This window comes from Drosophila eugracilis, unplaced genomic scaffold, assembly GCF_018153835.1.
Source record: "Drosophila eugracilis isolate 14026-0451.02 unplaced genomic scaffold, ASM1815383v1 contig_90, whole genome shotgun sequence".
In the NCBI taxonomy this organism is placed as follows: Eukaryota; Metazoa; Arthropoda; class Insecta; order Diptera; family Drosophilidae; genus Drosophila; species Drosophila eugracilis.
The window spans coordinates 10,128,458-10,334,129 of NW_024573812.1; the positions used below are offsets into that span (position 1 = coordinate 10,128,458).

The 205,672-nt window shown below is 40.8% G+C and overlaps 23 protein-coding genes across 25 annotated transcripts; 13 read left to right on the plus strand and 10 right to left on the minus strand.

The window, feature by feature from the left end:
• Nucleotides 1-14,123: 14,123 nt before the first annotated feature.
• LOC108111953 (RING finger protein nhl-1) lies at nucleotides 14,124-37,050 on the minus strand. 3 transcript variants are annotated; one of them, XM_017221644.2, is made up of 13 exons: nucleotides 36,701-37,050; nucleotides 33,905-34,003; nucleotides 29,642-29,782; nucleotides 28,493-28,628; nucleotides 26,578-26,720; nucleotides 24,749-26,506; nucleotides 21,596-22,299; nucleotides 18,079-18,357; nucleotides 16,377-17,165; nucleotides 15,191-15,350; nucleotides 14,688-14,828; nucleotides 14,432-14,508; nucleotides 14,124-14,345 (listed from the first exon to the last, which is right to left on the minus strand). In XM_017221644.2, the coding sequence occupies exons 3-13, from the start codon at nucleotides 29,774-29,776 to the stop codon at nucleotides 14,132-14,134; spliced, it is 4,536 nt and encodes a 1,511-aa protein (XP_017077133.2). In that variant the 5' UTR covers nucleotides 29,777-29,782; nucleotides 33,905-34,003; nucleotides 36,701-37,050; the 3' UTR covers nucleotides 14,124-14,131. The 3 variants fall into 3 exon arrangements, with proteins under 3 accessions (XP_017077133.2, XP_017077127.2, XP_017077125.2); XM_017221638.2 differs by lacking the exons at nucleotides 26,578-26,720; nucleotides 28,493-28,628; nucleotides 29,642-29,782; nucleotides 33,905-34,003; nucleotides 36,701-37,050 and having other exon boundaries at nucleotides 25,247-26,502; XM_017221636.2 differs by lacking the exons at nucleotides 26,578-26,720; nucleotides 28,493-28,628; nucleotides 29,642-29,782; nucleotides 33,905-34,003; nucleotides 36,701-37,050 and having other exon boundaries at nucleotides 21,596-22,350; nucleotides 25,211-26,502.
• Nucleotides 37,051-45,051: 8,001 nt separating this feature from the next.
• LOC108111921 lies at nucleotides 45,052-46,471 on the minus strand. The gene is made up of 2 exons (XM_017221562.2): nucleotides 46,362-46,471; nucleotides 45,052-46,301 (listed from the first exon to the last, which is right to left on the minus strand). The coding sequence occupies exons 1-2, from the start codon at nucleotides 46,469-46,471 to the stop codon at nucleotides 45,329-45,331; spliced, it is 1,083 nt and encodes a 360-aa protein (XP_017077051.2). The 3' UTR covers nucleotides 45,052-45,328.
• A 685-nt stretch (nucleotides 46,472-47,156) lies between these two features.
• Nucleotides 47,157-51,815, minus strand: LOC108112007 (E3 ubiquitin-protein ligase Topors). The gene is made up of 4 exons (XM_017221744.2): nucleotides 50,731-51,815; nucleotides 50,206-50,666; nucleotides 48,710-50,151; nucleotides 47,157-48,595 (listed from the first exon to the last, which is right to left on the minus strand). The coding sequence occupies exons 1-4, from the start codon at nucleotides 51,127-51,129 to the stop codon at nucleotides 47,751-47,753; spliced, it is 3,147 nt and encodes a 1,048-aa protein (XP_017077233.2). The 5' UTR covers nucleotides 51,130-51,815; the 3' UTR covers nucleotides 47,157-47,750.
• Nucleotides 51,816-52,202: 387 nt separating this feature from the next.
• Nucleotides 52,203-53,299, plus strand: LOC108112008. The gene is made up of 3 exons (XM_017221746.2): nucleotides 52,203-52,482; nucleotides 52,542-52,890; nucleotides 52,948-53,299. Exons 1-3 carry the CDS (start codon nucleotides 52,294-52,296, stop codon nucleotides 53,118-53,120), a joined length of 711 nt encoding a protein of 236 aa, XP_017077235.2. The 5' UTR covers nucleotides 52,203-52,293; the 3' UTR covers nucleotides 53,121-53,299.
• Nucleotides 53,300-53,747: 448 nt separating this feature from the next.
• On the plus strand, nucleotides 53,748-56,242 carry LOC108112048. Its single transcript, XM_017221801.2, has 3 exons — nucleotides 53,748-54,094; nucleotides 54,171-54,765; nucleotides 55,596-56,242. Exons 1-3 carry the CDS (start codon nucleotides 53,882-53,884, stop codon nucleotides 55,823-55,825), a joined length of 1,038 nt encoding a protein of 345 aa, XP_017077290.1. The 5' UTR covers nucleotides 53,748-53,881; the 3' UTR covers nucleotides 55,826-56,242.
• Nucleotides 56,243-66,928: 10,686 nt separating this feature from the next.
• Nucleotides 66,929-153,804, minus strand: LOC108111928 (midnolin homolog). Its single transcript, XM_017221570.2, is given in 9 exon segments — nucleotides 66,929-67,815; nucleotides 67,988-68,721; nucleotides 68,883-69,478; nucleotides 69,480-70,125; nucleotides 70,233-71,372; nucleotides 116,360-116,410; nucleotides 127,585-127,630; nucleotides 152,058-152,338; nucleotides 153,595-153,804. Coding segments are annotated over 4 exon segments (2,349 nt in total). The 5' UTR covers nucleotides 70,850-71,372; nucleotides 116,360-116,410; nucleotides 127,585-127,630; nucleotides 152,058-152,338; nucleotides 153,595-153,804; the 3' UTR covers nucleotides 66,929-67,815; nucleotides 67,988-68,231.
• LOC108111927 (V-type proton ATPase 116 kDa subunit a) lies at nucleotides 118,414-121,286 on the plus strand. Its single transcript, XM_017221569.2, is given in 2 exon segments — nucleotides 118,414-119,538; nucleotides 119,540-121,286. Coding segments are annotated over 2 exon segments (2,730 nt in total). The 5' UTR covers nucleotides 118,414-118,461; the 3' UTR covers nucleotides 121,193-121,286.
• An 11,075-nt stretch (nucleotides 153,805-164,879) lies between the features above and the next one.
• Nucleotides 164,880-165,286, plus strand: LOC108111901. Its single transcript, XM_017221538.2, has 2 exons — nucleotides 164,880-165,009; nucleotides 165,069-165,286. Exons 1-2 carry the CDS (start codon nucleotides 164,908-164,910, stop codon nucleotides 165,147-165,149), a joined length of 183 nt encoding a protein of 60 aa, XP_017077027.2. The 5' UTR covers nucleotides 164,880-164,907; the 3' UTR covers nucleotides 165,150-165,286.
• Nucleotides 165,287-165,448: 162 nt separating this feature from the next.
• On the minus strand, nucleotides 165,449-165,910 carry LOC108111917 (diptericin A). Its single transcript, XM_017221558.2, has 2 exons — nucleotides 165,764-165,910; nucleotides 165,449-165,701 (listed from the first exon to the last, which is right to left on the minus strand). The coding sequence occupies exons 1-2, from the start codon at nucleotides 165,884-165,886 to the stop codon at nucleotides 165,453-165,455; spliced, it is 372 nt and encodes a 123-aa protein (XP_017077047.2). The 5' UTR covers nucleotides 165,887-165,910; the 3' UTR covers nucleotides 165,449-165,452.
• Nucleotides 165,911-167,357: 1,447 nt separating this feature from the next.
• LOC108111914 (diptericin A) lies at nucleotides 167,358-167,882 on the minus strand. The gene has a single exon (XM_017221553.2). The coding sequence runs from the start codon at nucleotides 167,852-167,854 to the stop codon at nucleotides 167,534-167,536; it is 321 nt and encodes a 106-aa protein (XP_017077042.2). The 5' UTR covers nucleotides 167,855-167,882; the 3' UTR covers nucleotides 167,358-167,533.
• A 526-nt stretch (nucleotides 167,883-168,408) lies between these two features.
• On the plus strand, nucleotides 168,409-168,707 carry LOC108111924. Its single transcript, XM_017221566.2, has 2 exons — nucleotides 168,409-168,512; nucleotides 168,575-168,707. The coding sequence occupies exons 1-2, from the start codon at nucleotides 168,459-168,461 to the stop codon at nucleotides 168,704-168,706; spliced, it is 186 nt and encodes a 61-aa protein (XP_017077055.2). The 5' UTR covers nucleotides 168,409-168,458; the 3' UTR covers nucleotide 168,707.
• Nucleotides 168,708-169,133: 426 nt separating this feature from the next.
• LOC108112022 lies at nucleotides 169,134-169,803 on the minus strand. The gene is made up of 4 exons (XM_017221763.2): nucleotides 169,584-169,803; nucleotides 169,385-169,530; nucleotides 169,236-169,317; nucleotides 169,134-169,183 (listed from the first exon to the last, which is right to left on the minus strand). The coding sequence occupies exons 1-4, from the start codon at nucleotides 169,684-169,686 to the stop codon at nucleotides 169,134-169,136; spliced, it is 381 nt and encodes a 126-aa protein (XP_017077252.2). The 5' UTR covers nucleotides 169,687-169,803.
• Nucleotides 169,804-170,650: 847 nt separating this feature from the next.
• LOC108112023 (small ubiquitin-related modifier) lies at nucleotides 170,651-170,970 on the minus strand. Its single transcript, XM_017221767.2, has one exon. The coding sequence runs from the start codon at nucleotides 170,935-170,937 to the stop codon at nucleotides 170,698-170,700; it is 240 nt and encodes a 79-aa protein (XP_017077256.2). The 5' UTR covers nucleotides 170,938-170,970; the 3' UTR covers nucleotides 170,651-170,697.
• Nucleotides 170,971-171,693: 723 nt separating this feature from the next.
• Nucleotides 171,694-173,406, plus strand: LOC108112021 (juvenile hormone epoxide hydrolase 1). The gene is made up of 3 exons (XM_017221762.2): nucleotides 171,694-172,250; nucleotides 172,309-172,513; nucleotides 172,581-173,406. The coding sequence occupies exons 1-3, from the start codon at nucleotides 171,850-171,852 to the stop codon at nucleotides 173,379-173,381; spliced, it is 1,407 nt and encodes a 468-aa protein (XP_017077251.2). The 5' UTR covers nucleotides 171,694-171,849; the 3' UTR covers nucleotides 173,382-173,406.
• Nucleotides 173,407-174,438: 1,032 nt separating this feature from the next.
• Nucleotides 174,439-176,582, plus strand: LOC108112043 (juvenile hormone epoxide hydrolase 1). The gene is made up of 4 exons (XM_017221795.2): nucleotides 174,439-174,703; nucleotides 174,950-175,149; nucleotides 175,265-175,472; nucleotides 175,656-176,582. Exons 1-4 carry the CDS (start codon nucleotides 174,506-174,508, stop codon nucleotides 176,439-176,441), a joined length of 1,392 nt encoding a protein of 463 aa, XP_017077284.1. The 5' UTR covers nucleotides 174,439-174,505; the 3' UTR covers nucleotides 176,442-176,582.
• A 613-nt stretch (nucleotides 176,583-177,195) lies between these two features.
• LOC108112011 (juvenile hormone epoxide hydrolase 1) lies at nucleotides 177,196-179,128 on the plus strand. The gene is made up of 4 exons (XM_017221749.2): nucleotides 177,196-177,451; nucleotides 177,530-177,729; nucleotides 177,797-178,007; nucleotides 178,067-179,128. Exons 1-4 carry the CDS (start codon nucleotides 177,239-177,241, stop codon nucleotides 178,868-178,870), a joined length of 1,428 nt encoding a protein of 475 aa, XP_017077238.2. The 5' UTR covers nucleotides 177,196-177,238; the 3' UTR covers nucleotides 178,871-179,128.
• Nucleotides 179,129-179,255: 127 nt separating this feature from the next.
• LOC108112013 (microtubule-associated protein RP/EB family member 1) lies at nucleotides 179,256-180,439 on the plus strand. Its single transcript, XM_017221751.2, has 3 exons — nucleotides 179,256-179,425; nucleotides 179,600-179,729; nucleotides 179,786-180,439. The coding sequence occupies exons 2-3, from the start codon at nucleotides 179,600-179,602 to the stop codon at nucleotides 180,370-180,372; spliced, it is 717 nt and encodes a 238-aa protein (XP_017077240.2). The 5' UTR covers nucleotides 179,256-179,425; the 3' UTR covers nucleotides 180,373-180,439.
• Nucleotides 180,437-181,413, minus strand: LOC108112012 (coiled-coil domain-containing protein 130 homolog). The gene has a single exon (XM_017221750.2). It carries the CDS (start codon nucleotides 181,388-181,390, stop codon nucleotides 180,437-180,439), a length of 954 nt encoding a protein of 317 aa, XP_017077239.2. The 5' UTR covers nucleotides 181,391-181,413.
• A 344-nt stretch (nucleotides 181,414-181,757) lies between these two features.
• LOC108111951 (methionine--tRNA ligase, cytoplasmic) lies at nucleotides 181,758-185,513 on the plus strand. The gene is made up of 6 exons (XM_017221633.2): nucleotides 181,758-181,980; nucleotides 182,068-182,189; nucleotides 182,264-183,099; nucleotides 183,158-183,262; nucleotides 183,319-184,470; nucleotides 184,529-185,513. The coding sequence occupies exons 1-6, from the start codon at nucleotides 181,878-181,880 to the stop codon at nucleotides 185,271-185,273; spliced, it is 3,063 nt and encodes a 1,020-aa protein (XP_017077122.2). The 5' UTR covers nucleotides 181,758-181,877; the 3' UTR covers nucleotides 185,274-185,513.
• A 234-nt stretch (nucleotides 185,514-185,747) lies between these two features.
• LOC108111950 (protein dopey-1 homolog) lies at nucleotides 185,748-195,410 on the plus strand. Its single transcript, XM_017221631.2, has 11 exons — nucleotides 185,748-185,876; nucleotides 186,416-186,664; nucleotides 186,799-186,977; nucleotides 187,037-188,269; nucleotides 188,343-188,643; nucleotides 188,699-189,467; nucleotides 189,532-189,640; nucleotides 189,698-193,995; nucleotides 194,165-194,360; nucleotides 194,429-194,771; nucleotides 194,835-195,410. Exons 2-11 carry the CDS (start codon nucleotides 186,512-186,514, stop codon nucleotides 195,054-195,056), a joined length of 7,803 nt encoding a protein of 2,600 aa, XP_017077120.2. The 5' UTR covers nucleotides 185,748-185,876; nucleotides 186,416-186,511; the 3' UTR covers nucleotides 195,057-195,410.
• A 131-nt stretch (nucleotides 195,411-195,541) lies between these two features.
• LOC108111952 lies at nucleotides 195,542-197,048 on the minus strand. Its single transcript, XM_017221634.2, has 4 exons — nucleotides 196,801-197,048; nucleotides 196,021-196,088; nucleotides 195,793-195,955; nucleotides 195,542-195,729 (listed from the first exon to the last, which is right to left on the minus strand). Exons 1-4 carry the CDS (start codon nucleotides 196,919-196,921, stop codon nucleotides 195,632-195,634), a joined length of 450 nt encoding a protein of 149 aa, XP_017077123.2. The 5' UTR covers nucleotides 196,922-197,048; the 3' UTR covers nucleotides 195,542-195,631.
• Nucleotides 197,049-198,102: 1,054 nt separating this feature from the next.
• LOC108111906 lies at nucleotides 198,103-199,488 on the plus strand. The gene is made up of 4 exons (XM_017221544.2): nucleotides 198,103-198,373; nucleotides 198,451-198,536; nucleotides 198,679-198,835; nucleotides 199,054-199,488. Exons 1-4 carry the CDS (start codon nucleotides 198,187-198,189, stop codon nucleotides 199,185-199,187), a joined length of 564 nt encoding a protein of 187 aa, XP_017077033.1. The 5' UTR covers nucleotides 198,103-198,186; the 3' UTR covers nucleotides 199,188-199,488.
• Nucleotides 199,489-203,344: 3,856 nt separating this feature from the next.
• Nucleotides 203,345-204,401, plus strand: LOC121530524. The gene is made up of 4 exons (XM_041819720.1): nucleotides 203,345-203,583; nucleotides 203,646-203,731; nucleotides 203,919-204,075; nucleotides 204,130-204,401. The coding sequence occupies exons 1-4, from the start codon at nucleotides 203,418-203,420 to the stop codon at nucleotides 204,246-204,248; spliced, it is 528 nt and encodes a 175-aa protein (XP_041675654.1). The 5' UTR covers nucleotides 203,345-203,417; the 3' UTR covers nucleotides 204,249-204,401.
• Nucleotides 204,402-205,672: the final 1,271 nt, after the last annotated feature.

Consider the following 205,672-nt stretch of genomic DNA (forward strand, 5'->3'; position numbering starts at 1 on the left):
TGGGTGTTCAAGAGCCGAAAGTCAGGTGTGCGATTGAAGAGCCATCAGTCAATGGGCCGTAACCACAGTTGCCACTTCAGAATCTTCAAAGTGCCAAGAATTTAAAGATTTCTTTTTAGGTAATTAAATTGCGTTTGTATTTGATTGCTTTACTAGTAATGTGGGATTATTATAATATATATAAGCTTATACTTGATACGTTTAAGAATAGATTGCAATTTGTCTTGATTTTTAAAATATAACACTTACCTAATTAGTCATACAAAAAGTTTTGTGTTTTCTATTGAGTCTCTAAATACATACCATATACACTTTTAAAGATATTTTCATTATCAAATGTATAGTTTAATTCCTAGCTGATAGTCCCATGACCACAAGAATCACTGTAGATCCACACACAATCAGGGCTACCCGGAATAATATTTACCAACACTTTTAATTTCCTGTTGGGCCCGAAGGAAATGTCCTGCGGCAGCGTCATAATAAAAGGAGAAAAGAATTACAAAATCTGCCTGAAAAGTGAGTGAAAATTTCGGCTGCCAGCAAAGTTCGGGATAATGACAAATTAAATAGCATCAACTTGAGCAGTCGTCGTCCATGGCCATGCAAATAATAATGATAAAGTCACTCGGGGAAACTTTTCAATTTGCTGGCGAGCGGTAAATGAAGCAGGAGAAGGCTAAAAAGGACGAGTGTCCCAAATGTGACACATCATCGATATATCTACTCACACACATACTCCAGCACACACACACACACACACACACACATGTCAAGGTGCGTGCCTGTGTATTCAGGCCTTTATTAGCCTAGTAGCATTATTAATTTCCTCCCTGGCACACAGCAATGGCAATAGCTGCAGGATAATGCCAATAAAATTCGTTTTATTAAAAAATTCTTTTGCCAAAAAATTCCATAAATCGAATAAATATCGAGTGGCACTCCGGCAATCGTTAAGGGTATGGGAGATGGGGCAGTTAATATGCCACATGAGTGGGGGCAGGCATTCAGCAGACTGGCAGGCAGGAAGGCAACGACAGCAGCAGGACCAAAATCCTGCTCTGTTTGCTTGGGCATCAATTTTTGAAGGCTCCTTGAGCCGCACCGAACGAACTTTTGGGCAAGCAATTCAAAAGGTATTAAAAGTATTAAAACAGAAATGAGTGTGGCCCAAGTATCTATCGGCAGGCCGCATTAGGATCTTCGAGTGTGTGGGTAACTTTTAATTGAATTGCATTGAGAGTGTGCAAATTGCTTTAAATGATTAAGGGCTTAGGGCATGGCTTTTGCTCAGATCCAACTACACGATGATACACCTGGAAAAGTTAGCTATTTCTAGAAATTATCAAGTTGTAAAAAGGCGCACGTTTGTAAAATATATCAAAGATATGTTAAACGACCACCTAACATTCCCAATTACTTTTAAATCAATCATCATATTTCCGATTTTTCTGTCTGTACTCTTGCGTTTGAGCTTAACTGCAATGGTTTGCGGCCAGCTGCCATCGAGGTGTTTATAAACGTGAACGCTATTCATTAAAGCGCTGCAGGTGAGACAGCTCGTAAAAGCGCGTTAAAATCATGAAACGATAACAAGAAAAAATGAAAAAAGTGGCAACAGAAAAAAGTAAGCAGGTAAGTAAGAATACTTAAAGCTCCTGGCACCAAACAAACTCATTGGGAAGTTGTTGACACCGCTGGTGGGGGCAGTGGGCACCATTCAATGGACTCTGCCAGGACACAAAAGATGAGTGTCCACCGCCCTGGAAAACTTCGACTTTGTAAAGACTTTTTGCAAATTGCGGCCAAGTGCACTTTTCGTTGCCTTCGTCGAATCTGATGCCGCATTGTGGTGCCAGCTCCAGCCATGGACATTTGACAGGTGGGCAGGATGGGCAGGTTGGGTCGGTTGGCCAGATGGGTTTGGTCATGAAAGGACACGACTGCTGTTCCTGGCGCTCCGTCTGCCTGCCTGTCTGCACTAATTACGAAATAATTGAAATCATTACGCAAAATGAGAGCAAGCAAGTTAAAGTTCCTAACGGGTAAGTCTTCATCTCAGGTTTCAGTTAATGAAAGCAGCCGCTCAATATTTCAACGAAAAATACGAGTCCTTAGCACTCAACTCACCTCAACTTGTGCAGATTGCAACGATTCGGAAGCATTACATTTTCGTGGCATATCTACAGGAAAGCTTCTTTAAACTGGATTCACTAGTTTTTAATGGACATTTTTTGTCATAAATCTCGAGGGGAAAACCAAACCCATAAAAAGCGATATGCACAATACTTTATCTGCAATTTGAAACCTCAAAAAAATATGAAACCTTTGTTGAAGCTAAGGACTTTGGACTGTAGCTGGAAGTCCGCTATCGTGTCAGTGCAGCTTATTCTTTTGGCCAGCAGCTTTTGGCGCTGACAACTAGCGCAAAATGCCAAAAAGGACACGTATGTAATGAACACAAACACGTACGAAGCTGAAGCAGGATGAGAAGGAGTATCAGGAAGAGCAGGAGCAGAAACATCAGCGACAACGCTCGAGACTTGGCCCAGAGATAGGACCTGGCTTAAAGTTTCAGCTGGCAAAGTTGCAATAGCGCAGATGAGGCAAAAAGACAGGCCAGCTAGCCGGCAGCCCTTGGCCAAGCACGAACGGCAGAGCGGAAGAAAAACTCAAACTTGCTGGCAAAAGTTTTGCAGTTGCTGCATTTGTAGTTTCTCCTATCCGAAGGGCGTCCAGAATCTGGTATGGGTTAGAGTTTTTGTTAGGGTTTGAGTTTCGGGGCTCAGGACTAGAGGCTGGAGGCTAAGGGTGATGTGCAGCCGGCATGGCGCTCAACGCCAGCGGAAGTTACCATCCCGTCCTGTCGACTGTTGCATTTTGGGAACTGCGAGCTGCCAACTGGGAGCGGAGATAAACACAGAAAGAAAAAGGTTTGTGTTTTTCTATCTACCGGCAAACCCCATGAGATTTACTTTTTATAGATAGTTTCATGAATATAAAATAAACATTTATGGTAATTACATTCAAAATGTTTGTTGATATTTTGATAGTTCCCTTAGGGAGTAGAATGGGTTTAGTCTATTCATTTCATAATTTAATGATAGATTTATGAATTTGAAAAGAATCTCTATTAGTTGTTCTTAAATTTGTCTTATTTTTGTTTGAGAGCAAATTTTTTATGAAACTTTACTTTGTTAATAATTTTATAATTAATTTATATCATGAGGAATACCTCTTATAAAAATTTGATATATTTTTAAAAATATAGTTCTTGGGTTTTCTTAGTAAAGTCATTAAAAATGCTAAGCTTTAAATAAATATAACATTTTGGAGATATTTTAATAGTTTAGAAATGTAAAAAAACTTAAGTTTATATATTTTAGAATTTGTTATGCCTAAATAATGTTATTTTATGAAATTTACAATAAATTTAACATTATTATTGAGGAATTACCTGCTTAAGAACCATTTTCTCTCAGTGCATTTGTTAGGAAACGCTTGTGTAGTTGCTGCTGTTATTGTTGTTGTTCTTGTTGCTGGTGTTGCCATTGTTGTTATTGCAGTTTTTGTTGCTGTCCTTCTTGTTGCCAGTTACAAGTGCCGTTTGCTTAATTTTTATGCACTTTCCAGGGTGAGAGTGTGTGTGTGGAAGTGCGCGTGTGTGTGTGTGTATGTCAGTATGAGTGTGTGAGCAGTTATTGCTCTTGTTGGTTTTCTGCATATTTACTTGGCGGTGGGAAATGGGCGGCACTGGCGGAGCACTTGCGTAAACGAGGCTACGCTGCTGGCCCGCCAAGTTTCGCACAGTTGAAGGGTAAACTTTCCGGCGAACGGCGAACGGCGTGGCCTTGGCTAAGTTCAGACACTGACATTGTGACTTCCGTGCCAGCCGCCCACAGCCACGATAAATGAACCCGAAATTGAAATTTAATGTAGCATCATCAGCGGCAGCGGCACCGGCAATGCAACATCTGCAGGGCCATCATTTGCATATATTCAGCTGATGGGATTTATGCCCCATACCCATGCGATCTGATTTCGTTGGAGTGGCAAGTAATGCGTATTAACAGAGCTACTCATATGTATATTTCGGGGTGCATATTGTAAAATCGTAATCGTATAGTGACATATGATCAATGTATACTTCTGCTTAAGCCTCCCTGAATTAAAAAAAGGGTTTGATAATTTATGCAACATTTTTGCGGGGCTTATATGATTCGTTCTCGCTTCATTTTATTCGCCGGTAAATCCATATTTATTTATTATCAATTTCTCATTATATTTTACCTAATTACGCTGTAAAACGGAAGAGATTAACTTAATCCCCAAAAGCATTCTTATTAAAAACAAACAAAGATATGAAACTAAAACTATAAAATCTGAAAACCTAATAAAATATTATATCTTATATTGACTCCAAATAATATAAAGCGCAAGCAAAGTTCCTATTCATCTATCATTAAAAATCAAAAATATATCACAACTTTAACACCACGAAATCAAAGTTCATTCCATTATGGCCAAGCCCTGGCAATCTGGGCATGATCTCATGGTAAGTAATTGTTGGACCCTTTATCGGATGGAACAATGTTGTTAGTCCTCGTGGTCGTAGTGGTCCTTGCATGTCGCCGTTCTGCCACCGACATCCTACCACGCCTTTTTCGCACCTTTGTGGCTTTGCCTTCTGCTGCTTGCGTGTTTGTTTAAGTTTCAGATTCGTTTTCGTTTTCGTTTTCAGTTCGCCATTCATCGTTCTCGGTCTCGGCCTCGATTCGCCTTTTTACCTTTAAAACTCTACACGCAGACAGGTTCTCTTCGCTTTTTTGCCAATGCCTCGATTTGCTGTTTACCTTATATAGAGTCAAAAATAACTCTCTTATACACGAACTCTTATACGTTTCACATCACGTATACGCAGCGTGGCCTGTAGAGTTAGGCCAATCTTATCAGCGTGAAATAAAATGGGGTGATGGAAATTCAGGGGTTGCATTTGCCGGTAACCTCGTGCTGTCACGTTCCTTTTGGCTGCGACTGTAACCAGTTTCCCTTATTATTATGAACTCTTTTCCTATTAACTTCCTCTGCTCGTTTATCTTTTTTCTGTAGCCACTGGCACAGTACATTGCAAGTAAACAGAATCGAAATGAGCACTCGCTGGGCCCCTCTCCAATTTGTGCAGAAACTGGGTGAAATGAAACGGTTTAAATCGTGGTCGCCGCCCCTACACCGGAGGAAAAGAGGAAAATGGGCCTTATAATGGTAGGGTTTGGATTGGTTTGCAAAATAAAAATTGATAAGAATTTCTATGGCCATTTAATGATATGAAAATCAAGTTTAGTTTTTTATTACATATATAATTAATATATTTAGTTATATTTTTATATTTTAAGGGTCTAAACCTAATTTAATGAAATCAATAGTGAATCATAGAGTGAGTATTTAATATTTAATCTAATAATAAACTAATTTTAAATATTTCATCTATTTTTTTTTTTGCCGTACAATTTCCCGTTTTTACATCCGGCAGCTGTCAGACCTTAATTAGTGGTTATCATATTTCTGGCTGACCGCAAACAGCCAGTTAGCCACTGCAATGCACCTGCACTCGCTTATTGGAAGTTATGGCGTGCAACGGCTACTTGTTACCTGACTTTTGCCTTTGGCAACGGCAATCGAAATGAAATGAAAAGCAAACCAAAAACCAAGCACGCCAACCAAGTCCGAACTCCAAACTCCGGACTCGGAACTCCGCTGGCATTTCCGGCCAGGTCGTGTCCAAATGGCAGGACCAACCCATTTTCCCAAAACCCCTTCTCCGAGTTTCCAACTGGGCGTTGCGTGCCATTTAGCCGCAAGCTGTCATTTTATTGTTAGCCAAATACAAATCAAAGTGCGCTAATAACAGTCAACAGCAGTGGCAGCACGGGCCTCTCCTTCCAAGTGGGCGTGGTAGCTCGGCCATGGCATGCAAGGCGAAAGTTGACACCTACCGCCCACTCTAAAGCAGTGGGTGGCGGGTTGATAGTGGGTGGTGGCTTGGTTTTGTTTTGGCCACCAGCTGGATGGCAGCTAATTCCCTCTGATTGCAGTGCAAAAGTGTGAAATTAAAATTCAGCGCGTGCTAAAACCTTCTAGGCAACAATAGTTCTCTATAAATGCATGCACACGAAAATACATTTATGTTTTTTTCTTGTAAGTTAAGCTATATGCTATCAAGTATATACGAAGCTTGTGCAGTATTTGCAGGAAAATTAAAGGTGTCATAAGCCAAAAACTTAAAACATAAAAATTGAAAGGAATGTTAAGGGCTTTCGCAGTCCAACAATATTGTTGCATACTTTTAGACACATAAATAATTTCAAGTTTATGTAATCTATAGATATGTTTAGTCCTTGCAAATAGCTATATCATTAAGTCGTTTAAGCATTGCCCATTTTTGTAACATTTAAAACTTCTCCTAAACTTAAGCATAGGCAATGTCACTATAAATTTTCCCCCGTGTAATTGTGTTTGTTTTTGTTCCGCTTGCTCTTGTGTTTTGTCTATTTTCGGGATTTTGTTAATTTTTGGCACGTCTCGGGGCTGCTCCGCTGCATTTATCTCTTCATTCAGAGAGTGCTGGCCATGTTAATGAAGTGACTAATGGCCTGGCATAGCCATCCAGTTCGCCGAAGTAAACAGATTTAGCAGCAGAAACACAAGGACACCACCAGATGAGCTTTAAGTGAAAGTTCCTCGAATGGCTGAATCTAGCACATGTTGACCAAACTTGAAGGGCTCAACTTTGCCCATTCGTTGTGTTCGCTTCAGCACAGCAATTACACATGCTTGAAAAGCGCAGAAAGGCAACCAAATCCCAGCCAGAAATCGAGAGGGAAATGGGAAAAGGCTAGAGTTACAAAAGGAATCCGCATGTTGCAGCTGTCGAGTGGCCCCCCGACCAATATATCAGATGTCAGTTGAGCTTTGGCAGCATTTGAAATGTCCAGAGAGAGTCCAGACAGCCCGGCTAAGGCCTGGTCGGGAACATAAATTGTATCTGAAGCCCCCCAGTTCCAACTCCCCTTCTTCCTGCCCATTTGGACAGTGTGTGATTGTGATGAATGCCGGCAGTCAGGCGGCAGGTATCAAGGTATCATGTGTTCTGTGTCCTGGGCAAAGGCAAAACAAATAGACGCAAAATCCCAAATTAATTTGCAGTGACCGAGCGGCCATACACATTTCTTGCACAATCAGCAGCCATAACAAATGGCGGTGCATATATCAGGGCCACACCAGCAACGTTTTTGGCCAAAATGCCAGTACGGCCAAAACGAACCGAGCCAATAAAACGGCCTCATTATGCAGGTAAACGAAGCCAGACCAGCGATCCTTTTGATGTTTTTATGCCAAAGCATTTAATATCAATTTTCAGCTCCGACATGCAACAGGGCCCCGAACATGAACCGGAACTGACCCCGCCGCTGACCTCACGTACTCGTATCTGAATCGCCTTTCGTGTGTCTAATCGCTAAATGGCCAAAACAAAATAACAAAAAAATAGCCCAGGCAGAAATAATGTCTGCTCCAATTGTTGCACGCCAACATGCAAGTGAGCCTCTGGTCTGGTTTCCCTGTACATATACGTATATATGTGATATACACATTACCAACTGGCCACGCCCTCAAATTGCATGCTCTCACGATAATAGCTTACTTTGCATACAAATTGTTGGCAGCGCCTGTGGAAAAATTGGCTCAAAATAGCCCAGTCTCATGTCAAAGTTGGCAATAAATTTGTAATACTTGCCAAAAGGCGAGCAAACTGGGCGTTTCACCGTTCCACCCTAACCAGGAACCACAACAACGGGGAAAAAAGGGTTAACAAAAGCCAAGCCACCTTGGAGAATTTATTTTGCGAGACCATAAATTATGTCGGCCGCACAAAATAAGATTCCTGGGCCGTAACCAAAATATTGACAAGAGCTTAAACTACTCCAACAAATTTTAATTGCCAGCCAGAGCCAGCCAAGACAAGCCACATTCGGAAAACCTACAGGATTTGGAAACACCAAACCAAAAGGGTTGTAGAATGGAATGTATTTGAAAGTACTCCCTAAGCTTCTTAAGAAGAAAGTCCAGGCAATGATTTATGCCTTCTTATCTTATAAGAAACTCGAAATATGAAACTTGCTTATTACAAATAATAATAGAAATATTACAAATATTTTTAGAAATATATTATTTAATATTTATTTAAGTTAAGTGTCGCATAAATTTCTCTCTCTGCACAGTTAAAGAGCTCTTTAACTCTGGAAAACCCCTGTTAACCCACAAAAGACCGGATTCAGTAATGGGAAAAGGGAGGCCGGCACAGTAGGGAATTTCAATTTAACACCAAAGGACGCTGTCTGATAAATTGGCCGATACAAAGAGTTATGAACACGATGTGACCCCAATAGGCATTTAAATATAAATCAAATGCTAGTGGCAGTGAACAAACCGCCAGCCCCCTCCGCCCAGCTAGACAAACGACCATTGTCAAGGTCAAAATGGGACCTTCCTGTTGCCAGTTGTTCGTCTGTTTTTATTAACATAAAATTGGGTAGTGTGATGGGAGATGTGCCGCTTTGATGAATCGAAACCGAGCCCCAAATATACGAATAATATCAATGCGATTTCTGTGCTGATTTGCGAGGGCTTTGTTTTTGTGCAACAGCGATAAAGGACTACGAATGGGAATCTGGAGCTGGATGTGATAAATGGATTTCACGTGGCGCATGATAAATGTTAATTCGTCAACAAAAGCCAAGCAGCTGCTGATGGCGCCCTTTCGGCCCTCTTTCTTTCAGGCCCGTCCGAGACATTGACCTTTGACCGATGCTGTGGGTTAGATATACTTCATGCTACTACTATACACGAGCACATATGGCTTACATCCCCCCACTCTGGGGGTGATACAAACAATCTTGACCTGCTCCAGGTATGGTCCAAACAATCAATGTAATTACTTAATGCAGGTCCTGAAAACGTTGCCTTGGCCATTGCCTTTGATTGCGTAACTGCAATTTAATTTCAATTGCCGGAGATTCTGCTCTTGAAGCCAGTTTGAGATGGTTTCGTGACACGGAATGAGCTTAGAAGTCTTGCTAGTTAACAAAGTAATAGTAGCTTGAGGCCTACTGGAGTCCAATGTAAATGCCTTTAAAATTATTTTACCTTTACCTATTATACTGTTGAAGTATTCATAGAATTCGAATGCGATTTTAATAAACCTGCAGCTATCTTAAATCGGAATCCTTTACTGCAACTTACTGACGTACATGCAACCAAACTCACACCCGAAGTCAGTACCATTGACTGTCTAAATCCATTTAGTGCTCGAAACTGTAAGCCGCTTTTAGTTTGAAGTTTAATTTTCTCTTACTTTGATTTACGCAAACTAAAAAGCACTTCACAATGTGTTCCCCCTTGGCTTTTCAGGACCCCAGGAGCCTCTTGCCTCGTTCCTCGTTCTATTTATCCAGCACTCTCTGAAAGTTAGTTCGTCTTTGTGTGTGTCTGTGGGAAAACGCCTTTTTATCTGTTGCAGTGCTATTTATACAGACCTCATTGAGCCAGCACCTTTGTTGAGGGAATTCCTGCAGATTTCCCGAAGTCGGGTTTTCCTACTTAGGATTCTTCTGAAAAATCAAATTTGCTGTATTATCTTTACTTTGTGTGGATTTGTATTTCTAAAAATGGGTTGCAAAATCGCATCCCAGCCAGCAGCTGTGGCCACGACTAGAGCTGACCATTTTATTTATTAAAATATTTATTTAAATGCAGCCAGCTGCTCTCTTTTTTCTCTATCACAGGCCATGAGAACGAAAACAAAAGCCAGTTCAAAATGGGAATAATAAAAGTGAAAAGTTCTGGCTGCTGCTGGATGCATATAAAAATGTCTGACACGTTGCAAAAATAGTAGGAAAAAAGGCGAGTGGTTTAAAAAATACAAACTAAAACAACAAGGGGAAAAAACTAACAAACGGCGGACAAATGGCAAGGCTAAGTCCAAATGAACACAAAAACAAAACAGACCAGGCTCACACATACATGCACACACTTTCTCTCACACACACACACACACACACATGACTGGCTTGCTGGCCATAAAAAGTCACTCAAGTGGTATTAAATGTACCACCAAGTGCAGTCGGCATCGGGAAATGGGAAATGGCAAGTGGCAAGTGAAACTGGAAGGGGAACGAAACCGGATGCTGGAAGGCAGGATGAGAACTTCGAAGAGCACCTGGCACAAACGGTTAAGAACACACACACACACCTACTTGCACACACACACACATGTGCTCTCGAAATAGAGAAAACTGGTTTCCCTGGAATCGACGTTCTCCGTTTGCCGTGTAATTTTTGATTGAAACTGAGTGAGCCACTCGTCGCACCTCCAAGCCCACTTATTTATTTGGAAACTTTTTCGTTTGCGGCTGCCTGTGGCATTAGGCATTCTTTTACACTTAACTGCCAAAAAGGTGGCCAGCTGTTGCTTCTGGCCCTCGGCCAATCCGATGCTCAATGGCTCTGCTTTTTACACAATTTTTTATTGTGCACTGGCACGAGACAAACACCCCGAAAAAAGCAAAATAAGAACGCTGCACTCCCCCTAAATCAAAAAAAAAAAAAAAAAGATCGTACACAGCAAGCGGGCAAAATAAAAGTAATAAGCGAAAAGGGTTTTTCATTTTGACCAACACCCGTTCACAGCTGGGGCCAGTTGGACAACAATGGAAATGTTTAGAGAAATTAAACCAGGACACGACTATTGCGGTGCACCGAAGCCTGCAATACCCTTGAAACCGGGCTAAAAGGGTGATGAAATATGAAAGCGGCCGGAAGAGCCGGAGCACCTGTCACCGGCAGCCACTAACTGGGTCAATTTAAGAGGCCCCTCAAGTGGTTAACTAGTTTCATGCCCGTCATGTGCACTCAAGACTACTGGTCTTTAATTTTGTTAAATTCAAAGTGTGAAAATATAAAGAAAATGGATGAAACATTTAAAATCTAAAGCGTAAAGTGAAATAAAAGTGAAAGGCTTGTTGATTCTGTAAATAATAAACAACAACTTGTAAAAACAAATAAAAGGGTTTTCCATGTGAAAACACTGAATATCTAATTGATCTTTTTCGGTTTTCAAAAGAGATTTAATGTAGGAAAACATTGAATAACTAATTGATCAAATTTCCACATTTCAGGCCACCGAACGGACGCAGTTTGTGGACTTGTTGAACCGAAAGAGAAATTGCTGCCAATATGGATTTGCCACCGTTTCCACTCTCTTCTCGCCAGCCACATTTTTATTCCGCACTATGCTTTTGATGTATGTATAAATATCTAACTAAAAAATCCATTTGCCATTCCATTTACCATAAATCTACAACTATTTTGGCACTTTTGGCATGTAAGCCAAAAACCAAAGCCGGCTGCCAAATGAAAACAAACAAAGAGAACGATCCCCCGCCTTTCAGCCAAAAAACCCCTTCGTCCGAGCACTTGAACAATTTTCACTTTTATGCAACTTTCGTTTAAAGCGAAAATACACACACATATATATAGTGGCAGGGAGAGGGTGTTTGGGGAACGAGGTGGTGCATAAACTTTTACCAGCTCATAAAACGCTCAGGAACAAGCGAACAAAATCGAATGCCCATAAAAATTGCACAGCAGGGTCAGATTCAGATTCAGATTCAGTTAGAAGGAGAAATGGTTTTCTCTTCTCTTTTTGGTTTGTGTAGCCAGCCAGCCGCTGGTTCAGATTGTGTGGTCCAACGGATTGATTTCGAAAAAGACGCCGGCGTGTTCGGTTGCCAAGCTGAAAGTGCAAACAAATGAAAATCAAACGCTGGGCGATGAAAATCAAAAGTAACGGCCACCTTGCCACTTGTCCAACTTTGCGCTAGCGATAGTAAAAAGATTAAGCTCTCCGAAAAAGTTGCTTAGAAATCGCTCATCCGCCCCCCCCTTGGCTATTGAAAGTTTTCAGTTTGCCGCTGCATACTTTACGGCGCTCCAAGTTTTCGCTGAACGGCATCAGCAGCATAAAGAGCACTTTTTATGGGCCCCAGCCATTTGGCCGTCGTAAAATAGCTGAGCTGCCCCATCGCCTGATGTCAAACGTGTTCCAATTAAACGCCCAGCGCTCCGCACCGCCCCGCCCCGCCCGTCTGCATAGTTAATTTAAATGAAATTTGTAAAATTCGTTTGAAGGCACGTGACACATGCAAATATGGCAAATAAAAATTACAACTCATAAAAATTGACTCCCTCCGAACCAGAGTCATCATTTCGCTCATGAAACAGTGTAATACACTGAAACTACACAGAGATAAAAGGATTTTATTTACTTTTAGGAATTATTTTCAACTTTTCTAACCCGAAATATTTACATTTTTATTTGAAAAGAAAGCTAAAATTCATAAGCATTGCATATGAAAATAAATTAAAGCATATTTCTTTTTATTTGTGTGCCGAAAATCGCCGAAATGTCGCAACTTGTAGCTGCCAGCTGCCACGCCCATACGGGCCATAAAATTGTAGAATATGGGGGGAGAAACAAAAAGCCAGCATGAAACTTGACTTGGGGGGCACTTTAACAAATTGTTCTTGTGCTTTAAATTCAGCCAACATAGCACACACACACCGATAATTTAACTTATTTTTCCATTTGATGTGCAACGTTGATTAAAACGTTGCAATGTTGTACTCGCTAATTGAAAGGAAAAACTGTCGCATTACAAAGGTAATAGCCAGAGGGTGTGGTTTCTCCGCTAAATTGCCGACGTTATCAAAGAATTTACGTCTAGTCAATCAAAGGTTAATTGCAGATTGTTGCAAATCAAAGAATTTTATTACGGGGTAGGGGTTTAGAGTGATAGCAGGGATAACCGTACAGAGGGTGTAATGTAGCAGTTGAAGGGTGCCATAAGTTGTAGTAAGTAAGCCATAAAGTTTCATCGCAACTCGAACGCACACACCCACCCGCACTCACATGCATTTTAATCACATAAAACTCACTTATCCTGGCAACATTTTGCGTCATTTGTAAGAGCTAAGTGTGAATACGATAGAAGCAGAGGATGGATTTGAGAGCCCCTTTTTAGGAGAGGGTTACATTAACCAGAGGATAACTGGTGGCTTAATGTTGATATAATAATGAAAAAAAAAACGTCATTAATTTAATGCATTTTTAAAGGCCCGAAAGGAAAGTTTCTATCTTACCGAAACTAAAATCCCAATCATATTTTCTATGAGTTTATAAGTTGCTTATAATGACTTCTTTAGAGTTTGACCAACTCTTCAATCCACATTATTTCTCCACTAACAAAGAGTATTAGATTAGCCTAACTTGTCTTTAGATGACTTTCGGCCTTCCCTATCCTTTTTTTAGCGCAAGCACATTTTCGTGGGAGTATTTGTACTACATACATGGCGTATGCGCCACATTTGCCAGCAAACAAATTTATGCGGCAACATATAAATCGTGTAACTGTAGCTGCCACAGTTGCTGCTACCAAGCTCACTTGTTGTCGTTGTTGTTGTTGTTACACACGCCATACGCAGCTGGCAGTCGGATGCAAATAGTTTATGCGAAAAGCTCCGAAAAAAGTTTCCAATTTGCTGGCACAGAACATCTTAATTTAATAAAGTGCCCCGGGCAGGAAAACTGAGCGAGGGAGTGGGTGGGCCGTTGGCAGATTTCGAAATTGTTGGGCTGCACACAGATAAATCTCAATTAGGGAATACTTGAATGCAGCAATAAACAGTTGGACCCCCATTCAAAATTTGTTCCTACTATATATATATATATATATCTGCCGAAAGGAAAAGAAAATTTCGTTCACTCAAACTCTGACGAGTTTTCGCTTTTATTTTTTATTCAAAGGTTTCACTTTTTTTCCTTCTAGTTTAACAAAAAGTTTTTCGATTTTTTTTTTAGCTGCTTCTGCTTTTTCTCATTGCTAATTGACACAATTTCTAGGCATAGAAATGGGGACAATAATTGCTCTGGCACTTCGTAACAAATAAATAATTAAAGACAAATAATAAAGGCAAATCCGATGAGATAATGCATTGGGTTTCCTTCCATGGAGTCAGATCAGAAGACTTGGACGCGGTGATTCTCACGATCGCAGACCAAAATATTGCCATTGGACATAATGGCCACGCCCTCGAGTCCTTTGAACTCCGAATCACCGGAGCCCCAGGAGCCGAAGGTTTTCAGGAAGCTGCCATCCGGATTGAAGATCTGTATGCGATTATTTCCAGAATCGGCCACGAATATATAGCCCTGATCGTCCACGGCCACACCGCTAAATACGAGAAAGGAAAAAAACAACAAGACATGCCCTCGTTAACACTTTGTCAATTAAAAAAGGGGGAAATTCGATTTGCTTACCGTGGAAACTTGAACTGGCCGTCATCGGAGCCCTCGCCGCCCACCGTGGACAGCACTTTGCCGTTTACGTCGAAAATCTGCGGATACGGAAAAAGGTGACAGGCGGAGAAGGTGAAAGAAGGTCAAATAAATTGCGAAATGAATCTCGATTGGTGAGCATATTTTAATTAAAATTGTTCACATGGCCAGACAGGCATGAAAAGCCGCTGGACCCAGGAGGAGGAGGTGCAGCCGGGGGGCTTGGGTATTGGCTCACCTGAATCCTGTGGTTATTCGAATCGGAAACAATCACACGATTCGTGTTCGATACGGCTATATAATGCGGATGCTCAAGTTGTCCCTCGCCACGGCCGCAGGAACCGAATTTGCCAACGAAGGAACCATCGGATTGGAAAACCTGACGAATGCGAATATTCGATATAAGTTTGCAAATTGAAATGGGCACAGAGAAGCACTCGAACGGATGGACCTTGCAGTAAGGGAGTACACAAAAACTCAAATATATATATATTCCAGTTAAGCCCATGAAAATTGCTGAAGAGGCGGGCAGGCTGGTGCAGCCCGTCGAGTGTGACAAATTGGGCAAGACTCGAGCCAAAACTCCCCAGCCTGCCGCCGCTGCTGCCCCACTGAATATATAAATATTTGCATGCAAATCGAGATTGAAGATGGAGGCGAGCTGGAAAAGGCTGCCAAGGATGGGAGGGACCGAAAATGGGATGGGATGGGATGGGCAAAGTCCCCCAGCCCCAACCTCACCTGCACTCTGTGGTTCTCCTTATCGCACACGTAAATGAAGCCGAGTGCATCGGTTGTTACGCCCCAAGGATAATTGAATTTGCCATCTGCGGTGCCCTGCGAACCGAAGGCGCGCAGGAATCGTCCTTGCGGATCGAGCACTTGTATGCGATGATTGTATCTGCAATCGAAAAGAAAGAGAATACACAGTAAGGAAAACTTCATTATTATCTTATTTAAGTTGGATAAACAAAACTGGAATTAAAACTATTTCATTGGTGCAGCATTCTTTGACAAAATATTAGAAAATGGTTCTGAAATTCCTTGAAATTTTAGTAAGGAATGATTCAAAATTATGCCCCTTATTTATTTCAGTGTAGGTGGACGGGCCAATTTATAGGGCCATCAAATCGGCAAATTCCCCGTTAATTGTGAACCGGAGCCAAGTGAGATCTCATTACGGGTCCCCGAAAGAAGATTCGCGGGTCGCCAGCCAAAGTGCGACGCCTTGGCATTCCAAGGTGTTGGGCGCGGATTTTTCGGTTTACAGTCGTGGGTTGCAGGTTGTGGGTCGTCGGATGTGGATGTTGTACGGCGGCAGTTGATGGGTGTTGGGCTTAGGTCTAAGCCGCTTAACGTGCAAAATCAAAGTTGACTCGCACAATGAGGATACCCCCGGCTCTGGGTGCTTAACGAGATTTTGCGTCAAACAATGACAGCGGCAGCCGGAGGAAGATTGGAGTTCTGAGAACTGAGAGATGGTAGCTTGGAGGGGGAAGCTAAAAACACTCGTAAAAAGGTTGCAGATAACATGTGCAGGACCGCCAAAAACTCGTACTCCGGCTGGCTGACCCGGCACATGTTTCTCATTAACGCGGCTATTATGCGCTTAGCCCTGCCAATTAGAGGCGGAGCTAGGACCTGGGAATTAATCATGCGCCTTTGTTTCGACTTAATTAAAACGCAGACTGACCGCCAGCAGATGCTCACCCACTCGGAGATAAAGTATCACCGGAGATAAAGTAGTAAAGCCGATATTAATTTTGTATTTCTGATAAACCCTTGGACACTGAAGTTAATCTAACAAACTGATGGGCAAAATCAGAAAAAATATATGAAAAATCGAAGAATGGAAGGAAAAACATTTCTACCAAATCCATTTCACTTACATTTAGAATATTATTAAAAGAAATACCTCTTCACTTACCTATCGGCTATGATGTATTGACCGATGCGATTGACGGCCACACCGGCGAGGCAATCGAATTCGCCCTCGCCATTGCCGTACTCGCCGAACTCCTTGACAAAGATGCCATTGGAGTCGAAGACCTGGACGCGGTGATTACTGGAGTCGGCAACCACGATACTATTATCGGGACCGACGGCCAAACCGCGTGGCCATGTGAAGGATCCGGGCTCGCTCCCCCGGCCCCCCAGCTGGAACAGCTGCTGGCGCTTGCGTAGGTACACCTGTTTAGGGATAGTACCTGCCGCTCCGGTTATACCGGCTGCTGCCACTGCTGCTGCTACCGTAGGGGACGTAGGGGAGCCTAGCCCGTTTTTTGACCCGTCATCGTCGGAGGAGGCCAACTCGTTGGCTTGACGCAAAGGCAATCCCAAGCTCAAACGGCGGGACACATCGCTGGCGGTGCTGCGACCGCTTGTGCCGCTCGTACCGCTACCGTAGCCGTGCGCATGCGACGACGACGCCGACGGCGCCGTCGATGATGACGTCGAGCCGCCGGCATGCGTGTCGCGTGCGCTGCCGCTACTACCGGCCGAGTCCTTGCTGCCCTTGTTACCGTACTTGTTCTTCAGGTACCGTGCCCATGAGCTCAAGGCCTCGCCGTCCTTGCTGTCCGTCGTCGAGCTACCGCCCAGACCGCTGGACCGCGACGATCCTGCTCCGCGATCGGTGATCGGTGAGTTGTCGCGCGATTTCAGGGCGTGAGAAGAGCGACTGCGGGAGAGGTCACTGCTGCCATAGCCGCTGTACCTGCAATGGTATTTTGATTAGCTAATGCTTCCGGGCACGGGCCCACATGGGGGATGGGGTGAGATGAAATGGTACGGACTGCTTTGGCTGAATTTGAAATTGATGAGGCGCTTTCAACTGAGAAAAACAGGTTTCATTTATATCAGGATAATACCAACTTTTCTTTCAACTAATAAATTCATTTCCAATCACTACAGCTTTCGAGGAACTTAAGGAAAGAGTCAGAGAGAGGAAAGTATCAGATTGCAATATAAAATCAAAAAGTTACAGAAGTAATTTCAGTGTAAAAAATCGTAAAGGAAAACATTTTAAAAATATTTTTAATATATTCCTGATTTAAAGAACAACTATCTTTCCCAGCTTACTGATCTAAATGGTGCATGAGAACTAGTGCTGCATATGTACAGAGAGATTTAGAGAAGGGGGAAACTTCTTGGTTGATTTCCAGTTAATTTCGGTTAATTGAAAAACGCGCAGAATTTTGTTTCTTCCTTAACGACAAGTAAATGACTAATAAAAACGAAAAAATACAGAAATTAAGAAGAACTAAAAATTAAATCTAAAAAGTTGAATTAGTGTAGAGTGCAACATAAACGAGAACGAAACGTGGCGAACTTCGGACGTGGCACGCACAGAAACTCAACTCAAAAATAAAAACCATAAAACCAAATGTAAAACTAAAATTTTAAGAGTTTAAAAAAAATTAATATAAACCGGGGGACAGCACACACGCACAATGAAAGCGCCCAGCGCACGACAAAAATTACTATCGGCGGGAAATATATTATTATATCAATATGTACAGCCGATATAAGTATATATATAATATATATAACCTATGTACAAGGGCAAGGGGGTGGGTCAGGTATATAGAGGTCTTATATAGCTCAAAGATCTGGTGTCTCACGCGCACCTTGAGGCCAGGTAAGCGGACGGCGAGACCGTAGTGGGGGACACCGGCTCATCCAGATCCTCGTCATCGTTGCCAAACTGATGGGACGAGCGGCTGCGCGCCAGCCGTGTGCGTCGCTCCTTCATGGCCAAATAGCGGGAGCGGCCTGTTCCATAACGACTGTCCGAATCGTCACCAGTTCCGGTTGCATCCTCATCGAAGGAGGCGGTGGGCGTGGATAGCGAGGGTTGCGTTACAATGGCGCTGCTCTTGCTCTTGTTTAGAAAGCGGCTTGTGTAGCTGCAAAAATGTTGATTCGGTTCGGTTTTTTGGTTTGGTTTTGGTTTGGTATGGTTTGCTCATTTCGTTGTTTCAAATCAACAAATTTTGAAAAGTTTTTGAATTTAATATACGGTGTACGAGTATTTGCCGTAGCTGTTGCTGTGTGTGTCTCATTTCTCGTTATTTTTCAATTTAAACTTATCCCTGGGACAACCGCCGCTTAATTAAACTAACTTTTAACCAGCTTAAGTCCGCGTCTGTACCAGTAAGTGTGGGTCGCATTTATTAGCCATTAAATTCTATTAAAATATATCGAAACTCGAGCACAAAGTTTCTAATTAAATTCACATTTCGCATTATCGAAAGTTAAACAAAGTAGTTGGCAAAAGTTCGGTTAAGTACGTGAAATTATGGCGCCAATAGGCGTCCGTGTCTGTGTGTCTGAGTGTGTATTTGTGTTGGTTGGTGGTGGGTGGCTGGCTGGTTGGGCGGGTTAAGAAACACGAAAAGCAACAACTACTACAAAAACATCAACCAGTACCGAGGCACGGAAAAATAACATCATTTAAATGCTTAAATCTAGGTGAGTACGAGTGCAGCAAACGCAACGCAAATGGGGCAAGCAAAGCAACAACAACAACAACAACAACAACAGCAATGGCAACTGCAACAGGCAGCATCATCAGCGGCCCAAAAAAGCAGGCAACACTTTTTGCTACTGCTTGATTTTCTCCCTAAAAAAAAAACAAGAAATGACTGAAACTGCCGCTGCATATCTGTTTACACTGTTTAATTGCCAACGATAAAAAGCAGCTTTAACAAGTGAAAGCTATATAATCCAAAGCTACGACCAGCCGATACTGGTCAGTTTATTTGATTTTATTTTAAGTCCCTGAAAAGTACCCATATGACTCTTACAGACTATGAACACATGCTGGGTAATAAATGAATCCTTTATTAATTCCATTTTCTCTCTATTCTCCTGGGATTATTTAACATAAGCTTCATTGAGCTGAATATAGGCAATAATCTAACAGAGCTATCGAATTCTAAACTTCGAATTCTAACTTGTAATATTTTTTAAACCAAAGTTTGTTTAACTCTTTGGGGTCTATCTGAAGAAGTCTGTGGTAGAAAAACAATCTACCCGACTTTTGGCTGAACCCTTTAAACTTTAAATTGTATGCAACTGAAAGCTCTGACTTTCTCCTGTAGAGCATAAATCCAGCTTCAGTTTTAATAAACAAACACCTAGAATAAATACGGCAGTGATAAACACTGGCTGGCTGATAGACTGCTGAAAATTATATATACGAGTTTGCTGGCATTCGGAGTGATGGAAAATACCAATTTATCGCATTGTTCCAGGAAAGCAGAAGCGAGTGGGGATGATTAAGTGGAACAGTAGGACGGAAAGTGGAGTGCGAAATTGGTTGGAGGAGGGGCTGTTGTAATTACATTACGCTAGATTTGTTGCAGGGGAAAAAGGGTTCGGTGTTTGTTGTTGTCGTGCAAAAGTAAAATTAAAGAAGTTTTTGTCGCCCAGGCACAAAGGACGCGACTCGCATCGCATTGAGCCTGAAACGGAGGGCCGCGGCATTGATCCCTTTGAAAAGGGTATTGACAGAGAGACATAAAGGCGGTTGAAAAAGGCTGAAAAAACAGACTGACAAAAAGCGAGAAGTAAAGTTAATTTCCAGCCCTTTGAGTGGCTCTTTTTGAAAGGCACCATCATCATTGACGACTCTATTTGCCCATTGAAGGTGACTCCGAGTACTCAAGTTGGCGAACTTGTTCAATTTTATTTCCAGCTAACATTCAAATATTTAATCAATAGGGTTAAGCACTCGTTTAACATGAGTTGGCTTAGTGGGTTAGGCTAGGCGGGGGGATTGGGAGGTGCTTATTTCAGAACTCATTCAACATTATGGGTTAACAAACAATTGAACTATGAATTGCATTGAAGTCGAGTCGATTTGGCCTGAGTTTCACACATATATATATATATATATGGTATTATATAGTATATAGTATATCGGGCTAGACATCGGTAAGTCGCTTTCGGTAACGAGCCCGGCTGGGTCTGCTTATGTACGGTATGCTAAAGGGCAGTGCACTGCAAAGATCATTTAATAGAGAACACAAAGAGAGAAAGAGATTGATAGAACGGTGTGTACTAGTGTGTGTTTACCTATCAGAAGGTTGTGTGTATGTGTGTGTGTGTGTGTGTGTGTTTGTACTGTATGCGAGTGTCGTTTTGCTATGTAAAGGTTATGAACTTGACAATTAGACGCCACACGAGGCGTATGAGCAACAAAGTGGCCAATGCCATGTTAATGCCAGGACGGAGCACTTGTACAAAGCTGCAGCAGTGAGATACAATGGGATACAAAAGAGAGACTTAGAAAGCACACATTAAAACGCATCGAGAACTCGTTGTGAAACCAATCCAAACCAAACCAAAACCAAACACAATTATCCATTAGGCATATCGATTAAAGCCACTCTGCAGTCGTGTGTGCAAATGTGTACCTAATTAAAATTGTAAATTAATAGCAGGCCGTGTTTTTTTTACATGTAATTTAATTAGTATGGCGCAAAAACGAGAAAAACAAATTGCCGAACTGCAATATTTGACACACACACAATTTATTATTTGCCATGCCCATCAGATATTTATATCTGGATAGTTGCATTGAAGAGTGGTAGCTACTAAGCTGTTGCACAGAGGAAAATTGTGTAGTGATTTGAATAGACTTAAAGTTCAGAAGGCACTGAACACATTTCGGCGAAATAAAAGAAAATTTGAATTGATAATACTTTATGGCGCTTAAATGTATGCTATGGTATTTCTTCGACGTATTTTAATTTAATTTTTAGTCCAAATCCAATTAATTACGTTGATAGGTTTCAAAAATAGTTTAAAATATGTAAGTAAAAAAATAAGTTTAAACTCAAAGACTTCAAAACAGATGAGTATGTTAAAAAGCATGAAGTCTACCAGACAATCAAACATTTTGTTAAGAATATATCTAAGTTTAATATACAAATCCCTATTATTTATACTAAAGGCAAGTGTCATCACTTAAAGAAAAATAATTATGCATTTTTTGTTAATTTAATCCTCTGTGCAGACTACCATATGAGTGTGTTTTTCATATTATCTATTCCGCTCGCCTCATTAGCCATGCAAATTAGTTCTGTTATAGAAACTACAAATTGTATTTTTTCTTTAAACGCTTTTGGATGGAAATACCTGCTGCCTGTGCCGCTTCCATAGCGATCTTCGCTCTCGCTCGCATGATGAGGAGCTGGTACAGCTCGCGTACGTCCGCTGCTAGTTCCACTACCACTTCCATAACCGCTGCTCGAGGGCGTGGCATAGCTGCTTCGCCCCGCCGCCGTCGAGGAGCTATCATCCCGGGAAGCTCTTCGGGCCTCCAAGCGATCCCTGTAGGATCCACCACTGGTGGAGCTACTGGCTGCCGTGGTTGAACTGGCGGCGCTACTGGGTGTGGATTTGGTGTTGGTGCTACTACTGGTGGCACTCGTTTTTGCCTTGGTCTCAGGTTCCGATTCAGATTCGGATTCCGAACTGGTTTCCTCTTCGCTACTGGAACTGGACTCGGCCTTCTTCTTGTCCGCGGAACCATTGGATGTATTGGCGGTGTTGTGTTGCGGCAGGAAACGGCTCACGAATGGCTTCTTTTCAGGAACAGCCGTCGTATCCCGGGCAGTGGAATACCTGGATGAACTAGGCGCCTTGGGATTTTGTGTCGTGGAGTTGCTGTTGCCACTGGTGGTTGTTGCAGGTCCAGCCCCGGATGTGGATGTGGCTGTGGCAGCTGCTGCTGCCGCCGCCGAGCTTGCTGAGCTTTCGGTGGAGGCACTGCTGTCACTGCTCCCGGATCTCTGGGTCTTCTTCACCGCTGCCACCTGGGCGGAAACTGGCGGCTTCGACTGTTGGATTGTAGGAGTGGGAGTTGCATCAGAGTCTGTGGCGCTGGCGGTCTGAGTTAGTTCAATTTTCGGTGTTGGCAAGCGACGAAACGAGTAACGAATGCGATGCAGATGCAAAATATAGAGATTTTGAGATAGAGAAATAGAAATGGCGATGCTGATATATGGACTTGCTGAGGGACGGGTGTAATGTCTGGTAACAAGGCCCCAAGATTTTGTGTGTATGCAAGGGAAGGTTAAAGTTAAACTAGAATATTTACTCCAAAAGTTCTTTTGATCAACTTTTTGTAAGTAGGTAGTAAGCAAGTCTGACCTTGGACATGCAAAAGGTTGACATAAGGTTTTCTCAAACCGAAAAAGGCTGCTTGAAAGCCTTCAATTAACTACTTCCTCATGGCGTTCATAGCAATATACATACTTTTGTTTCCGATAGAAAGCAAACAGTTGTAAAATCTAAGCCCTCATAGACAAAAAAAGTTAATATACCTTAATATTCTTACTGAAGTGGCCTGCCTTTTTGAAAAAGAACTTTTGTTTCAACTAATGCCTTCTAACACACTTCTAACATAACATAGCTCCCCATTATGTTATTTCAATTTTGAGTAGCCTTTTAGTTGCAACGAAAGGAAATTGTAAAATTCGTAGAAATAATAAATGCCCGGCATCCGACCCTTTTCATTACATATGATATTTCATCCACTCCCTTTGATGTGGCCCTAATTGATCAGACAACCTTTTCCTATTCCCATTCGGTAAATGCCAAAAACAAGACAAATATGCAGCAACTGTGCATATGTCTCTCACTAAAGCATATACGTGTGTAGTATTTGTAGTGTGTATGTGTGGAGTATTCATTCACACAGATACACACGCACACTATGGAAGACTGGAAACATTGTTAAACTGACGGAAGCAGCCGCATCGCTGACATTCGCATGATGGTGGAATATTCGCCATTGAACCCCACTCTGTCTGCCACTTTTTGGTGGGCGGTCTTGGGGGTACTGGGTGAGGGGCGTGGCAACAATGTGTGAATGCATGACATGCGAAAAAATAAAGGAGTATAGGATATAGGAGGAGGAGGATAAACTGGATGGAGGCAAAGAAATACATACACAACAGAAATATTTACAGCGGACATCAGAAATTGTAAACCAACAAAACGGCAACGAAAAAATAAAGAATGGAATAAAAAGTATTCAAGATGATGAGAAAGAGAAAGGGAAAACATTTAGAGAGAGAGAGAGAGAGAAACCATGAGGAATGTCGCTTTGTTGATCAGGGTCTGCGGTTTATTCAGCTCGACAGCATTTGCCAAAGAAATTTAGTAACATTTAAGCAAATTAACATCACTACCACATCGTTTGTCCACTTGCAAAAGAGATTCGCATGAGATATATGTAGATATGAGAGATATAGATAGGTAAAGATAGATAAAGATAAACAGAGAAAGGGAGAAACAGAAAGATTCGAAAGAAAATACTTGTTACATCAAAAGAATTTTGTAATTTCTGGTTGCTTTATTTGCTTTAACTTTTTGTGCAGTCTCTAACTAACGATAAGGTATAGGATGTTAAACTAGATAAATAAAAATTTCTATATATCCATATATTTGTATACAATATTGTACAATTCTGATGTCCGAGCTTTGGGTCGAAACTTTGCCTTCGCATTGCATTTAGGTTTTTAGTGTGTGTGTGTGAGGGCAAAAGGTTCTGACCCAAAACAGCATTAGGTGAAAGGCGCTCACAAGACAATAAACGTAAGTAAACCAAATGGAAATAATGAAAACAATCAGAGTAAATAAATAAAGACATGAACTTAACGTACACGAAAAAAATAACAAGAACAGAAAACAAAAATAAATAAAAACCAAACAAAATGGGACAAATTTCGGAAGGGGGAAATGCTTTTGGTTAGGTAAGATTAACAGTAAAAGTAACGATAAACAGTTATGTTAAGTTGCTCTCTCGACTGGATCGACAAAAAACATTAAGAGAACACTTACGGAGCGGGGGGAAGTGTGAACGATGGAGCACAAATAAAGAACGAAGCACACATGGCGTATACGCAATTATCGTTTTAAGTTCTTTCGGCGGGATTTTGCAAGAAACAAGGGTGAAATACTGAGCCAGGCTGCAGTGACAGCGATCTCATCTATACAATCTATACAGTATTCATAAGCTCGTTAGCTATCTACATCTTAAATCTTTAAGTAAGATTGGAGTTCTAGATAAATAATCTTTTTTTCTATAGTAGTACGTCCATTTTTAGGTATATTTTGATGAGTTTTAAACTGATAAAACGAAACATCTAGATTTAACATACTCTTTGGTTATCCCTCTGCTATCTACAAATAACGAAATATCCTTTCATGGCCTTTTGGCTTTACCAACTGATCTTAATCCTCTTCCTCCTCCTCCTCCTCCTCCTCTTCTTCATCTGTGACCTCTATCTCTTCTTCTGTGTACTCCTCTTCATCCTCTTCTTCTGGGCTTTCTTCTGTAGATTTGTCTGTTTCTTCTAGAGGTTGCTGACTACTAATGTGATCTACTGGGCTTTCTTCCACTTTTTGGGTCAAATCATTTTCGGGTGGTAGAACATTAATCACTGGAAGATTCTGATTTTCTCTATCAGCTAAGATTTCGAGGTCTTCTTCCTGCTCTTCTTCACTTTCGGTGGCTGTGACTTCTTCGTACTCGGAAGAGGACTCCTCCTCCTCCGTTACTTCGGAAGAGGTCGGTTGCAGGGATTCCTCCGGTGGGTTAAGCCGTTCCCTAGAAGCCACTTCTACAAATTCTTCTGCTTCTTCTGCACCCTCATCCTCTTCTTCTTCCTCCTCCTCTTCTTCGCTGTCACTGCTTTCACTGGCCACGCCTTCTTCTTCTGTATTTGCCTCATTCACACTTACCTCGGCTCGCGTCGTAGCTGCGGCACTATTACGCACTGGAGACGCTGCCTGGTTGGAGCTTCCATCGCTTTCTTCTCCGCCTCGATTCTTCAAAGCTGCCACCCGCTGATCGCTGGCTGCATCGCCACCACTTGACGTAGATGTGGCTGCTCCGGCTGTCGATGAAGATCCGGCATTCTTGCGCTTCTGGCGCGCCAGCTCCTCCTCGTCGGCGGCAGTTTGCTGATTCTTTTGCTGTTGCCTCTGCATTGCAGCCTTTTGGGCCTGAATGGCGGCTTGAACTGCGGCTTGAGCTGCAGCTGCGGCATCGGATTTTTTTCTCTTTTTTTCCTTGCCAATATCCGCCAGACGCTGGACAACTCGCGAGCAGTCGCTCAAACGGATAATGCCACTTAACTGGCCGCGGGACACATCCTCGCTGTCCAGGACGCGATCCTTGCGCTCCTTGAGCTCCTGCTGGCGCTGCTGTTGCTGCTGTTCGCTGTCGGAGTCGTCGTTCTGATGGGATCTCACGAATCGCGAGCGGAATCGGGAGGACTTTCCAGCCCTGCCCGAGGAACCATCGTTCTCGTAGTCGTTCTCGTAATCGTAGTCCCCGCCACCACCACGGCCATAACGATCGTTGTTCGCTTGGGTGGCGCTGCGCTGTGGGCGTTCGCCGAACTTGCGACCGCCCAACACGGGCTCATCGTTGTAGCCACTGCGCTCCTCCTGCTGGCGGAACTGGGTAGCCAAACGGTGATCACTCTTCGAACGCATTAATCCCGGTTGCAAAGTACTGGGAGGCGCCAGGTGGGAACTGCTCACCGAACCACCACTTGGTGTTGAGTGGGGCGCGATATTCAGATCGCCGAAGGTGGCCAAGTTCATGACTAGCTGGTTGGGGTCTATGGAGACCAGGAACCGCACTCGTCGACTATAGTCATTGTTCTCGTACTCAAAGTGACGCAGGAACTCCACCGTCTTCAGGAAGATCTCCTTGGTGTCCATCAGTTCGCAATCATCCCACTCCACAGTCTCGTTCATGTACTTGTCAACCGTATCGCAGTTGCTGGTGATGTTTGTGATTTCCAAATCGAGATTCTCTTTCAAGGTGGTCAGATTACGCAGTTCCACAGCCAAGTATCGATCAATCTCGCCCTTCAGCTGATCGGAACGATCCTTAATAGCCTTGGTGATCCGCTGGTAGATCTCATCGATCTCCTCTGTCACACTGATGGCGTTCGTCTGCAGACTCATGGTATTCTTTTCGATGATGGAAAGCGAGTCCTGCAGTCGGTGCAAACTGCGACGGATCTATAGGAGAAGATATAGTTTAGGGATCAGAAACGAATTCTTTTGTAGTCAAGTGCTTAAAAACTCCTCACCTGTGAGTTAAATCTCGTGATCTCTCGCCGCAGAATGTCCATGTGGGCGCTTTTGCAGTCCTCGCAGATCTTTTTCTCGCAGTGGGCACAGTGGGATAGGTAGGCCTTTTCCGAGCAAACACCACAACGCTCCATAATTTGACCTGCAAGAGAGGCAGGGAGACAGAGAAGGGAAACAATTACTAATCACACCTGGCAGCCAAAAAACACACTTCCAAATGGGCATCACAAACGACTTCCTGCCTGCTTGAGTTGGACAATAAAATGCCAAGTATGCCGGCAGCAGCAGCTCATCAATTTGCACTCTTGGCAACAATGTCTTGCCACATGCCAGGGATGCCGAATGAAAAGTGCTGGTGGGAAGTTCGCCGGGGTTTGGGGATGTCGACTCGGATGTCTGTTGCATTCACTAATGCGATTTCAAGAGCACGAAATCAACTGCACCTAAGCGCCAGTTATGCAGCTATACTCGTGTGCATATCTGTGCACTTAGAAATATTTCTTTGTCCTGAACTCTAAGATTCTTTGTTGAAGTAATTTTAACATAAATACTAAATATCTCTTAAATTACTGTACCTACTCAAGAGTACTCTATGGTACTTAGCTAATTCCAAAACAATTTGAAGAAGTTAAGGTGTTAGAAAGATTTTCCCCAGTGCCTTTCCTTTTCTGTATGCCACATCTCTTGGCAGAGGATCCTTTGGCTCGTTGACGATAGGATGCCTTCACTGGGGCAATGCAAATAACGAGCCTCAGCAATGGGGCTACAATGCAAACATGGCGAAGACTACTCCTACTACTAGTACTACTACTGCAGCCGTCTCAGCTTGAAAAAGTAAACTTTTCTGCATCAATTGCTGGCATTGGCAATGCCTGATGAACACACTCCTCAGTAGCTTTCCCTGCTTTTCCTGCTTGACAATAAACCAGCAGGAGGTTCGTACGAGGGAGTGCCTTATGCCAATAGTTGGCTTCTGTATTTTCTCGTGTAATCATATGGAAAAGTGAATTTGCAAATTCCACATGAAAGTTGTACGAGTGCTCGTTGTCCTTGCTATATCCATAACATGAAAAGGATTCCTTTGTTTCACACATTTGCATAGTCCAGGAAATTTGTAAGGCAAAAAAAATATATAACGTTCGGATGCACAGGGAACTTAACTTATGTGATAAAAAAGACTTTCTCTATCTTTCAGATTTTAAAGGGGCTATTACACAGTTTTGCCTAATTTTTTATGAGTATAAACTCTACTCATGTACTGAAGAAAAAGAATATATAACAATCTGTTAATATTTCTTGACATATCTCTTTACATCTTGTTTTTCTTTCTGTGCAATATTTAAGCCCAAGAACTTTGTCTGCCTTATTAACTCTCACTTGATCCTGATTGCAGCTCGAAAGTTGCAAGCCATTTGCATATTTACCATCACGACCATCAAGTTTTGTCAGATAGAATTGCTAAGTCATGCTTAGAAGAAGGTTAATCCGCAATTTGGTCTGGGCCAAAATGCAAATTGCTCAAACGAAATCAATTTGGCTTTGCTTAGTTTTAATTGCTATCAGTTGGCAAGAGTGTCTGACTTTTTAATTGGAAAGTCAAAGCCAAAGCCAAAGCCAAACATAATGGTAGCAAATGCTAGTTTTTCGTTGCCTTTGTTTTCTGGCTAAATTCCAATCATTTTCCGCTTGCCGTTTTTAGTGGAATTTAATTAAAGTTACATCAGTGATTACGCGGCAATACTTTTTATTAATAACATTGTTGTTTGCCCTTTGCCCTTTGTGCAATTCAGTTTCGTTTAATGCGAACTAAGCTATTTGTCAGTTGGAATTTGCAGGCTAATATTTAATATTTATTGCCAAAGGGAAGGATTTCTCTTTTTTGTGACATTTAAAAAAAAGAAAAATGCGACTTACCTGATGTGGGATCGGGCAGTTCTCCAGTGATTTCGATGTGTAGCTCTAGGAAGCGTTGTAGGGTGACGTTCGTTGGAAAGGCCTGCACGCCATTGTAGGGTATCCGGTGTTCGGCACGACACTCCGGGCATTTTACCTAAATGATTCGCAGAAATGTTTTCATTAGTCTAGCAGATATCATTCGCCCGAGGCGCTGATTCAATGTAAAATCCCTTTGTAAGGAAATTACAAAATTGTTGTACTTAAGGCTTAGGGCTTTTAGCTGCTTTGATTTCGGATTTGGATTTATATCCTTAAGACAACTATTAAAGTTATTTGTTCTTTAAATATTTATGCACTGTACGCAACTCTAAAAACCTTTCACATTTTGTTAGTTTCATGAGAAGGCATCTTGAGTGCGCTTTTTCATCTCCTGTCATCGTTTTTCACTTGCCATAAAGATCAATTTCAGTTTGTGGCTTTTCTTTTCGCATGACAGGTATATTGCAAGTCTTATAATCCGATTTTTTTGGTATCTTTTTTTCTGAGTTTGGCCAACACAATGAAAATGCTTACCAATTATTTGCGTGGCGCTGGCTAAAAGCCAAAACAAAATTTATAAATACATGCAGACTGAGGCGCTCTATAAGTAGCGCAGCACACAGATACACACACTATGGTGCACTTGTGTGGGTTCATTCGAGCCTACATACGACTATATCCATGCCTTTCTATATAATTTTTCAACAAGATATCTACGCAAATGCGCCGCAAGCAACAAGATAAATACAAAATTTTCGGGGGCGTCTTGTTGGGCGCCTCTTTGTTTTTCCACCCATTTTATTTGGTTTCATTTCCCTTGCGAGATTTTCAGTTAAGAATTTACAGAGAGGGAAAATATGTTTCCTTAGTTGATGACTTTAATGCCTGTTAATGTCTGTTCTTTAAGCCAAAAATGTAATAGTTGCCAAAGCAAAACCTATCTGCTGTTTACATTTTTCCGAAATATTATACTTTAAAAGACGGCCAAATCAAATTCAACTTAATTTCTCACAGCGTACATCAGTGATGTGTGACGTCGGCGGCATTAACGAAATTACCACACGCACACAATGGGGCCAGAAGCTACATGCATTCGCACAGTGGGATGATTAATGATGATCGCCTTACCTGACGTCGCACATAGTCCACCAGTCCCTCCATGCAGGGCTCCATGCAGAAGGAGTGCTGGCATGGCAGCAGCTTGGGGATGCGGTATCTGTCCAGGCAGACGCAGCACGTCAGCAGCTGCTCAAATTGCTCCATGGCTCACTAACATGAAAAAGTATACAAAAAAAAAGAGGAAAACAAATGCAAAAAAGTCATTAGATATGATTCGATTATACCGCAAAAAGCTCTGTCAATTTGATATTCATATCATTATAAATTCAGGACTCCCCGGCCCAACCTAAGCTCATCATAAGACGACAGACCTTCTGTCAGGCGGTAAGCTTTACCGCAACCAAAATAAAAAAAATAAATAAATGAATGGAAAAAAAGCAGGAGAAATCCGATTGCCACGAAATTCTTGCATTCGAATGAACACACAACACAGGACTAAAAGCCAGACCCCAAAAGTCATACAATAAATTGACCATTTCGTTGTCGTAAGTCGCGAGCCGACTTCATTTGGCCCGGGTAAATACACTAAGCCACAAATCTGCTTATGGCTGCTTCATTAAAAGCGGCTCTGACAAGTTTATTTAGACGAACCCGGGATACTCAACAGTATCAGATGTTTTCCCTCCCACTTTTTGTCCTCATCAGCAAATGAAAACCCATGGAGAGCGAAGCTCTTTGATATGAGAATTCTGAAGGGTATGTGTGTATCCGATTTCGCTGCACTTGAATTTAAGTATTGTTTAAATGTTGAGTAAAAATTATACTAAATAATAAGAAGTAGATATAGTCAGTTCTTAGGGAAGTATTGTTTAAACTCAATCAAAACTAGCAACAAGATTTATCTAAGCAGCAATGATGCATTTCCTTTGGCTGCCAAAATGTATTTGCATTAAACGTTTCACTTTTGTGTCTTTTGCTATATCCATGACGTGGAACGAAAAATGTATACTATTTAATTCAACAGAAAAATAAAGAAAGTGTATCTCTAAGACATGTCTATTTTATTACGTTTTATGCCGTTGAATAAATAAAAGTCTGCATCGATTATTAGCTTAAACTGAATGTAGAAGAAGTCATAAAACCTTTTGGCTTAGATATGAGAATGTTTTAGAGACTTACAGATTATAAAGAAGATTTTTAGACTGACTAATAAATCCTTCAACGAAATAGGAAATACTTTTAACTGATTAAGAAATAGTCCGTAAAATAACTTCTTTAAAACGACCTCCAATAAACATCATGTTCTGCGAGTAAATTTCCCTCAAGCAATAAATCAGAAAAATAAATCAGCTTCCATTGCACAATTTCATAAGCTACTTGCAACATTTTCGGAACGCCCTGCAATATCTTTCTCACATTTGCCTTCCTTATGGAGGAAAAAAGGGAACATTGCTGGCCGCAGTTGAGATTTTAATAATAAAAATGACACACATTTCGTATTAAGAGGGAAGAAAAGCCAGGCAGCCGCCGTATATATGAAGTATAAATATAAATACGATTTCGCAGTTGCTGGCAATATGTGCATATCGCGTATACGCCGCGTGTGTCGCGTACAAAAACGCGAACCAATGCGCACTTCCTGCTCGTAAATAAACTGGGGAATGTGGGAGGATGTAGCCATGGAATTGGTACTCCATGTCCATGATGGCCACCGCTAATTGTCGTGCGCCTGTTTGCCATTATTGTCGTGTTTGGTTGGTCTGGTTTTCGGATATTTAAAGCATCAATTTAATGCGGCCAAAAGTTCACAATGATGCTATCGCAAAAAGTGGATATATGTATGAGCTTACCAGCATATGTGAACGCAGTGCAATTAACTGGAAAATGCGCTTAAAATCAAATTGAATAGAAATTGTGTCGCTCGCTCAAATTGTGCGTGGTGAATAAAGGCGAAAAGGGTGGTCTTTTTTAGGAAGTGGAGGTTCTTTTTCTGCCCTTTTTTTTGGTGGGGGGTTTTCAAGCGGAGTGCAGGGTGTGTGGCGAATCTAATTTAGCCGTTGCATTTGTGAATCGCTGCTGAAAGGATTAAAATGAATAGCAAAAGCTGCTAGCCAGCATAATGAAAGCCACCAGAAGCCGGCATAACCACCATCCCAGCCAAAACCCATCGCCCGCTTTTACATTTAGTTTAAATGGAAGGTCATTCAGCTGGGTCCATTGAAAGAAATCCCCAAAATGCTCGCATATATGTATGTCTTTATATGTACATATATATCCCTGAATGCATTCGCAGGCAGTGTGAGTAATTTTCGGAAATACCAAACCAATTATCCGTGAAAATGTTAAATGCTCTTGAAGCTGAAATCTGTGCTTTCTGGTTTTCCCTGAATTTTCGCACTGCTCTTTGTTTTCATTCAAATTGGCAGATTGACGGCGACAGTTGTTCAATGTTTTGTTTACAAAATAAGCTAAAGAAACGACGAGAAAATCATTAACCTTGAGGGGGTTAAAATTAAGTCGAGTTATGCGGCAGGAAACAGTAAATGGCCAACAGGAAACGGAAACACACTCACACACACACTTGACCCTCAGTAAGTTTGCTGTGCCAAAAAGTGAAAAACTGCAAAATGGGTCAAACTTTTCGCGCTGTTGACAGTTGGTGACAGAAAATCATCAACGCAAAGCACTGAAAATTGAAATCAACACAAATAAATTGAAATGAATTCGATGAAATTTGGGTCAGCCGCAGCAGAACAGAAATCCAAAAATACATAGGAACCCAACTCACCAATTGAAATGGGAAACTATTTGGCAATCCTTGCTGTTGCTGTCAAAGCGGCACTCGAAGGCAATCATAAAATGCAATTGGTTTTGGCAATGCGAGAATCCTTAAAACTCAATCGTTTCCAACTCGTTTTCGGGCACTTTCATTAAATGTGTACAATCGATTTCCGTTCGCCTTACTTTACTTTCTATATATCTAAATCGGTACGATTTCGGTTCAATTTTTTTTTGCCTAATTTTCTTATTTTTTCTTTCTTTCAATTTTTGCTGGGCAACGCGCCTTGTAGAATTCGATTGGAAATGTAAAAAGCGACTGAAGGCAAGTGAAAATTGCCAAGCACATGAGCAGTCTACAATATTTTAAATATATACAATCCGCGCCATACTCTCCCGATTTTGCTGTGTATCTGCAGATACATTATATTTGTATATATATATATATCGCCTGGCGAGAGAGGGAGAGAGAGAGAGTGAAACAAAACAAAATGCGCGATCGCAAGACGAACGCAAAAATATATTCTTGGCATGGTGCGTTTGTATCTGTATCTATATAGTATAGTTGCAGCCCATTAATGAGATACAAAGATACAAAAATGAGTACTTCGCACTGCATGTGCCTTCAAAATGGAGTTCTCATCTCTCGCATTTGGAACATCGGACATCATCAACTACTTATTGGCATATCCCAAGAAGATTTCTCTACATTTAGCCCAAATACATGCACACGCCACCTCTTGACGTCATCAACTGAGCTGATTTTCCCATTCGGACGCACGCCGGCATTTTCCATCTATATCTTATTGCTGGGCTATTTGTGTGCTTTTGTGTATCTCGCTGTAACGGGCCCTAAAAATAAATTTCATTGAAAATTGGAGCGAGCATCGCTCGAATTCGCTGTTCCGGCAAACTAGCCAAACATTACGCGGTACTAATTGAAAAGTTTCACTTCTATGAGGAGTTAGGCCATTGCTTTTTGGACGAGGAGTTTGTAGTACCATTGGTAGCAGATCTGTAGTTATATTAAGAGACTTCAATACTTAATAAATACTGGAAATTAATTACAAACAAACAAGCTTCATAGGCGTATAATTTTGAAATATTAAAATTATGAATAATTCGATCTTATGTAAAGATCTTGAATTAATACTCAATTTTTTATTATATCCTTCTATTATGTAAATATATAAAAAGGTTTCTGCTCCTAAAATATTCCCTAAAACTATCCAATTTCAGAGCTGCATTCCCTGTGCACTCTTCTCAAGGTCAGAACTCCGTTTCTCTCGGTTGGGTGTGCATATATATATATATATATATCTCCCTTGTGAGAATGTACTGAAATAGAAACTCACTAGCCGGAATTCACAGACTGTGCAGTCTGCACTCCTTGGCCAAAAAAAGAACTGCACAGTATTTTTGGGCTATAAATAAAGGGAGCAGACAGCCCAGCAGATGCAATCGAAACTTTTTGAAATTTCAGCAGCACTCCCAAAAGGAAAACTCTAAACTACAAAGTATTGTGGCGTTCCAATTTCAGCGGCGATTACTTACGTTTTTAGTGTTGCTGTTTTCTTTTATTTCTTTTGTTCTACTAAGATATCCGAGGCACCCTTGGAAGGGGCCCTTTCCTTTGGCTGTTAACTCTGCTGACTGAAAAATACGAAAAAAAAATATATATATTATTTAGAGGGTAAAGCGATTTTCAGTGCCAAATTCGATGATTAATCGATTGTGTTTTTGGCCATGGCTCGATACAGGAAACACAGCGAGATGAGAGAGCAAGAGACACCCTGGCGACACCAATTGAATCAGCCGCCATTTAATGATCAGATCGATTTCACTAAAATGCGTATAAAGGGTTGGTGAGGGCGAATTTACCTGGCCATTAACACGCTGCGCATAAGCCGCATGATGCCAACTTAATTATACGGCCTCAAAGGCTGTGGCAAGCAAAACAATGATGAAGGTGGGAGGTGGAATATGTCGGCTGTTTCTCAGTCAAAGATAATGAAGTTCGGAATGCGCTTAAGGTTCGCTTATTGTGCACAGCCACAGATAAGCCCCTTGGCTGCACACACTTGACCAGGTTAATGAATGACCAGGTGGGGGGTCAAACATATGGCAGCGAAAGTAGTTAATTTCAATTAACTCGCCCTGGCGATGGCGGAGTTCCTTTCAATTAAAGGAAACAATAAAACAATGGAAAACCAATTTCCGAAACTATAATGACACGATTACATCCGAACTTCTTTAGTGGAATCCACTGTTAATTTCCGACACGAGAAACCAATTTAAAAGAAAAAATTTGTTCATGACATTTGCATTTATTTTTGAAACAACAATTTGTACAAATGTCAGTTTTATGACGTTAATTAAATTACTTTGTAAAATGTCCCAAATTATACAGAACTGTATGCATTTAATATGGATATTAAATATTATTGTTCCAGACAATCTGTGTCCTTTTTGTATGACATCCAATGAAATTTTCAATTATAAAAAACATTGAATTTTATGCAATATTTTATTTGTTACTTTCAACTTTTTATTATTAAAATGTGTAGTTAAATGGTAATTGGTTCTTCTTAATTAAATCAAGAAGAAACACTATAGCCGATTGCTGCGACTATAAGATACCCGATACTGTTTTGCACACTTTTAAAATATTTAAAATATTCATATATTAGCGCCACCTATTGTCAGATAGAGCATGTTGATAGAGCATGATAGTGACGTCACTGCCCATGTGAGGCCTTATAACTTAAATTTCTTCGCAAATAGCGAAATAATGTTCCGATTTAAAAAATCTTAAATAAATCGATAGATATTGGCAAAAATATGTTATAAAAGTTTACAGGTCGCAGTTTGTGGGCTACCTGTTACATACTTTTCAACGAACCTATTATACCCTTTTTCTCTACGAGTAACGGGTATAAAAATACATATATTATTTTTTTAACGCTTTTCATTTTTGGGTTTATGTTGAAGGCTATCCATTTAATCTTTATAAGTTTAATAATTTTATTAAATTATATGGTTTAATGTTTAGACATTAATTTAAAGAAAAAGATATATTAACTTTATTGTAATTTTATGTAAAAGCAATTGAATAATTCCATAAATATCAGTTTAAATACAATGACGGGGAATAGTCTTTGACCGTAATGAAAACATAAATATCAATTTAATCTCGATGCTACCGGATACCCATTTTTCAAGCAGTTCCCAGTTTAAGTCATGAAAGTTGGTCTGTAAATTCAAGCAGCTAAATCAAAACTAGTTTAAGTAAGTATCTATTGCCAGCACACTGCAATGGCACTTCTTTAATGCAGCCAGCAACCTTGAACTTCCGCCAAGCTGAAGCACTTTTGAAAATATGGGTGTGAGCTGTTGGGTGGGTGGTGGAATGCACAAGGCATAAGGCAGAAAGAGATGAAAAGAGACTAGTTCTCGCAATAAGGCTAAAAGGAAAACTGGAAAAAACTGTTGCCTGCTTTCAGGCGGCTCGTAAATTTAAGCCCACACTACATACACTCTCACTTAATCTTCCGCATTATTTTTATTTTCATTTGTATATATTTCGAAACGAGAAATTAAATGTTTTGTGTGAGAGGTGTGAAAAAAGAAGAAAATGAAAATAAATACAAGAAAGCGAACCACAAACATTCCAAAAGGAAGGCGAAAGAGAGAGAGAAGGAACAAGCAAAACCGAAACCGAAACAAAAGCAAACAAAGCAATCAATGATAAGCGAGCAGCGGGCAAAAGACAAACACAAACAGCAAAAATGAAAATAGAAAATCTCTGAAAATGTCGCTGATTGAATCGAACTAAAAATAAGGCAGCAACACACGGCGTATGAGCAATGTGCGTCTTAGTGTGCGTTGTATTCGTGTGTTTGTTTGTGTGTGTGTGTTTGTGTGGGCAAAATTATTGCCATGCTTTTTGATGAGCTATGCACACATACTGCGATACATACACCTATATAACAGATCCTCATCTACATACATTTGTATACATGATTATGTCAAAATGTGTTAATAAATTTTGAACGCGAAGCTCAGAAGAAGATGAAAATAATTTTGACAGCCTTTCACGAATGTGGGCAAATTGTGGGCGTGTGCAGAGCGCGATGTTGGGAAAACGGAATTGTCAGCCAGGTGACATTTTCCCGAGCTCCTTCTCTCGCCGGATTCTCACGCCTTTCCTCTCGTTTTCTCGTTTTTCGTTTTTTTTTACATAATCAGCAACCATTGAATGCGTCGAGCTCATCTCCATTTGAATGCGTTTCCAAAAAACGGGTTTAAAATGAGGATGTATTCCCCATTCCCAATCCCATTTAAACTCACTTGCGTTGGTATCTCCTATTTGCCGATGGTTCGCGTAACTTTTGCAAATTTATTCGCATGCCTTGGCGGCAAAAAGGACTTTCACTGACTTCACTTTCAAACTGCTGTTCGATACGTAATTTCCTTGGATTAAACCGACACTCGCGACGCGTTTACTGGTGCTTTTGGCATAGATGTTGATTTTGCACCCTCACGCACTGTGCGACAGGTGAAAGATCTATGGAGAGATCCTCTCTCTATATATATTTATATTATATATAGGTGGATGGGAATCGAACTGGGCTATAGGTATTATCGGCGTATCGGTCCGCACGTCCACTCGCGAGCGTGCCAGAAATGAAAATGAATGTATTTCTCTGCCCGACTCTCGAACGCTTGATGATCAGCCGTTCTTGAGGTGAAATTTTATAAATATAACCTGAGGCAACAACAACAACAACAGCAACAACGAAAGTGCCACAAATATTTCTGTGCCTTCCCACTTTCACGTAGCACTTTTGTTGTTTCCCATCTTCACCCGACCCCAACGAACCTGTATATGAATTTATAACTTGTACATATATAATATATATACCATAATTGTTTATAAGAATTCGTTTTTTTTCTTTTTGCTATTTACAATGTCGCGCAGAAAGTCCAAGAGCGAATATACATTGTTAAAGACGTAGCTTTACCTGTTATTGTTCTGGCTTATTCCGCAGTTTCTTCATTACGATTTTCACTTTTCCTTAGTCCAGAACTAAGAAAACTCAAGGAAAAGATCACACTGCCCACGCATTTCTCTGGCCGAATGATTCATTTTAGAATTTTCTTAAATATTTATAGAGATAAAAGGCGTTTATTGATACGTATATAGGAAAAGGAAATTGATGTCTTAACAAATATGTAGCGAGTTTTATATGGTTATGGAATCAAGGCTAATTGGCAGTGGTAAATGATAATGAAGTGAAGGAAAATTTATTAACTAACAGTAGCAATTGTGTAATTAATATTAGTACATAATAAGATACCTCTTTTTGTTTCTGGTTTATATTTGTTTCTCCTAAGATTTGTCATCGAACTATTAATATTACTTTCCCGTTTATAAATAAATTAGGTAACAATCTGTACAGCGCGTGTTTCCATAGCTGGTAGATAATAGATTTTATTAATATATATTAGAACAGAACTACCCTTAATATTTTCCCCATTTAGTACCTACATGTTTTGCGTTCTATGAATAGAACCATAGCTCTCTGTCATCACTTTCAGTATAATTGGTCTGCATTTTGCCTATCCCGCCAGACACTTGGTCTTTTGTCTGGTCATTCGCTTGTTTCCTCTGACACTTTCTTGTCAATAGTCTGATGAATCGAGTTTGCCGTTAAGACATTTTCGGCCAAAAGAGCCCCAGCCGAAAACAAAGCCGCAGCCACATTCTCAGTCAAAACAAAAACAATCCCAAAAAATTGCGATTTATGAGCGGGCCAAAACAAAGATGTCAGCACATTCGCCAAGGCAGCTCAAGTTGTTGACGGACTCTAGGTCAGTCCCCATTAACATCGCCATCGGCTAGAGGATATAGCTCCTCTATAACACGTAGAAAAAAGATGACCATAATTAGTAAATGATTTTGTATATCAGGCATTAGGAATAATAGAAGAGATACTTTATTAAATATTTATAAAGGAAATAATAAGTAGTCATTAAACTGGGATTTATAAAATCTTGTGATCAACGACAAGCTTATTTTTATATTTCGATAATTTTACTTTAACAATTTAACAATCAAACATTTTTCCCTGTGCATCTTTCTCATTGCTGGATTTGTGCGCAGTTGATGCCTCTGGTGGAATTGGAAATGCGTATTGCCGGCATTGCATTGTGAACATTCTGAACATTGCAACAATGCTATCGAATCGGCGACAATTGTATCGCATAAGCCGAGAGCATTTCCACCGTTTCCATTAGCAGCAAGTCCGAAATATTGGCATCCATTCATTCCCTCCATATTTGAGAGCAACTCATTAGGCCCGAGCATGATTAATTAGAACTGATGGATGGCCAATTGACAGATGGCATAACGAACGAGCAAGGAGCCGCAAGGATACATTATTGATGGACATGCATGCAGGGTATCCGGATCTTAGAGCGAATGCCACTCGAAAAGGGGACACTTGGCATTGCCAGCCAGCACCCTCTGCTAATTGCCCAAGGATATAGAAGGCCAGCCAATACAGGAGCAACGTGGTAAAGTGGCAATAATAACGAATTAGCAAACAATTTCAAGTATTAGCCAAGCACAACTAACTAAGAGGGTGGCCACGAGAGTTGCTAGTTGATTGGAATTTCACAGGAAACTTTAATTGAAATATGCAAAGGGATTAGAGCGATGCAAATTGGCAGAGTCTAAGGGCTGTTAAACTAAGATGTTTTATTAAGTTTTATCAATAAAATAGGATATTCTCTGTTTGGAGTTAGGTTTAATTCAGTTTTCTCTAAGATCTGGAATATTGAAATTAAATTTTAAAACCGTACACCCTTCCTTTGTTCCTCCCTAGGCTGGGGCTTAACTGTTTTCCTTCATGCTCTTTTAAAATAATTTCCATTCTAGCCGTAGTTAGAGCTCCTTAGGGCTTCTAAAGCGTTATTTCCGGTTTTAGAAACTGTCTAAGCACACCTCCCCAACGGAATAACCAACAGCAGGGGGCCACCGAAAAGAAACTATTTCCAGTCAGACAAATGGCGTTAAGCACATAATAACCAATTTCTCTAAATACGGCCATAATTATGAACGCCTACACACACTTATACGCTCAAATAGGACCAACAAACACACACACACACGTGGGCAAAGGATCCTTGTGAAGTGCTGCTGCTGTTCTTGTTTTTGTTTTTGTTTCAACCTACTTCATTTGGCCGCGCTTGTTCCCGCGAACTAAGTTCGTCTCGAAAGAGAAAGTGAAAGCGGGCAAGAATGCGGGGTTCGAGGGTGTTGATGAAAGTTGGTAAGTGGGAGCGGGCAAGGGCAAGGATTTATCGTAATTAGGCATGCATGAGCATATGCTGTCGTCTAAGCTCAAGGATGGCTCTCATCCCGTTTTTTCTCTGCACTGGCAGAAATGAGGGATAAACAAATCGTACTTTTAGTCCTGGCATCAAACAAATTTTGAAAGTGTGCCTAAAACTATGCAACAGTTATTCGGATAAATATTTTCTATTTTTCTTGTTCATTCTTAGACTTCTGGCAAGCATTTTAAATAAATAAAAAAACTTTATTTCATTAATAAATCAAAGGTACTTTTTGTTTTTATGAGGATTAATAGATAATAATTATGCAATCTTTAACAATAAAAACTAATAAATCACATGAACCCATTTTTGATGTACACGATGCACTGTTAGTAATGTATTACTTACCATTACCATTATAATGGCTTAAATAAATTTTTAAAATTAATAAGTCTCATATGTGCTTATTATTTTTGTCAGAATTTACTAACCATTTTCCCTCTGTGTGAGCAAACACAGACTTTGGCAAACAGCAAAGAAAGTGGGTAAGTTTATGGAAGGGGCGATGATGGGAAAAAGGGGCTCCAATGTACATAATTAATTGTGCTGCTGTGTTGGCAAACACGCGGGCGCCGGAAAGTAGGCAACACGCTTTTTTTGGCAAAACGGTTCGCCGTAATTGATTGCCTCATGCACGTCACACAAGTAAAAGCGAAGCCAAAGCGGTGTGTCAATGCGTGAGTGTAGCTGTGTATGTGTATGAGTGTGTGTGGGCGTGTAATTTCTGTTGGAGCTACAAGTATTTTGAAATGAATATTTCTTTAATTAGTTCGCTACTGGCAAAGCTATTTGCTGCGGCCTCCAAAGGGGTTTGGATATGCTAAAAGGCCAAGCCGCAAAAGACTTGACCGCAAATAATAATGCACAAATGTTGCCACACCGCAAGTGTTTCCAGGCAACAAACATACGCACACTCACGCACACTCGCACATGGCAGGGTCTGAATATTTTCTTAAATTAACATTAGCAACATTTGGAACTGCCATTAAGACGGTCGCCCAGCAGCCATTTCAAGTCTCTCGCAAGTCATTTCTGAAAGGTCATCCCGCAAGTACAGTCAAGCTTAAATGAGTTGAAGTTTGAAGATATTAATATTAATATATTATATATAATTATTAAAAAATAAAACTGCCAAATACATATTATTAAAGATCATTTATAATTTAAAATCCCTTCCAAAAAAAAAACTAAGCTACTATACAAAACTAGTAATTTAAGTATTTTATAAGGATAACAGCACTTAAATTTCTTAAGAATTATTCAAGTATATAACAAATAGCAAGTACCAGTATACACTTTAGAGGTCCAACTTTATGGCCTATAGGCTTGGCCAACTTCGTTCGGTGGGCAAAAACAGTTAAGCGTAAACATTGTCGTGGGCCATGTTTAGTTTGGCTTCTTTAAATTATGGCTGCGAGCCTAAGCAAACTAAAGGCAACTTCTGCCCGAGGGCAGGAGTATTATTACCTGGCGCCAGTCAAATTAGCAGGAGCATAAAAAATTACGTATACGTAGTGTAGACCCTTTGGACTGTCGCACGTGTTCATAACCCGTTTGTGGCTGCTCCTGCTGCTGTTGCCAAAACAAAACGTCAAATGTTTGTATAATGGCGAACATTAACATTTAACCTTGAAGGCACAAATTACCGGATTCTTGTCACCTTCGCACGCACCAGGGATCCAAAACCATAGGAAAAAAAGAGGAGCGGAGCAGAGCTGAACGTCAAGAAGGAAAGTTTGTTGTCCGCAACTTTTTACCTCAGCAGGCGGTCCGCGTTGGCAGACCCATAAAAAATCCTGCGGAGAGGCATCAACAGCTACGGAACATATGCGCCATCGTCCCCACTTCGATGATGATAAGAGTGTGCGGCATCGTGGCATTCCGGCATCTTGCCATCCCAGAATCCAGCATCCAGGCATCCTTGTATCCTGACTGCCGCCGCAGCAGCAACAACAGCAGCATGACGTCGGCCTCGCCGTCTTGTGATAAATAGCTTGATTTTAAGCGAAAGGCGCGGGAGTAGATTTATGACACACGCATTTTACCCCAGCAAGAAAGTGGAAAGTCAGCTCCGGTGGAAAAGCAGTGGCAGCGGAAAGGAATGGAAAAAAAACGAATATCGAATGTCACGCAACAGGCCAACACAAAGTAAAGTATCGGAAAATCGCCCATTTAAAGGATATTAATATTTATTCCAGCCTGAGTGTTATGTTGACTTAAAGTCATATTTTTTTGAGGTTTCACGGAAGCTCAAAAAGTTAAAACCATAAAATAAAAAACTGCATTTTCTCTGAAATGCATATCCACTTTTACCATTCAATTTCAAATTGTAATTAAAAACATTCCTTTAAGCATCATGATTCCGTGAACTCTGATTTATGAAATACTGTTGAAGGTAAACAAAAACTTTCACAAAGTCATGGGTATTTAAACTCCAATAAAGCAACACTATTTCTGGATTATCATCTGAGTAGATATATACATTTTCAATATTCATAAAAAGACTTAAGCGCCAGATCAAGTAACTATACCTATTAAAGTGCAGTAAAAGACTTTAAAACACATCATGCAAGCGCTTAATTTATTTAGCCAATTAGGTTAAAAGCTCATCTGAATGCTGCTCTCAATAAATTAAATTTATTTCAGCTTTTTCCCGTCCAACTTGAATGCCAACTTAAATGAGAAATGAGGAAATAAAAAGCGAGATTGCAAACTTATTTAAGTGCTGTATCATAGCCAAATATGCAAAGTGTACATGTTTATTGAAAAGTGATGACTGTTTTATGGCTTTTCCACTTCAAATCGATTACGTAATCAAGGAGTCTCTCTGCTTAAGAGTTAAGCTGCGACAATTGTGCAAAAATTGAGTTGATTCTGGCGAATCCGTGAGAAGTTTTTGATTGAACGTTTAAAGAAAGGACCGCGATTAGGTTTCGTGTTTGCGTCCGGATTCGATTTCCAATCGCGTCGCGGTAGCCATGGTATTCCTGGCAATTTCCTAAACATTGCCAGCCGTCGAAGGAGTCTCCTAAGGAGCTTACACCATCACACACACACACACGCCCACAACTTTTCCACGCTGGCGAAGCAACCTCAACAATTTCAACATCCGGCTTCCGCTGCAATGTAATGGAAACTCGACGCGAAGCCGTGCCTCCATGCTGTGCCAACATATTAAAGTTGGCAAATGCCGAAAGGGGAAAACAGCAAAATGAATTGAGGGAAAAATATGGTAAAATTTATCAATAATAGTTTATAAAAATATACAATTCAATATATATAGATATATATTTATAGACATATATATATATATAATATAATATTTATAATTATTCCAGAGGAAAGAAATATTTAAATCCTTATAATTTTTTGTTTTTCAAATACTTTTAAAAATAATCAACGTAACAAATTAATGAAAATATTAAGTAATCTATTTTCTCTCAGTGCAGAATCGGAATCCTTGAAAGGAACGACTTTATACTGGAAACTCAGAAAATGTCGGGTGCGGAAATCTAAGGCAAGAATAAGACAAGAATGAAACCGAAAGTGACACATTGCAGCGGGAAGTCGAGCGGGACGATGAGCCGATTGTCGAAGGTTTCTTTTGGGGTTTGGAAAGCCGATGATCTCGCCAGGGGGGGGAGGGGTGTTGGGGTGACAGGTGGCCGGAGGATGCCCATAAATCAAGACCTGGCCCAAAACATTCGACCTAAATGCGAACTCATAACTCCCGCACCGCATATAATTCAGCGGCGGCCTTGATTAATTGCTCTTCGCGGCGAATGTGGAAATTATTTTAATTTTCCAACGCCACGCGCATAATTTGAGATAAACTCAACAGCGAAATTTACTCGTAACCGAACACTTATGCGATGATAATTCGTTAGGGTCCCGGAAAATCTCGGCCCTTGTATATCTATAAATTGCTGTGCTGAATATTTTATGCAGATCGAGCAAGTCATTTTCATGAAATGCACATTAAAGATCCTTGGTTTGGCGCCTTCGAGGCAGCGGTGCGTATGCGTGATATCTGAAACGTTTAATTTAAGTCGGCGGCGTAATTTGCAACTCAAACTTAAATCCAGGCTGGCAAACTACTTTTAGATCAGGCAACACCGCAGCCTGACAATTGCCACCCTGCCCCATTTTAACATCTTGAAATGCAGTGCAAACTGACAGAAAGTTTTGAATCGTCTCGCTTATATTCTTTGGCTGTCTTTCTCAAAAAAAGAAAGAGAAAAAAGAATGAAAGAAACGGAGCTGGCGAAATGGGCGGGCTTTGGGCCAAGTCAGCAAGTCAAATAAAAAGTTTTTCGTCAACATTACGCAAATTAGTTTGTCAGTCGAGCCAAGCAAATGCAGCCGACAAAACCCTAATGACATTTAGACTAAGGGATAACTTTTCCGAAAGCCAAGCCGAGATCTTGGCGGTGATGGAGTCCTTTAGACAGCTTCAAGATGCAGTTTTTATCTTCAGTTGGCTTCGCCTGATGGTTCAAGTTATTTTTATCCTGGTCATTATGATTCGATTTGATTTTTAATCTTAATGTTGTTTGGTAAATGTAATAATCTAAGTTTAAATTGTAATTTTAGTTGAAACTTTTATTTTGTTATGTTTCTATAGCTTTAAGGAGGAATTGAACAAGTTTAAATTGTTTTCTTAACTTCCTATCTCTCAGGAAAACTATTTTTCTTAAAGGTTCTCTCTTCTCTCCAAAACGTTTTCCTTTATAAACTTGATTACGTGAAAAATCAAGTAAATTTATGAATATTAAAAAAGGTCAATTGGATAAAATTCTTTACCGACGTCATGATGCACCTTTCATCTTCAGTTAGGTTGCTTAATGTGCCATGTTTATACCCCCTGTCAATTATGATGATTCGATTCGATTTCAGAGGACCTCATTCGATATGCATTAATGCTCCTTTGTGCCGACGGAATCATAAAATCAAATATGCATTGAATTACCGTGCAGGCAGGACAATTATATTATACCTTTTGCCAAAATAAAAAAAATAAAACGAAGGAAAGGACAAGCCGCACCGAAAAAAAGGAATATTTAACTCAATTTTCTGGCCGTGAATTTGGTACCACAAGCAGCTGAGGCACCCGCACCCGAAAATCCCACAACTCCTGAAACTCCATTGCCATTCCTCCAGTTAAAACCCTAAATCGGCCGCATTTTTCACTCAACATTTTTTGTGTATTATTTCGTTTTATATATATTTTAGCTCGTTTATGCGCAAAAGTGCGTGTAATTCAATTTTTCATGCGCCATGTGACAAGGGATGTGGGTGGGGGTCGGTTGCTACCTTTTCTGCCGAAATTAAGACAAAGGGGAAATATGCGCTAAAGGCATATTTGGCACGCAATTTTCCACGGCATGTCCGAATTGATGGGCCATCCCTTTTTTCACAGTTACCCAATACCGTTATCGTTATCAATTTTTAATGCCTTTTGAACCTTTTTATTCGTGCTGTTTCTGAGATAGCATTAACAGAGACCTCGGCGCACTAGATTGTATTATACTTAAGTTTTAAAATGTTGCGAAAGGACATTGTAATTAGGAAATTATCCTAGCGTGGGTTTGTCGGGCGTCGACGGCGTACACGCCCAACCGAAATAGCACGTCTCTGCATCGCAGCGGAGTTGGCGGCGGGAGCACCAGCAACTGGTGGTGGTGGATTCATCAAGCTGGATCCTGATCCTGGTGCTGTTCCTGTTCCTGTCCCTGATCCGGTCCCGTTGGGATTGCGTATCAAACGGTTATTGGGATTACGCGGCGCGCGACCTCCCTGCACGGCACCTTCAAACATACTGCGCTCGATCGCCACCTCTAATTGCAGATCCTCAACGGGTAATACAATTGGTGGACGGTTTCCTGAGGATGAAGCCTGCTGTTGTCCTGGTTGCGAAGGCTGTTGCTGATCTTGCTGAGCCGGCTGCGGTTGGTTGCTTTGTGCCACTGGTTGCGATTGAGTACGCCGATTCGCCTGAGCCTGCTGCTGGCTAGGAGGTCTTATCACCACACTTTGGATTATGGGTCCTGTCACTTCACCATCCAACTCCCCAAGGCATGGGCAATTGAATCGCGACCTCATTAGTTCATCTAGCTCATAGTAATCTTCATCTTCCATGGCCAAATTCGTTTCAAAGCCACCGCAATCATCGTGATTGATGCGTCGTGAAAACTCTACAAAGCTGTGAAGATGTGGAGACAAAACATTACGATCCCTTTCGATAGCAGTAGTATCAGGTCCAAAATTTTCGTCCATCAAAGCTCTGTACTGAGTGTTACACTCGTAGGATATTAGATCATCGTACGGAGATCGCGCAAAGTTGATCAGTTCGTAGAGAAAGTGATCGTATTCGGGGCCAATATAGGTCTCCAAAGTATAGCTAAATTCATAACTTTTCATACTAAATTGTGGAAGCAAACTCAAAATGGACTCGTACACAAAGTAAAGATCCGACTTGCCGGACTTGACGAGCACCGAAATATCCCGATTTACCCAGTCCATAATCCTATGCATTTCGTAGGGATTGCGACTGTAAAAAGGCAGAGGAAGTCGCCAATAATGAATATCTTGATTTTAAAGCCAAACTCACCGAAAATATTCTGGCGACCACTCGCGAAAGTCGGGCATCTCTGGATCCGGGAGGGAATATAGTGAATTGGCGTAGACGTAGACCCGCCAGTTGATCATCTGCCTAGGCATCTTCATTATCCAATTAATATTAAATATGTACAACTTCTAAAATCAAGAAAATGAAGTTTTCTGTGATGGAGAAAATTTCTAGAGCTGTCAATCACAAGTTTGGTTTTACCGTTTCTGTTAGTCTTGTCACTCACACACTGGTATTTTTCCAGTATTATTTTGTTTGGCAAAACTAAACAAATAGTTTTTTAAATATACAATTTGCTGAAGTGGAAATATGAAACGCACTGTACGGGGAACTTTTGTTTACCTCGCAAACGCAAATGAATTATTGGCGCCCAGCGCTACACACATACATATGTTTAGACTAGGGCATATCTACACGATGAGATTTGGAGTTTCTGGTGGCTTAAGCGCAATGCATGTGTATTCTTCAAAAAACAAAAGAAAATTTTTAAAAATAGAATCATTAAAAGTCATTTTATTAGTCTTTGTAAAAAATATTTTAACACAAAATAGTGTTGGAAAATTAATGTGCAGCAAATGAAACAAACTTTTTAGTTAAAGCAATAGGGCTATTCACTCATATTAACTGTCCTTTAAATGTTTTTTCAAAATAACTAATAATTTGCAAGATAAAATATATGTATTATGAATCCCAAAGATCACAAAAACGATGACAACGATTAGGAACACAAAACCCATACATTTTTTAATTCCACTTAAAATAATAAAATCCAACTGCTTTACATTTAATCTTTACATTTATTATGTATTTGATTCGTATTATATATTTTTTGTTCTTCGTATGCTGAGTACACTAAAATTCATAACTGGCCACGCCCATTTATGCAAAAAACATTAACACTCTCGCCATACATTTATCAGAGTTAGTACTATGATTTATAAGCTAAGAACAGTAAATTTAGTTGCCATTGTTTATAGTTAGCATATGTAGGCCGTGGTTAACTTAACGGAATACATTTACAACCGATGTGGGGATAGGAAGATAGGAAGGGTCTGATCTGGGATATCGAATGAATTTTTGGGGTGGGCTATATGAGGGAACATTTAAATAATGTTACAATTAATAGATGTGTAAATGTAACTATATGTATTTTAAGATATTGGTGAATATGTACAACTTAAAATGGCAATCCTAGGCCTAAAATACACCTATTTTGAGCTTACGCTAACTGGTATTAGTTACTTACATAGCAAGCTACATTTATTATTACTTTTTGGGTTCAGGGGTTTTAGGAATCGGAACAATACAAGACGGAAACCAGTTAATCATTCCATTAAATAAACAACTTAAATGAAAATTAAAGTCTGTAGCTTATGCTAAAAACGACGGCTCCCGATCCTCTTCATCATCGTTGTTGTCGCTATCATCCTCATCCTCTTCTTCCTCCTCTGCTCTCCTTTCCTGTTCATCTTCACCATCATCGATATCGTCTTCTTCCTCTTCATCTTGCTCTTCAGTGGCAGTGGCTGTATCCTCTGCAGTTTCCACCTCGGCTTCTCCAACCACGTCGATTGCAGCCTCCCAGGAATAGTTATTCCGTTCATTGATTGCCTCTGGATCCTCATCTGCGTCGGAAAAGAGATGTACATCGTCGCCAACATCTTCCTGAGCTTGCGAGCTGTCGGGCACAGAGTTCTGCAGCAAGTTGAGGGCGATATCCAGCTCTCTAGATCGATCGCTCATCATTTCGATCGCCATTCGATGGTTTAGCGTAGAGAGTTCAATTAGGGAGTTAGCTATGTCATGCTCCTCGACGTTGTCACGTATCAAGGGATCGCCGGAATAGCCTGCAGCCCTCCAGCCGAACGAACTCAAAGGAACGGAACTTGATGTAGCTGATGAACTGCTGGCCAAACTGGCGCTCTGGTTGGATTGATTGCTGTTGCTACAACTACGCCGCCGCTTTGGGACACTACGTCCTGGTTCTGGGTCCTCTGTTAGCGCTGGAGCTGCCTCAGCGTTATGAGGCGCCTCCTGTTGCTGTTCCCTTTCTTCGTCGTCTTCGGGCATTTGTAGCTCTAGTTTAAGGGGTTTCCTATCCTCTAAAGATGCCTCCGCTTTTAGAGTGGCCCGCAAAGCGCTAAGCTGTAGGTTCTCTGTGCTATCATCGTCAGAATCATCACTGCTGGTATTGTTGTTATTTTTGTTGGGTTGACCTAGACGAAAATATAAGACATTTAATAGATTAGAATTAAATCTTTTTGAGTTTTATAGAATTGGAAATTTTGGGCGAACTTGGTGATAAGACCATACATTTAAATACCACTTACCAGATGTATCGCTGCTACCGCCGGCTGATTCGTCATCGGACGAACTAGAGCTGTCACTGCTTTCCGGTTTCTGTGCGATTTTCTGTTGTTCCGCTTGACTCTCAATCTCCAGGGCTACCCGTTCGCTCACATTCTGACCTGAATTTGAAGCCTGTCGTTTCCGTTTGCGAGATGTTCTTTTCCTATTTAAAGCTTTTCCAGAACGTTTTTTCTTTGCAGGCGGCTTGCTTTTTTTCTTGACTGGCTCAGGAATTGTTGAACTACTGCTATCATCGCTGCTGCTGCTGAAGAAGGGAGAGCTTAAGTGGAAGGAGGAGCTGCTGCAGCTGCTATTACTGCTGCCACTGGCACTGCGGGCTGGGACGGAGGACCGCTGGCGCGATCTCTTCGAGCGTGTTGAGCGCGATGTGCGGAACTGATCAAGGCGACGTGCCTCCGCCACCACCAATTTCCAGTTCTTGCCCCTGCTGGCTGCTGCGCTTGTGCTGGGGCCCATGAACAAGCCCTGATCTCTAGTGGCCTGATCACCTGGCGTTTCTACCGCCTGATCCCCAAGACTTTCAGCAGGAGGAGCTCCATTTTCCTCATTTACGAAAACGACATCAGAGTCACTATTCGAGTCAAGGCTAACCTGTTCGGGAGTACGCAGGTGTGGTGGCTTTAGCTCTAACACGAAGACACACTCATCTTCGTCGCCAGAGCTACTACTGGTCTGCAGCTCGATGTGGGCACTCACTGGGAGTGTGGCGCCTGCGTGCCTCCTGCTAGGATTGCTACCGTCGTTTATGGCTGCCACCTCTGCATTAGCGGCTGCATCTCCATCGTCGATCTCTATGACCTCCGCATCCTCGCTGGCAACCGCCGCTGGACGCCTCATGCTCAGATTGATCGCCACTGTTTGGGAGCCTACATTGGATGTGGTTGTGCGTCGTATGGATATGCCAGGGAGCTCACTACCATCGCTGGCCATAGTCACGCTGAAGGAATGTGTGGCACCGGGATTAGTAACAATCACACTGGTCGACGGTCGACCGCTTGAAGGACTCCAGTCGTTGGAGAATTCCGCATAAGCATCTCCATCGCTATCACCGACCTCCAAATGTAGATCATCACCGTTCGACGACTGGGTCTCTACCATGTCTAGCAGATCTACCTCCACCTCCTCCGCAACGCGTGCAGAGTATTGAACCACATGGTCGTAGCCGATCATGTCGAAGGGAGAGCGGGCGAAGTTAAACAGTTCATGGATAAAGTGACTGGTGCGCTCGCCCAAAAAAGGCGACAGCCGGCGACGGAATGTAGGACCTAGTATATTGGTCATAGGCAGGATGTCGTGCATCAACTGCATCACAGTGCTAACGCTATGTGCGGCATTCCTTAACAGGCACACAATGTCGCGATGTATCCAAGGCATCAATCGATGCATCTGGGCGGGATTGTTTCTAAAATTTAAATAGAATTAGTATGCAATGGGTACAAAATATATAAATACGCACCTGTAAAATCGAGCACTCCACTCGCGAAAGTGTCCCGTCAAGCTATCGCTGACTGGCAAGGCATACAACTTTCTGTCATACACATAGCGCCGCCATAGCTGGCTTAAAGAGGTCGACGTGGTCGCATCCTGGTCGTGCCGGTAGTAGTTCATCAACTCCATGCGGTACGGCTCGAAGCGGTTGAACGAGTGTCTACCGGCTGCTACTTCGGCAGCTGGCAATACATCTTCTCCGGCAGCTACTGCTGCTATACCGGCCTCTATGTCGTTGGTCATAACGGCCTGGTTTTGCACAAGAGGCATAAACCTGGGACGCCGAACTATGTGGAAACGCAGAGAGGGATGTTCCGGCGGTACAGGCGATGAGCTCTGTACTGGATAGCGATCGTAGTCATCCAGGGTTCTGACATTGTGTATAATGGTTTTGAAGGGCTGCTTGCACAGCGGGCACTCGGGTTTGATCTGTTATGAAAGTAAACAGCTTTGGAGGAATCATTTCAGATAGTTTATCCTGCAGGTTACTCACCTTACTCCATTCGCACAGGCACTTAAAGCAGAACTGATGCATACACGAGTCCGTGAAGCACTTCTTCTTGCAGCGGGACAAGCAGATCGCGCAATTGGGCGGTGGTGAGGCGCGTTCTGCTGCATTATTCTCTTCTGTGGCTGAGGCACTGGTCCCCGGTTCACCGCTGGCGCTAATGTTGTTTTCCGGCCCTGTGACAACTAGCTCCTCAGCTTCATTGTCTCCGGATTCGCTGCCGCTTTCTGTAAGATCTGCAAACTTCATGGCCGCAGCCGGAAGAGTGTGGGTCCCGACATTGGATCCTACGGATCCCGGCTCGACGATCACAGAAGCACCCACATCTTCCGCTCCCGAATTAGGCACATCTCCGGCATTTCCCCCCGGGTTCTCTTCTGCCATATCGGTGACTATATAGCAGCTATATAGACAGCAAAATCGGCCGGAAAATGGGCGAGAGCTCCGCTCGGAGTTTTGTGTCTACTCTGGCCTCCTCTCTCTCTTTCTCTCCCTGGTCCTCTCGCCCTCTCTCACTCGCTCTCGCTGGCACGCTATTCTATCATCTGGTTAGCAATTCGAGTCTCATGCGTCGTTTTCTAATGGCCATTCACGGGCCCTTGGCCACATTATCAGTATTCCCTTCCGATCTATATGGTAGACAGGGGTTTTTGGCTTGGCACAGAACTGTTTTCAGACCAGAAATCGCACTTTAACTAGGATATTTTAACACCTAAAAATGCAGGAAACTCGATTTTTTGTGCACTACGATGTGACCGTTCCTCGCGTGCCACAAAATGCTGAAGACCACGGGCGTCCGACTTATTTTTTTGTACTTTAAAATATTTGTAATTTCGAAAATGAGTAAAAACTTTCTTAAAACAGCAATTCAACTGTTCAATTCTTTTTATTACTTTTATTGGCTAAATTTCTTGATAGAAAAATATTATTATTTCTTTATATTTCTCTGTGAATTGTTGGTTGATAGAAGTGATGAGATATATTGCTTTGCATATATGTCTGTAAAAATTGTTTAACATATAGAGTACGTAATTTTTTTCCTTTCACAGTACAAAACTTTTTATATAAGTTTATAAGAATTCTACTGAAGATAAATAACTAGAATTTAGTTTCTTATTTTTTTAATCAAAAACTTTTTTTCATATAATGCACTTTTTTTAAAGGGACACTGTAGTGCCTTTTTTAGATTTAACTGGTAAATGAAATAATATATTACATAATTATCCAATTATTGCTATTTTCCTTTGTAAAATAGCAAAAAATCTTACAAATATATATTTAAATGAATACTGATAATAAATATAATAGGTTTCACAATTTCGTGAAATAACATTATGTTTTTAGACGATAAATAAAAATGTTTCTAGGTTGTTCCTTTCCAAACTATTATTTTGATATTTTTTATGCTCAACCAATATTTTGGTATTTAATTTTGCCTAGCCACTCGGCTGCACTGCTTGTGTTATCGATAGTTCTTCGTTCATTGCCTTCTTCTGGCGTCGGTTTCAATTTGCTTGTTTTTAATTGTTGGATTAAATCCGTGTCAAAATGAATCGCCGCAATAAACGTACATCCTATTACCAATACGAAGTATATCTGGACTTCATGGAAAGCAATCCCCTACTGTCAGCCAACAAATTGAATCGAACTCAGGATGGCAAAAAATGGAAGGAGCTAAGCGATCGCCTGAACCATTGCACCTCGGGCCCTACCTTGTCTCCAGAGGAATGGCGTAAGGTAGGTGCACTAGGATAGTTAACCTATGTAACAACAATTAACTGAGCAACCTTTCTCAGCGTCTCAATGACTGGAAGAATACCACACGCTGCAAGTACCGACGCAACGTTGTTTCGGATGATAAAAAAAATTCTATGACTCCCCTGGAAGAAAGAGCTCTGCTAATTTTCTCCTCTGAGCCAATATACCGAGAGGTTCCCACGCTTTCACGTTTCCAACAACTTGTCGAAGAGCACGTGGAGCAGGAAGATCAAGATGATGAGGAAGGCGATGAGGAAGAGGAGGAGGAACAGGAACAGTATCAGGAATATGTCAAACCACAGGAACCTGCGAATCGGACGGTAATCAATGGTCATAGGACCGGCAAACGGATAAGGCTGGAAGGTGCTGGGGAGATCTTCTACGAAGGTGTGTACTAGACCAAAACTAGGGGAACTTGAACACAACTCATATATCTTATTTCAGTAACAAGTCTCACATCGCCAATACAACCCGCCTTAAAGGAACCAGCTAGTTATGGAAAGAAAATCGAGGAGCAGTTGAAACGCATATCGGACATTCATGAAGCATCCTTGCATTTCAAGATAGCCCGCTTCAAGTACAATAATCCCGGATTCGACTATGTCCCGGAATTATAGCTTATATGCAATCATGTACATTATAGTTTGTAAGCATTGAGGGACCTGTAAATTCTGTTATGAATGAATTGGACTGTTTCTATCAGTTGAAAATAGTTTTTATAACACTGAAATAATGGTCATTATTAGGGTTATTGTTGAGAAATATCATTTGACAAAATAAACACATTTTTCATTAATTTATGAACTTAAAAAAGTGACTTTTAATAATAAAGTATCAAGAGTTCCTTAAAATGTTTATGTTTCTTGATGCAAAATGGTTATCTTGGCAGGAATAGTAAAGTGAGACACTTCGTTATCAGCCTGCGAAGTTGAATTCATTTTTTTCTTGAATATTTTTTTAAATATTGATATTATTAAAATAAATAAAACTAAGACCACATAATAAGAAATCTATTTAAAAGGGCGATTTATATTTAGAAGCAAGCATAAATTACTATAAGCTATATATAATGTATGCATTGGTGGTTACAGTCAATTAGATAATAAAATAAAATAGATAATAGATAATTTTATATAAAAACTAGCTAGAACTATCGCCTAACTGCATAAGCTATCGGTTCCCGTTAGTTGCGCAACACTGACGTGTTAAGTACACCCCTGCGTTGCAGCTAACATGCACTAGAAAATCCATAACGCCTTCGCCAGCAATTGTTTGTGAACACTTCTCTTCGTTTTGGTGGCGTCGATTTGCATTTTAGCGCTTTTGACAACGATTTTAGCCAGGAAAGTAGGAACCAAACACACAGAGAGCACACCGGATGAACGGCAAGATGGATCGGCGCAAGAAACGCACCTCCTCGGAGCAATACCAGATGTACATCGACATGATGGAGAGCGACCCAATTTTTGCAACTGGACGAGTGCCGCGCGATTACGACCTGAACTATTTGACCAAAAAGTGGAAGGAACTCTCCGACCGACTAAATAAGTGCGGTTCCGGACCCACACTCACGCCGGAGGAGTGGCGCAAGGTGGGCAGAGATCGCAACACATCATATATACACACGTACAGTTCTTCTAATGTCTAATCCCTTCTTCTGAAACTAGCGCCTAAATGACTGGAAGAACACCACACGCTGCAAGTACAGACGTAGTCTGCTTTCCACAGAGAAAGACATATCGATGACCCCCGTGGAGACCCGCGCTCTGGATCTCTTCGGCAAGGTGCCCACCACCACCGGCGAAACGCTGTTAAATCTAAAATCTGAAAAGGATGATCATGATGACGAAATGGAAGATCTCGGCCAGCGTACTTCGGCAGCATTTCAAAAGGAACTACAGGCCGCCGTGGAAGAGGCCATCAACGATGAGGTCGACGACGAAGAGATGGTGGAGGAGCATGTCGATCACGAGGATATGCTGGACGAGAATCTGACGGATGCCGGCATAACTGCGTCCACAACAGCAGTCAATACAGGCGGCGGTACTTATCGCACTATCGTCGTCGATAACACATCCTTTGAGCATGTCGAGGAGGAACCGCAAACAGTTCAGCCGCACACAATGGAGTATGTCACCACCCGCAGGCCAGCTGCCGCTGTTATTAATCCAGGAACAGCTTCCTCTGGCAATAAGCTGATTAATGGCGAGCTGCCTGTTAAGCGAATGCGCACACAACCTCGGGAGCAAATTATCTACGAAGGTAAGTGTTCCCTTTTGGATAGAAATTACGATTTACAAAAACATTTGCTTGGTTTTCTGACCAAATGTCCATACAACCTCAACATTAACATATATTGCATTAATTGCTTCTGAAACACTTGATTTTAAGAACTATAGAAAACGACTCATAGATCCTTAGAGTTCTTTAAAATCTTCTTTTAATGTTCCAATAAAAAAAAATCAGAAACAATTCTTTTAAAAGATCCAAAGAAACGATTTACTTTCAGACTTAAACTGAGATACGAGGTGTGTTCAAAAAGTAAGGTGACTCTTCAAATTTCGCGAATTTCAAATTTTTCGATTATCGAAACCTTTTAGAAGTTATACGAGTTGTGTTCAAAAAGTAAGGTGACTTTTCAAATTTCAAATTTTTCAAATTTTTCGATTATCTTCAGTTTTGGGAACAAGAAAAAGTCACATGGGGCCAAATCCGGTGAATATGGTGGCTGAGGCATTATTGTGGTGTTGTTTTTGGCCAAAAAATCCAAATCCTTTGATCCATATTTTTCGATAGCAAAAAATCGCCGAGCTCGCAAAATAACTTGTAACTTTACGCCTCTCACAACCAAACAAAAGAGGATGTTCCATTGAAACTTGGTACAGATGTTAGGGAAGAGTGTACCAATATAACAAAACAAAAAAATCGATAATCGAAAAATTTGAAATTCGCGAAATTTGAAGAGTCACCTTACTTTTTGAACACACCTCGTACAGTGTAAAATGAAATTTACTATATTATGAAATTCTGTGTTTATCATATTCGACTTTTTTTGCCGACATACTAATGTAATTTCCCCTCCACAATTTCAGTTAAAAATGCGCCGCGGTGTATTTCGAATATGCAGGCCGTGCCGCCACTGCACAGTACAAAGCTGGACCGTGAGCCCAGCTCGCTGACTACTGCATTGAGTAGCAGCGACGCACAGCAGATCGCCCATCAGCTGAAGCGTCTGGCGGACATAAACTACGAGACACTGCAGTTTGAGATTGCGCGCTTTAAGTTCAACAACCCGGGCTTCCAATACGAGCCGTCCTTATAGTGGTCCAAGCAACAGGACGAGATCAGTGGGTCTAAGCAATCAGAAAAAACTCCAGCACCAGCAGAAGCGACGACGAAAGGATCAGTACTGGTAAAAGCAGTTGAACGAGGCAAGTCAGCTCGCATTGTATAGTTCTATAAATGCTATTAAATGCTTTTCGGCATTCGAACGGTTTTTAGCTCTCCCAGTTCTGTTATCTGTCGGAACACAAAATCGTAACATATAGTAGCCAGATTAGTTTAAAATTTAAATAGATTTTTATTGTTTAAACGATTACTTTCAAATTTTCAAGCACTTAAATTACGATATCCGTATGAATAAGCCTAAAATTGTAATATCTAAAGTAAATAAAATTGGACAAGTAATTTTAACGCGTTGTATGTAAATGTAAAGAATAAAGTTTACCAATGATAAATATGCGCCGCACCGACGTGCTCCACCTTTTGCCTGTTGTAGCATTTTTAGGTTTATTTATGACGCCGTGGCCAGAATCGAAGCCAACACGAAAAGTCCATTAATCAAAGGTTGGGAGATGGCGTCGACAACGCATATATGCATTGTGCCTGGCTGTGTTTGGGTCATTTTAACCTGACCGCCAACTAGTGGGCGCACTTTGTAACTGTCAGGAGCGCCTGGAGGCTGCGATGCGAAAGAAATCACTTGTAGCTGTTATAGTGTTCTGATGCTGATGCAACAAGTGCCGATCCAAAGTCCTCTGTTCTTGCTCCTCCTCCTCCTCCTCCTCCACCGCATGGATAACTGCAATGGGCAATAGATCATTTGCAGGCCGTGCGCTGCGAATCATAAATTACCGGGGACGACCAAGGAGCGGCGGATAGGGTACAGACCTCCGCCAATGGGACGACGCATGGCGTTCCGTTAGGAATCGTTGCCATCTCGATGATAACTGCGCAACACGTCGTATGCTTAATCTGTTATTTTTGCTAAAGTACACTGGAAAAGGTATACCCTAAGAATATCAAAGTTCCTTAAAAGTAAAGATTTAAGACTATTTCTGATAAAATGTATTTTAACTACTATGGTCCTAGTTTATAAAATTTATATAAAATTTTTCGAGATGAAAAGTTTTTGTTCTTATATATATTATATATATATATTTGGATATACTATAAAATATATATAATATAACACATCTGTAATGATCCTATGTTGATCATTGATTTCTTTGACTGTTTTCCCTTTCCAAGCCGCTGTCGCCTGTGTGGGTGCCGCTCGGCCTTTGATGAAATGCCCGCAGGCAAAGCTGATTAACCTGCACACACACTTCTTTGGGAAATGAGTGTCTGGGACCCAGATGTCTTCTTCTCACATGGCCATGAAATGGAGACTCCATCTGGGACTGGGACCAAGTTTGAGGAACTGTTGGGTCGTTGCTCAAAGTGCATGCCCAGTCCATTAAACAGTTCGTGTTGCACTCGTTTCGCGTGGCCATCCATGGGTATATGAGTCCATGGATTTCGTTCGGTCTGGGAATGGGTATGGGTTCAGGGCCTAGGTTTGGGATTGGGTTTTTGGTTTTGGGCTTGGACGAAGGCACACATGACAGCCAGCGTGCAGAATTGACCCCATGGGCGGGTGCTATAAAAATGCAGCAAAAGAAAAAGTACAAAATAAGACCATGAAATAGTGTGAAATGGGATTCGCAGTTGAAATACCCTAAGCCTCAGGGTAAGAAATTAGATAACTAAGTACAAGAACGCGATAACATTCTAAAATTAAATAGACTCTAGATAGTTTTTCATCGCCAAAATCATACCTTTAAACAACTTACAGCAGAAATATTATCAAATTCGTATCCGAATTTAAATAACAAAATGTACTCATCTACCAAACTCAGCAATACCCCTTAAAAAGGATTTAAAAAAGAGCCACTCGTGAGTCAAAAATCCCTTAGTCTAGCTGTCCCATGTAAATTGATGAATGAATCCGCTCCGTCATGTATTCGAAATGACTAACTCGAAACAGACTAAGCCATGCCGAACTGAATGTGGAGTTTTTTCCAAAATAAAGGCAGGAAATAAAATGACCAGAAAAGGCGCACCTACAAACTAAACCTCTCTAGTTGACAAGACTAAAAAATGTGGCCTGAATTGATTATGAAAGTGGACAACCTGACATGAATGAAAACATCATTCCGAACGGAGGCAGATAGACTTCTTAATTTCTATAGAGTTAATATTTTAGAAGAAAGAGCGATCCATAAGTTTTAAAATTTCTTTTTCAAATGCAAGACTAAAAGTGTAATTATATGTAATCTACTTACAAGCAAGTATTGCTTTTAGCCATGATTTTTCAGTTTTGATTTAAATAACTCGAAAATGTAAAGTATTTTTTGTTTAATTTATAAATGACTCCCTTTGTTACTGCTAGCAAAGTATTAGCTAAAAGTCAAAACCATGGTCAAGGCACATATGCTGGGAACGGGCATCTGGCAACAGGCCACTTGCAACTTGCAACCTTTCAACCATTATTCTGGCGCAAAAGTGCAAAGCGTTTTTATGCCGGCGATTATTACGCTTGATCCTGAAGCACCGAAGGGTCAATTGATGTTTGTGATGACGCTGAATTGTGTTGATGCTGCTCGTCGTACCGACAGCAAAAGCTATAGCAACAGCAAAAGCAACGGCCAGCAGCAACATGCAACATGCAACAGCATTGTGGTCACTTGTCTGCAATTTGCCTTGGAATTTTAAGCATAGGCGAATATCCCCCATTTCTTTTATTATACATATATATTTTTTCCCCCAGTTTTTTCTTTTTTGTAGTAAGTTGCTGTTGTTGTAGCTGCTGCCGAAAATTGCATTTCTTGGCCTGGCAGCGATAAAGCGTCAACAGCAATATTCGCTTTGCGCTGTGGCCAGTTGATATATCACTAGGCAGAGATAATGCCCCGCAGCCAAATCAGGCCATCATCAAAGCCGGCTTTTGATATAGAAATTATTTATAGGCCAAGAAGAAGATGAAGGAGGAACCAACTGAAGGCGGTCAGCAATCGTAAATCTAAAGATCCTTTTCTTAAAAGCTTAATTCCGAACAATTATTATGGACCAGCTGGATCTCTTCCTCATATCAAATTTGATGGGTCCCGGCCATGTTGCTGCTGTCCAGCGTGTAATTATATTAGCATGATCTATGCCATTACGCGCACACACATCGATATGCGGCAATTAGTGCTGCGGACGAACAAGTACAACTATCGACTAAACAATATGGCCAGCGGGCGTTTATAGCCAACGACAGGCCATTATTGACGCCACTCGATGGACTAGCCATCATCGATTGCTGCGGTTCCTCCATGTTGCCGGCTGCTGTCGTTCCTGCTTTCTGATTTCTGCCTTCTGCTCCTAGTGCTGCATGCAAATTGTCGGCGGCCTAAACGTTTCGCAAAAGTCAAAGGGGGCAATGTTTGGTTTTAGGGGAGCAGGATGGGGGGACAGTTGTCCAAACTAAGCTGGAAAAAATATTAAGCGCTGAAATGGCGCCCTCTCAGCTGAAAGTCATAAACACGCACTAATTGCAGCCGTGATTTGTTGCACAGAGCATTAATGGCGTTCACAGGACCAACATTGCGAAACGGCAGCAACATCGACTCAAATCGATGCCTAATTGCCCATAAATGGCAGTTTTCGTTGGCGACATCAAAAAGTAAAGCTTTCAGCAACAACACACACAAAAAGTCCAAGTGCCCTCTCTGATTTATAAACAAAATTTAACAACCAAACAGCGAGTTAGGGCATTAAAAATGATGTAGTTGCTGCTGTTGGCATGATGTTGCTACCGCGACGGCCCTGCAATTAGGCGCCACTCCTGGCGGGGTGGTCTGCCATGTCGCCAGTGTGGCGATCGAATCGATCGATCCCGTCGATATACAAATCGATTGCTTGATCTCTCACTTGCAACAGCAGCAGCACTAGGACTACCAGCAGCAACAGCTACTCCAAGAATCACCAGCAGCAACATGAAAAGTTGCTCGCGTGGTCAGCGCCAATTACTTAGAGCATATCAATTATATTACGGCAATGCATTGTAAAATAAATGCCCAGAATGATAGCCAGTTGCTGTGGCTGCTGCAGTTGCTGCTGATGTTGCTAGTTGTAATTGAACTGCGCGTATTGCGCAATTATTATTTTGTGCATTTGCAATTGCAAGTGCCTACTGGCTACACTATACTCTTCAACCTCAAACTTCCATCCTGCGTGTCTGTTCATATGTTTTCATTACTTTTGCCCATTATGCGTGTACGTGACGCACAATTTGAAATTGCCAGGAGTTGGGGAGCCAAAAGGCGGAGGGCTCATAAGCCGGATACACGGCGTCCAAATGCGCACAATTCCAGCCAGAAACCAGCAGCCGGCATTGACTTGCAGCTCCTCCTTTCAGCCAGGTCCAATCCACTGTGGATCGTCGTCTGTTTGTGGCTTTTGTTTGCTGTTCAAGTTTACAATTTTAATGCACTGCCACTTGACTGTTGACAGTGGTGCGTTGATGTTGCTGTTGCTGCTGCTGTTGGTGTAGCTGTTGCTGTTGGTGGTGTTGCTGCGGTACTGAATGTGTCAGTGTGTTGGATTATTGATTTTATGCTGTGTACGTGAACACAACCTTGCCGGTAGTCGCTGGTGTTGCTGTTGTGCATTTGGTGTTGCTGCCGTGCTGCAACGCCTGCATTTAGCTCTTATTTCGCACATGCCCGAAAATGAAATGCATGTTTATGTTTCCGTTTCTGTTGAAGCCATCATATGCTGATTCATGGTGTTAAGGGGAGAGCTTTATTATTATTTTTTCGGAACCAAGGTTAGCTAAATATGTGGAAGAGAGGGAGCTAGGCTTTTTATAGACAACGAAACCCGATGACACGCGCTTTTTTTTAAAAGTAATTTCAGATTTATGTGGAAGAAAAACATAAATGTTTGGCTTGGGATTTATTTGTTTTTATTGACGTTTTTGGAAAGGAATATCTTTTATTGCTTTTTAAGCACATACATTAAATAAGAAACTAAAGTTTTTGTAAAGTTTTCTCTCCATTGGGAATTATAAAACCATTATCTGCGTTTTAATTTTTTCATTAGCAATTTTTCTATGATTTTCATTCCTTGTATATTTTCCTGGCCTAGGATAACTACCAGCTTTCATGTTTGTTTTTATAATCACATCCATCTCAAGCCAAACCAATTTTGCAAAACAAGGTTGGCCTGGCACCTTTTGACCACCTAGATGTGGGTGACCCAAGCCCCATTAAGTACATTACCAATCGCACCAATAAGGGGCCAACAATGGATTCCTGGACTGACATCGTTAGGGCGCAACAATTGCTACAATTGCTGAATATGATTGAAGTACTTTCGAAGGTAACGAGGCAGCAGCGTCGAACATGGCCTTCATATCAAACTGGCATCAAACAATTTCAAATGGATCGAATGAGAAATCGTCAGAGCTGGCCAATTGCATTTGGGATGTTGCTGTTGCTGCTGCTGTTGATGCTGATGTTGCTGCTTTGTATGCATGCAATGAACGTGATCGGTTGCAATTTCAGCGACTCGAGAACAAAGTGGGCAAAACGAAAGGATAGAAGTTGATCGGAGCGACAATGTTGCCGACGCACAGGAGCAGCATCAACGACGTGGCTTCGATGTTGCTGCCACATTTCACTGGTCCCGATGATTGAAATTCTAAGACCAGAGTCGAAATACTGTATTCGAAACTGACTCCCAGTTGAAGTCCAAAGTCGTCTGACGCTGACCTTTTCGCATGAGAATCATCGACGGCAGCTGATGATGGATGCACTGCCAAAGCCAACTTGATCTGGGCCCAAAAGAGCAGGTAAAGGGGGCTGAGAGCAATGTCAGCTGGAGCTGTCAGTACGTGCAGCTCGTCTTGGTCAATTTAGGTGCGAGGAAAGTTGGTTTCTTTTCTCAATTGCTGATTTTTTTTAGCCAATAACTTCGCAGTGCTAGAAAAATGGTTTGCATACTATTTAAATTGCTGGTGAGTTTTTCTTCTCAAAAGTTTACAATCAAATACGGAGAGTTTGTAGTATTTAATGTTTTTTTAACGCAATATATATGTTAAGTCCGAATAGTGAATTAGCATTTTTTAAGAATATTATGTTGTATTATGTATGTAGGTAAAAAATCAATAAATAATTAAAATATACATTTTCTGGTTTAAAAATGTAATAAAACTCACATTCAGCTAAATTATTTATCATTTATTATTTAAAGAAAATTTCTCTAAGATCATAAAAAACTGAAAGTTAATGTTAATTTAGTTTCTGTAAGTTATGAAAGTGTAACGGGTGTATGAATATTACATTAAAATATATTGAAAAAATAATAAAATTGTTTTTGCAGGTATTTTATAAACCATATTGATAGATTAGTAGTAAAGACATAAATCATTATATTTTAAAAATAGTTATGTAATCGGGCATTCCTATGTAGCAGAAAAGAGCAGTTTATCTATTTGATATTCAGTTTCCTTGGTTATATAACGAGAGTTCACTGTACGCACCACGCGACGGATAATTGCGCTCGCCCATCGAAGAGGCTAAAAGAGGTAGAAAAAAATAAATAAGAAAAGTAAAGAAAAACCAGGCTGGCAGGGAAACTTCTTCGAGTCGTCAATGTTGTCGTTGTTGTCGTTCCATTCCATCGTGGAATTTCACAGCGGAGCATGGAAATTTGTTCGATGGCTTGTCTTTCAACGTCCCTCCGCCCGTCTCCACCATTTTTGTGTTTGTTTGATTTGGATTTGATTTGATTTCCAGGCGGTGTTGTTCTATTACACTGGGAAAAACAATCTTATGCTGGAGGATGAATTTGTTTTATGTTTAATGTAATATATATCAGGAGTTAAGAGAGAGGGAGTATAAATATTATTTATAAGTAATCATTTTGAAAAAATATTTTGTCATCGTATTTGTAAACCTTGAAACATAAATAAAAATGAAATTATTTAGTATAACATCTTTTTTAATAAGGAATATGATTGTATCCTTTATCGCTAACCTAGATTAGTAACCTCAGTTTTGCTTGTTTCAAGAATATGTTTAACTTAACATCCGATCAAATACAAGAGCGTTTATATTTATTTAAAAATATTAACATTTCAATATCCATCTTTTGCCATTTTCTTAGTATAGCTTACGAATTTATCTCAGTGCGCACCTTCTCTTCTGCACTCCTTACTCTCTCCTTCTACTCACCTATAAGACCTATTCAAATGTTCTCTCTCACAGTTTCTTGACCTTTCTTCGTGTGACGCAGTCGCCGTTCGCAATTGTAACTGCACATGCGCGCGCCTTATTCACCATCGTTCCGTCCCTTTTCTTCCGCCCCCAATTGGCCGTTTGGCAATTTTGCAACTTTGGAGCGACTCCTTCTGCCCCCAAGATCTTGTTGTTGTTCTTGCGGGAAATGCGATTGACGGTAATTGGTTGACGTTTGTCTTATTTAAATTTGTTTTCTTTGGGATTTTTCAACGTCGCTGCTGCTGATTCTGATTCTGATTCCTCCGCTGCTGGTGATTCTTCTGCAGCTACTCCCGCCTGATTCTTGCACGCTCCCATGATCCGATACCCTGTAAAAGATTGATAGAGTACATCCGAACTATGGAACTTGAAAGGTGTGCATTACTATGTATAAAAATAAAATATTCTTTTTCTTTAAAACTTTATGCCTCTTAAAATTTATTTTAATTAAATATAATATAGTACATAATTTGTCTTAAATAAATTATAAATACTAATATGCGTATTTCTCAAAAATCTTGATATCATTTAAAAGCAAAATAATAGAAATAATAAAGTTTAATTGGGTAACAAGTCCTATAGAGGTTATCATTATATTAGAAATTCTTAACGTTTTCGGTTAAGACACATTTTTAGTCACAGGTAATCTTTAAGTCGTTTCCTTTGCCAAACTTCTAGCTCCATTTCTTGTTTTCTTTATGGACTTTTCTCAAGATGTTCCCTCCACCTCCTCCACCTTTTTGCCTTGCTTAACCCCTTCTCCACCACTTACCAACTTGCAAGTTCCACTTCGTTCTGTGGCGCGCGGCGTGCAACTTTAATTGAAATGAAATGAGTTTCGTCGATTTGTGTTCTAGGAATTTGTTTTTTGATTGTTTTCTTGTAAATTTGAATGATTATCGAGCCAGTTGCAGCAGTTGTTGCATTTGCAGTTGCAGCATTTGTTGCAGCAGTTGCGCAATTGCTGTTGCAGACGAGCTGCAAAAACAAAATAAACAAGCCGACGAGCGGAGCGTAATTGCAGATCACATGGATCAAAGACCCTAGGTCTTTATAGATCTACGAGCTAGCTATATGAAGTTTGCATTTTTCAGCTCCTCCTCCTCCTCTTTTCTTGGCTTTTACCTCCTATTTTGTTTTTTTTTTACTGCCTGATCGATGGCCAAGGTAATTGAGCTGCGAGAACTTTTAATTGTGTGTTTGTGTCGCGGAAGCGTTTTCCGAACTGGGCCAGAATTGCAAAGCAAAAGCCAATTTGTTACCGCTATATCGCCACGTATCGCTTCCATCGCGATAAAACTGCCACGCTAAACGCTGCCACTTCCTCAAGTAAATACTGCAACACGTACAAAAAATTCTAAAGCCTATAATAACTTCGTTTCTAGTAGATTAAATAGTGTTTTCATTCTTGGAAACTTTGGCATATGCTGCCTATTATTTAGTTGATGTTGGCTAAATGCTAGCTATATCCTTCGGTTATAAGTTAAATTATAAATACTAAACATTTTTCAAGATAAAATAGAGGTATTACGAGGTATATATTAAGTAAAAATATAGTAGATGGCTTAATCCAACATTAAACAAGATATTAAGCTCATAACCATATTCTATAAGTTTTCTATCAGTGCATTGCCATAAGAACCGCGGGAAACCGATGGAACCGTCCGAGATTGAAACCGAAACTGATGCGTAGTTTAGGGCGATTTACACACAGTTTAAACAGACATCCTGATACAAATCGCCAGTTCTTCAAGGAGGGTGGATCGGTAGAGAATAGGATTAGGAGTAGTTGGGGCAGGAGGGGCCATTGGGAAAGAGCAGCTGCGGGTCCAGTCTTCCTGGTGCCATAACTGTAGCAAATGGCCAGGCAACATGCAGGTCCCCCGGACTCTGACTCAATCTCGGTTCTTTGGATCCCAACCCGCACCTCAACCTTAACCTTTTGTAGCCTAATGTCTTTTTTTTTTCCTTATTTACCATAAAATATCTCAAGTGATCTTTTTAAATATTTTGTTAATTAGAGAAACTATAATATTTTGCAGTGGAATTTTACGGAATGGAAAATGGTTACTACAAATCATTCTAAATATGTTTATAGGGTTAATTTGCGTCTTAACTTGAGCCCAAGCAGCACTCGCTGCTTGAAAAGATCTTTGGCGTGGGCGTCTGTGGTGGTTATAAATTGCACATTTGATGAGCAGAGAAACGTTTATGGTTCTCCCTGATCTGCTGGCTCCTCCCGATCCGATCCATCCTCCTGGTTTCCCGGAGTCTCCTCTGCCTTTTAGCGCTTGCATGCGGCTGATTAATTGTGCCAACGTCATAAACGTGATGATATCGCAATGCAAGCGCATTTTTCATGTTATTCAATTCGTTGCCCCCAGCTCCAGCTCCAGCTCTAAAGCTCCAGTTCCTGGCCCAGCTGCAGCTCTAGTTTTAGCACAGGGAAAAAATAATTTATGTTTCCTTAACTTTAACTTAATAATAAACAATATAAAGGTTAGAAATCCATGATTAATGTCGCAATAATAAATACACAGTGTAAAGTATAATTAAGTTGATGGTTGAAAAATCTTTTACTAATTTGGTTTATCAGTTTATTAAGTTGAGATTATATCCATAACTAAACAGTTTATTACTAAAACGTAAATAATAAATTAATATGTTAATATCTTTTAACAACATGAGTTGAATTGTCAATTTTTTAATATTTTTATTTTATCACCATTTCAATGATTTATATTACTTACAAATTTATTAGATCTGAAATTGGCTTCTATATATTTATATATAATAATAAGAATTATATAATTTCTTCCCGTGTACCTACAATGTATTTGCATAGCGCTTTTATGCGGCATTACGAAAGACTCAAGCAGCGAACTCGCGTGGAAGGCTTTCGATATTACAACTAATTACCAGCATTAACGCAATTTGGTCTTCATAAAGACTCGGTTCCGCATTGCTCCCTCACCCATGATTGCATCTCCCCCCTCCATACGCCCCTCTCAATTGAGATTTAATTCGATTCTTTGCCCAAACGCGGACAGGTGTCTATGAGGCAGGTGTTTCGGCTCATTGTCTGCGGCCAGGAAGCATTTGGCATGCGTTCATTTATTTAAAAGTTTCCTTTTGCCGCATTTTTTTCCTAGAAAAACTGCGCAATTTTCATTGATTTTGGTCAGAGCTGGTTATTTGCTGTTTTTGCTGCTATTGGCACCTTTTACGGCCTAGTACGCCGTGTATTTAGACATGTTAGATCACATCAAATATTATAGGTGCTCCGTGGCGAGAATCTATAATTTTTATTGAGAGCGGCCTGTGGGGTATCTAAAAAAAAAAGGCGCTTAAAATAAACATACGAGTATATAAAAAATCCAATCACATTTTCTTGGGGAGTCTGGAGTTTTACATCTGGGTTTATTACACAATATTGTTGCTCAGGTGCTTGGTATTGCTGGCCATTAAAAATGTAGGTGTTTTTCCCGTTTTATATGCAGAGAGTGACTAATAATTTAGCTTAAATCTTTACCAAAATATATTTATTTATTACCATTTCATAGCTCTTTTAGTACACTTACTTATTTATGAAGTGTAGTTGAGAGTAGTCATAAAGTTGAATATTAAAAGACAGCTAAAACGTTTTAGCTTTCATTATACAAATGATAGAAATTCCATTTGCCCCTTTTGGTTCCCTCTAATTTTTCACCTGATTACCGCCAATCGCTTATGGCCAGATCAGGTTATTATTGAGTGGATTTCCAACCCGTTAAGCTTTCATTGGATAGTTTTAGCCGCCCACACTCAGGAACCAAGGCAACTTTCAACGCTCGAGATTGTTTTGCATATACATTTATTTTTCTGAGACATTTATTTAGACACAAATACAAGTTATATTATAGTTTTACACGTATGTATGTATTTATATATATATATATATATACTCTCTATTTATAGGCCATATAAGCTGGTAAATACAACTAAAATGTACAGACTAAACGACTAAGACAATGCAATTGCGAGCAGATCGTTGGGGTGGGGAATTAATATTCCGCGGGATGGGTTTCGAGGGGAGGTATCTGGCTCTGAGCAAACTAATTACTAAACAAGAGTTGTTCGATTACGGTTTAATTGCATTCAATCAACAGTTTGCACAACATTTAAATTATGAGGAGGAAATTCATTGTATTAATTTATAAATTCATTTTAGCTAGCTTTACGTGTTGCATAACATTCTCTAAATGATCGATATATGGTTGCTTGATATTATTGACTTACTATTAGTTACATTTGCCTTTTGCTATCCTGTTTAAATACAGTACTCATTAAATATATATATATCTCGTTTGTAGACAACTAATTTCTTGTGGATTTTCAAGTTCGTTTTGTGAGTTTTTCTTTTGTTTTCTGAATAGCATAAATGGCTTTTCATCCAATTTGAAAATGGTTCGCAATAATTATTAAATTAAAACATAAAATTAAAATCACAATTTTATAGACTTGATGTGTGTATGTGTGTTTATGTGTTGTGTATGTGTGGGGTATTGTACGCGTGTGTGTCTGCTGGCAGCCTTTCATTTTCGGGGGATCGATCCATCCGGTCGAAATATTCTCATCAAATACTCCGTCGGAATCTGGTTTTTAAAGCATAATTCTGGGCGTAGCAGGGAAAGGCACAATTCAATATTAATTAAAATTGCTGCTGCAGGCTAAATGGTGAAAGCTGTAAAATCGAATGGTGGAGTGGGACGAACCATTAGTTGGCCATTTCAAATGTTGGTTTTATTATTATTATTTTGGTTTTGTATTTTTTTTTTCGGTAAGTTTGTTGCACGAATTTAATAAGCGGAAAAATAATCAAAACGCAGCACGATTTGCATGGCTATTCAACTCACCTGCAGGAACACACACAGCGTGCCAAAAGTTGTAGTTGCTCCTCTTTTATTGTGTTTTACTTTTTCTGTAGTTTTTTGTTTTTGTTTTTGTTTCTGTTTTTTATTTTCTGTTTTGCGGGGGTCGATGGCAGCTAGAAACGAGTTGGCAACGAATCATCATCATCATTATCATCATCATCATCATCGTGCTGCTACTTCCTCATCCATCGTCATCCTGGAGATACTCTACATCCATGCAATCATCCTACAGATACAGCGTCGCCTGCTGCCGCTGATCAAAGTGATGGATGTAGAGCTTCTTTTTTGACTTCTCCTTCGACGGCCGCAGATCCCAGACCAAGTTCGATAGACTTCTTGGCCGCGACAGTCGGCGTGTCTTCTTCTCGGGCAGTTTGTTCGAATCACCCGAAGTCCGGCCACCGCTGCGGGATGAGTCCAAAGTGCCCTCCCTTGGATTATGATGGTTATTGCTGCTAGAACTCCGGCTGTGGGGCAATGGCAACGGCAGGGGATGTGGACTGGACAGGTAGCCATGGACATTCAGGATGCTGCCGCACTTGAGCACCACATCCGGTGGTGTGCCCGGCGTTGCCGGTGCTCCCGACCCATTTGCTCCTGATCCGGTTCCACCGCCAGCTACTGATGACTTGCCATGGGCTGAGATCGTCGGCGGCGTCACCGAGGAGCAATTATTGTTGTCCGGCGTCAGTTGCAGGCTGCTAAGACTCTTGTACCTAAGGGATGAATCAAAATGTGGGTTCTATAGATGAAACTCAAGTATGAGGGTTTTCTTATTAGTAAAAAAAACTTCCGATCATTCCTTTTTAATATAAATTTTAGATTATTCCCTAGATTGACCTTAAAGCTGCCCCAGGTGGAACCACGACCTTCTTACCTGATGTGAAACAGCGGCGACTGCGGCTCCAGGGCCTCTTTGCTCGGCAGATGGTTATTGGGCGTCAGCACCTTGCCGTGATGAGGATGCGGATGCACACTGGCATGCGGATGGGGATGCGGATGTGAACCGTGCGATCCATGGGAACCATGATGGGCAGCTGCCACAGCAGCAGCCGCTGCATTGGCCACGGCTGCAGCCGTGTTCCCATTGGGAGTAGCCGGTGGCGGCTGCTGCTGCGACTGTGACTGCGTGTGACTGTGACTGTGGACGTGACTGTGACTATGGCTGTGACTGTGACTGGTGCTGTGGGTGGTGCCCGTGGAGTTGCCATTGCTGCTGCTCCCAGCACTGTGGGCATTCTTGATGTAAAGCTTTGGTAGAGTCGGACGCTGGCGCTTCTCGGCCGGTTTCTTGCCCGGAATCGTTTCGATGGGCGGTGGCACCGGCTTGATGTCCTCCTGAATATGGCCATGATGGTAGTGATTAACCATGTGATGATGGTGGTGATGGTGCTGCTGCTGGTGACTGGAATGATGGCCACCACCATTGCTGCTGTGCTTATTGGACTCCAGACTGCTGTAGTTGTTATTTCCCGGAGGTGGAGGCCTGCTGGTTGACCGGACCCCGTATCAAGCTGCAGTAGTTGCCACTACCGCTGTCCGTGTGATGCGAACGCAGAGTGGGTGACTCGCAGATGGGCTCGAAACGGGCCAATCCCTTTGAGAGTGGCGTTAGGCCCCTTACATAATCATAGATATGATCGATCTCGTTGTACTCCTCTGCTATTTCGCTGCTACTCAAGGCTTGCTGTTGCTTCGACCACGAATCACAGCTGGCACTCTTGCGCAACACATAACCACTCTCCGCCAGTCCACTGGCCATTCCAGCTGCCGATGGCAGCATCACCACCGGTAACCTGCCACCATTGCGACTATTGAACTTGGAGTCCTTCTTCTCCTTCTCGCTCAGCTTGAGATCAACGATCTGCAGGCGATCGCGTGCATCGGCCAGCAATCGCTGTGCCTTGTCCAGGAATCGCGAGTACTCGATAAAGTGCTCCAGCTGCTCCATGTTTTTGGCCCGCTGCAGCTTAATTTTCGCGTTCAGCGGCACCGGCACCAAATCCGTGTCCTTCTGCAGGGGCAGAGCAAATATCCTGTCGATCTCCACGCAGCCCAACAGTCGCAGTTCGGGCACAAACGGCTGCTTCAGACCTTTGGGTGCACTTCCGTGGACGAGTCTGCGGATGGGATGTACAAGTTGGGGTAAAAATTAAAAATCAAAATAAGGCTTATGTCTATATAACCCATTAATGAAAATACTTTGTGATCACACTCAAAAACTCACCTCACGATGACTGGCATCCGCTTGAGCAGCAGATTCTTGACGGTGTGCACGCCGCTGATGCTGTCCTCCCTGGCGATGGGCGAGAACTTGGCTTTGGTATCGAGTGGCAGATTGATGATCTCGTCCTTGATGTTCCTGCACTGCAGGTACTTTCCATTGTCGTTCATGGTGGTCAGCAGTTCGCCGGCATGAATGGTTCGGTTCATCTGCTGGCATCGGAATGTCTCCCGCACCAGGACCCGGGCATTCCGCCGCCTGGAGAGCTCTAGAACGGAGTCGATGCATCTCGTCGATCGACCATCTTCGCTGAGAAGCTCAAAATAGCCGCCATAGGTCTCGGGGATGAGCACCTTGGCGCCCACATTTGTAGGCTTACGACCCTCTTTGATCTTGATGGGTTGGGCCAGGATCTGGTACTTTTTACCGGCGCTCAGGAATAGGGCGGTGCTCTGCAGGGATGGGGCCGACAGGGTGGGCACGCCCAGGGCCTGATGTTGACCCTTAAGGATCTTCGCAACCGCCGGCAGCGGTTGCTTGGAAAAGTCGCGCAGGTAAACGGGCGTGGCATCGCCGAATCGGGAGGCGGCCAATATGATTTGGCCATCAGTGGCGGCCATGTCGCGGTTGAAGAACGATAGCAGCTTGCTTCGCGCCAGTTGGACATTAAATGAGAGTAAATTTCATTGGACTGGCTGCGGATGCAGATGCTCCCCGCCGACAGCTCCCTGTTCGCTGTCCAAGTCCTCTGGCAGCTGTTCCTCCTCCTGCTGTTCGTCCTCCGCCTCCTCCTCCTGATTGGCGTTGATCTGATCCTCTAGAGCTCGTCTCTTGGCCAGCTCTCGGTGGCGCAGTCTTAGCAACTGAGCGCCGCGACTGCAGCAGGCGTGCTTGATATCCTCCTCGTGGGCGGAGGCTAGTCCTGTCTGGTCAGGATATAGATCCTGGTTTGGGCCCTGGTACGTCAGCAGTCGCGTGGATGTCTGCAGAGCGTAGTTGAGATACTGCATTCGGTTCGATTTCCTCCTCCTCCGCTGGCCACAGTGTGCGAATAGTCCTTGTCAAGTTGCCTTTTCTCCTTTCGAATCTCTTTGACGCCTTCGCGTTGCCAGTAGGTTAGCTGCTGTCCTACTGTCCTTTGTCCTGGAAAAATCAGAGGAAATAAAGGGACATTAGTGGGTGTTGTACCACAGGAAACGCGACAAGGATAAATAGTTATGTTTGTAAGCAGCTTACAAAATATGGAAAAACGGAGAACTCCCTTACAGAAATTGAAATGGAACTGAGTTGAAAAAGGATAAGTTATTTGTTACCCTGCATCTGCAGAGCTATAATAATATCATTATGCAAATTAAATTTGGTTTTATATTAATCAAATTTTAAATTCCATTAACAACAAGTATATTGGGTCTCGTTGATGCAATAGTTAACAATTTTTCCAATTAGTAAATTCCTGAAAAATTCTTAGAACCCAAAGAAAACTATCATAAAATAAGAAAATGAATGCCCGGACACACCTTTGGTACCCAGTGGACATTAGGTAAATGAAATGTTGGCAACAAAAGTGTACCCCTCTTGGTTCGAAGCTGAAATATTCCTCCGTCCGCAGATCAGCTCTTCAAGTTCTCACAGAGGGATATATCCATATCCATAGTTATATATGTATGGACACCGATACAGCGACAGGGTGTTATTTATGAGGGCCATAAAGTAAGGAAGAAGACTTCAGCCAAAGAAATGGCAAAGTGCACAAAATGAAAATGCAAGCTACAGAGGAGCCTGAATATACGTATATCCCACAGAATAGACAAGACGACTGTGCGACAATGCCAAACATGCCATTAACAAAAGGGGGGAGGTGGAAGGAAGATGAGGAGCCGGGGAGACTGCGGTGAAGGAGGACATGGCCATGGGCCAACAGCCTGCGGACCAACAAATGGCAAGACATTAAAAGTACTTAAAGGATATTTGCATATTTTATGGCCAAACATAAATGCGGCTGATTACGAGTCGTCGTGTATTGCCTGTATTGCTGGCAGTGTTGCCAAATATGCATTACATAAAGTGGCTAAACTTAGCAATGCAAATGCGTAACTTAAAGTTGTAAAAAACAGTTTTTGGTTCTGTAAGTTTCAAAATTCAAAAATGAAAAGAAACTGGGTTAAGTCTCAATAATTAATTTAGAACTAAAACTAAAAGTGTTTTAAATTATTTACATTAATAGTTAATAGTTAATTTGTGATTTAAATCCTTATTTAACAATTTTTTATTGGTCTTAACTTCTTGCTTTAACTTATCATCACTGATGGCTTGTAACATTGGAGCCTTGGCTTATTCCCCCAGGGTTTGAATTCGAATGTGTGGAACTCACTTCACTAAATTAGTTGGCAATTAGCAAAGTGACCGCACCTGCTGTGGTCCTTATGCCCGAATCCAACCTGCCAATTGACCATAGTACCCCACCATCCGGAAGAGCATCCATCTCTAATTGCTTTCCTATTCCAATTGGAGCGTGGCTGGAAGTCAGTAGCCATAGAAACCCAACTAACAACCGTTGAGGCCGTAAAGAGTCAACCATAAAGCATTTAACGAGGCCCAAGGGAGTTCAACATTCTATCCCCTCGAACCCTTCTAACCCCTCAAACCCTCCACCTGTCCGAAATTAAATGCATCTGTGGTCATTATTGGATCATAACAGAATCACCAGTATCGCTAGTTAGTCTGCCGAGGATATTAAATCTTTTTTAGCCCCCGGCTGAGGCATGCAAAGGTTTAATTGATTTTTTAGTGCCAAATAAGGAAGGAGTTTTCCGGGATTATTGAAGAAATGCCTATGGTTAAAGCTTTTGGATACACTGGGAATAAAATGCACTTAAATAATATGATTTATTTAAGTTATTATTCTGCAAATTTTAATATCATAACTTTTCGTATCTAAAAACTGTAGGACCAATATTAAAAGTATATTGCTTTTTTAGAAAACGTCTATCCTACAATAATGAAAGGTTAAAATACTACTTTTTAGTTTATTTAAATTAAAAGTAAATTTAAAATGTAATCAGTTTTTTCCATTTATTTCCTTGGGTTTTGGAAAATGTCAGGAGTACACCTTGGACTCGCTTTTGTTTAGTGGATCTGCTTTCCAATTAATTGCTAGACAAAGAGTGAGAATGCAACACGGTTGGCAATTAATTTTCACCATGGAAAGTACCTTTTCCTGGAGCAGGAAAAACACACACACATGGAGAACGAAGGAGACCGACTGCCAGTTGCCGATTCTCACGCTCAACGTGGCCGAAGGCCTTTGTAACTTATGTGGAAACGTGACATTTTCTCGGCTACTGGACAAAAATTGATGCCGCCGAGCCGTCTTAGCGAGCTGGAGAGGATTGGTCCAGCATCAGCAAAAATATCTGCAGCTATAGCTTCGAAGTAAAAAGCTGCAGCAACTGTCTTGTTTCCTGGCCCGGTACGTGTCTGGATTTTTGCCTCGTTTTTATTGCGGCTTCTGTTGGCTTTTTGTTGGTTTTGATGTCACACAATGACACAGTTTTTCACGTGCAGAGCGCTCGTAATTTGTATTTGGCCTCGTCTCGCATTTAAGTTGATCTCATCGAAAATGTCTTAATTAATTTGCGCTGGAAAGTGGCACAAAAGCAGCTGCCCCAACATCCACAGAAGATGTACGTAAAAAAAGATGGTGTAAGGAAAGAAAAAAAAACTGTAAGAAACTCACTTAATTTATGACTGACACGACACAAGATGACTTGGCATGAAGCCCCACAAAAGGTTTATGATTTTTTTTTTTTTTTTCTCTCTGCGGAATCCTTTTCAACATCCTGTCTGCCTGTTGCTATTTGTTGTTGCTGTTTCCTGTGCAACACGCCAAGAGCCACCGCCCCCAAGGGGCATCAAAAAAAAAAAAAAAAAACACTTGAGCAAATGAAGCCCCCAAAGAGTCAATATGTGTGAGCGAGGGGAGTTATTATGCACATACACATATGCTTATGAAAAATATGTAACCCAAGACGGAGCTCGAGCACATAATGAGATACCCAACACACAAAAAATATGTAAAAAAAGGAAACTAAAATAAGGAATGAAACGGAAAGCTTTAAGAAAAAGGAAAGGGAACGGAAAAATGATTAATCGACTAGGTTTTACTCTTTTCTAGGATCGGTCTTTAATATATATTATAATAACTTTTCTTACTAATTTTATAAATTATTTTTGAGTATTACAAGACAAATACTAGCAAGCTGAAGAGTTTCTGACACTTCGTAAATATTTCTTATGTGAAAATATAACTAAACTAGTTTAAAACGGAAAAACAAAAATAAATATACATTTTTGCATGATTTTAAGTGGATTCTAATGATAATATTAAGTTCCTTTTAAAAGGAAACTATTTGGTAAAAAATAAAATACAAATTTAAATCAAGAAATTTTCAAAATATAATTTTCAACAAAGTGCAAATAAGAGGCCATCTCAGCTTGACATCCTTTTACCGATATTAAACTAAAAGCTTTTGAGCAAAAACTCAAAACTAATAGAGACAAAAGACAATAAAAACGTAAACTTATTTTTGGCAATTTATCCAACCAGTAAAATCGTATAAAATAAGTGCACATTTAAGTTTTAGGTGTGGTAGAATCGTTTGTACAACTCGAAAATCCTTTTTGCTACCCTTTCGGCACAGGCTGCATGCGAAAAAGCGGGAAAGTGCGATAAAAGCCACGTCAAAAGGATTAGGGCAGTGCATCTGCAGATGTGTGAAAGAGTGTGTGTGTGTGTGAGTGTGTGAGCGTGTGCAAACGGAAAATGTCTGTGCACGAAGGTGTGGGTGGCTGGGCTTTTGTTTGTCCCAACAAAAGCAAGGACTGGCAGAAAAAAAATATGAAATGTATATATGGAAAAAATCACAAGGAGACGGAGAAGGAGTTCACAGAAAAAGGAAAAGTGTAAGGAGCACGACCTGCTTGTAAACCAAAGAGCTCATAAAGGGAAGCGAACACACATACGACCAGTACGACCAGTGTGTGGCACATTAATCACACTAAAGAGTTCTACAAAATGCAACCCAACTCTTCGGCGGAGCCAAAGCCAAAAGTTGTTGTTGCTGCCGCAGTAGTTGCCTATTCCTATGGCTGTTGCTGTTGTCACCACTTTAAGCTGCGGCTTAAAAATTGCGTACTTCTCGCCCGGCAAGCAGCTTACAGCTCAGGGCTTAGGCGGCTAAGAATCCGCGTCGTCCGCCCACGCCAACGCTTGACGTACTCCGCCACTCTACAGTCTCGACTCTATATATAAAACTTTACTAGTATTCTCAAAAAGCTTAAAATTACAGATAAAAGCAGAGTTATCTCTGAGATACTAAAAGCTTATAAAGGATATTTACCTAGCATTCCATTTTAATAAAGAAAAGATTCATGATGTTCTTCATAGGGAATCCTGACTGTATTTCTCACACATAAATGCAATATTCCTGCCGCGAAGTCGTTTTTTGTCCTTCGCATTTTTTCTCTTATTTGATTTCATTTCCTCTTTGTCAAGCACTTTTCTGTGCAAAAGAAACACCTTCAGACCCCATAGCCGACCGCCTCGATAGCCACTCCCCCCTGTGCCCCTTTTCACAGTCTTCGCCTGCGTCTTCCAGTTCTCAGTTGCCTTATTATGTCGTTCTTAGCACTTTTGATTACTTTTTATCCGCTTTGGCCGCGGGTTTCATAGCTCACAGCATTTTACTTTTGTTTGCTGTTGCTGGTTTAGATATATACTCCTATATATATATCCTATCGCCCCCTTCCCCTTCCCTTTTTTTTGTTAACCCACCCCGAAAACCCCCTTTTATTGCCACGCCCCCCGCCCCTGTTCTAGTGTGACTAATGACGTTGTGGACCATGGGCAACGATTGCGTTTGTTTAGTCCCCGCATCCGAAAAGCCCCATCCCCATCCCAAAGCCATGATGTAAATAAATGAAATAATATTCTTTTGCTGTTGTCCCGCCATGAAAAATTAACGCTGACCACTCTTGACTTCTTTTTTGTTTTCGTGGGGTTTTTTCCTTTTTGTCTTTTTTTGGCTTATCTATGCTTTTTTTTTGCACGCTTTTGGTTTCTCGCTGCGGACAGTTTGAATTTTTGCTTTCATTTGTCAAGTGGCGCTGAATCGTTGTTAAAATACTCTACTTAAGGGGATTTTCACTACGCTACTGAGCTATTAATCCTTGCACTTAAAATAATTATAAAAGAAGTAGGATTTTAATTGGAAAAAACATCTAATTTTCCTAAGATGAACCATTAGTAAGATGTCTGGAAGGTATCACAGATTATTGTTATGATTTTTAATAATATTTTATTAAATCAGACTCAAATTTATATGTATAGGAAACTTTTTCATTATGTTATCAAAAAACATTTTTCTAGAGTATTAAAAATGAGGGATTTCCTGCAATGAGAAGGCTTCATCCGAATTAATTTGCTTTATCACAATAAAAGAGGAAATAAAACCGTGTTCGCAGGTGGAAGTGGTAAAGTTTTTCTTGCTCAAGCTGTTATTTGAAAAGCATTAATCACAACCATAAAATTCCTAGTGCTTAGCTGGAAAAAGAGGAAAACTAGCATATTAATAGATTTTCCACTGACGTAGATGCAGATCGAATCGATAGGCGGAAATGGACTAAGAACCCAAGAGCCAAGGTGGCATGCCAAAAATAGTAAAATGATAAAGCCAATGGAATTCCCCTTTAGTATTACAGGTGCTATTGAAATGCCCCCGTTAAAGGTAAGTCCAATGAATCGCAATTCCATGGTCACCGCTACGGATTCGTAGCCATAAAATCGGAACTTTGTGAGAATACCTATGCGAAACTTGAATGTAAATATGGCTTTGTTTCCAATTTTTTCGCATTGTGAGTGACAAATGAGACTCAATGTAACATGTTGTTTTGTATGAGAAGTGCGTTGTATGAAGTAGAGCTTTAGATGCAAATAAAACAACTTGAAATACGCGCAAGAGTGATGATTTAATTCGCCAGGGGAATTTATAAAACCAGTTATTGGGAAAAATGTAACAGTTTTGTTAAGCTATTGTTAAACATTCCACTCAACATTCCACTCATTATACATTTATTGTTTATATTGTATTAGTGTCTTGATCAGTTTATATAAGGTGGTTTCTTTGTGTTTTAGTTTCAATATTTTCTGATTTTTATGTCATATAATTATTAAAATGAAACTAAAATATGAACTTGTAAGTATCTTGTTAATCTAATTCATTGTCTTTATTTATATTATTCTTAATTTTGATTTAGCATTTTCTTATTTTTAGAAGATAGAGTTTATGATTGTACTTTAATTGGCCATCTTCATTTTATTGATCACTCAAAGTCTAAAAGCTTCTAAGATTCTACTTCTCGGAAATTCAAACCTTTAACTGCCTTAGAGATCAGTAACATGCAAAGGTGTTTGATTTTTGATTTGATGCCAAATTGAACAATCCGTTGGGTCGCGCCCAATTCCCCGATTCATCAGCGGGGGCAGCCACATCGCACACACAAAATCAAAATCAAAAGCAATTAAAATGCAAAGCCACAGAGCGTCTCATAGGGTAGAAATTTATAAACATGTGACGTTGATGAGGAGTTGCCTCCGCTGATGATTTTGTGTTTTTTCATGTCGTTATTTATTTTTTTTATATATTTTTTTATTGAAATGTCGACATGCTTACTAATCAACGAAACGGTCAAACAGCGTTGGGAAAGAACCAAGAGAACTTCTCTTTTTATTAATCATGCGCTGAATGCACAAAGAGATGGGTAGAATGGGTATGGGGATCCCATGTCTGGGATGGAATGGGACAGGAAATCGAAACCGAAATGCAACGACAGTTGGGCCAACGTATTTGGTTCGATAATGCCGCTTCTTGAGAGCCAAAAACGTCGTCAAAGAACCGTTGGCTTTGGCCTTTTCAAGTCGCCTTCGATCCAAAATGTTCATTGACTTTAATTTATGCCCTACGAGTTGTTTATTGTTTGCATATTCTTTTGCCCTGACACTTTTCTTGGTTCTTTTTTCTTCCGATACGATACCAATGAAAGTCTTTCGTTTGGTAAAAGGGAAATCCCTTTTTTGGGCTGGGCTAGGTATTTTTCATCTTTTTTGGGTTGGGCTATCATCTATCCCGACCATCCTCTCCATTGACCCAGAAAATGAAAAATACAATAAGAAAATGTTGCGCCCGCCTTTTTCGTTGTTTGTAAGTGAAATTTTTGAAAAACTCTATCAACCAAAATGTCTTTCGAAGATGTTTTCCACGCGTTGGCGTTGCTTGAACGATGGAAAAAGTGAAGGAAAATGAAGGTAAGACGGGGGTTTTCTAAGGCACACATCTGCATTGAGTTGTCAGCTGGGAGTTGAGGTCTCCGCTAATGAAACCGATAATGAATGGGTTAATAGACACCCATAAATAAGAATTGTTGAAGAGGCGAAGCTGCATTGAAGTTGTCTTGAGCGAAAGCATTAATTATCCCCAGTTCTCAGGGGTTTAATGGTGGTTTTAATAACTGTTAAGTGGTAAAATGTTGAGGCGTACATTTTTTATGATTATTTGTATGGTTAACATTTTTAGACGAAAAACTGTTACCTACTAAGGAAATTTTGAACGAACGGATTTATTTTTGAGAGATAATTTAAGGATTTTAGACCTGCTTACTTAGTTTGAACTAAAAAACTTAATTCATTTATTCCAGTACATATAATTTATATTATTTTCGTATATTTTTGGAAAGCCTGAAGCATCTTAAGTTCGAAATAAATTCAATAAACCATTGAAATTGAAGCTATGAATATCATTAGAGGCTACATATTAGACTATAGTAAATAAAGATCTTAATCTAATGAATCATTAATTCCAAAGGGGTTATGGGGTCATGGTTACAAATTATTCTTCACTTTAAAATTCATTTCCTAAAATATTCCTCCCACCCCACATGACCTCATTTCAACAGCGTTAGCCTTTGATTACATCTTTCCCAAAAATCAAATCTTATTCCCCAATCGGTAATTATGTGACATTCATTGGCCACTGATTTACCTCAGCAAGCAGCTTAGTCTATAAAAAATACAAAATCAAAAAGAGATCCAAAAAGCACTTTATTAATATCCGATACTTAACCCAATTTCTAGAGCATGACGCTAATTGTATTTTAAATAATATCTGCCACCGATTGCTCACCTTCTGCTCCACAAAAATACACAACCGAAATCCACAATTTGCCGTTAAGTTTAACAAATACAAATTTACACTCTTTTTGTTGATCAATTAACACGCACACAAAGATCAAAACTCTCTTTTCTATTTGCTTTTTTCAAAAACACTTTTTTCTTTTCTTCCACCAAACCAAAAGTATTTCGTAATATTTGCTGAATTGTGGAAATTTCTTTTCGCACAAAGAATTTTTTTACTTTCACACTGTGACGAAACCCGTGGAGATACTATATATTTTTTTCTCCTTCTCCGTTAAAGATTTGCATAAAAAACGAAACGAATTTCTGTTGGATGATCAAAGCCGCAGCTAAAGAAAAATCTCGCGTGGGCCGTTGCGCACGCGCACAATATCTTAACTCGCTCTCGACGTTAGGGGCTATAGTTAGTTCTCTGGGATATATCTAGAAATATATTCTGAACTCTGCGATCGCGTTTGGGGCACCGAACCGGTCGGAGCGACGAGCTCCAAGCTAATGAAAAGCCGAAGTTCTGGGGTCCCGAGTGCTGGGCTCAGTTGAGTTGAGTGGCCAGAACGCAGATAAATCCGCTGCTGGCTCCGCAGTCGACGTCGCTGTTAACTGGCCGGACTTAACAGGGCTATGTTAAACCGGTCTATATATATATATATGTGCACATATATATACCCCTACCTATATAGATTTTTTTTACCATCCATCTCCCGCTTTGTTTTGGGCTCTAATTTCTAAGCAAACGCTGGACGGTGAGAGATTCGAGATTTGAGATTCGGGACTCCGAGACTAGGAGAGATTCCCTCAGATAAACGGCAAACAGTTGTTTAATAGTTTTCTTTGAATTTTGAGCATTTTTATGTTGCTGCTCGTTTGATTTGTTTGCTGAGAAATGCGACTCTCGCAGGTATTTAAGTTTCATTAACATTTCGAGGGTCTGAGGAAAGGTCTGTGCGTTTGTGTCAACCTTTACTTTGATGGTGGCATCGTAATATTCAGCCTCTTTGTGTGCGGTGCGTGTGAATTTTTTATGGTTCATTAAAATTAAGAGCAGAGCTTGCCTTTTCGTAGTTTATTTATAGCACAAGATTGGCATTTGGGGCGGGACTGTGGGAGATTCTCCACCAAAAAAAAAAAAACGAAATATCTTAGTCGAGGCAATGAACTTGCCCAGTAATGCATGCTAAATCTTCCGATTTACGGGAGAAAGGAGGGAAGTTGGTTGGTTGGCTCTTTTGGCTGGCGAAACTGTCACAGACATGATTTACGACAAGTAAACTTTAGAATATTCAATCGCTATGGCATATACGAAAAAACCTTTTAAAATGCCGCAAGGCCAAAGCCATCAAAAGAGCCATAAAAAAAGGCAAAGCATGAAATATGAGCACAAATTATGAACAGACATCACGTCAAAGGATTAACAAGACTAAAAACTCAGCCGGATTTCAAGGAAGTCCATCAACAGCAAAGGCCAACCCGAAGGCATAAAAAGGCATACAAAATGTAAAAGAATCCGTGGCTCGATAAAAATCTAACAAAGTTTTGTTTTTTGTTCGCTGGGCGCGTTAAATGGTCAACACCCATATTCGAAGGGCCTTTTGAAGTCTGTGCTTAAAATGCAGATTATGTGCGTTGATTAAATATTGTTTTTTAATTTCTTCTCAGCCACGCTGTTTAAATTAAAAATGCACGGGAACGCAGGCATGTGGGAAATGCATAGGAAAAGATTTGATTTTTTTCTTCAATTTTAGTATTCCAAGCACGTACCGCTGCATAATAAAAAGAAAATGTATATAAAAGTGAAAAAGAATTATCGAGTTAAGGCGGAGGAAATTCTGTTCTTATCAGTGTGCAAGTTCGTTGCCTGAGTCTTTCGTTTTCGGGGGCCTTATCTCATTTGTGGAAATCGCTTATAACGGTATAAGGGATTTATCAGGAAACTGTCGGAAGATTTGCATAACACATATACAGCCGACAGACAGCTAAAATAAATCTCCAGGCTTTTGTTCGCCTTTGTGCGTGCGCCAATTCTGCGAGCAACCCACACACTCCGGATCATCGCAAGCTACTCTGCAGCTCGCCGCACTTCCCTGCACCACTCTGCCCCATTCGCTTCCCCACTCACTCATGCAAATGAAGCGCTTGCTGAGACTGCGATCTAAAATTAGCTGCAACTTTTGTTAGGCTTCAGTGACTCTGGAGCTTGCACTTTTGTCGCTGTTTTTTTTTTTTTTTTTTTAGTATCTCTCCATTTCGGTTTTTATTTCAGTTTTGAAGCGTTTTTTTTCTCGCCGCTCGCTGCCTTTCTTTGGAAAGCTTGTCCGCCCGTTGATTGATTGCCCAGCTGCAGATGCGGGCCGGGTCTTCCCTGAATGGCGACTCCGCCGTGCGGGCCTAACCTTTGAGTGCACTCTCCCTCCTGCCTTCCAGTCTTTAAGTTTTCTGGTCCAACGTCTGGTCTTTCCCCGACTCTGCCTTATATTTGACTGCGGCCGTGTGGCCCGGCTCTTTGAATTTTACGCTTAATTTGCCTTTGATTGATGTTTTAGCGTTTGATTCATACGAAAAGTTAGTTAGTGCGGCGGTTCACTGAACCTGCCGAATGCAGTGGTTAAGAGAGGGTAGTTTGAAAGGTTTCTTTGAAGGGAATTCACATTGTACACCGACTTTTTTGTATGTACTTAATGGACTTCTAAGAGTTTTCGGTCTTGGTTCAGGACCAAATATTCATACCTAATCAAATAGTAATAAAATGTCTTCGAATTTTCAATTGCCCTCGACATTGCTATGAATTCCAGTTATTTACCTATAAATATTGACTTTTGTAATATCAACATATAAAAGTTTTCGAAGAATATATATGACTTATTATCCCTCTTACTTGTTCTTTCCAAAATATGTACGCTCAACCCTCGCCAGCAGCTTTATTTTCATAACTCATACACACATTCCCCGACTAACAACTCAACTTGCATTCTTTGGCTTCCTATCTCCACATCTGCCACTACCTGTGGCACCACCTGTGCCGCCCGCACCCCTTCGTGACCACCATGTATGTTCGTACATACATTCATCAAGTGAACAGCTGACCCACTTTGCTGCTGGAACTGTTGACTGCCCTTTTGTGATTTGGACACACAGGTTGGAAAGCAATTAATTACATTACAACGCAAACGTACCGTCCACTGGCCACCACTCAAACCACCAATAACCACCACCACCTTCGAAAACAACAGCAATGAAATTGTTAACAGGTCCAAAGGCAGCGTCAATCAATCAGCAAGCGTTTTGCCAGTCAATGGCCTCAGTTGAAGTCAGAGCAAACATAGAACCTCGCCGGCGCGGTGAGAATCAGAAGTAGAAGTAGAAAATATCGTTGGTGGAAGGAATCGGACCCGCAACTTCACGCTCCGGGTGCCATTATCATTATTTATTTGGTGCGACAAACGTTTCGCCACCAATTAGGGCCAGAAACGCGAACATTTTTCATTCTCTACGGCAGCGACAGGAATGACTGAAAGTTGCCAATTTGGCTTTCGTTTTCGGTTCACTTATGGCCATGGGTGAAAAGTTCTAAGGCGACTTTCGGTTCTCTGTTCTTTGCAAGTTCGGCTACAGTAAGGATTCGTAAAGGGAAGAAAATTCTTAAGAATGGTTTGATTTATAGAGCTAAATTTTAAGAAGCCATTATATATTTTGAACTATTTTGAAAGTAATTAAAACATTTTTAGTGTAAGAATTTGTAGCTTTTTATATTTTGTTAAAATTGGAAATGAGGATCGAAACCTTCGATCCATCTCTGTAGCTCCCTACGTCTTCAGCCGAGCCTTAATAGGGCTGCAAGTTCAACTGGTAAGAGCGAGTAAGCTGAAAACTGGCTGGAACAATGCCCTGTTATGGATCCGCTTAACAAGGATGACGGCTCCCAGCCAGGGGCAGTGAAGTCAGCCAGCGGAGAGGTGGATTCCATATTCAAATGCGAGCAAACATGCACAGCATCCGCATCCTACATACAAACGGAAAACGAAACAAAAACAACAACACAACCAAGGGCAGCAGCAGCTCCACCAAAATCAACAAGAAAACCAGAGGAAAAACTCCCAAAAAAAAAAAAAGCAACAGCAACGAAAAAAATTGTAAAAAAAACACAGGCGAAGAAACGACTTTCGGCATCACGTTTCACGAATTCGCAGCAGAACACGGCTTCGACTTCTGGCACATTAAAAGAAAACAAAAGCAGCCCAGCATCACACACTCACACACACAAAAAGATTGAAATAAACACGGCTCAGAGCCAAAGCAATAAGTAAAAGTTGCTGCCAAAACGAAGAACCAGAAGAGTTGCATCCGCAGAAGAAGCGGCAGTAATCTTTGTAATGTATGCTCGACGGTGCGATTCATTGTTCGACTCCACCTCCACCAGCATCACCAACACCACCACCACCACCATCCCTGCCGCATCATCACAATATAGCCCGGCTATATCCAAACTATAGAACCCTCCTCGCCCCATCCCTCTTTCATGATCGGCGGTTCTGCACGCGCTCACGTTTGGGAGCATCGAGAGCAGCGAAATATTGGGAGAAAATTGCAAATAGAGGAAAACAAATCTAAAATTTATAAATGGCTTTCAGCGACTTGGGAATGCTCTGGGAATCGACAAACGATTGTCAGGAACAAGCCGATGGGACAAAATGCAGGAGAGTCAATGAAAAATATAAGATTAAGTGCCAGATATAGAAACTGCAGAATGTATAATTCTTTTAGATCAAATTTGGTAAGGGAATAGTAAATGCAATCGATTGCTTGGCTGTTGTTAGTGAAGCAAAGTCGTTTTTCTATTGACTTTGTAAAACATATTTCCTATATTTCCTTAAATTTTCTTTCTCTGCATGTCACCTCAAGCTAAGCTGGGAGGGAAAACAGAAAAGAACGAAACGAGAACAATCAAAAGGGAATGATAAGAAAATGCAATCAATTGAAATTCGCATTTAAATCCCTTCGCAGAGCATTTATATAGCGACGTTTGCTCCTGCATTTCGCCATTTTAATTTCTCCGTCGGATAAAGTGAAAATTCGCTGGCTGTTCTTGTGGCGTTTTTCCCTCGCTTTCCTCAACAACCACCCACTACCACCCTCGTTTGAGTTCTCATTTCGCTGGTAGTTTCTGTATTCACTTTTCTTCTTAGCCCCAATTGACATTTTGGCAGTCATGCACTTCCTTTTCCTTTTTGCTAATTTATCGCTGCCACATATGAATGTGTGTGCTTTAACCCTTCCACTTTCTGCGACGATATAGCTACCGAGTGCAACTGCAACTTGCATTCTTATCGAAACCGCACAATCAGCAAAGGAAAAAGGGAAAAAGCCAATCACTGACAATGAAGATGATGATGATGATGTGAATGTGGATGTGGATGTGGATGTGGATGCTCTGGTTGTGGCTGCTGTCGATGATGTTGCTGCTGCTGCAGTTGCAGTTGCGGATCCGGATGAGTGCAAAAGTTACAATTTCAAAACAAATAAATTCATGCTGCAGGCTAAAAAGGGCAGCCGAAATGGTCGGAGGAGTCGGAGCTGTCTCCAGCTTTTCGCCCTAAGCAAACAAATCAAGGAGCGACTCTCGACTCGACTCTCTTTTCGACGGCAGTTAAAATGCAATGGGGCTTGACTTCAATTGTTCTGCTCAAGGAGACGAAGAATGAATATATATATAGGTATATATATACATATATATGTACAAAAAATGCAGCAATTATTTCTTGACTCGCTCGCTCTCAAACGCTTTTTGTCCTTTTTGATTTGACTGCACTTAAAACAATTTTACTTTTCCATTTAAGAGTAGAGATTAGGAAAAACAAGTATACTAAATCATGGTAATATCAAATTAACTACTTTTTATATTTTAGCTTTAATAACATAATCCTTAAAAAATGTGAAAACAAGCATATAACTTGCCTTTGTCACACAGATTTGTTTATTTTTCCTGATTTTCCTTGTTAATAGTTATTTTAATGCGTGATTAATTGTGCAGTTAAAATAAATTATTAAAAAATCCATCCCCCCATTTCATAAAAAAATTAAATTCCGAAATACAATTAATCCTTAAACTGCTTTTTCCAAACAAAGTTCTCACAAATTGACATGATTTTACAGCCATATTTAATTTGCCAATATTTTGTTTGGGCATTTAAAAAGCATTTTTTTTGGCTTTTATGGAAAAAATGTTGGTTAAATCATGGTTTGAACATGATGCCCTAGTTTTTTAGCATATTTTTTGTGTGTGCAATACTACAATAATAATCCATTCCCAACGCCCCCAGCTGCTGCCACTTTTTCGCTGACCCTCTGGCTGCAGCTATTTGTTTGCTCATTTGCTTATTTGCATGGAAGCAATGGCAATGTCGTGCTTACTTCTGCCCCTGAACCTCCTGTTCCAGCTCCAGCTACTCCTCCTCCTTCTCCTTCTACTCCTCGATGTTATGTTTGGCTTCCTGGCAAAAGGTCTCCTCTCGAATTGTGGACCTCGGCATCCATATGCATGTTTTGATTTCGTTTTCAATTTCAGTTTCATTTGTGGGTCTTCGGCAGGCTGTCTCAGCATGCAATTGTTCTTCTTCGCCTGACAACTTCTGGTCTGTTTATATTTGTTTTCTGCCGATCTCAAAGTCAGCACATTGAACTTATCAAAATGCCAGCGGGGCAAAATACTAGTTCTGACATGAGAGCATTCAAATAATGTTTTTCTCTGAGCAGCTCCTGGGTTTTCTCCCCAGTTTGTTGGCTTTGTTTGCCGGGACACTCCTGGTTGTCGCCTCCTTTTTGGCCTTTTGGGAACTTTCACAGCACGTTTGCTGGGAAGTATTCGTAGGTTTGTAAGGGGTTTGGTTGAGAGAAAAATATTTTTGGCAATATTTGTTGGGAATTTTCTTAGCCAAACACAGAAAATTAAACAATGCTTGAACATTAAAGATGTTGTGGAAGAATAAAACATTAAATAAATTAAAAAACCCTTTGAATAGTTTTCCTAATTAAATAAATATTTAACTAGAGTAATAACTAAAAATGTTTTTGCATTATGCTGGCACTTATTTTAAACATTTCGAGTCTTGTTTAATGAACAACAAAAAATGGTAGACAATTTAAGTTATGTATTAAAATTAAAAACTGCAGTAGTTAACCCCTTGGAAAGTTTAAATTTTAACCTTGAACTTGGAGCCATCAGCGTTGGCATCTGGGCAAGGTCAGTTAGGCAAATTCAGCGGTATAACTAAACCAAACCAGTCGGGCAACCCAGTCAGTCCAAGCCCAAAAACCCATTCCGAATCCCATTCCCAATCTGAGTCCCAACACCGAAACACCCTCCCCCCGCCGAACGAACCACCCACTTCTTGGGCAGTCTGAACAAAGCTTAGACTAACGTAATTTAATAAAACGTTTAGCCGATTAGATACGTTCGGTGTATGCACTAAAATGTATCCATTAGATACGCTATCTGGTCTGGAGTGCAGATACGAGAGGAAAAGGCGACAAGTGCAACGAACGAGCAGCCAAAGCGTCTCCGGCAGCAAAAGTGGCAGCACCAGCAGCAGCAGCAGCAGCAGCTGCACTTGCCCAAGTTAAGGCCAAGAGAGATCCAAAAGACAGGGCCCAAAACGCTAACGAGACTTTGGCCACGCTCGCCGTCTTAGCCAGCGATTGCATTTCAGACCAAAAGCAAAACCACAACCAAAACATAGGACGCTCCCTTTTTCACCGCGAGACGGTTTTACTTTTGTCCGACGAGCTGCTTTTCTTACCTGCTCTTAGCTCTTGGCCATGGTAAATCTGCGCTGCCAATCGCTAAAATTATTGCCCTCAATCTTTGTTATTAGATTAACTTCTATTTTGTTTTCCTATTTGACTTTGCCATAAAAGCGAACCGAGCTTGGCCCGCCTGCAGTAACTACCAAAAAGGGTATTTACGACTTGGTCATAATGTTTGGCCCATCGGAAAAGGGGAAAGGGTTCTGCGGGGCAGGAGGGCCTCTCCAAATTGGTTGCAGTTTCCGGGGGTATTGGTATTCCGGACTGATTGGACTATGACTGGGCATATTCGAGATGGGTCTAATGATGTTTACGTTTGAAATATGATAACAAATTTTGTTTGCCTTGAGATTCTAGCTTCAGCCAATGGCCAGATGCTCTCAAGAAATAGGGATCTCTTTCAGGGTAAACAAAGCTGGCCTTACCTGCACAAATTGATTGATTCGTGAGGGTTTCTCGTTGGTTTCTAAAGGCTCTTTAAATATTTATTGATAACAGAAACAAATATTTTATTTGGAAATTTACCATCGACTTTAGTTGTAGGCAAATTCACTTTTCCTCAAAAAGATTTAAAGAAGTTGGCTTATACACTGAAGTATTTAATACTGGAAGAGCATTCATACTTCGAGTTTAGCCCGCTAGTAAAAGCAACTTTCTTGTTATCTGCTGCTGCCGTTGTCTTGGCCATTTGAAAACTGAAAGTGCGCCCGGTCAGCGTCTAAGCTAGCAACGCAGAGGAAGAGGGTTACGGATCTTAGTTAGCCATAGCCAGAGCCAAATCCAAAGCCAAGTCTATCGTATAGCCATAGCCGTAGCCATAGCCATTGCATTAGCCATGCCCAGAGAGACCCCTGCATTCGAATTGGCTTCATTTGTTTTTACTGCCTGGCATTTTGTAGTCATGTCCATTACAAAAGCTGCTGTTGCTGGTGCTGCTGCTATTGCTCCTCTGCCGCTGCGGTTTGCTGCCCATTTCCCGATGGTTTTTTGCCATCTTTTGGCCAGGCTTTATCAGTCTGGAGTCTGCCTGTTTTGGGGCTTTTAAATTGGTTTTGTGTTCGCTGGCTTAGTCGACCTGCCAAGCTTGTGGCGCATCAATTCCAATGGCAATTCCACTTGGCAGCCTCTATTCTACATAACATTTGCGGCATTTAGAAAGGCCAACTTTCCTTTGTTACTCCAATCTGGCTGACTGTGTGATGCAACTTTCATTGCAACTTCCCAGCCAGCTTACGTCATTAGCTTGATTCTGGAGTAAAAATCCCACAAAATATGATTCAGTTTTCTAATAGGGGGAAGAAAGCTACCTTTGAGCAGGCTAATGATTATGAAATCTTTTTCAGACGCTGCCGTCTTTGGGTTACTATTTTAAGGTAAAATGGGATATAAGTTAGTATGTATAAAAAGTGAGCAATTGTAATCTCAATCTTCTAAAAAATTTTAAAATAAATGAAAGAAAAGTAGCTTTTTAAGAGATGTGTTTTGTCAGTAAATAAAATGATTTAAGAATCAATCTAGCCGATCTTTTGTTAACTTTTTCTTTTGTAATTTCCCAAAATATTGCGAAACATTACTCAACTTGCCCAAAACTTTTCTGTAATAATTTCTTTCTCTGTGTACGTGTGACAAGTGCGGTGTAATTGAAAGAAATTAAAAAAGGTAAGCCCAGTCGCAAAGGCTGCAGCGACAACAATGGTAATGATGCTCATGCCGTTGACGGTAATGTGGCACGGAAGTGGGTTAAGCCGCTTAAATGTTCTGCTCCTCCGGCTTCCTCTTGGCCCGAACTCTTGCTTCCCGAACTCTTTCTGGGATTTTATTTGTATTTTGTTTTTTCCCCTCTCTCTCTCCCTCAGTACGTGCAATGCCGTCGACATGTCTGAAAATCCGGCAAAAGAGCTGGGGAAGTGCCAGAGCGACGTAGGATTTCTTTCCTGAATTTAAATTGCGCACGCATCAAACTTAAGTTGGCCGCAATTAAAAGCGGAGAAAGTGAATCCGCGACCCCGCCTCGAGATTTATCTCTCAAGAGTTACTTTTTTTTTGGTTGGCTATTTGGGAAGCTTTTACTCACGCGTGCCACGATTCTATTTGGGTTTATGGGGTCACCTGCCCTTCGGTCTCTCGTCTGGAACTTACCTGCAAATAGATAGAAATCCCAGATAAGCATTAACAACATTTATGTGTAATTTGTTTTAACAACCGGCGGACACTTACTCTTACACGAAAAAAAGAAACTGATTTATAATGGCTGGACTAAATGTTTTATGTTTTTATTAAGTGAAAATTACTAAAAAAAACCAAACGCTTTTTGCCCTTCCAGTTTGATGTCTCCGAAAATATAATTCTGGCTTAGTGGCACAAAGTACTTGAGCGCTGGAATGGTCGGCCGAAAGTTAATAAGTGAACTTGACAGTAACCATTGGAAAGTGGGCTTGCCATGACAAATTGAGTAATCAAATTTGGCAGTAATAAAGCCAACCGAAAGTTGAAATTTGTAAAAGAAATTACGAAACTTAGAAATTAAGTGCATTTCTAATTGCGTTTTAGCTTAAATTATGAGATTAAAGACATGTTGTAACAGATTGGTAATTAAAAGGGAATGATTAGATTAAGAAAAATAAAATATATATCTAATAATTCTCTAAAACTATTTACTTAATTACAATCTTTTGTTATTTTGCAAACTTTCCAAGAAGTTTCTTAGCTTGATTAATATCACAAGTCTCTTAAATTTAGTTCCATATTATTAGCTCATTATTATTCCACTCACATATTTAACAACATAAAAATGAGATCAACAAATTATAAATTTCCCAACAATTTCACTTCTTTCCCACATTTAAGCAACAGGTGGCGCATATTCAACACTATCGGGCAAACAAGTTTGCCGCATTAATTTCTAGCCTGAGTCTGGTCAGGTCCGATCTGATCATCTTTTGCAGGTCTAGACGTCGCCACAGCGATTCCTTAATGAAAACTTGGCGCCTGTTGGATATTTCCTCTCTGGCCCGCCCCCTTTTTTATGTAAAGGCGTTAAGTGTTTTAAATTGGAAATTTAATTAAAGAACTTTTGCTGCACTTACTCTTAAGTTAATTTAGTTATATTCAGGCTTTTGCTTTTCGGCATAAATTAGCCAAAACAAAAGCTTATTGAACCCAAGAGCAGCCGCCACTTCATGGCCAACAAAATCAACGCAAATCGCTGTCAATAATAATAATACATAGAGCCGCCAAAGCAGACCGTCACAAAAGCTTAATTTTGTCGACCAATTCAGGCCGACAATAAGAAGGCATAAAAAGCTAAAATAATTTTGTATTTTTTTGAATTCTGTTTTGATTCACACGCTTTTTGAATCCAAACAATCGGCCTGCGTCAACGTCAATGTCCCCCACAGTCCAGTCCAGTCCAGTCCGTCATTTGTCGTTCACGCTTGTGGCCAGCAAATTTGTCAAGAAAAATCATTCAACGAAAAATGGCAAGAAAATCTTTTAGTTGGCAACAACAATGTAATATCTGCCATAAGGTCAGCAGCGTCAATGTTGAACAAGGGGAAACGAAATTAGTTTAGCAAATGTAAATGAGAGGAAGAAATGGGTGGGGATGTGGATAGATTAGCTGAAAACAGTTACTGCCAAGTTGAATGCCCCTTTTGCGGCGATTTGAAGAGGTAGAAAGACGGAATGGTCAATTCAAAAGGGGAAAATATTAAAACGAAAAGGAAATAAATGGTTATGGCTTAGATGCAGATATGGTTGAAAACACTCTTTGATTATGTTTCTAGGGAAAAGGATTTGTTAAGAGATTTAGTTTAAATACTTCATTAGTATGGACAAATACTCCAACGCCTTTCTATCAGCCAAAGTTGATCTTTTTCCACATTCTTGAACATGTTTATACTAATTTTTAAGCAGAATTCTAAACTATCTGAAACTATTTATAAAGAAAGGTTGAGAATAACTGAAGTTCTACTCCATAGCCCCATAATAATCTTAATCCTAATCTTTATTACCTAAACTCTCTTAATGATTTAAGACTCATAAACAAATGTACTTAAGTTTTCATCGACTGTCTATCTGCTTAGACTCTAAAATATTTATATTATTATTTCTCCGTGAGCCTATCAAACTTTCGGCAGTTGTCAGGCTGGAAATAAATTTGAGCCTATATAATCGAACAGATCGACAGACAGCGAGCCAGATTGGGAATCAAATGATTTGCTATTCCCATTAAACTAAATGACATAAGCACAAAGATTTACGCACTCGCGTAGAAACAAGAAATCAAATGTTGTCAGGCAGAGCGTCAAAATCGTAATGAGACAAAACTTGGCCCACACACATTTATTTGGCTAACGCAGCGAGGAGGGAAGGAGGGTGGGTGACCACGCCCCTGTCTTTGAAAACGATTTTGATTAAAGAAGTTGTCACCGTTGCTTAAAGCGAACAAAAAGCTTACGTCGAACAAAAGCGGTTTTTGATAAGTGCGCGTGGGCGCCCTCTGCCAGCCCACCCCTGCCCTTGCCAGGCCCCCCTGCCCCCTCTCTATTCATAATATATCCCCTCTATTCACCCCTCTACAAACCCATTTATTGGGTTTGCCAGCTCTATTTGCATAGCTCTCCTCTGTTTAAGCCTTGAATCGAATTGTGCGCCCTGACTTCGTGCCCGTGTATTATTATTGTAAAGTCTTATATCTTACATATATATGTATATATAACAGATACAAAAATATATATCTGAGACGACCGTTAAGTTTAAAGCTCACAGCGATGACCCTTGCCTCATAGAGAAATCTCTTTGACTGCAGCGAACAATGGCGACGAATTGCCGAAAACCAAAAACGCCGTCGAGATTGCAGCAATAAAAAATTAATAAATTTCTCTTGTCGAAAAAAACAGAAAAGAGTAAAAATAGTAAAAGAAAAACCAACCCACGCGCAGCTTCAATTATTTAAACCGGGAAGCAATTACCGTTATGTCGTCGAAAAGCCATCAAGATATTCATCCATTCATATGGGCACACTGGGCACACATACAGTGCGTTACATAAACATAATTTTAGTTTAATTGTTACATTGTTTGTTAAGTGATGATTAAGGTGTATTAGGGCGAAAAGGTTTCTTTTTGAATCATCTTTTTGTTATAAGAGTAAAGATAAGATATGAGTTAAATTATCATTAAAAGTTGATAGTATTGTTTCTTTAATGTACTCCATAAAAATATATTTATTTAATAATTTACTTATGTACCGCACTGTGCCTGCTTATGCACTTCCAATTAATAAGAGCGAGAGCGACTAAGTGCACACACAGCAGCCGCGGAGCAAGGGAGACGGCCTGACTGCTGCGGGAAGAAATCAAGCGTGGGCGGGCGAGGATAAATATAAAAAAACTTTCATTGGCCGCCTTCAATCAGAATAATGAACAGCTACAAAATCTGCAATCAGCGTAAGAGTAAGCCGGGCTCGTTGTTGTTTCTGAGATGAATAACCTCGCAAATTGTGATCGTTTTATAGTGAGCCAGCAGTTGCAGTTTTTTATCTGATGGGAGATCCCTGTGGTTGCATAATTTAAACGGGAATTAAAAGCGGGCTTATATGTTATTTCAAATGCCTAATATGCATATCAGCTGGGGTGATTTTGTGTAGTTTGTCACAGAGAAAAATGGTATATAAAACATACTATCAGCCTTTAATTTTTATAATTAAAACAAAAAACTCAAAGTCCTACAAGCAAAAAAGCTAAAAGCTAAAAAAGTTTAAGGCGGTTTTATAGCCAAATCTTACACTTCATATACTTAATATTCTTCAATAGGCTTTATATTCCGAAACATGAAAAATTGTGAGTTTAAATTGCTCTTTTTCTTGCTGTGCATTTATTTATATTTTCCTAAGAAGCGTGGGTTTCTCAGCGGCAAGCCTTTGATGCATTTGTCGTAGGTGTCGCCTGCCTAAGGTTTACCTTAAGGTTTAGGGCTTTCGGTTTTAAGCCAGAGATCAAGAGACCTTAGCCACGCCTGCGATTTAGTGGCAACAGATTTCCGCTCATTTTCGCGGCCGATTAAGTGTTGGCAAATGAAGAAGACTAATGTTAAGTGCGAGACATTTTTGTCGGGCAATTAGTGGAGCTCTTGTTGCACTAACTCTCGGCGTTGTTGTTACTATTTAGCTGGGATGCTACGCTGACAGTTAAATAATAGAAACGTGCCAAGTTGCAACTGCTGCTGGTTGCAATTGTTGTTGCTAGTTGTTGTTCCTAGTTGCTGTTGCTGTTGCTGCTGCTGTGCCGCCAAGCACGTAACTCAATAATGCGCACATTCTAACAGCCAGAACAACAACAACAATTAAGCTAACAATGTACCACACGCTAACGTCGAGTGAGACGGAGATAGCGTGGAAGTAAAAGTTGTTGTTAGTGTCGACTCGACATAATGAAAATCGTCTGCCCTCCTTTCTTAGCCCCTCCGCCATCCCCCTTGGGAAATTGTCTAATGAAAAGCTGCTGTCGACACAAACGAAGCGTGGAAAAGAAGTGCAAAAAAAGAGCACTAGGAATTGCGATTGCATCGTTTTCTTTTTTTGTTCGTTTTTGGAGGACTCCGGGGATGCGGGGTCGGGGTAAGTGGTATCGATTAAGCCTTAAACTTGATGCATCGTATGTGTTTGTGTGTTGTCAGCGTTTTAGTGGACAGCTGTGATGGAAAGGCTTTCATCAATTTGACGTTCTTCTGGGAAAACGACAACGAAGACGAAGGCTTTAATAAGCCAACAAACACATTGTCTTTGCACTTAAAGGGATCCAAAGGAGTTAAACCTTAAAAAAAGCTATTAATTATATAGCTATATTTTATTTTCTAAGGTTAAAAATAAACATAAAGCAACCGGTTATGGTCTTTACGGTATCTTTTAAGCCCAACCCTAAGTATTATTAAAATAACTAAACATTTCTTGACCAAAACGAATCTCTTCTTTCGTTTAACCAAATCCCCTTGTTAGCCAAACTCTGAGTTAGCATTTGATATGCCCTAAATTATTCCAGCCACAGCGATGGCTTCGCCCCAAAAAATTGTTGGCTGCCAATTGATAATGGCCCAGAAAAAAGAAATCCGCATAGAAGGCCAAAAGTATTAAGAGGTCGTGCTGGAATTGCCGCTGTGTCAGCTGCCAAGTGTTAATTACATGGCTGGCACTTCAATTGCCAATTTTGCCAAGCCGCTCCCAGTAAAGTTTTGTAGCCTGATCTAGCATGCAGCAAGCACCAAGAAGTTGCAACCAGACCAAAGCCTGTCTTGGCCATCATAATAGAATAGAGAAATTATTATTTTTGCCAAAGCGAAATTGGCTTTTTTTATTCCGCACATATTTAAGCCAGATTTCTTTCCATGTCGCCATGTCGCTGACTTATGTCCATGTTTTTCCATTTCGGCTAAACTTCTCCAGCGGCAATGAATTATAGAACATTACGAGGCAAGTTCCATTTAACTGCAGAGACAGCAAATTACGGTTGGCCCACCAGGGAAGTGTGGCAGCGGGCAGGGAAGTCGGTGGAGGGGGCAAGGTGGCTAGAGATTTGCTTGGGTTATTTGTGGCAAAGTTGCAATTTTCCAGGGAACTTCTACGGTGCGATGTCTTCGGCGTATGCAAACAAGCTTGGTTTGCGGGGGAGAGGCCACTGGCAATTCGCAACATGCAACTTGGCTTAGAGGTGAGTGAGCGGGTTCGTTGCACCCACTCGTTGGGAAACCATATTGGTGGGGGCATTATTCCTCCGCAATAAGTTGCCAGATGAGTAGGAAGTGGCAGTCTTCTTCTGCCTGCTTCTGCGGACGATAAATTGATTGATTTATGACAGGGATCCTCTGCTTTCAGATCGTTCTATGGATCACTTTTAAAGTTTTTATACTCTTGGTGGTATCATCATCAGGATATCATTATAAGCTGGTCACTTAGTTGGTTTTAATAAGACTATGCCAATTTAGGCAACTTTTGTTTATTAATATGTCCTAAAACTATGCCTTTAAATCATAGATATCTTTCAAATTATATTCTTATTATTGATTAAAGTGAAAAATAACAGTAAGAATTCCTTATATATAGCTTATTAATGGAATAATACTTGAAAGTTTCTTGAGAAGATTGCCTTCTACTGTAGAAGACCATTTCCCAGTCCCAAAAGAGCATTCCTAACTTCGGTCATCCCTAAGAAACCGCCATTCCTGTTCCCCTTGAGCTGGTCATGGTTTTATTGTGCTTTTTTTTTGGCGTTGTACTTCTTGTTGCTTTTAATTATGGGCGTTGCAACGGGTAAGAGAGTTCTCTTCTCTGGCCGCAAGCCATTAGCAATTTTAATTTATTTATGTATGCGACCAACTAACTCCGACTCCGACTCCAACTTCGACTCGAACTTGAGCCCACAGTGCCAGTTGAGTTAGAGTCTGGGCTGGAGACTGAGTTCCGAGGAGTCGAAGTTCTTGCACCAACTGCTCGTCATGTCTCGGAACGAATGCTGGCATAAATTAATTTCAAATGCACACAAAACATGGTCTAGAACACAAGTTGGCTAACAACCGAGACACACACACCGCCCCTCAGCTGTTGATTTTAATTACGATTTACATTGCATTATCATCATCGGCGTGTGATTATCGGGCACAGATTGTTGCTCCGATCGCGTAACATAACGAATTTCATGCACTTGACCCTCAAGCGGCTACCCTCGGTTAACGTTTTTTTCTTTTGAAAATTTTGGATATTTTTTTTGGCAAATCATCGAACATAAATGGGGAGAGAAACTGTGCAAATATTACGCATTCGCTTAATTATAGCGTAAAACGTGATGAAAGTGAAAAATCCACAACAAAAAGTTATTTAACTTTGGCTAATATCGTCAGTTTGCAGCTTCTTCGGTTTAGCGGCAAACAAAGATTGGGTTTGTTTGCCCCGCTTGACCAAAAACAAAAAAAAAAAAAACAGAAAAATAGACTCTTTCAACCTTGGCTAGAGCTCTTAGCTTTATGTTCTTACCAAACGTGGGATAAGCCGATAATTATCTTGGCGATCATTATCATGATCATTTGAGATATATGGTTATAACGCTCCGTTCTGGCCATGGGCTTTTATTAGCCAATTTACATATTGATTGCATTGGCTCAAACACTCAGTCACGACGAATAGTAAATATGTTTATTTGGCCAATCAATTTGTTATTTATGCACAGGCATCATCTGTCAAATAATGCGGACACGTGCTGCATTCTTTTCCAGTCAATCATCCATTTTCCCAACTTTCCCCAGTGAAGTATTTTTCCTTTGTTTTCTCACACACACACACACTCACACTCTGAAAACGAATTTTTTTTCGAACCACAATCAATTATAATATTGAATGCTCAATCTCGACTGCACTTCCTTGACAGAGAGCTCTGACCACGCCCCCTCGACTCACGCCCCAAACGTGCAATTGAAATGTCCATTAACTGGCTGGCGATAAAAATCAACGGGAAAAGAGAAACTTACTCATAGTATATTGGGGGGGAATACTTTATGAACCATTAAGCCAGCTAGAAGTCGGGCTTCCACATCGCAGAACCTAGCTTCAGATGACTTCACTGACCTTGGCGATCTTCTAAATAATAATGATCGCCTTCAACTTGATCCGACATGAGCCGCAGCTTAAAATATATGTATATATATATCTCTGAATGATGCCTGATGGTATTTTTGGATTTTGTATCTTCGATTTATGGCGTATTTCATGGTTGTCCTAAAATGTTGACACACATTCTACATGCCGAAAACAAGTTTTAATTATTGGTTTTTATGTTGTAGATTTAAGTGAGAAAGAAGCGGTAATTGATTTTTAAGAAGATTGCTTGGTAGATTCTAACTCCGATTTATTGTTTAAATATTTGTGCTAAAAGTTCTAAAAGTGATCATAAATTTCCAGAAATATTAATTAATTTACTGGACATTTTTATGGATTTATTTGTCATAAAAAAACATATTTAAATCCAATCAAAAGTTTATTACATTATTACTTTATATTAAACACATATCTTTTCAGTTATTATTGATTAACATCTCTTACTTAGACCATTAAACTTGTTAGAATGGAAATTGCGATGACTTCATTGACCTTGCCGGCCTTCCGATACCTCATGATCATGCCTTGACATTGGCCCAAGCTAGACCCTAACCCCATCCCTCCCCCTGACAGCTAAAATCTCCAACTCCAAAGTTATTTTATTGTTTAATAGTTACATCAATCCGGCAGAGTTACTTGGCAATTGAGGCTCTGCCTCGGTGTGTGCTGGCAATTAAGCACCAAGTGCTGGGAAGACAATTACCGATTAAGATTGCCTGGCAGAAACATGTTTGGCTTTTGTTCTTGATGCTGTGCTAAGATATTCGTCTTCATCGTTTTGTTTATATTTATTTATTTTTAGACATGCGCTGGACAACCACAAGATGAGACACCAAAGTCCCACCTGAGCTGGCTGCATGATTAACTATTTGCACATCAATGATGAAAATCGCCTGTTTGTGGCTGCTTAAAAGGTAATTAATTAATTAAACATAACTTTATACTTGGGGTTTGTGGGGTAGGAAGTACTTTGGTTATTAAATTTGGGTGGATTAAGAATTATTTTGTTTGCTAAAGAAGTGTTCCCCCCAAAGAGGTGATTTATAGTCCTTGATCATTCATGTTCTTGTTTAATAGGTAGATGAGTAAGTTATATCTTAATTGCCGTAAAAGAATTTCCAATTTAATACATTTTTGAAACCTTAATTGCCATCAGTTTAGCCTCTGCCTGTCCTTAATAGTTCTAAAGTGCTTAATTACTTGGTTAATTATTCATTTAAACTAATTAAATTTGTTTTACTCTAACTCTATAAATGACAAATGTGTATTTAGTCGAGTTAATTTCACCTCAAACCAGATTGTCATCACATAATTAATTAGTGTTTTATTGTATAGAAATTGCAATTTCTATGGCTTTTCTATCGTCGAATGGCGGAAGAGTTATTCGGGCCCACTCTCTTTTGCTCTTTGACCCGTTAGCCATAATTGAGCGTAATAACCAAAAGTTAAGCTGGAATGCTGGTTATTATTGCCTGTTTGTGTGGTTTGGCCCCATCTTTGACATTAACCCTCAACAGCAACAGCAGCAGAAACCCACTTCCTACCCCCCAATCCCAATCCCAATCCCAATCCCAATCCCGATCCGCATAACTCTCTCACGTCGCGAGCCGCAAATAAAACGTACGAAAAATTTAATTCAATTTAATAAGCGAATATGTTGCGTGCCATGGATGCAGAGACATATCTAGGCTCTTCCATGTGAGCGTGAGTATCTGTGTAATGCGACGCATTCGTGCATGCCCCACCTCAACCTTCTTGGCTGAAAGCCGCCTCTGTTAACCTCAACCGCCCCTTTCTCTTAAGTTTACACAGTGAGAAGGCTTAGATAAAAGCTTAAGATACATTTTTCCTTATCTAATCTTAAGTCCTGTTTATTTTGCTTAATCGATATGGGGAATGACTATAAATTATTATATTATTATTATTATTATTACAAAAAATATCATTTGAACTTAATCTTTTGACCCACTAGAAACTTAACCTAATTTCTCTCTCTGTACTCATGCGTGCTTGTAAGTGTTTTTGGCCTGCAGGAAGAGCCACGAGCATTCGGGCCAAAAGAAGTATGGCCTAATGGGAGTACTCGAGAGTGCAGGGGATTTGGGGGAGGGGTCACGTTAGGTTACTCGGAGGAGTCCAAGCTGGCTTTGTGTGTTGGCCAAATGTGAAAATAATCGTAAAAGGCAATTAGCGCAAAATAGCTTTGACACTCATTCAGTCAGTTGGCCATGTAGGTTACCCCGCTTTGCCGCCTTCAAATCGCTCGCTCTGGTTTTGCTTTTGTTTTTGTGTTTTTGTATGTGCTTCTTTTCGGTCAATTTGCCTTGATTTAGTATTTTGTTTTATTAATCAGATGTGGGTCAGGCTGACAGAGTACAGTGGGCATTCAGAGTTGAGAATTTTCTTGGTTTTATATTAACTACCAAGAAGTGAAAAGCTCTTTCTGGTAGAGATTTTTGTAAAATAAAAGTTAGTAACTTGAATTTTAAGCAAGTTCATGGTTAAAAATTGATGACTTATTCTGCCCTTTTGGTTAGACTTTTGGCTGGTACAAAGCTCGTTGCCTGGCAGGCAAATCCATTTTCCCCTCAATGGACTTGACTCCCCAATTTGCTCTTCGGCGGATCTTTTGCATATTTCAGGTGAGCCCAATATGCGGCATATTACATGGCTCGAACGAGCTGGCTTTGCTGATTTCAGTTGGCTGACAGACACCAGGGCGATTTTGATTGTGCGGCAACTTGAACCTGAGTCATGCGCTATATGGGCAGCCGTAGATCTAGTGCTTGTGTTGTTGTTGTTGCTGGTGGTGGTGGTGGCTTGGGGCGGCTGCTGGGGCTCGGGCACCTTCAACAGTGTCATAGTCATGCAACAAAATTGGGTCTGTTCCGTTTTGTGGGTTCGTGTGTTGCACAGCACACCTGGGCAGGCCAAAAGCAAAGCACACACACGAGAAGCCAAATCAGAAAAAAGCCGAAAAAACATCAGTAAACTGAAACAAAAACTGGCTGGCAATGACATGGTCGATGGCAGAGCCTGGATAACCGATTACTCAATCCCCAATCCCCGCACCCTTGCACCAATAACAACAACAAAGGCTTATAAAAATTGATAGCGTCCGGTGAATGATTTCGAATTTTGTTTACTTTTTTTACAGATTTTTGTGTTTTTTTTTTGCGCTATTGATTTTGATTTTGATTTTTATTGAAATGTTTTCGTTGTTCTCCGTTATTGCTGCTGCGGCTGTTGTCGGGCTGCTATATTGACATATTTATGGCTGCTGCCATACGGATCGGCCGAGCATAGCCACCCCGAAAAAATTGCATTTGAATGCATAGCATAAATCACGAGGTGCGGTTCCCCAAACTTGAACACACCTTTTAACACATTTTTTTTTTTTTTTTTGGTTTTTGTTAAGCATTTTTCGGTTTTATTTTGGTAATGAATGGATGTCAAGAACCTTAGTCCTGACCAGGCTTAAATAAATTAAACAAAAATGCTGCAGGCAACCTCAATTAATTATAAAGAAGCAGGAAGAAAATAAAAACCAAAATCGACAACTTCTTGGCCCGGATTTTACATATAAATCAATGGCAATGTCACAGTGTCGAGTGCTTGGGCAAAATGTAAAATATTACCAAGCCAGGCTTGACAATTCACGCGAAAATAGCAAAAATAAAAACCAACGTATGTTTCAGCCAAGCGTGGACCAGCGAATTTACGTTTTTAGCCATAAATTTCCAACACATACACCCACCTGGGCGCAGCTTGTTTATGGCCAGCCAAACGGTTGGCAAATAATGAAAATGTTTTCCATTTCGATAGCCAATTTCCGCAATTTCTAAACGCCACTGCAGTCGTTACAGCCTCTACCTTCTGCGAAATTATTGAAATTGACTGCTCAAATGTGTCGCGCAGGTCGCGTTTTTTTCGTTCCGAGCCATTTCCATTTCGCTTTATTCCCGTTTGTGGTCTAAAGTGGCGGACATTGGAGTCTCAGGGGGTGGGCTGAAACTTTAAATGGCTTTAGTTTTCGGTAAGCCAATAATGGGAAATAGTCAGAAAAAGTTAAGAGTGGTTATATATTGTAAAGGTTACTTAAAGAGGGTAACATTTATGAAAAATTTATTCATTTCAAAATTATTTTACAGTTTTAAGGGAACATTTTGGTATCATAACAAAAAGTTGAATGTAATTGGGAAGGATGCGACCTACCTTGTCTTTCCACCAAACTAAACGTCCGAACTTCCTCATAAATTCTAAAACAAAAAACCTCTCAGCAGTCTTCCCTCCCTTGTAACTTAATAAGCGTTACATATGTAACAAGTCAGGCAGACATTAAATAAAAATTCAAAACTGCAGGCCAACACAGAGACTAGAAAGCCTAAAAAGCCGCAAAGACAGCGGGAAAAGGGAGGGCCATCATAGCCAACAGAGCAACAGAGAAGACTGATATTGGGTAGAAAAATGGCCGGCAGGCTTGTGAAATTTCTTAGTTGTCTGGCGTTGTGTTGGTATTGTTATTGCCATCGTCTGCTGTTGTTGTTGCCGTCTGCAGCTAAATTGAACAATGCCACTCAAAAAGTTAAAGTTCTGTGGGTCAGTAGAATTTTCTCAGGCCGCAATCAGCGCAAAGCCCAGGCAAGCGGGCCAGAGACATGGACACAGGCCAACGGAGTTGACTACGCATGCGCAGATGCCAGGCCGCGGATCTCGAAGAAGCTGGGGAGGAGAGCCAAGTATAAGGAGAAGAAGAACACTCATTCTAGCTAGCTGGACGGAGCCCAGAGTGTGTGAGTATGTGAGTGTGTGTGTGTGCCACTAATGAAACCATAAAAATCAACCGCAGACCGAGAAGAGCAAAGATGAGCAGAAATCTTCAACTTACAACCCGTATGAGTAATACACTTAGGAAAATAAGTAAGAGCTTAGTTAAAGGTTCATAGATTACAATTTTATACATATCAAATCTTATTAAATCCAAAAGAAGAAGAGGTTTTCATAATATTTTTACAATATGCATAACAATATTACAATTTAAATGTCGATAAATAACATCAGTGAGACTTTCCCCGCAGTGTATATCTGTTATTAACGTGTTTTTAGCTATGCCTACAGCCTCAGATCGGGTCAGAACGTATGTATATATGGGTAATTTGAGTGCGGGACTAGTCCAGGGCTTAATGCTGACCGCAAAATGGCCTGCACGAGTTGGAGTTGCATGCAAATAATTACCAAAAGGAAACACAACCAGAAACTGAAACAGAAACAGATGAGGGCAAAACATCTTCACATGATGTGTGTGTCTACGGTCTACTGTCTACTCTCTGCTGACGGGTTTTTACTGGGAGTGGAGCTCAGATTGAATATTTCCTGCGTGCCCATCAAGTGAAATCCGTCAAAATCATCTGGCTCTGTGCTGTTGACACAGGTAATTAGGCTTAATTACAGCATGAGAACTATGCTCCGTTGACAGCGAGCCAAAAGTTTGAATAGGAAAAAACAGTGTGTGAGCGACCTCCTACAAAGATTTTGGGTTGAAAATGGGGGGTCACGACGGAAGCTTTAAGTGTCCCCCCACATAAAACGAGGCTAATATGCGTATTTATGATACACACACTCCACACACAGTCAACACTTTCACACAACGGCCACGGCCATAACGTGTCATCATTTTCACTTTTTTTTCACATATTTATTTCCTTTTTTTCTTTTTTTTTTGATTTTTATTGTTTGCTTGCTGGGTGCTGTCACCGTTCTGTGGGTTAACTTTTCCTTTCTTTGGCTGGATTTTATGTTTTCATTTGGCCCGGGCCCTCATGACACAATTTTGTTGCAGTTGCCGCCTGAAATTTATCTTACTTACTGGAGTTCCCTTTCTTTCGGTTTCTTCTCTTACTTGAAAGTTATCCGGCCTTGAAGGGCTATTGAGATTTTTAAAACAAATATTATTTCATATTTTTAAAAAAGTATCTTTAAGATATTCTCTTAACATTTGCTAATTTAATAGTTTAAAATATTCTTTGACAAATGTTGAATTTACGGTTTTCTAGGTAAGAAATATGGATTTTCTTTACTACAATTTTGATTTTTGTTGCTTAAAATAAATGCACAAATTAAATTCGTCATCTACTGACTGGCTTTGCTTGCCAAACTATTCTTCTTGGCCATTTTCAAGGGCATTCCTGTACGTTTTTCTTTGTCGCCAGAAGGAATTATCATTGGTGCCAAGAGGATCTGGCAAATCTGCAGTCTGTGTCTGGGCCGTTGCCTCTTGATGCGAAATTCCTCATGCCATTATGTGTTGGGTGCCTTTATTTTGTGTTTCTTTTTTTTTATTTATTTATTTTCTGTTTTATTTTTTCGCCCATTGCCTTTGCCACATCAATGGATAATTTACAAGTCACGTGTGTGTATGAAATTGAAACAAAATGCGCATAAATTTTGTAACGAAGCGAACGTCAAGGCAAGTCCACGGACAGGGATCTGCGACTACATCTCCTCGGGCATCTGTCTCACCACATACTCTACTATATATACGAATTCCCCGACCTAGCTCCGTCCTCATACTGGCTTCTCTGGCTGAGGGGCTTGTCTTGGGTACAGGCATTTAATATTAATGAGTTATAGCACATATAGCCTGGTCTATATGTTTGACGATGCGTTCATTGCTGTTGCCCCGTTCTTGTGGTTGTCTTATTTTTTTTCGTTTTTTGTTTTTTGGTTTTTGCCCATTTTGCAGATGTTGCGGTGTTGCTGTCGTGTCTAGTCCTTTTGGTCCGTTGAGAGTTGCATTTAGTCAGGGCTCTGCACTGCATGTTCAAGTGGCAAGAGCAACAGCAATAGCAACAGCAACAAGAACAAAGAACAACAACATCAACCATCAACTGACTGACTAACTTGGCCATTAAAGGATGTCCATGTCTTGGCTCTGTTGCTCGCTGCAGGCCTCCCGATTCGTTCCGTTTCGATTTCTATTTGGTTTATTAATGCAGATACATTTATGGATGCCAGGGCATCCACACCCTGGAGCAGAATGCTCTCGCACGCATTTTAACCAAGTCATTTCCGTGACATACTTCGTGCCACTTCAACTTTTACTCTTTTTGCTGCTGCTCTGGTCAGCCAGTGTGTTGCTCTGGTTCTGGTTTTGTTGTTGCTGCCGTTGTTCTACTTGATCACAGCCCCGAGCTGCGGATGACATTAACCCCGACTCTCGCATTTATAACACGAAATCAAGCTGCAGAATCTATAAACTCAATTAGACCAAAAAGGACCCCCCAGGGCAGTCGAAAACAAACACATCCGATTGGATAAACAGGGGGAAGTTAATGGAGTTTTTAAGTCTGTATTTTTGTATGTGATACTCGGTTTTAGGGTAAAGTCAGAGGGGCTTTTCATTTCCTTACATGACTTCCCATTTTCAGTTTCATTTTTCCAATCATAAACTTGATATTGATTTTTGCTTTCGTGAAAGAGGATATCAGTTTTGTATGGTTGGCCAAAAGATCATTTATTTTAGTTCATAATCTTAGATATTTGTTTCGTCTTTCATAAGGCAGCTTTGCCTTTACCCAAGTGTATAATTTCAATTTGAATATCAAAAATAAATTGAATATCTCGACTGGCTTACGATAAACATTATCAAACTAATTTTGGGCTGGAATTTCAACAATCTCAACCACTCGAGCAACCCTCTGGTAAACCTTCCATAATTCCGACCAATGCCAAGCCACTCCCCCACCATCGCCCCAATCGCCACCACTGACAACTTGCAGACATGTCATGCAGGCACTGTCGCAGTTGCTGTTGTAGTTGCAGTTTTAGCCTCATGGCTAAAAGTTGCCTGGTACGCCGCAGGTTTGTCAAACTGAAACTCAAACTCAGCCCGACGACTGCTGCAGTGTGCAGCAAGCCGCTCAAGTCCAACTGCAGCTCAGCAGTTTGTCAGCCAGTCAGGCTGACTGTCCGGCAATCTGACAGTCAGACAAAACGGACAAACGGACAGACAGTCAGGCAGTCGTCAGACATTCAGACAATCCGACGGACGGACAAAGTCTCCGCTGCCATGTGGCAACGATAAGCGACAGGCAGCGACCGCAGCAGAGACGTAATTGACACAATTTGAATTTATATATTTTCAATGCGACAAAATGCCGGCAAGGTGACTAAGCCCCGAACGATCCGAATCGGAACGATACGAACGATCCTGCCCCGGCCGAGCCTCTTTGTGCACGGAGAAAAATTGTGGAGCCTAGAGGCTATATTTTGACGGATTAATTATTAAATACAATAATATCCTTAAAAAGATGAGAAATTTTTATATTTAATGTTTATAAGACATTTATAATTTACTAAAAAAAAGTTAAAGTAACTTTAAAGTTTATGTTTCAGTGCCTGTTATTGGCCTGTCCTTGGGGGCTGTTGCGACCCATTAATCATCCATTGGCCAAAAAGGGTGTGTGTGTCGTGTTGCTTTTGTTTTAGGCCAAGTGCTGTTACCAAGCACACACACACACACATATATCGCTTAAGTAATTAGCCCGGCCAAAAACAAATTGAAACTGCAAAGCCTTTCTCTTTGCAGCATCCACAAACAATGAGGAAGTAAATGAACCGAAACTAAAAGCCAAAAATCTAAAGATGAGCCAAAGGGCAGTGTGTCAGATAGAGTCATAGATACGGCTATCGATACGGATGCGGCGTGAAACATTAGTGTTGTAAGTTAATTTTTCCATTTCATCTTTTTTTGTTTGTCTTTTTTCTGGGCTAAACAATTGAAATGTAACGCCAAGACGTGAGGCAAGTAAAAGGCGGCAACGCAGAATAGAAAGGTGTTAAATTGGCAAGTCTCGGTTAGTGGGCGTGTGCTTCTTTTTTTTGTGGAGATTGAGATAGGTAGGGCGAGATGGGGTTAAAGAGAAAGATTGCCAAGGAAAGGGAGTTGGGAGGCGTGACACTAGCCGACAGAGAAAACGTTTTCCCAAAGGTCATTCACTCGTGGTCAAGTTCTTTGGCCTAGCAAAGATATCGATGTTTTCGAGTTCCCTCGTTTGGCTTAACTGCATTTCTGATCTATCTGTCTGTCAATCTATATGTCTTTATGAATTTGTTTTCGTTTCATATTTCTACTGAACATTAAAATATATTCTTCTGACTCCGTATGACACTTGACTTTTGTTTGTTTTTATGGCTTTCTATTTTTCTTGTCTGTCAATCTATTTTCCCATACTGAAATGATTTGTTGTTGCAACAATCAGAAGTGCTTTCGTAAAGTTTTAATTGATTTAATATATTTTGAAAAGAGTTTTTTGTCTGTTTGTACTTCCTCATCAGTTTATTCAATTTCAAATGAAGCTCTTGATTTGGTTTATTTGCCTTTGATTAATTTAATTGATATTTTGCTACTCGTTCAGCTTGTTTTTCCCTGTTTTTTAATTAATGTAAAACTCTGTTTTGTGTAAACTTTTTTGTCCACCCTTTGGATGCTTATTCAACTTTTAGCATTTCATTTTAGCCGTCAACTAGTTTTTACTCTTTTCCGCGAGGATTAATTTACAACAAAAGGATTATTTAATTGGCACTTAATTCCTTCTTAAACAAAACGCGTTTATTTTGAAGCGTTTTAAATGATATATTTATTTAAAGCTTTGCTTTTGTTTGATTTTGCTGTATTTATCGGTTTTTATTTTGTTTGAGATTTAATAATCCGTACAGGAAAGAGATTTTTACCAAGCTTTCTAATAAATTTATTCCGAATTTAATATTTACTTAAAGAAGGTTTTTATTTAAGTTTTTTTCTTTATTTTTATCCAATTACATTCATATTTTTAATTGGCTTCGTTTTATGCTTAAGCTTAAGCTTGCTCAGTCTTTTATTTTGAAAACTTCTTAGTAAATTCAATTATTTAGGGATTAAGGAAATACAGAAATAAATATCGTTTCATTCCTCCACCGATTTACAACGCCCACTCTATGGCTTTAATCCCACTGCCCTATTATCCACTCCCACATATATTGTGTGTTTCAGTTTTATGCAATTTTTTTGTAATCTTCGATTGTTATTTATGCGCATTTTAAGCTTGTTATTTTTTAATCACACACCCACGTTTTTTACATGCTGCTGCTGCTGCTGCTGTAGGTTCGTGGCATCCCCCTGCATGGCTATCACCCCCTTATTTTATATAGAAAAAATGACTCCCCAGACTGGCCAGCAATTTTGCCATTGTTGTGCGAATTTTTAATGAATATCTCTTCAACACGTTGCACTATTTAAATCGTCGGTCTATCATTGTTGTTTTGGGTTTGTCGGCCTGCTATATACTCACTCGTATATATTAATCAATGTTGGTTCGATCTCCGTTCGACCCAGTTAACAATTAAAAGTATGACAGGTATGTTTGATGTTTCCGCTGTTGCAGGCATAATTAAAAATTAATATTTAATATCGGAACGAGCGGCTGCCGCTGCGCTGCGGCTTGGGGCGTTGCCCCTTGACTATTTCATTTAGCTAAGCCCTGGCCTAATTATAGCCTCCGAAATCCGACTCCCCGCGCTTGATTAATGAACCGCAATTGAATTAGGCCCTCTGTTTTTCTATTATTTTTTATTTTCCCCTCCTAACCGTTTACTGGGTCAATTCGGATTGAGTCAAGTTCGCTGGGCCTGTCAATTCGATTCCCAACAACTGAGCTCTTTAGCATATAAATCGAGAAACTCCTTAGTCAATCAGTGGTTCGTTCGCTTCCCCACAGCCACCGCCGGCTGATTGTAATAAAGACATGGCAATCGAGCTGCAACGCCCGCGCCATGTCAGCGATGTCAACGTTTTTGACGTCTCTAAAAACCAATCAACTCTCAAACTAAATCAAAAATCATAAAATATTCGAGAGGAGGCCGAGAGGTGGCTAAGGGGAGTGGAGTGAAGAGATGCCTTCAGTGCACACACATGAGGCGTAGGAAGCCAACTGCAGCTGACAACATGAGGAGGAGTTTCGCAGTATATCGATGGGAGATGGAGATGGAGCCGTAGTCCATAGCAGTCCCTGCCGTTCCTGCCGTTACTGCCGTGCCGCCCCCCGGCTCCAGTGCCTTTTATAAATAAAATTTGCATAAATTTAATAAACCCTCGCCTCGTCTACGTTTCGGCCACAAAAGGCTGGCAACTCAACTCAACTCAACTCAACTGAACTCATCTCCTCTGCGCTCAGCGCACTTGTTAGGGGGCCAAAGGAGATTTTGTGATTTACCGATATAAGCCAAACCGTTGAAGCGGTTTGTCTCACAAACAAAACAAACGAAGAGCCAAAAGGAAAATCTTAGGAAATATACAAAAAACCAAAAACAAACTAAAGTTACAGAGAGAAAAAGAAACGCCGTTGTCTCACCCAGAGACCCATAAATAACCGAATCCAAAGTCAGTGGCACAAATAATGATGTGACATGGGTCCCGGCCAGGCCAGGGAAAATGTTAGTGGAGCCAGGGACCTGGCCGAAAGCAATCTCCACGCAGGCTCAGTGGCATCATCATTTCTGCACGCATAAATCGATTGCAGCTTGTTAGTTGGGCCCAATGACAATGGTCAACCAATGGTCCGAATCCCAAGTGGCCGGAGAATGTGGCTCCTTTGCATATGGAAAGATGAATGATGAATGCTCTTTCCATCTAAGTGCAGGCACTTCCTGGTTTCGGCCAAACTGGCAGCCACACAAATTAATGTCAAAGTCAAAATGAAAATGGCATTTGGCAAGCGCAACGTGTAAGTTGCAAGTTGCAACTTGCTAGCTGCTAGCTGCTAGCTGCTAGTTGCCAACTTGCGGCTCACAAATCGCGCCATAAATTTCAGCCACCGTGGCTGTAAAAGAAGGCAAAAATGACAGAAATGCGTTTATTGACCAAATGTGCAGCGGACTCATCGATTACGAGGCCAATACTTGCCTTGACCATAGCGCATGCGTTGCGGCCGCTTGTTGCCTTTTGGGAAAAAACAGCAACGCACCGGCGGCGGCACTCGTGTCGTATACGTAATATGTTACCTATGCTATGCTTGGCATTTGTTGTTGTTATTGTTACTGTTGCGTGTGCCATACACAAATATATCGCCAGCAATTTATTTATAAACATTTTCCCCGAGCTAAATGTCACCAATGCGAAGAAGCAGCAGCTGGAGTTTGTGTAAGTTTAAGCCACCAGTGATGATTGAGTTAACAAGAAGGAGTTAAAGCTAGGCTTAGCTATTGATATTTTATGTATTTTACAGGCTTTGGAAAAGCTTTTAGCTAGAAATATATAAAATAAGTTAGGTAACTCCTCCTTTTTATCATAGTAATCTAAACTTTAACTTTATTAGCTTTTATCATAATTTTTATACTCGTAATTCAAACTTTAACTTTATTAGCTTTTTTACTGCTTTATCTCACCAAATTCAGGTAATACCCTAAGACGTTAAGAAGCTAAGAGATTTTCCCTTAGACATCCCTGACTCTCCTATAAATAATTTTCCCTCAATTATCTGTCCAAAATTGTAGCTGCCTTTCCACCGAAAATTTCCCCGTAAATCATTAAAAAATTCTTAAAGTATCTTCTCTTTAGTCAGGCCTAATCACATTCTAGCCATTTGGTGGTTGCTGTTTGCGGCTGTCTGTTTTAGCCAGCATTGCCGGCACTTGGCCAAAAACGGGTATCTCTTAGCCATGCCAATCCGCGGGCCCCATGTCCAAACTATTTCTGTGACTGCCAAGCGCTAAATGTGTGTTACTTCCGAGCAATGTCGTGAGTCGCAGCCTCAGACACAGGCGAACATGTGACAGGGAACACGGCAGGGGCGGTGCATAAGAGGAGGTTGACTGCCGCCAGGGGGGTTGGGGCACAGCCAGCAGGCGAATCTAATGCATGATTTATAGTAAAATATTTATTTTTACTGTTAAGTATATGCCGCAAACAGTGCAGTGAGAGAATTAATGATAGGTTTTAGATTTCTATGTAGGAAATGTTGCAAATTATGTAAGATATGTAAAGAAATTGCACGGAAATAATAATTTGTCACGATTATTATCTTAAGATTTGCACATATTATACAATATCCTGATGAAAAATAATACGAAATGATGAGTTAACATGATGAATTATGAAAAATCTTTAACTGGGTAAATAATTTCATCGAAAACATATGAAGATTTGAAGAACCTTTTAAGTTTCGTCCTCAAGAATCACCCTTAGATACTTTTATGAGCATAAATTATTTCTTTCAGTGTTCCTTGGCATAAGTTGTCGCATCTCTTGGGGTGGGTGAGCAGCCACATACGGACTTGGGGTCTTGGAATGGGACTCGGAATGGGACTGGGACAGGTTGCCGCTGCCACAGATGCTGCTGCTGCTCCTCTGCTTCTAGTGCTGTCATTGTTTGTGGCCTTATCAGTGTGCATGCAAAGGAAAGAAGACCCAGATGAAGTCTAACTGTTATTCCTGGCTGAAGATGGCAGCTTGTTAGCTGGGGGATTCTCGCTAATGTCACTCATACGACACGTTGCACAGAGGCAAAAGGCAGCAGCACAGCAGCAGCACAGCAAGTGGCAAGCTGGCAAGCTACGTCGACAGATAAAATATGAATGTCAACCGTTGGCGCATATAAATCAGAATGCTATCAGCTGATGACCCCATTCAGAGCAAAGAGCGAACCAAAGCTTTTCAATAAAGCGTGTCAAGCATAAATCATTCAAGATATCGTCTCAATCAGCTAAAGGGAGAGAGTGGCTGGCTGCTAGGAGAATTAAGCCAGAAAACCCCTTGACAAGCGGGCCAACAATAAGCGATAACCATCAGCGCCATTGATTTTGCATTGAGGTTTTGGCCATGTCCTCTCCTCTGCTCTGCTCTGCTCTGGTTATGGTCTCAAAACAAAAGTGTCATAAATCTTTTAGCCAAGAAGCTCGACACACTGGAACGAATCTGAAGAGTTTTTCGTGGCAAGTGCATTGTGGTGGCCCTGTGACAAAGGGATACTAATGCACGTAATACGTGCCACTTCAATGGTTGGCAATTTTGCTCAAAAACCGGGCCAGAAAGCAAGTTTGAGTGCCAAGACGTGAGCCGGCCACAAAGAACGATGAGAAATCCGCTGCCAAAAGATCCTCAATCAGGGAAGGCCAACCCTTTTCCGAAATTGATTAACTCTCTGCCACATACGACAAGCAACTTCCTGCCCCATCCATTTAAGCAAAAAAAACCCTTTTTAATCAAAACAACCAGCAATCACCTTTGCAGCGTAACCAAAAGCTCAAATGAAGATTAATGACAAACAACAAATTGCGCTCAATGTCGCATTAATTGAGGCAATGAGCGCATGAATAAATTCATGAATTTACACGCCGGGCCAGGCCAAGCCAAAAACCAAAAACCGAAAAAAATAAACAATGACAAGGCGCCAACTTCTAAGCCACAAAAATGCGCTTTGAGCCAAGGTTGCTTACATATTTCCAACGGGCTGATTGCGTGATAAAGAGGCTGTGCAAAGGCGATGAAGATCGTCAAGAATTACTTAAATGATTTTAAAGTTTATTTTTAAAAATGTTTTATTTATGTTGAAAGTAATTAGCATCGTTAAATGCTAATGGCGATGCAGTGCAGGTTTTTTAATCACAAACAAAAACAAGGTTTTTGGCTTCCAAACTCACTTAAGACTAATTGGCAGACGAATGGGTTAAGCTGTTTCTACACTATTTAACTGGCCAAGAAAGTGTTTTCTTAGGTAACTTTTATTTATTTAATCGCATTGAAAAAAGGGAATTCGAAAAGTAATATCTCGACATGCCTTGCAATGGCTTAAGATTGATTTTTATAACTTAAAAGTTGAACAACGTGTTCAATTTTTTTACACGCCACATTTGTTTTCAACCAAAGTCCATTTTGTAATATCTCACTTATGGTCAAAAGTCGCCTAACTTAACACTTGCTAGTCAACAAATATGTGTATTTACTGCCCTGCCCCACTACCAATTTCTTGGCGCGTGTTGCCAGGCTTTTGGCCCACATCAAGTGTGGCCAAAAAACATATAGGCTGACGGTTTAAAACTATCCATCCGAACAATCGGTTCGGGGCAAGCCACACATAACACTGGCAACACAGTAACACACCCAATTTGGCTTTCGGGCCTTTGACGCTGTCTATTAGCCGGGTTATGAGCAAATTACGGGAGCGCCGCAGCCATAACCAATGCCATGCCCCACAGAAATCCACGGCGGAAAAAGGCTAATTGCACCACAAACACACGTTGCGATTGGTGGTAGAGGTGGTGGTGGTGGTGGTGGTGCTGGTGCCGCACTCTGTGGTTCGGTGGAGCGGCGGCCTACGCAGCCTGCGGCCGTTGTTTAATATGCAACAAATCAACGCGCCAATTGTGGCGTAAAATATTTACATTGCCCCCCGCCGCGGGCTTATTTCGGACCCCAGCCCACTACGCCCCTGTGCCGGCAGCTGTCGGCCTTTAAAGCCCATGAGCTTTGCTATAAAGCTTCCTCTTTTCATATATAGATTGGTAATATTATCTTTAATCTTTTGGTTATATTCATCTTAAACTCTTTTCCTGCCTTTAATCACAATTTTTTCTTTATTCATTTCAAATCTGTCTTAGAAAGTTAACCAGAACTAAAGCAGTAAATCCCTGTACTAATTAGCAGTAAAGTTGGTTTTCTATCGCACTAAAATAATTCAATTCAAATTGATATTGATATACAAGAGCACAATAAGAAACTGAGGCAGGAAAGTAACAACTATTTATACCCTCTATAAACTCCTTATCTCCCCTGGAGTTTGGCCACTTTTCAACGGGTAATCACCTAGCCTGCTACCACTAATCCCGCTGCCCTCTTAACTGTTTGATTTTGTTTATTGCGTTTAATTTGCGCATTGTTTGTGTGCCTTTTGGGGATAATTGCAGGCATCAATTGCAGCAGCAGCAGCAGCAGCAGCAGTAGTAGTAGCGCCCACTCAGACGGACAGCGGGGCAATCAAATTGCCAGTGGACAGCGGCAATCAGATTGCCACAGACACCCACATGTACCACTGAGCCACTGCTGAACCACTGAACCGCTGGAAAAATTTGCAAAAACCACAAACTGTTCCGTTTGGCTTTCATTAAGTTTTCAGCTGTTTTTTTTTTGGGTTTTTCGTTTTGGCAGCTCCATAATCAACGTCTATTTCGAAGTAGCCCCCCTAACACCACCACTAGTATTTGCTTTTGTCTGCTGTTTTATTTTCCGATGCTTCCAATGTATGTTTGCATTTCTCGGCGGTGTTGTGTCGGTGTGTCATTAATCTCCAACATAGAACCAATCAAACAGCAACGCCAAAATGCGAAAACACCGAAATGATGCCCCGCTGTTATTGATGATGTGTTGATTAGGTTCTGACAAACCAATAGCGGTCATGTGAACAACAATCAAAGTACAAAATTTCACTTTGAACTCGAGCCGCTGTTGCTGGCGGCGGGGAGGTGGGGAGCGCACCTAAAACCCCCTGCTGTGTGGGTGGAACTTGGTTGGGCCTATCTGGACGCCACTGCAATCCATGTGTGCGGTCATAGGCAAGATTTGGGTCACGTTTGCCAGCTTATGTTGGCAACAAAAATAAAAAAAAAATCACAAAATAAAGGAACACCCTAAGCCGAAGTCATGCAAACCAGCGTGTGTCTAATGAATTGCCACCCATGTGTGGCTGCAGTCTTGGTTTTCTAACCTTTTTTAAGCATTTTTTAGCAGCGGAAAAGTCTTGGTCAAGATTTGTGGTCGCTGCAGTTACGCCAAAGAGCTGCCACCGGTGCAAGAATAACGCCGGCTGTCTGTCAATTGCTCGATATTTATGGAACATAAATCCAACCTGAAGGGTCATTCGCTAATTGGGGTTTTTCGTTTATGGGGAGAGGCTTTTATGGTCGGCTTGGCTTAGAAATGAGTCAGTCGGTGTCGTATTTCAAACGAAACCTCCATTACAATCTTCCTTCTTACAGCCATTAGCAGATTGCCCGAGCTTTTTTATGCCTTTTCTTCGGTTTTATTTTCCATTGCAGGGGATCGTCAATGGTCTATGGGTAGTTCTTCAAAGGTTAAGTATTTAATTAGCATATGTTTACCTGTTGTTTAATGACATAACTTAGTTTTCTTTTTAATTGCAAAATTTGAACTTCTTAAATAATACCAGTCCGACCTTCCACACGTCAGTGAATCTCAAACCATCACCAACCTTTTATTTCAATGAACTCGCACATAATGACTTCCCCCTAATATACAAATCAAATGCAATTATGTCCGAATTCCAATTTGGGGGGAACTTCCGTAACAGCCCTCGCTGCGGCCAGTGCCCTTCCAACAGCCAGTTAAGTAATAAAAAAACTATAAAAAAAAAACCAAACAAAAACTAACGAAGAAAGATCTTTGCATTTATAATTTCATGCCAGAATTCCTCGATAAATTGATATATATGTGTATATGCTGGTGGTTAACTTCACTGCCTGACTTGCTGCCCGACCATGGCCAGGGCCACGCCCCCTTTCGGCCCACCGAGAGCCCGGCTAATGGCCTGGCCAATTGTCGCAAATTAGTGGAGGCCAGCCCAACACGCACACACACACACACACATTGTGAAGATATACACACAGAGTAGAGTAGAGGGTGAAGAGGGAGAGGGAACATACATGCAAACCCAAACAGGTGAAGTGGAGTCAAGACAAGACAACTGGAGTCAAGACAAACACCTAAAGCCAATCCACATGAGCACCCAACCTAACGGTACTCCGGCAAACAGAAGATGGCCAAGAGGAAGAAGGCTAAGATGCCGGAGACCGAAGACCGGCGATCAGCGACCGAAGACCGGCGACCGGCGACCGGAGAGAAAGAACAGCTATAAAGAAGTTTACTGCTACAATTGGCAAATTGAAAATTACTCGCTGGTGGCAGCAGTGGCGGCGATGGCGGCGGCGTTGGAGTCTTGAGCTGAGAGCTGAAGCTGAAGCCCAAGCCATAGCTGATGTTCAAGTTGAAGTTGACTGGGCCAAGGGGAAGCTTCAGACTGAAAGACCCTGAGCGGGCCTAAAGCTAAGGCTCCACCATCAACCACTACTTTGCTTCAAACTCCACCACATCCCCGGCGATGCGTTCGTCTGGCCAGATAAGCTGACATCCACAACGTGCCACAGACGATGATGCATTTGCCAAGGTACTCGCAACTAGTTGCTGCCCCAGCCGCTGGAGTCGCGCCACGCCAGACATAGACGTTTCAATTTCAAACGAGAAAACTTGCATTAACCGACTTTGGAACTTTGAGATACTCTAATTTGTAAAGAACAAAAAATTAATTAGTTTACAAACGTAGAATTATAAAATTAAAATATAATTTCTTATAATTCTAAAGTCTGAAGTATTAATAAAGCTAACCAATCTCTCATAATCTATCAATCTCAACATTTTACTAGGTGAATGACATTTTATATTAATTTTCAGTTCTTTTTAATGTTATTAGATTTTTAATCCAAGTCTAAGAGGTCCTTTGAAAGGCAAATCAGCCTTAAAAATAAATAGAAAATTTTTTTAAAAAATATTAAGCCTATTTCCTAACTCCTAAATATATATTTTTCCAACTAGATGCACAGATAACTTTTCCATTTTCACGATACCCTTCCCCGCCATAACTGAAAGGTATTCTTAAAAAGCAACAAAACGGTTTTGGCCGGGCCAATCTGGCAGGCAGACATTTTAATGAAGCCGCCGTCAGGCAGCATTTGAGGCGGCCACTCATGGTTGTCTGGCGAGTAACGGTGCCAAGTCCATGGGTCTACATTTCTATATATCCACGCACCGGCGTCTGAAAGGCCGAAACGAATGACTTAAGCGACAAACTTGATGAGCTTAGCCAGTGCGTACGATTACCTAAGTTTTTTAGATTTGCCTCTTATACTAATTAACCCTTAGAACGTCCTAGAGAAAATAGGGCCGAAAATGTCACTTTCAACTTTCGCTACCAGTTTTCCCTGCCGCCACCAAATCAAACTTGACCCAATTCTCCGGGGAAACACCCACACAGCGTTTTTCAAGAGACGCGTTCTCTATAATTAAAAAGCAAGCAAACGAAACGAAATGAAATGTTAGCTTCAAAGTCCACTTGATTTGGGATCCACGCACTTGATTGGCAGTGCCACACTGAAAGAGAGAACTGGGCCCAGTCTGTTTAGGCGTTAATTGCGGGTTCTGGCAAATTACAGACTTTGGCCAACAGACCAGAAACATGAAATGCACTTTCTCTTTGCCCCAGCGAAAAGTGAGTGAGTTAAAATGGATTGTTTTCCAAGACTGGATTGGATTGAATTGGATTCGATTGGGGACTTCAGTCTTGAGACTTGAAGACTTGCGATGTGCGAGGGCGTAATGCCAAAATCGATGGCAGCTGCTGCTTACCTTTTGTTTAGTCTTCTAATTGCTCCCGAAGATCGCCGATCACATTACCAACTGCAAAAAAGAGAGGAAAACACATGAGTAAGCAAAAGAGAAATGCAAATTAGTTTATGAAAATACTTAAGCAGACAATGAACTCCTCGGTTCGATTCCTTTTATGGACTCCCAACTCTTGAAAAATCTCGAAAACTACCTTTGCCGTCAGCTACAAATTGACATTGTTTCTGTGTTTACTTTGAAGTCGCACACATTCATTGGCATTGGGTGGTAACAACATGTGTTACCCAGTTGTTCTGTAAGTGACTTTGATTTCGATTTGATTTATTGCCTGCAATTGTCGCTTACAAAGAGCAGAAAAGTGAAAACTTTTCGCTTCGGTTTTGTGTTCACTTTTGCTTTCGAAACTTTCAATTTGGTGACTTAATTTCTGTACAGCCAGCCACAGGGCTAATGAAATCGAACTGCCGCTTAACAATGGCAATAGCCGTGCTTTTATTGTCAAAATAAAGCTTTGCCAAAGAAATTATCAAGTGCAGTTTGCGGCTGTGGCACTTTTACTTTCAGTGTCGTGGAAGTGCTAACAAACGAACAACGAACCCAAAACAATTTTCACTTGAGTGAGTAATGCCCATTTTCCTTTTAGCATCGGCTAATGAGCCGAAAAACGCTTTACAAACCGATTTGAAAGGGTCGCCAGTCAGTCACAGCGTAAATTACCAAACAATTTCAATGTCTTTGAATGCGATGTGAAGTTGATTTTTATGGGAAAATCTCTTGCCTCAAAAAAATGAAATGAATTTCACACAAAGTGTGAACAAAATACTTTATGTAAGTTAAGTTTACCGCCTGAAAACAATGCCGAAATGCTTGTCAAACTAAAACAAATGCTTTGTCTTTAAGGGGCTAAATCAAAGGCCATAAATGTCAGCTTAAGTCTTAGGAAACGAAATGAATACAGTACGTTTCATAACATATAAAATATTCTTTTAATATTCTAATTCTTTGGTTACAGCCTTCTCAGATATGTTAATCTATTCCCGAATTTGTTTACAAATTTCCAATCATAAAACTAAACGATCGTAAAATGATACCATAAAAATCTATACCATTGTGCGATGTCAGCAAAACTTTTGAAAGAAGTTTATAGAGTTGGTTGTTGGCCAAACAACACTTTTATACACATTTTGTTGCCCACTGAATTCTTAGCATTATTACGGTTTATGTGCATTATTAGTACCAATTTGCAGGCTTGCTTTTTCAGCACTCTAATTTATATAATAAATTCTTGCAGCGTTTTGTAACCATCTAATTGAAGTGAGAATTTTGTTATAAAACTCACTGATGTATGACATATTAGGCATAATGAAATTACTCTATGCAAGAATTCCCACAACTTCTGGGCAATGTCTGACAATGAGTGCTCCCAGCCGAGAAGACAAGGGCATAAATTGCAGTTGCTGGCCAGTTTTTGGTTCACTCTACCGTGGCGGCAACGGGGGCGTGGTTGCAATGGCAACTGCAACGAGTTTTGCATGCAAAGCATGGAATTATCTGCAGTTGATCTCGAGCAAGGGGCAGCCTGGACCTGGACATGTTTGCTACTCGAATTAAATAAAAACATGAAAAAAAGCACAGAGCCAACAATAGGAGAGGCAAACAAACGTATCAATTAGCAGGAGTCAAATACCCAAAGTAAAAAAATGAAAAAAAACAAGCTGCCCAAGAAACTGGGTATGTTTCGGGTATGGGATAAATATTGGAATAAAGTTGTACACATTTTATAGATTGTGAAAAATGTACGTTGTAAGTAATATATGAACCTATTTTGTGATAATGCTAGTAAAGATGTACATATCTAGGCTATGGCATATTAAGCTAAAAGAGTCATCTTAAACTCAGTATCTAAATTGGAGTTCTTACAAAAACATTATTTCTAAATTCATTCGCAAAATCTCTTTGTAAGAAGGTTTTTTAGCTGATAAAATACTTGGAAATTCTTTTATAATTTTTCAGAAAAAACTCTAAAACAAAGTTTCGAAAAATCACTCATATTTCCCTTCAAATATTTTATTTCCTAATAATTTCGTCAAACAATCGCGATCACAATGAAAATATTCAAGAAACGGCAGAAGAAGGTCAAGTCCTTCTTCCGAAGCGAGGATATGGAGCTGTGCCAACTACTGCTGCACACGGAGAACGCTTTCGACTGCCTGGTGGAGTTGGGTCACCATGGAACAGTTCAGTTCAACAATGTCTACGATGAGGATCGAATGCTGAACAACCTTTACTCGAAGAAGGCTGCGCATTGCTATGAACTGTTGCGGATTGTTGAGAGTCTGCACGCTCAGATCATCCAGTTGCATGTGAACGAGGTGTTCTATCCGGATGTGGATCAGGAGAATCGTGTGAGGGAGAAGGATCTGCCCAAGTACGCCGATAGGTTGAAACGTCTGCATGTCGAGGCCACTGCCGTAACGGAGCACTATTACCGACTGGACAACCGGCGGAATCGGATGATGGAGCATAGCTACGCTATAACCAGGGCTAACAAGTACATGACCGCGGATATGGGCAGTGAACTACTGTACTCGGAGAGCACTCTGATGGGTCTGGTGCACGACGCCACCATTACCTCGGGAGGCCACCAATCGCAGCTGCACTATATGATTGGTAGTATTCGGGCCGACAAGTTCTATAGCTTTGAGCTGTTGCTCTACCGACTGTGTTCCTTCAATCTGATCATTCGCTTTTCCGAAATGCCCACTCCGGTCTTTGAGTACCATCATGGTCAGAAGCCGGAGAGGGTGCGTAAGTTTGTGATCCTTATGATGACCAGTTCCACGATGATCTGGCCCAAGGTTTTGAAGATCTGCAGTCACTATCATGTTCACATCTTCGATTGCCCAAGATCGGCCAGCCAGCGGCAGGAGAAGGTCAGAGAACTGAGCCAGGAGATATTAAACGCAGAGAAGGTCCTTAAAGAAGCCGAACACATGCGTCGCCAGATCTTGGTGGTAGCTGGGCAGGATCTGTTCATTGTCAGGGTGAATCTACGCAAGGCACTTAAGGTATACGATCTCATGAATCGCCTGAGATTGGTGGGCGGAATAGAGGTGCCCAAATACCTATTGGCCGAGGTGTATATACCAACTTCCGATGTCCCGGAAGTTAGGTCAACTCTCTCGAAATGCCTCGAGATTAAGTGGGGGAGCAGATGCCGAAAACAAAAAGGAAAACGAACAGGGAAACGTGGAAGAGGAGGAAAACGATCGGTTTGAGACCAAACCAAAGGAAGAGACACGTACATCAGATTTCCTGCCTGGCGACGATATGGCTTCCCGAGCCATTTTGTTAAAGAAAAACCGATTTGTTAATCACATGCCACCAACGTACTTTCGGCTGAATAAGTTCACCCGGGGATTCCAGAACCTGATAGACGCCTATGGAATGGCTGACTACAAGGAGCTGAATCCCGCTCCGTATACCATCATCACCTTCCCCTTTCTCTTCGCCGTGATGTTCGGTGACTTGGGACATGGACTGCTGATCATTTTGTTTGCCATACTCATGATTTGGAAGCGCAAGCAGATCGAGAAGTTTCAGATTGCCTCGACCTCGGAGAACGAGATTTTGAATATCCTCTTCGCAGGTCGCTATATAATCCTACTGATGGGCATTTTCTCCGCCTACATGGGCATCATCTACAACATAGTCATGTCCAAGGGGGTGAATCTGTTTGGTTCAAGCTGGAGTTGTCGCTATAATGCGGCTACTGTGGAAGGCATCGTGACCAAATTGACTTTTGACGCTTCGAATCCGAACTTTTACTCGGGCGATCCGTATCCCATAGGTTTGGATCCAATATGGTCCGTTTGCGGTCAGGACTCAATAACCACCACTAACTCCTTGAAAATGAAGTTGGCAATCGTCCTGGGCATTTCGCAGATGATGTTTGGACTTGGTCTGGCGGCAGCTAATTGTATATTGCTAAAAAGGAAGGCGGATCTCATTTTAGTGGTGATTCCGCAGTGCATTTTTATGTTGAGTCTCTTTGGCTACCTCGTCTTCCTGATCTTCTACAAGTGGCTGTTCTACGGTGGCCATAAGCCGTCGCCATACAACTCGGCGTGTGCTCCCAATGTCCTGATTACCTTCATCAACATGATGCTATTGAAGGATGAAGAGAATGAGGAGTATTGCTTGAGTGACATGTATCCCAACGAACGATTCGTTGAGTACTTCCTGGTATTCTTAGCCCTCTGCATGATTCCCATTTTATTGGCCGGCAAGCCGCTATATCTCCTCCGCCGCCGAAGACAAATAAAAAAGGAGCGGGAGATAAGGGAATCAAAGCCGCGCCGGCAGACTATCAGGGAAATGCGATCCACGATGCGGTATACCGAGGATGATATCAGTGAGTCTAGCAAGAACAGGAGTATGGACAACGACGAGGAGTTCGAGATGTCGGAGATTTGGATACACTCGGGCATCCACACCATTGAAACGGTCCTGGGATCGGTATCACATACAGCCTCCTATTTGCGTCTCTGGGCTCTGTCCTTGGCCCACGACCAGTTGTCTGATGTCCTGTGGCAGATGGTCCTTAACAAGGGATTACAAAATACCCTGCCATTGTACTATTCCGTGCCTGTTCTCATGGCAGCCTTTTTCGCCTGGGCCATCCTTACTGTGGCCATTCTGGTGATGATGGAGGGTCTCAGTGCCTTCCTGCACACCCTGCGCCTTCACTGGGTGGAGTTCCAATCGAAATTCTTCGGCGGAACGGGCGAATCCTTCAAGGCGTTTAATTTTCCGCCTTCCAATCAGAGGAGTTAGTTTTTGTTTTCCAGCTTCCAGTTTCCAAATAAAAATTTATTGTTGCTGAATTTACGTACTTTTTGAATCTAAATCTATTTTATTACTTACCATATTTGTAGTATTTTTTAAATAAAAAACAAATTTGTAAAACAGAATTTAAATTAGATGCATTAACTGAAGATTTTTATGTAGGCTTTCTTGCCGGGCTGCTGTTGTACTGCTACCATAAACTTATATATTTTGGATGAACCTTCCTTGTTGGCTTCCCCTATCTTTTGGCAATTAACTGTGGCCAAGAGCTGGCCAAGAGCTACCCACGCCCGCTGCTGCGGACTTGGACATTCCTTTGCAATTAGCATTGGCCCGGCTCCATGCAAAAGGCCATAAACCAAAGCTGGCTTTAAACAATTTCCATTTGTTTGCTTTATGCCATTGCCAGCTGCTGTTGCTGTAGCAGTTGCTGCTGCTGCTGCTGCTGTTGCTGTTGCAGTTACGACTGTTGCCGTGGCAGGCTTCCTTCCTGCGATGCGGGCGCTGGAAGTCGTCGACCCTTTGGAGCTGTTCTTGTGCCAGCATAGCTGCTGTTCTATTCTACTCCGCTTTTTCTCGTCCTATACCCTGTTTTTCCTATAGCACAAGGGTATATGTTTTAGTGGGACTTGTATTGGGGGAATTGCATGGCCATAAATGTTAAGGAAATAAAAACTGGTTGCAAGTCTTTTATGATATCCTGCAGACTCAGATTGATTTGATTTCAATTCCAGGTTCTTTCGGTCATAAAAATGGGGATAACTTTAATAAGTTCATTTTTTAGGTTTGCATTTTAAAAGGGCTTTCAAAATTCGGTTTTAAAATAGTTTGTACTTTATATTATGTGAATAATTTTTGAAGAAACCAAAATGATATCGCCAGAATTTATTCTGGAAAAGTAGTCTCTTGAAAATCTCTATCGAATCACATCCAATGTACTATATTGCTGGGTAATTCCTTGTCGTGTAACTTTACTGCATTGTTATACTGCCAGTTTTCCACACACTCACACAGCTGAGTATTTTTGTGTCTTTGCTGCTGCTGCTGCTGCTGATGTTGTTGCCGCTCTGTTTGCCATTAACACCCACGCCAGCAACTTGGGTTGCTGTTGGCTGGTTGCTGTTGCTGGTTGGGCCAAGACTTGGCATAAATTATGAACAGCAACCGATGACGCATGCAGGCCGACCTAAGTAGACTGGCTCGTGCATAAATAACTTTCGTTAGCCACTAGCCACATGGCCCGGGTTGACTTGGCCTGGCTGGCTTTATTAGATCGCTGCCTCGGAAAGCAGAACTAACTCGATGCCAGTAATGTGCAGTAAGTTTCATGACCAGAGCAGGTTTTTGGCCAGCCAGCAGTCAGAGCACTCTACGCAATTGCCAGCCCAAAACAGGCTTTGACTCTTTGGCTTTGGCTATAACTTTAAACCGCAGCACGCGCCATTGTTTAGGTGGTGCAGCAAAAAGCAACGAAAAACACAGAAAAAACTAGTAAAAAACTAGCAAAAAGCTACAAAAAGCAGCAGCAGCAGCTCGGGTGGGTCAAGTTTGTTGCCCAAGTCTTTTGTTTATACTTTCGTTGATGCGGACGCTGTGCGTCGCTCTAATGCTGGGCCCAATGGCCAACTGCTTAGCACTTTTATGGCCAACAATTGTCAACTCTCAAAGGGGCCACAGATTGCATCCACAATGGCTTAGGACGGGTGCACAGTGAAAAAAGTGCATCGCTAATGATGATAAGCTAAGGCTAGGTTTAAAAGCTAAAGAAGTTTGTGTTAAAATCATTGTAAGCCAACCATGAAAATTAGAAATTTTGGAAAATATATGATTACAATGACCTTTTATTAAGATGATTCTTCATACTATTAAGATTTAAGGAAGTTGAACAATCAAGAGAAGGAAGTCTTTTTTATGGAAAATAAACATGAAAACAATATTAGAATAGGACTCTCAATACTTTGTGTTAACTTTCCTACAACCTTAGGGTAAGGATCTGTATTTAATGATCATTTCCTATCTTAGAAATTTCTCTCTGTGTGCACTGGAAGAAAAGCAAGGTCGCATTGTTGTCTGGGGAGAATCAATTTGAGACTTAAATGCGGATGGTTGTCCGTTTTCTGCTCGTCAGTCGCATCACGTCACGTCACGTTCTGCGACTCATGCTCTTGGGTCGTCAGTTTTTTGAGTGCATTGCCGCTGTCCTTTAAAGGGTTTTGCCCATGGATGTTGCTGCTGCTGTTGCTTCTCCCATGCTGCTGTGTTGTCATTGTTGCGGCAGCTGCAACAGCAAAACAGAACAACCATTGTTGGCACTGCGACTCCGTCTAGTTCTGCTTTTGGGCCTTTACATGCGCGGCCGTAACAAAAAAGGTGTTAAATTCAGCCCATGGCTTGGCCAAAGCGAACTGCAGGCCAAAAGCCAGATCCAAAGCCAAAGTCAATGCACTCTCAGGAATTCACTGGATCGGCAGAAGGACATTTCCAGCTCCAAACTTGGTTAGTGAAGCACCTCAAGTGCTTAAACACAAACTTGGGAGAGCAGAAAAGCAGAAGGCAAAAATAAAACACAAAAAGAAAACATTCAAATGAAGTCAGCATGATGAAAACATCAAGAGAAAACAATAACATGCAGATCTTATTGTAAACATCTGTGAACTATTAAGGCAATTAATTAACTGGCTACACAATTTGTTGGCTTTGCACATTTTGGCCATTTTGCTTGTCGGTCTGTCAAGTGGAAAAATGACATTTAATTCGCCACAAATTGTGCATTGTTTTTGGGCCTTAATTAAAATTGTCTTTTGTTCATTTTCATCTTCTTTTGCCTTTTCGACGTCTCTTTTGCCCAGAACGGAAGCTGACAATTGGCCATTAAAGAAGCAGCAAAAAACAACAGCAAGATCTGCTAATGCGAAGGGGAAAAACTTTCACTCAGCCGAAATGTTTTAATTAAAATTGGCAACGCAAAATAAAAAACAAACAAAAAGAAATTAATTTAAACTAGATATTGTGTGTGTAACCGGTTGGGAGTTTGCATTCGCAATGCTCAGCTGGAAAAGTGAAATTTCTCAGACGCTCTTTGAGAACCCAATTTTGGCATTTAGCAGTTCATTAGCAAGTTAGCTACAAAATATGCATAAAATTAATCAGATTGTACCAAATACGGGCAACAACAGCGGAAAGTGAAAGAATGTAAAGATAAAAACACGCTTAAGCTGCCCATAAATATAAAATGAAATTTGGGAATATAAATAAGATTTACAGCAAAGTTTTAAGAGGAGACTTTTCTTTTATATTTCAAGTAATAAAGTATTTAAGATGCACAGGTTTTTAAATATTATTAAACATGTTTTTTCTATATTTCTTCATCTTTGCATTATTTTTCTATATTTTTGAAAGTTAATAAGACACATCAAAATTATAACCACCGATAAAGTCAGGCCTTGTTTATGACTTCTACAATTATGCAAGATTAAAAATGAATAAGAAAATGTTAAAGAAACACTGCCACTGGTCTTTAAGCAAGTGGATCTAAGCCTAAGTGGATCACACGCTTAACAATTCCCGTTGGGAAATATAAATTGAGTTAAATGTTTTGTTTTTGTGTCACCACCGAGATAAGAATCCAAAATTAGTTAGCCCAAAATGATAAAGCTCCGCGGAAAAGCCATGTGACCCTCATTAAAAGCAACTTTCATGTATTTATTCCTTTGATCTTGGCAGCGGCGAGCACACAAACACTCCCGAGAACGTTTTTGATTATTTTCACAAGCGGTTTCTCTCTCTGCCATTTCAGCCTTTTGTCTTGGCCCAAGTCATGCATAATGAGAACCTGATATATATACTATATATATATACCCGTATATATGTCAATTACAGCACGATCTTTTGGCAAATTCGCGACAGCGGCAGCAGCAGCAGCAACAGCCACCGTTGGCAGTCAGTCGCCTGACACATTTCCAGTGGGTCAGAAGTCTGATACCGATATTTATGTCACCGGCGACAATAAATTTGTCAGCTTTTTGTTAACCGTTAAGTAAACGCAATGCATGATTTGTGTTTTGTAATGAGGGCGAATGAGCGAGCCGGCGCGAAAAATGTCGAACGAATCCGTTGACGAAGATGAAGTTGAAGTTGAAGTTGAAGTCGCAATGGAGTCGAAGTGGCGAATGGAACGGGTTTGGGTTCAGTTCATAAAATATTCATGATATGCCAAATGTTTTGTTTTATTTGACTTTTTGATTGTTTTTTGTATTGTTTTGCTTTTTTCACTTCTTTCCTTCTTTTTTTGGCAAGCCAAATTGCTTAATATTGAGTCATGGAATTGCGTTGGGACATCAATATTCAATAGGCAGAATAATTTGCAATGCTCGGAGACAGTTGAATATTTCCATATTTTGTTGAGTTTCGGTAAATTGCTCTTAAAGTTATTTTTATTTAAGCGATTTATGAGAAAGAAAAGATAAGAATGAAGCAAATTTCATATTTAAAAGCCTTTGTTTTATTTATAAGAAAAGTAGTAGTAGTTGTGTATCTTTCATTTTAAAAAGTAGTCACCACAAATGTTGTAATGCTTCTTGGCCATCATTATTAACCAACAAAAATTATAAAAACAAACAATGTGAAGTGTGACCACAAATGCGGCATTGACCATTCAAGTGCTCAAATTTGATGGCTCTCAACACATTGTTTCGATCACTTTTGGGATGCAATGGCAGCAGTAACAGCAACGGCAACATCAACAGCATCAATATTAAAAGCAACAATGGGAGCAATACCAATAGCAACACCAATTGCCTGACCTTCAGTGGGCCACTTGAGGCAGCCTCAACGGCCGCACAGCTTCTGCAGCAACAACAACAACAACTCGAACACGAAGTTCGCTGGCTGTCAGCTATTTGAGTGACTGACATGCAACACTAGCAACAGCAACAGCAACAGCAGCAGCAGCAACAATGCACAATAGCGTGCCACAGACAGCCGAAAACACCAATTGGTGTCAAAGCAACAAAATGCTACCGAATTGCAACTGCCACAGCCAAGGGAATTTCACGCTGCCGAAATTAGCAATAAATCAAAGATTGCGAATCCGGAACGCGGCTAACTAATTTCACTAAAGGGAAACGCGCTGCATGGAGAAAAAATTAACTGAAGTTTTGAATTTGGAAAACTATTTTTTTCAAATCTTCTTTCTAAATTTATAAATCAGATTTAAAGAAGGTTTTAAATTTTGTGATCTTTTTGTGATTTTTACGAACTCAAATATTAAATGAAACATTTGAAATATCATATGAATTTTTCTCTCTGCACTTGAGCACTTTGCAACCGTTTTGGGCTGCCGAAAAACGCTCAGCGAAGGCAGCGAAAAGCACTTGGAGCCGTAGTCGAGCTGCCCACGCCTCTTGAGAGAGCAACAGCAGCCCGCCAGTCACATAAATAAGTCACCATCAGAGTCAGATTCAGATTTAGATTGAGAATGAGCGACGCTGACGCCGAGCGCACACTTGGCCATAAATCTCAACAGAAGCGTGGGCAGGTCGAAACACCCTGCCCCCTTCTTATCTTCTACAAGCCTAGAACCGAAAAAGACGTCAGCGGCAAATGGGGCCACGCCTCATCGAGCTTGTTGGCCAAAAAGGCCACAGAGAGTGAGAGGTGGCATGAAGTGCGTATTAAACACTCTGCCAGAGCCATAATCAAGCTAATGCCATCTTATGACTCAACTTGAAAGCATCTCATCTCATCTCCTTAGCGGCCTTAATGGCAATAAAACGAAAAGTGAGCGCTGCAATATTAGTTGTTGTTGCTTGTTGATAATCTGTTTATGGTCAACAGAACTAGGCCTCATTACCATACGAGCCACTGAGCTGGCTGTCACAAAAACATAAATAAGCCAGAAAGTTGCCGTTAGGCCAACGCACTTAGCACCAACCAAAATGGAGATGGAACGAGTGGATTCCCCTCAATTGACACATTTGGCACAGCGTTGGCTCTCTTTTGATTTGCATTTATTTTTAATAAATTGCAAGAAAATCGCATGGCTCTTGCTCTCGAACCCATGCCAAATGGGAAAAGCCATTAAATTTCAAAACTGGTTCATAGTTTTTGTAAATAAATAAGATTTACTTATCATATTACTGCTGGCATGTTCCGACTTTTATGAGCTATATTTTCTATAAATTCATTTACTAAGCTGGTTTTCTTGTCTTAACTTGTTAAGTCTACTAATTTTTTAGAAGAGGAAGGAGCTTATTAATCTTTAACTACACTCTTTCTTGCTTAATTTGTGCGATAAGTTTCATAGGTAACCACATTTCGTTCAAAAAATATATTAAAATAAGCACACAAATATTATTATTTAACTTTAAAGTACAACTCACCGAAACACACACGTTGATTTGCGGCAAAACCAATTCAGTAGCTTTTCTGTAACGAGCAAATGAGGTAAAATATATTTTTTAGTCATTTTCCAAGCGTTAAATCAAAATTCCAACTAAAACTTAAACTTTATGAGACATAAATTGGCTGAGGAGAACGCAAAAATGTAAACATAAATTGATTTATTCACTAAGTCACGTCGCAGATTTGACTTAAATTATCACTTGAATCTGATGTACGAGCTGTTACTGGCGAACACTTTCTATGACAAATTCGAGGTACTCATACAGACGTGTGCATATGGCAACAATAACCAGAACATGCACTGTGGCTAGCTTGTTAACTCATCCAAAAAGTAAACCACATTCTTGAGAGCATTAGAAAAAAAAGTTGGGGAAAAAAACTACAAGCCAAACAAAAAGATAGAGCCATGAATAGCAAGAGCACAAAAAACATGTTCAGCGCGTGTAGCAGCAGCAGCAGCAGCAACATCAACTTAAATAGCAACAACTGGGGGGCGTTGGGCATTTGGGCGTGGCCCGAGTGCAAAATGCAAAACAACATTGAAGACGAGAAAATCTGGCTACTGTAATTTGTCTGCCCACCAAAGACACGACCCCTTCTTCTTCCACATCTCCAAGCCCCTAAACTTGGCTGCAATATGTTCGTTCGTTCGTTCGTTCGTTCGCTGGTTTGTTGATCGCGTTTGGCCAGCCGGTTGTTGTTACTGCTGCTAGTTGGTCCGGGCCAGTTTGCAATTGCTGCTCTACTTTTGAGTGTGTGCCCCGCTTAGCCCCTTCTGCTACCAGTGCCCCTGGGCAGTCAACACCCCCCTTTCTGGCCTCTTCTACCCACTTTTTGGCCAAGTTGTATTTGCTTCCTAAAGTTGCCGGCGTCGTTGGCCGCCTTTTGTCGCTGAGGTCAATTTTTATGTTGCAGCCATTTTTCAGAGACATAGCTACGAAAAAACTAAATAGAAAAATTCGTTTTCATGCACTGAGAAAATTAAATATATGTTTTTGTAATCTTAACTTCTTGGAAACTATTGAAATCGGAAATATATTATATCTTTAATTTGGTTTCTATTCTATTCGTTATATTTCTGTATGAAACATCTTAACATCTTCTTAATATTGACCTACTGTTACCAGTTTTAATCTCTTAGCAGAATATTTATAAACCTTATCCAGGGTCTTTTAAATTAAATTAGCTCTTGATAGTCTAAAATTCTTCTCTCAGTCTACCATCTTTGACTCGGTTTTCTTCCATACACATTTTTAATAACTTACGGCCTTTTTATACCCTTTTTTACGCCCTTACGGAATCAGTATCTGCTGACCAGTTTATGGCAACGTTTTTATGTGCCCCATATTCCTATGATGTTTATGATGCCTCGGGGTGAGTTTTGATTTTCATTTAGTTATCTTTTTCAACAACTTGATACATTTGCAAACGATTTAAGCAAATGGTGTAGGCCAATTTGGCACTCATTTTATTTTTACAGGGTACTCAAGCCTCTGTATTCCATAGATGAAACCTCCTTTGCTTCTTCCACTTCTACTTCTATTACATTTTTTGTTATTTTTTTTGGTTTTGTAAATTTTTCATGTTGTCTGCTGCACTTAAAGTTACGTATGAGCATTTTGTGTAGGTCTAGTTTGGTGTTTTTTATTTTCTATATTGCAACTGGCTTTGTTGCAGACAAACTTTTTCAACTTGACACTTGAACTGAGAGAGAACTCTAGCCGAATGAACCACTCGACTACAAGAGCAGCCTCAATGGCTTGACACTTTCAGTTGGTAATTAGTTTTGCGGCCATGCATGTAAAATGCAATTTTGCACTAAGGACTCGAAGGGGATGATGCTCAGAGTGCAAGAAATAAATAGCAATTTTTAAACTTAACTTTAATGATGAATTTCGGTGAGATAATCGATAGAGTAACATAGCATTGAATAAAGTTTTTGGGCCTTTGTTTACGCGCAACCTTGAACTGTTGTTGCAAGTTGCTGCCACTGGGATTGCAACTCAGTCTGAAGTGACTGGCGAATGATTGGGGCAGACTTTCGAGTGTCTGTCAATCAAGTCGAATCCGAATTAAATCATTGACAAATAACAATAATCAGTAACAAGGCTGCTGCTGTATTTTCTTTATTGTTGCATGCGGCATGCAATGTTGCCGCCGCTGCTGCTGCTGCTGCTGCTGCTGCTACTACTACTACCGCCCTGCAGCAATGAAAAGTGAAAATTCTTGGCTGGCTGTTGAAAAGTTTTTGGCCCACCAGCGGGGATTTCTACATGTTTTCCAAACAAATATGAAGAGCCGCCCTTTCTCCTTTTGTTGATTGCAAACTGTGCCGTCGTCATGTGCCACATTTGCAGTAAGCTGAAAGTAAAAATAAAGCCCAGTGAACTGAAACTGAAACTGAGCATGCAGCATAAATATGTGAATAATGCATAAACAACTAGAACAGCGGCAACTGTTGCTGTGTTGCTGTATTGCTGTTGCATGTTCAGAAGGCAACTAAAAACAACAAAAAGAAATATCTCAACAAAAAACGAAATGGCTCAACTGCAAAAATAAATATGAACATTTACTGGGAAAAGTTGATGCACAGGTAATTAGAGCCAGCAGTTTTTGTTTGCCGCTGCTCATGTTGAATGCCACTGCAGCTGCGTTCTTTTTACCCCAAATATATACGAGAAGATATATAAAACAGGCTAGTCCAGACTTCGTTGCTACTTTAATTAAATTCCCCAATTCCTGTGTACTACAGACGAGAGGGGGGGTTCAGCGGATTCTTTGCGGCAAACAGTTTTCAAATGCTCTTTGTGGCCAAGTCTGAATTCATAACATGAAAGGAAGCCGGCAAAGTTGTAAACTTCAAAAAAAGCAAATAAGGCCAATCAAACGAATGGCAAATACTCTTGAAACATTGGCAAGACTGAGGCTGCTTTGACGAGTTTGAAAGAAACTTTATAATTCTAAATTGGAGATATTTTATAACAAGAAATGATTTTTTATAAGAAGGTTCTTATTTTTCTATCACTTTTAAAGGTTTAATCCCCAGCCTCTTCCATCTCTAACCTATATACCTCAATAACGAAAAGGCAGCCACAAGCTCAGGTTATAGGGCATTGGCAAAGAGAGAAAGAATATCGGGGAAAAGCTGGAATTTTCACAGTTGCAACCCAAAGTTCATCAAAACAGCATAACTGCAGTTGCAGTTGCAGTTGCTATTGCTGTTGCTGTTTTGCGCACTCAAAGGCAAAGACCAGAGCCACCCACTCGGCGTTGAAGCGGGTAAATAGGCCAACGCGAAGGGGGTTACTGCAACATGGGGCGTGGGGCCAGAAACGAAGGGGAGGCAAAAACTGTGCCCAAGGGGCTCTTGGCTAACAATGCATATGACAAACTTTTGTCAATTTATTAAGAAGCGAAGAAATATGGTTTCTCTCTGCTAGCCAGGCTAACCTGATTCCCAGGAGAAGACGAAGCTGAACGTGGTCAGCTGGAGGAAGAGTTTCCTGCTGGATGCACTCATGGCAGCCCCTTACGAAAACCCCTCATGGACCTCCCTCATGTAACCACTGATACTCATCATCATCAGCATCAGCAGCAGCAGGAGCAGGAGCAGCAGCGGCAGCAGCAGTTGGTGCAACAGCAGCCAAGACGCAGTTCAAACAACTTTCGTTCGCATAAATTGATGATAACAAAGGCCGGGAATCAGAGTTGGCCACCAAAACTGGTTGCAATGGACGTTTAGTACAGTGACAAAAATAATAAAATATATTTTTTAAAATAAGTACTTAATAATGAAGGAAAATAAATGTAAATTAAAATTCAGTTTGCTTCTTTTTCACAGCTTTCTTCCACATAAATCCAATTTTTCATTTTCAATTTTCTTTATTTTCATTACTAATATATTTTTCTAGTGTTTTCTTTCAGCGGCAGTTATGAATTATGTCAAATGGCATAATTGCCAGTCCAGCTTCAGCAGCTGGAGCAGCAGTCGTCGGCGGTTTTGAGTTTTCGGCTCGAGTTTGAGTTTGAGTTCGAGTTCAAGTCGGAGTTTGGGGTTTTGGCATCGCGCGCTGGCAGGAAGCAATAAATTCTATGCATTGCACTCGATACAATTTGTAGCTGATAGGATGGAATGAGGGTAGTTGGGGGATAGGATCCCAGCAATAGATCCCCGACAGATGCCCGTAGATAGATGGCTGGCACAGATGCGGAAATGCGAGGAGCCAGGAGCCGATGGAAAAGCTAATGAACGTGGCTCGCTGCCTTAACGGTTCTGGTTAAATTGTTGGTAATTTGCTTTTTCAGCATGCCGCAACTCTCAGTCGATCATCAATTTATGCATTTATCTAAATACAGTTATGGCACGCATCTTACTAGCTACTCTACATACATATAGTTACGATATACTATATAGTATATATGGAGTATATACCCCTTGTTTATCCAACTTTCCCTTGCTCGCTGGAGCTTTGCAAGCAGATTTGTACTCTAATTATCAGGCCTCATGAGCTTCAGCTGCTGTTCATGGCTGCCTTCATCTTGGCTAAGATTTCACACTAGCGCAGATGAGGGTCGCCCGCCCATACGCCACCTCCCCCCTAGTTCGTCATGCACTTGAATCCGAATCTGAGAACTCGACTGGTGAAAAGTGAAACCGAAAAAGGGAAAACTCTCGGCGGGAAACATGAGAACCCCCCGAAGACTTTTACCCTTTTAACAACAAAAACAAAGATGCAAGATGGCCAAGAGAGGTGGTGTTGTATGTGTGTGTGTGTGTTTGTTTGTTTGTAACTCATATTGAGGTTATTAGTAACAAGGCCACTGCAGCCCACAAAAAAAAAAGTGGGTGGGTGGTGAGGTAGGAAGTTGAGCTTGCCGCATGCACTTTGGCTCACAAAATGATAATTTATGTCGGCAATATTTGAATACAATTGAAGTTGCCAGCCAGCTGGCATAAGCAAAATTTCAAATTTTCAATTTCCCTTTTACAGAGAGAACGGCCGAGCAACAGCAAAACAATGAGCAATCGGAAAATTCACAAAAATCTACAAATGCTGCATTTGAAATTCAATGTGTAACTGTAGCTGGTACGAAAAATGGCATAAAATGCATTTCATACTAGGAAATTCAGGGAAATTCAAGCTGACTGTATGTGTGCTTTTCCAAATTGTATGTCAAGCTGTTTTCCTAAAAATCATTTCAGCTATCTAAATATTTCCATGGTAAATGCAAAATATTAATTTATTCTACAAAATGCTGAAAATTAAACTTCCAGCTGTTCCGCTCAAAAATTGTTTATTTCCATTTTTGTTTTGTTTGTTTATTTTAGCCGAAAAAAACCTTCAGCTTCATCCTCTCTCACATATGAGTTCACATTATGACATCAGAGGCAAATTCTTTGGGATTCTTTAAAGCCCCTTTTGATACCGAGAATGACAATCAAAAACCCATAATTAACCAAAATTAGCGGCTTAAAACATTATAAAACAAAAACAAGAACTAAAGCAGCAACCACAAAGCATAAAAAAAGGTTGATGGAAAAAACATAAAACAAATAAAGGCAAACAAAAGCATAAATTTCGCATTCGATGAAGACGCAGGCAGAGAATATTTACTATGGTGTTCAGAATTATAGAGCTCACTATCAATAAATACCTATACAAATATTAAAAATCTAACATAGGTAGCTTTAATAGACTTTAAACTGTACAACCTTTAGCTTATTAGAATATTTCTTTTCTTAAAAAGTAGATAATTTTCCTCAATTTGTTTATAAAATTACATTTAAACTTCTTGAAAACAACTTATTTTGCTTATTTAAATATCAAAAATCACTTAATAATTTATTTTCATTTATTTTTATACTAATATATTATTATCTCCCCCTCAGCTGTAGCCATAGAGAGGGCGTTGGGGTTCAAATAAAATTGAAATTGTTGTTAATTTGCATGATTCCAGGGCGTTTTCGGAGGAAACTCAAAAAAGCGCAGCAACAACAAAGCAAATAAATTATGCTGAGCATTTCGAAAGAACTTTTGTGCAACACAGAGAGGGGCTGGCCGCGACCACAGCCACGCCCACCATCAAGGCCAAATACCTTCATATTTTTCCCCTGTATTCTTTTGGGCTCTGAGAATTTATTACGAAATTGATGCGGCCCAGAGCTTGTTGCAATTTGGCTTTCAGGCAGCTTCGAGACATTGTATTGGTTTTGTTTTATTTTTGTGGTTGTTGTTGTTGTTGCTAAAGTTAAAGTTTGCCCACTGACCAAACATTTAATTACAAAGTAAAAAAAACGTCGCGACCTGCAATAAATTTCATTCCGCAGTTGCAATCGCCTCTTTTGGCCGGCGGCTGGGCAAATAAATACATAAAAATTGCCACTTTGCCCGCAGCCCCTTTGTTCTCTGTTGGCCAAAGTTGCTGCAGCACTTATCCGGCAGTTTCGAAAAGGATCATCCTTATCCTTGGTCTTAGCCTTGCATAAATATGTTTTTATTTATAAGATGGGCGGCAGGGACTGAAACAAAAAGCCAACTTATTCAAAGCCAGTGAAATTTGTTGCCCTGGTCGGCCTTTTGTTCCGGCACCTCCTTTTCGCCCTTCCACCCCCCTTTTCTTCTCTTTACACCCGTTCGCATAAAGAGTTGGCGAAAAAAATATATATTATATATATATATATATAAAAAGCTGAAACTGAAACTTTGTTGCCGCTTCGTTGCGCCTTTTTGCCGGACTTGGTTGCCCCTTTTCTGTTGCCTCTTCTGTTAACAGAATTTATTTAACTTCAGCTTGCAGCCCCTCGTATCTCCCCCTGCCTTTCCTCTTTTTACCAACTGTTGGGCCAATCTAAGTTGCTGCACTATAGGAGTATTCATGTCGGTGGGAGGAATAACTAACTGATAAGAGTTTTAATCGGATCATCATCAACTTGTTCGCGCGGATTTTCTGTATTTTCAGGAAGTATGTATAGAGCGGGCAAAAACAAAATCAGATGGCAATATGGTGTGAAAAGATTGAAAAGAATGATGTGAATGCACTATTTTGTACAAAGGCAGGTTTAAGATTAAGGGTAATCTCATGAAAAAATTGTTTAAAAATAATGTTAAAACGAAAACCCTAAAGAATGAAACTTAACTCAAGAAAGAACTTCATTTCATTTGTTATGCTTCACGAAGTGAGAGTTGTAAGGACAGCCCATCTCTTCATTGCAATCCCCAATAAATCTGAAGAACTTAATTACAAATTTATGGCTGAATTTCAGCCCCTTGAATGGGAAGATCCAATCAACATGTTTCCCTTCCTTCATATTGTTGTTTGATATGCATTAACTTTCGCTTGGTGAACAAGCACTCACACCTGTTAATTGCATTTCAGCCGCAGTGCAATTTTTAACATATTACAATTTATATTAAAAAATGTGGCTTACAACAGCGAGTCCATTGGGCCGCCACAAGTGCCACAAACATCTGGCCCATTCTGCCACTCGACAGATTCCGTTGTCCTTCGAGTTAATTTCGTTTTAATTAAAACACCAAATGTGCAATGACAACATCAGCACCCAAGGGAGAGTCCTTCGACTTGGGTGCTTTTCTCCTTCATTGGTCTCCATTTTTTCTTTTCGACTTGCCACAAGTTTTTGTGCTGACGACACCCATGCGGCGTATACGTAACATAATGTGCTTGCCGGCCATTAACGATTGCTGCTGCTGCTGGTGCTGCTGCTGCTGCCACAGGAAAATTACCTAGGAAAATTCGTGACCTCAACTAACGCCCCTTACAACGTCCCCCGGAAATGTTCCCCAATCGCCAGTTCTTAGTCACTTTAATCAAGTGCACGTTGAGGAGCTCAACTTGGCTGAATCGCTTTATCAGGCCATGTAGTGTGCATGTTTATGGCCAGAATGGAATGGTGGGGCGAATCACCGAAACAAAGGGCTAAAAGGGAGCCAAAAACCAGCAGACAGCTTTGCATGCCTTTTCGCTTAGGCTTTAGCCCGATGTCAGCCAAAGTTTCATATGTCATAATTTTATCAGACAACTCTGTATGTACAAACATACATACAAATTTGTGTGTGTTCGTGTGTGTGTGTGTGTTCAGGCAGCCCTAAAGTGGAAACATTGCGATGCCATTCATGACACGCAGGCATTAAAGTCTGCCACAGACAACACAGGTGAGAGAGGAAACCATAAGATGAGGATTTAGTTTAGGGGAAGCGAAGATGGGAATACTCTAATATATGCATCATGATCCTGATATCTTTCAAATAACAAAACATTCTGGCTAATAATAGTTACCTAAAATAAGCAAGACTTGATTTTTCCATCTTTTATTAAATTTTGTTTTGAAATAAATAAAAAATTGAGTTCTAATTAAAAATATAAAATGTTTCAATATTCCAACATATATACCTTAGTTTACTTAAAATTCAGTTTATTTAATCATGAACAGAATCGAAAAACCGACAATAACTATACCTTAATCGTAGTATAAACCAAAAAGTATTTAAGGCTTATGGTACCCTTCGCTAGGGTAGAATGACAGGCGGCAAAGTCAACTCGACTCAACCTCAAGTCAAGCCAAAGCCAGCCAAGTCGAGAGTCGCAGGCAGGTGCGCACACACATGTGTGCGAGTGCTGAGCATGCTAACAGGTACATTTGCTGTTGACTTTGATTATGGCCAAGGGAGTTTCGAGGAATACGGAGGAGGGGAGGGATTACAGGGGCACTGTGACTGCCTTTAAGGGTTCTGGCATTTTATTAACTATTAGCTTCAAGCGCCCTGAACCTTCCGCCTCCCTGCGGCAACTACACGCAAACTTGCAACACATTTCTTCAATTTGAGCGCAAAGTGCAACAGCAACAGCTATAAGAAACTATGAAAAATATTATGTTATTTTTAACACACTGAAAGCGTGTGGAAAAGCTATTTTTAGACGAATCGCCATGCCACAAAAAAATGAAAGAAAAAAAAATAAGTGGAAATGGTATTAAAAGAGGAGGAAGAAGTGGTTTGTGGATGGAGGGCAGCGGCAATGCCACAATTTGCGGCAACTTGAACACACAACCGCTTCGGCGAGACTTTGGCTTGCTCGTAATTTTTTTTCTTGGTGGACATTTTCTTTTCGCATTTTCCACTGCCCTTCCCCACTCTTGAACTACGCTCCATGATTTATAATAAATATGGCCAATAAATTGCGATTTTTAAGTGCGTCCTTACTGGGCTCTCAGGCAGCTTAAAGAACGGAGTTCGTGCAACAAATTTCATAGAACAAAACGCTGTATTTGCTTAACATATATGATTTGGTTGCAAAGCGAAAGCAAACATCATATTAGTTTTTGGCTGAAATTGAAAATAAACTTAAGCTAGGCAAACACAGCCGCAAACACGTTGCACAAACAGTGAAGCGCCGCCACCAGCAGCAGCAACAGCAACAACTTGTGACAAATGCAACGGGAAGAAAAAAAAAACTAAAAAGGCAAACGGGCAAAAAAATGGCTAACAAAAAACATCAACCGCAAATGCATTTCGTTGAAGTTTTTAGTGCTGCGGGGTTTGTGGATGCTGGGTGGAGGAAAATCTAAATCGAAGTGTGGCATGTTGGGAAAACAACAGAAGCACACAGAAAAATCCAGCACGGAATCAATTTTCTGTTGATTTTTGGCAGAGGCTGGATGGTTTTCCCCATCTCGTTTTTGTTAAAGTAAGGGAGAAGGCAAACCCGAAAGCTAACTAACTTGATAACTCAATTTAATATCAAGCTCTCATACCACACGTCTAACCAAGAAGGTGTCTTTAAAACTTTAAAAAAAATTTGTAAAATCTTTACATAGATTTCTCCCTGTGCATCGGAAGCCTCCACGCTTTACGCATATTAAAACAAACACAGATACTCACGCGAATGCAATTTCATCGACGGATTAGAAAGGGGAAGCTGGTTTTTCCGGGGGGTTTGAACGAAAGACATTGATTTGTTTCCCTCTCAAACTTCGACTTCCAGTCTCTCCGGGGCAGACAACTCACGTAATGCCAAGTTAGAGGTGCAAAAAGCACATACCTCTACATACCCACAACAAACAGAGAAAAAATCCAGCTTGAAAAATACACACTGAGATTTGAGTGCCAAAAACTTTTGAATGGAATTTACGACTCTGCATATTAAATCATTTGGAATACGGCAAGTAAAAATATATAAAAAAAGAGAAGTACCAACTGGAGAATGTAAAATTTATGGGGAGATAGGGCAGACAGCAACAACAATTGCAAATAAAATATTCATCGAACGGGGAAAACGAAATAAAATGCAGGGAAAGACAAACAAAAGGCAGCTAAGTGAATCGCTGCCTTTTTTATTAGCCTCACAAATTTTTCTATAAAATAGTTAAGGCTTTTACCTAAGATAAAGTGGTCTGAAGTGCTGAAACTTCTTTAGGGAAACTTAAGCTTGGTAGATTCGTTAAAAATATAAATAAACAAAAACTTTACGATCCCTTCTGCTCTTTCTTTAAGTTGCTTAAGCTTAAAAATTCTTTAAAAATATATATTAAATTAATGAAAAGAGGAAATGAATGAACTTTTATATGCTATTTATTTATATATATAATATAAATTTTTAGGTATTTAAAAGCCACTCATAAACTAAAAAGGTAGCAAAGATTATTATTAAAAGGTATTCCAAGTCAAGGTATTTATATGGAAATTGTTGATGAGCCCACAGGAATTTGCGCCCATAAATTGTTTTAATTAATCTCGGGCGAAAGCAACCTTCATTAATGCTTGAATTTCCATACCTTCATCCCCACTCCACTCCCTTCCTGATTATCCCATCCTTTCACTTAAAACCCTCTTCAGGAATCACTTTGGCCCACTCCATCATTATCGCCCGGCACTTCCGCAGACGCCTTCAAGCCATTTTTCATTGTAATCCAAAACCGAACTCGCTGGCTGCGGTTGCCACTTCGCTTACGGTGACAGTAAATGTTACTGGCACCGCGGCAAGGCCGCAAGTCAGCCGAAAAAAAAATGAGAAGAAAAAGGTTTTTCACACTTAATTGGTAGCACAGAAAAGTACAAACATTCACGCTCCCAAAAAAAATACATATATCTGCTTATAGACCGAGTTACCCAACCCGCAGCCGTGGTGATAAATTAATGAATATGAACTGCAGTCGAGTGGGAGAGAACCGAAATTGCCCAACTGCCTTTTGGCTTATGAAAACTCGTTTTCTACTCCCAAATGCTATAAAGAGATACGAAACAAAAAAATCAAAAATACAACAAATATTTCAGCAATTTAAAACGGAATATTTAAGCCAAGTGACGTTCACTGGATTTTATACGAAAAAAATCTTAAAAACAAAATCAAGTTGCGGCAGGTCAGTTGATTCGGTTTGCTGCCAGTGCTGAAAGCCAAACTCAGTTGGGAATGCGAACTGCCGCCGACAAATGAATAAAATAAAATGAGATGTGTAATTTATGCACAAGTTTATGCGAATTGAATGTGGGTCTAATCGATTCGAAATGAGTGGCAAAGGCTTGTTAACTGATCTGTCAAAGAGTGAGTTATGCGAGCTCAAATGAACTTCATTTTCGGGATTACTTTGCAAATAAAACTAAGGAGTAACCAACTTTATATCCTCAATTAAATTAATTGCAGCTTAAAGTAAGAGTCCTGCCTAACAAATTAAGCACTTAGCCACCAATAAACTATAATTAATGTATTTCTTGGTATTTATTGGTAACAAGAGCTCAGGGTAGGTAAGCCACAACTCTCAGATTGGTTTAATATTCAGATTTTGTGATAAGTTCAAGTATGTTAAGTCAAGAGAAGTGGCTTTGTTCTGGCCTAAATACCAGCATAATTAACCTGATTCCAAAACTCTTGTTTTATTTAATGCTCATCCCAGCTAATCCCAAAGCCAACTCATTAGGCAAACTGTCTCTAAATAGCCTTGACAATTCAACTAGAATTTCCACTTAATCGGAGGGGTCAATGACTGTCAACACTCTCTCTCTAATCCAGATATCAGCCCCTTCTACAGCCCCATCTCCACCCTAACACAGATGGACAACAAATTGCATAATGGCATTTAAATGGCCCAGACGCATAAATGTCACAAAATGCTACAAATTGCCTTACCAAATGAACATCAATAAAAGCACTTTATGTCGCAAGTCACTTACAGACACAAATGCAGATGTCCACAGATATAGACACACACACACATTGGCACCGCAGCGTTAAGTAGCTGATGAGGATGCGGGGGGTTGCCTTCGAGCTGGTCAACAAACATGGCCAACATGTCTATTCAGCAGAATAAAAAAAAATGGAGAAAAAAGAACGGAAAATACCTCCAAAGGGAGTCGCCATCAGGAATCAGGAATCCGAGGCTGGGCAAATGGAAATGCGAACAAACCTGGACTGGCGGAGTCCTAACACAGCCCAACGAATCGAAACGAAACGAATCGAAACTCAATCAATGATCAATGAAAGGGCCTGACAGGCCGGCCAAGAGCGGACAAGGGGCGTGGCCGAGGGCGGCGGAGCGGTTGCCTCTTGGCGGCATTTAACATTTCCGTTGTTCGGTCTTTGGGGAGGCCCCAAGCAAAACGAACAGAACACAAACGATGAAGAGCTGCACTGGGAGAAAATTTAATTATATAAAATTCAGAAATTATTAATCCTTAATTACTGTTTTCATGTTATCCATATTTCTTAAGATATTTAATAAGTAAGTTTACTAACTCTTTTTAAAAACCAAATCATCCAACAGAAAGTTTTCTAATAGATTTTTATCATCGAAACTTTTCACTCTGTGTGTAGCTGTTAGCCTGCGGAAGCTGACGAGCAACGGATGTCACTTGCCACTTTGCCCCGCACCTACCCCCGCGCACCGCCCTTGATTAATTCAGTTTTGTTTCAGCTGCATTGCTGCAATGGCAAATATTTTTATTGCTCTCGAATGCTCTTGCTGCTCGACACGAACTAATCGCTTTGGCAAATGCAAATTTGCATTTTATGCGACCGACTGACAGGGAGTGTGAGAAGCTCCCTCTCAATCTCTATCTGTCTGACTCTGTTGGCTTTTATAAATGGCCATATCCATGGCTGATTAGCTCCATCTGGTCACTCGATTATGAGGCCGATGGCAGTAGCCAGTGGCTAGTGGCTAGTGTTGCATCGGTGGCTGCCACCGTATCCTGCCACATAAGTAATTAAATGGATCGCCTTTGCATCGCGCCCTCCTCTCCTTGGCCAATTGCCAACTTCCTGCCCGCAGTCATATGGCTTACAAATTATGAGCCAGCTGCCAAACTGACAAACGGGCCAAGAGCACCAAGAGCAGCAGCAGCACCACCACCATTCCGTCCATCGATCGATCCCCATGGGATGCGTTTCGTTTCATTTCGTTCGGACTTCCATGGAGATGAGGAGATACTCAGCGGCTGGGTAAGGGGGTCTGGAGTGGTTCAATGGGGAGCAATTTGTTGCGGCGACAGAAAAATATTTGCAAATTAAGCCGCTTGGGAGTCGATCTAACAACAACGTCATCGCAAACGTATGCATGGACTCAAATGGCAAATAGTGATTAAATCTCATTTAGGTTGAGTGCTCGGATTTGGCCAAAACATTTCCGATATTTATATCGAGATATATATTCGTTTTTATGGTTGGACAAATTTGGAAAAAGTGGCTTTGTGTATTCGGCAATCGGGCTTAGCTTTGGGTTTAATGAGCACAGGAGGCTAATTTAATTAAAATATGTTTAAGTGTATTTTATATATGTCGGCTTATTGGTTTAATTAGCCATTAGTGGGATCAATTGAGAGTAATTAGCATAATAGGTGTTATTAGAAATTGAAATTTGAGGTTTGCTTATTAAATATCAAAATAAATACAAAAGTTGGCCAATTTTCTCGATTTTTGTGGGCATTCAGTCCGCTTTTAGATCCCACTAAAGTATTCTTTCAATCCAATATTCAGCCCAGCTGCTCAGCATAAATTCAGCCTTCACCCCAGCTGATATTTTCATTTCATAAACTAACATTTCCTTTCATCTGAAATCATGATATTGGATGTCCAGTCCAGCTGTTGTTCCCATAACATTTCCAGATCTACTTTCAACGAATCAAAACTGTCAAGCTGTAAAAATACATCCTCTTACAACCACTACCCCTTTGTTGGGGAATCAATTTCGCTTGAGGAATTCTCCATAGAAAACGCTTTTTCAATTGAACTCTCGCACACGTGACAGAGCAAATGGTAAAAATATTCGAGACCAAAAGCAGCAGCACCACCACCAGCAGCAGCAGGCGAACATGAAATTTTCATCAGCGCCAGATGACAGCTGCTCTTCTGGGGTTAAGCTGATTTGCTTGAAGCAGTGAAGAGGAATATATATATATATTTTTTCATATGACCAGCTATACTCGTATGTGGCTGCTCTTGAACTTGAAGAAGAGGCGGCGGAGAAGCAACATATGCGAAATTTTTTTTAGCCATGTTGACAGCGCGAATATCTCTCTTTGCGTTTCGCGAAATCCTCTCTTTGACCTTAAACTTCAACTTCGGGCTGGGGGGAAAACAAGAAAAGTGGCTACAGAAAATGATAAAAAACTGAGAAAAAGACAAGGCACGCAAAGCCGGCTAAAACAAAACAACAAAAAAAACAAATAGCCGCCAGCTCCAGCGAAGCTTGATGCGATCGTTGGCTGCCTCGCCAAACGACATGAGCAATTAAAAATTTGCTAAATTAATTTTTTTCTCCTCTCCTTCTTCGGAGGTTTTTTATGTATTTCTTTTTAGTTTCTGTTTTTTTGGTGTGTGCAACTTTAAATAATTTTTCATTCGTTGCGCTCTCCCGCATTTTGGTGTAATTCATTAGGATGACTGCCTTTGGCTGGCCCTTTTCTGGTTTTCTGGTTTTCTGGTTTATCCCATCTTTATTGCTACACTTGACAGTTTGTCAGCAGTTGTGGAATATTTAATTTCATTTCGGTTTTATTAAATGCGGGCTCAGCTCTTTCGGTAAAAAAAAAGAGGGAGGAGAGGAGCGGGGGTGCCTGCAGTCGCTTCTAAGTTGACATTTATTTGTGCATATTGCGTATACGCCATGCATGCCAGCAGAATGGCATGGAATGGCATGGAACATGCAACATATAGCGCACAGCATGCAAACTCTGCCATGGCGGTTAGCCAAGTTTGTCCCAAGTTCTGGCAACAGTCCACGCGCTCCCGTCCTCCCCCCAAAAAACATGTGTACAAATGTGTTGGGTGTTTATCTTCATTTCGGACTTCTGGCTCTCGGGGCTTTTCCAGCAGCAGCAGCAGAAGCAGTAGCAGCACTAGCAAAGTTTTCAGTCGGATTCTGGCTAGCAGATTGGATTGGATTTGGGCAACATTGGAGCGGCTCCCTACAAACTCCACAGATTCAATTACAACCCTGTCGAATATGTAATTAATTTAAGGATATAATAATCTGCAGCTTCCCTACTGAAAATGGAAATGTTAATGGCCAGGAAATGGCCTCAAGATGAAACAGATTCTAGTCAAATAGGTTCCATTCGCTCGATTAGTAGCAGGGTAATTAGACCGAAGTTAGATTAAGGAGTCCTTCAATTTTGGTTTTCATTTTTAAGAACATTTTAACAATGCAATTAACGAAATGGTAAATAATTTGGCTACTAGAAAGGTTGAGTATTATGCCACCAAGTGACTCCAAGAAAATTATAAATATTTTCCAAAGTTTTTCTCTCCCCCTAGAAATCAGGAAATGTTTTGGCCCGGGAAATGACACGAAGATGAAATAGCAACAAATTTAATAAGTTCACTCGATTAGCAATTAGAACCCATGGAAACTGAAGACACGATCTCGGAGGGCTAAGAACTTGGGAACTCAGAGCTAAGAGCAATGAGCAATGAGCTATGAGCTATGAGCTATGAGAAACCTGACAGCACGATTTAGCGTCAGCAAAAGGGCCAAAAGCTGCGGAATTATGGGCCATATTTTGCGGTTGCAGCTGCAATTGCCCGCCAACAGTTAACAGTTGGTAGATTTTGGGTTTTTGGGATCGCGAATTGCGGATTGCGGCTCGTTGACAGTTGGCCCGGTCAAATCGAAGCCGATTTCTAGCCCCAAGCGGCGGTCGCATTCCTTGGAGAACAATAACAAACTGAATGAAAATTGTGAGCATCGATCACGATCTGACAGACTAACTGACTTACTGACTGACTGAGTGACTGACTGACTGACATCACCCGCGGCCAGTTTATGAAGGGAAAAATCAGATTTTTGATTGCGCCCCAACCTTTGGCTAAGGTCACTTACCGGGTAACCGCAATCTGGAATCCCCCCTTTGAAAATCCTCTTTATTTTCACTACCCTGTGGCGCAATTATAACTTGTTGGAATTGTTTGAAAATTAATACAGCTTATGCTGCACACAATTGACAATAATTTCTAACAGCAGCGCAGGAAAGGCAACACAACCAACAAAACAAACAGCCAACAAACAACGGACAATTGCCACATGCAAGCCAAAAAGTTGAGTCACTTTTAAACCGATTATCAGGCCGAAACAAAAATGCTTTCAAGCCCAGCCCCGGCCGAAAGCTAGCTGGCTGGTCTCTGCCGGACCGGGGCCACAATTAAAGAATTGCAGCGGCAACAAACAAATTTATGAGCAACTCACTTCTTTTATTCTCGGTTTCCTCTTATTTCCAGATAAGCAGCATAAAGTTGCCATGTGGAGAGCCAACAATTAAGTTCGGTTTTATGGTCGAGACAGTTGGCCAGGCCAAGCCAAACCGCACAACATGTCAAATGTCATTTGTCTGGCAATCACGATTCAAACATATTAGATAACTCCAAATTGCCGAGCTGAAAGAGACTTGGCCGATCTACTGATTGCCCGACAGCCAGCTGGCTAAGCCATCGGTGCTTTATTTCATTTCAAACGAAATCAATCAGCCTAATGACACGAATCAATTAAAGACTTATGCAAATCTAATGAGTGTTTCGATTGGAGAAAGAGCCAAGAGATGCCGGCAGTTGAGGTAACATAATTTTAATAAACAGCATCGCAGTTTAGCTAAGCTGATGCCGCGACATCTTATTTGATTAAAAACCAAAAGCAAATAGTAAAATTAAGCAAACGAATAGAGTGTAATAAAGTTAAAGGTGTTTGTTTATCTAATTAATATCTAATTAAAGCCCAATAATAATACAATGACTTTAAAGTAAAGACTGACTCTAAATTCAATATTCATCTTCATCTCCCCTTTTTCTAGATTTGTTACCTATTTTAAAATGATTTAATTTGCACTAATTTTTAACTAAATATTTTTTTTTATTCAATTCAATTCTCTATATTTTAAAAATGTTTTCAACTTGTTCACTGCACAACCATGCTGAGTGGGTAAAACATAAATTAAGAAATTCCCACCCACTAACTCTGACGATTCCCACCCGCTGAATCGCATGCAAATATTCGCATATCTTTTGACTTTGATGAGCCCTATCATCAAAGGCTTCCCCTTTTCAGTTCCTGCTTCATTCAATGGACCCCCGGGGCAGTGCACTTCCTGCCCCTTAACCCATTACTTTCTCCCTTAACCCCTTTTGCACACACACACTCCCCCAGCAATTGCTGACAAATCATTTGGCATTTGACTACACTGCGCTGCATTTTTTTACACTCCACACCACACACATTTTTTTGTTAGTTTGGCATTTTTACGCTGCGGTTGCCATTTTGGCATGTGCCAAGCAGCCTTTTTTGAGCCCCATATGTCTGAGTTGCCAACTGTCTGGCCATCTGTCTATCGATGGTTGTTGCCGCACTGCGATGTTGCAACACAAGTGCTGGCTGAGAAGAAGGGCGGAGAAGTGGAAAAGTGGAAAAGTTTACCTGTCGGTCCTGTATCGAGGTATTTGTCACTTTTTTGGGCCAATTTGACTGCGCATTGTTGGTGTCGCTGCCAATGCAGTTGCCCATTTTTCACACATATCAATATTTTTTGCTGTTACTAGGCCCCCCTTTTTACTCTGTGGGCGCGTGCCCCAAATTGCACGGCCATGTCCGGTGTAAAAAATGAAAAGACAAAAAAAATAAGAACCAAAAAATGCATGAACTGGATTTATGTTGAAAAATGCTGGTGCAAAAAGCAAAAGACAATAAACAAAGCAAATTTTTCATATTCCTTTGTCTGCCTTTTGGCCTCCGCTAATGAAATTATTTACTTAAAGTCAGTGAACCTTTTTTCTAGCAATTTTTTTAATTTGATCAGGAAAATGTAATTCATTTTCAGTCAGTCGAATATAGAAATTCTACCAGCTGTTTGTTGTTGGGAAGCTAACAATACACATTCGCCACATTAATTAAGCAAAAAACAAGGTGGAAAAAGCCATCAATGTATTGCAGGATAATTGAATTTGTCAAAAACTTCTATGAACTGAAAGTGCACTTGGCTGAGGGAAAAACTGTGCACAATTTTCCCCTTAGGGGCCTGTCTAAAAGCCATTTTCGGTGTTTACATTGTCAGCTGCAGTTTTTTTGGTTATTTGCAAAGCTGAAATAATCGCAGAAAACACAGCCACGATTTGTGCCTAAACTATGAATTGCAAATATTACAAAATAATCCCTGTGAATTTTGTGCATTTGACTAAAGAAATTTGAAATTGAGTGGTTTGTGGAAAGGGAAAATTATGTAAAATGTGCAAGCGAAAAAAAATCATCAATTCGTGCCCGAGTCATTCCGAGTTTTCCCCTTCCTCTCCGAAAAATAGTTTTCGTAGTCGATGATGATGATGCTTTCAGCACTCCCCGTTTGCTTTTTTTTCCACCTCCATCTTGGCCATTTTCCCCTAAGTTGTTTGCCTTTGTCCACTCGTTGATTCTGGCCCAGACTGTCACCAATTGGTTTTTGTTTTCATGACTTCATTATTGTATTTCCCGAACAGTGAATTTCATAACTTGAAAACCAATTTCGGTAACCTGAGAAAACTTTCAAGCCGAAACTTGGCAAATTTTAAAATAATTGTCAAAGAATCAAAGTTTTCCACATCGTTAACGTAAGCCTTTTCCGCTTATTGCTACATTTTTGGTGAGTACAATTGAAAGTTAAGATAACAAATTTAGTTCTTTTTAATTATATTAAATATTATTTTTCTAAGATTTTATATCTCTTGAGTTCATTATTAAAGTAAATCTAAAACCTTTTTCTATAATTTCATCTTGATTTCGTTGTTTTCGCTGTTCTTTCCCTAGAATCTCTTTAATTCTTTCTTGGCAATTTCTGGGCCATAATTGATTTGCTGAAATCTCGATATGGGAACTTGTAATTGAATATAATTTGCGGGCATCGATTGCGCTGACCTGAATCTAATCCCCCAGCGAATCCGAATCGAATCCGAATCCGAATCCCTTAATTTGTGGCTCTTGTCTCCCGGACTTAACTTTATTTTCTTTTTCTTATTCTTATTTTTTTATTATTATTCTGTTCTTAAGATTTTTCTTGGAGTTATTTCCTGGCGGAGGTAGAAATTCATTATCATTGCCGCGGGCCACTCAAAAGGGGGAAGTTGGAGAAGAACTTCACGATCTGGCCGGCAACAACAACAACAACGACATACTTGCCACATGCAACATGTTATTTAAGCGTAAATCATTTCTCAACGTTGGCCAGAAGAGAAGAGCTGGCTGGCTGGCTGGCTGGCTGGCTGGCAAGTTGCGACTTGGAATTGGAATTTCGATTTTTCACAAGTTCACATGTTGCTCCCCGCGATTTCCTTGGCCGTGGTAAATCCACTGGAGCGCAGAGATGATGATGATGATGATGATGTTGATGATGAAGCCGCCAACGCCGCCAACTACAACTTTAGTACAACCAACAGCATTTTCCATTTTCATTTTCACACGCGGTCATTAGAGTTGAACCCACTTAAGAAGAGAGTGAGACTCGCGTTGGAACTCCTCTTTGGCTCATTCTTCACACACACACACTGGCACACTAGCAACAACGGCAAAAAAAAAAAAAAATGAAAATAATGAAAATCAAAAAAGAAAAGAAAAACTCCTGTTGAAGCTCAGCAATTGCTGGGGAAATAAATTAAATTTAACTTGCATTTTCCCCGCCGCCACCGCTAAGGGCCAAAGTTGTTCTCATTCTCCCACTTGGCATTGCATGTACTGCGAGTATCTTACAGATACTTTTGCTCGGCTCTGCCCTGGGTTCTCCAGCACCGCTCTAGCTCCGCTCCAGCGCGTTCTGCCATATGCAAATTAAAATTAAAAGCCTTTTTGTACTGCTTAACTTTATTTTTCTGCCCTTGCCACCTCCCTTTGCACCCATCGCTGCAGCCACTCGAGGAGGATCTGGAGTTGGTCATGGACTTGGACTTGGTCTTCCTCTTGCTCTTCGAGCTGCTCTTGGACTTGCCGACTTGGAGTTGGTCTTGGACTTGGTCTTGGGGTCTGCGGCTGGTCTCGTCTCTTGCCTATGACTTTACAATTTGTTTGGCCTGCTGCGGCCGCCGATAGGCCCTCTGAAGTGTGAAACATGGCTTCACACAAATTTACAGAGGGAGAAATAGGGGCAGTGATTTTAACAAAGTAATAATGAAAATGAAATGGCGTAAAACTAGTTACTCATTTCAACAAATTATCTAATTTTTGGTTCTTTATTTTTGAGACATTTGCATACTTTTATGATTAGTTAAACTAGACTTAAGAATATTTCTCTACAAAGAAAACTGTTTATAACATTTTTACAACTTATTTTTATATGTCAAGATCCCACTTTAGCAATATAATTAATAACTATTATTTTTCTTCCAGTGTGTCCACACAAATGAAGATTCCGTCACACAGATACAACTCAGCACAAAATCACTGCGGACGAGGCTTCGTCTTCGTCTTAGCTTGTCATTCCAGTGCCTCCCCCATCTCCCCCTTACCAACCACAACAACAACAATAATATCAACAACAACAACAACAATATCCCACTGGCCAACTCTGACTTCATTGGTGTTCGGCTTAGCGCTCTGAACTGCGCTGAACTTCTTGAAGCGGAAGTTCAAGGCGTTCACTCAATTGTATCGTGTAATGAAATGTTTTATAACACCAAAACAGACACCAAAACACACACACCAGCCGGTCTCTGATCTTGGCCTTCTTGAGATTTCAGTTTTTTTTGTTTAGATTCTATCAATCCCCAGTCTTATTCCTCTCTGGGTCATTGGCTTCTGCCATTCGCCCTTAATCGTCAGCGGTTTGATGGCTCATTAGCATTAATATATGTAATATTTATGCAAATATTTACTATCACAGCCACAGAATTCTGTCTCTTCTGGCTGGTTCACATCATTTGTCATAGGAAAACCAATCAGTTTATAGCAGTTAATTATGCGCCAATAATTAAACTGAAGCAAACAGTCTAAGGGAATCAAAGAAGGGCAAGAGATAGCTGAAAGTTTGTATACTCTATAAGAAATGGAATCGAAGATCACACGATCTAAATGTTCTTCAGAATTTTATTCCCTTTTGATGTTAATGATCTGATATTGGTCTGATGTTTTACTATACTGACTATCCATGATAATGAAAAGACAGCTGTTAACATAAAAAATGCTGACCCAAAACAGATTAAGTAATCAGCTAAAAGATATATATTTTTACAACTACGGCACATCTTCAATTCGATTTTTGTGGGAGTCAAAGGCCTAATCTTAGCTTATAGACCCTTTGCAGAACAGTCTGTCAAGAGGAAATCTCCTATATCGCTGGAGTTGAAGTGACAGCCAGCTCCAGCAAAGCTGACTTAACTCTTCCCAAGGTTGTAGACCTTCGTCGAGTGAATACCAGAAAAAGAAGAGAACCAGAATGGCAGAGAAGTGAGCTGATGGAGGAGTTGGAAGAACAAAAAACGAAATGATAAAGTATTCCAAAGGCCAGGCCAGACACACACCGAAATTGACGTAACTTATTCGCATTTATATCACTCCTCTCATCGGGAGAACCACCGAATGCCGACCGAGGCATCGGACATGGCCAGAGATTCAGAGATTCAAAGATACAGATACCATCATCAGTGTCGGCTCACGCAACAACCATAAACAACAACAACTACGGCCTGGCGCGTCAAAATTAATACGTTTTTAAATGCCAAAGCCACGCAGCTTCCTGTAGAGAAAGAGAGCGAGGGATGATGATCGACTAAGGGGACGACGAGGGGGACCAGAAATCGGAGACCCTATACCCCAGAGCTCCAAAGAGCCAAAGATCTTCCAAAGTCCCCCAACTCCCATCCCCATCAGCAGCCCAGCTACGAAGTTACCAAAGTCTTACGCACATGCGTGTAATTGTTTTTATTCTGGCCGACTCCGGTTTCCAGGTCGCTCTCAAGACCATCAGATTTTGGAGGAGGAAGTTTGAAGAGTTTCGAAGAGAATTATAGTTATAAACTTAATTAAATAAAAGGAAATATAAGTTTTTAAATTTACTTTCCTTAAATAAATTTCAATTTTTAAAGAGTGTTTTTTACTCCTACTATTTATATTTCTACTCAAAAAAGTTAATAAAAGATCCATTCATTAGCTTTAATCTCTATCTCTTACTTATTATTATATGATGTAATATCATTCTACAAACTCCTCTTGCGACCCTCGCACAATTAATGATGACTGGACGCGAGACCCCGAGCCGAACCCTTTACGGAAAAGCAAAACCGAAATGTAAATTGAATTTTAAAAGGCAATTTAACTTGCGCGCCTGGCCCGACTGTGGCCATAATTAAAAATTATCTTCAATTTAACACTCGACAGGGCAGAAATGCTTCAATTCCTGATCTACGCAATTTATTCATTATTTTTTCCCTACCATTATTGTGCTTTAAATGGTAACCTTTTTTTTCTTAATTAACCCGAAGCCCACAGCCAATAAGAGTTATGTTTTGTATTTGAAATTATTGAAATCCGATTCCCGTGTTGATTTATTGGCATTTGAGATAAGCCAGCAAATTGCATTAAAATTAATGCAAAATTAATTAGCTGCAAAAGGAAAAGAAGGGCATGGAGTAGGGAGGCGCACTGCCTCACTGCAATTTCATTCAGAACCAGCAAGTGCGGCATTTAGTGGACTTTAATTGCATTTCTGTTCCGGCATTCAAGTGGAAAATATTTTTGGTCCAACTGAGCCGAATCTCCATTGGGGATTACCGCAGGATTATGCCGGCCAAAAAGGAGCTCGCTTTTAGGAGCAAGAAAAGTTTTCCATGAAAAATACTTGAGTACTTTCTGAAACTCATTGGAAATTCATATTAAATTATATGGTTGTATATGTGATTTGTTTTTGAAGTGTGAAATTTATAAGCCCTTGTACGTTGTTTCTTCACGACAGCCAATCGAAAAATGCGTTTTAATCTCGTCTCTCAATTATAACTTTGTTTTGCTCTGCGAACAGTTTCCAATTTACATAAATCAAGTTGATTCGACCTAAGCCAACCAATGCCCACGTGCATCATTTGTACACACATATTTTCATCTATGCAATCAGTGTTACAGTGCGTTTCGTTACTGTAAGAAGTTTTGGGGCGATCACATTTGACATTTTTTTATTTTTGAGTAAAAATCTTATATAAACCGACTTTACTAGCCAATCAACTTATATTTATGTACCTCACATTACATGCCGCATCGACAGCTGGCAAATAAATGTTGTGAATAAAATTTTACGCCTTTTTTATGATTAATTCGCTGTCATTTAATTGCCACAAAATGCGACAAAAACAGATAAAATGCCAACAAAAATTGTCAAACAAAAATATTATTCGAAGCTCTATTTGCATATTTGGCTTAAAGGAGAAAAAGAGTTTTGCCCAATTGGCTTTTGAATATTCGAGAGTTGGCCCAAACATAAAACGATGAAAAACGCACCAGCCAACGGAAATAATAATAAAGAGTGAAGCGAGTTTATGCAAATGTTGCACGCGTTTGTGTTGATATTTGTTTTTGGAGTTTTTGTGTTTTGGAGGCGCGTCGTTGAAATACGCTTAAAGCCATCAGCCAGCATCATCGTTTAGTTAGTGTGGTCGTAAAAACAGCCGGAGTCTTTAATTGATTTGCCTCACTCTAGCATGCTGAGCACGTTCCGTTTGCCACCATGTCGTATGGGTAATATTTATTGAGCTGCCCGCAAGTGAGTGTGAGGGTGTAAATATAAACGATTAAATAATTGAAAGATGCTGATTAGATAGCATTACACTGGCGAGGGGCGGGCCAGCTAAATGAGATGCAAAACAATCCAATTTAATTGCAAATTTAAATTGAAATTTTGCCAAATTTGCTTAAAGGCCCCCAAGAGACGTGGCATGTGAAGGGGAATGCCAATGAGTTTTGTAATTAATCACAGTTCAACTTGCTAAAATAGTAAATGCAGATATATCAACTTACTTTGCTCAGTTCCTTATTTTCCATATTTTGAAATTGTCTTTGTTTCCACTTGATGAACGTAAATTGTAATTAATAATGCAAAATATCGACACAAAAACGAAACCGACTTCAAAGTAAAAGACACAAATATTCAATAAAACACATTAATATTTATAAGCGAAATTTCCATATTTTTGGTTACACACTTTCATTCAAAAAACACAAGCACAAATAATACTCCAAACTATAAACCAATTTAAATGGTTTTTTGAGTGGAAAATCCTTGTTAAATGTGGAAAATACTGGAAAAGAAAAGAGAGAAAAATGAGGAATAAATAAAATAGTAAGAAAAATGGATTTATTAAATATAAATTAGAAATAAAGAGATTAATATCATTAAATTAATAATTCTTACTTAAGGAAGTGTTTATTATTTAAAATGAAAACCAACTGGAAAATCATTAAAAATCTTTAAAAATTGAGTAAGTAATTTAAGATAAAAACGAAATTATGAGAAAATCTGCCGGCAAACAAATGTCTGCAAATTTTCCTTTCTACTTGGCTTACAGCCACCCTCTCCTTCCCCTCATCCCACCAACCTCCTCCTGTTTTACCCCCTTTTCTGTAGATTCCAGAGGGGATTAAGGCTATATCTAGGGCTAGAGAGATTACGCAGGGGGACAGTGGCTACTAAAACTGTCTCAAGTTAATCGCTTTTATTTATTTTCGCCCTGTGCCAAGCGAAAAAAGCCAAACACACACACACACACACACACAGCCAGAAACTCGGGAACCTTAACTGCAACCGGTTTTTCCACTCACACACACACAGGGACTTTTTTCTTTTTTTCTTTTTTTTTTTCTTGCTTTTTTTGCGCGCTTTTAGCTATTTTCTTCTTTTTAATATAAACTTTTTTCGTTTGTTTGCTGTTGAAGAATTTATGAAAATCATAAAACAAAAGCGAATTTCATTCCACATGTGCATCAGTGTGAGTGTGTTTAGTCTGGGCTTAGTTTCGGTTATTGGTGTTGGTGAGCGCTTAGGTTGCAGTTGCAACAGATAGACACCACAAGCACAAGCTTTCATGTCTAGCCAGGTAGCTAAGGTAGTAGCTGCTCTTGGCCAGGTTAACACGCCAGGCTTGGCGACGTCATAAAGTCAGCTGCCGCTTCTGTTTTCTTTTGTTGTGACTTGCTGCCTGCCTTTTGTTGCCAGTTGTTGCTGTTTTTGTTGCCGCTGCTGCTGCTGCTGATGCTGCTGCATCTGCTGCTGTCGCCTAGATGTTGCTGTTGCAGCGGCAGCAGCAACTATTCGGTTGACAGAGGCTGCCAGCCAGCTTTCAAGGCTGTTCAGAAGGCAGCCACACTCACACTCACACACACATTCGGCCACACTGGCTTTCATTTCGCCTGCCGTTAAAAATCTTTGATTTGAACATGCTTAAAAAAGTCGCACAATATATATCTATATATGTAAATATTTCAAAAACAGGCTACCGTTTATAATTAATTCAACAATTTCTGCTTTGTTGTTTCTGTTTTTTTGGGTTCAAATTACCGTTTTCAATGTGCGGGAGTAAAACGTGTTTTGATTGTTGTTGCTGCTGCTGCTGCTGCTGTTGCTGCGAGTGATGTTGCTGCTGTGGCAGTTGCTGCTGTTGCTGCTTCTTTGGGTTTTCAGTTTTCTAAAGCGCGGACACGAATTGAGAGATTTGAATTGGGAAAACCAACACGCAAAGAAACGCAGCTTCTTAATCGACTTTTTCGTTCGGCTGGCAAAGCTCAACTGAAATGCCAATCCAATTGGAATTCCCTTGCTGGCCGAACATGTTGCCAGCGTATGTTGCGATACATGTTGCCAACAATGTTTTAACTGCTTACCAACTGCTTTAAGGCAACATTACTTATGAGCCTCTCTTTTGCTGGTTTATCTCTCTCTCGCTCTTTAGTGGAAAACTCACTGCCTCTTCGACGGAAGTAAAACTGCATCAGCCGGTTTGTTTACCTTTTTTACGTGTCATACTGTTATACCGGCAAAACATCTGTGACTTGGCCAACACACATACAAGCACACACTCTCTAAACTTCCGTGGTGGCTTGTTTTTTTGTTGTTGTTGTTGTTTTCTGTGGGTGGTTGCCATGGCGTGTTGATAAATAAGCAAATAAATAAATAAACAGTTTCAAGTGTTTGCCCAAATTGAGTCAAATTTTCACTCTCCACGATTGCAGTTGCTGGCTGGCGGCGGGGGAAATAAATCGAAATACTTTTGGCCCGATTGATGGCTTCATCAAGTGCAATTGCAACAATTAGCCAAACTTTGGCCACTCGAAACACTTGGCTAGATTGGTTCCTCTGCTCGTTCTTTTAGGGGGGACACTTTAAGAGCGTATTGATTAAGCATTTATCAAAAATAAAAGTTTCATTAGCTTTTTGGGAAGGAATTAAGGATTAATATTGCTAGGGTGCCTGATTAATTGATCATGAGAAAGTAGTCATCAACTTTGATAGTTGCAATTTACTTTGTATTTCTCTTAAATTAAATTAAATTCAGCTTTTAACCTAACTAAAAGAAGCTTTGCGATGGCTTAGATAATAGTTACTGCGAGAATGACTAACTAAAACGTATTCCATTGGGAATAATCAAACTCAAAGGTATGCATATAGACCAAGCCCCATACTGACAGTAAATGCCATAATTAATACAAAGTCCCCAAAGACGAAGTATTCCATATGGAATTCAACTAGACATGTGGTTTATGTAACTCAACTTATCTTTAATCAATACAGTGAAAATCAATTCAGCTTAATACATACATCTAATTGAATCGCTTAAACCAAGACAGGCTCTGGCTTGACCCAGTGGATTTGTGGCAGATAAACATGAAATCTCCCCCCTGCAAGCCACTGGCCTCAATTATTTTCACAAATTGTAATTACTTCATCGAAACAATTGAATTGAATTGTTTTCCGGCTACTGTATTGCATCCCCCTCTCCATTCCACACCCACTCCTCAGCTTTAAGCCTCCACACCCAAAAAACTGTATTGAACTCGGGTATTCGATTGTGAACCTTTTTCTTAGCCATTTTGGTGATTTCATAACTTTATTAATTCATTTTGTTCATTGTTTCCCTTGATGGCGGCTTTTCCCCCCGTTGTTTAGCTGTTTACGGATGCCAATTCAAGCGCGACAAAAGACAAGAAGCCACAGTCAAAGCCAAAGCCAAAGCTAAAGTTAAAGCCAGAGCCAAAGAGGTGGTTACAAACCGCGGGATTCAAGTTGGTCCAAAGAAATTCCAATTCCAATTAATGAAAATGAGAACAACCCGGGGGGAATCAAAGGGGAGCGAAACAGGCAATAAAATTATGCAAACAGCAGGTGTTGGCCATTAGCTTTTCCAGTGTTTTTGCTGCAGTCACCAATTTGGGTCATTAGCAGGTGTTGTCATCTCTGCCAATTTCCTTTTTTATGGCCAATATGCTCGTATACTTGCCGGCAAAACCACAAACTTCGCCTCGAGCTGTGCGCAACCAATCAAAGTTATTAAAACAAAAGAGCAACATAAGAACTTTTTTTTTGTTTCTTTTTTTAGGGAGTGGAACGGCGGCTTTTGGGAAGTGTAGAAAATTTAATTAACTGCTAAATTAAATACACTTTTCGGCATGCTTTTTGGGTTGTTCTAACCTTGTTCTTTTGGTTATTTTTCTGGCTTTTTGTTCTCTGAGATTCCCCAATGGAAACGGCGAACTCCGAACCAGAACGGGCTGGAAAACCACTCAGCAACCACCCGCAATGGAGCGTCCACTTTTGGGTGGTTCTTATTGTTACTGTTGTTGTTGCTGCCGCAGTGCGTCGGAAGTTGTCGCCGGCAATCAACAAACCATAACGCACAACAAACAACGGTACTCCGGCCGCCGAGCCAAACAGCCAGCGAAACATTTAACGCCGCTTTGGCCCGCCATTTCCCATCTCATTCTAACCGCCTGTTGGCATATTCAAAATAGAAAGAGACGGGCATAGAAGAAATTCATTAAAAATTTCTTTACCTCAGCGCTCAACAAATTAGCCCAAGCTTGATAAGTGGCTAGAAAGAAAATAGAAAAAAGAAAATAATTAAAACCACAAAATAGCTGCCGAGGCCCACAAATTGTTCTAAATGGATAAATTAAGAAAATGTTTAATGTTTATCAGAAGGAGATAAAATAAAGAATAAAACATTAATGTGGCCTAATGATAGTGCTAATTGGTCAGAAATTAACCATATATTTTATTTTAATTAGATGACATTTTTAAATTAATTTTTAAGAATTTTAAGTGGGATTATTAAAGAATTTACAAGACTTGGGAAAACGTTTTTAGTCATGAAAAAAAATGAAAAAGCCATTAAAAATATTTAAAATGAAGAAATTTTGAAACAAAAAAAAATATATACAAAAAATTTAAATGAGAAAAAAATAAAAAAAACATTTTTAAAATTTCTATGAATAAAATTTAAGAAAATTCAAGCCAAAAATTTAAACTTTTTGATGGAAAAACAATATTTAATATCCCTATATATAATGTAACATGATTGTATCCCTGTATCGGGTACTTATTGTAACACATACATCCGTATTACAATATTATTATTAGTAAAATTTCTTAATATATTATTTTCTTTATTTGTTTTTATAATAAAACCTATAAAATCCTTAAAGAGAGATGAAAATCACAAGTAATATAGGTTACATAACCAACCCAAATGCCTGCAAATTAAAACCATTACTGTTGGACATTTGGCAATATCAAAATTATCGATCGTAATGAATAGTTTTAGTTTGGTTTAAATTGTCCATTGTTTTCGTTTATCAATTTCCCGGCCATAAGCTGTCAATTTTATGGCCAAAAGCGGCGCTTCTCTTTATGAGTTTCAACACCCATTCCCCCAAACATTTTTCCCTCGTCTAACCCAACGCACTAAAAGTAAATTTATGTTGATGATTTTGTGTGTGCCTGTGTGTGTGTGTGTGTGTGTGTGAGGCGGCCTATTGCCATAGTCAGAGCCGGAGTTTTGGCTTTTCATAGCCAAAGTCATGGACGTGGACTTTTTGCTGGCGGCGCACGCAGACCAAGAGCCTCAAATTGGAGTTTGGATCTGAAGTTGGAAGCTTCTATATACATATATATATATATATATAGTTGTATATATATATATAGCAGGCAGACAATGCAGTTCGGAGCGCGGTCATTGGACCGCTGCCCACCCAAAAAGGCGGCACTAAATTGCTTTGAAATGCCGTTAGAACAATAATTGCGCGCACACCACACTGCCAACATATGATTGGAGCTGGGAGATAGAAAAGCCTTTTGCCAATTTATTGAGTTGTAAAATTTGGCGGACGGCGAACGACGGTCGACGGACGAGGAACGACGGCAAGGCAAACGGCCGGTTCAGGCAGTGTGCAGTGTGCAGCATATTAAAAATAAATAAATTAAAAGATGTAAGCCAGACGGAGGCTGTGCTCATTAGAAGCCACTAGTTGGAGGGATCAGACGGGGAGCAGATGGACCAAAGCCGACGAAACAGAATGAAAACTGAGGTTTTGGACCCACTCCAGACTAATTGCCCAGCAAAAACGGGCTGAGGCAGTTCACAGGAAGACTTTTAAGGGTCCACCTAAAGAAAATATGGCTAAAATATATATAATTTGATTATAATATTTAAGCTAAGGATTAGATTGAATGTCATTTACACTGAAATACTATAACTAAGCGGAAAGTGAAAAGAAGTCCAATGAAATTAGTTTATAAAGTAACAGAAATGAGTTAAGCTTATGATATAAGAATACTCACTTACTTACTTAACTACTCATCCAAAAATATGTTGAAAATAAAATTAACTTAATTATTTACTCAACCAGTTAGCAGTTTGTAATTAGAGATATCAGTTATTTTGTGAAACTTTTCCCAGTGCACATTTCCCGCTGCTGCTTTTGGCAGAGACAGTGACGAATGTCACTTCCTTATTGCAAGGTCAGTTGGCTGGCAGGCAGCTCGCCGGGACTCCTCTCCCACAACCTCAGCGGAGGTTGTAACTGCAACTGCAACTGCAACTGCATTGATTGATGCTCTGCCAGCTGCCGTTAGTCGCCGTCTTGAACCGCCAAAGGAGCAAATGCAAAACTTCACACCAAATTGGCAGTGCCTAATCTGTCCCAGACCCACGGACCAGGTCCAAAAATAGTCAGCCAGGCCAATTGGCAAAAAGAGTCTCTCTCTGTGCATGTGTTTGTGTGTTTATGTTTGTGTTAACAATAAACATAAATTAATGAAATGCTAAAACAGTCGCGGCAACGCAAACAGCGAACAAGCAAATTGGAAGGGGACATGTTTATGGGAACTGATGGGAAGGCAGCTTCCTTTGCCACCTTTCCGCCTTTCCCCTCCTTCTTGCCCCACTGCACAGGTCGCACTCGGCGAGTGTCTCTCACCTTGTTCGGCGCATTTTGTGTGGCCATTTTCGGGGTAATTTGTTGTATCTCTGCCATTTAATGTTAGCGAATTTGTTGCTTTTTTCGCGGTTTTTTTTTGTTTGAATTGTATTTTACTTTGCGTTGTTAGTGGTAAATAAGTAAATAATTAAAATATCCCAATAGGGGAAGAGAAAGAAAAGGAAAAGGAGGGAAAAAAAGGAAAAGAACGGGAAAAGGCTGGAATGTTAACGACTCAATAAAGAGATGCAAACAAATGACACCTGTGGCGGAGGAAGGCCTCTTCTTGCTCCGCCATATAATAAAAGCTACACAGAAAGAAATTGTTGGTGTTTTTACGGTATTTTATGCGTTTTTTTTCGGTATTAAAGTGCAAGAAGCCTGTTAAAGTCTTTAAGAGGTTTCTTAACTTCCGTTTTAAGATACTTTGCTTCCCAGTTCTTCTTTTTACTTTGAACTATAATTATTGGAAAAATGTACAGAATTTATAGAAAAGTTGACCAAAAATAAATACTTATTTTCTCTGTCCAAAATAGTCCAAAGATTGAAAAAATTATATAAAAATATATATTTTCTAACATGGATTAAAATATTTAATTTTCTCTCTTTAAAAAATGTTTCTAAGCAATTCCATCTATGTTAGTTCTACCTTCCTTTGGAATAAATATGAATATAACATATCAAAATAAATCCCAATAAATTCATATACCTAATATGATCTAGTTTTGTTTTCTGTGTTATTCAAACTCCGAGTGTCTTCCTTCTTCAGATGGCCATGCAAATCATTAGAGCGCTTGAGCAGCCTCCGAGAATAAGATGCCACAGCACAGTAGTTGAAGCTCATCATTCGGATGTGATTAACTTAAATACACAAGACATAAATATTTAAACGCTTGCGGCCATGGTCGGCGAGCGTTGAGCGAAAGCGGCAGTCAGCAGTTTGGCCAAATGAAGCGTGTTAAGTGCGGTCAGGGATGGGCGAGGATGGGCGCGAGAAACGCGGGGAGCGTGGATGGACAGGGGCATAAAATTGCTTTTAGCTGGCAAAACGGTTAAACGGCTTTATGCAAATGCTTGGACAAGAAGCCAAGAACCCAAGAAGACCAAGTAAAATTAACAGCCAAAGATGTTTAGTACTCCAGCGAAGGGGGAGCACTCTGGGGCCGTGGCCGATTGTGGCACCTTGTTGATCAATAATTGCCACACGACAGCTAAATGGGCTTTAATGCAACGTTGGGCACATTGGCAGCGAAGGCCAAGGCGGCAGCAGCTGCCGCATCCCAAGGAAACGCAAATCAAATTCTAATGATGTTGTAATGCAGACACCCTGTGCTGCAGCAAAAAAGGCACACTAACTGGGGTGGCAAGTTGCAAGTTGCAAGTGGCAAGTGGAGAGGGGAAATACAAAACCGTTTAGACAATGGCCAGGCACGCAAATATTCCCGAAGCAGTGCAACATAAAGGCCGCAGCTGAAGATTATATTATTAGAATTGAACATGCAATCAGACAAGTGTTTTGTCCAAAGGAAAAATATGGAAAAAGGGAGAAATGAGACTGGAGGTATTATACCCTATATATCAGTTGAAGTAATATAGAAACATATAGATACTATTGTGTTATGGTGAACTGATAATTCTTAAACAGAATATGAATCCAGGCTGTTAAAATTATATAAACTATTTTCCTGTTAAGGATAATATATGTTTAGACCTTAAAATTTAACATAATTATATTTACAAAAAGTTTATTGGTCTGATAGTTTATTAGTCTGAATATATCTTAGGAAGAGCTAAATTATTAGTTTATAAAAAGGAATTTCAATTCTCATCATAACAAAATTTAATCATTAATAAAAACTTAACTTATCATAAAGTAATAATGTTTAATATCAGCACTTAGTACTCTTAATTTTAAGGATAAACACTAAGACAAGACTTTTGACAAGTTCCCAGAATTATCTATAATACCCTATGCCTAGTGTACTGGGAATCGTTTCCTGGTTGTGCCCAGATCTTGGCCAGGCTAATTGCCAGGCCATGAACATAAACATCGGCCAATGGCCGAGGGTGTCCGAGGTAGGAAATGGAGGGCTAGAACAGCAGAGACTTCCACCATGGTCATCGTCATCATGGGCGATTTATGATTGCATTTCCTGTGACTGCCACAGCACAGCACACTGCTACATCAGGCCAAAAACCGAAACGCGAATTGATCGGTCACCGTTGGTTTGTCGCCCATGGTGGTGGCACCATGGGACAAGTTAGCTGGCTGGCTGGCTAGCGGAAATGCCACCGCAGTTGCCGCTCTCATTGATATTCCATGGAGACGGATTAGCGACTACTTCGACCCTTGTCTAATAAGGTATTAATAAGTTTTTGCCTTGGCCAAGACCAGACAATTGCCGTTGCAATGCATTCTTTAAGCTGGCTTCTTTGTTGCTTGTTAGCCGCTTGCCGATTGTTTTTCTTTTCTTTTTTTCGATCGTGCTGCTGAATTTTAAATGCATGATTACCAATCCACACTGGGCAGCACTGATTTTATGGATTTGTGGGCTTGACTAACCATAAAGTGGAATTATTATTCTTAGAATGAAGAAATATTAATCGTTTTTGCCTATACTTAAATTATCGTAAACATATTTCTAGCATCTTGGCACATAAATTTGTCAATAATTAATCGATAAACAAGCTGGGAGAATCCTTATAATGATTTATTTTTTAAAACTGCCATATAAGTTATAGCCCTAGACTTGCATTTTTAAAATTTTCCTGCCTTATTAATAAATTTTAGTACTCAATTACGTGATAAAAGTTGTAGTATCACTAAGGGAAATGATCTGACAATTAAGGAGATGTAAAAAAATGGATACTAAATTAGTAATTTATTAAAAATTCCTCAAAGTTATAGTCTATAGTCTGGCAAGAATCCAATTAGTAGCAACTTAGGTTTACCAAAGATATTTTATCTTTCTCTACCATTTTTGCTGTCCAGTGTAATTGTGAGAAAATGAAACTGGCAATCTGACTGATGCAACAAGCTAAAATTAACGTATGAATGTCAGATTGCTGCTGTAGCTGTGGCTGTTGCTGATGGGTTGAAGTTTCTGTTGTGGCTGTTGCTAGTATTGCAACAAAGGTCAGCCAGCGCGTGCTGTTGCTGCTGCTGCCAGTTGCCAGTTGACGTGACCCGTTGTTGGTCCCAGCCAAGCCAAGCCAAGCCAAGTCGTTCTGGAAGTGATGTTGAGGCTAAGAGTGGTGATTAATCGGACACATGACAAAGATGCGTCAGGTTGTGGGAATCGTACGGAGTCTGCGACCTTAGCCGTAACTCCAACTGCTGCTTTTCAGATTCGCCATCGATTGGCAACCACTTGAGCTGGCTGGACTTGCAGTGGTCACTTGTGACACACTCGAACGGGCTACGTGAGATTGGGGAAATTGGATAGAGATGCAGAGAGACAGAGAGAGAGAGGGAGAGAGAGAGAGAGAGGAAGAGGGAGGGATGGGCATGGGGCAGGGATACCAGTACTGAGACTGCTGCAGATGCCAATCGAGAGATAACCGCACACCGATACAGGCACACACTCACACTGGCCTACAATTTCAATACAATATTTGAAATAATTGGCTACAAATCGTCATTGCAGTTGCTGTTGCTAGTTGCTGGTTGCAGTTTCTGCTGCCGTTCGTATGCCACAAATTGCAGTCGGCTTAAACTGCTGCTGCTGCTGCTGCTGCTGGCTGACCTACGACACCATCTCTCCTCCCCCAAAAAGCCGCCTCAAATTACTATTGATACTGATAGGAACTGCAACTGCAACAGCAACTTGCAACTGCCAGCAGCAACATCAGCGCAGCATCAGTAACTTTTGTTCTTGTTCTCTTAATGCGTTACGGTAAATATTTTTGTCTTCATTTTTACTGTTAAGATCGAGATGAAGTTGAGGCATCATTCCCTGACTCCTTCCTGTTGGTCAATGTTGCTGGTTGATAGTTGCTGCCGCCGCTGCTTGCTGCTACTGCTTGCTGCTTGCTGCTTGGACTCCAATTAGCCAAGCACTCCCCATGCAACACATGCGGGTTTTTATGGCTTAAAATAGTGGTGACGAACGAGGGGGTTTAGGGCCATCGAGGCTTGGCCAGGTGCCAAGAACTCAATCATTCCATTTGTTGAAACAATTGACGGTTGCTTAATGTGCAAAACGTGAGTCCAATTTGCATGGCAACAGCATTAGCTGCCAGCAACTAGCAACTATCAACTAGCAACTTGCAACAACCACAGCCACAGGCAACCTTCATTAGGGGAGATAAAAAGTATAAGTATTCTGCACCGAAAGATTTGTGCAGCATTTGATGTCGATTTATTTTAAATCGAAGTTGAACAATTTATTAAACTTTTGCCCATCTTAAGCTGGGGAGATCTTTAGAGATGAGAGCGTGTAAGGTAAGGAGAATCAGTTCCTAATGTTAAATGTACTTCTAAGATATTATTAAAATTAAGATACAAAAAAGATACTTATTTATACCAGCCTGGTGACCCCGATTCCGCTCCTCTATTCGTGTCACGCAGCCATCGCGTAGGACTCACGCTCTTTGGCGATGCCTCATCGTCGGCTGCCGCTGCTGCTCCATTGCATAGGTCACGTGTTCCGTCGTGTGTCTGGCCAAAATATCAGCAATTGAACTATAGACATTTTGGCCAAATGCAGTAAGCAGGCCAAAATGCCGCGATCCCGCTTTTTATTCGTTGTTCAGCAGGAGTGGAGTGAAGTGGAGTGGAGGAGTTGCAGTTGCAGGTCGGCGCATCTCGGCGCAAATGTCAAATGCAAATGCGAAAAGGCAAGAGTCTGCCTGGCACCTGCTAACTCTTGCATTTCTTTTTGCTAACAGCCAACAGTGTCAGTCATAATTAATACGCTTAATTTGAGTTACTTAGTCTGGGTCTCGCCTTGTGGTGGCTGTAAGTTCTCGGTGGCTTCATTAAAAAGCCATTAGTCGGAGATGTATTTCGCCGCCTATCATCCGTCGCCGCCGCCACCCTTGGCCACTTTCTAATTAGAAACTTTTCCTATGGAGAGCATAAATTTTCAGCAATGTTTGTTCAGTTTCCGATACAATCAAAGACAAGAGCCGAAGCTGAATGTTGAGTGTTAGTGTTCAGTGTGTCAAACAATTTAACTGCCTTTGGGACCCAAAGGCAAGTTTGCGTGGGAAATGCCGTCGATCGTCACGATCAAAAACGACGGCAACGAGGGGAAAACTTCACCAACGTCAACCATCAAGTACATGGAAAATGCAAAGTTGATTTTATCGCCGTCTCTAACTCGGTCTTTGGCTCTGTGTGTTACTGTCTTGGCCTAAACTGATTTGCCACTTGACAAATGAGTTGACTGCCACATGTGCAATTTGGAAAACAATCCACCCACTTTAGAGCCCCTTTTAGCTGCTCCCTGCCCCCCTCGCTGCAGCAATTTTCCTAGCTGGCCAATTTTCATCCAAGTCAGGCTAAAAGCAAAAACGAAACAGAGCGAGTCTAAACAAAAGAAATTCTGCCGCTTTTGACTTTGACAATTTGCGCATTGATTTAGAAAATAGCTCTTCCACTGAATTGGAGCGTACTCCATATGAAAATGACATGGAAAGCAGAGGAGAAAAGTGCAGCTGAGATGGGGTCAGGCTTTAAGACCGCTTGGGACTTACCCCAAAAATACCCTAAAAAAGAATTTTAAATTTAAATAATTTATAAAAGAAAAGCCATTAAATTATTTTGTGGGTATTGTAAAATTTAGTTCTATACTTTAAAGATAAAAATTCAGTAAAATATTTTTCTTAAACCTCGTTGTCTTGAGAATATACCCCTTGAAGGAGGGCATTGCCAGAGAAAAATTGGCCAGAAATTGAAGCTATCAAAAAGGAACTTGCCCAGTTAACCCAAGACAACGAGTTGGACTCAAACAGAGGCAAAGCGCAACGAAATTTCTGTTTCGGTAGTTTTTGTTTTTCATTTTTTTCAAAGATGGAGTTTTGGTGCAGGAAAAAAGTCATCATAGCCTGACCTTCATTGTTGTGTTGCTTCTAACATTTAAATTTGTTTTGCTTTTCCATTTTGTGTGCCGCTTTTGTTTTGGCTTCTTTTCGATTTCAACAGAAAACGTGCCAAATTTGGCTGCCAGTTGCACGTTGGCCCGAAAAAATTTAATACAGTTCAGCTGGGTTTGGCTTTGGCTCTAGCTTTGACCTGGTCTCCGGTCTTGGGGGCTATGGTCTCTTGTCTGGCAGCAAGCTCTTGACACACATCGGCCTTATCAGGGTCTTATCAGCTGGCAGAAGTTGAAAACTCAACCCGGAGGCAGTCGAAATCGAGGCGTTAATTCAGTCGGACGCAGCATCTCTCGGTGAAATGTTGGACATTCTGTTTCTTTGGCTTGTTACCCAGCTCTTTGGCCTTATTCAAGGGCGTTCTGTGGGCGGTGGATCAGGAAGCTTGGATGAGTGGCAGGAGGTGCATTTTCTCGTTTGATTTTTGCTTAATTGACATTCAATGTTTCTGTTTACTTATAGTTTTCGGCACCTCAGCCAGATTCCACAATCTTTATGTACAATCAAACTGATAAGCAACCCTGGGACTATACTTGGAATTAAATATGATTGTTAATAAGTAATTAAAGAAAACATAAACTTAATAGAAATGATTTCAGTTTTGTTTTAATAAAAATTTACTTGAAACATTTCCCGAATATATTTCTGAGTCGGAAGTAAAAAATGTTGTAAGGAAAATAAATTTATTTCGCCCTTTGATGTTCTCCTGAAGATCATTTTTTAAAATATTTAATTAAAATTACAAAATGTTAAACAACTTTTTTCTTAATTGACTTGAAAGTTGGTATTTTATTTTTAGCTTATTAAATTTTATTTAGTTTTAGTTTTAGTTTTAGTTTTAGTTCTCTAGAACCTAAAGGTGTACACTCCGCCGCCTCCAAATTGAGGTGGGCTGCTGCCATAACGTCCTCCAAGATGCTGGCCATACGATCCCGTGGCATCGAAGGAGTGGCGTCCATTAGGGCTCGTCCAAACAGGCACACGTGTATTAAGGCTAAGATCGAAACCCTGCTTTGGGCTGCCACCACCGCCGCCATTCAATTGGAATTGGCGACGCACCCTGGTTAAAGGAGCAACATCGAAGTTGGGAGAATACTGAAAAGAGTACTCTATTAATCCCAGCTCCTTGATAAGTAAATCGTGTTCTAATAACTTACAGCCAATGGTTCAGGTTGCAGATTCACAATCTCTCGGGGATCAGGATAGGGGTAGGCCAAGCCACTGGACAAGACACAGGCAAGACCCAAGCCAATAAACAGAAAACTGGAGGTAGAATGCATTTTGCTTTGATGAGACTTTGTCAACTGAATACGGCTAGAATCGAGCTCGGCTCTTATATAGCTCTGGTCGATGGCTTATCAATTATTGGCAGATGATTCCCCATCCGAGGGAATCCCATTCAAGACGACGGTTCAGTGGTTCACAAGTGGATCCCCACATCTCATTGATAAGGAGGATCCACGGACAGACAAAGTAAATCCCAGCCAGAAACAATGACTGCGAAGGTATTTGGATTGAAGAATTACAGCTGTTTAAGGGGGAGTACTTAGATCTATTGCCTCTAAGTAAGCAATATCTTGACTACTTTTCTAGCGAAAATATCTCAAAACATGAATATTAAATATTTGCAATTTATTTTTATATGCCTCATTTATAATAGTAACAAAGTTCTCATCAATAAATGAACTTTAAAGTTTAGAAAATTTACGTTTTAATAATATTTCAATATTGACTAATCTTTAATTGGAAAAATTTAATTTTATAATTCATATTTAATTCTAGTTTAAAATAAAGTAAATATTTTGTATGCCTTCTATATGTTTCTTAAAAAACCTTCTAACAAACATTTTATAAAAAGAGTTTCTTTTAAGCCTGCGAAGCCCCTTTAAAAGTATCAGAATTTTCTAAACTTCTAATCAATTTTTTCCATCTTAATTAAAATGTTAGATTAAACTTTTTAGTCTTCTACCATTTTCCTTTCTTTACGATGGCCTGATTTTGATGCATATAATAAATCTTCAGCTTAACTTAAACTCATTCCAGAGCAGACTTCATAAGACAACCTTCTTTTTTAATCACTTTTAATCTCTAACAACTCCACCTTCGGTTTCGCCATCATAAAGAATCTCTAACTTGAGATGACTTTCGCCAAAAGATGATTTCCTCCCAAGAAGAGAAAAATAATCAACCCACATGTTCCGATGCCCCGGGCAGAGTTTAGTTTCCCAAATCGATTCATCATTTCGCAAGGTCAACTCAATTTAGCTTTCCTTGGGTCAGTCAAATTAATGATGTGAAAAACTTCTGGTAATACCCAAATTTGGTTGTAAAAGAGTTTTAAAAACACAGAGCCTCTTCATGAATCATTTTTCAACTATTTAAGCGAATCTTGTTCGCTTTCATTTCGGGGGTATTGCGTAATATTTGAAGCTTTTGGGGTTAGGCTGCGGATGTTTGGCGGATGAACCGACGGCGGCATGATAAATTTTCATCGAAGGTTCTGTCGACAGTTTACGCAATAAATCCAATTAGCAAAAAACATTTTGTCTTGGCAGGTTTCATTAAGACCGCCTGTCATCGTAATTTGTTATTACCCAACCAAGATGGCCAAACAAGATGTATCAACAATTAGCCAAACTGCAAGATCATCTGTGACCCAGCCCCTCAGTGACTCTAGAAGTCTGCCTGAATGTTCCGGGTAAACAAACAACGTCAAGGACTTTGATGGCAATTGAGATAGAGAAATTATGGTCAGGTTTGCACATGCTTATATTTGGCAATATATTTCGCAATATTCTGAATATACAAAAGTTAAAATTTTAAAATACCTGACAAAAACTTCCATCTAGATAAGCAAACTGCGGACAGGTATACTTGTACATGTGATTAAATTTGGTAAATTATTATGCAAAAAGTGAATATGACGCTTAGAAATTCGGGAATCTGTAGGTGTAGGTAGTTCCGAATTTCCAGCTGGGATCTGAGTTTCCATATGGTCCTCCCAATCGCTGGCCATATTCTCCAGTCAGACCCACCTCGTGGCGTTTGTTGTCGCTGGTCCAGATATTCTCATGACCCTTCACACGAAAGCCGAACCCATCACCTCTCTGGCCACCTCCTTGTCCCTCAAGATTTAGCGGGTAAGATGGTGGTGGAGTGGGCTTCATTGTCATATCATCGGGCATCGGAAGGGCCAAAGTAGCTCCGATTGTGCAGCAGAGCAGGGCGAAGATTATGGTGTACTGCATCTTGTTTTCTGTAGATTGAAACGTTAGAATCCGTTGACTGATAATTCTGCTGCACTTTTTGAGCTCTTTTATAGGACAATCGACGGTCTGCTGAAAGGAATCCCCGATGCAATCTTATCTGCTCGCATTAACCTACGATTATTGTCCCATAATTGCATCAAAAGAGTCATCGCAGGTCATCGGAAAGGAATCCCCGATGCAACCTCAATTGCAACAGAAGACTTTCTCATTGACTGATAAAAATCTTTAAAAATGCTAACTAAAAGCAGAGTTTTAAAATTATTTTTATTTAAGTAAAATTTTGATTAAAAACAAAACTATTGAAATACAAATTTTCTTATTATAACTTCACAATGTATTTTAAAGAAGTTTCATCATAATTTTAAATTATTTCCCTTAAAGACAAAGAAACTTCGACAGTCGCTGAAATAATTTTAAATTGTCGCTGCAACAGCAACAACGGCAGATACAGAGCAACGTATGTAATCAAACAAAAATACAAATATCAATATTTAAAACGAATTAATTGATTAAAAGCCGAGGGCAAATGTGAACACGAATACAGTTTCCCAGCAGCAATCGAGTGAGGCGGCAGCAAAGTGAAATGTTGATACAATCCATATTTATGAATATATTGGCCATTATTTTGGTCTGTTGGGTGAGTGGACAATACTGCATAAGTTTTAAAAAGAACTTGAAAATGAAATATTTACTTTCCAGCTGGGACACGTCACTTCCCAATCATCAGCCGACGATCAAGAGCTTGAAATCGGTTCAAAAGGTGAGGGGCCGCCGCAGAAAGAAGAATTTCACTGGGACAATAATAACTACGATCTTGGAAATACTTATTGAATTTAATATTTTATGTTTATAACAAATATTTGTAATTATTTAAATAAATATATTATAACATGAGCTTTTCCTTATCAGTCATGCTATAATCACTAGATGCTTATTTATTATACTTTTTGGCTGTTTAAAAACACCACAATATGAATTTTTTTTAAGACAAATGTGTTTTTTATTTTATAAATGTAATGTGTTTAATATTTAATAATTTTTAAGGTACAAAAATATTGTTTTCTAATGATAAATAAGCTTTTAATATTTTACGAGACTTTACGAACACATATAACAAAATTTAGCTTGCCTACTTTTAGGCTGAGTGTAATTTTGTACTCGTGTAAAGTTTTATAGGGATTTATGAGTTTGACATCAAACAATTTTGGTTTATAGTGCTTCAAATATATTTTTAAGCAAATTGCAAAATCTTATAACGTTACTCGAAGTGGTAGCTCAGGACTATTAAAACGAGAGAGACATGTGTTACTGTTAAAAGAGGTTAAACGATTATAAAGAAAATAATTATAAGAAAACTTACCAGCTAAAGGCCAAACCGGAAGACAGGCACACGGAAAAAGCATGCTAATACAAATTCCGTAAACTAAACAATTTCGTTTCGACTAATTCAAAATAAGTAAAGAAGTATTTCAGATCATTTATTTTTTTTTTAAGAACAGAAAACTTCACCTCATTTAATGCCAAAAGAAGTAATATAGAAGATATTATTAGGCCAATCATTACGAACGTTATTCCGATGAAAACATCTTGGTTAATAGTTCCTTGAAAGGTGTGATATTGGAAATGTCTTTTCTGGTGACTAAGCGGATAATTTGCTAGATAAAAATATGGAAACATGAAATGGTAAATAATATAAGGATTAACTGACCATAACAATCCAAAATGTAGGCGTAGAACCCAAAACCGCTGATTAAGTTCCAAGAAGCCAAAATGGCGATGGCAAAGCAACGTTCATTTGATCGATTTGGCATAGTTTTTTCCGGGTTTATAAATAGTTGGTATTTTATGTGTTAAATAAAGTGAATCACTTTTGCCTGGCCTGCCCGAACGAAAATCAATTTAGCGTCAGGTTCAATGGACTTTTACGACAAGTGCGTGTCAGCTGGATGAAAAACTAATTGCAACGATTAAGACCACGCCCCCTCTCGAGGGTAAGGGTCGGGGGTTGCCATGGTTAGCCATTGTGCCAAACTTTGGCCGTAACTGGAGCACTCAATAAAATGGGAATTAGCCAGGCAGAGGCGGCATTAATGGTCTGCGATTTGGGTCCGGAATAGGAACCTCTCTCTATTTCCCCGGAGGTGGCAGCTTTGACACGCTTACCAAGTATCAATGCGATTTGTTTGTGGCACGCGAATAAAGTTTTATTCTTATTTTGGCTGCATTGCATCGGAAGTGAATTTGAGTCCTTTGACTGCGGCATGGTAATTGCGTTAATTTCGCTTGAATTACGTTTCACATCATTGTTTTTGCCACGGGGGCCACGCCTACTTTTCGCTGTTTTGCATGTTTGGCGGCACTTTTGTGGTTTTTCAAAGGTTTTCGTTGCTCCTTGAGTCCTTTGATAGTTGCATGTCGACAGCACGATTGTTTGCCTTACAATTTATACAAATTAATCCCGACTTGTGATGCACCTAGAAATACAAATTAATAAAAATTGAAATTTAGTTATAGGTAAAAATTGAAATTTTACTTCATTTTAAGATATTTTCTTATCAAAAAACAAGCATTTAGTTTTCATTAGGTTACTAAATAGCTTTTATAAGTTCTTATAAGCATTGCTCCTGAATATTTAATTTAACTTCACTTTTTTTCATTTATAAAGAATGTTCTTTCTTTTCTTTATTCAAATTTTCTCTCTGCATAACACGTACTTATGTATACCCGACTGCCGCCTGTCCAACCCTTTCATAGTTCATTGACTCTGCTATAAAATTACATGTATCAAAAACCTATAATTATATTTCATGGTTCTGAGTTCACTAATTGGCCTGTATAACGTCTATGACATCATCATCCTCCATGTCCAAGGAGCTAAAGGTGTCCTGCTCCTCGATTTTCATCCCATTGAAGAGCAAGATCACGGATTCAGGATACACGCCAGTTGCCTTGTAATATTTAAACTTGAGAAAACTGGACAAAGGTGCCTCCGTCAACACTTGAAACTGCAGCTTATGGGTATCAGAGGATTGCAGCCAAACTGTTTTGCTTTGATTGGCCATTAAAAGTGGTTAATATAAAACTATAATCGTATATATGTACATATATTCTGATAGTAGCCACGTGGCATACTGATCGGCCGACTTCATTCATTTCTAGCCTGCTTGCTTAGGCCACATCATCAGAAGGGCTGAGATTTATGATCAGTTGCCGGCGTAGCACTTACCAATAAATAAGTTCCAAGAGAGCTATGATAAGATAATGGTTGATTATAAGTAGCCGGGACTATTCCCAAGTCACCCTCACACTTGTCTCATGTACTTATGTGTGGGTCAGCCTATCTCGCTCTGAAATCAATGGACAGTGGGAAATCAAAGGTGCAGACGTGGGTACAGAAGTAACCCAGTAACCAATGCACCTTGGTCTTGGGTCATCAAAAAATAGATAAGATATATTCGGGGTACGTTGAAATGGCGAGAATCATGTTGATAAATTAAACAGTTTGAACATCTTTGTTAATTTCTTAAAGTAAGCTAATATAAAATTAATTCAAATATTTTTAACTACCAAAACAAAAACTGCCCAAATGAATTAACCTTTGAACCGTAAGCTCATACTGCCTGCCCAAACAATGATCCGAAATGGTCTGGCAGATCAAAGAGCAAGGTGACTGAGCATATTTTGAACCACTGTGCACGATAGCCAGCGCTATCTAAACGAATTTATAAATATTATACGAACATACTATACTTATACTATAACGGGGACAGCGAATTTCGTTGGAGCTTTGCGAGACAATTTGGGGAATGAGAAAATGCGCTGGCAGTCAGTTCTTTAGTGGCTTTCTGGGAGCACGGTCGTCTTACTCACTGATTCGGATAGGGAATCCATTTACCACTATCTCTGGTGAGGAGTTACCAAAGAGGCTCATTTAAATTCAAAACCAGTGGAAGCTAATTGCGTCTGTGGCCAGAATGAAGTGCCTGATAGTGTTTGGGCTGATTGTGGCCGTGTTCGGTGCTTTCGCGGGCTATGGCTACGTGGTATTCACGGATCTGACCAAACCACTGCCCAAGCCGGAGTTCAAGGACAATACCTTCTGGGGTCCTGGCGATGTCAAGGACTATGTGCCCGATGAGAAGATCTACGAGTTCAAGCTGCAAGTTCCACAAGCGGAGATTGATGATCTGAGAAAGGAACTCAACCGGACGCTTAAACTCACCGAACCGCTGGACGGGATCGCTTTTGAGTATGGATTTAACACCTATGCCCTGGAGCAGTTTGTGGACTACTGGCGGGACAAGTACCTGACCAAGTGGGATGAGCGCCAGGCGCTGTTCAACTCATTGAAGCAGTACACGACCGAAATTCAGGGGTGCGTTTAAAAGCTTATATTATGTAAATTATCTACTAAAAATTCCATCTCTCTGCAGTTTGAATATTCACTATATTCACGAGAAGGCCTCTGAGGAAGCTCAGGCCAAGAAGCATGTATATCCTCTGCTCCTGCTTCACGGCTGGCCAGGATCCGTTCGTGAGTTCTACGACTTTATACCTATGCTTACCAAGGAAACGAACATCACGGATTACGCTTTTGAGGTGGTGGCACCTTCCCTGGTGGGATACGGGTGGTCTGATGTGAGAATATATATATACCATATATATATCATATTATTAACTGAATTTCCCCAATTTACTATTTTAGGCAGCCACACGTCCCGGATTTAATGCCGCCGAAATGGCCACCGTGATGCGCAACTTGATGCTGCGCTTGGGTCACAAGAAGTTCTTCGTCCAGGGAGGAGATTGGGGCAGCATCATTGGCAGCAATCTGGCCACTCTCTACCCGGAGAATGTGATCGGCTACCATTCGAACATGTGTGTCCTGCACTCGCCACTGGCTATTCTAAAGGGAATCTACGCCAGCTTCTACCCGGAAAAGTACCTGCCTTCAAGATTCTTTGTGGATCATCACTTCCCCGTTTGGGACAAGTGGTTGGAGCTGCTGAAGGAGAGCGGTTACTTCCACATTCAAGCCACCAAGCCAGATACGATTGGAGCTGCTCTGACCTCCAGTCCTGTGGGTTTGGCCTCTTACATCCTGGAGAAGTTCCAAACTTGCACGAATCCTGGCCTGCAGCAAGATTTTGGCGCTATAGTCACTGTCTTTGGTCTGGAGGCTGTGCTGGACAACCTAATGGTCTACTACCTGACCAATTCAGCCACCACAGCGGCTCGTTTCTATTTGGAGAACGTGTCCAAGACCTACAGGGATCTGCAGTTGGATCGAGTGCAGAGTCCGGTTCCGATGGGCTGTGCCCGCTTCCGCTTCGATCTGCCCTCGGTGACCGACTGGCAGCTGAGGGACAAGTTCCCCAACCTAAAGCATTCGATGTACTTCCAGCAGGGTAGCCACTTTGCCGCCTTGGAGATGCCAGCCATGTTATACAATGACCTTACAGCCTTTGTTGTAAAGATTGGCCTGCACGGCGAGAAGCCAAAATAAATTGTTTCTTACTATTAATAGCAAATGATCTTTGTACTTTGGCTTTTGGGTTGCAAGGGACATAGCTTTTGTAATTTATAGCTTATGGGTCAAAATATTTGATTGGCGGCAATGAGTTTACGCCTGTCCATAAATTACATAAGCATCACTGATATAATGTAAATAGACTTTTTTAGATATCAAAAATAAGATTAAAGATTATTTTTTATTCCAGGATCAATGGACCTCAAATGTATGAACTAATCTGATTTGTTTATAAACACATTACACGATTTTAGTCCTTGTTGACTTGTTTAATTTGATATTTTCTAATCACAGACAAATTTTACGCTTAGTAAAGCAGAATTATTAACAGTTTTTAACAGTATAACTGTGTACTACAAAGTTTGTGGTCTTGATAGCTAATCAAATCTATATTCTTTATCATTCAAACAAAGTATACATAGTAAAGAGGCAGTGCTTACTCGGCATAGCAAACAAACAAAAACTCTTAGTCTTAACGGCCAATGTTTAAAATTAATATTTAAAAACAATGTAAACGAAACATATGTAGATCATATGGAGAATCTTGTTTATAATATTAATAAGACTTCAGGTTATACGACCTCCAAATAGACGCGAATTGTAAGCAATTAATTTAGAAATGTAACGCCATACTGCTGTCACTTAATACTATTGATTGTTTATTGACTTGTACATAAGGAAGCTTTTTCGTGTCGATAATTGAAATTATTTATTGTTTTTTTTTTAGTTCAATTCCATATACATACCTTATTTAATTCTAAGCATGAATCGTTTGTTCCTTACTTTGGCCAACTGATAAATGAAACTGGCTGATCATCTTCATTAGCTACATTTGAAAGCTTTCATCCATGATTTTGCTCTCCTTCAATTTGTTGTCAAAAGCTCTCCGAAATGTTCGTATAATTCGCCTAATAATGCTCGCATTGCATTGCAATTGAGAATAGGTTCCACAAGCCGGTTCCACATGCCGGCGAAAGCTTTCGTTTGCCGGTTGTTTGGTCTTTCAATATCATTTGTGTTCTGCGATCAGACGCGACCAGACGGGCAGCTGTCCCCAAATCCATAAAAAGTATATATAAAGAGAATATAGTATAACCACCATGGGGAATGTCTGGTTACGAATCTTTATTGGGGGCCTGACCATGCTGGCGGCCATTGGCTATAAGAACTATCGAGATCTTTCGGCTCCCGGCAAGAGACCCGATCTGGACAACAACGCTTACTGGGGTCCAACGCTGAAGGAATCTTATAAGGAGAATAAGGCTGTTCTACCCTTCGACATCAGCGTCAAGCCAGAGGTGAGTTTTAAAAGGTTTTTTAAGGGTTTAAAGAACAAAATACAACATTATCTATTTAATATATTCAGCCTAGATGAATATATGTCATCATGATAATAAAATATAAATATGAAAAATTATATATTGATCATGATGGTATGGAAAGTTGTTGAATAGATTTTATTTTCTATTGATATTTCGCATACAACTCCAATTATATTTCTCATCTTCTAGTTCTTTTAATCATACAAATTATTTCCTCAAAAGATAATTGAAGACCTCAAGAACCAGCTTAGTCGTCCTCTGAAGGCCCAGGAACCTTTGGAGGGTGTAGGTTTCCAGTACGGATTTAATGCCAAGGAATTGGCCAAGGTGGTGAAATACTGGCGCGATACTTATCTGGCCAAGTGGAGCGAACGCGAGCAGTTCCTTAAGAAGCTGGAACACTACCAAACCGAGATTCAGGGGTGAGTGGCGTAACACAAATGGCTATTCATGCATAATTAGTACCTGGCATGTGGACTTGCATTTGCCCTGCATTAACCCCCATTGCTAACACCGAATGTTTTCCATTTTTTGCAGTTTAAAAATTCACTTTATTCATGCAAAGCCAAGCCAGGTTAAAGGCCAGAAGCCCAAGAAGGTTCTTCCTCTGCTCCTGATGCACGGATGGCCGGGAACCGTTCGCGAATTCTACGATTTCATCCCACTTCTAACCACGCCCAGCGATAAGAGCGATTATGTCTTCGAGGTGATTGCACCCAGTCTGCCGGGCTATGGATGGTCTCAGGTTAGTAGTTTGAATTAATTTTGAATGATTACTGTCTTTCACTTAGAAAATAATATTAATGAATTATTAACTACATTTTAGCTAATTCATCATTATTTATAGTTTCTTAAATAGGAAACAATTCATATCCAATTTATTTTATAAACAATTCATTAATAAACAAATTTCAAATTCCAATTCCAGGGATCTTCAAAAACTGGATTTGGTGTGGCTCAAGTGGCCGTGGTGATGCGCAACCTAATGCTCCGAGTGGGATTCGAGAAGTTCCTGGTGCAGGGCGGCGATTGGGGTTCCATAATTGGATCCAATGTAGCTGGACTTTTTCCGGAGAACGTGCTGGGTTACCATTCGAACATGTGCGGGAACAACAGTCCATTAGGGCAGATAAAGACATTGTTGTCCTCGTTCTTCCCCAGCTGGTTTGTGGACAGCCAGTATGCGGATTTCTACAAAGGCTTGGGACACTTGTTCGGCACCATATTGGAGGAAATGGGTTATGCCCACATTCAGGCCTCCAAGCCAGACACCATCGGTAATGCCCTGATCGACAATCCAACGGGCCTGGCTAGCTACATACTGGAGAAGTTCTCTACATGGACGAATCCTGCATTTAGATCACTACCTGATGGCGGATTAACCAAGAGATTCACCTACGATCAGCTTTTGGATAATGTGATGATCTATTATGTGACCAATTCCATTACCACTTCCGTGCGCCTATATTCGGAGTCCATGATCAAATCACAGTTCGCTTTGGCCGTGGATTCGTTGCCCATCAAGGCCAAGGCTGGATGCACTCGTTTTGCCCATGAGATCGTGCACGTCCCCGATTCGGTTTTGGCCAACAAGTTTCCCAATCTTGTGCACAGCACCCACCATTCGGATGGCGGTCACTTCCCGGCTTTTGAGCTGCCCCAGCAGTTGTACGATGACTTCGTTAGCTTTGTCCAGAAGGCGAATTTTTCATAAAAGAAATTGATTGTATTTAGTTATAGTAACACATTGTATATTTTCATTATCTTCTTCAAAAGAAACAGAGAGGTCTTTTGCGAAAATTAAATCAAATCGGCTTGGTGATTGAATTTACCTTATCTGCTTTGAAAACCGAAAGTTAAGAAGTATTTTTGTTTGGGAAAAATGATAAGTTTTAGAGTGGTTTTGTGTTTGCTTTGTATGAGTATATGTACATAGATAAATCTAAGCTCGGAACGATATTACGTAACCTTAACAATGTTTCAGTATGCGACTTTTGAACACCCTTATAAATATATATATCGATTTTTGCTTAAAAAACTATTCAATAAAGAATATAAGCTTGTAAGCAAGTTCAAAATCAAAGGCGTAGTTCCAAATTAGAGAGTATCACTACCTAACCTGGAACCCCAGCTGCGTCGCGAAATAAACAATTTAGCCAGACAACCCCTTTACCTTCCTTTCGCTATACTCGTATATAGAACTCATACAACCCTCCGATCGTTCCCCCCAAAAAGCTTTAAACCAAAAATTTGAATGAAAGCTTTTTAAAGTAAATAAACAAACAAGCAGCGATTTACCAGAGTCATGCACGATTTCAAAAGCCGCTTCTTGGTCTTAGTATTGTCCAAAGTAAACCTGTTGATAAGCCTTAACTGATCAACTGTAGGGCGGTCACTCAAAGTCGCTTATCATCGTGAGCGGCGAAAACGAGAGCTGCGCCCGCATACGTTCCGTATCGTTGGAGTCAGAGCTGCAATCCCAGTCAGTCTGAGTGGAACCGCTGATAGGGAATGATGGGTGTCACGGTGAAAATTTTGGTCTTGATACTGGCCATTGGCGGTGGATTGGTCTATAAGAATGTTAGCCAATTGTGGGCAGATTTGCCTATTCCCCAGCTGGATCCTCAGGAGTGGTGGGGGGATGAAGCACAGCCCAAGGATTATGCCGCCTATTTAGCCAATAATTCGGAGGTGATTAACAATAAGCTGAGTTATCCGGAAAAGGTAAGTTATCAATTGCTTTGATCTTTAATTATTATATACATATATACGTATATACATATGTACGTATATTATCTACAGACCATTGATGACTTAAAAGAACGCCTCAATCGGACACTGCGTTTAACGCCTCCTCTTGAAGGCGTGGCTTTCGAGTATGGTTTCAATACGGATTACCTTAAGGAGGTCGTGGAATACTGGCGCGATGACTACCTGCCTCGTTGGCGGGAGCGCGAGGTGTTCCTTTGGCAGTTCAACCACTTCACCACCGATATTCAGGGGTGAGATAAGAGCGGTACTTATCATATCCACAGATAGTAACGACGAGGTTTGCTTACTGATTTTAAGGCTACGCATGCACTTCCTACACCTGATGGTTTATGATGACAACAAAGTTGGCAAGAAACACTATCCGGTGTTGCTACTCCACGGCTGGCCGGGATCGGTAAGAGAGTTTTACGACCTTATCCATTTGTTGCACCAATCCAACTTGGACAAGAACAACAAGTACATCTTCAACGTGGTGGTGCCCAGTTTACCAGGTTACGGCTGGTCGGAGGTGGGTTTCAGACTCGTTTTAATAACTCTTCATGGGATAATCCTTCTCTGACCTTGCAGGGCACTTCCAGAAAGGGCCTTGGACCCGCTCAGGTGGCTGTGATAATGAGGAATCTTATGCTGCGCTTGGGATACGACAAATTCTTCATCCAAGGAGGAGATTGGGGAAGCATAATTGGCAGCAACATTGCCACCTTGTACCCAGATAATGTCCTCGGCTATCACTCCAATTTGTGCAACAATCTAAGTCCCAAGTCATTGGTCAAGGGTTTGGTGGCTGGTGTTTGGCCCAGTTTGTTTGTGCCATCTGGCTTTGAGGACTTTTTCTTTCCAAAGTCAAATGAGTTTAAGTACCTAATGGAGGAGAGTGGCTACTTCCACATCCAAGCCACCAAGCCCGACACCATTGGCGCCACACTTACTGATAATCCCGTAGGATTGGCTGCCTATATCTTGGAGAAGTTCTCTACTTGGACTAATCCCAGCTACCGATCTCTGCGGGATGGAGGAATCACAAAGCGCTACAAAATGGACGCTCTGCTGGATAACCTGATGATCTACTATCTGACCAATTCGATCACCACATCCCAACGTCTGTACGCGGAGCAGTATGCCCAGGCTCAGCGGGATTTGCACCTGGAAAGGGTTCCCACGAAAGTGCCTACGGGATGCGCCCGGTTCAAGAGCGACATCATGCAGTTCCTGGACATCCAATTGCAGGATAAGTTCACGAACCTGGTGCACAGCACCTACCACCAAAAGGGCGGACACTTTGCCGCTTTGGAGGTGCCAAAAGTTCTCTACAAAGACTTCATAGATTTCGTCAAGACGGTGGAACAGAAATTTAGAATTAAGTCACTGTAGATCTGTATTTAATAAAAGGTTACTTCTTTTTCAAAAAGGAGTCGTTTTATATATTTACTTACATACACATGTGAATATATGTATATACATATATATATGTATATCGATAACTTAAAAATTGATCCAAGAGCCTAATAGAAATAATTCAATTTTTACTTTACTGTACACTTAATTACAAAAAGTGAATTGGTAAGGTAATTTTTATTAGGGTTTATTTTTATCTTTATCATAATAAATTCTGCAAGATTTATTCATCAATTTCATTTATAAATTTTAATTTATTATACATTTGTATTTGTTTATTATAATTTTAAAATAGTTCCTGTCACGCAGGAAAGTGAACTTAAATTTAACCATATATTAATATTTTTTAAGCTTAAGTGGGTACAAAATGATCTGAGGTATAAAAAAATACTAAAGGGTACACGATTTTTACAGACATATACACGTGCCTGATAACATCCCATCACTGATCCTGGAAGCATTGCAATCGAGAATCGAAGTTAAAGTAATTGCACAAATCACAGAAGTAGGAATAAAGGAAATTGTTAAAAAGTATTTTGTGTAAGAACCTGGCAGGACATAAAACTTATAGACTAAACTATTAAATCAATCAAACTATTATTAAACAAACATAAAAAAAAAATAAAGCTCTCAAAGGCGAAGAAACTAAAGAAGTAAAAAAATAAGTAACTGTAAAAGGGTGACATTTTCTTCTAAACCAAAAAGATGACCGACCTCAAGTTAACGGTTGCCCTAACCAGCGTTAATGGGGAGAATATGTCCAGGCACGAAATGCTCCAGTGGGTGAACAACATGGTCCAGGGTCACTTCAAGAAGATCGAGGAGCTCTGTTCTGGTAAGATCCCCAAAATGGTTACCCTTTTCAATATTAAATCTAATGATATCTTCAAGGTGCTGCCTACTGCCAGATGATGGAGATGATTTTCCCCAACTGCATCAACCTGAAGCGCGTAAAGATGACCGCCAAACTTGAGCACGAGTATCTCCACAATCTGAAGCTCTTCCAAGAAGCTTTCAATCGCTTGAAGTTAGACAAAACTGTACCGATCGATCGTCTAATCAAAGGACGCTTTCAGGATAATTTTGAGTTTTTGCAGTGGTTCAAGAAGTTCTTTGACTCACAAGCACCAGACTTGGAAAACATTAAGGCATTGGCCAATGCGCCGGTGATTAAACCCATTAAGCCTCGTGTTTTAGCCAAAGATCAATCGCCAGTCAACGCCAATGATGATGCTCTAAAGGATCTTATAGGTGAAATGCAGACCCTTAACTTGAGGAGAGATGATATCATGGAGGCCAGTAATCAGTGCTACAACAAGTTGCGCATAGTCGAGGATCTGGTAAACGACATGGTCAACAGCAACCAGCATGTGGAGCTATGTAAACGCATCCAGGCGGTGCTTTACAAAACGATAGATGGTGAGATCAACGAGGAACCCATTGGAGTTAATGATGATCCAAATGAAGGATTATATTAGGTTTTTTTTGCTGTAATATTGTTTTTTATAATTATTGTATTTTGTATAAAAATTCTCTGTATATTCATCCGTTGGAGTCATTATCTGATGAGGAGTAATCCCCCACCAAGCTAGGGGATTTTGTGTTTGAGGCTTTATCGGTTTCAGTTTTGTCAAGCTTCCTGCGTCGGATACCCAGATCTTGAAGTTGGAGCTGGCTATTTAGTGCTTTTTGCCGCTTGAGGCCACCGAATGTCGTGGTTGTTGCTCCTGGCAGTGCTGGACGCATTAGCAGCTCCAACCGCTGTTCAGATTCCCTTTCCAGAGCCGACCTGGTCTGCAGTTTCATCAAGGCTGCCATTTCTCTATCCTGACTAGTTTCCGGCAGGAGGGCAATGTCCAGACTGCTCTTGGCCAATAACTTGCGGTCTTGTTCCTGCTGACCCTTAATCTCTTGCTTCTGCTGACGGAATTCAGCTCGAAGGCGACAATTGGCCATGTAACTGTCATCCCAAACACTCATATTCCGCTCCACAAGCTTCTGAAGCACCGGCTTGGCATCTGCTCCTGCCTTGGCATCCTTTGCTTGGTGTTCCAGCTTGTACATAGCATCGTCAAAGAGTCGCTTCTGGACTTCCTTGGATTCAGGGACAACCTGCTCGTTCTGCAGGGGATCCCAGCGATTCTCCTGCCGTCTTGCACCAGAGAGTATAACATAGTCCAGATTGCCAGGATCAGTCTGAATCTCGAAATGATTGTCGCACAAGTGGCACTTCATTCGAAACTTGAAAACAGGCGTAGTGTAGTACATTCCCACCTTGGTCTTCTCAGCATTGTAGCGCACACCCATACCGATGTGGTTCTTGCATCCATCGCACCAGATGTTGTAGGGCATCTCAAAGCGGATGATGATGATCCCCAGATGAATCTTACGGGCACGTTCCCGCAGGGCATGGGTGCCCTGGAATTTATTGAGGCCGCCCTTCTTCGGGTCATAGTCAGGCGGGTAGTACTTGTTTTGACCTTTTCGTTCGCCCATCTTTTAGGTATTAATTAAAAGCTTCATATGTAGACTTTTGTTGTTTTGTGACTGCAAAGAAAATCAGCTGTTTTATAAACGCCAGTGGTGGAACTATCGATTAATGCAGAAGATCTAGAAGTAAACAAAAATAAATATGCTGAAATCGTTGACATCTATATATTCATGAAAAACATTTTCAGTAATACTTTTTAAACTTTTTGAAATAAAAAAGTTTTCATTCTTCCGTCTATTATTGACTTATAAGTAAAACCAAACAACTTTCAGTGCTACCTTCAGCACCGATGAATAGCTGAAAAACGGCTAGAAACAGCAAAAAAGACCAAAGACCACCAAACTAATCGATAACAACACCGACGGTGTGACAGCTTTTCCGATCGACCCATCACCAAAATAGTAGTTTCTCGTGGGCAATCATAATTTGGTTGTTTTATTAAACCTTTTTGCCACGTAAATTGAATTAGAAGTAGCCCCCGATCTCGGCAAAATGATTATATATACGAACGAGGGCAATCCGCTGGGACTGCAGCTGCTGATGCTGGCCAAATTCGCTAAGCGACCGGTGCAGGTGCAGTTGGTTAACCTAAATGGTGAGTTATTTCTTGGATTCCAAATAAATACTTTGAAAATGCACTCCAGTGACTCATTTCTGATGCAATTACTATTGATAATTGCAGATGCCAAGTACAGGGATTTGCTGATTTTGCCCACTTTGGAACTGGACAACGGATTACGCCTGTTCTCGCCAGCGGCTATTGCCAAGTATCTTCTTGTGGATGAGGGGCAGCGGCGCGATGAGGTAGGTCTCCCAAAAATGTCTTATTAGGCCATGACCCCTGAAGGTTAAACTAATTTGTTGGTGCTTCCCTGCAGTGGCTGGAGTGGTCTGCCACGTTGCTGGCTCCGGCTTTGTCACACCACATGGCCGTGGGTCACAAGGCGGATGCGAATGCTCTTCCTGTGCTTAATGCCCTTGTGAAGAAGCTTAATGACAGCTTAAAATCCTCGCCCTTCCTGGCTGGTGACAAACTCACTGCTGCTGACATCGCCGTTTGGTCGCTCCTGGCGCCAGAGGGCACTCTAAAAGGGGCACAGAATGTGGATAGCTTAAGGGATTGGTACGGCAGAGTAAAGTCCCTTCCAGAAGTGGAAGAGGTCCTGGCCGAACAACCGTTGAAGAATCTCAGTTTCAATTCGCTGCAGCAGTCAAATCGATATGGTGGACTGCATCATGTGCCATTGAAACGTCTCAGTTTGGCTGATGCGGGCAAACTGCTGGTGGATACCACTCCAACTGTGGCGGATACTGTTACGGATGAGGAGATAAGCGCGGCACGAGCTGCCTTTGTTTACACAGCTCCTAAGGAAATTAAAGAGGAACGCACTGTTCTTCCTAAGGCCGGCGAACGAAACGTATTGGTTACCTCAGCTCTTCCCTACGTTAACAACGTGCCCCATTTGGGTAATATCATTGGTTGTGTACTGTCTGCGGATATCTATGCCCGCTATTCGCGTTCCGCTGGTTACAATACATTGCTGATTTCCGGCACGGATGAGTACGGTACCGCCACGGAAAATAAGGCATTGGCGGAGAACCTCACTCCCCGAGAGATCTGTGACAAGTACTTCGAACTACATAACGCCATATACCGCTGGTTCGGCATTGGCTTTGATTACTTTGGTCGCACCACCGCCCAGGAACAAACAGAGTGAGTTTTGTGTGCTTAAACTAAGACTTCTTAGTAGAAAATAATTTCTTTTTAATAGTATTGTGCAGGAGGCATTCAAGGATGTCCTCAAAAATGGCTACATCATCACAGAGAGCGTCGAGCAGCTGCTTTGCCAGAAATGCGATCGTTTCCTAGCTGATAGGTTAGTTTACATGTTATAACGATTTCAACTTAATCTGACTAGTAATTCTCTTCAAGATTTGTGGAGGGTACATGTCCACATCCTGGCTGTGGCTACGAGGATGCCCGTGGGGATCAATGCGACAAGTGCGGGAAGCTGGTAAATGCTACTGAGCTAATCCGTCCCAGATGTAAGGTGTGCAATAGCGCCCCGGTACTGCGTTCCTCCGATCAGTTGTTCATCGATCTGCCAAAGGCGGAACCACAGCTCAAGGAATGGGTTGACAAGTCGGAGGGAGGATGGACTCATAACGCGAAGGTAATAACTAGGGCCTGGCTTAAAGAAGGTCTCAAGCCGCGTTGCATTACCCGCGACCTTAAGTGGGGAATCCCCGTACCCCACGAGGGCTTCGAAAATAAGGTTTTCTACGTGTGGTTCGATGCTCCATTTGGATACGTGTCCATGACCAAGCATTACACCAAGGAGTATCAACAGTGGTGGCAGCCAGACAAGGGCACAGAAGTCGAGCTCTTCCAGTTTATGGCCAAAGACAACGTGCCTTTCCACTCAGTGGTGTGGCCGAGTGTTTTACTGGCCATCAACAAGGGACACACGTTGGTTTCCCACATTATGGCCACTGAGTATCTAAACTATGAGGACGGCAAGTTCAGCAAGAGTCGTGGTATTGGTGTCTTTGGCAATGATGCACAGGAAACTGGAATTCCAGCTGATGTGTGGCGTTTCTATTTGGCTTCTGCCAGACCCGAAGGACAGGATTCCAGTTTCAGTTGGAACGATCTGGCTGCTCGCAACAACTCAGAGCTGCTGAACAATTTGGGAAACTTTGTGAACCGTGCTTTGGTCTTCTGTGAAAAGAACTTCGATAGCACTGTTCCCGAAGTGGTAATCACTCAGGACGAACTTGTGTTATTGGCTTTAATTAACCGTGAACTTCGTGGTTATATCAACTCCCTGGAAAAGGCCAAGCTGCGCGACGGCATTCGTCATCTACTGGCTATTTCCCGACACGGCAATGGGTACATGCAAATCCAGCAGCCGTGGGTGCTGCTTAAGGGTACTGAAGACCAAAAGAAGCGAGCATCTACCATTATTGGTCTGTGTGTCAACATTGCTTGCCTCTTGGCAAATCTACTCTTCCCTTTCATGCCAACCACAGCTAGAACTCTTTTCGGTCAGCTCAATGCCAAACAAACGCCGCTCAATGCAGAGTAAGTGCCTCTAAAAAAAATGTATTTGAGCTTCTCCTAATCCTTCATTTTATTGCAGGAAACCGCTTGCTACTTTGCTCCTCACAGCTGGTCACAAAATCGGCAAACCAGTTCCACTCTTTGCTAAATTGGAACAATCCTTTATTGACGAGCTTAAAGGCAAGTACGGCGGAGCTCAGAACACAAAGGCCGCTGCTCAAAGTCAAACCAGCTCTGCAGATATGGAGCAAGCTGTCCAGGCTCAGGCAGATAAAGTGCGTGAACTAAAGGCGAGCACAAAAGACAAAACTGTGTGGCAACCAGAGGTGACAAAACTGCTGGAACTCAAAAAAAAACTGGAGGAAGCAAAGAAGACTGCGACTAACGTCACTCCCATCGCCGCTCCTGCTGCCTCAAACGGGTCACAGTCAGTCAAAGATTTGGAAAAGGCAATCCAGGAGCAGGGTGACAAAGTACGCAAGCTGAAGGGCAGCACAAAAGACAAAACTATTTGGCAACCAGAGGTTAATGTACTCCTAGACCTCAAGAAGCAATTGGAAGCGGCTCAAAAGGCAGCAAAGACAGCTCCTGCCGCCGGAGCACCTGCTTCTTCATCCGCCTCCCCTGCAGATGCTTCCCAAGTCAAGGCATTAGAAGACAAAATCGCTCAGCAGGCTGAAAAGGTCAGAACTCTGAAAGCATCAGGCGATGCCTCCGTATGGAAGCCGGAAGTTGATATTCTGTTGTCCTTGAAAAACGAATTGGCGTCGCTGACTGGACAACCAGCCGCCGGTGGACAGGGAAAAAGCAAGAAAAAGAAGTAGGCCTTGAACCCTCGTATTTTATAACTAACAACCACGATGGACATTTTTACCTCAACTCTTCTAATCACGCATTCGATGGCAAATCTTTAGTCTCGAACTGACACAGTTCTTTTCATTTCTTAAGTTATGCTTTTGCATTTAAAAACCCTTTGTATTTATTTGAAGTATGGCTAAATATTCAGTTAGTAATTTATTGAGTTTGTGAAGAAAATATTAAACCCATTGACTTTTAAAATTGAATTTTGAATTTCGATTTAATAAAAAAAAAAAACTGGTTATCGATAACATGACTTATCGGTGTGTCATAAACTGAATTCTGTTATCATGGTAAGTGTTAAAATTTCATTTGTTTGAATTGGTAGTTCATTCCTTTTTAAAATTAAGTTTTCAATGCTTGTGTTAAAATAGTTTGCAGTTTGTAAAAAAAACCGATTTATTATCGCGGCTTAGGAATACGTGGGAAGAAGTCACGGTAATCAATCATTGGTCCATCGCTAGCAAGTTACAGCAAAAAATTTGCTTTGCCATGTAAATGCAACACAAAAACAAAAGTGCAATATTAAACAATGTGAAATGTGTTAAAACTTAAAAACTTTTGCTGCGGTAAGGGTGGAGTAATTAGAAAGTATTAAGTGTCTTGTAAAAAGTGAAAATGACAAATGAACGACAACAATGTGTGTCTGTCCCGTCACGAGCCCTTCGACCCCCGCCCCTATCACTTTCATGAAAACAGCAGAATATTCGTCATCAGCTGGTCCTCTCTTTTTTTGCTCTTTTCGTTCCCGTACATTTAACTGCACTTTGCTGACGAGAGAGAGCGAGAGCTAGAGCAGATATTTATTCAGAAGTTAACAAAATTTTGTTCCTGCCACGCGACATTAGTCTCTGCCCGATATTGCATCTAATATAGTTCACATTTAATATTGGGTCAATTGACTGACCACCAATTAAGTGACGAATCACTCAGAGAAAAGAATCCCCAGTTGTTCACAGGTGCTACGCCTGCCACACACCTTAAATATGCAACCCATTCAAATTTAAGTGAAAAAAAACAGCCAAGTATGTGTGGGAGTTGGAATTCAAGGACACAGCAGTTGAGGGCAACAAGTGTTTGCTAATTGATTGCCATTGATTATTCGCAGAGCTCTGCCACACACGAAACCATCAGTAAAAAATCATCCAAATCAAGCGAAAACCAAGATTTAGAGCCAGCAGAGCCACTGGCAAAAGACGTCGCCATGGAATCCGCGGACGCACTCGTCGAGGAGCAGAAGCTCATGGCCGAGGCCAAGTACCGCACTTATATGACCAATATAGACAAGGCGCTGCGCAATTTCGAGTACTCCAGCGAATGGGCGGATTTGATATCGGCACTAGGCAAACTCAGCAAGGTACAGCTCCCTTTGTGGCAATCTGAAAAAAAGCCTGGGGCAACTGACTCATAGTAGTTTCCGGGGACTACATTGATCCCAAACTCTTATCTCGAAATTTTTTTTTGATTTAATTTCCCCTCCCTTCTCGACAGGCGATATCGAGCAATACGCAGTACCAGGTCATACCCCGGCGACTGAAGATAGCCAAGCGACTGGCCCAATGCATGCATCCCGCCTTGCCTTCCGGGGTGCATCTGAAGGCCCTCGAGACCTATTCGGTGATATTCAGCAAAACAGGGCCGGAGCGCCTGGCCACGGAGTTTATATACAGGTCAGTGGGCCAGATAACCCAAATTGTTGTTTAACTTATGTGCTATTTTCTTCCCGCAGTGCTGGGCTATTCCCGCTCCTTGGTTACGCGGCCATGAATGTGCGTCCAGCCTTGCTAGCGATCTATGAAACCCATTTCGTACCCCTGGGTGACAAACTGCGGCCCGCTCTTAGTGGTTTCCTAAATGGCGTCCTACCTGGCTACGACTGTGGTCTGGATCACTTCGAGCGTATTAGCGCTCTTCTGAAACAAGTGTGCAATGCAGTCAATCCAATGCACTTTTACACAGTGCTTTGGGAGTCGGTGGCTAACAATGCGGCTATTCGACTGCCAGCCATCACCTACCTGCTTGAGCACTTTAACAAGCGATTGGATATGCAGGAGCAAATCTATATTATGGGGCACAATAGGGAGATCATGATGTCGGCCCTGTGTGTCTGCCTCAACGATTCGTTGATCCTGGTGCAGCGAAATACACTGGAATTCCTTCTGCTCGGCTTTCCCATGCACACGGCTCTGCTATCCGAGGATGACTTAGTTAAACTTGTCACTAATGGCCTCAATACCATACTCCGCAGAGACATGTCGTTGAATAGGAGATTGTTCAGCTGGCTATTGGGCAGCGAAGTGGCCAAAAACTCGCCAACATATGACACCCTATCGTTGGACACCTCAAACGCTCCTTTGGATGAGGAACCAGAACCATATTTCGTTCAACACTCGCGACATATTCTAATCAAAGCTTTAATCACCACTTTACGATTGAGTTTGGAGTGTGCTCCCATGGACCTAAAGCCCTACAGGATAATGCTATCCCTTCTCGACAAGGTGGAAATTGGAAGTGCAGTACTGGATTACGTTCTCCATGACATTATTCGAGCTATGTACATTTCGAGTGGCAATGCGGAGGCTTTAAAATCAGCCAACCTGCTATTTGCCACCTTCGATCCAGCTTATATTTGGAGCTACATGACCAACATGTTTGACAGAGCCTGTCAGCAGGAGAACTCCAAGCAGGAGAAGAAACAAGCTGCGGATACCTCTGGGAAATACGCATGCGAGGTGGGATCCGGAGATCCCTGTGTTCTTGAGATTTGTGTTCTGACAGAATTCCTTTTGGAAACCGTTTCTCTTGAGATGTACACAGAAACCACAAGGGTGTATCTTCCCAAGGTATTCCTGGCCATAACTCAGCTTCTTTCCCTACACATGGATCACATTAGTAGCAACGAGATAACTTCGTCATTGAAACTCTGCATGAAGATCGTCTCGAGGGTGCAGCCCATGATAACGTAAGCGAAAAACAAAAAACAAAGAAGTATCAGGCGATCCTTTATTAACCTTATCTCTTTGTTAATTTCACAGAAGTCCCATAAAACTGAATAAGCTGATAGAGCAAAGCGGTGGCTCGTCGTCGGATGAAAAGATTACGGTAAACTCAGCGAGTGAGACCGGAAAGGTAGAGCCTGGAGCTCAGGGTAGTTCCCTAGAGAAGAGCAAGTCTGATTCTCGGCTTAATCAATTTGCGGAGAACGCGCTGCACAGCAAGGATCCCAACGATGAAGAGCTTATCCGGCGCTCAGCCTCCAATCAGAGCGTGGGTCGTCAAAGTCCCAGCAAAAAGAAGGCCAAGTCAATTTCTCGACTTTCAGAGTTGGATAAGGACGTGAGTTACTTTAATAGAAAATGGAGAATTTGTATTAATCAAGTCTTGAATACAGATCAGCGCCTCGGACACAGGTCAGCAATCATCTTCCGACCTTGATACCCCGCGGAGCATTAAGAAACTCAAAGCCAAGGCTAAGGTCCCATTTATCCGAAGCCCCAAAAAGCAGCGACCCAAGGACATTGTTCTGATACAATCCAATGATTCGGCAGAAATGGGAGATGGACCTAGCTCAGAAGAACCGAAGAGTGCTCCACCTAATCAGTCGCCTCAGTTTCAGTTGGATGAGGAAAGCCGAGCCACTCAACAGCGCGGATTCTCTATTTTGGAGAAGTGCATCCGTCAGTACGAAATCTTCTTTGAGGTTTACTTGGCCCGTAAACTGCTTAATATTGAATCGGATCCAAATGAATGCGCAGTGAAAGTTCAGCTACAGCGAACCACGAGCACCATCCAATCATCCAACCTTTTTATGGCAGAGCAGGTGTTGGAACATGAGTGTCCCGTGAGGGAGTCACAAATCGAGCGTTTGTTTAACTTGCTGCGCGTGGACATTGTGCCGCGTTCCAAGCAGCTGCAGGGGTTACTCAACCGATCCCTGCCGCTGCCCGCTAGTGCTAGTGAGCTTAGCAGTGACAGTGAAGCGCAGGAAGAAAAGCAACCTAGCCTGCTTATCGATGAACAAACCCAGCGAAGTGTACAGCAGCTAGCCGAGCTCCAGTTGAGCCTTCCTCTCCGTGGAGCTGTTAAGCTGGCGGCCACACTTCTGGTGGAGATGTCGACCTTCCCCAACTGCAATAAAAACGTTATTCTTGATAAAAACGGTGAGTAAACCAAAACGTCTAAAAGGAAAACGTTATTCATGGTTACTTTCTTTATTACATTTAGAGCCTGAGTTGCCCAACTGGTTGAAGGTTCTTTGCTTGGTTGCCTGCTTTGCCCAGAGCGATAAGGAGCTACAGGTAGCCTCCATTACCACACTTTTTGATTTGATAAGGTGAGTGGAAATCAAATATTATTTCTAAGAAACGTTTAACTTTACATTGTCTTTCAGTCTACTACGATCGCAAATCGAGCATACGACTAGTCCAGGAGTAACCTTCGTTGTAATGCTGCCGCTTCTCAAGTTTGGTCATGTAAGCTACATGGAGCAGCACACGCGCGTCTTCCAATTGGTGAGCTCCATTTTGTGGGATTACCTAGGAGCAACAGGCATAGATCCTGCCCAAATTGCAGCGCTACTTCATCAGCTGCACAGTTGCCTGGAAAGTGGTTTGGTGGAAACCGTCATTGGAAATAGAATGCAGGCGCAACATTTGCTTCAAATACAGCCACAATCTCGTACAGAATTGGGAAAAACTGCTTTACGCAACTTCCAAATGGAACGCTTGTCGGATGCCCAGCTTCTCTGTCCCACGGAGTCCACTGAACGATTAAGAGAAAGTCAGGCCCGGAGCTTCAAGAAGTTCGAGCTACTGTGGCACCTCGGCAGAGATAAACAGACTACAAGAGGATTTGAGAAAACGCTACTTAAAGTGCTGGACACCCTCGCATTACCACATTACATGTCCGAGCGTACTTTTGTGACCAACTGGCTGCAGGCGTCTCTGCTTCGAGGAGATCTTGCTCGCCTGACAAAGCCTCTCTACAAGATTCTACTCTCAGCCAGCTCCAAGCGGGTAGGAATCGTCCACATGCAGCAGTTGTACAGAGAAGCTGATACCGAGGCTACACCTGCCTTTGAGCGGGATGTGTATGCCATCAGTTCGGAGCAGGGCAACGTAAAATACCACCACATGGAGACATCTAGTGGTGGTAAAAAAAAGAGTCCAATCAGAAACTTTCCAAAAAAGATCTTTGGAGTTACATTGAGTGGCGGAAAAGCCAACAAAGTGTCAAATTTTGTGAGCGACAAATCTACTGTAGCTGCTTGTACTGAGGCAACGCAGGATGTGAACACCATCGGCCTAATAATCAATCCATTAGAAAATGCTAACGATTTTGACGACGAAACGGATCTGGAAGAGCCGAGGATTGAGATCCCGCATAAGGAGACGCCCCTGGAGCAGAAACTAGCCAGTGCAATGGACGAGAGCGAACAAACTTCACAGGAGCATCCAACCCATCAGCCTGATCAAAGCCTCCAATATGACCAGGATATTACAGACCATTCTGACAGCAGCGACTTTGAGTCGGATTCTGAACTTCGCGAAACGAGCTTGGAAAAGGAAGACAGTCTCACGGTTAGTTCTAGTGCTGGAGTCAGTGATGATGTCAAGCGCTTTGTGGGTGACTGCGAAAGTGTTACCGAAGCGTTGACTCAGCACGAAAAGATCAAGAGCCGCAAGTTCTATCGATTGACCAGAGAGAAAACACCAGGAGAAACCAGTCTTAACTCTCTAGAACAGAAGGATCATGATAGCATTCCTGATCTGCAGGCAGATGCGCTTCCAGCGGATGAATATTTTAAAGAAGACAAGAAGCTGGGCAAGCGAAAGAAGCTGTTGACAGCTGGCGACAAAAAACGTCTCAGTTGCATTTCGAAGACTTCCACGGACAGCAACATTAGTGGTTCCCATGCAGAACAACCAGAGCAGGAGGAAGAAACGGAACCAGCAACCGAATCCACCATCAATGTGGAGGACAAACGACGTAATCTCAGTTTGGAGACGAGCAAACTGCAGCCTGATATGCAGAAAACTCTTGAGAAGGGGAAACAAAATGTGGAGATACTGAGGCAGAATAATGCAGCTGCTGCTGCGGCAGCCGCAGCGGCGACGGCAGAAGAGCAGACCAGTCTGCGGAGCTCTGTAAAGAGCACCGTTTCCCTAACGGATGCGGCACACCTGTACCACAATCACCTCCTGATTTACCTTGCAATTTACGATACCCGACAGACCTTGTATGCCTTGCAGACGCTTCGAAACATTATCTGCAGCGATCGTCGAACCTTCCTTTGCCTCTCAATAACCACATCCTTTTCAAGTGCAAGTCTGAAACAGCTGCTCGTGAGGCATCGCAAGAGTATATCTGGCAAAGGTTTTGATGGTGGAGTGGGCAGCTCTGAGTATGCTCAAGGGTATCGGGGTTGCATGCAACTGGAGCTGCTGGTCACGATCTGTTTGTTCTACGCACGCGGTTACTTCCAGAAAGAATCTTTGGATGCCCAGCGACAGCCGCCAACGCTCCAGGACATTGTAAACAATAGAAGGATCCAGCTTGAGAGCATTGAACTGCTGACCCTGATCTGCTCGGAACTTATAGAAATCGTCAAGGGCATGGGCAAAGGACTAGCCAACTATATCGCCGATTTGTTGGCACGCGCCAAGCTGCAGAAGGTGATGCTCCACTGCCTGAATAGCTCCGTGTGCAGTTATGGTCGTAGAGCCAACTCTAACAGCGGAAGTTATGCGGAGCAGGTGCTCAGCTTCAATGATCCTCAGGATGATCAGTTGCATGCGGACTGCTTCCAGCTTCAGCTGCTGCGTTTGCTCTTGGCTGTAATTCGACTGGAGCATGAGGTTCACCAATTGCGCCAGGACACACCGCCCGCTGCTGGCGAGGACTCGGCGGGGAATGCGTCGCCCACTCGCTTAGCAGATGGTGCGACTACAAATGTAAAGTATCTTCCTAACTGTCTAATAAGTCAGCAACCCATGTTCCTGGCCGCTGTGTTGGGTGCACTGCAGCAGGAAAGATTGCGGCATTTGCACCGCAACTGGACGGATTTGGTGACCTCCTCGCTCAATTGTTTTTCCTTTGGCTCACTCACGAACATTGTGATCAGCGTAGTGCATCAATTATGCAGTAATCTGGACCGCCTCTCCAAGCTGGGTTTACCTCAGCAGCGACACTTCCCCCCGGATTACGTAGTATCCCAACTGGAGGCACTTACCATCTTGTGCCACTACTGCTTACTAGACAATACGCAGCAAACTGCGCTCTCACACCTGTTTAATCAAGCTTACCCGCAGACCAGTTCATCGGCTCAGAGCTCTAGCACTGGTCAGTTGCTCAACAGTATCGTGCATTCCTTCCTGTCGGCCAGCGAATCCTCCACTTCAGCGCCGGCTCCAAGGAATCCACAACTGCAGGCTGCTCGCAATGCCGTTCTCTCTCATCTTCCTAGGATCATGAGCAGCGTGGCTGCCATATGGGATAGCGAGCTAGGACAATTGCGCCCTGTTCGCCAGCAGCTTCTTGAGTTCCTATCGCCAGTGTCACTACATCATGGCTGCAACTTCCTGGCTGCCGTGGCCGTCACCTGGCAGCAGCGCGGAATCGCATCAAACATGAGCGGACTGAGCATCGCGGAGCAGTTTCAGAGAAACTCCAGCTTACAAGCGTGTCCCGCTCAGCTGTCGCTAGTTTCACTAGTGTCTAGCATCCGTGTAATGCCCATGGACTCCTTCGTGATGACACTACACCACGTAGTACGATCTCCTCCACCAATCCATCGACCACCTGCACAGCTCAGCATTGAGGTGAGTTCTCTGGAGCTCTTCTACTTCTATATGAGATCTGCTCCAGCACCTCAGTTAGCGGATGCCTGGAGCTCTCTGCTGGCTCTCATCCGGGATGGTTTGAATCTGACACCACCGGCCCAGTTTGCTTTACTGATGCTCTTGAACGAGTTTGTCCAGCGCTGCCCGCAGATGCCATTCCAGGATAAGAAAGAGGTGCGAGAACTGCACGATGTGACCTCTCGATTGGTGGACTCTCTTTCCAGCGTGGCTGGATCTTGTCTAGAGCAAACTACCTGGCTGCGTCGTAACCTGGCTGTAAAGGAAGACACCGATGGGTTGGCCAAAGATAACAGCGTTGGAGGTGGAGGTCTCCAGCAATATTCTCTGCAGGCCCAGAGCGTTCTGGCGGCTATACTCTCAAATCTTCTGGACGTGGCATACGGTTCCCAGGAGAAGGACAAGGTGGTCAACATAGTGACACCGCTGCTATATAATATCACACCGTATTTAAAGAACCACACTGCAAGGAATGTTCCCTTTTTCTATGCCTGCTCCGCTCTACTGGCCAGCTTGAGTGGCTACCAGTACACTAGAAAAGCGTGGCGAAAAGATATGCTAGACCTTTTGCTGGACAACGCCTTCTTCCAAATGCATCTCTCGTGCCTGCCCTTCTGGCGCATGATTATGGACAGCCTTATGACCTACGACAATACCACGTTCCGGGAGCTGATGACCCGAGTCTCACTCTCGCAGGCGGGCAGTCTGAACATCTTTACATCGCGTGACCAGGAGTATGAGCAACGGGCTATGCTACTAAAGCGGCTCGCATTCGTCATATACTGTAGCGAGTTCGACCAACACAACAAGTACATGCCGGACATTCAGGGTATGTTGAAAAGGGTCAATATTTGGGTATTTTTTATTTGAAAGAAAGTTTTTCTTTTGAATGGGACTTAATTGAGTCAGCAAATAAAAGCTTAATTGTTAGTTATTGCTGAGTGGGTGTACTTATGAAATTAATTGTCGTAAACAAAAACTTTTTTATATTCCCTTAGAGCAACTGGCTAACAGTCTTCGACTGGTTCCCATGGGCCCTTCAGTGCAGGCCGCCGTTTTCCTGTGCTTCCGAGTGCTGCTCCTTCGCATGTCACCTGACCACGTTACATCGCTGTGGCCTATAATCATTGCTGAAATGGTGCAAGTGTTTCTGCAAATGGAACAGGAACTCAAATCGGAAAGCGAAGAGAGAAAGTAAGTAAAGCCACCCAATTAAGCATACCATCTAGTTAATTAAACCATTTTTTACATTCATTTTTCAGCGTACAAATGCGTATGCCTTCAGGGATTGATGTATCCTGGTCATCTGCTGCTGGAGCTAGCAATGGCTACAACTCTCAAACTCCCATGCAGCATTGGCGTTCTGTGCAGCTAGAGGCCTGCAAGCTCCTGGAATTGGGCTGTGTGCTTCCAGCCACTAAGCTACCACATTTTCAGATGTATCGTTGGGCCTTTGTGGGCACTGAGTTCGATGTACATGAGGAGGAGGTGCGCCTGCCAAATGGAAGTTCAGAGAATCTGGCAACCTTGCCCAGCGCTCTGTATGTGCCGCATGTGAGGCGCGTGGCTAGGCTGATGGACATGAAATACACCAGCCAGTCGCCGGTAAGTTGTTATCACTACTTGCTCTATCTCTACCCCCCTAACCAATGTTTGGATCACTTTCAGATACTTCAACGTCCTAGTAATAGGCATCTAATGTTGCATTTCCAGCAACTGCAATCGCTTCAGGAATTGTACGCCTTTTTCACTACGCTGGGAATCAGTTGCCCTCAGCCCCGTAACTTCGCCGACACGGAAAATGATGTAGCTAACTGCCTGCAGGAGATCGAGGAGGTGCTAGCCAACGATTTTCTGGAGAAGCTGCCCAGCATAACCACGCCGAGATGAAAACCAGCCGTTGCCCACCGGCAGACACAATCGCAGATCCAAGCAAATGGGTCACAGTTCGAGCTCAAGTTGAATCTGAATCTGGGTATGGAGTCTGCCATGGAGCCGGGCAGCAGTGGCCAAGCTGCCCGCATCCTGGCCGCCGTGCAGGCCAAGCTAACCAGCCAAAATGCCGAGACGAGCTTTACGCATACCCAAAACATCAATAACAGCAGCAACAATAAGAAGACCAACTTTCCATTTTATGTTTAAGTAAGAAGATGAACGAGAAGGTGATGCCGAGTATGATAGCTAGCTATATAGATAGAAAACTGGGTCGAGTATATAATTGTCCGTAGTGATCGATCGTTTTAAATGTTGAGTGTTTAAAAAATGCGGTAGCCCAATAGCTAATAGCACCCAATATGTATATGTAACCAATGTATTTAACTGTTGATAGTTGCTCCCCGAGTCGATGTGAATAAGAGATGTGTTTAACGACAAACTGCAATCAAAAAAAAAAATCGCCTTTTATTGCAAACGCTAAGCTGAGAAGAGTTCGGGATTTCGCCGATAAATAATCTAGATTCAACGGACTAAACCACATTCAGGGCACGGGGTGGTTTGCTGGCTTCGTTGTTCTTCAACTGGAGATAGAAGGAGTAAACAATTCGTGCGCTGAAGGCGATAATTACTGAAAGGATATACATAGAAGAATTTGTTATATCTCTAGACATTATGCATTCCATATGCTTACAGAATGTTATGATGTAAATGAGAAGGGCACCGAAAATGTTATTCATTCCAGTTGCCTCCCTGTATCCTCCATAATGAAAGATAACTCCAAGTACGGCAAACGGAAAGTTAATGGCTTCGATGACAGCAAAAATCAGCCACACGATGACTAGAACTCGCTTTTCCTGGAATTGATAAGAAAAAGTCGTGATGGATTTTTCTTAAAAGTTCACTAATGTCCTTTATTTACCTTAAGGGTTCCTATCAACAAACAAATATTGGTGACCACAACGATTGCAAATCCCACAAAGTTGAGAACTGCAAGATAAAATATTTTATTGGCTTCAGTGTTTGCTACAATAATAGGGAAAGCTTAAAAATGAGTCAATTACAAAAAAAAATGTAAAAACTAAATTGTTTGGAGTATCACTTTTATATAAATAAATTTATATTTAATATAGAATAAATATCTCTTATCAGCAATAAAAGCCGGCATACATATATGTACATAAAAGTTTATTGCGCCAGATTTCCGGCCTAAAATAAATTCTGTTCACAACTATCTTTGTATTTATTTTTTAATTTTTTTTTTTTACATTTAAAGGCTTTCTTATTTCAAGCCCTGAAGCAGAATTATTAATTGAATATATTCTACAATTTTAAATTGCTTTTAAATTAAAAAGCATTTTTTCACTTGCCGTGTAAAACGCAATTTCTCAAGTTTTAAGGCAAAAGTTTATACGAAAATAAAAATTTAATTATTATATTATTTAGTTTAAAAGACAATGGAAATTTTGCTTTTAGAATAAAACGCTAGCTTGTATTTGTCACCGATGTCGTCATCGATGGAAGGTGATGTATCCAAAATGTTTGTGAATTGGAACGCGTTTGTCTCGAATGGATTAGCTCATTCTTTTATTTTGTATGCTATGTATGTACATATGTATGTATATTTTATTATGGTAATAGCGCCAGTATGGGTATTCGGCTTCTGGAAATAAACAAATGCCACGCCTCGAACTTCTCGTACCGTTCGGAGCGACTAAAACGCTGAAAGTCATGCTAATTAGCCAGTAGATCGCGATTCCCAGGCACCAACTCCGCAGCTCGGTATTGCAGGGGCCATTTTCCACGGTCAGGTCGATTTTCATTTTGAGATTTTATAAGTTTAATTGAAAATTTCCAAATAAAACAATATTATGGCACAGAAACCGGTTTGGGATCACTAATAGCTCGGAAACACTACCGCACTGGGCAAGAATCGAGTAACAACTGACTGGAGAACTTAGTTGTTCTCCGTTGTCGCTGAGATGCAACAGTTGGGTGAAAACTGTACAACATAAATGTATTTTCTTTCGTTTTATAAAAACCCTTAGACTGGAATAATTTTGTCTATGTTTCGTTTTATATTAAATATTAAATATTTATCAAGAAATAAGAAAAATGTTATTTTTTATTTGATAATGTCCATATGTTGACGTAATATTTGATGCTTGTAAAGAGGGTTGAACCGGTAGATACATACATGGTTTGGAAGATGATTTGAAAACAGCCAAAATTGTGATTACCTAATATGCTTTTCAAAATTATGTTTAATTTATGTTTGTTCAGGTGATCTTCAGAATCAAAAATATATTAAAATAAGATTATAATTAAATTTTTATTTTGTTTTGTAAGGTACATATATAAGTCATCAGAAAATGTGTCACCTGTTGTCTAGTGTAGATGAATAAATACAGTACCGGGCCAATAACAAAGTGACTGCGCCTACACTTAAGATCTCGATCTAAGCATGCAATTTGCAGCCCTGGGTGCAAAAACAACATTATTAAATTTTGATGAAATAAAAGATATATATTGTAAATTTTCATATATTTAGTAAGCCGATTAATTTATAAAAAAAATTTAAATATAAATATAAATAAATATAAAATTTCAGTTGAGCCAAATTATTTACGCCAATCTGGCTACCACTTTCCTGAAAGCTGTTGTTTGCCAGACAATTTTGAATTAACATTTTGAATTTTTGCTATGCCAGTAAAACAAAAATGTTAACCACCATATTTTCCAATTTGGCCATTATTGCAGGAGATTGTAAAATCGGTTCACATGACTTTTATATATTTATAAATTGATAATAATGATTCGAAAGAATTTCACTTTTAAGCTTAGCTTAGTGTATAAGTAAATGTTACCCTTCAATACTAAGTAAAAATTGGATTGGAAACTCACATTTAATGTTAGTGAAGAAGTCACCGTTTATCTGTGCTCATTATTTTCAACGATATGGCAACGCTGTTCGTGAAAGCTTTCGCTTGTCAGACAATTGCGACTTAATAATAATTGCATCGCCGGTGAATTAAAGAGCTTTAGTTTTATTCTGCAATCGGAAAGTAAAGTACCAATTCCAGCAAATATGTTGACCTCCGTGTTTTGCATGCGCCTGAACACCTATGGCGTTGTCATTGGCTGGCTGGGCGTAATTTTCTCATTTTTGGCCACGATCCTTTTGTCCGTGGCCTTGGGATTCGTTGATGAAATTGCGCAGGAGATCGTCAAATCGGCCCAAAAGACCGACCTGACTGTTAGCGAAGTGCGCACCGGTAGGTGTTAACCACATGGTGGACCCACCCACCCACAAGGCAATAAAGTTACCCGTTTTTTTGTTTCTATTTTGCAGGTCTCATCGTTCTTCTCAGTGTTTACCTGGCGCTGAAGGTGATTAATCTTTTGGCATCGGCCATGTTGGTCGTGGGTACCGTTAAGGTAAGTTCTGGTCTCCAAATTTAGTAAATAAGCAGTTAAGCTTAAGTAATTACACCTTTACTTTAAGTATGTATTTGCATATGAAATTTGTATAATTCAAGTAAATTTGTAGTAAATGGAAAGACACGTTTTCTTCCTTCAGGAACGTCATCTCCTTCTGCTTCCTTGGCTGATCAACAACGGAGTAATCCTGGTTTTCGCAATTATCACCCATATTGGCGTTTGGGCACAGGTCATCGGATCCCAAATGCCCTTCTTAAGCGCAGTTCCAATTATCTTAATCTCGGTGGGAATTCTTGGTAAGTGACTCATCCACTTGCACATCGTATACACAAGTTTTTCTTGTATGTATATGCACGTACATAGTATGTACATTAGCGTTGTATCTGGAAATGGGTATATACAGCCTTTGTTGTGAAATTGTGGTTCCCCAATGCGCTTATCGCTTGTTGCTCTGCGATCGTTTTGTAATTGGACTCAGACATGATGTTAATTTTTTTCTATTTGTTCGTTTCAGTGCTCACATGGTATCTGTACTACGGCATCTACTCGCTCTTCAAGCAGATCCAGGCATCCAGTGAGCTCCAGCGTCCACTGATTCCGCCGGCAACCCAGCAGACTAACTCCTATCCCAGCTACACCAAGATATAGAGCCGGTATTGGTCCTATTTAAGAGTCATCTTATTGTAACACTATTTTCCCGCATATTTTTCGAATGTTTTTTAGTGGAGCTCTCCTAAATAAATGGATGTTAGCCCATCTTATTAATCTTCCCTAGCTAGTAACACCAAAATTAGGCCTTACCCCACATATATTTTCGATAAACATACATATATCTACGAGACTGTGTTGTCAACAATTTGAAAATTGTCAAATTATATTTTCCTATTGGCTTTAAAAATACATATTTTATACACATCAAGCTGAAAGAACGCCTGACTAAGAAATGAAATCAATGAGAATTTCTTAATTAAATTAAATTTCATATTTCACACATATAAACTTAAGTTTAAAATTATTTCCCCCGACAGAAAGAGGGAGTATTTCCCATCGAGTGGTGTGAACAAAGATTTTGTGGCTTTCAGAAGAAAAGTACAGCACATTGAATACATTTGAATACATTTACTGATAGGTCCGGTTCTGAGCAGTCTTGATGAGCATTATTGTTGGTGCTATCCCCCACGCCAAAAAAACTAATTAAGCTAGTCTCTTACACATTAAAATACATTATTTAGATGTATTTTTATACTCGTAGAGTAAAAGGGCATACTACATTCATTGAAAAATATGTAACAGGTAGAAGGAAGCGTTTCCGACCCTATAAAGTACAGTGATGGAAAAAATAATAGAAACGAATATTACTATTTAACTTAAAGTCTTTTTTTATACCCGTTACTCGTAGAGTAAAAGGGTATACTAGATTCGTTGAAAAGTATGTAACAGATAGAAGGAAGCTTTTGCGGCCCTATAAAGTATATATATTCTTGATCAGGATCAATAGCGAAGTCGATTGAGCCATGTCCGTCTGTCCGTCCGTCCGTCCGTCCGTCCGTCCGTCCGTCCGTATGAACGCTGAGATCTCAGGAACTATAGCAGATACAAAGCTGAGATTAAGCATGAAGATTCTTGAGGTCCCGGGACAGCGCAAGTTTATTACAGCATCCTGCCACGCCCACTCTAACGCCCACAAATCGCAAAAAACTAAAATTGCTGAAATCTCAGGAACTATTGCAGATAGAAAGTTGAAATTCAGAAAGTATAGTCTTTAGATGACAGCGCATCTTATAGTGGTACTACTATCCGGCCACACCCACCCATACGCCCACAAGGCTCAATAGACGGTTTTCCGATTTTCTAGAAAAGCTGATATCTCGGTAACTATAAGAGATAGAAAGTTCGGATCAAGCATGTATGTTTCTATGATGCTCCCAATGCGAATTGTTTTTTTCCGATCACGCCACGCCCACTCTAACGCCCACAAAACCCGAAAAACCAAAAATGCAAAAATCTCAAAAACTATAAAAGCTACACAATTTTGCTTAGGAACACGTATTTAGGAGATGCCTCTGCAACTTGCCACGAAGTTGCATCCGGCCACACCCACTCTAACGCCCACAAACCGCGGAAAACTGTGGAGTCTATAATATTATTATGAATGCCTTCGTTTGACCTTGTGTAACTTATTTCTGTTAATATCTATCGATTTACAAAAGATTTTTCAAATCGGAACATTATTTCGCTATTTATGAAGAAATTAAGGTTATAAGGCTCCACATGGGCAGTGACGTCACTATAAGCATACTCAACATACTTCCTCTGACAATAGGTGGCGCCTTGTGAATTTCCACTAGCAAAATTAATATTTTAAAATTGTGTAAAACAGTAACGGGTATCTTATAGTCGCAGCACTCGACTATAGCGTTTCCTCTTGTTTAAGTTTTAGATTTAGGAATATTTATGAAAACCACTGGGTTGTTAACATTGTAAACGGTACTTTATCACGATCTTCTCGATAGGCGACTCTGCTTTGTTAAAATCCAAGAGACCCGACAGAACTGGGAAAATGTCCTTTGGTCCGAAGAGACGAAGATATATTTGTTAGGATCTGATGGCAGACCCCATGTTAGGCGCCCAAAAAACACAGTATTCGATCCTAAATACACCAAAAAGACGATTAAACAAGGAGGTGGAAATATAATGCTATGGGGATGTTTCTCGGCTTCAGGTGCTGGTGCACTTCATTGGATACAAAGCGATATGCGTGCTACAGACTATTTATACATAATGAAGGACGTTATGTTACCATATGCCGAAGATGAAATGCCTTTGCAGTGGGAATTTATGCAGGATAACGATCCCAAACACACATCCAAGCTTGTGAAAAAATGGTTCCAGCACAATAAAGTCGACGTTATAGATTGGCCAGCTCAGTCACCCGATTTAAACCCTATTGAGCATTTGTGGGGCATTCTTAAAAAACGTTTAAGTGGTTTTCTGGCAAAAAATAAGGAGCATTTGTGGGAGAAAGTCCAGGAGGAGTGGTACTCCATTGAGCCAGCAATATGCTCCAATCTGGATTGATCAGGATCAATAGCGGAGTATGAACGCTGAGATCTCAGGAACTATAAGAGATACAAAGTTGAGATTAGGCATGAAGTTTCTTGAGGTCCATACGCAGCGCAAGGTTTTTTCATTTTATCAGCATCCTGCCACGCCCACTCTAACGCCCACAAATCGCAAATAACTAAAATAGCTGAAATCTCAGGAACTATTAGAGCTAGAAAGTTGAAATTTATTATGTATAATCCTTAGATACCAGCACATCTTATAGTGTTACCACTATTCGGACACACCCATACGCCCATCAAGCTCAAAAGACGGTTTTCGCATGTTGCAGAAAAACTAATATCTCGCTAACTATAGAGAAGATAGGATTAAGCATGTAGGTTTTTATGATGCCCCCAATGCGAATAGTTTTTTTTCGAGCAACCCACGCCCACTTTAACGCCCACAAAACCCGAAAAACCAAAATTACGAAAATCTCGAAAACTATAAGAGCTAGAAAGGTGTGCTTAAGAATGCGTATTTAAAAGATGCCACTGCAACTTGTCCTTAGTTTTTATCAGGTACTTAACATGCTTTCTCCGACAATAGATGGCGCTTTGGGAATTCCACCAGCAAAATTAATATTTTAAAATTGTGTAACACAGTAACGGGTATCTTATAGTCGCGGCACTCGACTATAGCGTTTCCTCTTGTTTGCTTTGTAATTGTTTCTACTCGAATAGACTATAGCATTTAGATTGTGTTTTCCAAAACCGAGCTAGCAGCGTCAATTTAACTACTTCTATATTTTTGGCTAACATTGGCACAACTGTAGTAAGATTTATTATTAAAATTAAATTAAATAAATTAAATTAAATTATAATTCATTAATTTCGTCATCTTAATCGTCATTTATATATTTTTTTTTTTTTTTTTTAAAGCATGATGTATTTTTCTTGCAAGGTATACGTATGGCATTCTTTTCCAGACCTGCGCAATCCATATCTGAGAAATTAAGTATAAGTATTTCACAACTCCAAAATATTGGTGGTAAAACTTCAGCCAACACATCGATCTTCGATGAAACTATCGATTAGAAATAAATTCACGATCATATAAAATGCACATAACCATCGGCAAAATAAACGAACAAGCCCTGGTATTTTCATGCCATAAAAAATATTTTTCTTACAAACAAACCGCCGATATCGCAAATATATTTAAAGCTAGAATATGCTAGATGAGTTTTAAAATAAGATATAATTCAAGCTATTAAACATTTTTTACAAATGTTCGACTTTCAAACTAGCTTATAATAAGCTAAACTGGCAACACTGTCCGGTCGTGATTCTGCTGCTGGGCGGAAAAATAATATATGATTATATAAGTACATTTTGTATACATTTGGGCGCATAAGACATGTAGTCATTAAATAGTGTGTTGTATATAAACATAAGGCAAATTTCTGGTGTCATTTGAAGATAACTTTTTGGACATAAAATTACCTTTATATCTAGTGTAAGGATATTAACATAGCACATACATATGTACATACAATATATGTATGTAACACTTTGGTGATATCAACCTCAGTTACAAAAATTATACCAATGGAAATACAAACGTTTTTCATAGACTTACAAATATTGTGATCAGGTCTTTAGTTTTTCAAGCGCGATTCTTTGAAAGGTCAATCCGAGTCTATGATTTAAAAACTTTTGTTTAGCATACGAAATGGAGGAGATGTGGCTGGTCAAATATTCAAAAACTATTTCAGTAATACGTCATCGGCGCACTAGGAAGGTTGCTTAACACTCCGTATCCGAAACTAGAAAAATGTTGTCCTCAGTGTGTTGCATGAGCCTTAAAACTTACGGAGTGGTTATCAGTTATTTAAGCCTTATTTTATCCGCTTTAGCCACGCTAATTTTATCGTCTTTCATAAAAAAAAATATTTTAATCTTCCATGAAGTGCTTTCTGATGTTCCATTTCGCGAATTTAGTAAGATTTAAAAAAAAAAAGATTTTATAAAGCCAGTCAATTTAAAATTTCGTACTTTTTAGTAATGTTTATTCTCGAGTGCATTTGCTACTTTTTAGTAGTGGTTAATATTGTGTCATCCATAACCATGTGTGTGGGAATTGCGAAGGTAAGTCCTGTACTGTGTAAGGGAGGTGGTACATTTAAAAAATTTTAGAGCTCTGCATAAAGCAACAGAATGATTCCATCATGATTCGATATTGGAAAAAATTTGGTAATTATCAAAAACTTTGGCGGGCTGAGTTACATTGAAATATAAATATGTATTATAGGTAGAGAACATATATTATTTTTAGAAAAAACATCTGCTCATGCTGCCGTGGCTGATGAACTTCGGGTTGCTCCTATTGGTCTTGAATGTCTACTTCGTTATATTGGGGATTAACTATATTTTATATCCGCACCCGCTTAGCTTCATCCTGAAATTCTTTATAATCGTCGCAGGCATTCTTGGTGAGTCAAACTAAATTGACTTGGACAAAACTACTACTAGCACTCTTTTTTCAGCGCTCGGATGGTTTTTGTTGTACGGAATCTATTCGCTGTTCAAGAACATCCAGACATACAGGGAGACACCAGTGACTGCAGAATTTCAAACAACATTTGGAACAACATTATGTCACTAAAGCGACGGAAGTCAAATTGAATCTGTCTGGAATTGCCACAAGTCGATTTATCCTCATAAAAAATTTATGTATACTTATCAATTTCTGTACAACTCAAAATTCCCATTTTTAGTTTGCTTCGCTGGGCATTCAAATATATTTTCTACACACACAGAGGTCATAGATTATTCCTTGACTCGGTCCGACACGTTAGCCCTGAGTAATCTGGCGGCATGGGCGGTTTCAGACTCTACCAGTTGCGATTGCTCGGAAAGTATTTATATTATTGATCAGTATCAAAAGCGAAGTCGATTAAGCCATGTCCGTCTGTCCGCCCGTCCGTTTGTCCGTCCGTACGGCCGTCTGTCCAGCTGTCAGTATGAACGCTGAGAACTGTAAGAGATACAACTATTAGAGCTACAAAGTTGAAGTTGAGTATATATAATCTTTAGATACCAGCGCATCTTATACCGTTATCAGGCCACACCCACTCTTACGCCCACCAAACGTGGGTGATTTTATAAGTGATGAAACTGCGAACCATCTAGCCACGCTCAACCTAATGCCCACAAAAACAGGAAAACAAAAAAGGGAAAAAATTGGGAACTATAAAAGCTAAAAAGGTCTTAGGTCTTAAAAATACGTATTTAGGAGATGCCTCTGCAACTTGCCACGAGTTTTAATCTGGCCACGCCCACTATGCCGACCAAAAACCGTGAAAAAATGTCGAGGGCACACATCGGAAAGAATCCGGCGTGTCCGGATTCCGGATACCTAATAAGAAATAAAAAAACCTAGTAAATTTTTAATCTAATTGAATATTGTAAGTCAAACTAAAAAAGAAGTATTTTTAAGATCCTTCCATACCTCAGTTAAGTTATAAATAGTATTTCTTTTTAAATCATTAAAACTCAAGTCAAGTCATTTTGATGAGCTTTGTTCGGAGTGCCTAAAAGTATGACATTTTTATGATGAGTGCCTAAAATTATGTCTCCAGTTTACCTTCGTTGGATTTTAGTTAGTTTTTACACAGAAAAATACGACCATATATATATATTTTCGAAAATTATAATATTTAAAAAATTTTTATAGCATACTTTTTGCTGTCAATAACATTTCCTTTTAGTAATTAAATTCAGCAAGTCGGCAAGCGTAACATTTACACTAAGGCTTACGATCGACATCGTCTTAAATTTTAACGGTTAACCATGGGACACCCACATCACGGCAATCGCTAAGTGCGACCGCAAACTTAAGAAGTAAAAGTCTCCAGCTTTCGACAAAGGTTCTGATAATAAATGCAATTAACCTGGACGTATGCGATACAAGTTTGGGGCACCGCGTCTAAGCACCAGCTAAACAGGCTGAGGGTAGTTCAGGCACGAGCTGCTAGACGGGCTTCCGGGCTTCCGTGGTACGTAACCAACCAGCCCCCCAAAAAAACA

Bases quoted from the DNA above. Each gene is read 5' to 3' on its own strand.
- LOC108111953 (XM_017221644.2), bottom strand. From the start codon at position 29,776: ATGGAGCAATTTGAGCAGCTGCTGACGTGCTGCGTCTGCCTGGACAGA. The intron at 17,166-18,078 runs GTGCGCGTGAGA...ATACCATTGCAG, and splicing joins TCCGCTTACCTGGCCTCAAG to GTACAGCGGCTATGGCAGCA. The intron at 14,509-14,687 runs GTGAGCCAATAC...CCGTATCCGCAG, and splicing joins CGAATAACCACAGGATTCAG to ATTTTCGACGTAAACGGCAA.
- LOC108111921 (XM_017221562.2), bottom strand. From the start codon at position 46,471: ATGCCTAGGCAGATGATCAACTGGCGGGTCTACGTCTACGCCAATTCA. The intron at 46,302-46,361 runs GTGAGTTTGGCT...GCCTTTTTACAG, and splicing joins TGGTCGCCAGAATATTTTCG to TCGCAATCCCTACGAAATGC.
- LOC108112007 (XM_017221744.2), bottom strand. From the start codon at position 51,129: ATGGCAGAAGAGAACCCGGGGGGAAATGCCGGAGATGTGCCTAATTCG. The intron at 50,667-50,730 runs GTGAGTAACCTG...CTTTCATAACAG, and splicing joins GCCTGTGCGAATGGAGTAAG to ATCAAACCCGAGTGCCCGCT. The intron at 50,152-50,205 runs GTGCGTATTTAT...TTTAAATTTTAG, and splicing joins TGGAGTGCTCGATTTTACAG to AAACAATCCCGCCCAGATGC.
- LOC108112008 (XM_017221746.2), top strand. From the start codon at position 52,294: ATGAATCGCCGCAATAAACGTACATCCTATTACCAATACGAAGTATAT. The intron at 52,483-52,541 runs GTAGGTGCACTA...AACCTTTCTCAG, and splicing joins CTCCAGAGGAATGGCGTAAG to CGTCTCAATGACTGGAAGAA. The intron at 52,891-52,947 runs GTGTGTACTAGA...ATCTTATTTCAG, and splicing joins TGGGGAGATCTTCTACGAAG to TAACAAGTCTCACATCGCCA.
- LOC108112048 (XM_017221801.2), top strand. From the start codon at position 53,882: ATGAACGGCAAGATGGATCGGCGCAAGAAACGCACCTCCTCGGAGCAA. The intron at 54,095-54,170 runs GTGGGCAGAGAT...TTCTGAAACTAG, and splicing joins CGCCGGAGGAGTGGCGCAAG to CGCCTAAATGACTGGAAGAA. The intron at 54,766-55,595 runs GTAAGTGTTCCC...CCACAATTTCAG, and splicing joins GGAGCAAATTATCTACGAAG to TTAAAAATGCGCCGCGGTGT.
- LOC108111901 (XM_017221538.2), top strand. From the start codon at position 164,908: ATGTTGGACATTCTGTTTCTTTGGCTTGTTACCCAGCTCTTTGGCCTT. The intron at 165,010-165,068 runs GTGCATTTTCTC...GTTTACTTATAG, and splicing joins GCTTGGATGAGTGGCAGGAG to TTTTCGGCACCTCAGCCAGA.
- LOC108111917 (XM_017221558.2), bottom strand. From the start codon at position 165,886: ATGCATTCTACCTCCAGTTTTCTGTTTATTGGCTTGGGTCTTGCCTGT. The intron at 165,702-165,763 runs GTAAGTTATTAG...TACTCTTTTCAG, and splicing joins TGCAACCTGAACCATTGGCT to TATTCTCCCAACTTCGATGT.
- LOC108111914 (XM_017221553.2), bottom strand. From the start codon at position 167,854: ATGCAGTACACCATAATCTTCGCCCTGCTCTGCTGCACAATCGGAGCT.
- LOC108111924 (XM_017221566.2), top strand. From the start codon at position 168,459: ATGTTGATACAATCCATATTTATGAATATATTGGCCATTATTTTGGTC. The intron at 168,513-168,574 runs GTGAGTGGACAA...TTTACTTTCCAG, and splicing joins CCATTATTTTGGTCTGTTGG to CTGGGACACGTCACTTCCCA.
- LOC108112022 (XM_017221763.2), bottom strand. From the start codon at position 169,686: ATGCCAAATCGATCAAATGAACGTTGCTTTGCCATCGCCATTTTGGCT. The intron at 169,531-169,583 runs GTCAGTTAATCC...ATTTTTATCTAG, and splicing joins CTACATTTTGGATTGTTATG to CAAATTATCCGCTTAGTCAC. The intron at 169,318-169,384 runs GTGAAGTTTTCT...ATTTTGAATTAG, and splicing joins TTCTTTTGGCATTAAATGAG to TCGAAACGAAATTGTTTAGT.
- LOC108112023 (XM_017221767.2), bottom strand. From the start codon at position 170,937: ATGGCCAATCAAAGCAAAACAGTTTGGCTGCAATCCTCTGATACCCAT.
- LOC108112021 (XM_017221762.2), top strand. From the start codon at position 171,850: ATGAAGTGCCTGATAGTGTTTGGGCTGATTGTGGCCGTGTTCGGTGCT. The intron at 172,251-172,308 runs GTGCGTTTAAAA...ATCTCTCTGCAG, and splicing joins TACACGACCGAAATTCAGGG to TTTGAATATTCACTATATTC. The intron at 172,514-172,580 runs GTGAGAATATAT...TTACTATTTTAG, and splicing joins TGGGATACGGGTGGTCTGAT to GCAGCCACACGTCCCGGATT.
- LOC108112043 (XM_017221795.2), top strand. From the start codon at position 174,506: ATGGGGAATGTCTGGTTACGAATCTTTATTGGGGGCCTGACCATGCTG. The intron at 174,704-174,949 runs GTGAGTTTTAAA...TTTCCTCAAAAG, and splicing joins ACATCAGCGTCAAGCCAGAG to ATAATTGAAGACCTCAAGAA. The intron at 175,473-175,655 runs GTTAGTAGTTTG...TTCCAATTCCAG, and splicing joins CGGGCTATGGATGGTCTCAG to GGATCTTCAAAAACTGGATT.
- LOC108112011 (XM_017221749.2), top strand. From the start codon at position 177,239: ATGATGGGTGTCACGGTGAAAATTTTGGTCTTGATACTGGCCATTGGC. The intron at 177,452-177,529 runs GTAAGTTATCAA...TATTATCTACAG, and splicing joins AGCTGAGTTATCCGGAAAAG to ACCATTGATGACTTAAAAGA. The intron at 178,008-178,066 runs GTGGGTTTCAGA...CTGACCTTGCAG, and splicing joins CAGGTTACGGCTGGTCGGAG to GGCACTTCCAGAAAGGGCCT.
- LOC108112013 (XM_017221751.2), top strand. From the start codon at position 179,600: ATGACCGACCTCAAGTTAACGGTTGCCCTAACCAGCGTTAATGGGGAG. The intron at 179,730-179,785 runs GTAAGATCCCCA...GATATCTTCAAG, and splicing joins GATCGAGGAGCTCTGTTCTG to GTGCTGCCTACTGCCAGATG.
- LOC108112012 (XM_017221750.2), bottom strand. From the start codon at position 181,390: ATGGGCGAACGAAAAGGTCAAAACAAGTACTACCCGCCTGACTATGAC.
- LOC108111951 (XM_017221633.2), top strand. From the start codon at position 181,878: ATGATTATATATACGAACGAGGGCAATCCGCTGGGACTGCAGCTGCTG. The intron at 182,190-182,263 runs GTAGGTCTCCCA...GCTTCCCTGCAG, and splicing joins AGGGGCAGCGGCGCGATGAG to TGGCTGGAGTGGTCTGCCAC. The intron at 183,263-183,318 runs GTTAGTTTACAT...ATTCTCTTCAAG, and splicing joins GATCGTTTCCTAGCTGATAG to ATTTGTGGAGGGTACATGTC.
- LOC108111950 (XM_017221631.2), top strand. From the start codon at position 186,512: ATGGAATCCGCGGACGCACTCGTCGAGGAGCAGAAGCTCATGGCCGAG. The intron at 189,468-189,531 runs GTGAGTAAACCA...TATTACATTTAG, and splicing joins CGTTATTCTTGATAAAAACG to AGCCTGAGTTGCCCAACTGG. The intron at 189,641-189,697 runs GTGAGTGGAAAT...ATTGTCTTTCAG, and splicing joins ACACTTTTTGATTTGATAAG to TCTACTACGATCGCAAATCG.
- LOC108111952 (XM_017221634.2), bottom strand. From the start codon at position 196,921: ATGAAAATCGACCTGACCGTGGAAAATGGCCCCTGCAATACCGAGCTG. The intron at 195,956-196,020 runs GTAAATAAAGGA...TATCAATTCCAG, and splicing joins TGTTGATAGGAACCCTTAAG to GAAAAGCGAGTTCTAGTCAT. The intron at 195,730-195,792 runs GTAAGCATATGG...ATATCCTTTCAG, and splicing joins CATTTACATCATAACATTCT to TAATTATCGCCTTCAGCGCA.
- LOC108111906 (XM_017221544.2), top strand. From the start codon at position 198,187: ATGTTGACCTCCGTGTTTTGCATGCGCCTGAACACCTATGGCGTTGTC. The intron at 198,537-198,678 runs GTAAGTTCTGGT...TTCTTCCTTCAG, and splicing joins TGGTCGTGGGTACCGTTAAG to GAACGTCATCTCCTTCTGCT. The intron at 198,836-199,053 runs GTAAGTGACTCA...TGTTCGTTTCAG, and splicing joins AATCTCGGTGGGAATTCTTG to TGCTCACATGGTATCTGTAC.
- LOC121530524 (XM_041819720.1), top strand. From the start codon at position 203,418: ATGTTGTCCTCAGTGTGTTGCATGAGCCTTAAAACTTACGGAGTGGTT. The intron at 203,584-203,645 runs GTAAGATTTAAA...CGTACTTTTTAG, and splicing joins TGTTCCATTTCGCGAATTTA to TAATGTTTATTCTCGAGTGC. The intron at 203,732-203,918 runs GTAAGTCCTGTA...TATTATTTTTAG, and splicing joins TGTGTGTGGGAATTGCGAAG to AAAAAACATCTGCTCATGCT.